Genomic DNA, 240,520 nt, shown 5'->3' on the forward strand with positions numbered 1-240,520 from the left:
AGGGCAGTTCTTAACCTGAAGCTGTTCTTAACCTGAAGCACCACTTTAGCTAATGGGGCCTCCTGCTGCTGCCATGCCGCCGGATCACGATTTCTGTTCTCATCCTGAAGCAAAGTTCTTAACCTGAAGCACAATTTCTGGGTTAGCGGAATCTGTAACCTGAAGTGTAAGTAACCTGAAGCATATGTAACCCGAGGTACCACTGTACTTACTTTTCTCTGTCCTGTGTCTTTGTCACTTTCCACTTAAAATCAACATCCGTGCATCTATTAAATTTTGGTCTTTTCATCACACAGCTGCATTTTGAAGTTGTTTTTTTTAAAAAAGCTATTTCTATTCCTTATCTATTCCCCAGTAAAGATTAAGTGAAAATGTTAAAGATGCCCTTTTCTCCTGGCTAAAGGTAGCAGATGGCGTTTATTTGGTAAATGTCAAGTCATCCAATGGCGTGTTCACATAATAAAATGATATATGGGAGCCATGAGCTAGAGGTTTATAAAATTAGGTATGGAGTATAGAGAAAGTGGATAGAGGGAAGTCCCGCCCCCCCCCCCCGACTCAAAATTCTAAGGTAAAACTCTGGATCACCAAATGAAATTGATGGGCAGGTCATTCAGGGCAGGCAAAATAAAAATTTACTTCATAGGACATCGGTTAATTTATGTTCACTGCCGCAAGATGTGACAATAGCCTTAGGCAATTTTAAAAATGGGATTAGATAACTTTACAGAGAGTAGTCTTAAGCAATGGCTATCAGCCATGACTGTCTTATTTTTTAATCTTTGTACAGCACTTAGAAAATTCTAGACACTTTATACCGTAAGTGATAAATAAATAATAAAAAAGGTGGTGGTGATGGCAAATTGGATCCTCTGGATTCAGAAGCAGTGCTGTATACCACTGAAGAGGTTGCTGTCCTAGCAGAGGCTTCCTGGAGGAAATTGGTTGAGTAATTAAGGGAAGCAAGATATGGAACTAGATGGATCAATTTGTTGGATCCAGTATAGGCTCTTCTTGTGCAATACGTTTTTTCTGCCAATTTGAAGGATCCTGCCTTTTTATCAGGTTCCAGTTCAGGTGGACAAAAGTAATTTGTAATGATTATGGCTACAAACAGCAAGCAAGTCCTGTGTGTAATGTTTCTAGTGAGGACCAAAATACTGAGTTTTATGTAAATTCTGATGGGAAGCTGATGCTGAATGAGACCTTGCTATTTGGTTCCAATCCCAGAAGCTCAACTCTGAATTTCAAAGGATGCAATGCAACACCCCCACCCCCCACCCCCTGCGCAAACTCAGCCAAATGAGCAAAATTGCATGAAGGTTATTGATTTGTGTTATTTATTTTGCATACTGTTTTTTAAAAAATGTGTGTAATATACCGATACCGCACAGGCTGCCCTGTACAATGTGTCATATTTCCTGTTTCTGATTCTATCTGTTCTTTTAATCTGAAAAACAAACTAGTGGTAGAAAGGGGTGGGGAGGGGATGTTTTGACCGACTAGTCTTTGCTACACCAGTTTAAGACTCAATATATAAAATTGGGGCTACTCGGTTTTTTCTTCCCTCTCCCCCGCGCTGCAATATTGATTGATGTGAAATGTAATGAAAATGCAGGAATTATTCTCTCCAGGTGCTTCAAGGTGGAGCTTAATATTGTAAATGGGTTGTTCAGATGTTGCAGGAAAGGTATTGGGAACAGGGTTTCTTTTTTCCTTAAATATTTTTTTTTTACTGTACAGTACTTGGATTCCTCCCGGAAAGAGTAAATCTGGATTAGATGGGAAAGGGGGAAATATGGGCTGCCATTTTTATGCCAACAGTGTCACGTGGATACGGTAAAATAAAATGCATTTATTATGAAAGTCTCACAATGGAAGCCCCCCCCCCCCCCGCCGCAAGCGTCCCCCGCTTTCCCCAAGGCTGCAACAATAAATTAACCTACTAGTAAATTTCATGTAGACAGGAGGATTGAGCAGAAAGTGTCTCCATTTCTTTGCTCCTTCTAGCTCTTTCCTCCCTGCAATAATAAATTGCTTCCTTCCCAGGCTCCTGCCTTGTTCTGTAAATATGGTTTAATAGGATTGCTTTTCGATCCCTGGAGAGGTGGGGTGAGGATGGTCCGGCCATGAGCTAAGAGGGTGGTTCCCTCCTTCTCTCCGATGAATCATTCAAAAGTCATTTCCGAGAGAGCTGCTAATGGATTGAGAAACAGAAGAAGAAAGAGGGGGGAAAACCCTTTATGACCAGAAGTCTAGCCTGGGCTTAGGGGCCCCTACACTAGGGACAGATGTCTGCATAAGTCTGCACAGGGGTGAGCCTGAAGTAGATTGTGGTAGACCGCTGGCCAATTTCTGCTGAACCACAGAGTGTCTGTTGGTTATTGGGGATTTCTGCAAAGAATGCCAGACGGGTGTACTTTGGTCTGACCTTTTGGGGGCAGGTTATATATCTCTAGGCAAGACAACAGGATCTCTTAACCCAGATTAGTTGTGCCTGAACTCTGAAGAGATCTAGAGATTTGTAAAGGCTGTTTGCTTTGTATGCTTATTTTCATTTTCGTTTTCCTCACTGACTTTTTATTCGTTTGCACATTTAATGCACGCAGGTGGAACAGGGGGAATTATCATTAAGGAAGTAGGCAATGCAAGACTGCTGTCAGCCCAACCTTAAATTAGGAGTAAGAAATAAAACTACCAGGAGGGTAAAGAGATAAGCATTGTGTACTAAATGAATACAATGCGTGTCTGGTTTGCCGGAGGGCAAAAGTAAACATTACACAAAGATGCAGGTAAGATTTCTGCTATTTAACCAGAACAGGTTACTTCTGGAGAAGCAGCTAGGATTGAAAGTGTGGAAGGGGAAGGGCGCTTAACCCTTTCCCAAACTTCCTCGTACTGCCCCCAGGTGCTTTTTCAAAAAAACGAGAAACTGACCACATTTTTGAACTTTGCAAAATGGTTTCTTAGAAGCCATTTGGACCACCCTCCCACAATTGGCTTTTCCTGCTTAAAAACACCAATAGGAGTTCAAAGTTACAAACATCTCTGCGTAATCTCTACTCTGACTTCTTAAAAATGTCTTGTTGGTTCTGCTTCAAGCTGGAACCATCTACTCTAGGGTAAAATGAACAGTTGTGAATTATGAATCAGCTCCCACACTACAATCCAAACTTCTTGACGATGGTGTCTAGCCACCTGCAGTTTTTATAAGTGTTTGTAGTAATATATGCAGAGACACATTTTTAGTAAATCTATTGATTAAATGTTACACCCATGGCCCCCAGTTCTGATTTACAGGTTCAACATACTGAGCTAGGAATTCGAGGTTAAACTATTGAGGAGATGGTACATTCAGGTTTCAAATGTGGGGATTGTAATGTTAGCAATCTCTCTGTCTACGTAGAACCGTAGAGATTAAGATATCTAGTATGGCTGGGAGTATCCTCGGACAGAGCATTCCCCAGTCATGGTTTAATTCTTATTATTTAACCTTGTGGTGTAGTTTTCACAAGGGGGCATTTAAAAATGTGGTGCACACCCTTGCAGTCAGATTGGGACAGCCCCCTCTGACATTCAGCCCCCTCATTCTGCTGCATGGGCAGGCCAGGTCCGAATGTTGAGTCGTTGCTCATAGAGTGCATGTTCCTGTACGTAGCAGCAGCCCTTTGTAAGCTTCTAACGTCACACACTGGCAGGGAAATTAAGTGCCAAGAGATCAAACATGATATGTCATACCAGTGCTGTGGCCAGATGCACAAAATCCAGGCCCAGAAGGGTATGTTCTGCAACTCACGATCCCTGACACCATGCTGGTGCCTGGGGCTTGAGGCACAGCACTGGAGTAGCTGGAAGAAGTATCTACTTTGATAGCCAGGCAAAGGCAGAAAGGAAAACCAGCGGGAAGCTGGACTATCTCCGGTGTGGAAAATTGCCACCTTTGGAAAATTGCCACCTAGAGGCCCACTTCCTCCTCAGTGAGCATCCTTCCTGATGCTGGGTGCCTCGGAAACCGCCATTTAAAATGGGCAACAAGCACCACATGTAGGTTGTGTACTCTCTACACTTCAAAAGCACATTCAAAGCACATTTTCAGCCCTCCCTGAAGGATTCTGGGCTGTGTACAGTGGTACCTTGGGTTACAGACACTTCAGGTTACAGACTCCGCTAACCCAGAAATAGTACCTCGGGTTAAGAACTTTGCTTCAGAATGAGAACAGAAATTGCGCGGTGGCGGCGCGGCAGCAGTGGGAGGCCCCATTAGCTAAAGTGGTACCTCAGGTTAAAAGCGGTTTCAGGTTAAGAATGGACCTCCGGAACGAATTAAGTTCTTAATCCGAGGTACCACTTTAGTTTGTTAAGGGTTGCTGTAATTTGTGTGGGATAAACTGCTGTGCCCAGAATTCTCCTGAGGATAACAAAGGGGCTTTGAATGTTGTTTGAATGTATTCCCACTCTGGGGCATTGTGGGAAATTTAAATGGTGGCCTGTCATATTCACATACTGTCCAGCATTCCTCTGATGAAAATCGGGATGTGCGTTTTTTGATGTCGCACTTGTGGGAGCCAGCTGAATCAGCTCATCCTCCTTCCTGAGCTTGGTGGTGGCGGTGCAGGGAAGGGATCAGATCAGATCAGAAGCTGGGGTGGCTTCTGTAATTCTGGGAATGTCTCTGAAGGGCATGTTCTCAACCATCCAGTATGGTGGGGCTGGGAGAGGCGTTGATACTGGTGGCCCCTGCTTGAGTTTTGGGGTCACTGCAGCTCCTGGGCCTCCGTTTTAGTATTTATTTGAAGCCTAGTCAATCCAAGGGACGCAGGTGGTGCTGTGGGTTAAACCACAGAGCCTAGGACTTGCTGATCAGAAGGACGGCGGTTCGAAACCCCGCAACGGGGTGAGCTCCCGTTGCTCGGTCCCTGCTCCTGCCAACCTAGCAGTTTGAAAGCACGTCAAAGTGCAAGTAGATAAATAGGTACTGCTCCGGCGGGAAGGTAAACGGCATTTCCGTGCGCTGCTCTGGTTTGCCAGAAGCGGCTTAGTCATGCTGGCCACATGACCCAGAAGCTGTACGTCGGCTCCCTCGGCCAGTAAAGCGAGATGAGCACCGCTTTACTGAGTCGTCCGCGACTGAACCTAATGGTCAGGGGTCCCTTTACCTTTACCTAGTCAATCCAAGGGCTTCATACCGCTAATTAGACACTGTTTCCTTCAGTACCTCAAGGGAATTGTGGCCTGAACTTGCAATCACTGGACCAAGTCCCTGCCCTAGGTTATAAGATTCTGGATTTAATCCTTCACACTTGGCCAGAGGAGGGGCTCTGATCAGGATTGGGAACCTAAGTATGGAAATAGGGGATTTAAACCCTTTACCCTTGCTGTGTTCCTGATCCAGATTGGGCCCTGGTGTCTGCAATTTGCCTTTGGAACAAAATTTCCCATTCCCATCAATGACTGGGATTTGGCTAGATCAACAAGAGAAAAGGAAAGGTGTTCTATGAAAAAAACCCACACCTTAAGACCTAGAGAAAAATATTGATGGGTAAGCATAATCTTCAAAGTTGCTGTTCCAGAACATGATGGATGATGCCTACTTTTTAATACAATTGTTTGTTTGGTTTTTTTTATAGAAATAAAAGTTTAGGAGAATTGCATCAAATAAACAATACGTTGTACACAATCTTGGCTTCAATACATCACAGCACTCTTAAACGCCCTGCTATTATTTCTCATATGTTCTTATATATTACATTGCAACTTGTTATATCAAACCCTTGCTTCTGTTCTGCAAAAGGATGGAACTTCCTCATTGATATATTGAGGTCCTTGCCCCCCAAAATCTGTTATCCAGCTGAAATAATATGACATCGCTACAATATATATTAAAAAGAATACTCCCCCAGTATTGGGTTGCCAATATTTCACAAAGCGGAAATCCGGACATATGGCAACCGTACCCAGTACAGTACATACTTACTAGCCAGCCAACATCTTGAAACTTGTGGCAGTAGCACCATCTGGTGGATACTGTAGTATCTTGTAAACTGCAACTTTGAATTTTTGCCAACAAGTCAGAAGGCAAAGTTAGTTCTCCCTCATTGTCGTCCAAACTCCCCACAAACAAATCAGATGTTCAATACTCAATGAAGGCTGGGTACAGTCTAAGCTTTGTGTAAGTTCTGGCAAGCAAATCGGTATGAATGCTAAAAGAACAGTTTGTTTGGAGGAGCCTGCTGTAATTTTTTTTTGGGGGGTGGGGAATGGGATTGTGCCTCCTAACTACATATTCAGTATGTTTGCAAGCCAAGCTGAGTGGACGTTCATTTGCTGGTGGCTTGAAACAAGATCTCTGCAAATTCAGATTTGGGTTTCCAGGGTATATATGAGCCCTGTATGCAGACATCTGCATACCTACATGTAAACTCATTTTACTCTGCTGCTAGAAGTGTGGCTAGTGGGTGCATCAGGTGGGGGTAGTGGGATAGCTGTAATTCCAGGCAGGCATTCACTGAATGGTGGTGTGTTTGTGTATACCTTGTTTCTCAAAACCTTGGTGCTCAAACAACTTGGAACCCAAACACTGCAAACCCGGTAATAAGTGTTCTGGTTTGCGAACTTTTTTCGGAAGCTGGGCATGCTCCGTTTTGAGTGTTACGCTTCTGTTTTGAGTGTTACACTGAGGTCTGTCTGTTTTTGCTATTTATTTTGCGGCTCTTTTTTGTTTTGTTTTTGTGACTGTGTGGAACCCAGTTCAGCTACTGACTCATTAATTGTGTGACTGTAGTACATTGTTTATTGCTTTAATTTTATGGATCAGTGGTCTCGTTAGAGAGTAAAATTCATGTTAAATTGCTGTTTTAGGGGTTGTTTTTAAAAGTCTGGAATGGATCAATCCATTTTGCATTACTTTCTAGGGGAAAGCGCGCCTTGGTTTTGGAACGCTTCGGTTTTGGAACGGACTTCCGGAATGGATTAAAGTTTGAGAACCAAGGCACCACTGTATGTGTGGATGTGGAAGCCATTTGCATGTGCCTTGCGTTTGGCAAGAGAAATCTCTCCTATGCCACATTCTTAGGCCTAGTTTATCGATGCAGCAGAATGAGATGGAAGAAGGCTGTTAGACTTATTGGACTATATTACTTCAGAGAGACCCATTTATGAACTATTATTACTATTATTTATTTATCTATAACTTATGATCTTTTCTAACCACCGTATAGAGAATAAAAGACAGTCCTTGCCCACAGGCTCAGTAACTAAAAGGCTGGATTACAAGAGGGGGACGTGGGTGGCGTTGTGGCCACAGAGCCTAGGATTTGCTGATCAGCAGGTTGGTGGTTCGAATCCCTGAGACGGGGTAAGCCCCGCTGCTCGGTCCCTGCTCCTGCCAAAGCACGTCAAAGTGCAAGTAAATAAATAGGTACCACTCCGGTGGGAAGGTAAACAGCGTTTCCATGCGCCGCTCTGGTTCGCCAGAAGTGGCTTAGCCATGCTGGCCACATGACCCGGAAGCTGTTCTTTGGCTCCCTTGGCCAATAAAGTGAGATGAGCGCCGCAACCCCAGAGTCGGCCACGACTGGACCTAATGGTCAGGGGTCCCTTTACCTTTTTTACAAGAGGAAGGCAGGGAACAATTATGATAAACAAATTCAAGCCCAATTCTTGAAGTTGCGTAACTGATCAGCATTATTATCTGACCTAGACAGGTGGGCCTCCCTGCGTTTAAGTGCACCAGTCCTCACTGACCTGATGCCCTCCGGATGATTGGCAAAGCTGTTGGCACCAGGTTGACAAAGGATGAAACATGCATACAACCTAGCAGCCCTTAGTCCACTGGTCAGTGGCCAAGGGCAGAGTCTGTTCCCTTCAGCTCTGCAGTCTCGGGACAGCTAGTACCTTAGTTTATTGCACAATCCCATTAAGGAGAGGAGTCAATTTAACTCAGCAGGTCACCTACAATGTCAGAATTCCACTCTCTCATCACTCCCTTTAATAGCAAACACAACTGGTAAGTGCTATCGATAGAAATGAAGCTTTAAAATGGGGCTGCTGAGAAATAAGTTAGGTAGGTATCAGCACATTAAATGGAATCATGAGGATTGTGTTGGTGCAAGGGCGAAAAGTAGGTGTATAGAAAGGATAATTCCCTGGATGCCAAATCCAAGTACAGTGGTACCTCGGGTTAAGTACTTAATTCGTTCCGGAGGTCTGTACTTAACCTGAAACTGTTCTTAACCTGAAGCACCACTTTAGCTAATGGGGCCTCCTGCTGCTGCCGCACTGCCGGAGCACGATTTCTGTTCTTATCCTGAAGCAAAGTTCTTAACCTGAAGCACTATTTCCAGATTAGTGGAGTCTGTAACCTGAAGCGTATGTAACCTGAAGCGTATGTAACCTTAGGTACCACTGTATTTAGCGAGGGCAAATGGAATGGCATTGCCTGCCGGAAGACAGCATTGCTAGTGGGAACCTGAAATAAGAGCCCTCCTATTCAAAAGTGAGAATATATTCCAATTTTGGCCTACTTGTCCTGTATACTAATAGCAAACTCCTTTTCCTTATACAGCCAAAACAGCACCACCCATGCACAAGAGAGAAGCATTGGTAGGCTTGAGGAAACTGCAAGGTTTGCTGAAGATTTTTAGTTTTAAAAATCCCTAAGCAGAGGAAACCCTCAAAACAGCCTGGAGGGAATTGCATATGCTCAGTAACTGTGGAATGCTGGGTGGCTGTTGAGAGGAAAAAAATTAAGAAGTGGAGAGGAATGGAGTGGCAGATCATGGAAGAAGGCATGCCTGGAACACCAAACAGGTGCACTCCATAGTGCAACATTTTGTTGCAGTTTCCCACCACCTTTCCTGCCCTGAATCTGCAACTTAAATCACTGCAACTTAAAATTCCACTGCACATTTAAACCAGTTTCAGGCTCCTGAACTCAATCCAATGTACAAAGATGTACACAGAGGCTATAAGGGATCTTAAAACAAAGACTTCTCAGCACTCACAAACTAGTTCCCAGGGTTTTTGTGGGGGAAACCCAGTACAAGCAACGCTTCCTTATCTAGCCGCTTGGTGTATTTGCCTGTGGTGACCAAGCAAGTGCTACTTACAAATGCAATTTCCCATTTGTATTCCAAACACAGGGAAAGGCAAAGAGCACTTTTAATGCTATGCGTGAAAATCATCTCCATAATTGACTGAATCTGCTTCCAGGCTAAGATGTGTTTCCTCTGTGTTTATGTGTAACTGGAATTAGTTTTTCTTACTGACTCTGCAAGGACGCTCTCTCACCACTGAGTGCTGTGGGCTCTTCTGATCAGACAACCTAGGAACATACCTGCTGCCAAACTGGAGGATAGCAGTTTTTCCAGGAATCCCTCACTAGAGGCCAGCCTGTACCTTTTAGGAAAACCATGGACAGGGAACTGTGTCCTCTGCTCTTGGGCAAGACCCTACCTCTTTCCTACCCACTCCTCCCTGCCATTGACTTCACACTCTGTTCCTTTGCTCATGGCTTGCAAATCATTAATAGGTCCAAGGACGGGACAGAGAGGACAACTGTCGGAAGGTTCAGAATCAGCCATCATACGACAATTCAGCAAGAGCCGGGAGCAGCAATGGAGGAAAACCCCGACTTGGTTTGAATTTAAAGCCTAAACTATCACTTTTGCACTTTCTGAAGCAATATGAGAACTGAATCTCAGCCGTCCTTTGAAATTTTTGGCTTATCTGTATTTTGTGATGCAGTTCTCTAACCAACCAGTGTTTACAACAATGCATATGGAAGGCGAAAGTGTGCATTAAAAAGAAAATAGTATTAAAAATGCCTTATGTCAGGAGACAACGATATGTATGCTAGTCAAAATTACATACAAAACTGTGTTTAGTAGGATAAATATGTGCTATAATACTAGAAAAAATTCATGTGGGTTTTCAAAGAAATTGCAGAAACAGGGAGAACTGAATTCCAGATGAGAAAAAGGAGAGGACCAAAACCGACAGAACTTTCCATCCTTTAGCTAGGAGCAGACTCTTCTTCACCATGTAGAAGCTTCTGCCTGCTGTCAACACTCATCGGTGCTACTGAGCTTAGAAGGCCCTGCCATTAAACAATGGGCCTCACTCACTGCCCCAAATACTTTACTTAGTACAGTGGTACCTCGGGTTAAGTATTTAATTTGTTCCGGAGGTCCGTTCTTAACCTGAAAGTGTTCTTAATCTGAAGCACCACTTTAGCTAATGGGGCCTCCCGCTGCCGCTGTGCCGCCGGAGCACGATTTCTGTTCTCATCCTGAAGCAAAGTTCTTAACCTGAGGTACTATTTCTGGGTTAGCGGAATCTGTAACCTGAAGTGTATGTAACCTGAAGTGTATGTAACCCGAGGTACCACTGTATTCTGTCGATGGGGAAAGTGTCAACAATGGAATGCTCACAAGCTACATCCTAAATGTTCCAAATGCTGTGGGGGAAAAGAGTCAGGGTGGAAAGGGTAGCTAATTGGACTCTAGGAAGGCTGAAGTGAAAGAAGCCTCAGCTGAAAATATTGTTGCTAAATGAGACAGGAAGTGACCTAACAATGCAAATAACCTGCCTGGTGATAGGAATTCTTAGGATGTTAAGCGACAGGGAATTGTCCTCCATTAAAACTTCATTTTTGTCAAGCTATATCCCAAGTAGGGATGGGGGAGAGGTTTGTTTAAGTTTGCATTTAAAGGTAGAACTACCTAATTTGCAGTTTCCAAAAACAATACTCTGCACTCCTGCAGATTTTACGGTGCAATTCTCCAGCCAAGTAAACCGAGTAATTGTTACAAAAATGCATCTACTAGGGTAAAGTATGCGTAGAAACTCATATGTTAGTGAAAGAATACTATACAGAAATGCTTTCCGTCTGGGAAAATTGCTTTCTGAAAGAGGTATATTTGGCAAAATTCCATAGAAAAATGTATATATTAGGGTAATTTCACACTAAAATGTAGATGATTTTTCAAAAGGACTTTAAAAATAAATCTCATTCTGACATGTGGAGGACTAAATTTAAGGCTAGAAAAATGAGAAACTAAGAGGAATAGAAACTGACAGATTCAACCCTTCTGAAATTCAGAGTCTGATTTATTTCAGATTTTGGGCTGGGATAACATGTTTCTCTAGGTCAGCTTAGCTAGCAAGTGACCTAGGTTTTTTTTGGGCATTTCTCTCCCCCTGCGTTGTGTGGCTCCACTTATTGGCTTAAACCATCTCTGCTCTGCAGGTAAAGGTAAAGGGACCCCTGACCATTAGGTCCATTCGTGACTGACTCTGGGGTTGCAGCGCTCATCTTGCTTTATTGACCGAGGGAGACGGCGTACAGCTTCCAGGTCATGTGGCCAGCATGACTAAGCCACTTCTGGCAAACCAGAGCAGCACATGGAAACGCTGTTTGCCTTCCTGCCGGAGCGGTACCTATTTATCTACTTGCACTTTGATGTGCTTTCGAACTGCTAGGTTGGCAGGAGCAGGGTCCGAGCAACGGAAGCTCACCCTGTCGCGGGGATTCGAACCACCAACCTTCTGATTGGCAAGTCCTAGGCTCTGTGGTTTAGCCCACAGCGCCACCTGCATCTGCAATTTTCCTGTTCCTTCTCTTGTCTGGAATGTACTTCCATTGACTGCCGTTGGCAAGAGGAGCAAAGAGAAGGTGGGTTCTGCTTTGCAACCAGATCTTCGTAGCATCCTTCTGTTCTGCTTCTGCTAACATGTCATCCAGGAATGTAGTTCATGCAAACATTCTGCAGGGAGTTCAAGAGATGTATGACAGCATTATCTGGAAAAATAAATGGCGCAGTTCCTTCTTCCTTAAGCCTAGACAGTTGCAGCAGGAGTAGGTCCAGAAATGAAAGGGACATTGCTGAAAATGGCCGTCCCCTGGAGAAGAGCTTCAATTCCCCATCCCACACCCTCCAACATTTCGTAGCTGAAATTAAGGCCATGCTTGTGCCCCCCCCCCCCCGGTTATTGCTTGTCCAGTCCCAGCCCCTCCATTATTTCACATGCTTACAGGCTCTTTGCCTGCAGTATGCTGCATTCATTTATTCTGAAATTGCCCAGTGGGTGCTCCTAGAAACCATAAGAGTAACTGATGGCGCTTTACAGAAAACATAATTGTCCTAGAATATCTTGTCAACTCAGCAGTGGAAGCAGCGGCCTATGCTCATGCTTTGTGATCATGCCTAAGGCTTGATGCCATAGTTTTTGTGCATGTGCTGTGCAGCAGCGGTTGCCAACGTGGTGCTCTGCCACCAAGTTTTGCACTAAAACCCCTATCAGTCCCAGCTGAAGATCAATGATCAGGGATGATGGGCCAGAGCATCTGGCAGGACAATGTGCACCCATTCCCCACTTAGAGATGATGGCTGCCCTGGCAGCTTTCATTCTGGAGGAATAAGATCTGGAGGGTGGGTTTTTTTGTTGATAGTACAGGAGAAAGAGGTACCTCTCTGTCCTCATCGGCTGTGGTCCTAACTCTGGTTGTTTCTTCTACACCTTGGCTTCCTTCGTTCCTTCCAACAGGTACATGAAAAGCAAACACACATTTCACACATTTCTGGATTGACCCTGAAACACTGAATATTTGCAATGCCAGCAACTCAACTCACACAGTGATGCACTTAGGTAATTTTTAGACTCTGGACTTTTATGGGGGTGCTCATCTTTAGATGTCAATGGGTATTACTTGGTTTGCTTAATAATGTAAGGTAGCAACGTTGCATTTTTTTGAAGGAGTCTGTTTATTCTGATTGTTGGGTTCCTGGATTCCGCCCCCCCTCCCCCAAGTCCTGCCATGAATACCGCACAGCTCACACTCCATTAACATTTTAACAAGGCATCTCATTTAAAAGCAAAAATTAGGGACAAGAAAAGAGGCTTGGCTATATTTACCAGAGTCTGGATAATAGGGGCTGTCCCTGGCAGTTGGAGCATATAGCATCCTAGTTACTCACTAGGTCACTCACCCTTTTCAGGTGGCTTCCAGGAACTTGGAGGGATGTGGAGGCTGTGTTTTTGCTTTTATCCCAGTGGCAACCATTACTTATACTTGGCCTGGTGGTTTGGCAGGCAAGAGAGAGAGAGAGATCATTTTGTCGTCAATAGTGACCTTCACCTCTTTTTCCTACACACATGGTCACACATTGCATACAAAAACTGTCGGATTATTTTTTTTCTGGAATAAATGCTTGTGTACATGACCTTTGCTAGCAGCTGGCAGCTATACTTTGCATATCCAAAAACTGAAGGTTTTTATTTTACTGTATTTTAGAAAAGCGATGATTAACACAAAGGGCAATCCTGGGCCCAGCCATTTTGTTCACCTTTTGCCTCGTTTTATCTTTTGTTATCTTTAGCTTGCATGCAGTTTGTAAATCTTCCGTTTACATGCTTCTCTCCTCTGTTTTGTTTTTGTTTTAATCCAAGTCCAGACTGTCAGTATTTTGAGAGAGCAATTCATGTGCATACCAGGGAAGTTTGGTTTGCTCAAGTGGATCAAAGTCATTCTAGCATATCAAATGCACTTTTTAAAAAGAAACCAACTTTTTGCAGCTAGGAAAGTGACAGGGAAATGTCTTGAAAAATGTGAGATGGGAATTAATGGGAAGACAAATGCAAACCCCATAATTAAATTGGAATGACTGCTCAGTGTCATATAACCTCCCCACAACCAAATCAGAACAAATGCTCCATAAAGACTGGATATAATCTAAGCGCCCCATAAGCTTTGGGCAGCCTGTTGATTGAGCATTCATTTTGATTTGTTTGCAGGGACAGGGAGGATTAGTAGACAGTGGCTATTTAATCAGCATTCATTCTGAATTGTTTGCAAGTGAGGTTAGATGATACTGCATCAAAGCAAGTGTTATTCCTCACTTTCTGGTGCATTTTCCCATTGCTTTCCTCATTGCAAAGAAGTCTGACCTTTGGGGGAAGAAGGTTTGCTCTGCAAGACCTCCTAATCAATTATAATTGTGCAACCTGCAATTGCAGGGATGTGATTGCATCCTTCCCAAAAATGATGAGAGTCTGGATGCACCAATTCACTCAAGCAAATCAGGATGAATGCTCAACAAATAGGTTGACTGGATGAGCCCTAAGTTTTCTTTGTCTGGTTTGTGAGCAATAATGAACATATTTGAAGATGGTGATTATTGAAATGTTTCTTCATATTTAGTCCCAGTGGCTTTATTCTGTGGTTGTGCATGATTTTCTCAGTTAAACAGTTCTGATGTCTTTTCAAGTCTGTAATAGTAACTTTGATAACCAGTGACATGGGCTTGAAACTAGAGTCACTCTAGCTCAAAGTGCACTGGGTAGGACTCACTGAAGGGCATCATATTCAATACTAAATTTTCTGGTTTTGTGTTGCTTTTGGATTTGTGTAGCCTTTAGATTTGCTGCCTCCCTTTTCTACACGTTAGGTAGTGAGGTGAAATCCAGTTCCCACCCAACATCTTGTCACCTCTTTGTTAATCTAAGGGGTTGAGATCACCTCACTTGCAGATCTTTGTGGGAACTTTAAGGCCCTCCTCAGAGACTCACACCTCCCCCCACGCCCCATCCCAGGCCCCATGTTCCTTTTATTTCTCTCAGTTTAGGCGCTGGTGTCGTACCCCAACCCCTGTCACCATTGCTAAGGCTCCAGGGGGAAATAGGCCTGTTGCCTAGCAACAAGCCGGGAAGGGGTTGGGGAGCACTTTGTGACAGAAAGGGGACTGCTAAATGTTTCCCATCTCTGTTTGTAGAGGAGCTTAAAAATGGAGGCATAAGACATATGGTTTTCTCTTCCACATTTTCATCAGGCTGAAATATGCTTGGCCCCAGTCAGTCTAAACCTCGGCCTAGGCTCTCTCCCCTTGAACTGGCAAAATGGTTGGCCAAAAAGGATGGAGTGGAGAGAAGAAGGTACATGTGAATTCCAGCCAGTAACCTCAAATTGCTGCGTCCCTGTCAAGTAGTGCTCCTTTGTCTTTTAAGAGCTACAAGAAATGCAGAAATTCAACAGATGTAGACCTTCCAAGTGTCCCTATTTTCCAGGGACATCCCTCATTTAGATAAGACATCCCAGTTTCTGACTTGATCCCAGAATGTCCAACTTTTCCTTAGGGTGTCCCTATTTTCATTGGAGAAATGTTGGAAGGTAGGGAGTTATCCGGCCCCCAAGCCATCTGAAGACAATCCTGTATAGCAAAGTTTTTTTAAAAAATGTTTAATGTTTAATTATCTTTTTATATATGTTGGAAGCTGCCCAGAGTGGCTGGGGCAATGCAGGAAGATGTGGGGGGGTATAAATAGTAAAATTACCATTATGGAACGGGACATCCCTGTTTTCATTGGAGAAATGTTGGAGGGTATGCATATGCAGCCAGAGCCCTCAGTTCAGGGGGCCCTCAAGACAGTGCTACTTGTAGGCCTTGCCCTAGTTAGAGTGGTATGGGCTACATTTGTAGTCCAGGTAGAATGGTAAAATCTGAATTTGTTGTGGATTCCCTGCATTCCGAATTGGCACAAGCTCTTCTTGGTGTCCTTCTACCTGCTGATAGCGGACTGTAAGCTATTGTAATTAGAAACTGACTTAGAGCCGACATATCAGTGCTGGGGAAGCAAGGTATGATCAGAAATTCCTACTTGCTGTGTTGATCGCAGTGGGTCTCAGGTCATGACATTCACCTGGGTGCCATTTAATGACACCCCAGGTTATCAAAACATGGCAGGCAGCCACTTTGGATGAGAGCCAAGGTTTGCTTACATTAAGGAGTTTCAGTGCCACCCACCCAAGTGATGGGGATGTTCCTAATTTCATCTGTGGAAAAGCCCTGCTCAAAAGAGTGACAACTCTAAAACCATCTGCAGCAGCACGACCAGCGCACCTCAAAGGTCTGTTTTGTTTCTCCCATGTTGCATGGTGAGCACAAGTTCACACTGTTGTATAACAAGTGCAGTTTATTATGTACAAATCAATTTACACGAGTATCCAGTAGCATCAGCTGTAAACCTCATTCCAGGCTTGTTTTTCAGTTGCCTTATGTTTCCATTCTCTTCATACACAGCCCCATGGCACAAGGCCTCGGAGCCTGGGACGAATGTTGCACCTTCCCATTGTTACGATTGGCTCCAGCTTGCTTCCTGTAGCACCACCAATCTGAGGCTATGTTCAGTTTTTTTGCCTGTTGCACAGCTCAGTTCTGTGGATGAGTTGTAAGAAAGAAGGCTGCAGTTCTACATCAGCTTCCCTGGGAGTAAGCTCCGTTCAGCTCAATGGGACATACTTCTGATGAGACGTGTAGGACTGCATTGTAAGCCTCCCTCATCAAGTTAATTTATGTTTACTCCAAGTAAGAATACATAAGATTGCAACTTTAAACTGTTTGCCTTCCCTCTTTTTAATTTACTTGAATACAATCCCTTTTGTGGTGGAGGAATATTTTCTAAGCATACAGAAAGCTGGTGTAGCATAATTCGTAAGATATGAACTGCAATACAGTGGTACCTCGGGTTAAGTACTTAATTCGTTCTGGAGGTCTGTTCTTAACCTGAAAGTGTTCTTAACCTGAAGCACCACTTTAGCTAATGGGGCCTCCTGCTGCTGCCGTGCTGCCAGAGCACGATTTCTGTTCTCATCCTGAAGCAAAGTTCTTAACCCGAGGTACTATTTCTGGATTAGTGGAGTCTGTAACTTGAAGCGTATGTAACCTGAAGCGTATGTAACTCGAGGTACCACTGTATAAGATCAGAAGTCCTTGGTACAGATTAACTTCCTTGAGCCACATATACTCTCTGGGTAACCTTAGCCATTCACTGTTTACTCAGACTCAGCCCTTCCCTCGTATATAATGGATAATTCAAATCTCACCTTCCAGGGCTATTGGTAGGATCACTGCAATTAATTTATGTGAAGTGTACTGAATGCTTGACACACTATATAAAAACTACTGCATGAAACTGCCTTCATGTTTAAAAAGCCCTCCAGTGGTATCATGTTGGCACTGATTTGTCAATCCAGCCATACAGCTTGATGAATGGAGAAAAACAAGGGGTACATAGGAAATTGACTTGCATGTTTTTATGACCTGAAAGGGATCTCTTGCTCATCTGGGGAGCAACAAAGATAGAAAATAAATAGAGTACAATAAAATAGCTAGCTGTTGGCCATCAGTATACTTAAATTCCCAGGCCTGATCTCTGTTTCAAATGTGGCTGGTTTCCTATTTGCTTGTGTTGATTGCCTCTTTTCCATCTGTCTTTTCCGCACTTCCAAGAGGCCTGCTGAGCCAGAACAAGAAGAGAAGGAAGCATCTCATTGGGGAATGTATGGTATTTAACAAGCAGGTATTTCAGATACAACTCTTTTGGGGAACAGGTGGTATTGCAGATAGGTAGGCTCTGTAAGAAGAAAGAGAAGGGAATCAACAAGGCTGTTTGCAATGAGGGTTGGAATATAATAAAAATGGACCCTCTTGACTATGTATGGTGTCCCCCATCCCTCAAACAGGGGATGGTGCAAATCCTCTGTGAAGCTAGCAGAATATCTAAATTAGGAATACTAAGATTTTAGGCTATGCATTTCCCAATCCCATCTCAAGCTCTTTGATCAGAAATGAACGGTTCTATAATTGTGGTTAATTACTCAAGTGTACTTCGGTTCCTTTGCGTGCTGATTGCACAATTTTGGTGTTAGAGGGATGATTATTTTTATATACTTGTACAGACTTCAAGTTTGTTTTAATGAGGAACTGAACTTCTCCACAATGAAATCTGGAAGTGGAGCCCCAAATCGAGGACAGTGCCTGGAATATGGCGCATACCGCACCAGTCATGAGCTCAATGTTCTGAGATATATTGCAAGAGAGACTAGCTTGTGGAGACCTGCCTCCCACGAGCATAAAGCAATAATATTTGTAACAGTTCCAGCCTCCTGCCCCCAGTCTACCAAAACTTAACACCCAATGTTGTTTTGTGCAGGGTTGTTTTCTGTCTCACCATCGTAGCAGTCGGGCATCTTCAACACACCATCGAAACACTGGCTGTCGGCCGTAAAACTGCAGGTCTTGTTCTCACTACGGCAGAAAAATGTGACAATTTCTCCATGATGAACCAGACCATCAGGGATCTCATAGACCCAGAGCTTACGCCCTTGGTAGATCATCCGGCTCCTCTTGGCAGTGATGGGACAGCGGGCTGGTAAGGGTAAGAAACAAAGCCTGTTAAGTACAGTTGACAGACCCATTGGCTTTTCACCATCTGGAACAGCAAAGACAATGGGGGTGCTGGTATGGAATCTAATGGATGGGTTGGTAAAGTAATTGTCAGTATGTAAAAAGCAGTGGGGATTAGGAGGAAAGTACCTCTGCAGTAGGGTAGTTGGGACCAGTTTCCATTCTCCAGGCAAACCACTCTGTTAGAGCCATCTAAGAGGAAGTCCTTGTTACACAAGTAATAGATGACAGTTCCCACAGGGTATTCAGACTGGTGCACAGCAACCAGGGTTGCTTCAGCAATATTGGGGGGTCGGGAACAGGTCACAGCTAGGGAGAGAAAAAGAAAAGTATTCTAAGTATGTGTGTGTGTGTGTGTGTGTGTGTGTGTGTGTGTGTGTGTAAATGGATGGAAAGGATGTACAGATAGAGAACTCATGGATGGGTGTTTATTTGGATTTATGAACAGAGAAATAAATATGGAGTGATGTATAGAAGGATGATGGATGCTTTATTGGGTAGGTCAGCATGTGTATGTGTGAATGGATGGATATATCAGCCTATTGGTTGGTAAAGGCAGAAGTTCCTTCGCCTTTGACTCAGAACTTATAATGTACTTCCAGGTGGAGTTTCCTCTGGTTTATTTGAGGTATATGTGGTGAAATGTGTGGATCTGTGTTACTAAGGAATAGAACATTTCTACTAATCAAGCAGCCAGAAAGAAGCTTGGTCCCCACCACCCCAATAATCTTAACTACTTACGGTGGCAGGTTGGGGCTGCATGTGACCATTCCTCATTCTCTTGGCATAAAAGAGAGCTGGGTCCCTCTAGGCGATATCTGTGAGGTAGGAAGAAGAAGAAGAAGAAATCAGAAGGAAGTATTCAGTAGCTTTCCGCTTGAGTCCAGATATAAGATAGTATTTATTAGATTTATATTTTGAGGCAGACAATGTTTTTATGCTTTTTAAAAACAGCTGACTGACTTTTTTATTGTTCTACCTCGTTTTATGAAATTGTAACATTATATATATGTTCAGACACTCTCAGTGGTGTTTTTGCATGAGAATGGTATGATAAAGGTAAAGGTAAAGGACCCCTGACAGTTAAGTCCAGTCGCGAATGACCCTGGGGTTGCGTGCTCATCTCGCTTTACTGGCCGAGGGAGCCAACATTTGTCCACAGACAGTTTTTCTGGGTCATGTGGCCAGCATGACTAAGCTGCTTCTGGCGAAACCAAAGCAGCGCACGAAAATGCTGTTTACCTTCCCCCTGGAGCAGTGCCTATTTATCTACTTGCACTTAGACGTGCTTTCAAACTGCTAGGTTGGCAGGAGCTGGGACCGAGCAATGGGAGCTCACTCCGTTGCAGGGATTCAAACCGCCAAACTTCCAATCGGCAAGCCCTAGGCTCAGTGGTTTAGACCACAGCGCCACAAATAAAATAAAAGAAAATGGGATGTGTATGCTGATCAGCGTGTTGGAGTAAGTGATGGAGTTGAGGATAGTTTTATTTACATCATTTCTAACACGCTCTTTAGCCCAGAAAGACACAAATCAGTTCTAAGACAGTCCCTGCCCTCAGGCTCACAACCTGAACAACTGACTTACCCATAGTCACACCAGTAGTGCACTTCCTTTCCTGTGTTGTAAGGGCCCCCTTCATGGGATCCATTTTCGATCTCTGGTGGAGATTTGCAGTGGGATGGTGGGTTAAGAGCATCTGATAAAGAAGAGGAAGGGGGAGGAAAAAAAATGCTTGATAAGTCTGTATCCTTGGTGCATTAGACCAATTGTTGGATTTTGTTTGTCATCTGGTGGAGGCACTGTAGTGGTGGAGGGTTATCAGTGGCTGTTCTAGATTGAATAAGAGGTGCTTGCGAGCTTGGTCCCTCCTGGTAATTATTGATGACAATGGTAGGAAATGGTTGATTACCTTCACAGGGTAAAGTGAAGCTCCACTTCGCGTCTCCTTGGCAGCGACTTACTGCCACTTCCTGCCCATCAGCCATTATAAATCCAGGCTTGCATGTCACCTCCATTAAGTCCCCAAACATAGTGGATTCCTGGACCAGTTGTGTCTCTGCATTGTCAATTGTCACCGGCCATGCACACCTCAAGCCTTGGAAGAATACGGAAAGAAAGATGGTGGCTGATGAGAACCCGGAATTTTGTGGGAAAGAGTTGAGCCTGGATTCTCAGGGTCTAGTGATCCATGTTGGAAGAAGAACTCCTGGGTTCTTGTGAGGAAATAGAAGGTCTAATGGACAGAAAGAGATGAAAACCAGGAGCACTGATCTTTTGGGGTGTAGTAGGTTGAAGCAACAGGGAACTGGCAATCAGGAATATTGAATTTTCTTAAATGGGGCAAAGGAGGGGTTAAGGAATCTGGAGACCAGGACTCCTCTGGAAAAGGAATAAATGGAAGGCTAGATGCGAGAGCAGGGCTGGGAATACTAGAAAACAGTTCTTTGCACCTAATGGGATGGTGAATGTGGGCTAGGTGGTGTTTTGGAGTTATGGGAGCCAGAAGAGAAATGAAACCTGTTTCATAAGGAAAAATGAGAGGCTATGACCTAGCATGTTGGGATCATTGCAAGTGGAATGTGATTGGAGATGTGCAGGGAGGAGAAAAGGATCTGGGAACGATTATTGATTATTTATTGATTTAAAAAAAAACAACCAAAGTAACTCAAAGCAACTTTCAATATATAAACAAACACATACATATCTTGAAACTGACATAAAACTACAAATCTTAGGTTCTTCTGGAATAGGGGATCAAGACTGGCTGAAGTTTGGAGTTTGGGAATCAGAAGTATCAAGTTCTCTAACCTGGTTTAAAGGATTTTTTTTCTGGTAACAGAGCACTTCTGAAATCTCTATAAAGTGGCTAGGGCAGAGTTAGGTAGGAAGGACTGGGAAGCATGTAAATGCCTGGATTTTCTGTGAATATTCCTTTGTGTGGACTAGGTAGTCAAGTTTCTACCTGTAGAAATGCAGCTCATTCCACATTCCCCGTCACATTCACACTTCCTGCTTTTAGAGCATCTGCGGCGCTCACAGTTCTTCTGGCACGTCTGCCCTGTCAGCATTGTAAAATTCTTCTTCCGCAGTGGACATTTGGGGTCAGTCAGATTCCTGACTGCAAATAGAAGAAAAGATAAGTGGTTACACAGATACGAGGGAATGAGACTGGGGAAAGAGGCGAGTGATATACAATCGTATTTAAGAGCTATGTCTGTGTGTCTATAATGGGGGAGTCGAAGGTGAAAATACCTTCCTTCCCTTCCCTAACACATAGCTGTCAACGTTTCCCTTTTTTTTAGGGGAAATTCCCTTATTCCGAATAGGATTCCTCACAAGAAAAGGGGAAAGTTGACAGCTATGCCCTAAGAAGAAGCTCCAAGATGCTTTGTTGCCTCAAACAAAAAATTCAAATAGTGTCTCCTCCTCAAGGCGATACAAAATATCACAGTAAACTAAATAATTGGCAGTTGGCCATCCTTTAACGTTGTTTTGAAATCTCCCATCTCATGGTAGTCCTGGTCCTGCTTTTCCCTGTGGTGAATGAGATAATTTCGGCATTGTGGCTCATTTCCTCCTAGCGAGCTTCTCAAATGTGCCTCAGCTGAACCTAATTTTTAAGCTGTGCCTCATTACTCTTGCAATGTCTCCGACTCCTGCCGTGTGCTTGTTTGTTTAGGTTTGTGTACAAGCAGGATGTCAGACTGAACCTAAATCTGAACTCAAAAAACCAGGCAGAACCTTCACCCCCCCAACCGAATTGTAACAGAATAAGAATTATTATCCGTTGAATCTGTTGACAGCAATCAACAACAATTGGGTTACCTGTTAGAATATGAACCTAGCTTTTTTTTTTTAAAAAAAAGCCAAATCTTTTGTTTTTATTATTTTTAAAAATTCAAAACCGTTTGTAAACTGCTTATTATTAAAACAATATTTAAGTGATGTACACTAGAACATAAAAACCAATCCCCCCCACCCTAAAAACAGCATGTTGTGCTAACCCCACCGGCTCCAACCAGAATGAATCATGATGAGCATATAAAAACAAAATAATATCTGGAGATTTTGGGAAAGATATTTGGGGGCTGCTCAGTTAAGAGAAAGGCTGACAGCAGGGAATATCCACTGAGGTGGCAGAGAAGTGAGAGACACAGGCTCCCAGATGCCTTTAGGAAGCCTGAGAGCAAGGGCCCTCTCCCTCCTGTGGTTGTCACCAACTGGTATTCAGAAGCCTATCGCCTCTGACTGGGGAGGCAGATTGTGGACTTTGTGGCTTGTAGCCATTGAAAGCCTCTACCTCAGCGGACTTGTCTAATCCTCTTTTAAAGCCATCCAAGATGGCGGCTATCACTGCCTGGTGTGGCGGCAAATTCTGTAGTTTTACTGTTTATGTACTGTGTGAGGAAGTACGTTCTTTTGTCTGTCCTGAATCCTCCAAAATTCAGTTTCATTGGATGTCCATGAGCTCTAATGATATGGCAGAAGGATTCCCCCCCCCCTTCTCTATCCATGTTCTCCATGCCATGTGTAATTTCATAAACTTCTAGCCTTTTACTTGCCTCTTCTCTAAACCGAAAAGCCCCAAATGCTGCAACCTTCCCGCATTGGGGAGTACAGTGGTACCTCGGGTTACATACTCTTCAGGTTACATATGCTTCATGTTACAGACTCCGCTAACCCAGAAATATTACCTCGGGTTAAGAACTTTGCTTCAGGATGAGAACAGAAATCGTGCTCCAGTGGCGCAGCGGCAGCAGGAGGCCCCATTAGCTAAAGTGGTGCTTCAGGTTAAGAACAGTTTCAGGTTAAGAACGGACCTCCGAAACGAATTAAGTACTTAACCCGAGGTACCACTGTAGTTGTTCCATCCCTTGTTTATTTTGGTTGCGCTTTCCTTAACCTCTTCCAACTCAACAATATCCTTTTTGAGGTAAGGCAACCAGAACTGTACACAGCATTCCAAATAGGATTTACCCATGGATTTGTGTAACCACTTTATAATATTGGCACTTTCAGTTCCTTTCCTAATGATTCTTAGCAGCGGTAGCCGGTGCCACCCCTTGGAAGGCAGACACATGGGGGCTGGCCGAAGGCAACTTGAGGTTGGTGGGGCACTGCCCCATTCACACTAATGGGCTGTAGTTCCACCGGCTGTAGTTTCCCAGTCCAAGGTAGACGACATGTTCCGGTCAGGGTTGTACTCCCTCCAAAACTCTTATTATCACGTCATTCACTTTCCGAAGCAAGTTGGGTCCATCAGTTACCCTGGTTCTCTTACAGATGACAGAATCAATGGTGGCCTGAGCAAAAGTCCCAGAGTTGTGTTCCCTGTCTGCTAGGCTACCGTATTTTTTTACAAATAACCATGAGTCTTGACTGTGTACTTGCAGTCTCAAATGTGGGGCTGAAATTCCACATATGCGAATGTCGAAAGGCTACTTTGTCACTGGTCCTGATTACTGGAAGGGTTACAAATGGACCAGAAAGAAACTTCTTTGGCATGCTGTTCCCATAGTTTTAAGAGCCTTTTTGCAAGTGCCAGTGAAATCAGCCAGTGGAACTTTCCACAATATGGAGATAATAAACATTATCACCTGCTAATTCCTGCAAAAGTAATTGTGAGCATGACAGCAGTTGCTAGGGTGTTAATGGGAAGTAACACTCATTTGAAGAGATCTTGAGACTTTGGCTTAAATATATTCTGTATGGAAGGGCATGAGGGTTAAAAAGAGGGATATTTAGAGCTTTGTATCTTAAGCAAAATGAACATTTCCTTCCTTTCCAAACTTGAATGAGAAAAGTTGTGATGCTGGCAATGGCCACCAGGTGGAGAAATATATACCGGTACTTGGCTTGAAAAGCTGCCTTTTACAAGAAATGCTGTCTACCTGTTTATGTCCATACATGTTGTTGCTTTTTTAAAAAAAATATTTATTTTAATATTTAGACTGCAACACTCGAAGGTGCCATGTGAGTAGCAATACATCCAAAGGTAACACGCCTAATTATAGCTGACCCAGAAAGGAAAAAACCTCCAAAATCCATAGCTGGATTTTGGGAAAAAACACCCCCCCCAAAGATCCACTTTTATAAGGACCAACCAAATTAAAAAATAATGGCAAGCTTTTACATTCTCCAGAGCTCTGCAACAGGCAAAGTGTTTCAGAAAACAGGAAGAAAGGGACAATGGGAAAGTACAAGGAAAAGTACAAGAATTAGATTGGATGTTGTAGCTCTAACATCAGCTTGTAAACTCAGTTCCCAAATTATATTGCACCGAGGTACAAATTTTAATGGTCCTGTAAGCTAACAAAATTAAAATAAAATGCTCAGAATATTGAATAATAAATATATAAAAAATACTATTATTAAACAGCTTACATTTAATAACATGACTTATGCAGTCCGTCATGAGGATGCTTTATTTCTGCAGGTAAGAACCTAGCTATGTAGCAGTCAGTGTGCTTACCCTGATGATCTGCAAAGTGAGCCTCAGTTGCCTTGTTTGCTTTGTATAAGCTAAATTGCAATAGTGCTACATCCATTCTGCAGTCACGTTACTTCACATAGCCCTCTAAATTCAAGAACTAACGTGGGGGAGGGACAGGAAACCTATTTTCTGGGATTGGTAGGAGATATATATATATATATATATATATATATATATATGCTTTTAATTGCAGGGGAAATGTGATATCCTTGAAATAGAAGCGTGAGCTTAAAGAAAGATGTCTGGATCTTTCTCAAACCCATTAATCCTCGACAACACATTAGTAACAACTGTGTGCATTAAAAAAATTTTTTTTGACAATTTGCACCATGAGTAGATGGATAGATACATTGATTTAATAATAGACAGAGATAAAATTAGGCATAAAAGCTTGATACTTCCCATTTTAGAAATTGTACACTGGATGGAGAGAGAGAGAGAGAGAGAGAGAGAGAATATGTGTGGGAATAGGGAGAAGAAAAGTGAATGGAAGTTAGGAAAACAGCAGAAAGAAAGAAGCCTTACCTGGCAATCTTACACAGTAGGCAGAGAATAAGGTATCTGGTTGGCCACTGTGAGGACAGGATGCTGGACTAAATGGGCCACTGGCCTGATCCAGCAAGCTCTTTTTAAGTTCTTATGAGTAAGGGGCTCAGACTTCAGTGAGCTAACTAGATTCCTATTGTAGCTCAGCCCAATTCCAGTCTCTCTCTTTGTATGCTTGGCTTTTGCTTCAGTTTTCTTTCTATAAAAAGTGTTGAAAGTGACTGCGAGGGAAGGGATTCTGGTTATACACCCTCAGTTTTAAGACTGCAGAGCCTAGAAATCTAAATATATGCAAGTGTCTTTATGAGGGTAGAGCGTGTTAGGAAAATGGGAAACTATTTGGACACGGGACAGGTCCGAGAAGGTTAAGAGTCCTGGCATCTTAAAGTATGTGTCAAAAGCCAACAGATAGTTCAGGATATATAAATTCCACAACTCTGTGGCTCTACAGTTCCTTCTCACAAAGTGGTGCTTTATACTTTGGGCTGCTTGTATTCTGTGATCCTCTCCAAACACAGAATGAAAACAGAAAAATCTGGCACCCTGAACCTTTAGTGAAAAACGCTTTAGGGAAAAGTACAAAGGGGTGAGAGAAAATGAACAGATAATAAAGTGTTCATGGGAAGCTGTCCTATACCAAGTCAGACCATGGTTCATCTAGTTCAACACTGTCTGCACTAACTGGTAGCTAGCAAGTCTCCAGGATTTCAGACTGCTTTCTCTCCTAGCATAGATTGAACCTGGGACTGTCTTCCTGCAAAGCAGCTGCTCTAACACTGAGCTTATGGCCCTTCCAACCTACTCGTCTTTGGGGGCAGGGGAGAGTATATTATTTTCTCCTGTGTCCTGTTTGAGGCACACAGCTGGTACAGCTGGGGGTTTTCTGCTCCAAGTGGCTGAGCACTACAGTCGGGTCCCCAGAACACTCCAGGACCCCCTGCAACATCGCAGCTGATGCCAGGATATATCATTTCACTGATATATCACTGATATAACAATTTTCACAAAAATTGTTGCTCTAACTATGTTTGGCTTGCTTGTGCCCAGCAGCCTGGATTTATATAAGATGGTAGCTTAAATTTGAAAATGGGCCGAACGCAAATACAGTGGTACCTCGGGTTACATATGCTCCCGGTTACAGAAACTTTAGGTTACAGACTCTGCTAACCCAGAAATAGTACCTCAGGTTAAGAACTTTGCTTCAGGATGAGAACAGAAATTGTGCTCCGGCGACGCGGCAGCAGCGGAAGGCCCCATTAGCTAAAGTGGTACCTCAGGTTAAGAACAGTTTCAGCTTAAGAACGGATCTCCAGAACAAATTAAGTTCTTAACCTGAGATACCACTGTACAATCTTTCCACAGTGTGTAGAGATGGAGCACAGCTCTAGGGCCGGTCCAAGACATTTTTCTCCCTGAGGTAGAATAGCAAATGCTGCCTTCCCTTGTCCCTCCCTCAGCAAGTCAAGAGCTTTGAGTTTTGTCAGTGGCTGGAAGGTGGAGCGGAACTGGCCCAAGACATATTGCTGCCTGAGAAGGAGCGGCAGATGGCACATAACACACCTGTCCTGCCAAAGTGAAGGCACATAGTAGTACCTAAGGCTTGCTTTGGCACATGAGACAGAAAATCTCTCACACACGCCTCTCCCAGGAAATAAAAAAGAAATCACAATAATCTAAATCGCTGTTGTTATTTTAAATCACCATTATTTATTAATTTATACAATCCTTAATGAAAGATAAAAGTCTCCCAAGCAGCTTGCCAAATATAAAAACTAATCACACAATTCTGTTGCCCTTTCATGATACCCCAAATCATGACTGCCTCACACTTCCTAATGGTAGAGCCGGCCCAGCATTGCTCACTGCTTAACGTGCTGGACGTCCCAGGTTAAACCCCTGTCATCTCCAGTTAAAAGGATCAGCAAGGAGCTGATGGGAAAGACCTCTTTCTGCAGAGCTCCTGCCTGTCAGACAACAGAGGACTAGATGGATAAATAGCCTGACCTAGTATATGGCACCTACCGACGTTCCTAATATAGCAGCTTGTAAGGAATATGAGGAAGGGGAGGTGAAAAGTCAGGTAGAGGGACTGAAAGCAGAAAAGGGGTGAAGCGACTGTGGGGACTCACCTCCCACTTGTCCAGAGCCTTGTGAGAACCAGAGAACCGCCAGCAGTGCCAGGAAAAGGAGCGAGGACATGATGCGAGGAGGATGCAACCCGCGTCTCTTGATTACACCTAAGTTTTGGGGAGACAGGTTCTTTCCTGCGTTCTCTGGGAGAGAGGCAACGGTTAGCTGGTCCAAGGAAAGTTTTTGGGAGTGGGTATTAGCGCCTCCTAGATAATGCAGTTTGAGACAAGGGGGCAGAGACACAAGATTCCTGGGTGCTCTGAGAAAGGAACCAAAATTAATGGGTGCCAGGGTGGCAGCCGAAGCTCCTGGATTTTGTCTTGCAGGCTGACGGGACGGCCTTATAAGTAACTGGGGTTTGAGCACCCCTCTGAAATATATGTCCATTTCTCCCACTGTGTGTCCAAAGTTATTCATTAACAAGGCCTGGATGGGACCTTGCCAAAGGGCAACCTGCCTTCCACATTTGTCACAGGGAACTCTGAACTCCAAAGCAAGACAACAGACAGCTGGGGGGGGGGTCAGCATACAGAGAGGAACCCAGGAGTCCTAAACCTCCACAAATCCCACACCTGCCTAAGCCCTACTCTTCTCCAAAAAGGATCACCCTAACTCTCTCCACTCTGGATTTCTCTGCTCCCCCAGAGAATCCAGAAAAGCTGGCTCCCTGTTGTGAGTCTTCTTTAATAGCACCACTTTATTCTTCCACAATTGCATTCAGGAGGCGATCCTTTTAGTATCTCAGCTTCTCCCCTCAGCTGCTTTCACCAATCTCTTTAGATTTTCCTTACTCTTGCTCAGAAATTCTGGTTTCTTCAGGGAGTGAGAAAGAAATCCCATGGGTGTGTGCGTGTGCCTGGTGTGTGGGCGAGAGAGGGGTGGATACCAAGGCACCTGGTGGGTTTTCTTAGTGGGCAGCACAATGTAGAAAAAGAGTTAGAGGGGAGAGATCCCTGGCTGCTTCTGTGGGGGGAGAGAAAAGCCTTCCCAGCGATTCCTCTTTAAACTCTGACTCCTCCCCCTCCTCCCCCCTTGCTCAGCCTCAGCCTCCCCCGTCCAAATCTCCCATTCCTGGGCGAGAAACAGACACAGCCCAAATCCACAACCTGTTTGTTTCTCTCTCTCTCCATCTCTCTCTGTCTCTCGTTCTGTGGAGCTGTTGCTGGGAGCTTTCACCTCTGCCTCTTCTCTTTTTTTTCCATCAGCAGTTTTGGCATTCTCCCTATCACTATCTTCTTCTCTTTCTGTTCTCTCTTTCTCTTTTTTACTCCATTCACCTCTTCGTTGCCCATCCCTCCTTCATCTCCCATCCCTCCCCATTCCTTTTTCTCCCCATCCATCCTTCTACATCCCTCCAGTCCTTTTCCGTCCTCCATCAGTTCTCCACTTTCCACCTCTTCTCTCATTCATTGCACGATCCACGATCCACCGGTCCCTCTTCCTCATCCACCCATCTGCTCCCTCCAGCTCCCATATCTTTCTTGCCTGCTTTTAATCGCCTCTTCCCTCTGGTTCTTTCCTACCCCTCCGCCCCTCCCTCTTGAAGACCCTAGCAGTTAAGGTGCTGGGGCTTCCCCCAGGTGGCACCATGGCGCTGCTGAGCTCCCCAACAGAGACTGAATGCTTGACTAAGCCGCTTTTCTGCCGCAAGGGGGCGCTACGCCAGAAGGTCATCCACGAGGTGAAGAGCCACAAGTTCACCGCTCGCTTCTTCAAGCAACCCACCTTCTGCAGCCATTGCACAGACTTTATCTGGTGAGAGAACCTGACCCTGTGATGTGACCCTATTTGCACTGACCCCCTGTAACCCTTTGCCTTTGATCTTGCCACCCCTTTTACTGCTGCTTGTGCAATCCTGCGCCCCACATTCCATAACCCTGTGGTCCTATCACTCTTCTCCATAAAGGGCTACCTTATTCAGGGCTTCCTGTGTTCTGTAGTTCTGTCTAGATGCAGAAACAGTAGCAAGCACAGAATTCAGCACCCTGATAACCTGATTGTTCTGTTTTTATTTTTTTAGGTACCTTTCTAGTCCTCATTGTGGTTGTGCAGATTAGTCTTGGGCCATGCTTGGTGAAATCTCTAAAACTCAGAGGTTACTAAGTAGGAATTCTAGTGGTTAGGGGGTAAGGCTGCAGTGTCCTGTGTAAGTCCTTGTTCGTCTCTGTAACAAAAAAGTGATGCTAATTTATGTAAAATTTGGATAGGTCATATAATTTCTTGCTGGAGAATTTGGGCAGTCTTGGTCCTGAAGTTGAGCTGACCAATGGTCCTGTCCTCCCCTACCATTACTGGCTTTTATTTCAAGTTTTTTTTTAACTAAGGTATCTACTTTTACTCTGCCTCCCAAGATGATGCCAAGGTTCAAACGGAGGAATTTATACAAGCAAAGTGATTCTCTCTCTCTCTCTCTCTCTCTCTCTCTCTCTCGTCTTCCTTCTTGCAGATGTTCCTTGTCCTATAATCCCATTACTCCTCTATATGTCTCTGAAGCCCCATAGATCTACATGGTCTGATCACCTTTTACCACCCTAGTTTTGTTTCTGTAGATTTTCCTCAATCTATAAATCCATACTTCCATCCATTCAGCCTCTTATTTATATTTATTGTATTTGCATGTAATACCAAGCCTTTGGCACAATTGATCTAGTTAGTTCTTTCCAATATATCTCTACATCTTGCCATATCCTCTGTCCCTCCATCTCCCCCATAACCCATGGCCCTATATAATTCAGTTTGACCCTGCAGAGCCTTTAGTTTCAGCCAAGAGCCCCCATGACTACCTGTGTGTATTCTGTGCTTCTCTCTTTTGCCCACATTTCTGCTTCTGGGAAATCTAATTCTGCAATCAGAATGTGTTGGGCGAATTGAGTGTATCAAAATGTATTATGCAAATTAAGTGTATTTGCGTAATGTGTCTAGTTTTGCATAATTCATCTTACTTTCTGTGATTCAGCTGTGGAAATAAGTAGGATTTATTTGTGGCAAAGATGATGTTGATGGAGGTGAATAGAAGTGAGGGAAGGGCAAGGAGATGTTTCAACACATAATAACCAGGACTAGAAACTTGGATATATATTTTTAAAGGATGTGATCCTTAGGATGTCAAAACCCACACTAGAAATAACTGTTTAAATAGTCATCATCTCCAGGATCCATAATCCTGACCCATATTTTGGAAGTTTGGAAATAGGTTCTGAGTTTAAACAACAATGCATGGCCCATGCATTGCCTAGGAACACTCAGGTATTCCGAAGAGATATTGCTGGTCAGAGATATCCCTGGCCTTTGGTTTCAATGTGTTTTGTTACTAGTTGTCCTCATTTTGGGATTGTTTTCCTACAGCCTGTAGTTCTGACAGGTGCACAATTGTGGTAGAGTTGCTGTGTTTGTAAATTCTCTCATCGTGGACTATCTCTCCATTAAACCCATTTAGTGAGGAAGAGCATTTAGGTTTTATATAGTAGGATATCAGGGGACTTGCTAAAATCACAGTACTCTCATGGGCTTCTTGTCATCTTGAAGAGATACATATGTTATTAAGTATGGGATATAGGTCCCTGCTGCCTAATACAGTCCTTTATATACCAAATGGCAATTTCAGCTTTCAGAGTGGGTGTAGCAAGAAAAAACTACAATGTGATGCCCTATATTTCTAAATATCAATGGGCCACAATTATGTATGATTCCCTCTCTGTAGCCTTTCTTATTTGGGGTTCCTCTTTGCTGCCTCCAGAAGCGCCTTTTCTCAAACAAACAAACACACACACACACACACACACACACACACACACACATTTCTCTCAGACATATTCCTGAAGGCTGCAGAAGTGATGGAAATTTGTTCTGACACATGGTTCTGTGGTCACACACACACAACGCGCGCACACACCAAACAGCACATAATACATTTTCTGCTTATTATGGGCAGAGAACATGAAGGATCCGTAAAAATATAACCAACAGGTGGGAGGCAAAGCAACGGTTGTAAGGCTCAGGTAACAACTGTTTTTCAAGTACGCAGAAAGGTTGGATTGCTATGAATAGACAAGGAGAGCAAGCCATATTCCTCTGCAGCTGAATGGAGAAAAACAGGGGGATGGAAAGAAAGTGTTTTGTGTTAAATATATCATGCTGATGAGATCTTTCTCATGGTTAAGCTGCCCCCCTTTATCACTCTGCGCTCAGATCCCAATACAGATCCTCTCTCCAAGACTATTGCTCCTTCAGCAGCTTCGCCACCCTCAAGCTGAAGCCACACCATCCATTTAAAGGACTTTTATAGCGCTTTTAACAGTTATGGCTTCCCGCCCCACCCAAAAGAGAGAGGGTGCTGGGAACTGCATCCTGCATCCTTAAAAAACCTACAGCTTCTAGGCTTCTCTGGGACTGTTAAAGCTATATGAGTGCTTTAAATGGATGCTGTGGATGTGACCTCAGCCATCTAAATGTCTCCTGTTCCCACAAATGACTCCAGCCTTTCTCCCACGCTGCAGTCAGTAGGGGACATGCCTCGATGGCAGAGGACATGCTCTGCAAGGAATGGATCTCAGGCTCAGTCCCTGGCATCCCCAGGTAGGCCTGGCAAAGACCACCTGAAACCCTGCCAGTCAGACAATAGACCAGTTTCCCAAACTTGGGTCTGCAGCTGTTTTTGAACTACAGTTCCCATCATCCCTGATCACTGCTCTTGTTAGCTAGGGATGATGGGAGTTGTAGTCCAAAAAACAGCTGCAAACCCAAGTTTGGGAAACTCTGCTATAGGCAGTGCTGTATTTAGGCCTTGCAGAATCCCTGTCTGCTGCTGCTTCTCTCACTTCCTTCAAATTCCATCTCAACCCTTCTCCTCGACCTTTTCTGTAACCCCTTAGTCCAGGGATGCAGAAGCTGTGGCCCTCCAGATGTTGTTGAACTACAACTACCACAGAATAGTACCAAAAGGCACACAGCTATAGCAACGATATATTGGTAATAAGAAGTTTATATTGAGGTAGACAAAATACCAACACAATTGCAGCATATACATTTCAGCACAGCTTACAAAGAACCATATGGCTCAACAACAATTATTATTGTGTTGAAGAAGGCTCTGTAGTGCAGCTGCCTGTAACTTTGCACCCTAGCAATGGTGTTATCCTCTTGGAATCAAGCAACTTCTTTGGAGATATAAACATTCTGGTTGTGAAAACTGCGGCTGGGGCCTTGAAATGCTTTTTGTGGGTTTGTCATCTGAGGAAGGCCTTCGAAGCAGGACCTTATCCAGAAGCCTGTCTGTTGTTAACTGCTTAGAGCATTCTTCGATGCAATAATAATTATCGTTGCGCCATATGTTTCTTTGCAAGCCTTGCTGAAATGTACATATTGCAACAATATTTTGCCCACCTCATTGTAAGCTTCTTATTGCAGTTACAGTTGTATGCCTTTCCACACTTCTCTGTGGTGGTTTCATCTAGGACTGTGTCCTTGTATGTGATGTTGAACTACAACTCCCATCAGCCCTAGTCATTGTCCTTGCTGGCCAGGGCTAATGGGAGCTGGAGTCCAGCGACATCAGGAGGACAACAGCTTCCACACCCCTGCCTTAGTCCCTGACCCCTACTGAAACTGAAGCCTTAGTACAAGCACATGAAATTCTTAGCCTCCATCTCTCCCCCGCTCTTTTGCCTCCCCGAGGTCATTGGTTAAGAGCCGTGGATTTTATTGATTTTTAAAAACAACAAGCGAAAGAAGAAGCATAACAGGTGCCTCATGTCAAATTTTAGATGGTAAGCTCCTTGCAGTAGGAACCTGTCTTCTTGTTCTTTGTAAAGGTAAAGGGACCCCTGACCATTAGGTCCAGTCGTGACCGACTCTGGGGTTGCGGCGCTCATCTCGCTTTATTGGCCGAGGGAGCGGGCATGACTAAGCCGCTTCTGGCGAACCAGAGCAGCGCACGGAAACGCCGTTTACCTTCCCGCCAAAGTGGTACCTATTTATCTACTTGCACTTTGACGTGCTTTCGAACTGCTAGGTTGGCAGTAGCAGGTACCGAGCCATGGGAGTTCACCCCGTGGCGGGGATTCGAACCGCCAACCTTCTGAGCGGCAAGTCCTAGGCTCTGTGGTTTAACCCACAGTGCTACCCGCGTCCCTCTTGTTATTTGTAGGCTGCTACAAAACTTTGATAGCTCTATATGAACAGAAACAAACAAATTCAGATAAAAGAGCAAAGGTCCGTAAGAAAGACAAAAAACCCCCCTCTGATATCCACCATAGGGTATTAACTTTGTTAGGCCTAACCAAACTGTCACAGAGTTGTTGCAAGCTTTTGAGTTCTCTAGAACTGTTTATTGGGCAAGATGTTGCAGGAAATCAATGGGCGTGGAGGGAACAGGGAGAAGGACAAAAGAAGAAATCAGGGTCCCCACCAGACTGTCACTATTTTGCAGGAGTGATTAAGCAGCATACTGGCAAAATTAGGATTGCACAACTAGAAGTGGATCAAAGAGCTCTTCTGTAACAAACCCACTTCAAAACAATTAAGACTTTTTGTAGGAAGGAAAGTGATAGGAAGATGAAATGGGGTGGAATAGTGGGCCAGACTATATTTCTTTTTTTTGGGGGGGGGGATGAACGAATTCCTATGTCCCACAAATAACCTAGAGATGCATTTTAAATAAAAGGACACATTCTACTCATGTAAAAACATGCTGATTCCCGGACTGTCTGCGGGCCGGATTGAGAAGGCAATTGGGTCGCATCCGGCCCACGGGCCTTAGGTTGCCTACTCCTGATTTTGCTGCTGTGCCATGCTGAGAAAATCTATGGCTTGGCTTAGTGTGTTCCCCGAACCTGGGTGCTTGCAATTTAGCTCTCTCTAGGCTAACCAAGGTTTGTACTTGTTTTAGCTCATTGTGGCGTAGCAGCAAACTCCTCCCCTGCTTTCGAAAAAGACATCATGGGTAGGGGGAAAGCAGAATGATGTCACAGATCCCAAATGGGAACCCGCAACAAAATGTTGAAGTGCTCTGGTTCACTGGGTCTGTCAGTCAGCCATGATCTCCTCTAAGATTCCTATTTCATGCTCTCCATCCCCAAGAGGCAGTCTGTGGCCACTGAGCATGCTAAATCCTGCTTTGGGCTGCTCTTTTTTAGCCCCCCCCCATATATTCTTTGTACTTTTTGCAGGTTAGCGTTCACCCAAAGGTTCTGATGCTACCTTGCTATTTCTTACTGGTACCGTTTTAGGTAGCGTCCTGTTGGCACTCAGCAGCTGAGTTCATTATTAGAGGGAACGATGACAGGGTCTGTCACATTCAAGGAGAACTTGTACAAATGACAGCAGAAAGTTCATGAAGTTACGGTATTGGCCACACCATCTGGTTATGTGTGCGTTTTATGCAGCTACCTCTTCCTTCAGGCAGCTCAAGGGCGTAAACATGGCTCCCCCTTTTGTCCCACTCAACAATTCTGTGTGAAGCAGGTTAGGCAGATTGCCAATGACTGGCTCAAGCTCACTCAGTAAGTTTTACAGCTGAGCAAGGATCTGAACCTATGTCTCTCTATTCCTAGTACTCAGTACTTGCATCGCAGGGGGTCGGAGTCCATCATGTAGCTAAACCTGAGGGGAGCCAAGGGGTGGAGCTTGTGGATTTCATTAAGGGCACCCTTGCTTTTCCCTCCTAAGCCCTGACAACACTTTCACCACTGCCCGACACTACACTGGCCCATGCTGGCTACTCTTTAGATAACACAGCAGCTTCTGCTTGTAACGGGATGTGGAGTGTTGACTTGGTGGGTGGGTGGTGGTGGTGGTGGTGGTGGTCCTGAGCTCTCACTGGTGGGTGGAAGAGATGGGAGGCATCTGGGTCAACATGGCTGCATCATGGCCAAATGGCCAGAAGTGACTGTGCTGGCACTGGACTCTGATCTCACTGAGGGCTGGTCTATACTCCCGCTAGTCCCACGGCTAGGAAGCACGAGTCTGAGTGGGTTTCCCCCTTGCCCCACTCCCTTCCCAAGGAAGACCTGATCTGAATTGGAACAAATGCCAATTCTCGGAAAAACCCAATTGCCTTTTGCTCTGACTGAGTGTTAAAGAGCGGTTTCCCCCAGGAAGTAGCAGCAGGACAAGAGGAAGTGTGGATAAGCCCTTGATCAGCTCGACTGCTGAAGTACTTGCAGCCTGATCTTAGGTGTTTTTATAGGGCTGTGAGCCCTGTTGAATCCACCTTATTCTTCAAAGGGGTGAACTACATGTTACACTCGGCTATGAGGAACTTTTATCAGATTTTCTCCTTTAAACCAAAGGCTGCCTCTGAAGCTGTTTTCTGCATGGATATGAGAAAGTAGTAAAGGGAGAGAAGGGCCTCTTACCCCTTTCCTTTCCAGCTGCTTTCCCATTCAACCCCCTGGGCTGCTTCCCTGCCCCTCCAGGAAAGGATACAGGTTCCTGCATGTCCCCTCCACGGGGCAAAAATCCCCCCACCATACTGGGGTGGGAAGGAGCTTCAGTTCGGAACAGGTCAGAGAGGCTGTGGAGTGTAACACTTTCTTTCAGTGCTGTTTTGCTCAATTAAAACAATCTCTTCCCAAGTGGCAGTTTGTCCCGTGGAGGAAAACTTGCAGGTACCTATATGTTTTGCCCAGCAGGCCAAAAAAATATTAGGACTTGGGAAAAACCCCTGATAATAATCCCTGCTCTTGAATCTCCTGTCATGCCATGCCAGACATGGCCCTGATTCTGCACAATATTTCTCCCTTGTTAACCATTGCCTTTGTTCTGTTATCCTCCATACTATCTAGATTTGTAAGCTCCACAGGGCAGGGAGTTCTGCTACGATTGTGTGACTCTATAAAGTGCCACATACAGTAATGGCACTGTATGGATAAGAGGATCCTTCCGAAAGACTGATAAGGATGTGATGAGGAGAAAAGGCTGTTGGAAGAGGTATGAAATTCTGTTTGAAGTTAGCCGAAAAGGCAGCTGTGTGTCAGCTTGTGGAAAAACCTGGAGCTTCGACACCAGCACCCCCGCAGCCTCAGGAGTTAGTGTCAGGCAGAGACAAAATATGCTAAACCCCTCATCTCTGTTAATGACTCACATAGCAGAGGGCACAGAAATCTTTATAATAACTACTAACTCCAAAGACATACAAACATTTCCATCCCCATTTGGGGGATGTGACAGCTGGGGACCTGCCACATAGACACCCAGATCTTACCCTCGTATTTATTTTATTCTTTATTTATTTATAAAATCTCGTGAGTCAACATTTGTAGCCCAGATTGGGTGCTCAAAGTGACATAACACAAACATACAGAGCATCTATTTAAAACACATTAAACACAGCAAAAGCAGAAAAGTAAAAATAATGAAGACCGTCAACCCTAAACTCTGCTAGAATTTAAGGCAGAGAAGAAACAATAGAGGGACAAATCCAGTTCCCAGCTCATAAGGCAAGAAGCAAAGTTGCAGTCTGATGAAAGTAAGACTCCGCTGTATTCAGTGAGACTTACTTTGAGTAAATGTGCATTTGCTTGGGCTGTGGAACAGAATGCTGGCAAAGGCTGAAGAAACCAAACAGTTCCCACTAGTGTGTCAAATGCTCATTCGGGAAAGGGGCCAACCAGCCCAGTCTCTCTTGGGAAGAAGGTCTTAAATGGAAGTTACCACCATAAATATGGTCCTTCTGAAACTAAAACATTTCACCTGTTGATCTTACAGAGCAGGTGCAGTGGCATATAAGGGAGAAGATGCTGGGATAGCTCAGTTGGTAGAGGGTTGTGGGTTTGAGCTCCACATTAGACAAAAGATTCCTGCATTGCAGGGGGTTGGACATGATGGTCCTTGTGGTCCCTTCCAACTGTACAATTCCATGATGCCACAGGACCTAGGACCACTGCCTTGAACTGGGCAAGGAAGCAAACAAACCAGAAGCCAGTGCAGATGGGTCATGCACCAGAGTAAAAACACTCTTTCCTACTCAAGCTAGCCAATGAGCAGGCTTGCTGCATTCTGCAGAACCTGAAGCTCCTGAGTCATTTTCAAGGGCAGCCCAGTGCCAATGCATTCCCATAGCAGTTAAAATGAGAGGTTACTGTTGCATGCATGAGAGCGTGCTGCATCTCCTAGTCAGAAAGGAGGGATTTCAGCTGGTTTGTTGGCCAAAGCTCGTGCAAGGTGCTCTTGACTGTGATCTTCACCTGGATAACTACCAGCAAAACAGGAGTGAAGAGTGGGGTAGCCCCTTTTTGAACCAACGCTTACTCCCCTGCTTTAAAGTGCAGTTTGGTCTGCAGATGTTACCAGGCAATTGATACTAGGTGTTTAGCTCTGTGTCATGAAAAGCTTTGCTTGCTGATTTCCGTAGAACAAGGTCTCACTTCCGGACAGCCTGTTTATTGAACATTCATCCTGATTTTTTTGTACACTGTTTGCAAGGAGGTTAGACAACACAAATTCATTCTGATCTTATATATGGGGAGGCTTCACAATGCAATTGCTACCCACAAAAAGTCTGGGTTTTTGAGGAAGTGGATTTGTTGCAAGAGTACCAAGTCAACTTTGATTATGCTACTTTAATTTGCCAGTATGTGATTGAATCCCACATGAAAACATCAACAGTCTGGAAGTGTCCTAAACCTCAGAGACAGAGACACAAGACAGATCCCCCCACCTTGGTTAAGTAGCTCCCCAAGAACAACTAACAGTGAAGTGGGAATAACTACCATCTCCTGGTTCCATAAGCACAATTGCAAATGATATGTTCTCCACACCGGTCATTTCTCTAATAAGCATGCTTGCGTGGTCCATAAGAAAAAACACAGCCATGAACAAACCATGTGAGTTCTGAGATTCTGCTAAAGCATGGGGCCACGTGTGCATTTTGACATGGTGTGCAGAAGTTAGCATCCTGCGAATCTTAGCTTTCAAGTAAAATGAACCAAGTTTCTAGTCCTTAAGGCTGTAAAGATAGGCCTTGAAAGAGTGTTAATGTTAATGCTTTGCAAGCAGAAGGCCCCAAGTGCAGTCCCTATCATCTCCATGGAGGGCTGGGGAAGATTTCTAAATGAAATTCTAGGAATTTAAATTGGGGGAAACATCACTGCTTTCCTGTATAGCCTATGGTTTGGTCCTTAAAACAAGGTCTGCAGTTCAATTTCCGGTTACCACTGAGAGCACAATGGCAAAAACAGAAGGCCCTTTTCCAGAGCCAGGAGGGATTGAGTCCTGCATCACAATGCAACTCCTTCTAGATTCTGGTGCTACTGAACTGCAGCATGCAGAGCAAAGGGTGGGGTAGGGGAGTATTGCTAGATGTTGCTAGAGCTGTGAATGCTTTGTGCCACTTCCAGTCCATGCCCTTTGCTACCTAGATGCCTTTTCCTTCCACCCTGTCTGTTTAGTACAGCTGCACCCAAGTGTTGAAAAACATGAGTGTTAATTGCCACAACGTAATAAAATAAGTGGTGTGCAGCGAGGAAGCAAAGTCAGCCAGCCTACTGGTTGGTTTGTAATATTAGAATAAGAATTGCTGACATATCCGTTTAACAGTTCGTGCTTTGTTGGATTTTAAGTACTAAATGTGTTTGTGTGTGTGTGTGTGTACATCCACCCACACCCATCCACAAATTGTACAGTGAAGCCCCTTTACCCTGGCCATGGGTTGGACAAACCATGTGGTCATTCTTTCTACCCACCTGCCACCTTGCCCCTCCTTGCTTACCTTCAAAGAGGTTGACAATTAAACTTAAATTAAAGAGGTTGACAATTAAAGAGGTTGACAATTAAACTGTTTCTTCTTAGGTCTGCATGCATTTATGTGGCAGCAAGTTCCTTTTAAATCATCAAGGCTTACAGTTTATGGTTACAGATTCTGCTGACATTCACCTACTATGGTGGGCATCTGCAGATGTTTGCCTGTTCTCCGTTCTATGCAGACAGAACTCTCTCTTGAACTTTATTCCCAAACCCCCTTCAGTTTCCAGATTTATCAGTGGAAAACCCCCTGACCTCCTCCTGTACCGTTCACAACACTTTGATGTGCAAACATCAGCAAATACAGTAAAAAAACGTTTCAAGGCCTGGTGGCAAACATTATCACCTGCTAATGTCTTCAGAGCAAGCTACTGTTAAATGCAGAGCAGAGGAGCAGGGGGCCGGTGTGAACCACACACCACACAGTGCCTGTTTATTTTGGCATCACTTTCCAAGATTATGCACGCCCCAGCAAAATCAGAAGTGTCTATGTAGAGCAAGCATTGAACTGTGTGCAGTTTTGGAATGATTAAAACACGTGTTCTCATGGACACACAGAAAAATATTTATATAAACCCAGTCTTTCCCTGTTCATCATTGGCTACTAATTCTAATGTCTCTTTTCTAGCTCCTCTGTCAGAGGTAGTATGCTTCTGAACTCCAGCTGTTGGAAACTTCAGGAGGGAAGAGTGCTCTAGTGCTTAGGTCCTGCTTGCAGGCTTCCCATAGACATATGGTTAGCCACTGTGAGAACAGGATGATGGGTTAGATGGGCCATTGGCTTGATCCAGCGAGGACTTCTTATGCCCTTAGTCTCAGTGTTAACCCTTATAGAACTCAGCGAGGAGGAAGATGGGAAGAAATGCTGCTTGTGGGCTTCTCTGAGGCGTCTGGTGGCTTAATCTGAAGCTTTTATTTTGTTCTTTTGCTCAGCACCCCTTAACAGGTGGGGTTATTGAGCTGGTTATAGGGCATAACAGGCACGAGACTAAAGGCTTATCCATACTTCCTCATGTCCCATTGGTTTCCCTCAGGAAAAGCTGCTCTTTGGCGCTCAATCAGAACAAACAGCAATTCAAGTTTTCCTCAGGTCGCCATTTCTTCTGATCTATCACTAAAGAGTGGGTTTTCCCTCGGAAAGGAGCGAGGCAAAGGGGAAACTACTTGGACCCGTGCTTTCTAGGCACAGGACAAGCGGAAGTATGGATGAGCCCCCAGGGTCGTTCCTGATTGTTTACTTGCAGGCCCGGGCTCCCTACTTGACTTAAAGGAGCAAGGGTGAATCTTGGATGAAGTTTCAAATATGTCTGCCCCTTCAGATAATCAACGAACGACCTTAGATCATATTTCCATACAACAGAGAAACTGCCTCCTATGTGCTGCTGTAAGGAGCTGTCCAATTTTGCAAGTGGGTTTTCTTCAACCCTCACATTAACATAACAATTATAATAAAGGGTTGGGGCACTGCGCTCCCAAATAGTCCTTGGTAAGTCTTCATGAGGTACTTTCTGATCCCGGAGTCCTTTATAGTTGTGATTTTAACATGAGGGATGATACATACACCCTATTTGAAAGGGTGTCGACTCTTGCACCAGTCAGTAGATCACTCACACACACACACACACACACACAACAATGTCCCCATTATAGGAATATATGGTTTGGGGTGGTTCAAATCCTATTTTGGTGTACAACTGTGTTTAACCCCCTTCCCACTTTCCCGTACTGTTCTGAACCTGTTTTTTTTTTTAAAAAAAAAAACAGCTAAAAAAATAGGGAATTAGGAACTGCAGATAAGGAACTAGGACAGGAGCCATCTTCAGCTTGTCAGCCTTGTTTGTTTTGATCCCCATTAAGGGATCTCTAGGCTTCCCCCTCGCTGCTCCTCCACTGAGAGAAAAGCATCACCTGTCAAATGTCCACTTGCCATGAGGCAGCTGTGAAAGGCAGAGAGGCTCTGACAGGGACCGGGGAAAAGGCTGGCAACCCGAACTGTGGGGCAGAATCTATTCTTTGCCCAAAAATTCAAAGCCTACAATTCTGGGTTATATCTCAGCATCCTTTCTGGCCACCTCCTGCTCCGTCTTTGTCCTCACATTTTAAAAGCTGTAAAGATGTAGCGTGGCTTTGATCCATCCCTGGAACACCAAGGGATCTGGAAACTCAAAGACATAGACCTGTAGTGGGGGGAAATAAAGAAAAACACCAGTCAGAAACAGAGAAATCAAACCCTTTCACTGCACCCATTAGTCTTTCCTCCCTCCCCCCCCCCCAAAAGAGGTCGGATCAAATGTTTCAGGGTCTTCACCACCACCGCCCCACCCCGCCAGCTTTCCTTTTCCAAACATTTGTCAGGCCCAGAGATATGAGCTGTTTTTCTTAAAATACACCCCCTTTTTTCTTAAAATATCTCCACAGAATCTCTGGGTCAATTTCTCTGGTTGTATTCACCCACTCAGGCCTGGGAAGGGAACGCCCCTCAGGCATATATATCTTCAGGATCTCTCCTTGTGGAGTAATTGCTACGAAACATACTTCAGCTCACATTTCTTATCCATAGTTTGGGAGGGGGGTCTCTGTGTGTGTGTCTTTAAAAATAAGTTTGTTTTTCCTCTTCACAGTTTTTTGGTGATAAATGGGAGACACACTCCCCTGTTGTACTCACATGTTAGAATGTGGGAGGGGTGAATTCCTATAAAGTGGGGTGGAGATAGAAAACACAATACTGGAGAGAGGGAAAGGGGCATGAATCTTCCCAAGTCTCCTCCACCAAACTTTTCCATCTATTTACATTTCTTAGAGCGCCAGTAAAGAAAAAGTTGCTTGGGAAATAGTGCTGTTTTTGTGCCTGGGGGAGGCATGGGTGTGAGGAGGATTCAGCCCCCCCCTCGCATACTATGCTTTATGTTGGTCCTACATCTCTACCCCTCCCTATAAGAATCCAGTTTTAAAACACATGTCCGCTGTGATTATGTATCATTTACCCCAAGAGGAAGATCTACCTTAGAAGGAAGAGCCCACCTTTTGGGCCTCCGCATGAGTCACTGTTCTATTATTTATTTAAGATATTTTTAGGTTGCCTTTCAGGGCCAAGCCCTCACAAGCTTCCAACTTGTAAGAGCATAATATACATAATAAAATTTCATATAAACAAATAAATAAATAAATTCATCACTAAAAACAGCAGTATAATCCAGTAACTGTTTTGCTGAATAAGAGTACCATTCAACCCAATTGTGGGCATGTAACCCTGCTGCATCTCTTGCTGTATGAATTCATCCTTCCTGCAGCAATGACCATAGAATTGTAGAGTTGGAAGTGATCCCAAGGGTAATCTAGTCCAACTCCCTGAGAATACATGCAGCAGAATGGCTTGCCACCCGTAGAAGGTGATTGGAAGAGGTGAGGCAAGAACAGGGACTCATTCAGAGATGCGGTGGGCAGCCTCCTTTTGCAGTAGATTCACAAGGTGCATCTATCTATCTATCTATCATCTATCTATCTATCTATCTATCTATCTATCTATCATCTATCTATCTATCTATCTATCTATCTATCTATCTATCTATCTATCATCTATCTATCATCTATCTATCATCTATCTATCTATCTATCTATCTATCTATCTATCTATCTATCTATCATCTGTCTGTCTATCTATCTTGTATGAAGGTGCCCTGTCACACATCTTAGGAATTACTATCCTTGCTAGCGATCATGAATTGGCAGGCAGTGGTAATTACCTTGGATTACAGTGCAGTCCTACCTGTTCCTATTCAGAAGTAAGTCCTATTGAGTTCAGTGGCACTTACTCCCAGGTGAAATGCAAATAGGACTGCCTCCTTAATCTGGAATAAAAGGGTGGTTTCCTCAATGCCAGCCACCTTTATACCCTCCCCCTCCAAACCCACACTCCTCTTGTAAGATTGCTGCCTTCCCTTCATGGCAGAAACTCTCTGCTTTTAACACACACTTTCCTGCCCTGCAGAAATTCAACAGGTAGAGCATTCCCCCACAAGGATATGCAGGGATGGGGAATGTTGCACACGATACGCACACACTCCTGTTTGCTCTGCATCCAGTGAGCTCCCACTGCTGGTTTGAGAAATGGTATACACATGACTCCAGCCACAATCCATATCCTGTATCCATACAGTTCTTTCTTGTGAAATACGGCATTTCGGGTTTTGACGCATCTTCCCCACAAACCAGCTTTGGTTCAAACTGAGAAAAAGAACAGCCTTGCTGTGCTTTAAGCCAGTAATGCGTACACAGCATGTCTTATTTGTTTTTAATGGCACAAAATCTTCTACATCTTCCACACAACACCTTCTTCCTCCAAATCCCATCCCATATTCCCCCCTCCATTACTCTGGATTTACCATTCCTACCTTTTTTTGTTTGCGTATCAGAATTTCTGCCGATACAGTAAAACTGGATGCAATGAGAAAATAATGCAGAATAGCAGTTTGGTGAGGACAGTGTCGTGTGGATGCTGGGAAAAACCCTGCATGCATGAGCAGGGCTTACAAAAACTACTGTGTGGAACTAGACATGCCCCTTTTTTGTTTTTGTGCGGATGGGTGGGCAGGAGGAACAAAATTTATGACCACCATTCCTGGCCCAGAATTCCTTTCTTTCTGATTGCTCAGAACTCAGGACTGCTGAATCCTAATTCTTGCTCCTTAACCCCTTTCCTTCACAAACAGCCAAAGTGTGCTACATTTCTCAGGCTCCTCCCCCATGCCCCCCCCATTTCCTATTACAGTGGTACCTCGGGTTAAGTACTTAATTCGTTCCGGAGATCCGTTATTAACCTGAAACTGTCCTTAACCTGAAGCACCACTTTAGCTAATGGGGCCTCCTGCTGCCGCCGCGCCGCCGGAGCTCGATTTCTGTTCTTATCCTGAAGCAAAGTTCTTAACCTGAAGCACTATTTCTGGGTTAGCGGAGTCTGTAACCTGAAGCGTATGTAACCTGAAGCGTATGTAACCCGAGGTACCACTGTATTTCTCATCTATATTTAGACCCGGAGTAAGCAGACTCCACACCTGCCGAAATCCCCTCTTTTAAAAGGTCGGGGAGCCCTGCCCTCTTATGCTTCTGGCTATCCTGATTAGCACCCCACTTTCAATCCTTGGCATCTCTGGGGAGGGTGAGGAGAGACACCTGCCTGAAACCCTGGTCAGCTGCTGCCAGTCAGTGTGGACAATACTGAGCTAGATGGACCAATGACCTTACTCAGTACAAGGCAGCTTTCTAGTGCCCAATTAAAAACTTACCATGAGTTAAAATATGTGTGCATTTGTGTATGTGGCAGAGAGGAGATGTTTGCAGCTCCCCTCCTCATGTGGCAGAGAGGAGATGTTTCCCGCCCCCTCCTCATGTTCCCAGTTGCTCTTGTCATCATAACCTCCTGCTTGGCTAGTTTATTCCTTTTGTGCATTTTTAATTAAAGCCAAATGCTGAACCTTAAAATAAAAAAGCGACATCATCAGTATTCTAATGACTACAAAGAGAAGTACAGATACACACACACACACACACACACACACACACACACACACACACACTGTCGTTCCCTACATGCTGAAAGAGGCTTTGCCATCTCCAGTGTCTGTTAGAGCTGGTGGAACATTGAGATACTGGCTGTCAATTCTTGGAGACTATTACCATGGCATGTGCGTATGTGTGGATTTAACTAGCTGACATATTTAACTAAGAATCCTGGCTGTTCCACCCCCCCCCCTTGCTTCAGTCTAAAGGCTCATACTACAGGAGAATCCTGGGTACTGTAGTTGGTTAAGAGTGCTGGGAATTGTCACTGTGTGAATGTGTAAGCTACAGTGCCCAGGATTCTTTGGGGGAAGCCATGGGACGCGGTGGCGCTGTGGGTTAAACCACAGAGCCTAGGACTTGCCAATCAGAAGGTCGGTGGTTTGAATCCCCGCGACGGAGTGAGCTCCCGTTGCTCAGTCCCTGCTCCTGCCAACCTAGCAGTTCGAAAGCACCTCAAAGTACAAGTAGATAAATAGGTACCGCTCCGGTGGGAAGGTTAACGGCGTTTCCATGCGCTGCTCTGGTTCTCCAGAAGCGGCTTAGTCATGACCAGGTAGCTGTACGCCGGCTCCCTCGGCCAATAAAGCGAGATGAGCGCCGCAATCCCGGAGTCGGTCACGACTGGACCTAATGGTCAGGGGTCCCTTTGCCTTTACCTTTATTTGCCTTAAATGTGTAGCGTGGCTCTGACTGTGGTCAACCTGTGCCGGTGAGGAGGATAAGGAGCAGCAGCAAATTGTTGGACAAGAGATGTTCAGGGCCCTGTGCCCCCTAAAGTAGCATTCTGCCCACAGGAGAACAGAATTGCCCATTGTCAGTGTTGAAATAAGATTTACCTGTTAGTCTAGTGTTGGCTTCTGCACATGGAAATGTGGGGAGAGAGGGTGTCATCTTGTCCTTTGCCTCAGGCAGTAAAAGATGCTAAGACTGTATCTGATACTAATTTAAAGACCGTTTCTCCCCACATGAACCAACCTGAACCCTGTGCTCATCATCTAAGACCCTTCTCCGTGTTCCCCCTCTGAGGGAGGTGTGGAGAACATCAACACAAGAGCAGGCCTTCTCAGTGGTGGTTCCCCACCCCACTTACAGAACACTTTCCCAGGGAGGCATGCCTGGTGCCATAGCTACTTATCTTTAGGCACGAGGGGGGGGGGGAGTTTTAACTTTCTCCAGGCTGTTTGCTTTTAATCATCTGCGGCCTCCTTCAGTGGCTGGAATTAGTGTATTTTAAAAATACAAATGAGTTTTAGATTTCATTTTGTTTTCGTTTTATGCTGGTTTTAATGTATGTGTTACTTTTCTGTTGTGTGTAGCTTTGAGTTACTTTTTGATTAGAGAGAGTGAGAGAGTGAAGTGATTGATAAATTTAATAAATAATAATGCATGGAGGCTGCAATCCTGCACACACTTACCTGGGAGTATGCCCCCCGCCCAAACACAGTGGGACTACTGGTAAATAAAATCCATCGGATTGTGCTTTCAGTCACCCAGTGATAATTATCGTCAGTGTAATAGAATGGAGGATTCTGTCTCCACCCTCTGCTTATGGAGATTGTAACCCATATTAGGGATTATGAGTATGTAACCAGGAGGATTATTGTTATTGTAAGTTAAATTATCCAGTTAATGAACATAAATTTGTATTAGGGTTGCCATATTTCAAAAAGTATAAACCAGGACAACCCTTTTTTTAGGAAGACCCCAAAAATGTTGAGCCCCTGCCCCCGAGTGACTTGTCTAAGACGTATGGCAACCCTAACTTGTATGGGCATGGTAAAAGAGACTTTGCATTTTTGAAATTCACAGTTTCCTGGCATTCTAACCACTCAGCATGACTCCCTTCCTATAAGTCTGTCTTATCCCCCACCTCTCCCTGGCACATGAATGTGCTGCTAAAGTCACATCTAAGGGATTTGCTAGCTGAGTGCTCCTTAAAGCTGGCATCCTACGCTTTGTGTGAGCTAACAACCTGTTTCTTTTCTTCCTTCTTTTTATTTTAACTTTCTATGCAGGGGGATTGGAAAGCAGGGGCTCCAGTGCTTAGGTAAGAACTTTTTTTTTGGCTTTCCTCTCTGGGTTGGTCCTCCTTTCATGAGGAGAGCACCACATGTTGTGAAAGCACAATCAGGCATATGAAGCACCCCAGCAGGGTCACAGCGGGGAAGGAATTGCAATTTTATAAAAGAGAGGTTGCAGGAGCGGAAGCCACATGCATCCCTCAGCCCAGATAATGTGGTGGATTGCTTGTAGCACGTCAGTGCTCAGGGAAGAAGTGCACTCTGCATGTACCTCAGAGGCACTCTCTCCACTCAGTTTGTATGTGCATAAAGACAAATTCTGGGCCAGGAGTTTGCTCTTGGGGGAAAAGGGCTGCTGTAACTTGAAATATTTCTTTTTGATGGTGGTTCCATGACTTTTACAACAGATCATAACAAGAACAGTGTTCTTGTGACTTGGAGTTAGGGAGAAGATACACTAGTTGAATTTGTTTCTGTTGGGTAGCTTTTCAATTTACAGAACCTCTGTGGGAAGACAAAGCAGCAGATCTAGTTGGAACAGAAAAGCTGGGAACAAAGGGCAGGATTCACCCAGTATACCTGAAGGAGCGTCTCCACCCCCATTGTTCACTGAGGTCCAGCACCGAGGGCCTTCTGGCGGTTCCCTCACTGCGAGAAGCGAAGTTACAGGGAACCAGGCAGAGGGCCTTCTTGGTAGTGGCACCCGCCCTGTGGAACGCCCTCCCATCAGCTGTCAAAGAAATAAACTATATGACATTTAGAAGACATCTGAAAGCACCCTGTTTAGGGAAGTTTTTAAATAAGAGCCAGGGCACCTGGGTTCTTTGGGAGAAGAGTAACTTCCTGTGGCGTACAGGCTGGCATGTAGGGGACAGAAGAGCTGGGATTCAGGACTCACAGGCTCTTAGTAGGAAGGGAGAGCTGGATTTGTGTGGGTGCTGGGCTGGGTTGCTTCTAATTTCCCTAATTCCCTTTTTAATCAGGCAGTTCACACACACATGGCCCCTGAGCCAGGTTTTATTGTTTCGCTGAACTAGATTTCTTCGTCTATTTTAGGGCTGTGAAATCTCTCTCATTCTTCTTGTATTTTATATACACTTCTGTCTCTTCCGCTCCCCTTGTACCTGACACTTCAGTCCAAATTTACCTTCACATTTGCACCTGCCTCCAGCTTCCTTGTGCTCTTCCCCCACCCCGGTCAGGGGTGTGTGTGTGTGTGTATGTGTATGCCAGTATACATATGCACAGTAGTGTCGAAGATGGCAATTATACCGTCCACCAAGATACTTGTAAAGTTAGCCATAAACCTTCACCTCATACTTAGAAGATCCTACCTCCATTGGTTTCAATATGTTTGGAGGGCCAACAAAATCCACCACAACTCAAAACATGTTCAAAGTATGTTTGGAGTTGTTTGTATCCACTTCACATTTTGTGCATTTATCAGGAGTGTTTTCTTCCACCGTGTATGTTCATCTCAGAAGCCCCCTGCACACCCTCCCAGAAACAAACCCTGCACTTTATGCCATTACTGTATACACATTTCCCCCCTGTATAGAAATGGTGGTGTGTTGTTGCTTTTTGTTTTTTGTTGTTGTTTAGTCGTTTAGTCATGTCTGACTCTTTGTGACCCCATGGACCAGAGCACGCCAGGCACTCCTGTCATCCACTGCCTCCTGCAGTTTGGTCAAATTCATGATAGTGGCTTCGAGAACATTGTCCAACCATCTCATCCTCTGTCGTCCCCTTCTCCTTGTGCCCTCAATCTTTCCCAACATCAGGATCTTTTCCAGAGAGTCTTCTCTTCTCATGAGGTGGCCAAAGTATTGGAGCCTCAGCTTCACGATCTGTCCTTCCAGTGAGCACTCAGGGCTGATTTCCTTAAGAATGGAGAGGTTGGATCATCCTGTGGTCCATGGGACTGTTTTTTGCATAGGAAATTATAATCTATGAAGATGCACTAATTCTTCGGATCAACCTCCGCATGAAGCTGTCATATGTGGTTACCTTGCAACTCCCTACTCCCCTGATTTTAAATACATATATACATTTATTGACTACATTTTTATCTATTTCTCCTTCTCCAAAAAGCTTAGGACTGCATACATGGTTCCCTCTCCGCTTTATTCTGACGACAATCTCACAACACAGGCTAGACTCAGGCCATGTACATGTTAATGGCTGACAATGCAGCAAGATCATCTGTCTCCACCCCCAACCCTTTGCTTCAAGAGTTGCATTTGTATGCTGTTGTACACACCAGATGACTGCACCCGATGACCTATTTGCTTTCCCTGCCCCTGCAAGGCCCTGCAACCCCTCTGACTCATATTCATGAAGCTGCCATCTGCCCATGTGCAATGGCTCCCTCAAGTGTACACACCTCAGTTTCACCGTGAAGTGAATGTGGCTTCAAAGCAGCAGTATTTCTCAAGGAAGTACAGAATAGCTCTGCATTGTGGGTAACATTGTGCGTACACAGATTCAAAAGCCTGTGGTGAGACTGCACTGGAGGAAGAGTAAATGATAATGTAAACACAATCGAATACAGAGTTACTGGTTTATGGTCACCCAGTGGGCTTCATAGCTGAGTGGGATCACGCAGGTTCTAATCTGGCACTCTAGCCACTACAGTGGTACCTCGGGTTAAGTACTTAATTCGTTCCGGAGGTCCATTCTTAACCTGAAACTGTTCTCAACCTGAAGCACCACTTTAGCTAATGGGGCCTCCTGCTGCTGCTGCGCCGCCGGAGTACGATTTCTGTTCTCATCCTGAAGCAAAGTTCTTAACCCGAGGTACTATTTCTGGGTTAGCGGAATCTGTAACCTGAAGCATATGTAACCTGAAGTGTCTGTAACCCAAAGTACCACTGTATTTGATCACACCAGCTCTCCAGCACTGTGAAGTATGCAGCCTTCCACTAAAGACCAGAAGAGGACAGTGGCTCCTTATCCCTTTATCCTCCAGTATCTTCCTGTGGAAAATCACACACAATTTGGTTTTCATCCCACAGGGGAAAAGATAAAGTCACCTATATATTTTCCTCTGCTGGGAGTAGGGGAAGCAGCTTGTGGTATGTTCCCCCCCCCTTCAGCAAACAAACTGGAGGGTAAGCGGTTGGTAACCCATATCCTTCAGGCCTCTATGAAAAACCACATCCTGCGAGGGTTTTTTTGCAAAATAAGTAAAAAGCCAAAATGATAAACAACATGTGCCATGCGCGGTTAGGCCCTCATTTATCCATAGGCCTTTCTCACATGTCACAGAAAAACATAAGTTAATTGCTTACTGGGTTGTGCCTTTCTGGTCTGTTTTGCTCCTCTCTGCAAGCATACGGAAGAAAGAAATTCATGAGCCCTGGCGTAGCGTTATGTCTTAACCAGGGACTGCGTCTTGTTTCACTGCCAACAAACCACAACCTATCAACGAGATTTGTTCTTGGCATACTGACTGTGGTTCGTTGGAGCAAAACAGACGATTCCTGGTTCAGACAAAAGTGTCAGCAGGGGAAAGAGCCCTTCTAGGCCCCTTCATGACATGTGAACTGGGCCGTAGACACAATTGTGCTTAATTAGACAGCATGGATGTGCTCTACTGCACACCCAATGAAAATGTAAAAGCACATGCCCTGCCATGTGCTCATGCCCTTTCGCTTGCCATGAGATGCGTGGCCCCCCACAGACACCTTTCTCCGACAGGTATCCAGCCCCCCTCTCTGACGTTCACCCTCATGCATGTGAGCACGTGCAGAAATTCTCCCATGAACATACATTTCGGGCCTCCCATCCCTGCACATTTTCACAGGCCCCTATGCTTGTGTGGAATTCCCTCCTCTACCAGTTGCACTTGTGAAGAAGAGTCATGCTGGCAAGCCAGCACTTAACACCTGGAGATGCCCCTACCCTGCCTTTCACAAACATTCATGTCAGCTCCCGTCCAGTTTAATATTTATGGCTTCCCCGTGCTGTTTCTTTCCACAGTGCATGTTCTAGGTTCAGGTTTCCCTTCCCCATGGAGGCCTAAGGATCTCCCCCTGCCTGCCTGCCTCCCCCCTAACCGCCCCCCCCCGCAACTTTATTACATTCTGCAAAACACATCTTCAGCTCTCTGTGTCCAGACCTGCCGGTTGCTAAGAAACCACACTACGGCTGCTAAGCAACCCCACTCCTCACTTGCCAGCTCTGTCAACACCTGCCAATCAACTGATGTCCCATATCATATCCTGCTTTTCCAACTATGCATCCCTTTACCCAGCTGAGAGGACCCAAACATGCTCATTCCCGCACCCAGTTTGCTCTCTTAACTCATCAGCCGCCATTCCTTTCCTGGAGAATTTAGGAATTCTGGATCCAGGCATGCTCCATCATAGCCCTCTGGGTAACATTGCTGCCCCTTCCCACCCCACCCTTAGGTATTCTAGGTCTCAGCTCCCACCACCTCCACTTCGTGTTGTAATTCCCCTTATGTACGCTGGACATCACACACACACACACACACACACACACACACACACACACACACACACAGGGCAATGGCTCAGTTGGTAAATCCGTTGCCATGGGAACCCAAGGCATTGACAAAAGTGAGCAAGCAAGAGATATGGATCAGGGATAGGGGTTGCCAGCTGGCTAGAAATTCATGGGCTTGGGCTGCCCTTGTGTATTTTACAGCGGCTGGATACGCAGGAAATAGCAGCAAAACAACAATGGCATCTTAAAGATGAACAGGAAATAGCAGGCAAAGGTTTCAGCGTCTGGACTGCACATGATCCCCTTCTGTTTGCTGCAGGTCAAATGCCTGTTATCTCGGCCCAGCTGCAAATGAAACGTGGGCAACTGTATTGTGGGGAGGGGGCGCTGAATGGATAAGTGAAAAGCAGGGCTAGGTTCTCTGGGAGAGGGCTGTATCCTAATTGTCTCGGAGGATGTCAGTGTGTGTGTGTGTGTGTGTGTGTGTGTGTGTGTGTGCCTGAGCAAAAGTCTTCCCTGCCCCCTTCCTCTGACTTCGTCCGATCCCCCTCCCCCGCTGTGTGCGGGTACTTGTGGATTCGTCCCCCGCCTGTTGCCATGGAGACCCATCTTCCAAATCTCAGGCCTGAAGATGCTGAAGGCGTGGGGGGGGGGGGGAGGAAAGGAGAGAAAAGTCACCCCCTCACCCTGCACCTGCATTTGCAGACTAATAAATATCCAGTCTCTCCTCTCCCCCCAGAAAGCCCACTCACTCCTTGCACTTTTGCTGCTTGGCTTTAATGGAAAAGCCCATGAGTACAAAGTCAAGATCAATTAGCACATATGAATATTGGCCCATTTAGACAGCCTGGCATACTAACACAGAGGTGGTAAAAGGTTAGGGTCCGCCTTCCCTGCCTTCACCATTTCAGTGAAAGCGGATAGGGGAAGAAAAGATTCTAATCTGCCACAGCCAGTGCCAGAAGCCAGTGAGGTGATAGTTTTCTCCACAGCATTAAACACAGAGTACTAAGTTCCAGCGCCGGGACAAGATCCCATAGCTCAGTGGTGGGCCTCATGTTTTGCGAGCAAAATGTCTCGCGTTCAGTCCAGGTTTTGTTTTGTCTTTAATGATCAAGTAGCAGGGATAGGAAAGGGACTCTAGCCGGCCGCTGCCGGCCAGAATAGATAACACGGGGGCTGTGTACACACCATTCACTTAAAGCCCATGACTTCCCCCAAAGAACCATGGGAACGGTAGCTTACCCATCACATTTCAAAAAGCAAAGCAAAACTACGGCTCCCAGGATTCTTTGGGGAATCCCTGGATTCATGTGCATAGCTGTCAACTTTTCCCTTTTCTTGCGAGGAATCCTATTCGGAATAAGGGAATTTCCCTTAAAATAAGGGAAACATTGACAGCTATGGTCATGTGCTTTAATTGTGGTTTGTATGCAACCTGGAATGAAGGACCAATGGTCTGCCTCAGCATACGGTAATGTCACATGGTCATGTTTTTTTGCTGCTAGACACCTGGGACATGTATGGTTTCGTGACGCAGTTTCCTCCAATAAAGAACAACAAACATTTACCGTATTTTTGCTCTATAAGGCTCACTTTTTCCCTCCTAAAAAGTATGGGGAAATATCTGTGCGTCTTATGGAGCGAATGCGCAGCTATCCCAGAAGCCAGAACAGCAAGAGGGATTGCTGCTTTCACTGCGCAGAGATTCAGAATATTTTTTTCTTGTTTTACACCTCCAAAAACTAGGTGCGTCTTGTGTTCTGATGCGTCTTATAGAGCGAAAAATACGGTATTCCCCCCCCTTTTCTGCCATGTTTAGTTTTCTACTCAGCACTTAATCCCCCCACCCTTTCCCCAGTAAACTTTTCTCTCTTTCTCCGTCCCCTTTCTTAGTGTGCAGCTTTGTCTTACACAAGAGATGTCATGAATTTGTCACTTTTGAGTGCCCAGGAGCTGGGAAAGGACCCCAGACAGATGTAAGTGAACCCCTTCACATTGTCAAATTATAAGTGGCTACTTATAACTCTTTTTGCTGCTGCCTCCAAAATTGATGGGGATTTGTCGGGGTGGGAGGAAAATAAATTATGGGTTGGTGGGGGTGGGGGAAATAGATAAGTTAACCACTTCTGTTTCCGTGACTTTGGTGGGCAGAGTACTGTGGGGAGGGCTTGGCAGCCAGGACTTCAGGCCTCACTCCTCCACTCCAGGTGAGTGTCCCGGTTTCCTTGCTATTTATATTGCAGAGAGGGGGAGTGGGGAGTGGATGTCTTCATGAGGCTGACACTGTCCCATTTCTGTTGTCCTTGGCCTGGAAATCCCAGGGAAGGAATAAGGAAGGATGGGAGGGCTTGCCTGACTCCCTCCTTCCGTTGCAAACAAATTGCCTTGCAGAACTGCTTCGCACAGAATTACCTGTCCCCCGAGTGCCTTCTCAGTTGCATGCACTGAGGCATGTGTCATGCAGCTTCACTTGCATCCAAGCTTGTAACATGCATGCCCAGACCTGCATGTTCTTACATGAGAAGAAGATGCATTGATGGCACCCAGGCCCTAAAGGCAGAGTTGTGAAGCACACGTGTTTAAAAATCTAGCATTTAGTACAGTGATGCCTCGCAAGACAAAAATAATTCGTTCTGCGAGTCTCTTCGTCTAGCGGTTTTTTCGTCTTGCGAAGCACAGCCATTAGCGGATTAGCTCTATTAGCGGCTTAGCAGCTTAGAAAAAGGGGGGGAAAGGGGGAAAACTCGCAAGAACTCGCAAGACGTTTTCGTCTTGCGAAGCAAGCCCATAGGGAAATTCGTCTTGCGAAGCGCCTCAAAAACGGAAAACTCTTTCGTCTAGCGAGTTTTTCGTCTTGCGAGGCATTCGTCTTGCGGGGCACCACTGTACTATGTGGTTTTGTTTGAAATTATGTGTTTCTGCCACCCCAATTGTGCTCTGAATGTTGAGTATGTTTTTGTGCTAGCATGCACACCTATTTGTTTATTTATTGCAACTATTTCTATACCGCTTATTTCCTGAAATATCTAAGCAGTGCTACATGCTTGTGGAATGTATTGTGTACATATTCATAGAATAGTCATGGAAATCCACACCCATAGACCCCCCCCCAATTCATGTTCATAATCCACAATTGTGTGGTAGGAGGACACATAGCATCTATATTTGAGGTCCCAGAATCAATCCCTAGCATTCATTTTCAAAGGCTCTTAGGGCCAAACTACACATGGTGCTAAATGTGTCACTGGAAGCAACATGTATTCCCAACATGTTCACCTCCCACCATTTAAATAGCCGCTGTTCATGAGGTTAACCTGTACCTTTTGTGATGTGTTCCCAATTAAAAACCTCCCGAATTGCTATTACATCTGGGGGGGAGCTTCAAGGTGAGCTTCCCTCCTGGGATGAATTGTACCTTTGTAGGGAGAGGAAAGATGAGGTTAAGTCCTCCATACACCGTGACTCTGGTCTTGATTGCCCTTCCAACATGGCGAATAATAATAATAATAATAATAATAATAATAATAATAATAATATTGTTATTTATACTCTGTCCATGTGGCTAGGTTGCTCCAGCCACTGTGCTGATATTGGAGTAAAAGAAAAATACCACATTTTTCACTCTCCAAGACTCACCAGACCATAAGGCGCACCTAGTTTTTGGAGGAGGAAAACAAGAAAAAAAATATTCTGAATCCCAGATGTCAGAACAGCAAGAGGCATTGCTGCGCAGCGATCCCTCTTGCTGTTCTGGCTTCTGGGATAGCTGTGCAGCCTGCATTCGCTCCATAAGACGCACACACATTTCCCCTCACTTTTTAGGAGGGGAAAAGTGCATCTTATAGAGCGAAAAATACGGTAATGCTTGCAGCTTCTAGTGCTCCCCTGGGTGTCACAATGTACATTGTGCACCCCCTTTTTCTCATGTACTTGTTTCCACTCCATGAGCACTCTCATAAAACGTCCTTTTCACTTGCACACAAACTGCACATTCACATTCCAAGCCATAGCTTTTGCCTTCCACGTGCTTCTTAACAATTGTGCATTCTCACTTCCAACCTCTAAGAGGGGGCGGGGGGGGGGGACTGAGTCTCCCCTAACAACCTGCATGCCAGAGGTTTTTACGGGTGGTGTTGGTAGGGATGGAACTAGGACAAAAGACGAAAGTGTTTTAGAGAATCGTGTGTAGGTTCCCTTCGTCATAGATGCTGTGCTTCTGTGCCTTTCCCCTTTGACAGGATCCTCGGAACAAGCACAAGTTCAAAATTCACAGCTACAGCAGCCCAACCTTCTGTGATCACTGCGGCTCACTCCTCTATGGGCTGGTGCACCAGGGGATGAAATGCACCTGTGAGTAACCATTTGCCTTCTGCAAAAAAGAAATAACTCAATCCTGTGGTGCTGTAAAGGCTAACCGTGTCATGGGCTCTCCAGAGCAAAAGCCTCTTTTGTCAGAGGGCTGTTGTGGCGTGGGGGTTACGTCTGTGTGCTATGAACAGGAAATCCTCAGTTCAGAACTGGCTCCATCATGAGTGCACTGGGTAGGTAAGGTGGTATTCTTCAACCTCCGCTCTACATCTGCAATGTGGAGGTAGTTGTCGTGCCACTACTATTAAGACTATGTTCCAGGGCTGCCTCAACAGTGGCTGAGGTTGCAGATGTCCATCTTTTCAATGACTTAGGAGAAGTGGTCCATACATGCATGGGCGTAGGCAGGATTTTTGTTGGGGGGCAGACCTTTTGGTGGGGGGTAGAAGAACCTCGGTTAGCTATGTATTTTTATTGATTTTTATTGATTGGAGGGCCGTTGCCCCTCTCTGCCTCTCCTTGGCTACACCCATGCATACACATCAACTAGTCTAGAAAGTGGACCGATAAGGCAGAGGGTGTATTATCCATGCCCTCAGTGTAGTGGAAATTAGCTGTGATTGAGGCTGGATCTACATATGCAGCAGGACAAGACGATGGTGCCCTGAGATGAAAGAAAATAGACTGCACCTCTTAGGAAGACAGCAGGGGGGAGATTTCCTCAAGTAAACAATACCCAGTCAGAAAACCTAGGAGAGATTCACCCGTCTGCAGTCTGAATTGGTATTATAGGCTGTTATATCACATCATTCCCACCCAGTATGGACTGATCCCCATTGGGATTGGTAGGTTGGAAGGCAAAGAGACCACCAGCAGGTGGAGCTAGAGGCAATGACAGGCAGTGTTGTTCTCCTCCTCTCTGCTCTACAAGGGCAGTACAGTGGTACCTCGGGTTACATACGCTTCAGGTTACAGACTCCGCTAACCCAGAAATAGTACCTCGGGTGAAGAACTTTGCTTCAGGTTGAGAACATAAATTGTGCTCCGGCAGCGCGGCAGCAGCAGGAGGCCCCATTAGCTAAAGTGGTGTTTCAGGTTAAGAACAGTTTCAGGTTAAGAATGGACCTCCAGAATGAATTAAGTACTTAACCTGAGGTACCACTGTACTGAAATCAGGAGGAGGAAGCTGGCCAGCAGTGCCACCTCTTAAACCAGTTATAAGAAAGAAGGCAGGCAGGCAGGCAGGCAGGTGGAGGGAAGTGTCCCATGCATCCATATGGACTAGCTTCCTCTTGTCACATCTTCGTCTTCTGCATGTGTAGGTCTAGCTTAAAGGTAAAGGTACCCCTGACCGTTAGGTCCAGTCGCAGATGACTCTGGGGTTGCGGTTCTCATCTCGCTCTATAGGCCGAGGGAGCCGGCGTTTGTCCGCAGACAACCTCCGGGTCATGTGGCCAGCATGACTAAGCCGCTTCTGGCGACCTTCTGATCGGCAAGCCCTAGGCTCAGTGGTTTGGACCACAGCGCCACCCGCGTCCCTCTTAGGTCTAGCTTAACCACTAAATTAAGCTTCATGGATTTCAGTGGGAGCTAGTCATTATTAACAACAGCTGGATTGATACCCACATTTGTATTTGGAGTAAGAGGAATCTGATGGAGTTTTGCACACATCACTATCGCAAGGAAGGACCTACAGATTGTCCTGAGCAGACATGGACAGGCTCTGTGACGTTTGCGAATTCATGCACGTGAAACTGCCAAATGGATGAAATTTTCATCATCATCATCATCATCTATACATTGAAATTGCCCAGTTTTATGTAAGCCAAGCATATTGTGTATCCTATATCAAAACATTTCTTTAAAATCTGTTGAATTAATTAAAACACAATTGTAGTGAATTGGAAGTCATTGGTTTTTCTGTTGTTTGTTTTTAAAAAAACAACTAACCAGTTAGTTGCCTGGACCCTCCTATGTCTGCTCAGAAGTCCTATTGAATTAAATGGAGCTTACTCCCGGGTAAGCGGGGTTAGGATGGCAGCCTAAATGCTGCAGAGGGAACGGTAGCCTTGCTGTCTCTGGTTATCTGGTCCTAGCTTAACTCGCCCACCTCTGTTGCCCCCTGCAGGCTGTGAGATGAATGTGCACAAGCGCTGCGTCCACTGTGTGCCCAGCTTGTGTGGTGTGGACCACACAGAACGCAGGGGACGCCTGCAGCTCCACATTGAGACATTTGGGAGTGACGAGATCCATGTGACTGGTAAGAAGAGAAGGGTGGTGACTGGGGGAAGTGGGGAAGAATAGGAATAGGTTGGCCTGCTCTCACCTGAAGCTGACTCTTTGTTGACATCTTCATTGGAACTTAGGTGGGAGACAACAATACAGAATGCTCCAGTTGTGGATTGCCTTCTCAAGAGGAAACCAATGTTTGGCTCCATCTCTTCTCTCTTCTCAATGGCAAACTGCAGTAGCTCTTTTTGCCCAGTCCTGTGATGAACTAGGATGAGAACCCTTCCTTTCCTCTTATGCTGCTCTCAGTTCTCTCAGTTGTCTCATATTTAAGGGAGCAAAGAAGATGTGATGGGGTAGCTAGATCAGAGCCTCTGCTCTTTGGCCAGGGAAAATCCTGCTCAGCCCTTCTATAGCGACTGAGATTTCAACAGCCGTTGTGCAAAGCTTATTGCTATAGCAGACGAGGACTAGAACTGTTGTTATTAAATAAAACTGAAATAAAAGCTGAGGTGTTCAGGATGTTTGATTCTGCCTTTAAGGGACCAACGACACATGTAAGGCAGCCCCATTGCCCAAGTGATTTTGAGAGGTTGGGGAGGAGGTACAACTGCATAACAACGTCATTTCTTCAGCTGAAAAAGTCTCCCACAGTGGCTGACAAATCCCACCCTTTGCACTTGCCTTCTAAGAGACACAACACAAAAGGAAAAGGGAGTAGGGAAAAAGCAAGCCCAGGCACTAATTCTTAGTTACAGGGATCTTGTAGTGAACAGCAGGAATGGAAAAAATTGGATGGGAGCCAGAAGTTTCCTGGTCTTTCAGCAGAACTTGATGGAGAGGCAAGCCAGCCTCATCTCTCTGCATCTCTTGCAGAGGGATGCAGTTTGGGCCACCAGTACTACTTGTTTTTTGGCAGGTACCAGCCATCAGGGATATCTTTTAACTGGGAATCTTCATATTCTAAAAGTGAGCCCTCAGTTTTTAAACAGAAACTGTCATGCCACAAATTAAAAAGCTTCTTTTTAATTTTTTTTTAATCTTAGCAGATGCAGACGCAAACTCCAGGCATTCTGCTCTGCATACATCTGAAATGGTGTCAGGTGAATTGAGAATGATAGACAGGAAAGTGGGCTGTCGTAGACTTCCAGGGGTCTGGAGCCATGATTCAGAGTTCCATGTAGCCTTTTCTGGCTCCCCGTCGCAGGCGGGGATGGAATAAATTATGCAAATGCATGCACACTGGCTTGATTTGCATAATTCATGCAACGTTTGCTTGATTCATACAGATCACAGGATTCAGCTTAGTTTGCTTCCTGGACTGAAAACTGCCTTGGTGCCAAATCTTTGAATGTGTGTTCTTGTGCACAGGGAAGGGCTCTGCCTGGAGAAGTTATCAGGATCAGTCCCCTGGCACAGCCAGTTAGGGTTGGGGGGAAACACCCTCTGTCCCCTGGGGAGCTGCTGCCAGTCAGTGTAGGAAATACTGAACCACATGGACCAATGGTCTGACTCAGTCAAAGGCAGCTCCCTGTGTCCCTCAGTATGCACAGCTCAACACGAGTATGTAACTACAGTATTTATTTATTTCTCTTCCTTTCTTTATATCTACCTCAAAATAACAATACAGTAGTACCTTGGGATGCGAACAGAATCAGTTCTGGAACCCTATTCGCATCCAGAAGCAAACGTAACTAGCGACAGCACATCTGCGCACGTGGCTTTCCGCCGCTTCTGCACATGCGCATGACATCATTTTGAGCGTCTGTGCATGTGCGAGCGGCGAAACCCGGAAGTAACGCGCTCCGTTACTTCCGGGTTGCCGCGGAGCGCAACTCAAACGTGCTTAACATGAAACATATTCAACCCGAGGTATGACTGTAATGGCTATTGTTATACAGTGGTACCTCGGGTTACATATGCTTCAGGTTACAGACTCCGCTAACCCAGAAATAGTACCTCAGGTTAAGAACTTTGCTTCAGGATGAGAACAGAAATCGTGCTCTGGTGGTGCGGTGGCAGCAGGAGGCCCCATTAGCTAAAGTGGTGCTTCAGGTTAAGAACAGTTTCAGGTTAAGAACAGACCTCTGGAATGAATTAAATACTTAACCCGAGGTACCACCGTAATACAATATACTGATTGATCGATTGCATCTATATCCCATGTAGCCTCCAAGGAGCTCAAGGCAGTGCACATAGTCCTCCTTTTCTTTATTGTATTCACAAAACAACCCTGTGAGGTAGGTTAGGCTGAGAGATGGTGACTGGCTCAAGGTCACCCAGTGAGGTTCATTGCGGGGGATTTGAACCCCAGACTCCCAGGTCCTAGTTCAACACTTTTACCTGCTTCACTGGCTCTCTGATAATAGTGACAATAAGGGATGCCATTGCTATTAAGGACAGCCAGGCCAGATGTTCCAGGGGCTGCTGGAACATCAAGAAAATGCCCTGGGCCCTGCAGCAGAGAAGAAAACCTTTTGGGGTTGAGGCGGGTGGTGAACAGCATGGGAGCAGGAGGCCTGGCTGTGGCTCTGGCTGGGGCGGCGAGTGGGATTGATTGAGCTGGTGGAGGCTGAGAGCCAGGACGCCTGGGTTCTATTCCTAGCTGCAGAACTTGACATCCCCCGCCTCTGCTTTTCACACCTTCTTTCTCTGCACACTTTCTTCCCCGCTCTCGTTTCCCTCCCCCCCTCCTGGAACCCTGCATGTAGGTGGTGAGGAGAAAGCCATCGCTGCAGTCTTCTTGACAGAAAGGGATTTCCTCACCCACCCCTCTACTATCTCCTTCACGTTCTCCACCCCCAACGCGCACACAAGCCACATATGGGGGTGGGAGCAATTGCTGCCACAGCAACTTCCTTGGCCCGCAGCAGGTGGCCTGGGATGGGAGCCAGTGGATCCTCCTTCCTCCGCCCACTAGGGAACGCAGGAGGTCTGTCTTCCCGCCCACTCGCCCTCTCCTCCAGTACTTACTCTGCTGGAAGCTAATCCTCTGTTGGAAGCTAATATGTGTGTCTCCCCTTCCCCCCTCCCTCCCTCCTTCTCTTTGTTAGTTGGTGAAGCCCTTAACCTGATCCCGATGGATCCCAATGGCCTCTCGGACCCCTATGTGAAACTCAAGCTGATCCCGGACCCTAAGAACCTAACAAAGCAAAAGACTCGGACCGTTAGATCCACCCTCAACCCAGTGTGGAATGAAACCTTCACTTTGTAAGTCCTGCGGATGTGATGGAGGACCTAGAAGCCAGAGTCCTGGTTGGGTTGTGTGTGTGTGTGTGTGTGTGTGTGTGTGTGTGAAAGAGAGAGAGACTCTGACCTTCTTTATACCTCCCCAGCACCCTGCAGCCGGGGGACATGGAGCGGCGCCTCTCCATCGAGGTGTGGGACTGGGACCGGACAACCCGCAATGATTTCATGGGAGCCATGTCCTTTGGGGTGTCTGAGCTCTTCAAGGGTCCTGTGGAAGGCTGGTAAGGGGAAATCTGTGGGGAAGCAGGGCCGGAGGGGGGGTGGTGGAGAGAAGCAAAGATGGAAGAGAATGATGGGGCAACTCGGGGGACCACCACTGGCTCATTTTCTTTCTCTTTCCCCGTCCGTCTTGGCGTCTCTTTGGGTTTTTATCTGTTTGCCTGGATGGCTCCATTATCTAATCCAATCTGTCTATCTATCTACCTGTCTTCTCTGCCTTATCTATCTACCTTATCTATTTTAATCTACCTTAACTACTCATCTATCTTATCTAATCCATCAAATACCCCTCATTTCTCCTCCCACCCCTCACCCCACTCTTCTGTTTCCATTTCCTTCTGCATTCCTCCCCATCCATCTCTCTCCCTAATCACTCCCTCCTCTTGTTCATCCTCTTCCTCCTCCTCCCTGCCTGGTGTCCCTGTCTGCGTTGCTGTCCCAGGTACAAATTGCTCAATCAGGAGGAGGGCGAATATTATAGTGTCCCTGTGGCCGATGCAGAAAACTGTGGGCTGCTGCAGAAATTTGAGGTAACCTTGTGGCTCTCCGGCCCCGCTTGGACTGGCACCCCCCCTGGTCTGCCCCCGCCAACTATGTGCCATATCCAGCCCAAACAGAAACCACACCCCTAGCTGGGGGTGGTGTGGCAGGGCCACTGCTGTGATGAAAGGAGCCAGGTTGGAGGGAATACCTCTGAATCACTTCTTCTCTTAGGACTCCAAGGGAGGGAGAGAGGGTGGTCGGACTGGGTAACTGGCAATCGACCTGAAATGGTACTCCTAGCCAGGAGAGAGGAATAGGGCAGAGGTTACTTGTGCATCTGTCTTAAACCCTGATTTATTTCTATTTTTGGTCTTCCAGGCTTGCAACTTCCCACTGGAACTCTATGAGGTACCTGCGATTCTCTTAGTTTCTTCTGCCTTTTTCCTGGTGCAATGAGATGGGGAGGGGGTGAAGTTGGTTTCCCATTTGCTGCCCGTAAGGACATCAGCCAGTCTTGGAGCTGATTTCAAGGGCTTTATAGAGTTGGAGGGAAGCAACATAAGAGGAACAGCTATGCTTGGATGGGGGGAAAGTCCATCAAGACCAGCAGAGCCCAGCGCAAGCCGTTCCTGGGCAGCTCCAAGCAGTGACACAGATTTGGATCTTCGGGTACTGATGTTGAGGCAGCAGCAAACAGACCCTGCATCTGCACTTGGGCTGGCATGGGCATACTTTCCTTTTATTACTATTATTATTTTTAAAAAAACCTAATAGCACTCTTTATAGGGGGCAGCTGGCTATAAATGCACATGGTTACAGACATCAATCAATCAATCAATCAATCAATCAATCAATCAATCAATTATCCTTTTCTGCAACAAAGTGGTGCTTATTCCTAAATCAGTGTATTTAGTGTCAGGGCAGCAGATGCAAATTCTGTTTTATTTCTGTGCCCCCCCCCCCTTTCCCCGTAACATAGCAGAAATGTTAAAGCAGTTGAGCCATAGAAGCAGGTGCCTTGTGGAGAAAGCCACCCCCTTGTTGTTTTTCTCAGCATATATATATATATATATATACAGAGTGGTGCCCCGCAAGACGAATGCCTCGCAAGACGAAAAACTCGCTAGACGAAAGGGTTTTCCGTTTTTCGAGGTGCTTCACAAGACGAATTTCCCTATGGGCTTGCTTCGCAAGACGAAACTGCTAATAGCCGCTAAGCCGCTAATAGCTGTGCTTCGCAAGACGAAAAAACCGCAAGACGAAGCAACTCGCGGAACGAATTAATTTCGTCTTGCGAGGCACCACTGTATATATATATATATATATATATATATATATATATATATATATACGTAATACCTCTGAACACAAACATTGCATTCTGTATCATGGCTCATAGCCACAGATGTCAATACAAACCCTCTATTATGAGTGGCCACTCTGAGCTGCTGTTTGAATTCACACTTGCACAGAGAGGAAATATTTCCTTTTGACTGCCCCGAACCTCCTAAAGGAGGTGATCAGAAGGTAGAAAGTACTTGAGGGGCAAATGGATTAAAGAAAGAAAGGCAGAAAGCTCTGAGACAGAACTAGGTATTCCTGGGCCTCCCGTATAGGATAAGCCCTTGAACATAGCATGCTGCCTTGCACTGTGCCAGGTGCCGTTGGTCCAGTGAGGGTCATTCTATCTGGCAGTGGCTCTGCAAGGTTTCAGAGGTGCTTTCCCAGTCCTGAGATCCCACTAACCAGAGATGCTTGGGGTTGAACCTGAGACCTTCTGCATGCAAAGCTCTGAGCCATTGAACATCCCCTTTTTGTTGCATGCATCTGCCACTCCACAAACTGCACACAACCCCTGCTTTATAAATGTTTATAAGGAACTACACATACAACCAAGCTACTTTACAGCTTTTGCACAAGTTTCACAAACTCTTCCTAACATACAGAGTGTGTAATAAGGTAATAGACTGGTGACTGGGAGCGGCCGCCAAGATCATACAACACCGGTCTTGAAAGACCTACACTGGCTCCCAGTACGTTTCTGAGCACAATTCAAAGTGTTGGTGCTGACCTTTAAAGCCCTAAACAGCCTCAGTCCAGTATACCTGAAGGAGCATCTCCACCCCCATCATTCCGCCTGGACACTGAGGTCCAGTGCCGAGGGCCTTCTGGCGGTTCCCTCGCTGTGAGAAGCCAAGTTACAGGGAACCAGGCAGAGGGCCTTCTCGGTAGTGGCACCCGCCCTGTGGAACGCCCTCCCACCAGATGTCAAAGAGAAAAGTAACTACCAAACTTTTAGAAGACATCTGAAGGCAGCCCAGTTGAAGGAAGCTTTTAGTGTTTAATAGGTTATTGTATTTTAGTGTTTTGTTGGAAGCCGCCCAGAGTGGCTGGGGAAACCCAGCCAGATGGGCGGGGAATAAATAAATAAATAATTATTACTACTACTACTACTACTATTATTAAAGTGAGTAAACATGGGGCAGGGGACATATTGACTAAAATAAACCGGTGTGCCACTATTGGCATAGATACTGCATTAGTTGTATTGCCGGCTCTCCTGCCCCTTGTTCTGAGCTTAAGGAGGAGGTGGTACTCATGCATATCCATGTCTGTGTTTTCCTTTCCTCCCTGCCTCGAACCACGGTGTGCCCTGCAGAAGGTTCGCCATGGCCCCATCCCATCGCCATCCCCCAGCCCCACTGACACCAAGCGTGGCGGGTTCTTTGGCATCAACCGCTTCCACATCTCCGACTTCAACTTCCTGATGGTGCTGGGCAAGGGCAGTTTCGGCAAGGTAGGCCTGCCTTTTTTTAAGGGATGTGCACAGAGGAGCAGTATTGCAACTGCAGGCACAGCAACACACTGAACGCATTCCCGTTTGAGAAAGTGCGATGGCGAGAAAAAGATGTACGTGCACGAAATACTTCACCTCCAAGAAAGTGTGTAAAGTCACCTGCTTCCCCTGCAGAACTGTCACGGGATTTGGAGAACCTTTCTTTGTTTTCTTTTTGCCGCCTGCTCCTCTGGTTCTTTGGAGGCTGAGCACACCCTTCTGCAGTGCTGGAACTCTCATCCACCCAGAGGATCTATATCTATATCTATATCTATATCTATATCTATATCTATATCTATATCTATATCTATATCTATATCTATATCTATATCTATATCTATATCTATATCTATCTCTATCTCTATCTCTATCTCTATCTATCTATCTATCTATCTATCTATCTATCTATCTATCTATCATCTGTCTCTCTATCATCTATCTATCATCTTCCTTCCTTCCTTCCTTCCTTCCTTCCTTCCTTCCTTCCTTCCTTCCTTCCTTCCTATTCATATTGAAGCTTGGCTACTTTGAAGCTTTTAAGAGACACCACTTGTATAACAATCAGAAGGAAGGCTCAACAAGCAGGACATATGGACCTGCTCTGTGTCCCAGCATCAGACATGCAATTGATTGGGGAGCATGGGAGGGCTTCCTTTGTGGCCACACCTACATTGTGAAACTCACAGCCCAGGGAGGGAAGCCTGCCTTTTTCTGTCTTTCTCTGATGGTCTTTCACCACCTCAGGAAAACTGCTTCATTTTAACAGGCTTTGGGCCTGTCGTTAAGCTGATGGTGCTTTTGCTCCCAGGAATTTTTGTGAAATTTTAATCTTCCTTCTTTTCTCTGCCTTTAAACTGTTTAGTTTTTAATTGTGACATGTGCCGGTGTTGTATTGGTTGGTTATATTGGTTGGTTGTTGTTGGTTATATTGGTTGGTTGTTGTTGTTTTTTGAAAAGTGGAAAGGCAAAATGTAATGTATTTCAGGAAAAGGACAAATAAGTAAATGGAAGCTTCCAGGTGCAAAAGAGCACTTTGCAAAAATGTTGAAAGAAGTTTAAGGGGGGTGGGGAGGGAATAACTAAATTGCATCCCACTTCCCATGGAAAACGTCCCTTCCATAAATCATTTGGCAATTTTTGCCCTATGAAACATCCTAGAATGTTCCCTACAAAAATTCAACACCTGCCAATGGGGCTTTCAATTTGTGTTAGGGGTGTTTGTGTGCTGTTTTCATTTAGCACCACCTACTGTCTCTGTTGGGACGCAGGTGGCGCTGTGGGTTAAAGCCTCAGCGCCTAGGACTTGCCGATCGAAAGGTCAGCGGTTCGAATCCCTGCGGCGGGGTGCGCTCCCGCTGCTCGGTCCCAGCGCCTGCCAACCTAGCAGTTCGAAAGCACCTCCGGGTGCAAGTAGATAAATAGGGACCGCTTACCAGCGGGAAGGTAAACAGCGTTTCCGTGTGCGGCTCTGGCTCGCCAGATGCAGCTTTGTCACGCTGGCCACGTGACCCGGAAGTGTCTCCGGACAGCGCTGGCCCCTGGCCTCTTGAGTGAGATGGGCGCACAACCCCAGAGTCTGTCAAGACTGGCCCGTACGGGCAGGGGTACCTTTACCTTTACCTTTACCTTTACTGTCTCTGTTCATAGGAAAACAATGTTTTTATCATACCACCTTGAATTCAGTAAAAAAAACCAAACACTGCTGTCCCTACGTGGGAAGTAAGTTATGTGTAAGAGTTGGAGTGTGTGTGTTCCCTGAAGGGTTAGAGGAGCCCAGGTGGTTATGAGTTTCCTTTGGGTAGGTGTGGGCAAGACCCAAACTTTTGGGGTTCTCTCCCCACAGGTGATGCTGGCGGAGCGCCGTGGAACGGACGAGCTGTTTGCCATCAAGATCCTCAAGAAAGACGTGATCATCCAAGATGACGACGTTGAATGTACTATGGTGGAAAAGAGAGTTTTGGCCATGGGGGAGCGTCCACATTTCCTAACCCAGCTGCACTCTACCTTCCAAACCGCAGTAATTGCGTGTGGTTATTTACTTGGTTAAAGAAACCGTAGCTATTTAACTGTATGCTGTTTTGTTGATTAAGTAATTCATTGCCTCCACTTAAATTTGCATGGAGGGGAAAATGGATGAATGCATACGACACAGCAACATCTCGGAAGAGGCATTTCCCCTCATCTCTCTTGCGCAGGAGGGGATGTCTTCTTATAAGATGGCAGCCATCTTTTTAGAACTAGTGTTTAAAATAAGTTTCTAAAGGTTGCTGTCCAATTAATTGAGTCACATTCAATCAAAATGTATCTTAATTTAGGGGTTCCCAAATGGGTCACTGTGCTTCATTCAGGCGTCTGCAGCATGTCCGTGAGGAACACACACAATATGAATTCTGTGGAATTCCCAAACAGTAATACAATAAAGGGGGTGGGGTGGGAAGAAGCAATAAAAAATACAATTTAGAATTATATAGCATCTGGCACAGTGCATTGCAATTGCTACTAGAGGCAAGAAAAATAATTAAGAGGTCCATCAAGACCCTTAGCAATTTTCAAGTGGCCCATGAGGGGGAAAGTTTGGGAATCCCTGTCTTAATTGGTTTAACCGACTAAGCATTGCAGAGAGGGAAGGGGGGCATGCTGTGGTATCTGGATCTTTCACTTTATCTGCCTGTGGCAATAATGGACACACATCCTATTTTTTTTCCTTCAAGGACCGGCTCTATTTTGTCATGGAGTATGTCAATGGAGGAGACCTGATGTATCATATCCAGCAGGTTGGGAAATTCAAGGAACCTCATGCTATGTACGTGAGTCTCTTGGGGAACTCAATTGAGAATGGGTCTCTCTCTCTCTCTCTCTCTCTAGCTGCTCTCACACTGGAACAGCTCTGCTTCTTCACTCAGTTCTTACAGGGCATTTGTACAGTATCATTAGCTAAACACTCCCCCTTTCAAGTTTCCCCACATTTTTCCTCCTAGGGGCTTATAAAACCCAACCCTTTTTTGTAGACAACTCAGTGCACAATTTCCCCTGCTGTAGACAGCCTATGTGCTGCTATTCCATCCTACTGGGTTGCTCTAGCTGTTTCCTGGGGTGTCCTCCAGCCATTTCCTTCTCAATCATTTGTCTTCCCTCTCTAAGAATCAGCTCTGCCACTCCATTCCTTGCATTTCCAAATAACTTTGGCTTTCTGTATCTTTTTTTCTCTTCCCTAAATTGCAGAAGGGGGGGGGGGCACTACCATTACTGGGAGGGGAGTGGTGGAGTCTTTAACTTTTTCTTCTCACATAATGATCCCAATGACAATTGCCTTCCAACATTTGGAACGGGCGGACGAGGGACTGCCCAGTTGGCTACAGAATGCCAGAGGTTTGTAAGGAGAGCTGCTATTCCACTTCCGGCTTCAAGCAGGACAGCGATGAGTGTGTGTTGCTAAATTGTCCTTGTCCAGAGGTACCCTCTGCCTGCCTGTCTTTACTTGCATAGTCACTCCAGTCCAAAACATGATGACACCTGAGAACAGCTTTTCTTACATATCTTAAGACCAGGGTTGGCTTCAAAGGGTGGTCAGGTTGGGCATTTGTAAAGGCCTCGTGTTTGGCAGATGGGTCCACAGTCCCAAGTGTCACCCTCTTTCAGTTCAAGGGGACCCACTGAAGATGCTTAATTTAGGGGTTCCCCAAATCCTGGAACCTGCACTGCCCCCCTCCCCAATATTTTTATTGGTTTTGCAATAATATTCATTAAATGAACACAATGACTTTCATACAAAGAAAAATCATGTCATTGTCTCCGCTTCTCCTCCTCTTGCCAGAAGCCTAGTAAGTATTCTTATGAATATTCTATTGTACGCCCTTCACCCATGTTTACTACCTACCTTTGGCATTCTCTCAACAGGGATCTTATATGTCATATCATCAAAATCTCTTGAACATAGTTTTAACACTGTTTAAGAGGCAAACTACATATGACCGGTGTCTAAATCCTTTGCGTAACTAAAGGCTGTTATGGGGTGCTAGCTGGATCAGGGAAATAGCTTGGGGTGTAGGTGTTTAATGCTTACACCTCCTGTACTCTAAACCACTGAGCTTGCCGATTGGAAGGTTGGTGGTTCGAATCCCTGCGACAGGGTGAGCTCCCGTTGCTCAGTCCCTGCTCCTGCCAACCTAGCAGTCTGAAAGCACGTCAAAGTGCAAGTAGATTAATAGTTACTACTCCAGCGGGAAGGTTAACAGCGTTTTTGTGTGCTGCTCTGGTTCGCCAGAAGCAGCTTTGTCATGCTGGCCACATGACCCAGAAGCTGTATGTCGGCTTCCTCGGCCAGTAAAGCAAGATGAGCGCTGCAACCGCAGAGTCGTCTGTGACTGGACCTAATTGTCAGGGGTCCCTTTACCTTTAACTGTGCTGTTTTCCTAAATCCCCTGTTGCCCGAACACATGCACACTTGCTGTTTGCTCTGTGGCTGAAAACATTCCAGCATGGTGCATGCAGTCCCCCTGCGAATCCACTTAGTAAGAGCATAAAATAAAATGTCTAGAGTTCAATGGAGGATTCCTGGTGAAATGTGTACTTTGGTCCTAAGAGCCATGTGTTTGAAGATCCACCTCCGTGTCAGGTGAATCAGGAGTGCTGCACATACGTAGCAGAATGAAGTGGGAGTGAAGTAATTAATAGAGTTCTGAGGTTGTAGAGTGGTCTGTACCACTTCAGACTGCAGGTGAGACCTCACATTTAAATACCTTTCTATGTAAGGAAAGCAAGGAGACCCACTTCCTGCACTTGCAAATGAGCATGGCAGGGAGTTAGCTTGGCAAGACTTATTCTCCCTTACGTACTAGATTTCTTCTTGTGGAGAGTTTTTACCTGGATGAGTGTTCAAAAATGTGGCCCACACACACCACCCTCTCACAGCGGTCTGAAGTGGTACAGTCTGCTCTATGGCCTCGGGATTCTACCGCTTCATTCTGCATGCTTACGTATGCCAGAGCTCAGTTTCATGGGAAATTATTACACTCCAGTGAAGTTGTGTAATTGAGTGACCTGAATGTGAAATCAACAAGCGTCCACTTGCTTTAAAAAGAAACATAATTGACAAGGAGTTTAAAACACCCACTCACTCACCCTCTGTCCAAGCCGCTGAGAAGAACCATGGGAAGTAAGCTTGGGCTACCAATTTTTGCAAGAGACTCCCCTGTTTTAAACTGACATTCAGACGGAATGTGAGAATGACAAGGCAGGCAGCTATGTTGGAGATAGGATCCCTTTTGCCTGAAAAGCCAGAGTCTTAGGCTGCCTGCACACCATTTAAAGCACGTTGTAGTTTACCCCCTTAGAGAGTTACAATTGCCAGCACCCTTAACAAACGATAGTTCCCATGATCCTTTGAGGGAAGTCATGTGCTTTAGATGTGCGATGAGTGTGGCAGCCCTCCTGTTCCTGGCGCGCCGTGTTGGGGTGTGGAGCGGCCATTTTCCTGTATGCATTTCTGGGACCACTTCATACCTCTAACCTTATCTTAGCTCTGCCTTGCATGCAGAAGGTCTCATGTTAAAGGACTCCTGCCTTAAACGATGGAGAGCCACTGCTAGGTGGACAACACCGCGCTAGGCGAACCATTGATTTGAGATGATAGAAGGCAGCTTCTTGTGTTCCTATCTCCTTCTAAAATGAAGCCAACATAGGTGTAGGGCTGGTGTTTGCAGCTGGAGAAAATGGCCTCTCTGGTAAAATTAGGATCACTGCTGGACCTAATTAGGCTTGTGGGCTGGAGGTTTCCCATATTTGCTCCAACCACCACACTCTGCACACTCCCCACATACATACATACATGCATTGTTCTTCCTATTTATCCTTGCCTGCATTGCTCCGCTATTGCCTCCACTGGGTCTGATTTCAGATTGTAAGCTCCTTGGCACGGGGACCTGCCTTCTTACTGCTCTGCACAGCGCCGTGCATGTTGCTGGTGCCATATAGATAGCAGAAAACCTTTAAATTCACAAGAATGAAAACTAACCTGTGTGCCTGCCAACCCATGTCCCTGGTAACATGTAAAGGTTGGTACCTGTGCGTGGAATATGCTTTAATCCTAACTTGATGCAGCGGGAAGCAGGTCTGCACACAGTAACTTCCAGCCACTTGTACACAGAATAAAAAGCTCTCTTGTGATCATGCATAAATTAACACATTACCTTTCTGATATGAGTATTATTACAAAGGTGGAGAGTTGGGGAGGTGGTAAGTACTGTGTGGAGGAGCTGTATGGTACTGGAATGGCATGGCTAGTGAGTGTGCCTGCTTGTATTTTTCAAACGTCATGTGAAAAGTGGCCGTCAGAGCCATCATGATGACTTCAGTGCTGCTGCTAATGAAATCCTTGCCGTGTTATCTCTCTCCCCCCCTCTCCCCCCCTTAACCCTCCTCACCCTTTTCCTCTTCTCTGTTACAGGTTTTATGCTGCAGAAATTGCAATTGGCCTGTTCTTTTTGCATAACAAAGGAATTATTTACAGGTGAGTCTATTCTGTTCTCTATAGAGGTCCCAGACTTGACTGCAAAACCCCACTCTCCCCCCCCCCCGAGAATCCAGGGGTTCTGGCTCCATCTCTTCTCCCCCACCCTGCCCCCTCTCCAAATCTCTACAGGACTGCCTCCTTCCTTCCTTCCTTCCTTCCTTCCTTCCACTATCAAGATTCTAAAAGGCAAAAAATGCTGGCAACATTATGATAAATTCAACAGAGTAAATAAGTTTTGATGGATGTAACAGTGGAAAACCAATTTGAATAGTTATTGTAAAAAATGTGGGGATGTAACATATGCAAAATGAACAATGGAAGGGGAAGAAGGGAAGCCATTGGATATTCTAAAGTATGTAAAATGTTTATTTGAAATCGTAAAACAGAAAAAAATATTATTTTTAAAAAAGAGATATTCTAATAGGCAAATCATCTTTCATTCTGGGTTGTCCTCTTGGAACTAGGAATGGGGGAGGAATTCAGTTTGCATTTAAAGGTGAACATGCCTTATTTGCACTTTCCATAACATTGCACGAACTGAAACATAGCCAGTGGTTGAAATGCAGGCTTCTCTTAATGTTCTCCAGCCAAGTAATGTGCACAAAGATGCATATCCTAAGATAAAGTATGCACAAAGATGCAGATGTACACATGAAAATAACTTACAAAAATGCATTATATTAGGGGAAATTGACAAAACAAAATAAAAAAATTCCTTCCAGTAGCACCTTAAAGACCAACTAAGTTGTTCTAGGTATGAGCTTTCGTGTGCATGCACACTTCTTCAGATATCTGAAGATATCTTGGTATCTGAAGAAGTGTGCATGCACACGAAAGCTCATACCTAGAACAACTTAGTTGGTCTTTAAGGTGCTACTGGAAGGAATTTTTTTATTTTGTTTTGACTATGGCAGACCAACACGGCTACCTATCTGTTAGGGGAAATTGCTTTGCAGAAATGTGCACATCAAGAAAAAAAAATCATACTAGACTGCTGAATTTTCACAAGACAAAAAATCACAAATTGATGTGGAAGACTGAATTTCAAACTGGAAAAGTGAGAAACTTGGAGAAGCTGAAATTGATGAATCTGCCCATCCCTTCCTTACTTGGAGGATGTAATTCCCAGCTGTAATTTGGCGCCCTCTGCTGGGCACTCCTGTTGCTTGCTTTGTCTCTCCTGCCCAGGGATCTGAAACTGGACAATGTAATGTTGGATGCTGATGGTCACATTAAGATTACTGATTTTGGGATGTGTAAAGAAAACATTTTTCCTGGCATCACCACACGGACCTTTTGTGGAACACCGGACTACATCGCTCCAGAGGTACAGAATGCTCCTAAGTCTCCCATCCCCAATCACACAACTCACCACCCTTCCAAAGAAACATCAGGTTCCTTCTGCTCTAATCTAAATTCTCCCCAGGAATTTAACCTTATAGGTTAGACTTGTTGCCTTCTAAAAACTCCAGAGCCCTGGTTTCAAATTCCTACCTCTCATGCTCGGATCCAAAACAACTGTATGTGACAGGCACACCCATTATTGTATATTCCTGTGCCTGGGGTCTAATTTTACAGTTAAATGTGTGGGGTTGTGAGTGGAATAGTTGACCTCCTCCCCTGCCTTTATTCGTTGTGTCCTTTTCATAATCCGTTTGACCCTCAGAGCATTCGGGACGAAGCAGGTTGTTGAATGAATGAATCTGCTATCCCAATTCACCCTGTTGCCAGGAATCTTGGCTCTTAGCTCTCCAATGCATGCCTTGGTGACTTATATAGTTTTTCAGATATTGGGCAAAGGGAACTTAATTTCTAAGGACATTTGGGACCAATTGAATCGTGTTTGTTGCTTCTATTGGAACTTCTTGGTTTATATGGTTTGGATTTCTGTTATTGGTTGTTATTTACTATGTTGCTTATGGTTTTAGAGTTTATTTTTGTAAGCTGCTTTGTTGGACCTGTTTGGGTAAAAAAAGTGGAATGAAAAAGGTCTGTAGATTTAAAGGACCTAACCTCCCATTTCTACCCATCTTAGATTATTGCCTATCAGCCATACGGGAAGTCAGTGGACTGGTGGTCATTTGGTGTCCTTCTGTATGAAATGTTAGCTGGGCAGGTAAGTATGTTGAGGTGGGTTTTTTTCATGATCCAGTCCAGGTCAAGGGATACATTTGTGGTATCATGGGATGGTTTGTGGCTGTTGCCAAGAGACCTCAAGGCATTAATTCCTTAGTCTAAATATTCCACCTGCCATAGTTCTCACACTAGCTTCTGGTCCACAGCCACCATTTGATGGAGAGGACGAGGATGAACTCTTCCAGTCGATCATGGAGCACACGGTGTCCTATCCCAAATCTCTTTCACGTGAGGCTGTCTCCATCTGCAAAGGGGTGAGTCCTGGCACATCAAAGAGGAGAAAGGCTTCATGCCACATTTCCTTTTGGCTGCCCTGAAGGTTGAAACCAGGTGGTTGTGAGGGAAACAATGGGTGACTCTCCTTGAGAATAGAAGGACTTTCAGGGAACAATTGGCTGAAAGGTGGGAGGTGCTTAACTCTGAATTCACAAGCTGATTTTTTTGCCCCTGGACATTTTTAATGGACAGCAATAATGGAGGAGCAGGGATCCAAAGGGGAGAATCAGCAGGGTTGTAAAGGGTTAAACGCTTCTCCCTCTCACCCTTGGCTGAATTTAGGTTTGATGATGCCCTAAGCTATTGAAGGTAATGGGGCCCTTTATATGTCCAGCTGTCCTTTGTCAACAACGAATTGCCGTTATTTTTTGTGTTGAATATATGCTATATGGTAATTTATGGACCTAATAGGTATCTAAAGCCATTTGCACATAGCAAAATATGTATTTTATCAAAGTAATTGTTATATATCAAAGAGAATTGATATCAAAGTAGTCTTATATTTTGGAAATGTGCATCCAGTTTTTCCCCCTTTATTTTTTTGGGGGGGCCCCCAAGAGAGTGGGGCCCTAAGCTATAGCTTGTTTAGCTTATACAGTTGTACCTCCGCTTATGTATCCCTCTGGATACATACATAGATCAGTTTATTAGTATATCCCTCTGGATACGTAAACTTCAGGATGCGAACATGGCAAACCCAGAAGTATTTTTTTGGGGTTTCGCCGCGTGCGCATGTGCATAAGTGCTAATCCGCTTGCGAATTCCTCGGGATGCGGCTGGACCTCCGGAACGGATCCCGTTCGCAACCAGAGGTACCACTGAACGTAAATCCGGCACTGCTCTCACCTCGCTTCCCTGTCTTGGTACATGCAGATTGGGAGACATGCCATTCTTGATAGAATGTCCAATTTCCATCCTGTAATAGGCAATTTCGGACTGTGGTCCGCACCCCTTAGAAGAGGAGGGTGTTCCTAGCAAATCTCTTTCTCTTTCTCCAGTTCTTGACCAAGCATCCACTGAAGCGCCTGGGCTCAGGACCAGAAGGGGAACGGGATATCCGGGAGCACGGCTTTTTCCGCTGGATGGACTGGGAGAGGCTAGAGCAGCTGGAAATCCCCCCGCCATTCATCCCCCGCCCAGTGAGTAGCTTTGGGTCCCCAAAGGAGCTCAGCCACAACCAGCTGTGCAGACTCCTTCCACCAGGTGTGAATAGGCACACACCTGTATTTGTGCATGTGGATGGGCACACTCAGGTTGTCCTATGGACCTGTGGCTCAAGCACAGTGTCACATACCTCCATTAGGAATACATGCATTGCTGAACATTACTCAGGCAGAACTTTGCATATCTACAAATCAGAACCTCTTCACACATTCATTGCAACGTGCATAGATCACTTTATTAGTATATTTACTTTCTGTATGCCTTCTTCCAAGGAGTCAAGGCAGTGTACATTGTGCCCCCTCCCATTTTATCCTCACAGCAACCTTGTGAGGTAGGTCAGCCTGAGAGTGTGTGACTGGCCGAGGTCACCTTCATGGCAAAATGAGGATTCAAACCTGGGTTTTCCCAGACTTATTCCAACACGCTTAAACTACTACACAATACTGTGTTTCATATCTATTAATATCTGTAAACACCCACAGACACCAGCTCTAGATATATGAGCTGCAGCATGCAGAGACCTTCACACAACACAATATAATGACATGCACCAGGAAGAAATAAAACGGTGATCAAGATTCAGGGCTGTATTCAATGTTAGTCATACCCGTAGATCCATTTCAAACTCCTTTCCATTCCTCCGTCTCCCTGAGATGGAAAGAAATGTCAAACAAAACTCAGAAGGCTAACAGAGGGGTGGGGTTTTTTAAGGTTAAAAATTCAGAGGTTGTGTTTGGTTTTTAATTCTGGAAACATTATGAAGGAACGCCTTTGAAGACGTAGCAAGTTCAAGAAAGATTAAAATATGGAGAGGGAGGGGTTGTGTTAAAGAAACCAACAGAGATAATTCTTGTTCCCTTTCTCTTTCCATTTTCCTTGTTCCCCTCATCCCTCCTATTCCCCTTTTCTTTCTCTCTTCCCCCGTCCCTCCATCCAGTGCGGCCGAAGCGGCGAAAACTTTGACAAGTTTTTCACACGGGCACCTCCAGCGCTGACACCCCCAGACCAGCTGGTCCTCGCAAGCATTGATCAGAGCGAGTTCCAGGGGTTCACCTACATCAACCCTGAGTTTGTGCACCCGTCCACGTTGCGGCAGGGGAGCCTCTCCCCAACAGCCCTGCCCCTCTCTCCGACCAGCATGCCCCTCTCTCCGACCGGGATGATCCCTTCCCCAACCTCCCTGGTGTGAGAGTGTCTCCTGGATGACCCTTGACCCTAAGAACCCCAATTCAAGCCCTTAGAATTCTGCTCCCGGGAGCATGACTCCTGCCCAGAGCTCAGCCCTATAAACCCTATGCTTGACCTTATCACCCCTGCCTCCCCTAGAAAACACTTTTTTGTTGTTAATTGTCTCCAGTGAGTTGCTTCCCTCCTTCCTTACCTCCACTAGGTGAAACCCAGATCAGTGAGGTTAAGAAAGCAGACATATATCTATAGAGGGATTTTAAAACTCCACCGCCCCAATAAAATAGGAATATTCCCTAGGTCAAGGCTAATCTTTTTTGAGCATCCCCCAATTAAACGGAGTTTGCGTTGGCACAAAGAGAGAAAACTGTGCCAGGCGTTTCTGTAAAAATGGCCCTTTCAGTACTGTGTTTGCAAGGTTTCCCCCCTATAATCAGAGCAGTGGATAGCTTTCATACCATCAGAAATTCCTCCAAATTGGCCAAAACATGGGATGGCCTAAGCAGGCAAGAGGGCAAGAGACAGGACTGCACACACTTTGTGACAAAACGATGGAAATTGTGGCTGAAATCTGCCCAGAAGACATGCCCTCTGCCCTAAATCCAGGTTGGCCACATGACTGCAAAGTTCTGGCAAATGGGTTGAGTAGGCAGTGAAATGAAGGTGTGTTGCAAAAACAGAGGTCCAAACAGGAAGCAGTCGTGGAACTCCTTAGCTCAACGTGTATTTTTCCATCCCTTACAAAAGGCCATGTGATTGTTTATTTATTTGGCCCTTGCAAATTTTTCTTTGATGAGTTTGGTTTCTCTAATGGATAAGGGGAATGCAGTGGGCATAATTATACTCTGGAATCGAAGAAGCAACCATAAGGTGAGCATGTGATCACTGACCAAAATAGCAGCCTGTGAATTATTATTCCATGTGTTGCTCTGCACTAAGGTGGGGGCTGGGGGAGGAGAGCCCACCCTTACATTGCTGTCTGTCCTGATCATGAGCCTTTCCTTCCCAGGGCCATGGCTGAGTGGTAGAGCGAAGGCCATGGGTTCATTTTCTAGCTTCTCTAGGGCTGGGAAACCCCTAAGGAAAGCCACCACCAATCAGTGCAGACAGGACAAAACTAGATTGGCCCAGTGGTCTGACTCAGTATATGGCAGCTTCCTCAGTCCCTTCGTACAGGCTTAAAATATGAAGGGAGGCCTAATCTACGTTTAAATGATCCTGAGTATCTGTTTGCCTTGGAAGTAATTTTTAAATTTGGGAAGCAACACCTTCCTTCCCTCTCTCTCCCTGCCTCCCCTGCTGATTAACTGCTCAGATAATTTCCGAACACCCTTCTGGTCTTCATCCCTTGCCCTGTTCCCAGATCCTAGTCCTAAATTTCGTCTCCGTGGTGCTTTCCTTACCTGCTACAGTGTGACGATGTAACCTTGAACTCGATAGATCTTACCCAACTTAGTTGGAGCCCTTTGATTTCACGCATAGCTAGGATGCCTGCCTGCACAAAAAGAGTGTAGAACCCCAAACTGGTCCTTCCTCTACACCCCTACCCACCCACCCACCTCACTCTTTGTGACACAGCCCTGCCCTTGTTGAGCCCCGATGGCTCCGTCCCCCATTGCCCCCGGCCCCCAGCACTGACACCTTTGCCTTGCTTCCTTCAACATGGCTGCTTGCATCACCCACTCAGCTGTTGAAAACCAGACTTTGGAAAGGAAGCGATGACAGCAACAGAGGTGGCACGCTAGACTCCGAGGAGAAAATATCGCCCTCCTTTATAGTAACACACAGCATGTCCAAATGCGACTTTTCTTTTGTTCTTTTCTCTCTCTCTCTTTCTCTGGTGCATGGACTATATTACATGAACATTATAGTATATTTATTTATTGATACCTATCTTCCACGTTTCCATCCTGCTCAGTGGACACTGCCAACCCTCTACATCTGCTCTCCCAAGTTAACACCTGGCAGCCTCTTTCCAGCTTTAAAACTCGAGGTGTGTGGTAAACTGAAGATGGCACCTTCTCTCCCCCCCCCGCACCCCCCCAATTCTCTGGGACTCCTCTTCACAGATCATTTCATTTATCATGAATACCCTGTTGTTTTTTGATGTGGGAAAGACACCCTGTCAAGCTTGTGTTGTGAATATTTTTCATTATGTGGCAAAAGACAGGTATTTGTTTTTACCTCATGAGGGAAGCCCATCGAGAACTGGTCTTTGTCCCGATTTGCCCAATGCTGGCGATTTCCGTAAGAGCGAATGCTTGCCATGTTGAATGGGTGCGTGTAAGATGATCCTGGGGTGTCTCTGCTGTGCCAAAAGTTACAAAAACTGGTCTTAGTCGGTGACTGATTGATCGGCGGAGAAATAATTATATTCTGCTGGCAGGTCATGTAGATGAGCCAAGCGAAAAATTTCAAAGCCATTCTCTTCCCTTCATGGATCAGGCTGCAGATTCTGGTGCATCTGGGCCAACAGTCCCTCTTTACCTTTCTCCTCTCACTTTGAAATTGGTGGAAGCTAGATTCAGCCTGTCACCTCATGCCTGCCCATTCTATGCCGACCTCATTCCTCCTTCTCTGGCAGAGGGTTTTTATCAAGCACCCAGCAGGCTATAGGCTTGGGCAAATGGGCGCCAAGTGGGTAGTCCTCTTCAGCCCCTCCCTAACTCAGCAAGGGCATGGGGTTAAGAGCGAGCATGGGAGCTAGACCACAAGTACCTTGTACCTACCTAAGGAAGAGATAGCCTGTCGTTAGACCAGAAGATGTTGGGATCCAGAACTGCTGCGCTCATGAAAGATGAGTAAGATTGCTAAGAGGACCGGAATTGTTCTCCTGAGTCATTTCCAGAGCTCTTTCCCCTTTGGTTTGCCTGATCCTTCCAGCACATCAGTCTTCCGCCAGTTTCCAGCCTCGGTCTTTTTTCTCTTTGCTGACATCCCTCCCACCCCTGCAGCTTGGGAATAATCCACTCACACCTCCTTCCCTTCGGCTTGTGGTTCCCTGTAGCCAGTACCATAGATTAATGGACTCACCTATGCATTTCAATATAAAAGATATTTATCCAACCCGCAGTGTGCCTTGCCTTTCTGTCTCTGTGTTGGTTGGCGAGACGTTGCGTTGTCATACTGGATGAAAGGGACTTGGGCTGCATTCCCTAAGCATCATGACCAGGGAGTAAGAAGGGAAGCGGACGGTGGGGTGGCCCCCTTCACCTGACCCATGTTTGCTGGAAGGTGCAAGGGAGACGCAGCGGGGAGCATCGTCTGGTGCAAACGCGGCAGCAGGAGCATGAGATTGGTTCTGCTGATGCATTTGCACCGAGCCTACTTTGCTGCTGCTTCGCTCCTCCCCTTCTACCTCCTGGCAAGCAGCAGGAACTCAGCCAATCTGAGGCCAGGTGAGCAGCAGGACCTCTTCACATTATAAATAGCAAATGGCATCTAACACCATGCAAACTCTGTGCAAATAAATCAGGGCAAATATTCAGTGAACAGGTCATCAGGAAGCAACAAAAGGTCCAATTTGCTGGTGCCGGTGAGAAGCACATTTGTTGCATCAGAGTGCCAAATCTTTAGAAACACAGCCTGAAGTTACTGGAATGTGATTGACTCTCAACCCAAAATAGTGACAGTCCAGCATCAGCCTGGGTTTTAGCCACTTTTGCCCAGATGAATCCTCCAGACATTTCTACAGAATTCCTACAAAGTTTCCATGTCTGGATCTTGTCCAGGAATGTTGTCTAAATTGATGCAACCCCATGTGGTTTAGCTGATCTCCACCTGAACAGAACTTCAGGTGTTGGTCAAGCAGAGAGAATTGGGATCATCCCTGCCACATTTGGGAGAAAAGATCAGGCTATGATTCACACCACAGTTAAAGTGGAGTTGGGTGCAGACTACCCAGGGGTACACAGCATCACACTCTGGGTAGTAAAACCTCATAAGCTTAGAGGGACTTGGTCCCATCCCCAGTGAACACGGGGAGGATCACAGCTTTGTTCCGGCTTAACAGAGCAATCCTAAATAAAGAAAACTATAAATTATGCACCTGAATTACCCCTATTCCAAACTCCATTCAGGATGATTTTTTCTTACACCATCCTTTCTCTGGCTATGTTTTGCTGGGTTGCTAAGTTGTCCCAGAGTTGAAAGGTGTTTGGAATAGGTGCAAATCCTTGCCCCGCCCCTGGAACACTCCTTTTTGGGGACATGCTGATGTAAGTTACACCAGTTTTAAGTTCTGCCAGCTGTGCCCCAGTTTAGGGAGTTAAGCTGGTATATCTCCAGCTGAGCTAAGCTTAGGGACTTATGCCAGCATAGCCCCAGCTGTGCTTAGTCTCAGCGAGGAAAGACCAACACCTGCCAAATCTCATGCTGTTGGATATTGGGTTCGGATTGCATTGTTAGGGAACCTGGTTTATGCATGCCCTTGTAAACATTAATCACGTGCACTCACAGATCTACAAATCTGGGATTCTTTTGCAATATGGTTTCCACTGATGGGAGTTGGTGTAGGAGGCTCCTATTTAAAGTTTGAGCTGTTTAAGGGAATAATCAGAGGCTCACTTTTCTGTCTTATGCCTCCATCCCCCTCCCCTGCCACAAACCTGTCTCCCAAATCACCTTGATTGGAACAGTCCCCCTTGTATGTTGTTGTTTAGTCGTTTAGTCGTGTCCGACTCTTCGTGACCCCATGGACCAGAGCACGCCAGGCACTCCTGTCTTCCACTGCCTCCTGCAGTTTGGTCAAACTCATGTTAGTAGCTTCGAGAACACTGTCCAACTTTTGAATTATGGTGTTGGAGGAGACTCTTGAGAGTCCTATGGGCTCTGTCGTCCCCTTCTCCTTGTGCCCTCCATCTTTCCCAACACCAGGGTCTTTTCCAGGGAGTCTTCTCTTCTCATGAGGTGGCCAAAGTATTGGAGCCTCAGCTTCAGGATCTATCCTTCCAGTGAGCACTCAGGGCTGATTTCCTTAAGAATGGATACGTTTGATCTTCTTGCAGCCCATGGGACTCTCAAGAGTCTCCTCCAACACCATAATTCAAAAGCATAAATTCTTCCCTTGTATATTTACTCCAAAAAGAGTAAGGGTAGCTACCATTTATTGGCTGTTAGCCAAATACCAGTCTTGCTTGCAACAAATAATTTTTTTGGGGGTGGGAAATAATAATAATAAGTTGGGAGAGAGAAAGGAAGGCTGAATTGCTTAATTGTTCAGATGGAAACTGTGAAACACATACGCATGAACACCCTAGTGTGGGCACATCCCAGGACTGGGGGAAGCCCAAAAGGTTAGATCCAGGTAGATCTTTTGTTTCTGATGTTTCTAGTGACACTAGGCATTTGGCCTTCCCTTTCTTGCAGGAAAGTCAGTTTCTAGGCACTCTGCACCTCATTCCCCGAGGACTCTGAAGAACAGTGTGCTCTTTGACATTTTCAGTGGACAATTCATTTCCCCCCAAATGTAGCTAAAGACAATGGTCACTAGAGGGAGCTGCAGGACAGAGCAATGCTCAACTAATGAAAACTACTGCTTGTAACCTTCCCTGCACCCCAGCCTCAATCTAGCAAAGCTCCTGCACTTTTAACAACAGCTTTGTGCCTGGAAGAAATTCAGCTGCTTCAGGTTTTCCTATGCTCTGGTTCCTGGAAAGGATGGCTTAAGGTGGATGAGCATTGCTGGGCTGGGGAGTGAGCCTGCTGTTGCACCACCCTCCCAGCATCCAAAATCTGAGGTGGCTGCTTCACTCTGCCTAATGGTAGGGCTGGCCCAGATGCTTCAACTGGGAATGTCTAGGGCAATGCCGAGTTTTTGCCCTTATCTTAAAGAGCACTATTCCATTTCCCTTTTACAATGCAATGTTCTAAAATGAGTACTGTAATTTGACCACATTCTCATTTGAATTATTTCCCCCCAGTTCTGTAACATTTTTAAACACTTCAGCAAAAATAACAAGGGGCACTCCCAGGCGCTCACTATCTCCAGGTGAGATTCAATCAGATACTACTGGCAAATTCAGGCTGTGCAATTATACTTGATTGGGGCATCTTGTATGGCAAACCTGCTTCCCCCCCCAAAGAGCAGACTCCCCCCCCAATAAGGAAAGTGACAGGAAAATGCACTGGAAAATGTGGGATGACATTGGATTAGACATAATGTCGTCTAACCTCCACACAAACAAATCGGGACGAATGCTCATTAAATAGCCGATGTTATCTAACTTCCCTGCAAAGAAATGAGAACGAATGCTCAAGAAGCAGGTTGTCTGGAAGCAGCCAAGGTACTGTATTTAACTGCTGATGCCTAACATTCCTGCCTTAGCATCCCTCAGCAAAATATAGTTTGTTTGAAGCATCTTGCAGAGGTGTGGGTGTTTATTTGTGTGTCATACTGCCTTCCCAGATGATCAGGTTGATAGATGCCACCTGTGCGTGTTTTTATGTGGCAGTCCTCAGTGCATGGTGTTTAGACAATATATAGACCACTTAACATTTCTAAATGGTTTGCAAGTATCATAAAATATTACAAATAAATGTGTTCCAGGTGATGTGAGTTCTGTATGTTCTGTCTACCCATGTGTTTATGTTTAATTTTATATATTGATATATATATTAACCCCAAGTGGCAGGAAGGGTCCCTGCCTCTGGGAGGTTCATAGAATCATAGAACTGTAGAACTGGAAGGGACCACAAGGGTCATCTAGTCCAACCCCCTGCAATGCAGAATTTTCTCACCTAAAGCATCCATGACAGATGGCCATCCAACCTCTGCATAAAAATCTCCAAGGAAGGAGAGTCCGCAACCTCTCGAGGGAGACTGTTCCACTGTCAAACAGCTCTTACTGTCAGAAAGTTCTTCTTGATGTTTAGGCGGAATCTCCTTTCTTGTAACTAGAAGCCATTGGTTCGAGTCCTACCCTCCAGAGCAGGAGAAAACAAACTTGTTACAAGCTAAATGATGACCATAGCTGTCAACTTACAGATTTGAAAATAAGGGCCCAGTAGCCTTGAAGATAGGGGACCAGCAACCAAAATAAGGGATTTTAGTCAACCAATTAAAAGGGACCAGATAATTTTGGAGAGCAGCACCGGTTTTTAGCCCTTCGTTTCCAGACGTTGCTGCTCAAGACACCAGCTGATGAAATACTGCAATTAAATAACTACAAGCAGCAACCACTTTTCGCGCAAAACGAAGTCCAAGCTACGAAGATGCTGCTGCAGTTCTGTATCTTTTCTCTCGTGCTCCATCTGCAGCTCTCAATTCCATCAGGTGGGGCGGGAGGAGGGGGGGGAAATAGCACCCGAAGTAAACCTGCAGATCAGACCATCTATGCTAGTCTACCACTACAAATCAATGGGAGAAGCGCTTGCGGTCCTTTCTCCGCTTTCCCCCTCTATGGTTAGCCCTTGGAACACCTGCCCACCCCTCCTCCTCTTCCTCCTCTCTCTGAACTGCTTTCTCTGTTGTTGCCCTCACTCTCCTCTCAAGGCTCCTCATCGATTCATAGACCATGCCAGGCTGCCCATCTCATTTGGGTCCTTCGGCGGCACAGCCGCAGTACGGCCTAGCGAGAGCGGAAGCAGCAGTGACGGGCAGAGGGGAGGCCCCAGACAGAGACGCCCAGTTTGGCGGCCGTGAGGAGGATGGTGGCGGAAGGGCCCGAGGCTCCCACCAGTCCTGGTGGGGAGGGGTTCCCGGGGGCCGAGGCTGGTGAGTGGAGGCCGGAGGGGGGTGGGCCGGGCAGCCAAGCAACACAGAGCCTACCTCCTCCCTGGCTGGCAGGGAGGGAGGGAGAGGAGCTGTTTCCTTTGAAACCCGGGAAATTTAAGGGACATCCATCAATAAGGGACAGCAACGGGACATGGCACTGGGATAAGGGACTGTCCCTCCAAATAAGGGACGCTTGACAGCTATGATGATGACTGTGGTCTGTACATGGACCAAATGCCATGATAGATACTTAGACTTCTTTTAACCTGATGGCAGGGCCTTTCTTTTAAGGCTTTGTGGAAAATGTGTTTTGAGGAGAGATCTGAGGGACGAAAGAGCTGGCACCATGTTTTCAACCAGCATTTATTCACTGTGCCAACCAGTAAAAGATGTTCTCTCAACTAATCAGTGTGTTCTTTCCAAGTAACCATGAAAAATCATTAAACTTCAGATTCAGCCAGGTTCTAGCCATAACCCATGTTTCCACCCAAATGTTGTAGAGACTACAACTTCCACCAGCACTAGCCAGCATGGCTGGCATTCTGGAATTATGGGAGTTGTGGTCCAAAAACATGGGTGGGGGCACCACATTGGCTTACTCCTGCGCAAGATTTTGCCCGAACTCTTCCCCGCTGAACTTCCAGATTCTATATGGACTAAGGCTACCAGATGTCCCCGTTTCCTGGGGACAGTCCCTGGATTTACAAATCAGTCCCCTGACAAAAACCATCTATTTAATAGGAAGTTGAAAAGTGTCCCCGGACTCATTGAAAAAAATCTGGTAACCTTAATATGGACACCATCCAGATTTTTACAGATTCAGAGAGCTGGAGATGTATTAGTGGATATGTGTGGTGCATGGCTGTGAATGGGGACATGATGGTCTGTATTTAAACCAGCTAATACACTGTCCATTGAGTGGCTGCAGCTTTAATCCCATGAAGTCACGTACCCTCTTGGACGCTGGGTCTTATTTCCAAAAGCATTGGTTTTAGCAGTTTTTCTGTGTGTGCCCTTTGCATACAGCTGTTGCTTGCACGGTTGTCTGGCATGGTCTGGGTGTTTGATGGTTGCCTCCCAATTTATATTCCAGCTTGGGAAGCCTAATGAAATTGCAAAGCAGTTTTATTAAGCCTACAGTATTACTTGGAGTAGATCCTGATTACAGTAGGTGCCATTCTCATTATGTAAATATGGGCGACATTAGTGGGGTGCTTCAATGGTGTGAGCAATGGCCTGAGGTTTAAAGTTAATTCATACGTCATTGTGTGTGTGTGCTTTGTCTGTCTGCTTCATATAAACAGCATGGTCTCTCTCCAGTCAGGCTGATACATCTCTGATGTATATGTGGGTTTCCCTCCCCGCCTCCCGCTTCATGTTTCTCTATCATCTGGCTGGTGGCTGTGTTTGTGTGCTCTGTATCTCCAGGTGTTGTGGGTGTGTGTGAGAGAGGTGCTTATGTGTGTGTGACGTCACTATCTGCAGTGGTTGTGCATTCACATTCCAGTCACCAAGTCTGAGATCGACACAGAGACAGCTGGGCATCCCTCTGCCCTCTTTCTTTTTCTCTGCAAATGAAATGAAGATGCGAGAGGGTAGCAGGCTGCATTGGAGAGGACTAGAGAGGAGCCATTTCACATTTTAATTGGAGGCCGGGTGGGGTGGTGGGAATATTAATGAGACCTGCTCTTGGATGCATTCTAATTGAAAAAGGGGTGTATTTTAATGACATTTCTTTCCTTCCCCCCTGCATGTCACAATATAGCAATATCATCAACAGAAGAATGTGAGCTGGCTAAAGAGAGCTGGGTGCCTGGGAAGGATTTACACTGATGTCTAAAATCTGGCTGAAATAAATTAAAAAATTGTCCAGTAGCACCTTAGAGACCAACTAAGTTTGTTAGGTGTACAGTGGTACCTCGGGTTACATACGCTTCAGGTTACATACGCTTCAGGTTACAGACTCTGCTAACCCAGAACTAGTGCTTCAGGTTAAGAACTTCGCTTCAGGATAAGAACAGAAATCGTGCTCCAGCAACGCAGCGGCAGCGGGAAGCCCCATTAGCTAAAGTGGTGCTTCAGATTAAGAACAGTTTCAGGTTAAGAACAGACCTCCAGAACGAATTAAGTACTTAACCTGAGGTACCACTGTATAAGCTTTTGTGTGCATGCACGCACACGAAATCTTATACCCAGAACAAACTTAGTTGGTCTCTAAGGTGCTACTGGACAATTTTTTAATTTCTTTCGACTGCATCAGACCAACACGGCTACCTACCTGAATCTAAAATATGGCTACCAGCCATAGAGGAGGGCAGCAGTTAGGAAAACTCCTCGGTTTCTCTGGGGATGAATGTGAAAGATGGTTGGGGAATATAACAGATTATGGATGCAGCTGAAATGAAGGACTTCTGAGTTCTTTAGAAGGGTTGCCAACTTCTTAGCTAGCATTTCCTCCTGCGCCTTTAACTGATTGGATGGCAGAATATTAGCAGATGACAATGCTTGTTCTCATCCCCAAACAGGCTTCACTTGCTGATTTAATCAGATCAAGTTCCTCTTGAAGTAAAAAAAAAAAAAAAAAGGGCTCAAGGACCCCCCCCCCAATTGAGTTGGCAATTTTATTCCTTAAGTGCACATACAACAGATTATGGTTGGAGCCAGGACTCCTGGGTTTGATGAGAGGAACGTACATAAGGTAGAGCTGCAGCTTAAAAACAAACAAAACCCTGGCGGGGCTTCCGTAGACGTTGATCGATAAAGAAATTCAACAGGTGCAGCCCGGGGCAGGGCTGGAAGAAAGCTGCTCCTCCGGAATGGATGCCCCACCAGAGTTTTCCTCAAGAGGGACTGGAGGTTAACAAAAAGGGCGTGCTCCTGGAGGTTGCTAGGAAGCAGGGCTGAATTTTCCTGACCTGCCTCTCCCTTGCTGCGCAAAACACTGCCGAGAACCAAAAAAAGCTCCCTCGCCCTGTTTACATCTCAGGGTGTAACTGGAGAGCCTGAGGGCAGAAGGACCAGAATAACCGAGGGGAGAGACGTGTTCCTTGCTGGAGAGCATCCCCTTCTCCCTCTCTCTCTCTGCCCCCACCCCCAGTGGGGACGCCCTGTCCCCAGGCTGAGATGCTGACAAGGAGGAATGGAAGATGGGCCGCTGGCTCCCTGCGTAGAAACGGCTGGGCAGAAGAAGCCAGGCACATTTGCAAGCAATTGCTGCCACCACCCCCGCCGCCTCACCTTCCCTCACAATGCCCCAAAAGAGCCCTCCTGGCCTTGCCACAGCGGATGCCAGGCCTCAGGCCTGGGCGAAAAATGAAGATGGCTCTTTGTATTGGGGAGCTAGGGCAGGGGAGTATCTCTGTCTTAAATTGCTTTTTGGCATTTCTCATGTTCCAAACTGATTTTAATATTGTATTTTTTTTAATTGCTGTGACCTGCCCTGGAAGATTATTGTGAAAGGTGGATAATAAACTGAAATAATAATAATTCTGTGTAATGTAAACATCATGCTGTGGTGACCAGAAGATACGTTTGCTCTGATTCTTAAGAATTTGATTTTTTTTTTAAACGGCTGTTTCTTCTGCTTTCACATCTGTGCTGTTCAAAAGGCATTACCAAAAGGTCCAAAAGCACATTGGAAACTCATTTTAACCAACGGGAACACTTTGACATTAATTTATTTGCTCCTGGGTCATGTTGGCCCTTCAAGGAACCTGTGTGTGTGGCATAATAATTCTAGGGAAACTTTTTATAGGGTGCACACTCTTAAAAGGGCCTGCTTTTTTTTAAAAAAAAAAGTTTGTGCAGGGTCGTCAGTGCAGCCTGTCTCTTTAAGAGAAACTCTTCTCACCCTTTTTGGGTTTGGTTACCTCCATAGCTTATTAGGAACCCAATGTAACCTTAACCTTGTCTGTGGAGCGGTTGAGTTGCTGTTCTGCTGCTCATGAATAAATGCAAGTAATGAAATGGAGATCTCCTGCTGTTTGCCTGGTATTAAGGCTGACTTGTGGCATGGTTCCCCAGTGAGTACCCTTACCAAACCCACAGGATGCTACGTGGTGTTAGAAGTGGATTACGGGTTGAATAGAGCCACCTGTTTTAATACGGTGTGTGCCTGGAAATAGGCCAAGCCCCTCAAAGCCAACTGGAAATGATCCTCTGTGGATGCCACAAGTTACTCTTTACACCCTCCCCGAAGTGGTTCTGGGCAATACAAACTGGTCTACCCAGCAGGGCTGGTTCACATGTGCGCACAGATCAGCAAGTAATAATGTTGGATATATATCTGAGTGTGCCTCTTGCCCCCCCCCCCATGCGTAAGTACAGTTAATTCTGATCAGGAATTAGCGGCTAGAGCATCCTAAATTCAATACAGTTGTGAGATTGGCATAATCTCCATTACTGCTTGTTCGTAATTAATCAGGGTGGGGGAGGATCTGAGACACAGACATCTTCGGAACACCAAAACTCTCAAGATCTCCACATACCTAGCACCCAAACCTTCGTCATTGCACCCGAGTGCCCTTTGAACCCTTTAGCGCTGAATTGGAACAAACGGCAATCGGGTTTTCTGTGGATAGCTGTTTGTTCCAATTTAGCACTAAAGAGTGGGTTTTTTGGGAGGAAGTGGCTCGGATCCATGCCTAGAAAACACGGCACAAGCAGGAAACTGCTCACACCTATGCTTTCTAGGCATGGGACAAGTATGGATGAGGCCAAACTTAGCGATGTCTCTCATCAGCAGGGCAACCATGATTATGGTTTGCCTTTTTGTGTTAAAGCTTTAAAGAGCAATTACCTTTAATGGGCCCTAGGTATAAATTGACTGGGTGAGTGATGTAGCTCAGTCTTGTATCTTTAGCCTGCTAAGAAAATAAGGATGGAAGAAAGTCTCAGGCAGAAGGCAAAAATAAGGGGAGAAACTGATAAGTAGTGAGGGGAGACTTAGAGGTCTCAGGGAAGTTGGAGTTGTGAGGATTCCTTTATATTTTATCTACTACATTTATTTGTATTCTACCTTTCCTCCAAGTTCAAGGCAGTGTACATGGTTCACCCTCATTTTATCCTTACAGCAACCCCATGAGGGAGGTTAGACTGAGAGATAGTGACCGGTCCCAAGTTTACTAAGTGAGTTTCATGGCTTTGAACCTGGGTTTTCCTGAGCCCAGCCCAATGCTCTAACCACTACACCCTAGCAGTCTGTGTGTTTGCACCTCAACCATAATCTCAGTAATCTTCCATAAGTTTGTGGATGCCTGAACACCATGGATAAGATGGTTTCCTTTCATGCTATCTATCCTTTAAAATACAGTATATTTGAGGGCTAGAAACCATGTTTGTTTGTTTGTTTGTTTGTTTGTTTGTTTGTTTGTTTGTTTGAAAAGGAACCCAAGAGTCTTAACAGCTACAAATTCTCCACGATGTAGATTCAGGTGATACTGGATTTTTACCACCTGCCATGGGACCCAGTCCCTGTCGCTCTCTCTCTCCTTTATTCCTTAACCTCTTTCCACTTTAGACAGTGTAACACTCCCATCTTCTCTCAAAGCTTGCTTTTTTGCCCTTAGATCTGCGTTCCGCTTGTCACCTTGCTCGCTGATGCTACAACTTGACAGTCGTCTCTTCCCATCAACCCAAGCCAACACATGAATTTTCAGCACACAGAGTACACCAAGGAAAACGAGTTCTCTCTCCAACTCCCACCCCAATCTTTCTTGGAGAAATTCACTTAGATGCAAAGCCGAATGGACAGCCTGGCAACGATGCCTCAGTGGCTTGTTCGTGGTAAGGCTTGGACAGTGTATCCTGAAATTATAAGAACATGGAGAGCCTTTTCAGATCACAGGAGAGGGAAAGTTCTTTTTCTTTCTTTTTTAAAGCACATTTGCCCCAGCTGAGCATTATTAGCACAATATCCAGTTCGCAAACAGTGTGCCTGTGTGGGGAATCGATAGCCTTGCTCAGGGTGGGTCGGTTATGCTGCAAGGTAACTGCAATCTGTTCATCGGTCAGTGTTGATTTTAAACACAGGAAGTAAACACTTATGCTGGAGAGTGGAAGCATACAGCCTAGAGCCAGGGCTGCCATCAAGGCTTGGCATCATCTGGCAGCTACCAAGGCCCATTCCTCCACAGAATGCCCTGCAGTGCAGCTGTTCTCCCTTTCCCTGGCCACCCATTTACCCACACTATCCCTGTGGCCTAGTGGGATCATGCAACCGAGCAATAAATATGAGAAGGGGCAGTCACTGCCATTGCCTGTTCACTCATCTGCCCTTTCCTTCTGGGCGGTGGTGGGGATTGGGGCCAGAGGTAAAGGGAGACTGAATGAGTGATGTCAGCCAGGTGGAAGGAGTCCAACTGAGAGCATCTCGCACAATATGTAATACCCATCCTATCTAGAGAACCTGTGGCGCTTCAGATTCTGTTGAAGTCCCACTATCTCCAATGGGAGTCCATCAATTTCTGGAAGGTCACATCCCTAGACTAGAGCTAAACTTTTAAAAGAATTTGTAAAAGGCAGTTGCTTTGGTAAGAATATTTTGATAGGTGTACCCTTCCTCCTTTTATTTTTTTTTAAAATCGGCTCATGAGTGTACCCCCAGCTGTATGGAAAGCTGAGCCTCCCAAGACAAGAAGGTCTGCAAACTTTAATCAACAGGTCAATCGGCTGAAAATTTTAACAGCCAGTTATAACCAGGCAGGACGGTTTTTAACAGCTGTGCCTGAGAGCTGGAAGCAGACAGTTGTAATGGTGACTGGTGTTCACTGGGAGTGCTTGGGTATGAGGCAGGGAGACCAACAGCAGGTGGAGCCAGAGCCAAGCCAGGCCGAGCCCCCCACCCCACGCCCCTCCCGGTTGTAAGGCAGAAGGCAGGCAGGTGTTTGCGGAGGGTATACGGAGGCAGGTGAGGCAGTGCCCCACCCTCTCTGATGGGCCAGCCTCCGTTGCACAGCTGTTGTTGTTTAAGGCACTTGCTTCTGGTGTATTGCCATAATAAGATTGTGGTACAGAACTTCCTGAACTCTCAGCTTCAAGGGAGACTGCCAACAGCTCTCTGCATGGTCTTTGCCAGGGCTGAAAGAAAACTGCCCAGATTCAAAAAGTGGTGCATTTACAAAGTCAAATCTGGAATTTCAAGTTGCGAGAAGTATGTATTACTAATTATTATTATTACTTTCTATATTAATGCCACTCCCCTTATTTATAGGGTTTGCCAAATTCTCCATAACATTTATATCAACGACCTAAGATTTAAGGGAGTCTTGTTGAGCACAAATGCCCTGAATTCAGGATATGATCCAGTTGCTCTTTGTGTTCCCCTAGTACCTCTTCTCCACACAGTGCTCTTAAGGTGGGCATTTTCTACTCCCACCTTTTCTCCACAAGCAGAGAACTGCACCTGAGGAAGAGCTGCCAGCTGGACTGAGTCCTTGGCATTTAATATTTTCCATGCATTCTTTAATACGTCACCTCTAACAACAGGAAGAACTGGGAAACGTTAACTATTTTTTAAAAGGTGAGAGTAGGATAATTTTACTTTTTTGGCAGGAAAAAATCATGTTTTGAGAAGGTTGCCTCTAAATTCATTTGGGGGGCTTCCAGATTGTCACTATATTCTGGTGGGATTTAATTGCGTACCGGCAAATTCAGGGTGCACAATTATAGTTGATTGGGAGAGCTTGTGCAACAAACCCGCTTTCCCAAAGGATCTGCTTTTTTTTTTGCAGTAAGGAAAGTGACAGGGAAATGCACAGGAAAGTGCGGCATGGCACTTGCTTTGATGCCACTTTGCCTAAACTTCCCACAGACAAATCAGAATTAATACTCATTAAATAGCCAATACTGCCTCATCTCCTTGCAAACAAATAGGGATGGGTGCCCAATAAGCAGTTTGTCTGGAAGTCCCCTCACTTTTGAAAGCACTGAGCTTCGTGGCTGCTGGCAGAAATTAATTATGGACCCAGAATTTTTAACCCAGAATGACTGGTTAAAAATTGCCCTGTATTTCAGGGTACCTTTCCATAAATTCCTTGGGATTTCTAGGCTGATCCTGTGTGTGGTTTTTTGCCACCATGTAAGAGTCACAGGGCCAGTTGGGGACAGGGTGCTTTTAATTTTTGTACTTGGAGGTTGTACGAAGAAGAAAAAGGAAGAAACTCAGTTTTACAGGGGAAGGATTGGGATTTTTGCTCAGCGTGGCACATCACTCAAGGGGGGAACTGAGACGAGAATCTAACGCTTGACCGCATGGCGTAGATTTAAAGGAGTCCAAGACACGGCCCCTCCATTGAGCTATAAATAGCCATTTATAAAAACCGGGTTTAAAATACAGCCCTTTATCCTCCCTCCCCTCGTAATTTCTCAGTTCATTAGCACAGCTGTCCCCTCATTCACAAGCAGAGCCCTTTCCTCATACCCCCCCCCCCGCCAATCTAAAACAAAACAAGCACTAGAGGTTCTATTTACAAGTCACAAAACAGGGAAGGGAGAAAACAGAGTCCAGAGGATGGAGAAAGAGGGCAGGCATGTAGGAGGGAGAATGTCGGTTCTTTCTGCCCCCTAGGGGTGGGTGGAGGTATATGTATGTTTGTTCGTGTGTGAGAGAGATATTGTGTGTGTGTGTGTGTGATTGTGTTTGTTGGCAGAATAAGAGAAAGAGAGACTTTGGGATTCTCTCCCGTACGGTTTTTAGGAAGCGTTGCTGCTGCTGCTGCGGCTTTTCATGCAGTATTCCCAGGGCTTTTTGGGCAAGCCAGGGATGGACAAAAGGATAAAACAGCCTCCGCCAAAGATCAGGATAGCCCCAGCCGCCACTGCACAAGCCACGGACCAGGAATACTCGTACTCCAGTGGGATGGTCTCATCAGAGGTGATAAGCCACCGAACCGAGTGCCGGAAAACCTCCAGACATACGAGCACCATAATGCCTAGAGAGGGAGAGAAAATAAGTGAGAAGGCAGTCCTGGGAGTTTCAACCTCCCTGCCCCATCCCTGGCGTCCTCCCCAAATTCTAGTTGTGAACGAAGACCGCAAACAAAGGACTATGGGAAGGTTCCTGGATAGACATTTGGCTTAGAGTTAACTGGACCACATGAAGGTACATTGCATAGGCGCCGACTCCATGGGGCCTGAGGGGGCCCGAGCCCCCTCAAAAATTCGTTTGGGGGGGCTCTGCCCCCCCAATAATTTAAGAAAATTATTACCGTAAATTTCGCTCTATAACATGCAGATTTTTTCTCCTAAAAAGTAAGGGGAAATGTCTGTGCATGTTATTGAGCGAATGTGTGGTCCCTGGAGCTGACTCGCCGGAGCAAAAATAGGCAAAAATCAGGCAAAAATAAGATCTGGCGGTCGGGCGGAGGGAAGGCGGAAGCTGCTGCTTTCCTGCATTCTGCCTCTGGGTCTTACTGCCCACCCGCTTCTGTTGCTGCATTTGCTCAAACTCAACCAAGAGCAGGAAATGCCCTGCCCTCCTGGCAAGCAGAGGGTTAAGGAAGGGATCGAGTCCTTCCTTCTAATTCTTTCCTAGTCACACTGCGTGCAGGCTCCAGCCCACCACCTCCTCCTCTCCGTGCTCTAGGGACTCGCAGGTGGGAGAGAGAGAGAGAGGGCTGGCTTGGGGGGGGGGGACTTTTGCCTTCCTTTCCTCCCCCCCACCCCGTTAAACTCCTCCCCTGCATTCTTAGCCAGCTGCTTCTCCGCACACCCCTCTTGTGCTTCTTGTCCCTTCTGTGTTTTTCCTTCCCTCCCCATTTAAAACGTGGTGACAAAGCACGGATCCACATGGATCCTCAGGATTTTTGCATTGGGTCACTCCAAATTCACCATCAGATCACATTACATGTCCATGGCTACAGTCTGTACCAAAAAAATCACGCACCCACTGTTGCCTGGGGCTGCAATGGTGCAAAAACGTGGTTACAAAGCATGGATCCACAGGATCTTTGCACTGGGTCACCCCAAATTCACCATCAGATCACATAGCATGTCCATGGCTACATCTTGCACCAAAAAAATCACGCACCCACTGTTGCCTAGGGTCACAGTGGTGCAAAAACGTGGTTACAAAGCACGGATCCACATGGATCCTCAGGATTTTTGCATTGGGCTATTCCAAACTCACTGTCAGATATTAAAAATCTTTATAAAATAGAGAATTAAATACATACAGAATGTTAAATTTTCAGTTTCGAAATATTAGTACTAGTTTAGTACTGTATTTCTATATTACTATAGTACTGTATTAGTTATTTTCAAATACTTAAATATTTTTAGGGTGTAAGACCCAATTAAAGCTCGTTATTTACATACAGTATTACAGTATTTACATACAGTATTAGGTATACTGTATTAACTTTATTAACTGTATTAAAGCATTAACTTTGAGATATTATTTTTATTTAATGAACCCTCAGACTTATTCAAAGTAAGCTTAAATTAGCTATTTCACTTATTAATCAAAGTGCTATTACTGTGCGACAGCAATATTTTATGTTTTATTCTTTTAATGATAGTTTAGGATTTATTTAAATATCATTTCAGTCTTTTCAGAGCTATATATTCACTGCTCTGTAATAGTCTATAAGCATAATTGTTACTGTAAATTAAATTAGCTTTTTACGAAAATACCGTGCGTGTTTATGTTTTGTTTCTTTTTTCAAAGCCAAAAAGTGTTTCAGGCTTGTCGAGTTTCCCGGAGTGTGGAGTTATAGAGAGTCGAGTTTTCGGGGTTCTAATGTTGATCATATGACTCTAAAATACTTTTAAAAAAACTTTAAAACTCACTAATTTTCATCTAAAATTTAGAAAACTTCCCGGGGCAGGACCCCGGTATGGGCCCCCCCAATATTTTTTATAAGTCGGCGCCCCTGGTACATTGTGTTGTGTTTTCTTTTAACTGTCACCAGTGGCTCACTTAACTCTGGGTCATAGCTGTCAATGTTTCCCTTTTTTAAAGGGAAATTCCCTTACTCCGAATAGGATTCCTTGCAAGAAAAGGGAAAAGTTGACAGCTATGCTCTGGGTGCTTGGCCCATCTAATCCAGCATCCTGTTTTCACAGTGGCCAAGCAAGTGCCTGGAGGAAACCCACAAGCAGGCCTGAGTACAGGAGCATTTTCCTTGCAACCTGCCATGGCTTCTAGCAACTAGTATTCTGATGCATCACTGCCTTCAACCATTGTGGGAGAGCATAGCCATCCTGCTTAGTAAGCTTAGGTTTTCACAATTAAAGTAGTCTTGAAGTTCTTTTGCAACAAACCTGCTTCTGTCTTCTCCCCCTTTACTTTTGGTGGTAAGGAAAGCGACGGTAAAGTAAAGTGTGGGGTAACCATTGCTCAATGCAGACCTCTGCACGAACAAAAAAGAACGATCCAAACCAGACAGCATTGTGCAACCTCCCTGCTGAAAAAATACCCTATCTTTATTGTTGCGTCCGATGCCCAGTGCCCAGCAAACAAAATAGGAAGCACATAAAAAATGCAACAGAGTGAAAGAGAATAAAATAGATTAAAAAATGTCACAGAGTAAAATGAGATGGGCATCAACAACTTAAAAAAGGTTGTGTAACCTCTCTGCTAATTTTGTGCAAGCAAACTAGATAAAGGGTAAAGGGACACCTGACCATTAGGTCTAGTCGTGACCGACTCTGGGGTTGCGCGCTCATCTCACTCTATAGGCTGAGGGAGCCGGCGTTTGTCCCCAGACAGCTTCCGGGTCATGTGGCCAGCATGACTAAGCCACTTCTGGCGAACCAGAGCAGCGCACGGAAATGCCGTTTACCTTCCCGCCAGAGCTGTACCTATTTATCTACTTGCACTTTGACGTGCTTTCGAACTGCTAGGTTGGCAGGAGCAGGGACTGAACAATGGGAGCTCACCCCGTCGCGGGGATTTGAACAGCCGACCTTCTGATCAGCAAGTCCTAGGCTCTGTGGTTTAACCCACAGCGCCACCCGCGTCCCCTAAGCAAACTAGGACAAATGCCCAATAAAGAGGTTGCCTGGAAATGACATTTGTTTTTCAGGAACGCAGTGGCTGGGGCAGCAGGCCTGAACAAGGGAAGGAGGTTTTGCAGGGTGGGCTGCCTTACCTGATATGATAAAGAAGCAAGATGCTGGTTTCAGGAGAAATTCAACCCCTTTGCTCAGAGCCACCGTGATGCAGAGGGACCCCATGGCCATTAGGGTGATGCTGACGAGGGACACAATGGCCGCCGTGATGTTCAGTTCTACACAGCGATGCCAACCAAGCCAGCAGGAGGGAGATAAAGCAGACATTTGTAGACGCAGAGTGTGATGGATTCACAATTACCCACTTGACCTGCTTCCTGTGTGTGTGTGTGTGTGTGTGTGTGGCACAGAAGGGAATGCTCAGCCTCTGTGGCATTACAGGGACACACAGCCACACAATCATGTGCTATGTGATAAACTGCCATGGCTGAGGTGTGGTGTTGAGTGAGGCCCGATAAGAATGGAATTGTAGGAGATGGGACAGGGCAGCTGGAGAGCGGCTTGGTAAACCAGCCTGAAGGGACCTGGGGCTGCAGACAGAGAGGAATGCCAGAGAGAGATTCAGCTAACTGCAGGTTATTTTATGTTTTCGAAGGGAGAGCCGCCCGCCACAGCTTGTCTGTCCCAGCATGCCTGTGTAATCTGAGATCCTCTGAAAAAGGCACGGGCCTTAACCTAAATAGCCTGCTTAAGGTTAAGATTCTTAACAGTTTTTAAAAGCTTTAGACAGCAGCACGCCACTCCATGCCTGCTAAACTAGGGCAGGAGTGATGGATTGACTAATCAACCAAAAACATGGGCAGATCTTTTTAATTTTCTAAAAGTTATTTTGCCTTCAAGGACTTGTATAAAACTGCAGGTGCTGGACAAAATCCCTCCTGGTTTCCTCCCACTCTTCTAACTGTGGTGCAAAAATAAAAGGAAGGGCGCCTGTTGCTTCAGAGCTCTTGCTTTTAATAAAAACAAAAATGTATGCGTTTCCAAATGGTGGATTCATTCACGAAAACACGTGGGTCACTGACCGCAATTTCCTTAATCAGGTGGCAGTCCCAGCACTAACCCCCGTTTTCTCCTCAAGTTTCAGTCTGTAGAACGGCCTGCCTGAGGGAGGAGCTCTGTGAAACTCAAAAGCCTGCACAATGCACTGTGTGTGATGGCAGAGACTCTTGCTCTTCAAGAGTGGGCCTTCCCTGTACATGTGTTGTGTAGGGTTTGTGTGTGGTAGAAAAGACTAAAGAGGTGCGGAGGGTCATGTCTTTGTGTGAGCCGAAGCGTTCCTTTGCCCTGTCCCTTTTATTATTTACTTATCCTACCCCTCACACCCAAAGTCTGTAAAACAGATGAGCATAAAATGGCGGGCAATTCAGTTACCATATTTTTCCGTCTATAAGACGCCCCCATGTATAAGACACCCCCTATTTTGGGGGACTCAGATTTAAGAAAATGGGGGGAGATGGCCCAGAATATAAGACACCCGCTAATTTTTGAGATTATTTTTTAGGTGGAGAAACCTGGTCTTATACACGGAAAAATACGGTAATTCCAAATCCGTCTCTCATGTTGCTTTTCCCCCAGCCAGGTGGCACCTGCTTGGAGGAAAGTACCCTGGATGGTGAGGCGATACAAATGCCTATGTGTAGCAGAGCCCCCCCCCCCCCGACCCTTTGCCTCTTTAAATATTGTTTGTTAACTGCTCAAATAAAGCTGTTGTTGTTGTTGTTGTTATCTCATCTAGGATTCCTTTAAGAGTACTGGCTGCCCCAGCATTGAAGAATCCTGTTTAGAAGTGACAGAAAGGGTCATGTCATATATCGTTTTAATTGTGTTTTATTGATAGTTTATTTAAGTTTGTAAACCACTCTGAGCTCTTGGGCAGAATGGTGGGATAATAACGTAATAAACACGGGCGTTTTTAATTTGTTCCTGCTGGGATTTTGCACAACGGGCCAACAAGGCTCCCTGTTTTCGATGGGCTGATGGACTCACCTTTTTTAGTAGTCCTCTGGAAGATGTGAGCATTCTCCCCGGTAGTGAAGAATTTGAAATAGGAACAGTTGGCTTCTGAAAGGAAGGCAGGAAAAGGACATTGAAAAAATAAGAGCAGAAGGCGAAGGAGGGAAAAAAAAGTGGAAGCTATTGTAAATTCTCATCACACACTTTGTGCCAGATATATATGGTGTAGAATTTTTTTTAAATGTGCTTTGCTGGTGATATAGTTTTCTGGTTTTGTGCAAATCTGATGGATCGAAAGAAATAGAAAAGAAGTGAATGCACCAAGAAAGCAGTGGTTATGGGAAGGGGAGTAGCAGAAAGTGTCAATTGATCCACCCACCCCAAAACACAGAAACAAATAGTATGTGACCCTGAGTGGAGCACTTTGGAGCCCAGTTTTACCCAATTTGTCAATTATCCCTGTATCAGATACACCCTAATTTACAAGGGGGAAGCATAAAAACTGATGTTACATAAATTACAGTAAATGGAATTGCAAAAAGCTGCAAGCGCATAGTAAAATCTGGTGTGGTCCAGTCTGGAGCGACATAGGTAGTGGAGAACACAAGAATGCAAATTCACTGCTCTAAGATGCCGCTAGCTAGGATGCTTCAGTTAAAATGCAAATATATATGCCTGCTTTCTCTCTATCCTGCTTAACACAAGAGCAAAATGCACTGTGGGTCCGTTCTCCTAGAGCAGAGTTCCCCAGCCTTTGCAAGTGGGTCACAGGCTTTATAAGTAAACCCCAAATAATTACTGCTTCTAATCCTTAACTGGTACGATGAGTACCTCTTTCAACTTTTTGTTTCGTTGGCATATTATAACACTGTGTTGACACTTGTAACCGAGCATCAGAAAGGCTCGAGTCTTATATCTTGACACCTGGGAGCTGCTCTCTGCCGGCTGGTGGCAGATCCGGTGACAGTTCACCATAAGATGCTCGTAGAGGGAGTTGTTTTGAGTGACTATTACAGCTCACCTCGGCTGCGCAGGCTCTTCGGCCCCTGTCAACAAATTCTGCATTGACAGGGGAGTTACATAAATTTTTTGCTTGGATGCCTCAAGGAATTGTTATAAAATAGGCAAACTTGCAGTGAAACCTGCTCGAAACTAGGGGCTGCTGAAGACGTAAGGAGTAAAATCCATGTGACAATAAATTGATAGGCCAGCATACCACGTAAATTATTATTATTATATACATACATGTGGAGCTCATCACTAAAATATAATATGTGAGCGGAAAATAGCTCAGTTTGTTTAACCACAAATGTTGCGACAGTCCCTTTTTCCTACAGTTGTATACATTATAGACTAGTTGGCATCTGCCTGTGTGGGGAGACAGTGGAAGAGTGTGCCTTTGGGGGTGGAGTCGAACTGTTGGGAGGTTATTATAGACTATACAGGCTAATATATGCAGTGCATCTGCTAATTTTGCAACATACAACATTGGCTCTGGGATAGCTCCATTGGTAGAGCATGATGAGCATCTTGATTTCAGGCTTGTGATTTCGAGCCCCACGTTAGGCAGAAAATTCCTGCATTGCAGGGGGTTGGACTAGATGTGCCTCATGGTCCCTTCCAACTCTACAGTTCTGTGATTCTATAACCTTGCTGCAAACAAGTCAGAATGAATGCTCAAGATAGAACAGGCATAATAAGATTTGTGCAAGAAAAACAGGATGAACAGGTCATCTGGAGAAGCCTTTCAAAGCAAAAAGCAGAGAGCACATCATGATTTCTTAAAATGCTGCACAGTTCTGTGATAACTTAGAAACGGATAGATGCCTAGATTTTCCAAATTCCCACCATATTTGCTGGTGGATATAGATTTTAAGCGTCATATAGGGATATTGTTGAGAAACTCGGGAGTTATGGTAATTAGCCAACGTTATGTACACACACTTTGCTCAGGAAGGAGACAATTTCTAGAACATGGCAACCGGAGCAGAGGTTTTGGGGGCAAAGAAAGATTCCTTGCCTCTCAGGCCTCAGGGATTGTCCTTTCCAAGATTTTACATTGCCTGGTGGAGTGGATTTAATTGTGTCCCCAGAGAGAGAAGAGCTAGCAATTACTGCAGCCTTTGCAGCTGGACAAATTCCAGGTAGCCCCAGGGTATGGGGAACAAGTGCACCATGTGGTTGAGTGAGAGAGAATGTGCATGCATGCATGTGTGAGACATTTACAGGAATTATAATTGTGCTCACAAAAATGCTCAATGTTAAGTCTACTGGCTCCCTGGTTCTCCCCAATAACAGCTGCCTCTAGGTTTTTGACCAGTAGGGTTATATTCAAAGGAAGGCAGGGAGAGAGAGGAAGGTTATGGTCCAGCACAACATCACATGTAATTGCGAGATGTATACGCAATACATTAATAGTGTGACAGGGCCCTGATATGTTTAACAAGTGTGTAGAGGAGGATGTGGCCCATAGTGTTCTGACAAGGCCCACTACTGGTACAAGTGCCTCCCCTAGTTGCCTTGCGCCTGGCAGTGGCAGGCGGCCATTTTATATTCTCAGAGCAATCTCAATGCAGTGTTGCTTTGGGGCACTCTGAGAAATTAAAATGACTGCCTGCCACTGTCACCACCAGCTAAGCACACCACTGGGGTTCTATCAATGTAGAAGGAGCCCCAAAAGAGGGCAATTTGCCAAGGGCTCCCTCAAATGTGGTGCTGGTCCTGGACAACATAGACTATGAAAAAATGAAAGAACGGCATCTCTGAGCATATGCTTGGTCCAGGAAAAATTATTTGGAATGTACAAAAACAATGCTGAATTAGAGAATACAGCATACTCTCAGATCTCTCCTCACCTCCGCTCCCAGGCTAACTAGACTAAATTGAATTTGGTTCAGAATTGCACTCTGGCCCAAAATTCATTTTCTGATGTCAGTTCTAATTATTAAATGGTGAGTTATCTCACCCTGAAAAGCAGTGATGTCTTATCTAACTGTCCTCTAGAACTGGGGAGAGTTCAAGGCACACACCGTATTATATTAAAATTATATAAGGGCAAAGGAAGAATGGAGATTAGTGATGGCAATCAATCTGAATTGGTTGCTGAGTTTCAAGCACTAGAGTTGTCCTTGGGAAAATAAATTTCCCAGCAGCTATTTGCATAGCAGAACACCAGGCAGCAGAGGAAGAAGGGGAAACCCATCTTCCTTCGCTTTCTGCCTCCGCTGGAGCCACCATTACCACCAAATAAATAGATTGGAGAAAAGGGTACATTTGTATACCACCCTCTGGAAATGACCATCAAAGTAGGATCGAATCCACTGCAAAGCAGCGCCACACACTCATAACTCAGACAGCTGCTCCAGAAGGATACCATGGTTGATGATATCAAAAGCTGCTGAAAGGCAGAGGAGAATTAACAGGGACGCATTTCCCCGTCTCTCTCCCAACAGAAATTTGCACCCTGACATCGAACAGCCCTGGAAAGAGTTTACAATTTGATTTGTTGATTATGTTAAGTTGTGGGTGAACATAACAGACGATACAGCGATTCTTCAAACAGCTCTTGTTTATTCGCAGGCCAGAACAGAACTGAACTGAAGGGTTCAGCCAGTCTGCTTATATAGAGCTCCACTACAATGCAACAGTAACCACTTTCTGTAACTATTCAATCACTGAACGTCACTTTCAATCCTTTATTTGCATATGCGGACCTGAGTGAAAACTATCTACAGTATCCCCCTGCTGGCCCAGGGTGAGAACTTCAGTACATAACAGATTATATAAACTGGCTCACACAGTTTGAGCATACGGATGGCGGTGCGAAAGGGGGGGGGATATTAGCCCCACTTCCTTTCCTCAGATACCAATTTTGTTTGTAAAGCTTTGTCAGTGAGCCGAGAGCAATGCTGAGGTAGACTGCTGAAATATAGTGCTTTGCCCAAGACAACTCCATCGATGACTTTAAAAAACAAAACCTATTACACACCAGCAAACTTGCATATGATTGCCATGTGTACACTTTCCAGACATGTCTTCTAGTGGTTAGTTACTCAGAGTCGGGCCTAGCTCAGCAAAACGCAGGGATGGCTCTGGTTACAGGGAGATAAGCCAGGAGTATTAGCCAAGTAATTGGCTCCAATCCCTGTTTTCCGGGCTGCGCTCCAAGCTGTGGCCCACCAGCCCAAGCCGATGATTGAGTTACAGCACAGTCACTCAACCCTGTCAGGCTAAGAAAGAAACCAATCGCTCCTGGACCCAACCGTGGGAGACAGCTGAATATAGGGGCCCTGGCTCTCAGCCTTCCCATTATGTCACACCAATCCCCAGTTCCTTCCCACAGCAACCAAAAACGGTTGCTGCAACTCCCTTGATTTCACTTTCAAGCTACACCCTATTCCAGTGAGGCCTGGTGTCCAATTTGCTAATCCATGATTGATTTGCTTGATGTATTTTTAATCCCATCCTTCCTTGAATAAACTCAGGGCCAAGAGCCAGGTGTGCAAATGTGTCTGTGTGTCCCTTTCATCCTCACAACAAACCCAGGAAGCAGGTTGGGGCTCAGGGTCCATCTGCACTTAAATTTCCTCCACGTTTTTTTACACCATGGCCCACACTTTAAAGCTCGGTGAGCAACCACGCTTTGTTTCGCTCCAGTGTTTTCCCTGCGAAAACCTCCTATTTACTGAAAAATGGCAATCCGCAGAAAACGCAAATTTGCTTTAAAGAGACTGTTTTCAGCGTCACTGAATAAGCTTTGTGGCTAAGGACTGGGCTTGAACCCAGGTCTCTCTAGATCCGTGGTTGCCAAATTTAACCTCCTCCCATGAGCCACTTGAAAATTGCTGAGGGCCCGGGGTGGGGAGAACCACTTAATTATTATTTTTTCTGCCAATTGCAGTTCCATATAATTCAAATTGTAATACAATATAAGAAATGAAAGAAGCAATAAATATACAACTGAAAATCAATATGAATATTTAATGTGATGGATGTGCCGTCTCCCATATCCAGCCACAAACCCACAGACACACCACAGACCACCTGAATGAGCCTCTTGGAACACTGGTGGTTCATGACTACAGTTTGGGAACCACTGCTTTGAATGTACGGTAAATCTAACACTCAAAATCATTACACCTCACAGGTGTAGCAGTTGCGACACACAATGGTGCCTTCTTACTAGCTGACTCCTTGTTCATATACTCCTTATGATCCTTTTTTAACCTTGTAACTCCTCCTGTTTGCTTTATGGGGACAGAAGAGTTTTACCAATTTTGAAAATTAAAAAGGAAACAAGAAAGCAGCCTTAGTGCAGGGCATTTTTCTGAGGTCAGAATCAATCGTCTGGAGTTGCCACAGAAGCCTCATGCTGATTTCTTACCCTCAGTCACCCATCCCCATTATGGTAATAATTATAATTAATAAACACTCTCGTTAAAAATATGTTGGACTTTGGTTTTGTTAATAGCATGCATATACTACTGAACAGAAAAAAAGATATCTTTAAAGATGCCTCAGATTCTTCCACCTGAGGCAGGTCGCGCATCACCTTGCCCAATCAATACAACCTAAGGCAGCTTCCTGTGCCTATTCGTGGTCTAAGGGGGACTGTGGAGTAAAACAGGCTTGGCAGGTGGTTAGTCTGGGTACCCACCATTTAAATTTCCCACAATGCCCCAGAGTGGTGCTTGGTGGTAGTGGGATTGTGAGGAATTAAAATAGCAGCTGCAAACCTGTTGCTGCCTGTCACCTCGTGCTGCTTCAGGAACCTGGAGCCTGGTGGGGACAAATGCAGCCCCCCCCCCAGCTTCTCTGTCTGGTCCTTGGGAGTCTCCTCACACTCCACCACACCCCTAGGCACGGCTTTGCACCCTCGCTGAATGTTTTAGCCTATCTTATTCAGCCCTTTTCAGGCATTCATTTGTTTAGGATAAATGCACATGGATAGCAGGCATGTGGCCACAGGCTCCCAACCTATGCATATTTGTAAGAATGTACAGATATTTTAATGATTATGTTTTGGTCAGCGTAAGAGCCTGCCACCCCCCCATGGGTATTTATTCTATGCAAATGAACAACTCTCTTTATTTGGAAGTCTTATTGACAGCCTGCCCTTAGGACTTTGAAGGTTTTTGTTTGTGCCCCGTATTATTTGTTCATGTGCTTTCGATCAGTGTTTCCCAACCTTTGGTCTCCAGCTGTTTTTGGACTACAACTCCCATCATCCCTAGCTAGCAAGACCAGTGGTCAGGGATGATGGGAATTGTAGTCCAAAAACAGCTGGAGACCAAAGGTTGGGAAACACTGCTTTAGATGCTAAGTTCCAGTATTCAAAACATGTGAACTGTACCTTTTTGTCTGCAGCTGAAGAAGACATGAATGATCCTTCACGATTACATCTCAAACACAATGAAGTGAAATCTCATACAGGTGATGGTGAAGGCCAGAGTCAAAATAATGTGGAGCAGTTTTTACTGGAGAGATTTGACTTCTAACTGGAATTTGAACCTGCTTCGCTTGGACATTATTGCTTTGAATACTTCAGTTTTTCCACTGACTTGGTAAGTTTAATTTTGCTTCAAGTGCATGTTTTCTTATGGATCTTTAATAGCATATTAAATGTGTGTTTAGTGACCCTACTTTGAGTACAATACTCAGGTTTGGGGTTGCATCGCCTATTCTTGTGGGGACTTTGTTGGGTCACATATAAATAGACGTTGCTGAATTTCTCAGCTCTCAGTTATTCTATGATCAATGTTTTTTGTTACATTTCTATTCCACTTTCACCGAACACAACACAGTACAGCATACATGTGGTTCCCAGGCAGTCTCTCATCCAAGCACAGACTAGACCCAGACCTGCTTAGCTTCAGCAAGGTGACAGCATCATGTGCCTCCAGACCATACCATTCTAGAAAGACTTTTACACATTAAGTGTGCAGCAAACAAGTGATAGCTATGCATGTGTGAATTGGTCCTGGAATGCAGTTTCGAATAGGCAGAAGTAAAAATAAAAGCTGGAGTCACCTCTCTCCGCTTGTCAGTAGATTAGGGTTGATTCAAAAATACGTGATATTATGTCTTTAAGATTAATCCTGCCCGTAGCTGTCAACTTTTCCCTTTTTAAAAGGGAAATTCCCTTATTCCAAATGGGATTCATTGCAAGAAAAGGGAAAAGTTGACAGCTATGATCCTGCCTATGACAGTAATGGGTTTTGTTTTATTCTACATGTGCTCAGCCCTTTATTTTTATTGTGCCAGCCTGATGTGTATTTTTGCTGCTGCTGTTAGCCCAATTAAAAACAAAACAAAAAACAAAACAAAGATTCGTGATGTTGTAGTTAAGAGTGTCAGACTAGAATGGGGGAAACTGAGGCTCACCCCGAACCTCACCCGCTATAACCTCACTAGTGACCTTGGGCCAGTAGTTGTCTTAGCCTAACCTACCTAACAATATTGTGATGATAAAATTTATATGTGAAAGACAACTGTGTATGCTGCCTTGAGCTTATTGGAATAAAGGCAGAATATGAAAATAATAAATAAATGAAGTTCTATTTCCCTGAGTTTTTAAAATAACCTTTTATGTTTGTATTGCTGCTTTTAATTGATGCCCTGCGGCTGCTATGTTTATTATATATCCGATTTTGGCCCTTGCCGCTAATTTACTCACCTTATGTTGATTAGCTTTGCCACCAGCTGCTTCCCAAATAAGTACTTGTTAGATAATTAATGCTGAAGCATGCTTTAAAAATCCTCAGACTTTTGAGAGGTTTTTGTTATTCTAAGCCTCATTCTTCTTCAGATATCGCTCAACTTGAAAAAGAGAATGGGAGGGTCACAGCTGTCAAAGGTCATTCATATAGCTGGATATCAGACAAATCTAATGCTTCAGAAATCCAGTAAAGCGTTGCAGCTCTAGGACTGGAGTTCACAGACACCAAATGTGAATTTCATTTATGGAGTGACAGAACCTAGGTCATCTCACCTTTGTTTAAATCATCTCTCAGAAACTTCTATCAATGACAAGGAGCCCCAGTGATTCTGCAATAAATTCTTCTCTTTGGAAATAATAACTTTTTGCCTCTTCTGCTCTCTCTCCGCTTTGACAGTAGGCTTCCTTACAGGTTTCCTATCTGAACTTTCTCCAGACTTCAAAAAAACATTTCAAATTTTGTAGAGTTTCTCCTCTTCCTATATCCTTTCAACTCTACCACCTCGCCCTTCATCTTTAGCAAGCTCTGTTTTCAATGGCTGCTGTAGGCCATAACCATGGTCTTCATTAGAACCTACACAATGGGGAAAGGAGTCGGTTCTTTAGCTCATTTTGTATTTTGCTGCTGGCATTACACCTTAGGATAAGAAAATACATAACATGAAAGCAGAGTATGAGGCGTGTGCTTCAGTCGTATGTCTTCCTAACATGCTTTGGGTTTCTCATATGAGAAGTGACTATAGATCAGTGACAGAGCATCCCACATTTTATCCCTGGCAGTGCTGGGTGAGAAAGGATATTGGGAAGCAGATGAGGAAAAATCTCTTGCTTCAGACCCCAAAGAGCTACTGCCAGTCAGACTAGACCCTAGTGCTGCTGCTCAGTTAGATGGACCATTGGTTAATCTAGTAGCATTACTGGTTTATATGGGAGGATGTTCATACATTCCCTATGCTGAGAAGCATATTCTTGGACTATAGGAACCTGTGGTCCTCCAGATGCTGTTGGATCCCCTCCCATCAGCCCCGGCCAGCATAGCCAGTGGTCAGAGATGATGAGAGTTGTAGTGCAGCAACAGCTGGAAAAGTTACCCATCCCTGTACTACAGGAACAGCTTGTGAATCTATGGGGAGTTCGTTCAAGCTCCTCCTGGCATGAGGCACTGGGGATACACATCACTCACACATTTTCCTTCGTGCTTTCACGCCACGCATGAAGAGACTTGCCGCTCGAAGGAAAGACGAAGTCACGGCACCAACAACAATCATCCTTATTGCCCTCTTCCATAGCAAAGAATTGCCTGCCTGCTGGTCCCTACAGATTAACCAGTGCAGCCCTGGTGATTCCAGTGTGCCAAAGAGAGAAAGCTGATGTAGAAAGAGGCTGGCAAACCAAATGGTGTTAGATTACTCAAGCAACTGGGTCAAGTCACAGGAGGAGGCCAATAGCTAACTCATTCAGCCTGGAAGCAGTCCTCATGTTTAGGGATGGTGGAGAAATTCATCTCGCTCACATTTTCCCTTTGAATCTCTCTAATTCACACTTTCTGCATTCATAGGAAAACCGAAACACAGCTATCCTTTGAAATTTGCAAAATGCAAAAAAAAAAAAAATGTAAAGGAAAGTGTACACAAAAAATAATTATATCAGGAAAGGTTTCTTTAAAATGTGTATATTAGGCAAAAAACATACAAGAATGCTAGCATGATAAATATACACGATACCGTGCACAAATTTCCATGCATAGAGTTTACTGGATTTTTCATAGTCATGCAGCATTCCATGAAGTCTTTTATATGAAAGAACTGAAATCAGGAATCTGGCAACCTTAATGTTCTATAAGAGTCAATGTCCTGGAGTAGATAGGCTAGATGTAATTCAGGTGGTTTAGCAACAGTTTCCAAAACGATTGAACTCATAATCCTTCATCGGGGAACAATATGTAAAGGACAATTAAACAAGATATGATAAAGGGATTCTATTGATTTGTTGTCACATGCGCATAAAACAGAGGTTTTACCGTTGGAAAATCTATTGCTCAACACATTTGCTTCTCGGCCTTTTGGCTAAGATCAAGTGTGTGTAATTTATCAGATTTTCCCCAGAAAGGGAAGATCCAGATTAAATTGAAGTTTGGTGGGGTGGGGAATATAGGCTGGCATTTTGGTGCACATGACATAGTGTGGATTCTGCAATAATAATAATAATAATAATAATAATAATAATAAATAAAATACATTCATGAGGAGCACTGATCCCACAGCAAACACGCATTTGGAAGTACCCATAAATATTCAAACAGAAACAAAGAAAAGGTTAATGGAAAGAAAACAGATGGCTCAAAAATCATTAGGAAAAAAATCAGCAAAATAAAAACAGAGCAGACAGAAATATAAATGTGCTATTCAGACAGCTATTCACTCGAGCTGCATTGGTTTTTAGTGCAGTTTTTTGAGCTCCAGAACATTTGAAGTAAGAAATGGTTAAGGTTTCCCCTGAGGAGGCACAGTGTGCATTTCTCTCACCACGAATCCATATACAGTAATATGGTGTTTCTTTTTAGATAGTCTTGAGTCCCAGCATGTAGAAATGTATCTCTCCTAAGTTTAATTTCTAGAAAAAGAGATATCACAGTGTTGAAGTCTTTCTATCTGTCTAATTAACTATCTGTCCTTTCTCTCTCTCTCCTGAGCATAATAAGGGCTCAAGAATTTTTGTTTCTGGGGTGGGGGGTGGGCAGGAGTTTTCTCCCACAAACTGGGAACAGAGTACAGTCTGCACCAGGTGGTGCCTTTGATTTATGTCTTCCTAGGCAGTTGTCTAGCCTGTCTATATCATTGTGCTAAGCTTGTGCAGACAACTGGATGCAGAACCAAAGTGTATGAGAAAAGCTGTGATTAAAGCCAAGAGGGACATCCAAATCAAGCCCTTCCATCTTCTGTCTCTTTTAGACAGGCGTCTAGTTTCCGTTTGATGGAGAGAGTCTGTTTCCCTGCCATGGCCGCTTGGCTAAGTCATTACCCTCCTGCTGTGAAAAACTGGTGCCTCGTTTCTAAACTGGGAATGTGTCCGGATTAACTGGCACTCTTTCATTTCCAAGGTTTTCTTTAAACCAGGAGTGCCCAAACTTTTTTCAAAGAGGGCCAGATTTGAAGTGAACATGCGCAAGGGCTGACCAACGCTGCTGAGCTTTTTTTCCCCTTTACAATTTTACCCCAGGACATATACTGCCACAGGGACTGGATTAGATCGACCGGTGGGCCGGATAAGGCCCCCGAAATGGGCTTTGGACATGCCTGCTTTAAACCTTCCCCGCCCCCCGCCAGCCTTTTTTTTTTTTGAACCGGAGTTGGTACAATCTGATCAGTCTCTGGAGCTCTGTATTGAGACTGTATCACTGGACTAGTTTTTGAGCTGCAGGTTGATGGCTCATTTTCATATCGGAAAGACAGGATTATAATCTGTGTGTCATTTTCAGGGAAAGCCCCAACATTGGGCATCTTTGCATTCATACACTGTAGTCGTCTTCAGACATTTGCCTAAACAGGCAAGGGTCAAAACTGTGCAGAGGGGCATGCAAGCCTTACGGCCAATAACCCTGTGTGCATGTGCTCCTTTCAGCAGGTATATGTCTGTTCAGTTGAAAGAGTTTAGAAGTCTCTGCCAAATTAGGAAACTTGATTTATAAATAAATGGTTGGTGGTTGGATGTGCAAGCATCCCCACCCTTTGGTTTGGGCCCAATTCAGTTCAGATCAATGCATATCTGATGTGATTCGAACCCCAAATCTGAATTCAGAAATATGACCCTTCAGATCTCCCATTAACTTGTATTGGGAAACAAACACAGCCATATTTTTGTGTTTGTTTGCATGAAAGTTGGTGACATGGTAGAATAATAATAATAATAATAATAATAATAATAATAATAATAATAATAATTTATTACTTATACCCCACCCATCTGGCTGGGCCTCCCCAGTGGCTTCCAACAGAATATTAAAAACACAATCAAACATTAAAAATTTCCCTGAACAGGGCTGCCTTCAGATGTCTTCTAAAAGTCAGATAGTTGTTTATTTCCTTGGCATCTGGTGGGAGGGTGTTCCACAGAGGGGATTAACCATACCAAATTTCAGACAGGTAAATCCAGGTTTTTTGTGCTAGCCATGTTAAAGATGATTCCCCCTGCCAAATTAAAATACTGTAAGTACTTTAAAGGTAAAATGGCCATAACCTTCTTGTTGTTTCATGTAAGTGCATGCAACTTGGAGACATGGTAGGCCTTCCAGGGGTGATTAGCTGAACCAAATAGCAGGTCCTGGATCCAGGGGGTTTTTTTTGTGTGTGTGCTAGCCACCTTTAAATTATGTCTTTTTCAAAAAATAACATATACAGTATTTTTAAGGACTATACAGTCAGCATAGCGCTCAGTCCTGCCACTTCTCAAGCTCCTATGTTCAGGCAGCTAAGGACAGCAGACACATCTCCTCAGAGATCTTGATGTCCAACAGTGGACTGGATCAACCACAGTTGATGCCCCTACAATGCTGCTGCTGGCAGTGCCTACTTCCTCCTCAAATAATCTCTTGGCAATTGGAGTAGACTTGTTCCCACTACCAGTAGACTCAGGACAAGGAAGAATCTGCATGGGCTGCTGCTGCCCACCACCGCAGACTCCACTAGGATAGACTAGCTTAACTGGGAAAAGGACCAATTTGGCCAGTGCTGTTGCTGCTACTGCCAGCACTGCTTGTCATCTCTGCCTCTCGTACTGGCTGGCAGCTCTGCCATCTCTGCCTCTGGCGGTGGCACCGTGGTGTTGCTTTGTAGATGTCTCATGCTAGTGCTAAAACTTCAATATTTATACACTCACTGTGTGCTTGTGCACTGACTGTGTACAATGTACATATAAGACTTTCTGGCACACACACTCAAGCCAAAGTACTAACAAAGGCAGGCACAGAAAACAGAACATGGCTGCAAATAAAACGAATACCTAAGCTAAAAAAAAAACTTGTACCAAAATTGTGGGCGATAGGGATATGGGAAGTGACACAGCCTGAGTCAATAGTTAAGACTAAGACAACAAACTGTTTTTATTTTTAAGAGTAAGGATGGAACTGGGAATGATTGGGAAAGGACTCGCAACCAACAGTTAAATAAGAAAGTTTGGGTACTGGTATGAACTGAAGGATTAACATAATATAAACTGAACGAGAGGATGGGGCAGGGATTGATTAGGAAAGGTTGGAAAACAAACAGGTATATATACACACACGAAAGAAAGACTGAGTAGGAAACTGAAGAATAAGCAAAATACAAGTGCAGCAAATGCTATCAAATACTTTCTAGTGTTCAGAGAACTTACCAATGAGTGAAAGGCAGTGAGAGCAATTGTTAACACTTCTCTACCCCTCCCCATAAACACTGATGAGAAAAGTGTTGGCTCTCCTGCTTCCCCTTTCCCCACCCTTGCATTCTTCTTATTTGGTGTTGTTTTGAAACACTTTGGAGACAGGCTGTCTGGCTTTCTTAGAGAGTGTTTTATGCTCTGGATTGGTCCAAAGCACTTTATATCAATCAAACTCACTTCTGACCAATCTGGAGCTGTCTTAACTCACTTCAGACAAGGCTTGCTTTGGTTTGAGATTCATCTGAAGTGGTTGCACAGCTTGTATTAGTTGCTTAATGCTGCGTATTGATTTGAACATTTTTTTGCCATTTTATTGCTGCTTAGTATTTGTCATTTTCTGCTATTTTACTGTTTTTAATAACTGCTCTGGGACGCGGGTGGCGCTGTGGGTAAAACCACAGTGCCTAGGGCTTGCCGATTGTATGATCGGCGGTTTGAATCCCCGCGGCAGGGTGAGCTCCCATCTTTCGGTCCCAGCTCCTGCCCACCTAGCAGTTTGAAAGCACCCCTAAGTGCAAGTAGATAAATAGGTACCGCTTTATGGCGGGAAGGTAAACAGCGTTTCCGTGTGCTGCGCTGGTGCCGGCTCGCCAGAGCAGCTTCGTCACGCTGGCCACGTGACCTGGAAGTGTCTCCGGACAGCGCTGGCTCCCGGCCTCTTAAGTGAGATGGGCGCACAACCCTAGAGTCGGACACGACTGGTCCGTACGTACGGGCAGGGGTACCTTTACCTTTACCTTTACCTGTCTTCTTTACTGTTCCATAACACTGTTTTTAATGGAATGTGTAAGCATAAGGTAAGTAAATGTTATTTAAAATAAATTAGTGGTGCAGATAAATCTATGCGTTGCTGTTGCCATGACCAAGAATCCTATCCCCTCTTCATCAAGTTGCCTTTTTATTAAACAACAGCCCAGTGTTTTAAACCCTTTCCCTCCAAATCATTACATATCATGAAACAAAGTGTGATAGGCAGATTGTAAATTCCTTGGGGCAGAAACTTGATCTCTTACACGATGCAAAACATCATGAACAATGAGTATGTTGATGATGATACTAATAACACCACCTTTTAAAATCTAATAAATGAAAGAAATCAATGACCTTTAATTATGTTCTGAACCTGTTTTTTAAAGTAGTTGCCACAACCTGGCTTGTTTTAGGCATTTTTCTTGTGATATGTAAAGCCAAACTGACCCAGCCCACCTAATTCAAAAGCACAATACTTTTTTTCACAGTTCAGAAGTGAAGGGGTGTTCATTCCCTCTGTTTTCCTTCATGCGTTCCATCTGCCTCTTAAGCATCTGAAACCAGTTATCATGCCTTCGTTTAATCTTCTTTTCTCCAAGCTAACTATCCTGCTCCTTCCGTCTCTCTCTCTGCCTCCCATTTGTCTGGCATTCTAAGCTCTCCAATTTGTCTGCAAAATGATTGTGGATGGAGTAGTTGCTCTTGGGGGAAGAGGACCATAATGATAAGGATTAATCCATCAAAGGATTCTTTTAGCCCGTTTTTGCGATCGGTTTGCACCTGGAGCTCACAATCATTTAGCCAGGAAGCGATTTAAGAGCAGCTCTGCTATGATGAAATGAAGCAGAAAGGTTTTTGGGTGTGAGTGAAAAGGGCAAGCCTTCAGGAAAATGTAGGTTGGCTAGGAAAGCCCTGTCAAAGCAGCACACCAAGAAAGTATTTGGTCCTGGCAAATACATTGCTTCTAACTTTGGCCTTGGTAAGTCTGCTGACATGAGTTTTGAGAGGACATAACTATTGATAGCAGGCAAACTGTAGCCCAGGGCAATGGGTCTTTTGCCAAGATTGCTTCTCTACTGAGCCATTGTCTGCCAGTTCACACATGTGTCTTAATTTTTCATCAGGTAATTACCATGTTTTTTGCTCTATAGGGGAAATGTGTGTGCGTCCTATGGAGCGAATGCAGGCTCCTTGGCTTCAGCAATAGCAACACGAAGCCTCCGAAGCGCAGAGGGAGAGCTCCCCCCGCGCTCTGGAGGCTTTGCGTTGCTTTCGCTGAAGCCGCCTGAAGCCCCCGGAGCGCAGGGAACTCCCGCTGCCCTCCGGGGGCTTCAGGGAGCTATCCGCAAGCCTTCGGAGCGCAGCAGGAGTTCCCGCTGCGCTCTGAAGGCTTGCAGATAGCCACCTGAAGAGCAAGAGGGGTTGGTGCACACCGATCCCTCTTGCTCTCCAGGCTTCGCTTCGCTGGAGAGGCACTGCACAGTTTTCCCTCTCTGCGCAGCGCCCCTTCAGCGAAGCGGGAGGAGAAATGGAAGGGGCTCTGTTTCTCCTGCCGCTTCGCTGAAGGGGCGCTGAGCAGAGAGGGGGAGAATCCCCCCCCCGTTCTCCCCCTCCTATGGTCCAGTGCGTCTAGAGTGAAAAATACGGCACTTACCGGTAACACACTTCAGCAGCCAACCTGGTTGGCTCATGTGCCTCTAATAACAAACAGTTTCATATACAAAAACCATCAGGTGAAACATTGCACAGCACAGGGATAAACGTCGTCACCTCACAACAACTCCTGAACCACAAAGGCATAGCTGCTGTAAAAAGTTGGCAACCTCAGAAACATGAGGAGGTATGAAATTTCAGCCAGCGGTGTTGGAGGTTCATTCACACATGCACATTGTAAGACACACACAAGGCTTGAGAGGTTGACTTGGATTTGGAAAGTGGTGCATGCAGCTGCTCCGCTCAAGCTGACGAGCTCTCACAGCTGTCTTTCATTCATAAAGAACCAGCAAAGGTGATGTGCAGTTTGGTTCTCAAACAATCTTAATTTTTGGCACGTGCTCAAGATTGGAGATGAATAGTTATATATTGGCTTGCTTGGGGCTTGAGAGAGAGGAACTTTTCAGTGATATTTTGCCTGCGGCATCATGCAAGGAAGCTCATTCATCAACAGAATGCTTCTGATGGGTGAGGATTTAAAACTTATATAGGGCTTGGGTTTTTTTTTTGTCACGGCACACATCAGAATGGAGTACCGTCATGTTTTTATGCCCGTGGTAGCCATTTCAGCACTTTCATCAAGATGTGAGTTTCCCTACCTCCCCATTTATTTCAAGGAGAACCAGTTCACCTCAGCTGCGAGGAACTTTTAGCAGCAGCACTGTTAAAGATCCACAAATGGTTTTATTTTCCTCTAGTATCAGTTCCCAGGAAATGGCAGGGTTAGGTGCAGAACTGAGATGCTGTCCTGGACCTCAGAATGACTAGTTATTAACTAGTTTTTGCTAACCCTGTATCCTAACACCGAACCAGCTTTAGGCTTTTGGGATCTACTTTGCTTTTTTACTAGAACCCCCATATCCATCAGCTGCACCCCAGTGCAAAAGACATACAATTAGAATTAAATTATTCTGAGCCCAATATTGTTTCTTGAGTACCAGAACTGAAAGGGGCTCAGAGACACCCCCCCCCTCGCTTGCTTCATTTCTACAGTACAGTGGTACCTCGGGTTACATAGGCTTCAGGTTACATAGGCTTCAGGTTACAGACTCCGCTAACCCAGAAATAGTGCTTCAGGTTAAGAACTTTGCTTCAGGATGAGAACAGAAATCGTGCTCCGGCAGCGCAGCAGCAGCTGGAGGCCCCATTATCTAAAGTGGCGCTTCAGGTTAAGAACACTTTCAGGTTAAGTTTGGACCTCCGGAACAAATTAAGCACTTAACCTGAGGTACCACTGTATAATCTAGAGCAGGGAGTAGAGATGGACCAAGGTGTCTATTTCAGTTCTCTGTTTCTCGTTTTCCTAACCTTAAATTCAGTTCTCCACATTTCTGCAATTTGCCATTTTATAAAAAGAATCCTCATAAAAATTCATCAGCACTTTAGGGCAAATATCTCCCAGTGAATACATTTAATAAGCAGTTTTGACTAGTGTATATATTTTTTTGCATCTCTGTAGCTTACTTTCACTAATATGCACATTTTTATCTACAAGTTGATCCAGACCTGCCCTTTACCCACCCTTGGATGAAATCACAATTTGTCTGGCCTTTCTCTACTCGTACTTGGCTCCAGCCTGGTGCTTTCCGATTCCTTCCCCTCTTGATTCCATACAGCAGGGCCTGCATTAACTTGGCTTTTGGCCTCACCATGCTTGGGTGCCTGTTGTTTCTGATGGTCTCGCTTGCCAGTTGTTTTTATATCACACTCTGGCTTGTCCTGCCTTCTGGCATGTCCCCTACCCACTTTTCTGAAACAACAGGGCATGTTGCAAGTTGGATTGTTGCTATTCCAGCTTCGGGCCTCATCCCAACATAGCCGACTGACAATAACAAAACAGGACACATGCTTGAGCCGAATTCCAGTCAAACCTTGGTTCCCAAACGCTTCTGTTTTGGAACGTTTCAACTCCCAAACACCAAAATCCCAGAAGTAAGTGTTCTGGTTTTCGAACATTTTCCAGAAGATGAACATCTGACACGGCTTCCACTTGAGTGCAAGAAGCTCCTGCAGCCAATTAGAAGCCGTGCCTCAGTTGTTGAACATTTCAGAAGCTGAACGGGCTTCCAGAATGGATTACGTTCAATAACCAAGGTTTGACTGTACTTGCTCAGCCAAAATGGCCCCTTGCTCCTAGGCAAAAGGTAGCCATAAATCACTTCACAGTGTCTGCATTAGAAGCTGGCTGGAGGCCTGCCAGAGCGGTGTAGTGGTTAAAGCGTTGAACTTAGGACCTGGGAGAGGGTTCAAGTCCCCACTTGGCCAGAAAGCTCCCTGGGTGGGTGTCTTTAGGCCAGTCACTGTCTCTCAGCCTAACCTAACTTTCAGGGTTACTGTAAGAATAATATGGGAGAGAAAAAAAGCATGCATGCCACCTTGAGCTCCTAGAAGGAAAAGGTAGGATATAAATATCTTGCTGTACAGTGGTACCTCGGGTTAAGTACTTAATTCGTTCTGGAGGTCTGTTCTTAACCTGAAACTCTTCTTAACCTGAAGCACCACTTTAGCCAATGGGGCCTCCTGCTGCCGCCGCGCCGCCGGAGCACAATTTCTGTTCTCATCCTAAAGCAAAGTTCTTAACCCGAGGTAATATTTCTGGGTTAGTGGAGTCTGTAACCTGAAGCATATGTAACCCGAGGTACCACTGTATACATAAAAATGTGAGGCTGTCATCTTGCTGCAGATTCCATGGGTGCCAAGGTGGACATGCCAACCCCAGCATGACGACAGGGTGGTAAATGACCTAGATGAGCAGTTTAATGTGCTTGCAAACTGCTCTGTGAAGTTCCTCCGTTCATTCAATGCATTCAATGCCACTGCAGCTGTGCTTAACAACGGGAGTGAGGGAGTGAGGGCTGCTTCACAAATCATTCTGTGATGTTCTTCTTTCCCCCTCTTTTAAATGCAGCCGCAGTGGGGCTGTAACAGAGTGGGGAGAGGCACTTCAGGAAACTGCTCTGAAGTGCTTTCCCTCTCCTTTAAAAGGGGTACGAGTAGTAGTGAGCTGTGAGGGGAAGGGCTGCGGATGAGCTCTGAGGCTGAAGGGAGGGGCTTGTGGCAAGCGGGGGGGGGGGATAAGTGTGTGGGGGGATGAGGGTTAAAGGGAGGATGGATTGCCAGCTGTGAAGGAAGCAGGGGAAGGGGTTGGGGAGTAGGAAGGGGTTGGCAAGTAGGTGGGGTTGGGGAGTAGAGTGAGCAGGGGTTTGCTGCCCCTAGTAATAGTATAAATAAACATTAGTTTGATCCATCGTTTTAAGACACTAATAGGCAAACTTCAGCCTTCTTCACCTCTACCTCCTCACCATGACATACGCATTTCACTCCTCTGCCCATTCGCTTTCCACGCTTTCTGTCTCCTCCTTCCTTCTGGACCATACCATACCTCTGCCCCAGCTTACCTAGGTTGCTGTATTGTCCGGCCCCTGCCTCATTCTTCCCTAAGCCCTCTGCAACTTCCGTCCTTTCTTCCTTACATATTGCTTCCTGCCGTTCCCCGCTCTAGGCCCAGACTGTGTTAGCCAATGACATTCAGAGACATGCTTTGTCCTTCTGCGGTGCTAGCGCAGCTCTAGTCGATTACTGCCAGAGGCGCCTTCATCGCCACCAAATCTCTGCCTACATCAAAACACCTGATACTCTATAAACAAGATTCCATGCACCAGAGGATCTTTGCATTTAAAGAAGCAGACACTGTGCAATAGAAAATTCAGACATTTGTAGAGAAATACTGTGCTTTATCTTCTCCTCCCAACTCACTCGGTGAGACACACCCCAAATGCTAGAAAAGGAATACATTATGCAAATTCAATAGCACACATCACATATAAGGAAGTCTAAAAGTCTAAAATCTCTTTTTGGCTTTAGCTATTCAGTGGCTCTCACTGTGGAATGATATGCATAATCATGATTGATGTGCAGCCCTTAATGGATTCCTCACCTCCCTCCCCTTCCCCCCAGAACATGTAGTTGGTAGCAGGAATTAACTAATATAGAAGGGACGGAGGGGCATTTTTTTAAAAAAGTGAACCTGCTTGTTTTACAGCTTCTAAATTTAATATATAAAATTTAATATATAAAAAACTGAAAGTTTAAGTTCTCAGGGGGAAAGGGGGATTAAACCATGAACAGGCACCTTGCCTTTTTCTCAGGGGCAAATATGTTCTCTAGTAGGAAGTCTGGAGACCAGAACTATATTTTCTGTATATGAGCTGACACCTCACCCATAGTAAAGTTGGGACTATCTAGCAGTAAAGGTTTCATAAGTTACAGAGCACGTGGACTCAGGCACAGCTCAAATTTCATAAATATGACATAAAAAATCCAAGAGAGGATAATTAAAGCGAGGAGTATCTCCTTTGTGTATAGCTTTGTAACATTTTTCTTGCTTTTCCCTTATGAGCAAAAAGATGGGGAACAAACTTTTTACTACATCCTGATGAAAACTGGTTAGGACTGCCAAGGGCCAAATAAAATGTTCTTACGGCCTGTATCTGCTCCCCAGGACCTCAGCTGCCCACCTCTGCATTAGAGAGCAAATGCTATAAAGAGCAGAGTTGCATAGCTGTTGTTTTTCTTTTCTGTACACTGCCTTTGGATAGTTCTTATCAGTGGCGTAGCGTGGGGGGTGCAGGGGGGGGCCGGCCGCACCGGGCGCAACATCTGGGGGTTAGGGAAATCCACGGGTTAGGGGGCGCAAATCCGTGGGTTAGGGGGCGCAAATTACTTGCCTTGCCCCGGGTGCTGATAACCCACGCTACGCCACTGGTTCTTATACATATTAAGCAGTATAGAAATGGTCTAAACAAAATAATAAAGAAAGAAACTGATGAATAAAATAGAAAGAAAGAAAGAAAGAAAGAAAGAAAGAAAGAAAGAAAGAAAGAAAGAAAGAGACTGATTAAAACACCATCAAATAATCCACACTTGAACAAGGAGTCTTTCAGCACTGTTAAAAACCTGGCAAGGAAATGCAAACAAGGACTAGGGTAGACGCAGATACAAATCTGTACTCCATCATGATAGTCACTGGATGACCTTAGGAGAGTCACCATCTCTTGGCCCAATATGCTTGCCAGGGGTGTGGTGGGGGTAAAAGGGGGCACCATGTGTGTTACTCCCAAACTCCTCGGAGGAAGAGTGGGATGTAAATGTAATCAATAGCTGATATTAGCATATCTCAAGTGCAAAGAGTACAGTGGTACCTCGGGTTACATAGGCTTCAGGTTACAGACTCTGCTAACCCAGAAATAGTACCTCGGGTTAAGAACTTTGCTTCAGGATGAGAACAGAAATCGCACGGCAGCTGCGTGGCAGCAGCGGGAGGCCCCATTAGCTAAAGTGGTCTTCAGGTTAAGAACAGTTTCAGTTTAAGAACGCACCTCTGGAATGAATTAAGTACGTAACCAGAGGTACCACTGCTTTCCGGGACTACAGACTAACACCTTGTCTTCAACACTGAGAAGAGATACATGAATCATTCCCAGAAAATTTTGTGTGTGTGTGTGTGTGTGTATCCCAAGAAATCTCTGTAGATGTTTCCCCTGAATAGGCTACTCCAAATTTCCTGAGATTTGGATTTAGGTGAAATTCAGAAAGAACTCCAGATAGTGACTAGTGGCAAGGTGTTTCAGAAAACCCATCTGATGTGTCAGTGCAGAAGCAAAGGATTATAATACTCTTAAAACCTTTTAAAGTTGTGTAGGACAGGAAATTTCAGGAGGAACAGAATTTTGCATCCCTGCATGACAACCTGGATCATTTGAAATTCTCTCTAATTGAAGGGGCAGGAATTCTCCCTTTGTGTTTAATGATCACAACAGTTTCCTGGAAATCTAAGAAATGGGGGTTAGATATGGGATATGATGAGCAAATCTGTCAATTTCAGTTTTGCTCATTTTCTCATTGTTCATATCTGAAGTTCAGTTCACATTACTGTGCCAGTTTGCAATTTTTTAAAAGTCCTCATGAAAATATGTCAGCTTTTTCAGTGTGCATTACTCCTAATACACACATTTGTATATGCATTTTTTCCTAATTTGCATATTTTGCAAATACAATGCACTTTTTAATGTTATTCTCACTAATACGCACATTTATACACACTTATCTATGCTCCTTGAACACATTATTTTGCTCGAGTGCCATTTGCAATTTGGATTAATGAGACTTCTGAAGGGGATGATTGTGTTCACGTATTGTTTTGGCAAGTGCAAATTAGGTGTATCTGCCTTTAAATGTGAAATGAACCAAATTCATCCTCCATCCTTCAGTGTGGATCTGAATCTCTTAAAAATGACTGCCTTGGATGACAGGAGTGAAGGCCAAATAAGGTGAAATCTCTCTGCCACTCTTTCTGTCCCCAGTGTGTGGACATAGGGTCGGCTCTGTCATGAAGGAGAGTGAAGCAAACAAAACCTTTCAAAGTATTGACCCTACTAGGAAATGGGGACCCGTTATTTGGGCCCTGCTTCAGGCATCAAAGTGTCCTGTACCAGCACTGTGCACAAGTGCATATATGCGAACATTAGGAATGGGAGAGAAACTTGATTTTGTTTTGCAGTTTAATGAGAAACTACATAATTTGGAGAACACACAAACTGTAACACAGGGATTCTTTGAAATTTGCACTTCTCTGAATTTTGCACACACACACACAAATGTGTACAAAAATGCACACATTAGGGGAAAGTGCACTGATTCACAAAAAATAGCTACAAAAATCAATTATATTAGGGGAAAGTGTCCCCCTCCCTTTGAGGACTAAGAAGAAAGGAGTTCCCACAGTGGTTCTCCCTTAGGCTGACTGTGGTTTCACACCCATTCCTCTTCAGGCTGTAACAGGGTGCTGCTGAAATTTAAAGCCCCAAGCCCGCCATTGCCTTGTTCTCGGGTTGAAACCTAGTTTAGCTGTTTCACATTGCTGTGAAATCTCTCATGAGGGCCGTTTTCAGCTGAGCAAATGTAGGAATACTCGCGCTATCGTTTTCAAACAGCAGGTTAGCATTGTGCCTGCTGGCTTAATTCCTAAACCCCTCACATTTATTAGTTCTTTTGTACTTGACCTGTATAAATATATATTACACTTTCAGTGTGACACAGACAGAATGAACGAAGCCCCCCCCCCACTGGTGTCTTATTGCTGATGTGTTCTGCAGCATACTCTTGACACAACAGTGCATCAGTTGTGAATTGATTCTGCTTCGTTAGTTGTTCTGCAATGCTTCTCCAATACTACCACATTACTGCTGTCCAGAGGGGTTACAGCACAGCCAAAAGTTTGTGTGGTATAGCAGTTTAGCTCAGAAAAGTAGCATGGGCTAGGGCATAGCTGTCAACGTTTCCCTTTTTTTAAGGGAAATTTCCTTATTCCGAATAGGATTCCTCGCAAGAAAAGGGAAAAGTTGACAGCTATGGGCTAGGGGTGTGGGCAAAGGGTTAAGTAACCTCAGCCTCTGCGTTTCTTCCTCAATCATATTGGTGGTGGAGCCTCTCCTTTGTATGTAGAAGGTCCCAATCTCATTCCCTGGCATCCCCATGTGGAGCTGGGGAAGACCCCTGCCTGAAACTCTGGAGAGCCACTTCCCTGTCAGTGTGGACAATGCTGAGCAAGATAGATCAATGCTCTGACTTGGTATAAAGCAGCTTCCTGTGTTCCTTCCTTACAGGTGTATTTCGTTTAACATCAGCAATGGGAGATCATCCAGGGATCTTTGGGTGTACAGTGGTACTTTAGGTTAAGTACTTAATTCGTTCCGGAGGTCCGTACTTAACCTGAAACTGTTCTTAACCTGAAGCACCACTTTAGCTAATGGGGCCTCCTGCTGTCGCCGCGCCGCCGGAGCACGATTTCTGTTCTCATCCTGAAGCAAAGTTCTTAACCTGAAGCACTATTTCTGGGTTAGCGGAGTCTGTAACCTGAAGCGTATGTAACCTGAGGTACCACTGTAATATGTAATCTGACTCTCTGAAACCCCCAAATAACTTTTCTTCAACTTATGAGTTTTCTGAGCGCACAGTCTTCTCTTCCTCTATCCCAACCAGTCTTCTGTCATCTGTCCCTTATTTTACTCAAAGCCAAGCAATGGATTTACATTGAAAGATGTGCGAATGAACAATAGCAATGAGCAAACAGGTTCAGGAGTGAAACGCAACTTAGAATGATATATGTAGCCTATTTGGGGCAGGGGAGATCAGCTGTATGGGTTTTTCCTGTGAGTGAGGAATCCTGTATGTGTATTGCTGTGTATGCAAAGTCTCTAAACTCCAGGTTGAGATCACAGGTTCCAGTGCAAAGCCACATTTATAAGTTCTGCAAATGACCCATCGTAGCTGTCTAAAAGCAGCCAAGTGAGAAAAAGAACTATTTGAAAGATCTCTGCTTCCAAACCATAAGCCAGGGGAAACAAAAAATAGAATCAGAAAATAGACCTGCGCAGATTATAATTCTGCATACTGATTTCCCATCCAAATTAGACCTTATCATCCAATGCATAGTCTAGGAAGGCATGAGGCAGAGGCCCAATTCAGAGTTAACAATAATAAGAAAATGTTTGTTAACCAGAGGTTGTTGTAGGAGAAGACTAAGGGGCAATCTGTACTGGGTGGCTCTTCCCAGCTGAGACATTGCTGTGTCGCTTTATCTTACAAATGGAATTGCCATTTGGTGGGCAGAGTGTGCTATATTAATAAAATTAATATCGAATTCCTTGCCACAGCCCAGTGATTACAGTGGGAAGTTGCTGATTAGTAGACAGCATTTTCTCTCTCTCATGGAGAGAGGAGTCAGGCAAATGCCTGTGCAAGAGTCAGGGGTGGAGGAAGGAGGATGCGGTGGGTGCTGGCTGCCCCGGGTGTCACCACTTGAGGAGGGGGGACAAAATGCCAGGCAGCACTCACAAAATGCCAGGCGGTCTCTTGGGAGAGACGCGGTGGCTTGGGTGCGCGCAGGTTCCGTGCAGCCAGTGGCGTAGCGTGGGCGGGTGCAGGGGGGGGGGCGGCCGCACCAGGCGTAACATCTGGGGGTTAGGGTTAGGGGGCGCAAATCCACGGGTTAGGGGGCGGAAATTACTTGCCTTGCCCCGGGTGCTGACAACCCACGCTACGCCACTGCGCGCAGCCCAAATGGTTTGCCTGCTGCCTCCCCCCCAGCTGTAGGGCAGTTGAGTGGGAAGAGGCAGGCAGACTCTGGAGGCCCTGCAGTGCGCTCCGCCCTCGCCCCGCCCCTATGGGTGGCACACACTGTCCCTGGGCGCGCCGCCGCAGGGTCCAGGCACCCGAGCGGCTTCCTCTGCCGCTGGCAAGAGTCAGTTGGTGTGTGGGCAGGCAGACACGTTGGACAAAACCTAATGCTAAAAGTACTCTGCAGCGCTTCACGGGATGTGGCAATACAAATGAAGTTGTTGTTTATTCATTCACTATTATTTCAATTTATATCCTACCCTTCCTCCCAAAGGAGGGAGATTAAAAGATTTAAAAAGCAGTTCCTCGCTGCTTCTCTGAAACAAAGCCCTTCTTCTTCCTATTGTTGCAAAATGGAGGTTCAGGGATGAAAACAGCTGACAACACTTTATGGCCCAAGAAGCCACTCCTTCTATCCATAAGTTAAGATACAAGTGGGGGGGGGGGAGTGTTGAAAAAAAAGTTTTTCAAGTTTAAGGCACTCCCAGTGATTTCAGTGAGAACTGTGCCATGCCGCAATCTGACCTACCAACAGCAGAATAATAACAAAACCCAAAACGCCACTTCACACACACAAAGCTGCTAATAAAACAATTCTGAAAACACACAAAGAATAAACAGACAAAAATCACAGAGGGGAGACGGATGGACAGATTAGCTAGTCAGTGCATCATGTGGCGCACATGGAACCCACGCCCTGCTGCCGTGAGGTGAAAACCATCGTGCAAATTGGCCCACAAATAGATGGCTGGGTTAATGCATTTCTCAATGCCTATAATGGGAAATGCCACATTTTGAGCCTTCCTGAAAGCCACACAGACTTGGAGGCAGAGATTTTGTGACGATGGGGCCTGGGCAGGAGCAGTATCATTGCAGAAGATAAATACAGGGGGTTCAATATTGCAGTTACTTAATTGCATGATTTTGTAATGAATGATTGAGTAGAAAACTACTTACATTGCTTTTGCTTATGCTTATATCTTGATAAGTAAAATAATGAAAGTCTTAAGGCAGCAGCAGACCCGATGCTATTAGCCAACCTTTTTAATTAGTCAATAGCTGTGTGGGGCCCCCCAGTCTGGTTTGGGACCGTGATGGGGGCAAATAGACACACTATTGTATTTTAATATTCTGTTGGAAGCCGCCTAGAGTGGCTGGGGAAACCCAGCCAGATGGGAGGGGTATAAATAATAAATTATTATTATTATTATTATTATTATTATTATTATTATTATTATTATTATATCAGTGGTTTGCTATGTCTAATTGCAGACAGCATTTGCTCAATTACTAATTGTGTGAATAACATCATGTTTGCTTTGGCTGTTCCATTTTTCAAAAGTGCATTAATATTCAGAAAGGAGGCCTAAAATATCTCTGAAAGGGGCAATCCCCCTTACCCACCCCAGTCTCCTGGCCATATCTTTCCCTAGAGGCTCTGCTAATCTAACATCAAATACATGGGTGTTGGTTGTCTTGATTAAGTGTTAGCTGGCAGACTCTCTGCATAGTCTCAGAGGCACTCTTTTTTTCCTTTCCAGTTTACGCATGCAGTGAAAAAATAGTTACAGTTAATATGGAAAACTTGGCTTTGGGGTCTCTATGGAGGCTCCTGATTCTGTGAACTGTCATCCTTACGTCAAACAGAAGATGATACTTTCAACCATAACTCCCCCGTTTCAAGCTATACTGTATTCAGGTAGAGCCTCTCCCTGTAGAATGGGAGATGGAAGAAAGATGCTAGCAGAGGCAAGGAGATTATCCTTCATTAGCAGGAGATAATCAACGCATCAGCATTCTGCATTGCAAGTCCTTGGGCTAAGCCTGAAATTGCAAACAGATGCCAAGGCTGAGGTTGTGAGCCGCGGGTCACATGAAGGCCTGATGGATGTGGCTGGGGTGGAGCAAAAAAGGAAAGGGAGAAAGACAAACACATTGGACTGCTTTTTGGTAAATAGATGAGAACAATGTGTTGGGTAGGGGCGGCATATGCAAAGAGATAATTAATTGATGAATGGATAATGGAGGGCTTTACTAAACTGGGGAGGAGGGCCTGACACTTAACCAGGGGCTGCCAGCAGTCCAGATCTAGCCACCATCTTCCCTTGTTAGTCCACACATCCCATCCCTTATGATCCTGCATGTAATGCATTGAACGTGCTGTATCACATGGAAACACCAGCCCACATTCCCCGGATGCATAGCAGAGAAGATGGTGGGGGTGAGGGTTGGACACAACAATGTTGGGAAGTGGAGGGAGCTGATCAAAGGGAGGGGGCAACTTCAGGAACAGGGTGTGTGTCTGTGTTTGTGAAAGTGTGGGTGGGGTCGGGTGGGGAGTAAGGGAAAAGAAAACGGGAACATGCTCAGGTAAACCATTACCTCCAGGCAGCTCTGCGGGTCCACAGGTAGCCCTCTCCTCTTCCACAACGTCCATCCAGAGTTTCTTGTGGCAAAACTTCCACAAGCCATAGTGGGCCGCCTCGCAGACGAGGGATTGGTTCTGCTTGTAGGTGTTGAGCTCCACCCAGAATTCTGTGCCCACGGCCAGCACTGTCAGGGTCATCCCCACGATGGCCACGAAGAAGGCCAGCTTGATCTTGCCCTCTTGCTCATCCGTCAGGACCTTGCGCCGCTTGACCCCTGCCCGTGTGCGCCCCCCCATGCGCTGCTCCTCGTCCTGGAGGAAAAAATTTGGCCACATCATAGCCCCTTGCCCTGCTCCCCCTTGTCTTTTGAAGGGATCTATTTTGGCTCTAGAATAGCTACCCGGAACCCGGTTTGCAAACCCCCCAGGCTTTAAGCTGGGTCTTCCGTGAGGGCTCCTCGCAGCTTCTCTTGGCTCCTATCTAGGTCAACACGTTGCATGCAGTGCTGAAAAGTTGCTTGGCCACCCTCACCCCACCCCTGCCTTCTCTACCCAATGCCCTGGCTTCCCAGGGTGAGGCCAGGGTTGGAACAGCAGCTACCTCACCCCCCCCCCCGGCCGCCTTGGCAAATGTGCGGAGCACCTGTTCCTGCTCTTCATCGCCTAGGCAATCAGGGTTATTTTAAGGCTCCAGGGCGCATAGACAGTCTGGGTGTGTGTGTGCCTGTGCGCCTCTGAAGGTTTTGACGATGCAGAGGCCAAAATGGAAAGCTCCTTCAGCAGCACGGGGGGGGGGGACCCCCTTGCCCCACCTTACGACAGCACCCCCTGCTGGGACCGGAATCCCTCGAGGCATTTTCACAAGTCTCTGGAACTTGCACTGGCTGCAATACCTCTTTTGGATTCACCCTGATTAACAGCAAGTATGCACAGCACTAAAATCATGTACAGGTCGGTCTACTGCTAGGCACACTTCTTTAGAAGTCCCACGGGAAGCAAGCGTTGTTTCCAACAAGTGCTTTCCCAGCAAGTATGCCAGCGCTTCCTCCTTCTGCATTTGCAGTTGTAAATCTTTCCTCTGCTATGACATTTCCTTAGGCCAGGTAGGGAAGCCGTAGCCCTGCAGACATTGTTGGACTACAGCTCCTTTCTTTGAGCCAGGCTGGCCGTGGGCATTTGAGTTCAACAACATCTGGGGGGCTGTGAGTTTCCCATTAGGCAAACTGCTGTCTCTCAGCCCTCCCTTCTCTCTCCCGCCCCAATACACAGTACAGACAATAGCAATGCTGACTGACCTTTCCGGCTTGTTGTCAGGATTAGCAAGTGGTCATCCCCAAACCATCAGTGTTTTGTGGGAGGGATTCAAGTGCATACCAGACATTTGAGCAATTAAAGGGAATTAATGTTCTCTGTTGACCTGATGCAATAAATCCTCTTACAAAAAATACTTGATCTTTTTGCGGTTAGGAAAGTGGTGGGGGAGTGGACTGGAGAGTGTGGGATGGGCAAACAATTAACAGGAAGATGAATAACTACCGAAAAAGTAAATCTGGATGAATTCAGGCAGACTGCTCCTTGCCTTATAACCGCCCCATAAACAGATCTGAACGAATACTCAATAAGGACTATTCCTGGGGGAGAAATCAAATTCCATTTGCACTTAAAGGAAAGCCCACCAAACTTGTGATTTCTGAAACAATTCCTGAACCCAACCAACCTTAGAACTTCGCCTTTTTTGACTTTTGCAATTTTGCAGGGCTCCAGCCAAGTAATGGCTACGGAAATGCACATATTAGGGTTAAAAATGCACATATTGGGGTGTGGGTGTGTACAAAAATGCATTGTAAGAGGGAAAAAATATTTGCAAAAATAGGGCAAATTCGCATGAAAATGCTGGTGTTTTTTTCTGAGGACTTAAAAAAAATCACACACTGTGGGAATGTGCAGAATAGAATTTAAGTGTGAAAAAAAAATGAGAACTAGACAGGAAATTAACAGAAACTGACAGGGAAAATGTGAAACTAACAGATTTATTCTGTAAATTTTTGTATGCAATTTTGCCTAATATACACATTTTTGCAAAGCAGCTTTCCCTAATACAATACATTTTTCAAATAGAAAATATGCATGTATAGGAGGCAGTGGAGGACAGAAGTGCCTGGCGTGCTCCGGTCCATGGGGTCACGAAGAGTTGGACACGGCTAAACGACTAAACAACAACAACACATAACTTGGCAGGGAAAACTGCATTGCAGAATTAGAAAATGTTTGTATTTTGATGCACAGCTGCATTTTGGTTCACTTATTGTTTCAGAAAGTGAGAATTAGAGAGAAAATTTCTTTTAAAATGCAAACTGAATCATTTCTCTCCCCCATCCCAACTTAATCTCCTTACACGAGCATAGCTGAGCATTTTATATTACCAAATAAGAGAAGCCTCTCTTGTGAAGAATTTCAAACTGTAGGTTCCTCAGGGCAGTGACCTGTCTTTTTGTATTTCGTAAAATGTCGTGTGTATGGCTGGTGCCATGCATTGGTGTCAAGTGCAATACACATTGAAGAAGGAATGAAGGATGACAAAAATAAAGAAAATAAGAAAGAAAGAAGAAGTATAAACACTTGGGGGGGGGGGGTTGACACTCTACCCTTTTAGCGGCATCTAAATCTAAATATCTAATCCTCTGTGTGAACATAGAGGATTAAAAGAATGATGTTGTTGTTGTTTAGTTGTGTCCGACTCTTTGTCGCCCCATGGACCAGAGCATGCCAGGCACTCCTGTCTTCCACTGCCTCCTGCAGTTTGGTCAAACTCATGTTAGTAGCTTCGAGAACACTGTCCAATCATCTCATCCTTAATTAAGAAAGTAGACTATGAGGCTAGGGAGAGAGGATTGTGGTTCCCAATGGCCGATGGCTGGTTTTCCAGTTCTTCACTCCTCATATTTCCTTTTGCTTGGTGACTTGGATATAATTTTTAAACTTACTTGCATATTGTTGTTCTTGTTGCTATTGTTGTTATTGTTATCCCTCAAATGTGGCTCAGGCGGTTGAAAGTCTATCGGTTTGGAAACAAAATGGCGCCACCCAAATATAGGACGGCGCTTTTTATATACTCTGGGTATTTCCAAGTTTATAAATTTGCAACTTAAAAGGAAAAGAAAAGTTAATCTTGCCAAAGTTGGCTGGAAGGACCTGTGAGCTTCCAGAATGTATGGAATGCTGTGGTGGCAAGAGAGAGAGAAGAAGAAGCTGGAAAATAGGGGGGGGGTTAATAATAATGCCTTAGAGGGGGACAGGATTAGGGTTGTGGAATGCATGCTATGAGATTAAAAAAAAAACCATGGATGTTTCAGGAGAAACAAAAGGAAAAAGAATACAGTGGTACCTCAGGTTAAGTACTTAATTCGTTCCAGAGGTCCGTTCTTAACCTGAAACTGTTCTTAACCTGAAGCACCACTTTAGCTAATGGGGCCTCCTGCTGCCACCGCACTGCCAGAGCACAATTTCTGTTCTCATCCTGAAGCAAAGTTCTTAACCTGAAGCACTATTTCTGGGTTAGCGGAGTCTGTAACCTGAAGCGTATGTAACCTGAAGCGTATGTAACCTGAGGTACCACTGTACATTTTTTCTTTCCCTCTCACCACAACACTCCCCTCCCCATTTAGCTACAAAGTGATTAGATTCAGGGGGTTGGCAGCCCCCCAGGGTTTGAAAACTCTAGCGCTGTAGGGCAGAGCAGGGGAAGTCTTCCAGAGAGGTGAGAGGAGACTTCTTCCTTTCCCTCCTTCAGAAGAAATCTTTCCCCACCTTCCTGCCATCACACTCTCCTGAGAGGCCTGAACAAGGCTCCTGTTCCATGCTGGCTACGTATGTCCCTGAAAAGCAACATTCCTCTTGGGGTGGGGGTGCAGAAATAAGCTGCAGTTTGTGTTGCAAGGCATCACCACCTGCAACCTTGCGTAGATTCCTGGATTTCTGGAAGGGGAATGAGGCCCAGCAGGTTGTCAACATGTGTTCCATCACAGTGACACCTGTTCAGAACCTAAGAATGGAAATGGGACCTGCTGCAAAATGATGTGCTCTCTCCTTGGTGAGCTCCATATAGTCTGTTTCTTTCTTCCCTTGTTCCACCTGTTGTTCCTGCTGTTTCTGGCTCCTGATTCTTCACCCCCTTCTTTGTTGCTCCTATCTCCCCCCCCATCTCATCTGTTGTCCCCCTTTCCCTTCTGTCTCTCGCTCTTACGGCTGCTCCTGTCTTCCCTCCACCACCAATTCCTTTCTCCTGGTTCTTCCTCCTGCCTTCATACACAGCGGAAAGCCATTGAAATGGCTTTCAAATGCCTGTTGCACAAGCCTTGCTTAGAACAGGAGATAAGAGTAACTAAGCAGGGTGAGTCACTCTTGCGGAGCATGCATGCTCAGCAGACATGTATCATTTGGAGGAATTTGCCCCTTCTAGGGGGTCTGGCTTTAATTTCTTTTGAAACTCTGCATACATTAGCTGGGTGTGCTGGAATGGCTGTTTTTGTCTCTTTTTGGCCACATTTGGATTGGCACAGACCGAGTTCAGCATTAGTGGGAGTAGTAGCAATGTTCCTGTTTTTCTGAATGGCTGTTATGGCCTGGGAATCTGATTCAGAGGCTGAACCGGAGGAATCCCAGCCTGCACAGGAGTCCCCGCCTCCAGGGCCGGCTGAACTGGGGCAGGGCCTTGATTCTGAAACGCCTGCACCTGTGCCGGATCCTCAGGAGCAGGCACCAGGTGAATCCACTCTGGCTCCAGAGGTGGTTGAGGACTCAGTGCCTATAGGTGAGTCTCCCCCTGGGCCCAGTAACCCTTCGGCCTCTCCTGAACTGCAGAGGCTCAGGGCAGAGAGGCGAAGGGAACTGGTTGCTCCCAGGAGGAGTGCTCGCCTTAAGGCCAGGAGAGGCGGGTCTCCTGGGGGCCGGGACCGCCCCTGGCCTCAGAGAAGATAATGGCCAGTCAGCCCGGTCCCAGGTTGCGAGCAACGTCGTTGTTGAGTACCTGTTCCTGCCCGGACCCAGACCTGACCCTCCAGTGTTCCTGTCCCCGCCCGGCTTCCTGCTTCGGACCTCGCCCCGCTCCTTGTGAACTGTTTCCAGGCTAGTGACCCAGGACCGGACTTTGACTACGCCAACGGTAACCTTCCCCCCGGGACCAGCACAATGGCTCACGGTTGCTTTGTAGCAATCCTGGGGCACCTCTCTTTCGACTGTCCAGCGTTCCCTCTGTGCCCATCAGGAGGTACCTGGCGGGAAGGTAAACAGTGTTTCCATGTGTTGCTCTGGTTCACCAGAAGCGGCTTAGTCATGCTGGCCACATGACCCGGAAGCTGTACGCCGGCTCCCTCGGCCAATAAAGTGAGATGAGCGCCACAACCCCAGAGTCGGTCACGACTGGACCTAATGGTCAGGGGTCCCTTTACCTTTAAAGGAAGAGACTAGGACAGGAGGGTCCAGGCCTGAAGGTGTTAAGTAAAATCCACAGAGGGCCAAGTGGCGATTTTAGAGTGTTCATCCATGCAATTAGGAGCAGGCTGGAGCATCTGGTGCCACAGTCCCCCCGCCCTGCTGCCCTGGGGGAGCAGGATGCTGTGTGTTCTCAGCACAAGCTGATTGAGGAAAAACACTGAGTTAGCATGAAATGACAGCTGTTTCAAGGCTGGCAGGAAATGGCAGTAGGAGATCTGTAGGGGGTGCTGTGCTGCAGGGAGTGAAATGCAAGCCAAGAAGACATGCTGTGCTGTCAGGAAGAAGGATGAATTGAGTACTGCTTTGTTTATTAATTTTTTGTTATGTGTGTCTTGCTTTATTAACACCTGGAATGTGTGGTTATACCATGGGGCTTTGCTGAAAATTAAGTCAGGTTTGTCAGCAACAAGCTAGGCTAGCACATTATTTGCATCTCAAAACTGCTCTGTGACAGCTGTCAGCGTCTAAGGGCAGAGGTGACAAGAGTTGACGTTTTGGGAAATAAAGAAGTATTTATTTATCCTATGGCACTTTTACCCCATACAACGTCTGAGGTTGATGGGGCAGTGCCCCATTCACCCTAATGGACCAGCCTCCACTAGTTCTTAGTCAGACAACATGCACTCATGTGCTTTGCATGCAGAAACATCCAGGCTTTATCTCTGACATCTCCAGCTGAAAGGATCAGATAGCAAATGGTGAGGAAGACCCTCCACCTGCCTGAGCCCCTGGGAAGCCACTTGCCAATGTGGCTAGAAAGACAAATGGACTTACCTGAACCTTTCCAAACCAAATATCATAACCACATCTTTGCATAATGGTTTCTGAGATAGCTGGACAGGTTTTTGCTTATGTTTGAATACAACTGGATTCCAGGCGGATGAAACCTTTGAGAACTGCACTGATACTAACCAATTTTGCATCATGGTTCCAGAGATCACGGAGCTGGTTATCGTCTATGTTTGGATACAACTGGGTGCCATTTTGAATCTTTCAGGAAACTGCCCCAATGTCAACCATCATTTTCAAAATTGGATTATTATTATTTCGTTTCTTCAAATTCCCAAACAGTGCCGATTATGAGGCTGCTAGCGAGTTCTCCCGGGACGCGGGTGGCGCTGTGGGTAAAAGCCTCAGCACCTAGGGCTTGCCGATCGAAAGGTCGGCGGATCAAATCTCCGCGGCGGGGTGCGCTCCCGTTGCTCGGTCCCAGCGCCTGCCAACCTAGCAGTTTGAAAGCATCCTCGGGTGCAAGTAGATAAATAGGGACCGCTTTCTAGCGGGAAGGTAAACGGTGTTTCCGTGTGCAGCTCTGGCTCGCCAGAGCAGCGATGTCACGCTGGCCACGTGACCCGGAAGTGTCTTCGGACAGCGCTGGCCCCTGGCCTCTTGAGTGAGATGGGCGCACAACCCCAGAGTCTGGCAAGACTGGCCCGTACGGGCAGGGGTACCTTTACCTTACCTTTAGCGAGTTCTAGCTCAGGAGCAGGGAACACATTCTTTGACTGCAGAAGACATCAGGCCCCATCCCTATGACTGCCTGCAGCAGCAAGTGGTGTGAACTGTCTCCACTGGAGAGCCACTGCCAGTCAGAGTGTCAAGGGGAAGGCCGAAGCTCAGCGGTAGAACATTGCTTTGTGTGCAGGAGGTTGCAGGTTCAATCCCTGGTGTCTCCAGATAGAAATGGGGAAAGATTCCTGCCTGAAACCTTGGATTAGTGCACCTCTTTCCTTTTCTCCCACAGTTCAAACATGTCCTGACAGCAAGCTTGTTGCCAAACATAAGGAAGAGATGGCATGCAAAGGAAATACAGACTACAGAGTGGGAGAGACCGAGAGCTGCCTATGAGCTAGAACTTCCAGATGTTGCTGGACTGCAGTCACCATTGGACATGCTGGCTGAGCCCAAGAGTATCTAGAGGGCCACAGGTTCCCCGTCCCTACTCTAGTGCAAAGAAGGGGGGTCAACCTTTTCAAAATCCCCAGAATGCAGACTTGATGAACAGTGGGGCTAATATATTTAACGCACATGATTCCCCCACCAAAGAACCCCAGGAACTGTTAAGGGTGTTGGGAATTATAGCTCTGTGGTGGATAAACCATAGTTCCCAGTGATCTTTTGGGGAAGCCATGTACTTTAAATGCATGGGGCATATGCAGCCCGTGTGTCTGTGATCTCCTCTAGAAAGCAGCTCTGTAGTTAATAATAAGGTAGCAATTGCCTCCTTTTGTGACATAAGTCATTTTGGCTGTGTCCCTTCCCCTCAGTAACAACCTCCCCTGGACATATTTTCATAGGACTTTATTTGAAAGGTAGATTCCAGTAAAAATCCATGCATTTTGTTGTTGTTATGACAGACAGACTGTTGTTTTTATTTGAATTGTTTCCCCCCCCCCCCTTCCTCTTGCTTTATTCACCAGTAAGTAGCACAATCAAGTGGACTTTGCCCCTCTGGAAAAAAAAATGTTCTTGTATTTTTGTCTTTTTTTAATATGAAACCCACTTTTATACAGAAAAAAATTAGAACAGGTGAGGCTTTTCCACTGAAAGGTTTTCTTTCTCATTGCACATTTTAAAACGTACACTTTTCCTCTCAAGTTTTAAATTGTTCATCCTCTCACATTACCACAAAAAAGGAAAAAAAGCCCACCTCCTTACACAATTCTAAGCAGCCCCCCCTCCAAAAAAACTATACACTTTCATTTAAACAAATGAGGGGGGAAAATACTACTTCTTAAAAGGCAGGAAGAAACAGTAAAGAGACAATCACAGTTTCTAACTGTTTTTCAGACATGGCTTTCCCATAAGATTAGCTACTGAAAGACGAGAGTGTAGTAGTCTCTGACAACCCTCTTACCAAGCAATATTTCTATTACCCAAGCACTTAATTGTTTTGAAGTTTTAACATATTGTCTTTGAGAATAAGGCTAAATCAAACTATGCTGTATTCAGGGATCCTTGAATTCTTCATAGGTTGACCCTTAATTCTTCAGTCGGAGAATTTCAAACCAAAATTCTTGACCTGAATTTGATGTCAGCTGGTTTATTAGCCAGACAGTAAGCATGCTTAATCAGAACGAAGTCCTACCGCTTCTCATTGTGCTTACCTTCCTACTAAGTGTGTTTAAGGTGGCAATAGTCTGCGCCACCCTTTCCAAAGTCATTTTGGTTTGGTTATACAATTTGGTTAGAGTTTTATTTTAACATATATATTTTTTATATATTTGCCGAATGTGAGACATTCTGTTCCAGTTTTATTCTCATTCATGGAGAAAGAGAAGTGGAAATCGGGTGGCTGTCTTGTCATTTTTTACGTTTAGTTTTTGATTTCTGCCTTCTCTTCCCCTTCCCCTCCTCCTTCCCCATTAATGGTGAAATATATCCATTTTGTTAACATCTATTTATTGTAACTCTTCCCTGAGTCCATGTTTTAGGGTCGCTATAAAAATAAATAGTGTGGTTCTGATCTGACACCCCTGCCGCCAGTGCTGCCAGGGTAGGCCTTAATTAACCTGGCACTGTAGTTACAGTCTCCCCTTCGGCTCTTGCTGCAGATGCAGGATATGTGAGTCCAACCCCCGAGAAAAGCAGTCAGTAAAACTAGTTTCTGGGAGATTATGTTTTCTAAGGAGATGGAAAGGGGTATACATTATACATTGGGCCACTTGGGATCTTGCGGCACCCGGTCAAAAAAGGAAATCCATCTGGATCGGCAGTGAGGATCTGCAGACCCGTTTCTGCATGCAGAAGGGGAGCAAAGTTGAGCATGGTTCAGGATCAGGATACCAGGATTGTAAAACCGATTGCTTGCCAGTTGGCACAAGTTCCGCTGGGGAAATAGTAATCCCACTGTTGTTTAAAAAAACAAAACCAACCAACGTAAATCAACCAAGTCCTAAGAAACTTCACAATCATTTTGTTCGTCTTCTCATATATATGTGTGGTTTTTTGTTGTTGTTTATATCTATCTATCTATATCTATCTATATATATATTTATAATACATGTAAAAATTCTCCCTAGGATGCTGAATTGGGGGTGGGGGGTAGGTAGGGATGAGCAGAAGTGTAATCCATTTCTATTTTTACTTCTTGTTTCATTTTAAAAGTTCTTCTTCCCAATATCGAAAAGAAGATTATCTATCTATCTATTAAATGGACGAGACAAACAAATAAAGCCAGTAATGACTGGTTAGTTATCATTTCAATGGGCAAGGGGTGCCTGTGTAAATAGCAGGGACCCTCTCCCACCCAGAGACCTCTTCATCTCAGGAAGAGCTATGGCTCAGTGTTAGAGATGGGCTGGAAACTGAAAAAAGACTTCAGCCATACATGTACTAGAAGGAGATTGAAGCAAAGCCTAGTGGATTAGAAATACTTCTAAAAGCCACCAGGGGGCAGTCGGTCCTTTTGGATTTTAAAACACCTTCCCCGCCCTTAAAAAAAAATATTCTGGCACTGTGTTTTGGCACAAACTTTTTTGTCAGCCCTTAATTAAGCTGCAGTGAAGGAGAAGAGAGGGTTCCCTTATACCCGCTGAGGAACAAAACACCCTCTTGATCCACACTGCAGCCCCAAATTTGGCACAGTACGCTGTGGAAGCCATCTTGTAAGAGGCTTACGAGTGGAGGAGCCAGGGTCTTCAAAACATATACACGCACACGGACGTCCCTTTCAGATTCTGAATCTGGCTGCCCATTAGAGATCTTAACAAGTAGGCAAGGAAAACTATCCTCCTTCCTCAAGCACCTCTGAGACACAACAGCATCCCCTCTTCTCCATCCCAATGTGGGGTGGGGAAAAGTAGTCCATCTAGGTTATCCTTGAGGTGCCTGTTTTGAAAGGACAATGGTGTTTGGTTTAAGTGTCTCTTAAGCTGTAGGAATGGCTGATCCCTGTCACTTCATTCATGAAAGCCCCCTGGTGAACATACTCCTCAACTCTTTGCCCTCCCCCAAGGTGTGAGGTGTGAATTTGGGTTCTATTGGCGGGTTAGAAAAAAGGAAAGCAATGCGAGTTCATGGATGGATGAGGGAAGGGAGGGAGGGGAGGAAATGCATGGATGGATTGTTTTCTCGCTTTGCAACTTTCTGACTCTCCCAACCTACTCTCTGAGCTGTGTCTTCTCTTCATCTTTCCTCCTCCCTATGCCCCCTCCTCCCTTAACTCCATCCCTACACTGGCGTTGTCTTCCTGTTGAGTGTGTTGGTGTTGGAGGAGGTGTCTTTGCCCAGGGTGCCAGTCGCCCCTGCTACACCAGGCCCAGTCACTGTGACGGTGACACCAGGGTCCTTGGGGAAGGTGTTGTGCAGCTGCAAGAACCCACCGCCACTGCCAGTTGCGCCCGACGCAGCCGCGCCCGTCGATGCCGTTTCGCTGGCGCCGCCGTAGAGCGAGCTGACGTTGGCTTTGGAAGGGTCCCTTGATAGTGTGTACATGGAGATGTCAGTGGAAGGGAAGCCTTTGAGGCCCACTGGCGAGGTTTCTCGAGACTGCGATGGCTCGGTGGAGCGGGAGCTGGAGCGTGACCGGCGGCGGTATCGGAAACGGTAGCTGGGCAGGCGCAAGATGGCCGACGACGAGGAAGATGGGTTTTTCAGTAGCTCCGTGCGGCTCTTGCAATGGGCTTCCCGGTTCTTCTCAATGTATATGTTGACGGCCAGGACTCCAATCATCTCGGCCAGGATGAAGGAAAGGCCACCAAAATAAAAGGACCAGCCGTAGGAGTAGTAGCTCTTCTTCTCGTCGTCGCGTTTTGTGCCAGGGTCTCCGGCATTGGCTGAGATGTAGACGATGACACCAATGATGTTACTGAGGCCTGAGGAGTTGTGGAAATAAAGAACAGTGAAATGAGGGAGGCTGTGGGGTGGGCAGGTAGAGAAGGCAGATGACTCACTGCATATGGATATGGGTTAGAGAAAGATGAAAGCGGGAGGGAAAATGGTGGCAGTGAATGGATACGTCAGGAGTTGTCAAGGCTCGAACTGGGAGCTCCTGGCTCCGTACACAGCTGCCCTATATGTTGAGACGCTGAGACACTGTAGCTGCACTGCCCTAAATCTGCCTCTGGTAAGATAAGCAGGAAGAGAAAGGAAAGATGAGGGAATGGGTAAGAAGGTTGAGGTAAATAGTTGTGAAGTTGTAGATGCATGCATGAAGTGATAAAGGAAGGGTGATAGATTGGCAGAGAAATAAGCTGTGTACACATATCCAGCTTAAAACACAGGTAGGTTGTTCTTTTCGCCAATTCAAATTGAAACTGGTTTGAGGGGGGGAATGCACTGAAATGCAGCATTTCATAAGAAATGGAAGAATTGATACTGATTGTGGCTTACATCATGTGTATACCTCTTCCCAAAGCAGTGTTGGGAATACCTGGATGCAAAGCAAATGGGAGTGTATACACAGCCATAGACTGGGGGATAAAGTTTTTGGTGGATCTCTGTCTGTCTCTCTCTCTCTCTCTCTCTCTCTCTCTCTCTCTCTCTCTCTCCCCCTCTCTCTCTTTGTGTGTGTGTTGTGTGTGTGAACTGACTGAATAGACACACACATGGAACTACACTAGAGAACCAGAGAGGGATTCTTTACCCCCACTCACCTGCAGCAACAAATAGGATGCCGGCACCTAGGATGATGTTGCGCTTGGACTTGTAGACACGGCTGGCAGCCACGCAGAACCCTCCCAGCAATAGCAAGATTGCACTTAGAATGGGGAAGATGCTTGAGGCTCGTACCACACCTGTGGGAAGGGGAAGGTAGGTTGGAGGAGATTACAATGCAGGAAATAATATATGTCTGAGAGCAGAGCTCTCTCCACAGAGAGAACTAGTCTCTCAGGGCGTGTTCTGAACCAGCTTTCCTCATCCTGACATGCTGGTTTTCTATGCAGACAGGATTTCTTCAGAAAAAATCTAGAGGGAAAGAAGTATTTGATGGTGCAGTCTGTACCTTCACTCTGAAATGGTGGAATCCAGCAAGGTCAACGCTACAAGATTCTGCCGGTAGTTTGTTTTACATAAGTAATGCCTAAATCAACCCACAGCCTCTCTAGAGCCAACTTCATTTACCTGTCTGGTTTTATTGGTTGTAACACAGCATTGATGACTTGTGGCTACTGAGCTATGACACACCCTGTGTGCCTGTGTGTGGGCTGGAGAAGCTGTTGGAAACTGATGTGGGAAATGTTTCCTGTCGAAAGGTTAAAGATGTTGTTCATATTAATTATCTCCCCCACAACACTTTGGAAGGAGAGGTTGAAATTTTTGTAATTCACCTTGGACCAGTGCCTTGCCACAGTAATGGACTGGATGAGAGCCAGTAAACTGAAGCTCAATCCGGAAAAGACAAAGGCACTGTTAGTGGGTGGCTTCCTAGACTGGATGGATGGGAGACCGCCTGACCTTGAGGGGGTTACATTCCCTTTTAAGGAGCAAGTATGTAGCTTTGGGGTGCTCCTGGATCCATTACTGTCATTGCCAGGTGGCATCGGTGGTGTGGAGTGCCTTTGTCTGGTGACCCGATTACGCCCCTGTCTGGACAGTGGTAGACTGACTTCTGTGGCCTACGCTCTGGTAACCTCTAGGTTGGATTACTGCAGTGTTATACAAAGGGCTGCCTCTGAAGGTGGTTTGGAAGCTTCAGCTAGTGCAAAATTCAACAACCAGGTTGCTCACCAGAACAAGACAATTTGAACATATAACGCTGATCTTGGATCGGCTGCACTTGCCGACAGTTTTTGGGTCCATTCTTCAGGACCTCAATACCTGAAGGACCACCTCTCCTCATACCAACATTGACCCGGACTCTGCACCTGTCATCCAAGGCCCTCCTCTATGTCCTCCCTCCCCAAAATGTTTGGAGGGTGGCAACATGAGAAAGGGCCTTTTCTGTGGTGGCTCTCCATCTGTGGAATGCTCTCCCCAGAGAGGCTCGCCTGGCACCACCATTACATGTCTTTAGGCATCAGGCAAAAACATTTATTTTTAACCAGGCATCTGGCCATTAAAAATCTATTTCCTGTTAAGTGGGGTGTGTGTGTTATTATGATTGTTTTATTATTACGCTATGTATTATGTTGTTGTTATTATTATGCTGCATAAATTATGTTCTTAATGTTGTACAGCGCCCTGGGATCTTTGGATAAAGGGTGGTATATAACTTGAATATAAATAATTAGGCTTGAGCCACCTCTTAGAGGTGCACATAGAACACTTGACTGTCCAATCACATTCCCTGAATCCATTCCCCACACTTCTTCCCTCCTGGCGTTCCCTTAGCATGTGGCCATTTTTAATAAATCATCCTGTCCCACAAAGAAAAGCAACAATCAAACCCCACTGGAACCAGACCTTGCATACCTGCCAACATTTCACAAGTGAAAATATAAAGGGCATGCTTGTAACACTCTGATTCTCATAGAAAGATTTACCGCCTCACAACTCTGAGCCCCTTTATTATATGTTGATGAAGGCTCTACTCTACCTCCTGTGTTCTGCATTTATTTTAAAGTCAGAGCTCTTAAACTGCAGCAGGAGAAGGGGCAGGCTGTGCACTACATGGTGCCTTAGTGGTCATGCACAGACATATGTTTGCAGATACTCTAGTTGTTCTTATTTGCCATAGGTCATCCCTGATTTTTTTATTTTTGTACTCTTCCCTCATAAATCACAATCTTTTCTTTCCTTCCGTCCTTTTTCTTTATTTTCCTTTTTGGCCTCTTGGGGATGTCTTGTTGGTTTCTGAGAGTGTGAGAACTGTCAGCCTTTGAAATTCGGCTCTCTTCCTGGAATCTCTAGAGGTTTCATGTCAGAGTGAACAGTGAATACATCTTGTTGCTTTTCAATGCATGTGCATGCATGCAAGGGTATGATGCAATGTACAGCCAGCTGTTCCACACACTGCAGCTGCTGAGGTATATTTTGAAATGTTGGTAACTTATTGTTATGACAATTATTATTATTTTTCATTCAATTCCGTTTCAATTGTTTGTACATCACATACTTTTTAAAAAAATCCCTAGCTTTAACCAAGTGAGCAAGCAGTCTCCCAGCTATTAAATCTGTGTTAAGGGGCAGGCAAGTAAATGATTAAAGTAAGCAAGTCAATGACCAGGGCTTTCAGCGATGTTGTAATGGGAGGGAGGGTGGCTCAGACAGCTATCCTTGGTATGAGAGCTGGGGTGGAATAAGCATGTCCCTATTTTTGTCTGCGAAAATTGTTGGGAGAGTATGTGCTTGCGTGCTAGAGACAAAATGTATCTTACCCCTCACTCAGATATTTAAATGTCATGGGGGCCTCAGGAGGGAGACGAACCTTGATGGACAACAATATTAGTATATTTCACACATACTTTAGGCATCCTCAAAAGCTAGATCAGTCATTTAGGGCCCCACTCAGCAGAATTAGTGGGGAATCCCAAACACAGAAGGGTTTGGCTTACCACATTGGCCTGGTTCACACATAATGCTAAGCTGCAGTCTATTTAACTGTTCTATTAAACCATGGCTTAGCATTAGGTTTAAACTGTGTCACAGTGACTGAACAATGTGGGGGGTTTTGGGCCATGGTTTCACTGGTGGAGGAAGGCGGGTGCGGGAGGTGCGGTGCGCACCGGATGTCAGCCGTGAGGGCGGTTGACCGCCGCGCCAACCCCACCCCACGCTCGCTGTGTGGGCGGTGCCCCTGGACGCTCACCGCGCAGGCGGCTAGCGCCCCCCCCCATGCTCGCCGGGCGGACGGCTAGCCCTGCCCCTGTGCTGCTCTGGGTGCCGGGGCAGCTAGCTTTGCCCCTGCACAGTTTGTAGCCATGGTTTGTGGCTGGTATACAAACCCTTCTTTGTTTTTACTGTGACACTTTTCCATGGTTTGTTTGGCCGCTGCACTCCAGATGCTCACCAAACTACCAGGCCAGGGTAATTGGAAAACAAACCAAATTTGGGGGGAACAAGCCATGGTTTGTATGACCATCTTTGGGACAAATTGTGGATAACTCATGGTTTGTTAAACGAGCCACAGCTTAGTCTTATGTGAACCAGGTCACTGTGAAGTAATACACCTACAGAGAGAGGGAGGGCATAAGTCCAAAATCTAAAATTACCTAACCGCGCCACTGGAATAGGGGCAGCAGTTTAACAGCGATAAGGTCCAGAAAAAAGAAGGTACTGCCTCTGATTAAGAGAGACAGGGAGCAGCATATGATAATTTTTTTCAGAGTAGAAGAGTAGATTTACTTATGCGCAAGTGACTCTATCCTAACTCATGTCAAATCAGAATGGATTTTCAGAGGGACAACCAAGAGAACTCTCTTGCCGCCAGGGCTAATGTCAGTTCCAAAATGTGAACTTCTGTGTCTCAGCTGTTACAGGCATTGGAAAGGAGGAAGGCTAATCTGTCTTGCATTGTTTTTGGTTTAAAGGGGAATGTGAAATGGCTGCTCCTCTTTCCTTTTGAAAAATATCAGGGTATTATTTTAAAATATGTATTATTTATTTATTTTAAATCATCTGTAGGCACAGGCCTGATGGAGCTGTTTAAGCGAAAGGTGAGGACTTCTGAGAAGAAGGAACTGTTTAAGAGCACCTGCCAGAAAAGATTGTCATTCATAAATTCTTGGCTAATCTTTAATTGAAAAGATGAGAGTAAAAAGTAGTAAAACTATTAAGATGACATTGGCTTGCAGATAGAGAAGCGCCTCTGAAATTGCTTTGGTCATGAAGAACACCCATGTTGGGCAACAAGGATTTGCCTTTGAGCACCCAATCCTAGAAATGTACATGGGATATTTGTACCCATCACTGGCCTGAAGGCTCCTTCTCCCCCACCTCCCTCTCACCACTGCAAGAGACTTGCTGTCCAGGTTAGTGTTTAGGGGCGACATTATTCTGGACAAATATCTGCACCAATTTTTGTCATCCCCAAAAGTGTACCATAAGTGTGCTGTTTGAATCAAAGCTTTCATGAACTGAACTAGCCTTGCTAGCTGGCTTTTGGTCAGAGGAGGTGAGATACAGGAGGTCTCTGAATAAGATCTTCCATATGTGTTTTCTTGTTGTTGTTATTATTATTGTTGTGGTGGTGGTAGTTATTAAATTTATTACCTGCCCTTCATCAGCAAGTCCCATGGTGGGTTACAACAATATAGAATTCAGAATTAAAAACAGGTAAAACAGAATACAAGAATAGGATGGGCCTTGAAAACATACACCTCAGGTATCAAAGGCACTATTTGGTGTCAAAGACACAATTTGGATAAGGACCTGAGGTCAGTTTTGTGTCTCCGGCAGTGGCCAATGAGATGCCCCTGGAAATCTCATCTGGATGGAAGCTGTAACCTGCTTTGGGATGGAACTATCCCCCGCCCCCTCGCTGATGACACTGCCCCTGCCTGAAAAATAAAATTCACAGCCTGAGAGTACTCCTAGATCCAGTTGGACGTCTGTCACCAGAAACTCTTTTCACCTGTTTGGCTGGTTTGCAAGCTGTGTCCCTACTGAGAGGAGGTGGATCTGGCCTCAGTTTCCCATGCACTAGTTACATACAGACTGGCCTGTTCCATTGTTCTCTACAGGAGAACAATGCAGCTTGGAATTGGTATAAAACCTAGTTGCCAGGATGCTTGGTAGGAGCAATGCAGCTGAACCATATGCAACTTATACGACCTGAAACGCAGTAGTTTCCAATCAGTGTTCAAGGGTCAGTTTAAAGTCCTGATTAATAGCTTGGTCTCAGAACATTTAGGGCCTTAAAGATTATCTTTATATTTGCCCATATGAACCTGTCTAGGCTTAGATCAGCCAGGGAGACTTTGCTCGCTGGCACACCATTAGCAAAGATTTGATTGGTGGGCACCACGGACAAAGCCTTCTCAGCAGCAGCACCACTGTTGTGGCATTCTCTCTAACAAGCTCCTTCCCTTCCCACTTTTAGACAGTGCTTGAATATGATTGACAGCACTGCGTTTTGCTGGTTTTGAATGCGCCCATGTTTTTCTATTTTTGTGCTCTACTTGATTTCTAATATTGTATGGTATTGTTGTTATAATTATTTTTCTTTGGATATAAGTCACTTTGGAAAGTTGGTTTGGCAAAAGGGGTATAAATTAATTAAATAAAAATAAATAGACAGATAAATAAACAGAAACAAGGAGATAACTATCTATGGCCACAGGCTCCAAGTGCCTGGTAATCCGAGCTGTATTGCTTCTGAATATGGAGGATGCAGTTAGCTGTCATGGTTGATACCATTCCTCCATGAATGTCCAATCCTTTTACATGAATGACCTCCTGAGGGCTAATGTTACTTATATGCAAGCACACAGGCATTTCTCTCTCTCTCTCTCTCTCTCTCTCTCTCTCTCTCTCTCTCTCTCTCTCTCTCATCTCCTTCTGACCAGGCAGTTTGCATTTAAATTTACCTACATATGTGAATCAAGGCAGCACCCCGCCCTTTCCTTTAGAAAGTCTCATGAAAAAATGTAAATGATATTCAGGGCAGGGAGGAATACTTTCTTTTTTGCAGTTGCTTTTGCAAATTCCAGGCAATTAAATCACTGCAGAGCCCTAATTTGGCTGGAGCCTCTACCCCAGAGAGTAGTCAGCGTAGTGATGATTCCAGCCCTGCATTTGGTATTTACCTGGCAGGGGTGGGGTGGGGGATGCAAGAAGCCGCTCAGAAGAACTGATGGGGAATCCTTGGCATTTCTGACACAGCTGCATCTACCCTGCCACTGCCTCTTTATAACTTGTCAGTAATCCCTAGCATGAAGAAACGATGAGCAAACTCCTTCTCTGCAACATGGCAGACTCAAAGGAATCCATAGCACTGAGAAGCAACTCCCTTTTGCAGTGCAGTAACCCCCCCTCCCAGAAACCACAATATTTGATGCACCACCCCCCTTTTGATACGTAGGAGTTGCTGTCCATCTTCAGCTAAATCTTGAGGGCGGCTTCTGGATCTCAGCCCCAGCAACCTCTGACACTGAGATTCAGTGGTATTCAAACTCTGTTTCCCCTGGTAACGGAGAACAGTAGAGACACATTACTGCCGAGGCCAAGGCAGGGGAATGAATAAGCCCCCTATTTATACGTACGTAGGAGGTATTCCGCGCTGTCGTGATCGTAGTCTGTGTCCTCTGGAAAATGGTTGATTTTCACGCACACCCCTCGCTTTAGCCCTAGAGCCGAGGGAGACAGAGATGACCAGCATTCAAAGCAGTTCTGTGAACGTGGCTTGAGCTCAGAGCAGCGTTTTTTGATGCATCTCCTGGTCATTGGCTCCAACCTTGTTGGATTTTCCGTGACACACAATGTTCCCTACCAAATCCCAAGCTCTTACAAAATCTCAGCGCAGTCTGCCAAGCCCCATTTCTCAAGGCAGGCCCGGCCACTATAAAGCGCTACCTCATAGGAACATAAGAAACTGCCTTCTACTGAGTCAGGCAACAAATCCATCTAGCTCGGTATTGTATATGTTGGTCAGGGTTTCAGACCAAAGTTTTTCTTAGTCCTATTTGGAGATGCCAGGAATTGAACCCAGGACTTTCTGAGTGTAAGGCCGATGCACCACTGAGATATTGCCCTTCCCAAGAAGCCACCTAGAGCACCTAGGAGCACTGGGGACCTTTTTCAGGTCTAGAGTGGTAGGTTACCATAGTCACCAACATTGCTCTGGTAGTCCCCCAATAAGCTGAGTTACGACTGGCTAGTTGTAAGACCTATACCAGGCTTCCTCAACCTCGGCCGTCCAGATGTTTTGGCCTACAACTCCCATGATCCCTAGCTAGCAGTGGTCAGGGATCATGGGAATCGTGGTCTCAAAACATCTGGAGGGCCGAGGTTGAGGAAGCCTGACCTATATGGTGGTTGCCAGCTCATTCGGGAAAGGTGTCTAAACTTTAAGGCACAGTGCGAGTCTCCACTTCATTCTCGAGATGTGGTGATGGTCAGTGTCTTGGGTGGATTTAAGAAGGGATGCATACTTTCACAGGTGACAGTTCTATCAATGGCTATCCAGCCACAATGACTAAATAAAATAGTCATATTTATGTGTGCCATTCACTAAAGGTAGGGAGGGTTATTATCTTTGCTTTTGGGCTTTTCTGAGCTGTCTGCTTGGTTGCTATGGGAAGCAGGATGCTGGATTAAATGGTTCTGTGGTCCATCAGGACCCTTCTGGTGTCAGCCTTCACCAGACCTGGTGGTCTCCATATGTTTTGGGCCATTGTCCCTGCCTGTTCTCCTTTCTACACCAGGCCTTGTTGTCCTGTGCTGCTGAGGCAGTCAGTCAAATAGAAGCAGGCCTATCACTATGATATCACATTTAAATGGCCCTGAATTTAGTGCTATGTTTCTCTTAACAATCTCACAGTGCCCATTCCCCATGGAAAAGGCAAAGGCAGGCAGCATGGTTGCACCAGCAGGAGTTTGGATATTTGTCTCTTTTTAATTTAATTTTTAAAATTCTTGTGCTTTAGTGCAAAAAAAGAAAAGCAAAAAAGGAACGAACATTAAAAAAAAACAACCCAGAAAAAGGTGAATGACAGCCTGTTTAAAAAGTAATGAGGGAAGAAAGGCACTGCATTGCAAGTCGGGATAAAATAAAAAAATCAATTTTGTTTCTGTTTTGCCGAGAAACTACCCAGTGAACCAAAAGACAATTACTCTTTGAAATGTACATTTCTCTGAATTTTGGAATGCTGTTCCACATAATATGCACAAAAAGCATATATAGCAAACAAAAAAATCATTATATTAAGGGGAAATAGCTTGTACAAATATGTGTATTAGACAAAAATGCATAAAAAATAAGTATTTTAGGAGAAATGTGCAAAATGAAGCTGACAATTTTTTCCCCTGAGGACTAAAAATATATTCAGGTTGATGCAGAAACTGAATTTAAGACTGTAAAAATGAGAAACACGGAGAACCCAAATTGGACAGTTTCATCCATCCTTAGCTGCTGGCCATGTAATGATGGAAGCGTAGGAAGCCAATGCAGGCAAAAATCTTGCTAATGAGCAGCTTGATGAGGAAAAGGACGGGGGCTGAAATTAGTCTCCCTCTCTGGAGCTGATAATCTGCATCATTCCAACCTTTCTGAAAAGTCTCTGGAATTCAGGTACGAGTGGTAGGTAGTGACAGTGTAATGAAGGAATGCAGAGGCAAGTCATGCAGAGCTGAGGGGCTTCACCAACTCTGTCATCATGTGCATCACAGATTGTAGGCCATGCCAGGTGGGTCCCAAGTGGATCTGGTGAGCTGGAAGGGACCCTGAGGATAATCTAGTCCAGGCATAGGCAAACTCGGCCCTCCAGATATTTTAGGACTACAACTCCCATCATCCTTGACCACTGGTCCTGTTAGGTAGGGATGATGGGAGCTGTAGTCCCAAAACATCTGGAGGGCTGAGTTTGACTATGCCTGATCTATGCCTGCATATTCCATGCAGGAATATGCAGTTATCCCATATTGAACCTGCAACCTCAGTATATCAACACCATGCTCTAATCCACTGAGCTATCAGTGATTCTGTTTAGGGTCAGAGATATCACCACAAGCCGTGACTCTATAAAACCAGAGCACCAACAAGGGATTTCCTCTCAGTACGAACAGGGCTTCAGAGGCTTATTTAGGGCCACAGCAGGAGAGGGAAACAGCTAGTGTGGAAGGACCCTAATTTTGCTCCGTGGGGTGTAGCAGCATGAGCAGGAGGAAGAGCGCAAGGGGCGCAAGCACCTGCAGACCTCTGAGCGTTTAAAGGCTTTCTTTTTCTTGGCGAGAACCTGGGATCTTTGTGTGGGCAACATGGCAGCCTGTTTACTGTTATGTGGGTAGAGTGAGGAATTCTAGAGCAAGGAGAGAGCTTCATAACAGCAACAATATGTACTTGATTGCTGTTGGTGTTATGCCCATTGTGACAGGCAGGATTGTGGTGGGTTTATAGACTGCAAGGGCCACATGGGGGAGGAGAAATGGGGCAGTGTTTTGCCCTCACTGCAGCTGTATCTCCAAGGACAGTGTTTAGGTTTTCTTTTGTAAGATTGCATGTTTTCCCAGTTACATCGGAGAAAGCAAAGGGGCACACTCCGGATTAGGGACTAACCCTGCTCCCTGTCCCTGGTGACCCCACCCATTAAGAATCAAGCCTACTCCTCGCTCCATTGCTCCATTGCTCCATTGTGTATTCTGTTCCTTGGGCACAAGTGTGGCTGAATGGTGGGACAATGGGATGCAATGTTGGCGACTGGCTTTTAGAATATATCTATATAGACAGATTCTTTCATTGCTGTTCCAGCTGCCTTCCTCTCATCCTGTCTCATCAACTGAATCTCTCAGTCAACAGCTGCTAGGCCATACTATCGGATATTGGGTTGCTGCCAAGCTTGCAGCTTAAGTTTGGAATTGTCATCCTTTGTCTCAATTGTGTTTTACAGAGAATCCAGATATTATTGCCAGCTTGTTGCATTCCGGTGTTTTCTTCATTTATGCAATAAAACTGCTGCGTCAGCCTGTCTGGTGTGGAGCAGGAAACCATTAAACTTTTCTGAGCTACTGTGCCTTTAGTTAGAAGCCTCTGTCTTGTGGCTTCTGCCTCTTAATTGCTTCCCATTCAGCATGGCTGGTGAATTGCCCTGTAATTAGCCAGATTCTATTCCCTGTAAATGCCGGGGGAGGGGGGGTTGATTACTGGTATCCTCTCATATTTTCTTCCTCTTTTCTTATTGTGAAATAACTTTATTTTACAATACGGAAGACAAAATAATGAGGGAAATTAGTAATCAAACCCTCCCACCCCACAGGGTAGGAACTCACTAATTAAGAGCAATTAAGAGGATTCATAGTTAATACTGCTGACACATTACATAGGAAGCAATTAGAGGTAGAAGCTGCAAGGAGAATTATAGAATCGTAGAAGAGTTGGAAGGTACCCTTAGGGTTATCTAGTCCAACCCCCTGCGATGCAGGAAGCTTCCAAGTAAAGTTGCAGGGGGTGTCTGCTGAATCAAGCTTACATAACATTTTGCAACAATCTTAGCCATGAGCAGAACCACCACCTGAATTTTCTTTCATGCTAAGTGGGGGGAAAGCAGTGTCTCAGCAGTACTAAACCGCTCTTGTGTGTAGATGCCCTTCATTTTTAATCATTACTGAACTACAAAGATTTATGCCTTAGGATCTAGGCACAATACTTTTCTCCCGAGTTCTTTCCACTAGTTTCATTTCCTCTTCTTCCAGCCTTTTCTCAGGCTAGATGAATCGTACACTAAGGGCTTCTCCCTTGTCGCATCTTTGTTATTATTTGCTCCAGCTTGGTGGACTGTCCTACAATTCTCCTGTCTCCCTCTCCTTATTTTCCAGTGTTTCCCCCCTAAACTTGCTTTGCAGAGAGGGTGTTAAGGTTCCTGGCCAGTGGCCACCCCTGAAACCTATCCCAGAACTTCATTGAATGGATTAACAACGTTTGGACTGCGCCCCTCACCTTCTAAGCAGCATATCCTCCAGAGGCCTGAATGGGTAAGCCCTCCAGGATCTTTCTTGTCCTTCTGGGGGGTTTCCTCAGTAGATATGTTGGTGGTATTGCAGATGAAGGCACGGGCATACAGCCAGTAATCTGTGCCAATGGCGATGATCATGAGGCCAAAGGCTGCAAAGGCCCCCACAGTGGTGAGCAGAATCTGGACACCTTTCTCACACCAGACCATCCTCTCCTCATTCCAGCGTTTAAGTGACTCCAGCTTGGCGGCAAGAAAGAAAACTGGGAGTGGTGAAGAAAAATAGTGGCGGTGATGCTTTCAAGGAAGCAGGTGATGAGTGCCTTGTCTATTGTGGTCGCCTTCCTCTTCCAGTGGGCAGAATCTAAAAGCACAAGAGCTTTTGGAAAATGGCACCAGGGGAATATTGTCTTTCACCAAGTTCAGTGTGTAGAAGAAACCGGGATATAATATGGGCTGGGAAGGTTGTCCTACAACTGTTGCAAAACCCTAGGGAACCCTGTGAAGAACACAATCAGAGCTCCTTCTGAATTGCTTCTGACTATTAGATTCTCTTGGAAGTGCTCTCTTCAGATATTCTGTAGAATATCTAGTTGGACTTCAATATAAGTTTCCAGAGAAGGTGCGATAATTTTTGGAGAATAGCTGGGAATTTTATGGGTGGTTTCTGAGGAAATTCTGGAGATCTGTCAGACAAGTTCCCTCTGGAGGCCACAGTCAGAAGATGAAGGCTTGGGTAGCAGTTGGAAATAGCCAGGGGAGGATAACTGAAGAGTTTCTGGGTCACTGTTGTGCAAATCCTGAAGAGCAAGTAGAAAAACCTCTGGGAGGCTTCATCTGGATTGTATCTAGATGCCTATTGGTGGAGTACTGGAAGGCTACTATGGAATATCTAGGTACCTACTGGAGATTTTCTGCAAGCTTGCAAGAGCCTTTCTGGAGGTGTAATAAATTACAACTGGAGAGCTACTAGAGATTTCTGGGGGGAAATCTGGATTGCCTCTAGCAGCTGCTGCTGCTGCTTCTTCTTCTTCTTCTTCTTCTTCTTCTTCTTCTTCTTCTTCTTCTTCTTCTTCTTCTTCTTGGACTTTCAAATATATTTTGTGGTAAAATTCTGTTTCTTCTTAATATGCAGCTTCAGCAAGTTTCAGGGAAGCCTATAAATGTTTCCTGTTTCTTTATGCCAAGTTTACTTGACTTCCTTTTTTTAAATGTGCTTGTCCTCTGTTTCTTCCTTTCGGGTTTCTCTGAGTTTGGGAGACTTTGAGTTTCAGCTTCTGCTCTTCAGTTTGAGGCACACGTCGGTTTATGTGGATCGCTTGATCTCTCTGACTCAACTTGACATGGAGCCAACTAGCTGTGTGACTAAATGATTTCTGGGCAAAGGGGAGGAAATGGAGAGAGAGAGAGAGAGAGAGAGAGAGAGAAGGAATTGAGTAAAGACATGCAGAGGGGGAACGTTTTTAGCCCAATCCCTGATATCTTGATGTTCATTGCAGGTATTCTGGTCCTCAGATAAACTATTTATTTATTTATTTTATAAATTATTATTCATTAAATAAATCAATAGTTCATCTAGTGATCTGCACTCCTATCCTTATCGCTAGTGGACTTGGTGGTTTACAATAACAAAACCAGCAACAACTGCAGAAGCAGGAGAAATTGAGTGTAAAAATAATGTAGGCACCTGTAAACAGTAAAAGGCAATGAAAAGGGCCTCAGCCATTAGTCAAAGCTATTAAAGGCATTTGATAACAAGACATTGTTAATTTAAACAACACAGTTTAAAAGTATATACAGTAGTTTGATGAGGTGGTGCTTAAAATGATTCAAAACCGAATTTCCCAGCTTTGTGTCCTTCTTTCACAAACATGTACTTTCCCTCAGCACCATAGGCTAGTTGCCCTCTGAAGGGTTCTTCTCAGACTTGTATTTTACTTTCTTTCAAGATTAAAATAGCTTTGCGGTCATCCAGGGGTGGAGGAAGGGGGGCGTTGGGGGCGGTCCGCCCTGGGTGTCACCACTGAGGGGGGTGACAAAATGCTGGGCGGCACTCACCGCGGGGCCTGCAGTGTGCCTGAGCCACCCGTCTCTCCTGGGAGTGACGCAGTGACTTCAGTGCCCGCAGGCTCCATACTGCCCCACACGGTCCTCCCGCTGCCTCCCCCTCAGCTGTAGGGTGGCTGAGTGGGAGGAGGCAGGCAGACTCCTTGGAGGCCTCGCGGAGCGTCCTACCCAAGCTCACCCTACCTCATGTGCGGCTGGCCCCACCCCTGGGTGTGCAGGGCATGCGCGCTGCCCCAGGTGCCCAATCGGCTTGCTCCACCGCTGCAGTCATCCCCATAATCAGGATTTTTCTGTGCCTCGTATAGAATCTTCTGTGAAAGGAAGATGGACTTACAGTCCCTATCACCCTGGCTGCGTAGACACATGCATGTAAAGCACACACACACCAAGAATAGTGTGAACTGCAAGTTACCCCTCACAGAGCTATAATTCCCAGCACCCTCAAGAAAGTACAGTTCCTAGGATTGTATGCAGATGGGGGCATGTGCTTTAACTGTGTGGTATATTCGCAGCCCATATCTAATTTGGCCCACAGAGAGCAGGTGTAGAGGCAAACTTCCTTCTGGGTGGTTCCATATCTCAGAGGTGGATTTAGGGGAGCGTGATCAGTTCGCCTGCGCTTGGTGCCAGGCCAAGAGGTGGCCGCAGGGTCCCCCGCGACAGTAACTTACAACAGAAGGCAAGAGGCTGGGGAGGCACTGAATTTTGGCGTTGCACAAGACGTTGCTGAAATTTGAAAGCCCAAACTCCGCCACAGGATTTCTAATTGCAAATTGGCGTGTGTGTGTGTCACATGAATAACTGCTTCCCTCATACTGCATATACATCTGTTTGTGGGAAACATGCCCACAGCCACACTGATTTTTATGGGGATATATGCAGATTCGTTTGAGAGATGGTTTAAACATGCAAACTCCTTTTCAGGCTTTAAGCCAAGAAACATAAAGCAACACTAAAAGGGTGCTTCTCTGTCTAGCATGTGCATAATGAATATCCTTCACCACTGAATATGCAGGACTACCAATTAGAGTCCTTTCTATCAATTGCAGGTTGGCCAATTGCAAGGGAACATAATTATATTTTTCCAGCTATACCCAAGCCACTATTTGTCAATGGAATAAAACGAAAAAATATATAACACATCAGGTGGGACCATTTATTTCTTCACTTGCTGGGTGACCAGACACAAGAGACTGCCTCTGATCATGTGCCGAATTCGCAACCATTGAATTGTCATAGCAAGCCCCTATGAATCAGAAGGGGCAGGGATTGGATTTCAGAGAAGAGGTCTGTGGCTTCTGCAGAAATTTAAGCTTATTTTAACTTTAAGTACTTAGTACATGTCTACACCACAGGTGTGAACTGGTTTCACAGTCATTCCCTTTCTGCAAGCCTGGATCTTAGGAGTCTGTGAGATCTCAAACAGAATACTCTGCCAGGTCGCCAAACTAAAATTCCCAGGATCCTTTGGGGGAAGCCATGAATGTTAAGCAGGTATAGAGCTAATATAAATTTGAAGTGGACCCATATCCTTGTTAGTTTTGTGTGAAGATTGCTGTTCCACTGTGCCTCATCAACACATTGCACCCTTCGAGACTATTGCTGTTTTCGAGAGGGATTCAGTCAACATACTGACCAATTCAGGTTGCAGCATGAAAGATGACTTGGTGCTCCTGTGAAACAAACCTGCTTCCCCCAAAACCACTTTCTTTTGCAATAAAGAAAATGTCTGCACTGGAAAGTGTGGGATAACATTTGCTTGATGCAATGACATCTAACCTCTATGCAGACAAACCAGAATGAATGCTCAATAAATAGCAAATGTCATCTGACGTCCCCATCAACTTTGTGCAAATAGATCAAGGTGTGTGCTCAATAAATAGATTGTCTAGAAGCGACTATTGTGTGAGGATACACCGTGCAGGTTTTAAACAAAACTTGGCTTATTTTCTTAATTCCTTTACAGCAGAGCACCCAGACTTTCTCTTTCATCTTTCCTTCTTTCTTCAGTTTATTCCCACACCCGCCTCCACACCCTCAGTATCCTGGAAGGCCCAGTTAACCAAGTTTAAGGGGATGACTAAAAAGCAGTTATTGGCAAGAACTTGGGCACTTGGTGGTAAGTGATCATTTGGCTCCACCTGTAATGATACAGAAGGTATCGGCAAATTTGCAAATAGGCCACACATTTATGAAGCTGAAGTACTAAACAGATGAGATCTAAGGTCTTGCAAGCCAACTGTACAGAAGTGGCCTAAGGCTACACACCTTAGGCATATTCTTCTCCTACAAAGAATCCTGGGAACTATAATTTGCTAAGGGTGCTAGGGATTGTAGCTCTGTGAGGTTCCCAGAATTATTTTTTTTTGGGGGGGAAGCATGTGCTTTAACTTTATGGAATTCAGAATTTACCAAAAGAGAAGAGTCATCCCAAGCATAGAATATGAGGCATCTTGTTTTAGCTTTTGCACAGATTTAGTAACGTTGCCAACCAAACAGAAAAGGGGAAAGCAATATATTCCACCATTGTATACCTTGCAGTTCTTACTTTGGGTTCTTCCTCGGACAAGCCCAGATCTCCAGCCTTGCCAACCACTGTGGAGTTTTGCCCAGACCCATCAAAATTTCACAAGTAGCAATGGGAACACATTTAAATCTGAAATGCCTTGAGCAGTGCTATTTTTCCAGGGGGGTGAGTACGCAGGGATATGCATACCCCTAAACATTTTGTGAATCTAAGTTTGGCCTCATTGAGGGGCAGTATTTCAATATGAGTAGGAAAATGAGAAGACACCTAAATATATATTTTTTTAGGAAAAAAAGCCCTGGCCTTGTGTATATTTTAATGGGAGACAGAAAAGTGAAGAGAGAGCCTTCCCCCCCCCCCCCAGGATGTGTACACATCATACCTTATCAGTATTGTTATATATTTATTTATACCCCAACTTTCCCCCTCAAGGTGGCTTAGAGATAAAATAAAAGCAGCTAAAAACATGGGGTTTTAAAAAAAAAATTATATTTGCACACCATCCGTATCTCTGAGCAGTGTGAGATTCCAGGGGTTCCAAGTGCTTACCCAGGGTTCAAACTTCTCGGAGTGAGGGACAGCAGAGACTGCAGTGTCTTTAGGATATGTTATTTCGTTATCCTACTACAGAACTACAATTCCCAGCACCCACTGCAAACTACAGTTCCTAGGGTTCTTTTGTGAGGGTGGGAATGAGTTTTGTATATGATTTAAAGGTATGCTGTATATACAATGTCAGACAAATGCTGAGTTTAGCCAACCTAGTTTTTCATTTGAATTACACATGTGCAAGATTCAAGCACCAAAATACAGTGTAACTTATCAAAACAGCGCCCAGGTGTGTTTTTCTTTGCTTTGCTGTTTTTGGCCTCCTATAAATACTAATTTTGGCTGGCAGAGACTATTAATATTGGGGTCATCTTGTACCTGGTTTGACAGCCTTATTGATTTGCTGGGTACTCCTTTCCATTGCAGAGAATCCTGGATTCTTATTCTCCAGATTTCTCACGTCTACATCTCTTTATCACGCCCTGTCTCTCACCCAGTCCAAAATATTCCGCCCCCATCCCAGACATTCAGAAGACTGCAAGATATAGTTCCCAAGTAAAGATGGATGATAAAACAGCACCAGGGAAACAGACTGATTGGGAATGTGAGCTTCAGTGTTCTCTACCCCAGTAGCAGTCGGGTGTACATGGTTAGAAATTAACTACTGTACAGTAGAATAAAAGGGGCGCGGGTGGCGCTGTGGGTTAAACCACAGAGCCTAGGACTTGCCGATCGGAAGGTCGGTGGTTCGAATCCCCGCGACAGGGTGAGCTTCCGTTGCTCGGTCCCTGCTCCTGCCAACCTAGCAGTTTGAAAGCACGTCAAAGTGCAAGTAGATAAATAGGTACCGCTCCGGCGGGAAGGTAAACGGCGTTTCCGTGTGCTGCTCTGGTTCGCCAGAAGCTGGCCACATGACCCACAAGTTATACGCCGGCTCTCTCGGCCAATAAAGTGAGATGAGTGCCGCAACCCCAGAGTCGGTCACGACTGGACCTAATGGTCAGGGGTCCCTTTACCTTTACTTACAGTAGAATAAGAATAATAAAAGAGAATAATAAACAGACAAACAAACAAACAACAACAACAACAATAAACTGGTTATACAATCCTACGCATGTCTGCCTAGAAGTAAGCCCCATTGAATTCACTGGGACATGATGCTTCCAGACAACCTGTTTATTGAGCATTCATCCCGATTTGTCCGCAGGGAGACAGAAGATGTTGGCTACTTAATGAGCATTCATTCAGATTTATTTGGGGGGGGGGGGATGGAGTTGGATGACGAGTCAAAGCAAAGGTTATCTCACCTTTTGCACTGTGTTTCCCGATCACCTTCCTTATTGCAAAAAGCCCGATCTTTGGGGAAGGGGCTTTGTTGCACAAGATCTCGCAACCAGCAAGAATTGTGCTACCTGGATTTGCCGGTACATGGTTGAATCCCACCTGGAAATAAGGATAAGTCTGGAAGCGCCTTTATTTTCAAGTAAGTGAAATTGGATCCTGGTCTTATATAAGAACCTAAGGTGGGCCTGCTGAATCAGGAAAGTGGCTCATCTTGTCCAGCATCCTGTTCTCACAGCGGCTGACCAGATGGGAAACCTGCAAGCTGGACTCAAGCGTAACCACCACCCTGCCTACCTGTGATTCCTAGCAACTGGTATTCAGAGGTCGCAGGCCTCTGGCAGAGGTGATGGGACATGGCTGTTGGAGCTTGAAAGCCTCTTTTGCTCTCTGTGCCTTTCCTAAAAATTCTGGAAGCCTTGACTGCCTCCACTAGCCAATATTTTCTGAAAACTACACCAAACTCGCTACAGCCCTGATGGAGAGAACCCAGACGTCCTCCTGACTCGAAGGACCTTTCCTGCTGTTTGAGTCTATGGTTCTCTGCTGCACAACTGCTGAATCCAAAGAGTGGTAGCTTATAGCCCCCAAGCCAGCAGTGCCTATTCTCTTGCTAGAGTGCCCTTGATGGGTGGGAAGCAATCTATCCTAACAGTATCCATGGATACCATTTATAAAATATTGGTGAGAGCTTTAACTCCACCCCCCCCCCCCACCTTGAGGCCTAGAGAATAGTGGAGATGCAGATAAGATAGGCAATGCCATCTTCAGTGACCTTGGAGCCAAATTTGTAAAATAAGGAGTGTGCTTTACCATGGTAGATAACTGAAACATGGAAAAGCTTCAGGAATGGTCTGGTTAATTTTTCACAGCTATGATAGCTGGCTGGGTAAATAGATCTTTTCTTTTTTCTTTCCTTTTCCAGATTGTGCTGAATATTGATACCTGCACTGTTTCTGGTGAGTTTTTACTTTATAACTAGTGTGTTCAAGATGCTTTTTCTTTGCCATCTTTTGTCTCACTTGCCTGATAGCATCTGCTTGACACTATATGACCTGACCGATATGGTCAAACCCATCTGAATTTCCGTTTTTTGGGGGGTGGGGGGTGGGGAGTTGCTTTTGTTCAGTTCTTTCAGCTGTCTCATCATGCGACTCATTCAGCCATTTTGTTTGCTAGGTAAGAACTTTGCTTGGGAAATAAAGCAAAATAAATAAAGAAAAATTTACATCTGGTTTAGAGAGCCTTGGACGCAGGAGGAATTTGATGGGCAGATGGCTCATTTGGGGATGAATGAATGAATGAATGAATGAGTATATGTCTGGGTGTAGGTAGTTAGGTGAATGAATAGATGGAGGAGGGAAAGTGAGGTAGGTCGACTGGCTGGTGAGGGTTTATGAATGGATGGAGTGTAGGTTTTGGAATGGCTGGATAGACACAGGGAGATGAATGGATACTACCAGGAGAGACACTAGGGGTGCTAATGGAAAGAGGGGTAGAATGTTTTAATTCATAGGATGTTATGTTTAAAGATCAACTGGTTAACTAGTAGATGGGTTGGTAGAATATGTTTATGGTGAAAGATGGTTGAGTTAAGAGTTTGAACAAGATAGAGAAAGACTTGACCTTATTATCCTAATAGGAGCCTAAGTAACATCCATCAGTTTTCTGTATCCTTTTCATTGATGGAGGTTTCTCTTGTACCATCTGCCCAGCCATCAATAATAATAATAATAATAATAATAATAATAGCAGTAGTATGGTAATATATAATCTGCTTTACTTGGGCTGCTTACAATGGCCCCATATCCCCATATAATAGAGCGGAATCATAGTAAAGCACAATATCGGAGTAAAACAAATACTGTAACTACAACGGGAATTGAGAAACTGAACAAGGGTTTCAAAACAACCACCCCCAAGACCTCTGATAAGCAAATGCAACGCACTTCTCCTTATTCAAGGTGATGCTCTAAACGCCTTTCTCAGTCAAAAGGTCTTGTACATGACCTCCCCCCCCCCCCAGCTCTTCTCTGTTTCTTCCTGCCCAGAGTCAACTGTATCAGCAGGTTCAAAATCTCTAGTCAAAAGCCACTTCCAACTGCCACTTTGAAGACTATGCAAGCTCAGAAATGCTGAGGACTGAGACCCATATTATGCAGCTGGTTCTGAATCCAAGGCCCTCTAGACTGGACAATCAAGCACCCAGATAGACTCTAGAAGTACTGGTAGGTAGGTTTCTTTACCTGCTAGGTGCAGCTCCCCTCTCACATAGGACCCCAGAGACTCCCCCCCACCCCCGCCATCTTAACCTAATGTAAATCTGTATAACCCTTTCTTTCCAAGAGAAGCCAGGAGTTCTGCCTTTCAGCATTGGAACACTCCCTGTTGTAAGCCACAGGACTTGACTTCCTTTATGCAGAACCCAGGAGTCCCAGGAAGCAAAGCCAGGAAGGGCTCCCCACATCCCACTATCAAAACCCCTCTCCTTCTTTAACAGGGACTTTGATGCTTTGCATTTTCGGAGGTTGTCCCCCCCCCCCCAAATATTCTGGTGATTCTTCTAACAAGAAAATATCTCTTGTCAGTGGCAAATGGCCAGATGGGAGATGGATCTGAACCCTGGAAAGCCAAATTGGCATTTTGTTGGGGTGTGCGTAGCCCCCCCCCTTTTGCAGAATAAGGCCTTAACCTTTCCAGCCAAACTCTTGGAAAGGTGGTCTGCGGTGATGATACCTCCCCCCCCCCCCATCTTCTTATTAAAGGCATGGCTGATTCGAAGCCTCAATGCAAAATGCCGGGAAGAGCTGGCACCTGAGTGGCAGCACCGTGCACAGTTCAACCTAACACTGACATGGGCATCTCTTCCTTTGCTTGATTTCCTCCAAGCCCTCCCTACTGAATTCTCCATTCATTCAACAGCTGCTCCCAATCGGCAGTTCTTTTCAGTAAGGCCAAAAAAACCCAGCATCGCTGGAAATTTCAACCAGCCTCCCCTCGTCCGCCCCCCCTCCCCAGTATTCTCAAGCCATGCTGCCATTCCCAACGTGTGTATGTTTTTTTCCTTGTCTCCCAAAACAGGGGGAAGGGGGGAAGTGTAAGAAAATAAAAGAGGGGGGAAATGCAATGCAAAAACCTGGCTGGTATACAATTCAAACCCACCTTCAATGTCTTGTTTCCCCCTCTTCCACATGCAAGCCTGTGTGTGCAAGCAGTAAACGTGGAGGGAAATTCACCAAAAGAAAGAAATCCACAGGAGAGGGACACCAAAGTATGGTGCCAAGGGAAATTTATTCCAGCAGATCTGTTGCATATATGCTTTAGCAAAGGCAGTCCGGAGGTGGACATCACCTGAAGCGAAGAGGGAAAAGGCAGTGCCTGGGAGGACCAGAAATTCATTCTAGCAACTGGGGAGTTGTGGATTTATTCCTTGGTGCATGAGAGAGAATCATGACATAGTTGTAAAATCCTTCTCTTGTAAATCACAGGCATATTCCACCACCACCACCCCCAGCTACTGAATGTCTTGCACATATATCTTTTGCAGAACAAGGGGGGGAATATTGATAGAGACAGACAGACAGACAAGGGAGAGAGAGAGAGAGAGAGAGAGAGAGAGAGAGAGAAAGAGAGAGAGAGAGCTAGCAGGCTTACCTTGCAAAAAAAGGGGGGGTCTGTTTTCCAAAGGTGTCACACGCTGGGGGTGGTGAGAGACAGCTTCTCTTTTTGTCCCCCCACCTAGCAGTGGGTTGTTGGTGGCACCAACCAGAGAAGATTCTGCGAAATGGCGTTTTATATCGAGGGGTATTTTGCTGTATAGGAGAGAGATGCTAGCATGCTGTTATTATGTCATTGGGAGAAACCATTGGACGAAGGAAAAAAAGAAGCAGCAAGCGAAAGAGGCTGGTTAAAGGAACGGAGAGGCATATGGGGTTGGGATGTGTGTATGTAGGGGAGGGGAGGATGGGGGGGGCTGTGTGATGCCAGAGCGTTGTTAGGCATTGTGTGTGTGTGTGTGTTTCTGCATTGGGCCGCCACGCATACCAGAATGGATTGCTTACTGTGTGTTGTGTGGATGGATCACTTGAGCATTGTTGTGAGCTGCAGTGTTTGTGTGTGTGTGATGAGCAAACAGTGGGGCTTGGGGTGGTGTCACACAAGTGTTGTTGTGAGCGTTGTTGTTGTTGTTGTTGTGCATATGCATCCTTCTTTTCTGTGCTGCAACCCCTCCCTACACAGTATATTTGGAGCTATAACGTGACAAGACATGATCTTCTTGCTTACATGTTCCTATGTATGTTCTCCAATGGTTATATACCCTAAAGTGTTGCATTTGTAACATTGCATTGTGTGTCGGGTGAAGTATACAAATAAATATTGGTGGGGGGGGTATGTCTTTCTGAGTTTTCTTAGACAAGTCTCCATTGGCTGCCGTTACATTACAACTGGTCATATTGGATTGTACTGGCTCGGATGCAACATCCAGAATGGGTACATCATTGTTGTATGTTGTGCATCACTTTCATCTGGATAATGCATGATGCGCTGGTTGTGTGCCACTGCATGTTGGTTGCACTTTAGATTATGTCCATTGCCTGTGACTTTCCACCATTTTTTATTACTGCATCACTGTCATATAGCACTATGCTGTAGTATGGGTGTATTTGGGTGTTTTGTTGAACTCCCGCTGGTGCTCCTCTTGGACTGGCCTCAATATCACATCTGGGTTTGCATTCAGGTCTGCTTGGGGGCTTCCCATAGACATCTCACTGGCCTCTGTGAGAACAGGATGCTGGACCAGATGGCCTGATCCTGTAACGTTTGTGACAGCCCTATATTATCCAGCATCTATATAATCTGGTTCAAAGGCCAGAACCTGTAGATGTTCTTTCCTTCACCACAGTCCTGGAAGGTAGGTTAGAATAAGAGGGAAATGCTTGACCAAGGCCATGGAGGGAGTTCCATGACTGAGTGAGGATTTGGACCCGTGTCTCTAACATCAGGCGTTCCAAACCCAAAGTGTCCACTTGTTGTTTGAGTGATTAAATGTGCAGGCATCTTAATTGGTCCTTTGAGAGAAATTGAGTCCTTCCCATACAGTGGTAGCAGGTGCCTTTTGGGACCGAGAGCCCAAACAGTAGGTAGTGTTAAATCCAATGACTCGCAGAGCCAACTAACTCTAGTTTTGCACCCATCCTCTTCCCTGCTGAGTTCTACAGGGGCAATTCTGAGAGAAAAGGGGGAGGAACCTGCCAGCCTCTGAACAGGGGGTTGCCTGAGAACAGACTAAGGTTGGTGAGGCAATGTCTCCGTTGCCCTCATGAACCAGCCTCCACTGTCCCCCGTACATATTGCCCTAATGCCTTCACAACCTCCACCCGCCAGCTCACTGTGTATTCCCTGCCTCAGAACTTCATATATTTAGCCACCCAGAAGTGGGTGGCTAACCTGTGGCTCACCAGATGTTGCTGAGCTGCAGTTCCAATAATCCAGTGATTATTGGCTATGATGGCTTGAGCTGATGGGGGTATCTGGGGTGAGGAGCACAGGTTAAGCACCCTTGCTCTAAACAGTAGCTATTTACTCTGCAATGTAGAGTCACAAACAATCAGCAGTTCCTGCTGTGATTTATGTTTCTGGATTTTTCATCATGCAAGGTATGTTGGTTATTTACTGATTCAACAATGTCTAGTCTACCTGCATCAGAACATGAGCTCAAAGTGGCACATTCAGTTTTCCCCTCCTCATTGAACAACAACCCTGCAGGGTAGGTTAGACTGAGAGGCAGTGAATGGCCCAAGGTCACCCATTGAACTCTGATAATGCCTCTTCCTTACCTGACATGTGACCGCCCCCCCCCCCAACACCAAAGGTTGCCCAGAAGGGAATGTGGCTCTTGGAGTTAAAAGGGCTCCCCAAGCCTTTTCTAAAGGCATCTAAAGTAGGTGGGGCTTGTTGAAGAAAGTGTTACATAATTATGGAGGAGCCACTCCTAGGAAGGTCCTGCTATGAGATCTTGCAAAGTGGGCAGGTTTCTTGGTGGAGGGCCTTTTCCAAATTTTTGGTGGGTCTTGGTGGATGGGAAGACTCCCAATGGGTATAGAAGGCTCAGGCTGTGGGTTAAAAAATAATAATCATACTTTGAATTGCACCCAGAAATAAAGAAGCAAGCAGTACAGTATTGCTGCACTGCAGAATAGTTCCTGGTCATGCACAGAAACCCGGTATGCCTATGGTTTGTACACACTTGCGAGGTCTATTCTGAAGCCCTGTATGGATGTTGTATGGATCACGGGTTCCTGACTTCCACAAGTTGTCTGATACTACCTGATAGAGCAGGGCATCTGGAGGGTTCTCAATCTGTGAAGAGGAGCCCTGACAATTCAGGGATCCTGATGGCATGAAGAGATCCATCTTTGCATACAGTTGAACATGAGAGGGCTCTTTCAAACATGTAGAGGTCAAGGAGGAGCATGCGATTCACTCCCCTTGTATGTAGTCACGTAGTATCCAGAGCAGGGTTTGGCAGTCTATTCAATATGCAGGTTTTGCAATGGAACCTGTCACTGCAGTCCTCATTTCATTCCTCCCTGTGTGCATACAGTCTCTCTGGATTTGTCATCTGAAGGCTTCAGGACGGGATGAGATCAAGTGGACAGGAGCGGATGAGCTGTTACATATGTATAAGCACATTCACCTGTGTCCATCTTTCTGTGCTACCATGTAAACTACACTCAAAACATTTGACAGAGGCTGGAATATGCAGTGATTCAGCAGAGTGCTCCAGCCCTTGAATGTGAACTTGTCCTTTCCAGGCTTGGCTTCACCAGCTCCTCTCCTCTGTGTGACCCCAGGGGTCCCGCAGGTGACAGTGGCCCACCCACCCACCGTGCTCACTTCTCCTACACAATCTAGACTGAGCTTTTCACGAGCAAAAGGAAGACAGAGGGCTATAAAGAGGAATGGACTTGTGCAGGAATCAAGGGTAGATTGTATACTTATCTGCCATACCTTGCATTGTTTGGGACTTGCATTGCTGGCTGGGGCTGATGGAAGATGCAGTCCAATGCCATCTGGGACATCAGTTACCCTTCCATATCAATGTGCATTGTTAGCACGTCCACCATGATGGTGGAGGGAGTCAGGTGGAATCTGTCTAGCAGCAGAATCTGTGTCTGGAGCTTCTCTCAGCACATGACCACCCTGCCTTCCCTGCTTTGGTCATGCTAGATTGTGACAAAGAGACATAAGCCAGGAACTGGGTGATTAATCAGAGTGACCAATACAAGTCATCATCACAGTGTACTGATTATAGTTGGTTATGTGTGCTGTTCTGTGGTGTTTTGATGTGTACTGTTGCACATAATGCATCCTTACATTGTGCCGTGCACTATGTATTACATTTGTGCAGAGTATATGGTTGTATACCTGTGATAAATGTCATTGCCACGGGTTACTGCATCTCCCTTCTCTGTTGTGCTGCAGTGTGTGAGCTATTACACAACACTGCGTTAGTGTAACGCAAAGCAGGTGTGTACTATACGTTTTGTGCTGTTCGTTGCAGTAGCATTGCAAATTGTTAATTACTTAGGAATAGTGGTGTGTGGCATTTTTGTGTGTTTTATTGTCAGCTATGTATCTATCAGGCTGCGTTGTTCTACATAAATCCATGGGCCTTGGGGGCTATGCATGCCTTATGCTCACTGTTGATGGTGCCTGTTGCATATCCCTGTGCAGTGTGCACATGCAAACTGCATTGTCGTTGTGCGTGACTATCTGCCTGTTGTGTTTGCGTCACCGTGCACTAAAGTTGTGCACAGCCTTGCTGCCGCATTGCATAGCACCGGTGTCCCCTCGGCATAACTTAGAACTATCCAGGGTTGCCCACAGCGCACACTGCTGCACAGTGTGGATTGCCCCTGTTCTTTTGGCATATGCTGCTGATGACTGTGAGCTCCAGACACAGCCGGGAAGCTGCTGCCTCCCTTCTCCCCCCTCCCTGCCCCGGTTGCCATGCCAATGCAGAATGCTGTATGTCTCTGTTCAGCAGATGCCAGTGCTCACAACTCCACCGCTCTCCCACCCAGAAGTCTAGGCTTGCAGGAGGAGTGGAAGGGAGGGGGGGTGATTCTGAGATTGTTGTGAAGAACTCCTTGTCTTCTCTCCTCCTCGGCTTTATTTGAGCGAGGGTTCAGCCCCACAACCTGTTTTGAATGTCAGAGCTCATCAGTCTGGGAACGGCACATTTCCCTCTTTGACAACGCTGCGTCAAAGCAACAGGGCTTGATGGCAATGTGGATCACAAAACATGTCAATAGAGGACAAGTCAATTCGTTCAGTCAAACCCCTGAATGCACCATCCGTCACCCGTCAGTCTTGTGAAAGTTTGGCATTGTCTGCTGGGATAGCGGCCCTTGTAAGAAATAATAACTCATGACAACAAAAAGGATATATATGTACATAGGCACAGACTTGATCCTATTCTATTCTTATGGACTGAGCTCCTCAAATACAAATGATGAGTTGCCAGTTCTGGGGTTCCACCCTAGGGAGATTATTAGGATGCTAGACTCTGAACAAGATAAAGCTACTGAATAGGGGAAGCCCAACTAATGCTCAACCAACAGCCAAAGTCATATTGCTGCCCCCTCCAACTTCATGCAAACAAATGAGGATGAATGTCCAATAAACAGGTTGCCCGGAAGCAACAAAAGTATACGTACACTATAGATATGAAGCTCCTCCAGATGGCCTATTTATTGAGCATCCATCCTAATTTGCTTGCACAAAGCATACCCAGTATGTCCTGTCTTCAATGAGCATTTGTTCTGATTTATTTGTGTGGAGGATAGTCAACAACAGACATTCATTCTGATTTATTTGCACAGAGGTTGCATTCCTTCCGGTCCATCAATCATTAACCCACACTTTTTAGCACATTTCTCTGTCACTTTCCTAACTGCGAAATATTTGATTTTTTTAAAAAGTGGATTTGTTCTTCCAAAATCCACTTTATTTGGGCAAACAAATTTTGGTATGCAGCTAAATCCCTCCATCAAGATAGTGACAGTTTGGAGGTGACCATGCAGTGTGATGTTTACTCAGAAGGAGATCCTGCTTTGTTCTGTGAAGTTTTCTCTTAGATATAGGTAAAGGTAAAGGTACCCCTGCCCGTACGGGCCAGTCTTGACAGACTCTGGGGTTGTGCGCCCATCTCACTCAAGAGGCCGGGGGCCAGCGCTGTCCGAAGACACTTCCGGGTCACGTGGCCAGCGTGACAAGCTGCATCTGGCGAGCCAGCGCAGCACACGGAACGCCGTTTACCTTCCCGCCAGTAAGCGGTCCCTATTTATCTACTTGCACCTGGAGGTGCTTTCGAACTGCTAGGTTGGCAGGCGCTGGGACCGAGCAACGGGAGCGCACCCCGCTGCGGGGATTCGAACCGCCAACCTTTCGATCGGCAAGCCCTAGGCGCTGAGGCTTTTACCCACAGCGCCACCCGCGTCCCCTTAGATATAGGACTCCACCCTTATCTTGATTTATGTTATTTCCTCTTCCTCTAGGAAAAGCATAAGAAATTCTCGGAATTGCAATTCCATGTGTTGATCTCAGCATCACCACCAAACTTCAATTCCTGGGTTTCTTGGAAATTAAAAGCCAATGTAAGTTTGTAGTGGAGATAAAACTGTTGTGAGGGTCCTTCTGCAAAATGTGAGCTATGAACCATTTTAATCCTTTTGACCCAATAGTGCCTTCATGATTCTGATCTCTTCCTTGCATTTCTTCAACAGCTCTTCCTGTTCCCAGGCACACTTGCACATCCACTGAACCTCAAGTCTTCTTTGCATCTCTTCCCGAGTCTTCTTTGCATCCCTTTAATTTTGCTGCAGAACCTTTCCCAAGCTTCCATACTGGGAGCACTCTCCATCCTATTTCCTCATCTCTGCATCCACTGTCTGCTTCCATTTCTCACTGGGCAATTACAGTCATCTATTTACATCCTAGGTCATGACCGCCGGTAAATTTGCATAGCACCGAATAGGAAGGGGGTCAGCTGTAACGTTAGAACATGTTTACCATGGTCTTGTTTCTCCAGCTTCTTGGCTGATTGTAGCTAAGTAGTAAAACACACATACCACCACCACCAACAACAACAACTCAACACCTGACTACAAACAACTGCCTTCTTTTGAAATTCATTGTTGGATGTGGCATGCCTCGGAACACCAGCTTCCGGGAATTGCAAGTGGGAATAATGCCCTGTTGCATTTATATCCTGCCTGTGGGCTTTCCACAGGCATCTGGTTGGCCACTGTGCACGCAGGAGGCTGGACTTAGATGGGCCATTGGCCTGATCCAATAGGGTTCTTCTTATGTCCACCTCCCTGTTGAACTTCTGGCACATATTGAAGACAAACTTTTAAACTGAATTCTGATTTTATGATTGTAACTCATTTTTAGTCTTATTGCATCGGGTCTCCTGTACACTGCTTAGAGACAACGGTGATTAACCAGTATACAATTTTTTAAAAATAAAAAAGGTATTAACTGCCTTTGCACTATGGCAAGTTTTCCAGTCCCCATGAAAATTCATCAACTTCTCAGTGTGAATTCTCCTAATGTACATCTTTCTGTATGCACTTTTGCCTGGTGTACCCATTTTTTGCAAAGCAATTTCCCCTAACATCATGCATTTCTGTAGGCTGCTTTCACTAATACATGCATTTATAAGCATATTTGTACCCTAGGCCATAGCCTATGTGCATGTTACTTCTATGGAGAGCTGCCTTGCAAAATTCAGAGAAGTGTGGATTTTGATGGGTGGCTTAGTTTTGTTTCACGTATTGTTCAGAAATAGCAAATTAAGTAAGTTTGCCTTTAAGTGGTAACTGAATCTGATTTCTCCTGCATCCCTAACAGTAGCTACCTTGGATCACACATCTTCCACTGGCGGCCTTCCCACAATCCCAACCTTATCCCTTCTTTGTTCCGTGACTTCCCTTCCACCTGCACCCACTCAGTCTTCCTCCCCACCTCCAATCTCTCAGACAGGAGATTTATTCTTCTCTTCGCCCTCCTCCTCCTCTTCCCTTTCTTCCTCTAATTTCCTCCCCCACATCCTGTCGCCCTAATGTCTTCCCCCGTATCTGCTCTCCCACCCTCCCCACTTCTCTGTAGTTAATTCTGCCTAGATTCTATCTCTCCCTCCGGCAAAAAATATTGCTAACTAGACTCATGCTCTTTTTTCCTCAGTTCCTGTTTAATTGATCCCCCCTCCCATCCCAGCAGAGGTTCTCCTTCCTTGCTCCTCTGATCTATTTCCCCCACATTCACTGCCAAAAATCTCCCCCCCTGCAGAACCCTGGATGCTTTTGATGCAACCATCCCCATCGTTCCCTCCTGCCCCCACTCTTTTTGGTCTCCCAGACTTCTCTCCCCCACCCCATGTTCCTCCTATTCATCTTGCCGCATTTTCCCCCTTTTCTGCAGCCCCAGCTTGTTTTTCCTCCTTTCCCTTTTCTCCACGCCCCCCTCTGCATTTGATTTCCTCCTCCTATTAGCAGCAGTCGTTGTTCCCGCAATCTACCCACCTCCTCCTAGCCTTTTCTTTTCATCTCTTTCCCCTTCTCCAGAACTCTCCCCGCCGCCACTGATCCTGTACCCCAAAATCTCACACTCCTCCAAACACATTTGCTTTATTCAGCTGCCTGCACCAGCTGCTCCTGTATTTCCTCCTCCTATGATTTCTCTTCTGCTCTCTTCCCTCATCAAAGTGAATCCTCACTCTCCCTGATCTCTCCCTGCACATTCCACATTCATTGCATCCTTCCTGATTCCACAATCCCCCTCCATTCCCCCCTCCCGTCTTCTCTATGCGGCACAGTTTCTGCCAGTTCCTCCGTTGCCACGTGTGCATCCAAGGTACCATATTCCCAGCTCATTGCCATGGTGACCATTAACCCATTCCGCATTTGCCAGGAGGAGGAGGTTGCTCTTATCACTAGGCCTTCCCTTCTTTTCTCAGGTTAGTGTAGCCCATTAGCTCTCTTATATTGACATCGTTGGTTCCTGATGGAGACTGGGGAAATGGAGTCACAGGGAAATGCACCCATAAGGAATGGGGAAAGATCCAGAGTTCTCCTGCCTTCCAGCCTTGTCCTCTGGTCCATCTTCACTCAGGTGCTAGTGAGCTTCATGGCTGAGTGGAGATTTGAACTCTGGTCTCCAGGCTACTCTAACCACTACACTACACTGGCTCCTTGAACCTTCTTGCACTCTACTCCCTGGAGATCATAGAACTGTAGAGATGGAAGAACCACCAGGATCATCTAGCCCAACCCCCTGCAATGCAGGAACCTTTTGCCCAACATGAGGCTTGAACCCACAACCTTGAAATTAGGAGTCTCATACTTTACCGACCGAGCTATCCCAGCTTGGATCCTGTCGCTCCATCACAATGGCCATCACTTCATTATTCCATTTTCTCAGAGAGCCAGCGGTCCTTCCACTTCAGCCCCAAAACGTGCAAAGCAATAATAATAAAGATGATAGTGCCTCTGAGCACACACAGAGTGATTCCCCTCTTATAGCTGGAAAGGAAGCTACGTTTTAATGAATCGAACTACTTATCCATTTAGCTCAGAAGTGTCTATGCAAAGTGGCAGTGGCTCTCAAGGAATTCAGGCAGTCTCTCCCAGAGTCTTCTATGGTCATGAAGAGGAGATATTTTTGTTTGAAATAAAGTTTATTGAAGTCTTATTTACATTATATTACAGAGTAAATAATGGATTGTTTTTTTGGCCCAGTCCCTCCTCCATAGCAAGGAGGACTGGGGTCGGGACATTTTTATTAACCATAATAATAATAATAATAATAATAATCATTAATAACCATTAATAACAATTTTCTTGTAATTAATTATTTTTTCTTTTTTAAAAAAGGTTCCTTTGTTGGTTAATTAATCCCCTCCCCCTCCCCTTAGGTTCCCAATCCCCCCAACCCCATTCACCCCAAAATTCTAGGATGCAGCCTAAGAAAATAGAATCAGTGCCACCTCTCCAGACCAGCTGCACCAATTCTGCCTCCATGACCACAGGATCCACTTTTCTCACCGTGGCAGACACTCTCCTCCCCGTGTTTCAAAAGTTGCATTCCATATTTAAACCTTAGACGCTTATAGAGAATAAAATACTCAGCTGCTTCCAAGATGTCTCTCTGTGTGTGCAAATTTAAGTCTTGTAAGCACCACCAGAATATTTCCACTTCCTCTGCCCAGGTGTGGCAGAAAGCTTTCACAAGAGGGAGAGAAAATGATTTAATTGGTATAAAAACTAATACTTTGCCTTTGAGTGTGCCACACATATCGATATACATCTGTTTATTCCAAAACGCTTCTTTTAGCTTTAATGCTGCTGACAAAATACCCCTATTCCCATTCTCCTTAGTCTGTGTAAATGTACAAGATGGCTTTTAGCCCTTATATGACTTCTTCCATCCCAAGGGTTGTTTGTATCCATGCACAGGGGGGGAAGGAAGCAAGGCTTAGAGATGTTTTAATGCTTTCAGTACCAAAATTCATCACGACACTATTAAATATGCCATCCCTCGCCCCCTCTCCTGTGGGGCTCTTGCACTTTTAACCACTCCGTGGTGGGTGGAAGTTGAACAGGTGCAGCTTTTCACAGTGATGGCGAAGGCTTCACCTGTTGAATTTTTGTTTGTCCTCATGCACCTGTGAAAGCCGCAGGAGAAAGCTCTGCCCTACCCAAAGATGGCAGATTACTTAAAACGGCAAAAGCAAAATGTTTTCCCTCGCTGCTCTCAACTCTTTCTGGTTTCTAGCATGACTGTTGGTTCAACAGAGAGCCCCAAATGCAGGGCTGCCAGACCTAGACTCAGAATCCGCTTGTACCTTCAAGGCTTGCATGGGAGAGAAATTCTTACCGGGTGTGGCTTTTTCTACTCTTAAAGGCACAGAAAGCCTCTCAGAGGCAGGCCCACCAACCTTACCTAAAGGGAATTTGCTACATTTTCTCTATGGTTTCCCTTCCTCCCCCAGAATAGCCTCAGCTCGCAGGGAGAGGAACACATATCAACTTGGATCAATGGAGGAGTGTAGAGGGCAAGTCTATCCTTTGATGACTGCAAGGGTTCGCTTGCCTGTGTGAATGAGCCATTCGATACCAGACAAGATTGATACACCTTTCCTATCATCTCAGAGCAATGTTTACCCCCCAGTGGATTTGGTACACACATTCAATCAGGGTGGGGTGGGTGGGTGGTTGAGTCACCCGTCAAAAGAACTCAAGTGATGCCGCCTTGAGTAATACTACATAGGTATCAGAAAGGTGACGTATAAATCCTTTATAATAAATAAAGTGTGTGTTGTCTGAATTATGCAAAGGTGATTTTGCAGTGAGGAGCGAACAACTTCACCTTAGGCGATCATCTCAGCCGTCCGTGTGAAATAAGTGTGAAGTGGGACAGAGATTACCGAGAAGCTGACAGTTGCCTTAATTTTAGTGGACAAACTCCTGTGTCTTTAAGAGCTTCATGACACTCAAGAAATGCATAGCTGAAGTTTTCCCCGCATTGCTGCATCTCTAGGGACAGGTTCTCCTGCTGGAGCGTTTTGCCTCTTGTACTGCAATGGATGGAGACACAGGTGGTTGCCCATACAGAATGGAGCAATAGTTGCTGAGGCCATGATTCCTAGTCCACTGACACTTTCTTGATGTATGAGAAGTCCACTCACACCCTGCAATACTTTTTAAAAAACAAAAAACAAAACATGCCTTATGTTGTAATCCAATGCAGACATACCTGGGGGTGTGCCCTCACTGAACATAGTGAGACTTCCTTCCGGGTAAACATACATTGGATTGTGCTTCAGTTTTCCTTGCTGTAATATGATCCTGCGTTCAATCGTGAATCGTCTTGAGATGTATGATTGGTAGCATTAAAAACAACAGCCACCATAACCCTTTAGAAAATTGAGCATCCTGAACGGGGGATATTTTATCAAATAATACTTTGGGAGGAGGTGTAGGGAACAGCATTCCTCCCCTCCCTACTCCATAAGTTCAAGTGTGTTACTTTTAAATAACATGCTTATAACTAGGGCTGCAATGCTCAGTCAATCAGGTAAACTCAATTAAAACATTTTGATTGACTAAAAAAAGCTGTCCCTGATTAACATCATGTAAAAACAGAATTTGTATTAGGCTGTATCCAACCTAGCAGTTCGAAAGCACGTCAAAGTGCAAGTAGATAAATAGGTACCGCTCCGGCGGGAAGGTAAACGGTGTTTCCGTGCGCTGCTCTGGTTCGCCAGAAGCGGCTTCGTCATGCTGGCCACATGACCCGGAAGCTGTCTGTGGACAAACGCCGGCTCCCTCAGCCTATAGAGTGAGATGAGCGCGCAACCCCAGAGTCGGTCACGACTAGACCTAATGCTCAGGGGTCCCTTTACCGTTAACTAGGTTGTAGTCAGAGTAAACCGGCTGAACCTAATGGACCTACATTAGTAATGCCCATTAATTTCAGCGGGTCATCTCTGAATATGACTAATTGGATGCAGCCCATTCCCCCACCCCCGCCTTATATGCACATTTATTCAGATTTGATTTATAGTACAGTTCTGTTAACCAAGTCTTGGGCTGATTAACTTTCTGTGTCCTTTTAAATGTGTTTGTGGGAGGGTGGGTTATCAGTCTGTCTTGGTTTTTTTTTTTTAATGTAATTTGTGTTCTCATTTTGTATTTTTGTGTTGTGAACCACTCTGCCATCTTCCGATGAATGGTGGTATAATAATAATAATAATAATAATAATAATAATAATAATAATAATGATGATGATGATGATGTTAGAAGTCTGCTCAGAAATAAGTCTAATTGAATGCAATGGGCTTCAGTTCTAAGCCTACTTACTAGGGAAGTAATTCCAACTGAACTTAGTGGGACTTACTTTTGAGGAAACATGCATAGGGTTGAGCAGTAAGAAGTTAAGTTGGTGAGTGTTGCATTCATTACATTTGTTTCTGAATTGTAAGAGCAGTGGTGGAAAACTGCAATGGGAAGACCAGGGTAACAACAACTTGATGGCGACGTCATAGAACCTCTGCACAAATTTTGTGAAAACAAACCAAGAGGATGGTTCAATATCTGCTTTGTCTGATGGTGACCTGGGTCAGGAAACCTGAGGGCCCATAAGCCAACCTGGGCCTGCTTTGTTTTCCTGTCTACAACCTTGCTGCACCATCGGCTGGCTTGCTCTCATACCTTGAGCATCAACCTGATTTGCAAAAATGAGCAAATAATGCTTTTCAAAACCTGGAGACTTGACACCATCACCTGCTAAAGTCTGTATATCAAACTGCTGTTAAAAGCACTACTACAGTGACCACGTGGAAAGTTGGCAACTTTGCTTGCAGTTGCCCCATGACCTCTATAAATTCCTCACACCCCGTCTCTCTCTCTCTCTGCCTCCCATTTTAGGCTATTATTTATTTATTGCACAGCCCCAGCCCCACGGAGATATCCAGTTGCAAAGGAAAAATTGGGGGTCCTATGTCAAGCAGATTTCCAAGGAGGTTTCCATGCCTATCAAATCTATTTGGAATATGGAAAAAAGAGGAGACTGATACCTTACAACCGTTAGCTGCAAAGCTGAACTCCTACAAGAAGCCATCATCACTGCACCTACGTTGCTGCTTGGCGATGGCTATTGCTGCTGACCTGACCAGACCTCTGAGCCACACGCTCTGCTTTCCTCTCTTTATTTGCACTTTGGAATCAGAAGCCATCCTTTCTATTCCTTCCTTCCTGCATTCTGAGTTGCCATTTTCGTTAAATCTCTACATTTATGGAGCCACCACCTCCCTGATCTGGTATTGCTATGGAAGCTTGGCTCACAACAGTCCAGTTATTTAAACAAAAAACAAAAAACCTGAGGCCCTAGTAGGGAGGGACAGGAGTGGCAGCAGTCCTGAAAGTTGCACCCATCTGCTTTCTGAGCAACTGCTTGCATTTCCAGAGCTTCCCTCCCCCTGCAAATAAATAAATAAATACCGGTAAATAAATAAATAAATAAATATCCCAACAACAACAACAACAACAGATGAAACACAGGTTCCCAAACTCAATATAGCTTGACAAGGGCAGCAATGATTGAGTGCATTGGACAACTGGAAATAATGGGGTGGGACTTATTATGGGATTAATGGAAGGTTGAGGAGTGAGTACCTTCTCTTCTCTCCCCCTAATTTTCAAATTATAGATTTAGGGCTAAGATTGGTACAACCCAACTGCAGACTGGAGGCGGCCAAATGTTGTACCTATCTTCAAAAAGGGGGGGAAAGAAGACACAGGTAACTACTGACCTAGGTAACTTGACATCAGTACCAGGGAAGAAACAGTTGGTCTGTGAGCACTTAGAAAAAGATGTTATCATCACTAAGACTCAGCATGGGTTTCTCAAAAACAGGTCATGCAAGATGAATCTCATTTCTTTCTTTTTTGTGATGGAGTTACAAGCCTGGTAGATCAGGGGAATGCTGTGGATGTAGTTTAGCTTGATTTCAGTAAGGCTTTTGACAAAGTCCCCCATGATATTCTTGCAGAGAAGCTGGTAAAATGTGGACTGGACGAGTATTAAGTGGATTTGTAGCTGGTTTAGTAACCAAACCAAAAGAGTGCTTACTAATGGTTCCTGATCACCCTGGAAAAAGTGACAAGTGGAGTGCCAGAGGGTTCTGTCCTGGGCCTATTGTTGTTCACCCTCTTTATAAACGACTTGGGTGGAGGAATTGAGGGGATGCTCATCAAATTTGCAGATGATACCAAACTGAGAGCAGTAGCCAATGCTGCAGAAGACAGAATCGGGATTCAAGGTGACCTTAACAGATTGGAGAACTGGGCCAAAACTAACAAAATGAACTTCAGCAGAGACAAAGGCCAGGTTCTACACTTAGGCAGGAAAAACCAGCTGCACCAATATAAGATGGGGGACACCTGACTTGCCAGTAGTACATGTGAAATGAGCTTGGGGTCTGACTAGACGACAAGCTTAACATGCAGCAAAAAAAAAGTTAATGCTATTCTAGGCTGCAGCAACAGAACTATGGTGTCCTGATCAAGGGAAGTAATAGTTGTGCTCTGTTCTGACTTGGTCAGAACAGACCTGGTGTCCTTCCTTGGAGGTTTTTAAGCAGAGGTGTCTGTCATGGATGCTTTAGTTGAGATTCCTGCATAACAACTAGTTGATCTAGATGACCCCTGGGGTTCTCTTCCAACTCTATGATTCTATGGTTCTATTACGGTGGCCAGAGAGAGTGAGACCAACTCCCTTCACACCAAATAGAGCTCCCTCTACCTCCACAGTGGTCTTGCCACCAAATGGGAAACAGAAGTGTAGGCTATCTGTCACTACAGTGTTTCCTTAGCTCGATGAGGTCAAGTGGACCAGAAACATGTTATTTGTAAAGCATTAATTTGTAGGATTGCATACAGTGCTGGGATGGATCACTTCCTTCCACAGCCTTCTGGCTTGGAGACGACACCTCATCCCTAACTCTCCTTTGGCACAGAAGCGACTCCCAGAAGTGAAGGGTTACTCACTGAAACAGGGGGCGCTCTCTTGCAATAGGTGATGATTGTGGACCCCTGAAAGAATAGATGCGGTCGAGTGCAAATATGGTGATGCTGTAGATAGACTGCTTGATAGATGGCAGGAAAATCAGAAACCAGTGCTGGCTTCTGATTTCCTAAGCAATGCATGAAGGTGAACTTAACTGCAGCTGGTGCTGACTCTGCAGTGGGAGGAGGAGGGGACATGCGGAAAAAGAGAATCAGAATCTCTCTCTCTCTCTCTCTCTCTCTCTCTCTCTCTCTCTCTGTCTAAAGCTGATTCAGCAGTATCTTTCTTCTCATCCCTCTTCATAGCTATGGCACGAGAGCATCTGCTCCTCACCCTTCAAAAGTCCTTGCTGCCTTCTCTTCCCTCTGTGTAAGATGGGTCCATGTTGTGATTGCATTTATAGCATCCAAGGATAATTCATCTTTTTCTCAAGGGAATTCTGACATAGTGGGTGCTAAAACTTGCTTCAGATTGGGAAGACTGGGGGGGGGAGTGCCACGAGGAAATCCATGCATTAGCATGACACCTCTTCACAGGAAGCCATATTGCAATGTTGCCTGCAAACACAGTGAAACTTTTTCCCGTTGTGCCTCACAGAATGCCGTTCCTTAAACCTTTGAATGCCCCAGGGGAAACGGGGTGGGACTAGCCCAGTCTAACAAGAATGTCATTTCCTGCCCCACCTTTTCCCCTGCAAAGGACAGGAGCGGAAGTCCTCTCCCATCACTCAATTTACTACAGTGTGACAGGAAAAGAGGCTGGTGACAGGCAGAAAGAAAGAGAGGGAGAAAACACTAATTCTTCCTTAGCTCAAGTTAGATCTTTGGTCCATCTAGGTCAGTATACTAGTAGCCTCCAGCTTTTTCAAACTTAGGACCCATCTTTCAACCAAACATGGATTTTGGGAGGCCCAGTTTCTTCTTCTTTTTTACCATATATTTGTATGGCAGTCGTGCCAAAGTTTCAACCCACTTTAGATCAGCTTGTGGTTCTGTAGTAGGTGCCCAACCCACCGCTTGAAGACTGATGCCCTGCATCAACGGGCAACAAAATTTCAGGCAGGAAGACTTCCAGTCCTACCAGGGCATAGCCAACATTTTTTTGGGGGGGGGGGGAGGACTTTGTTGGGTGGGCAGAACTTTTGTTGGGGAGGGGGCAGGACCAATGTGATCGGTCAGTTAAGTACTTCTATTGTTTTACTTGATGGGGGGGGGGCAGCTGCCACCCCGCCTCCCCTTAGACTGATACTGCGGTCTTCTGCCTGAAAAGTAGGCTCATTTACCTCACTGAGCAACAGCCTTTTCCTGTAGCTGAAGCAAAACTGGGGGGGGGGGGGTAAAGCAGGATTAAATTTTACAGGGAGAGTGAAAATAGTTTGAGCTGAGCAGCCAGAAACACCGCAAGATTTCCCTCTCAAGCCTTCTCTTTCTATTCAATCTTACATCCAGTAATATCCCTTTTTTTCTTTGCCATTTTCCTCTTACAATTTTTCCACCACATTCCTTCCCCCCCTTTTTTTATTTCCCTCCCCATTCCCATACTCCTTCCGTTCAGGTTTCCCTCTTCAGCAGCTTCCTCCCCTCCCCCCACTTTTTGTGTGTCCTGTCAGCATCCCTCTTCTACTCAAAATTCATGTCAGCCTTTCTTTTTTTCCTGCACCATGTTCCCTCTTTGGTTGAACCACAGAGTATCCATATGCAGGAGCTGGAGTTGCAAAGGCGCAGCGGAGTATTATAGAGAGAGGAACTGGAAAGGAAAGAGACAGTTTCAAAATGAAAGGGGTGGGGGTGGGGAATGCACAAAATGTTAAGAGGAATTAAATGAGATGGGCGGGGGAAAGGAAGAAGCAGAGGAAAACTAGAGAATTATGCACACTGAATCCTTAGGAAATGAGTGTGTGTGTTTAGCAATCCAAAAATAATAATTCAGAAAGCCCAAGAAGGTGAAATGTTGTGAAAAGAAAAAAATTAAGAAGGGTACAAAAAGGAAAAAAACTCACACAGGAGTGAGTGAGGAAATGGGGAAAAAACTGTTACGCAAACGAAACAAAAATAAAAGTAAGACGAGAAGAAACTGATGCAGAAAATATAAGCTGTTAAGTCAAAACAAAGGAAAACCAAGAGAAATATAGGAAGGGAAAGGAAACAGGGGTTCAAATTTTACTCCCTAGTGTGGTAGATGATTGACAGCTGGATAATAAATTCTCCCTCCCTCCCTCCCTCCTTCTCTCTCTCTTTCTCTCTTCCTTTCCCCTTGAGTCTTTAGCCTCATAAACCCCAGGTGGCATCATCATGACTGAAGGGAACATGCTTAAAAAAGAGTCATCTGGAGTTCTTAAGAGTTTCCATTTGCACCACGATGACATGGCCGTGGCCCCTTGCTGATGGACAACTGAATGATGGGGTGGGAATATTTGAGGCATTGTTGGCTGGAAGACACAGTTATTTCCTCACCCCTCCATAATTGTGTTTTAGTTGTCTCATTTGTAGGGGCACCGTTTTTTTTTTAAAAAAGGTCTTTTCAGATAATACATTGGGTTCTTCTCTGAAACGCTGACAAAAATAAAGGTGGTGAAAGAGCCAGGAGGTGGAGCCAGGAAGAAAGCAAATGGTACGATATCTTGGAAGAAAATTTAGATGTCAGACTCTTTTCTTCAACAATAAGAACAGAAACGGGAGTGGGGGCGTGCACATTTCCTGACAGGAAAAGGCCTTATTTTAGCCAACCCCAAATGGTGGTGCAGCACTTTGCTGTTGGGTTCCAAGGGGAAGTGCTTGAGAGAATAATGAAACCTACAGGATTGGTGCCCAAGCTGGTCATTTGTGGGCATACAAAAATGATGATTAGTCATTTCCTGTAAGAACCTAGAAGGCAAGAATGAGGCACAGAGGGAGCAGGTTTGTGTGTGTGTGTTGGGGAGGGAGGAGGACATTTAGGGCACAGAAGAACGGCAAGGGAACAGTTCCATGCTATAATTTGGTTGACTGAGATTGAGATATTGGTAGAAATAAACTGAATAGAGTATTTCTCTCAGGGCTAGTTGTTTTGAGGCAAATAAGCATAGCAGTATTTGTAGAGCTATGTCACAAACCGGCAAGATGAAAAGGGGAATGGAAAATATAGCACTACATTTTACCTGGTCATTTTTGGTTGAACCAAGATGGCAGTCTAATGTATTTCCTGTCATCACCTAAGAAGCTGGGATGGAAGGATGGCTGTTGTCAGGTAGATAAGCCTGAATAATTAGGGCTTTTGAAGGATGGAGGTAAAAATGTCAAGGAGATGTCGTTTATAGTCAGGAAACTAGAGAATGATGACAATGGTAAAGCAATTACTTCTTGTCAAGCTAGTTTTGTTTCTTCGTTGTTGTTTTGACAGAGGGAGATGTTGGCAATGAGCCCTCTCCTTTCAGGAATTGGATTGATGGGAGAAAATGGTTTCTGGGCATCTTCCTCTCACAAGATCTGAAAAATGCAGATGGTTTTGAACCTGCTTGCTGTCGAAACCTCTTCAGGGAGAAGGTTGAGGGGAACATGCTTCACGAGTTATTTCCCACTAAGGTTTCCAACCACCTGAGTGAAAGGAGAAGTATTCTGAGGCAGCAGAACTGAACTGGGAGCTATATCTCTTCTTTCCGCTGCTCTGTGGAGAATGAACAGGGTGTGTGCATGACTTGAGTTTTGAGGGGTGGGCTTTTCAAATTGGTAGTTTCCCAGGGAAGCAAGGAAATAAGGACAGTTTCCAAGAGGGCGGAAGGGGAGGTGAGGGGGGCACCGGCAATCTCAAAAGTTGGTTGAATAGTTCCCACCAGAGAGAGAGAGAGAGAGAGAGAGAGAGAGAGAGAGAGAGGGAGGACATTTCTAGCAGAGTAGGTGGTAAAGAGTCTTTAGAGAGGGGAAGACAACCCACACTGGTAGGGGAGTCTCCTAGGCAGGTTGGGGTAGAACGATATAGTCTGCAAGCGAAAGCTGGCTTCCTTGTCCAGCTCGTTCTCTGGTGCGTCTAGCAAGGTGAGGTGGATATGTGCATATGTTCAGGGTACTTGATGGCTGGTGGGTAGTTCTGAGTCATCTGGATGGAAACGTCGCTGGAGATGTCGGAGGGGCTACGTCCACGGTGCCACACTTCGGGGTGCAAGAACTGGCCGGAGTAGTCGGAGCAGTCACTCAGGCGTGGCCGGTAGAAGGCTGGGTGAGGGCGGTACATTTCCTCCTCAGCGTAGCGCTTGGTGAAGAGGTAGACAGACATCACCCCTGCGCCCTGCAAAGAGCCGTTACAGAGGGAAATATCAAGAACAAGACATACCCCTTAGATGCAACCATATGGTCTCACAAGTTATGGTGCCAGTATGTTGTGGTGTCGCGGTTACAGTGCTTGGCTAGGTATTGGGAGCCCAGGGTGCAAATTCTCGCAGAGCCCTGAAGTCTGTTGGGTGGACTTGGGGCAACCACAGTGTCTCAGCCTAACCTACCACCACGCTGTGAAGATAATATGGGAAGAGGGAGAACCATGCAGGCCCCCTTGACTTCCTTGGATGGAAAGTGGGGCCACAGTGTAATAAACAAATAAATGTGTGTGCATGTGTTATGTCTGTAACTCATGTCGCTCGTTGTAGCTCACCTGTGATTCACTGCATCTAGTTTCATCCCACTCAAGGATGCCTTCAGGGCATGAGGAGTCATGCTCTGGAATGCGCACATGCACAAGTAACACTGAAGCTTGTGTAGACTTAAGGCCATAAAGCATTCTGCTGGTCACTGTGATGATACTCAGCTATTTGTAAGTGGGCATGATCATCCTAGCCCATAGATGTTTGACTCATGCCAAACATACCAAGAACTTCCTTCATGGTTTCTGTTCAACGTGTATTGAAGATCCTTCAACTCCCAACCCCTGTGTTCAGCAACAAATGGCCACCATTTTAATTTTCCACAGTGCCTCAGAGATAGGGAGCAATATGGGAAATTAAAGTGGCAATTCTCAGGCACCAATTGGGGGCCCCACTAGCCTAGAAGGAGGCCCACTAGAGGCACTATGCTAAAGCCTTCTTCAAGCCTGGAGGATGTGTGCTTGTGAAATCGGCACTGAAATATCCTGTCCCCCACCCCACCAATTAAACTGTAAGAACTGCCTTATATTATCAGATCAAGTTTTCAACAGCTGCCAAGTAAATGCCACTAGGAAACTCACAAGCAGGTGAGGAGGGTGATATCTATCCCCTGTTGCTACTCCTCAGCAATTGGAACATAGAAATATGCTGCCTTCATATAAGAGGGTTTCATTTATCTATCCTGGTTAGTTTTATTCACTGTTTTATCTTCTCTTTTATTCTATTTTCTCATCACTTTTCCTCATCAATTTGTATTTAAGAAAGAAAGAAAGAGTCCTCATGAAAACTGACCCACATTTTAGTGTGGCTTTCTCCTAATTTACATGTTTTGGCAAAGCAATTTTTCTAATATAATGCTTTTTTGTATGTTATTTGCACTAAAATATGCATTTTTATGCACACTTTACCCTAGTAAATCCACTCCTGTACAAATTATTTGGCTGGAGAAGTGCACTGCAAAATTCCGGAATCACGCGAATTTTGGATGGCTGTGTTTCAGTGCAGTTGCTGTTTCTGAAAGCGCAATTTAGGTGGAGTCACATTTAAATGCAAACTGAATCAAATATCTCCCCCAGCCATAGTCATGTCCAGCTTGGCCCAATGTCTTATGCTGCTGCTGAATTACTGGGAGAGTCAGGGCTAGCTTATGCACCGACATTTCTCTTAGCAATGTTTTTTTTTGGGGGGGGTGAGTGCCAGTCTTTATGAGGACAAAACAGAATCATCCATGCACAATAGGAAGTATTAGCATGCTTGAAAGCCCAGTATTTGTAGAAGTACAGAATGCAAACAAGCAAATAAACAAACAAACAAGCAAAACTTAAGGGGAATCCCTTCCAACCCAGTAGCTTCAGAATACTGTGGTACCTCAGGTTAAGTACTTAATTCGTTCTGGAGGTCCGGACTTAACCTGAAACTGTTCTTAACCTGAAGCACCAGTTTAGCTAATAGGGCCTCCTGCTGCTGCCGCGCCGCCGGAGCGTGATTTCTGTTCTCATCCTGAAGCAAAGTTCTTAACCTGAAGCACTATTTCTGGGTTAGTGGAGTGTGTTACCTGAAGCGTATGTAACCCGGGGTACCACTGTACTGAATCAGTTGGCAGGAAAAACTGAAGGTGTTTTTGGGTGTGTGTGTGGAATGGTCTGGCTGGCTGAAAGGAGCAAGGGGCGAGGGGAATGTGGCTGAAACAACTAGGGAAACTTCAAAACTCTGCTGCTCGGGCAGGTGTGAAAGAAGGCAAGAACCGCTCTCTGCTCTGTTTCCCTCCTTGCTGGAGAGAAATGCATGAAAAGATGATGGAGAAAGAGGCACAAAGAGATAAAAAGGACATCATTTTTGTCTGGACATGTAATTTCCTGGTTCCTACTGAGTTTATTTTTAAATGTCCTCAGAGAAAAGTGAAAGTAAGAGCTGCCCATAGGTATAAGTGGATAACATCCAAAATGTTAATGCAACTGGAATTGGGCATCACTGTGTCCACCCACCCACACAGCAAAACTCCAAAAGGTAGCAGCAAAGACGAAAGAGCTCCTGTTCTTTTTAATGCAATTCTTATTCAGTGTGAAACATTTAAAGATTTTTTTTTTGCTAATATAAATTCCAAAGCAAATGTGGTTCACATTGCCAGCTGGAAAAGGTAGACTTGAGGTTTTTTAAAAAATATTTTGTAGAGCCCCTTCTTTAATTCTTGTCATAGACAAGGAGACTTGGGTTGTGTCAAGATAGGTCCATTAATTTTAAGTAGAACTTAAGTTAGCCATGCCAGTGGGCCTCCTCTGGGTATGACTAAAAGCGAGTCTATCCTGTTAAAAGCGAGTCTCTCCTGTCAGGGAGATGTGCCAATCTCAGATTCAGGGATTTTCTTACCCTCTAAAACCCTTCATGTTTTGGGACCTAATATAATATCTGTTTAGGAAAGGCTTTGGCTATAATGCAGCCCTGAAGTAACATTCACACAGAAGGCTGGAGGCCAGGGGACATTTTAACCTCTAAGTAGTTTGCAACAGTCCTACAGTGCTGTTGAGAGATGTTGTCCAGAGGTAGAACCTTACTGCAGCCTGGGGTTTGACCAAACATGGGGCAGTAGCTTGCAACACAGCTGTAATGTTATCCTTAGTTTTTAGTCATGTGTTTCAGGTTGGCTTGAGAGATTAGTAATCAACAGTGTAGCTGTTGCAGCGTGGCTCACTGCTGTATCCTTACTGCAGGTTGAGAGACTTTGCTGAATATAGGGGAGAATTTCGGTTCAGTTCGTATTTTGATGGGAATCTACCTAACCTTCACTTCCCCAAACAACATGTGGACAGGTAGCCATCAAAAATTAACACCTCTGAATTTTGTGGTGCAAACTTCAGCTATATACAAAAATGTGTACGTTTGAGGGAAAGTGTGCATAAATGTGCATATATTTCTGAAATAAACACACAAAGATGCATGATATTAAGGGGAACTACTTGCTCAAGTGTGTACTTGCTCAAGTGTGGACTTTTAAAAATAAAAATTTAAAAAGTAATTGCATATTGATCTGGAAAACTGAAACCATTGAAAAAGAGAAACCGAAACTGATGCGTGTGCCCATCCCTAGCTGGGAGGGAATATTTTATAGGAGTAATGCAGTACTCTGATGCCCTGTTAATAATCCCTAGTCAAGTTGCAGCAAAAGTCAAAACTGAAATTGTCCCCTGAAACCAACCTGTAGCCATAATGGGGGGCGGGGGGGTGTCATCATGCTTGGGGAAACTCCAAAGTTTGCAGAAGTTAAAATAAAATAAAAGTATATTGGTGGCAGTTGAGGGGTAGTGGAAGAAACAGAATAAATAATAATAATAATAATAATAATAATAATAATAATAATAATAATAATAATAATAATACCCTGCCCATCTGGCTAGATTGCCCCAGCCACTCTGGGTGGCTTCCAATACATAGAATAATAATAATAATATATAAAAAAAAACAGCAAACATTAATAGTAACAATCTGATCCAGTATAAAAATAACTTTAAACTTGATGGAGTGGAAGACTGGGCTGTCCCGCTTAGGTGGTTTGACGGGCAGGAACCCTAAACAGGAGCAATAGGAGATGTGGTGGTCTCACTTGTTAGATTCCTAATGAGGACATGGACTGGCAATAGTACAGTGGACACCCTTTCTGCCTTCTGGCCTTAAAAGCCCTGTGAGGCCAGCAAAGGAAAACTTGCTTTACCCCTTGGCCAAAATTTAAATCTGTGATTCAAGATTGGGAGTCAGGAGCATGTGTGTGTGTGTGTGTTTGCGCATGCACATGTGCAAGAAGTGCAGTGTGGGAGCTAGTGTTGTGTAACCGTTAGAGTGCCGGACTTTGAGGTGGGAGACCAGGGTTCGAATCCCCGCTTAGCCATGAATCTCCCTGGGTGACCTTGGGCCAGCCACACACAAATTCTCAGCCTAACCTACACCGCAGGGTTGTTGTGAGGACTCATGGGAGTGGGGAGAACCATGTCCACCACCCTGAGCTCCTTGGATGAAAATGCAATAGATAAATAAATGCTGGGAAGTGTACCTCTTTGAGCAAGAAGGAAGAAGCAGCAAAGGCAAAGGACCATCCGTAGCGGTATTGGAAGTACTGCTCTGAGCCACTGGGGCGGTTCATCACTTCGTCATTGATGCTGGAGATGTACAGAACCAAGCCGACCACCAGAGAGAGCCCTGCAGAAAGAGCACAGAGGGAGAGGGGTGGGAAGGAAGGAAGGAAGGAAGGAAGGAAGGAAGGAAGGAAGGAAGGAAGGAAGGAAGAGGCTGTTATTTTCCGCTGTTCATAAAGGCCTCACTTGTGGGGAGGAGCCACAGCTCCAGTAGCAGAGCCCCTGCTTCACAAGCGCCAGAAGGTCCCAGTTCTAATCCTGACATATCTAGGTAGGGCTCAGCATTTTCAGTTTGAGACCCAGGGAGAGAGCTTCAGCCAGTCAGTGTAGACCAGGGGTAGGCAACCTAAGGCCTGGGGGCCAGATGCGGCCCAATCACCTTCTCAATTTGGCTCACGGATGGTCCAGGAATCAGTGTGTTTTTACATGAGTAGAATGTATGCTTTTATTTAAAATGCATCTCTGGGTTATTTATGGGGCATAGGAATTCATTCATTTTTTTTGTCCAAAATATAGTCCGGCCCTCCACATGGTCTGGTCAGCCCACGGCTGAAAAAGGTTGCTGACCCCTGGTGTAGACAGTATTGAGCTACATGGACCAGTGATCAAACTCAGTACAGTGGTACCTCATGTTAAGTACTTAATTTGTTCTGGAGGTCCGTACTTAACCTGAAACTGTTTTTAACCTGAAGCACCACTTTAGCTAACGGGGCCTCCTGCTGCTGCAGCGCTGCCGGAGCACAATTTCTGTTCTCATCCTGAAGCAGAGTTCTTAACCTGAAGCACTATTTCTGGGTTAGCGGAGTCTGTAACCTGAAGCGTATGTAACCTGAGGTACCACTGTATAAGGTACCTCCCTCGGTTCTTATGTTGTACCACAAACCTACCTCACTCTCCACATTTAGCTCAGAGCAGAGATGCCACTGCAACCAGCCGCAGTGTGTGCATGTACACACACACACACACACACACACACAAATGCACACACATCACCCCTTTATGGGTTCCTTTCAGACTATATGTGTTGGGTGGTGTTGGTCAACAGCATGCCCACATTTCTGTCTATTAATTATATCATATAGAAGACAACCAGAGCTACTGTAAATCAAGCCTGCTCCTATCTACATAATTGCACCCCTTCAGCTGCATAGCTTCACCCTGCATTGCATTTCTTGGTCGTAGCAGCATGTGACAAAGAGAAAGAGTGCTAAAATGCAGCTGGCTCAGTAGTGCAGCACGGTGCCGTACTGTGCTTGTGCTGCAGCATCACAGACAGGCCTATGTGCCGCTCTTCTGTTTCCCATTAAGGGCCCAGTGCTGCCCTTTTCGGCTGCTCACAAATTTACTTCTGGGGTTGCCTTGCAGCCATTGCTCTTCAACTCTTAATATCATCTGAACTGAAGAAAGCCAACTTCCAACAATTGCCTTCCACAATCCATTCTTCCCTTGCCATGCAATTAGAACTATAACATTTTTGTTCAGCCTCACTTGCCTGGCCCCACTGCCTTGGCCCCCATAGCCCCTCTGTCCTCCACCCCTCCAGATGACAGATTAAACACACTTATTCTCTAAGTAGAACTGATTTGGCTCTGCAAGGCTTTGGAAATTTTTTTTTGGGGGGGGGGGTTACTATTTTATTATATATTTTATCAGAACTGGCCCAGCCATTATACGGGGTAAAGCTACTGCTTCAGGAGGCAGAAACCCTGCAGTTGACACGCCCATGGGTGCCCCACCTGCCCCACTGCCTCCACTAGCGATGGAGAAGCGCTACTGCCATTGGTGCCAATTTTGGGCAAGATCACGTCCATTTGTGGTAAGATCTTGCCTGAAATTGGGGGGGGGGGACTTGAGGAGCACACAAAATCTCGTGTGATTTGGAGTGAAATCTCACCTGAAATCAGTGTGCCCTTGCCCAAAATCAGTGCCGGTGGCAGTGCTGCTTCAGATGCAGCTGGGTGCAGGACAGGAGAAGGTAGGTGGTGGCGACAGGGGCAGGGGAAAGCAGCGCTTCCCATTTCATCTGAAGTGGTGAAATGGGATGTAAAGGTAAAGGGACCCCTGACCATTAGGTCCAGTCATGGCCGACTCTGGGGTTGCGGCACTCATCTCGCTTTATTGGCCGAGGGAGCCGGCGGACAGCTTCCGGGTCATGTGGCCAGCATGACTAAGCCGCTTCTGGCGGACCAGAGCAACGCACGGAAACGCCGTTTACGTTTCCACTATTTATCTACTTGCACTTTGATGTGCTTTCGAACTGCTAGGTTGGCAGGAGCAGGGACCGAGCAATGGGAGCTCACCCCAACGCGGGGATTTGAACCACCAACCTTCTGATTGGCAAGTCCTAGGCTGTGTGGTTTAACCCACAGCACCACCCGCATCCCTACGAAATGGGATGCACCAGCCCTGTATTTCATTATTACATTTTACCCCACCTTTACTTCCAAGAAGTTCAAGGTGGCTTTCATGGTTCTTCCTCTCACCACTTTACCCTCACAACAACCCTGAGAGGTAGATTAAGCTGAGAGGCAGCAACCAGCCCAAGGTCACCCAGTGAGCTTTGTGGCTGAGTGGGGATTTGAACCCTGGTCTCCCAGGTCCAGCACTCTAGCCTTTACATCATGCTGGCCATCTACTATGACCCCCTGCTTTATTACTACCTGTATTTGTTGCTACTTATTGTATTAATGTTTTAATAAATATGCACAGGCAGGCAGCACCATTTGTTCCTCCTCCTCTGGTCCTGCCCCCCGGACCCCAGTATGGATGTGGGCCTAAGGTTGCCCTGCCCGCTTCCCTCTTCTTCCCCCTCCTCCCGCACTGGCGAATGCAATGGCAGCAAAATGGTCTGAGGGAGGAGGCAGAAGTGGACAAACCTGGGCTTTTGTCATAAATCTAAAGGCCGTTTTGTGCTTCGGTTGTGTTCTGGCACTTCTGTCATGCTTGAGTTGGAGCGTGACAAAAGCGGAGGGTGGATGCGGCAGGATGCAGCTCTTTGCTCCCTGCTTTGCTGCCATTCCTCCGCTTCATCTCCTCCTTCTCCCATGCTGGCCAGGGAGTTGTGTGTCCCCCCCCCCCCCGGGCCTCAGCAGTAACGCCAGCTCACCTGCCTTCTGAAGTGATGGCTGCTTACTGCTGGAGCTGGTGGGCAGGGAAGCCAGAGGCAATTCTGGGTTTTTTTTCCTGTCGTCCTCTCTTGCAAAAATACAGTGGGTGCTTTAGCAATTCTCAGGCAAAAGCATCAGAGGAGAAAAGCTAGACACAGAGAAACTTCACATTTGTACAAGCCAGCATCCAGTTTCTAAATATCTAGCTGGATAAATGAGTCTTTATAGCAAGTGTCTGTTTTAAATGCATTTGCCCTTTATGGGTTTTTTTAAAAAAACTTTTAAATTTTATATGTAAGTTGCCTTGAGATGATGGTTTAGAAGGTGATTTATCGTAATAATTCTGTAATTTTTCAGTTCTGCTTTTACCAAGATGGATGGAAAGAATGCCAGGAAGTCTTGGAATAATAAGAAAATTATTAATATGGCTCGGGGAGTGGGGCCGGGCATGAAACTGCTGGACTTTGGATTTGGGGTGTAGAAAAAATAATGGTAGGACCTTGCTCCTGGCTTCTGAAATATAAGTGTTGGTGGGGGGAGGCATAGAAAGGGTGTAACAGGGAAGGCATATCGCTACCTTTCCCAGCTCCTTTCTAATTGGTGCTTCTTCAGGGTGTTTGAAGAGAGCATTGCTGAAGCTGTCTTGGAGAGAAGAGTGATAGCTCAGGGGCAGAGCACCAGAAAGTGCCAAATTCAATCCCCAGCATCTCCAGGTGAGGCTGGGAATGATGCTTGTCCGAAATCCTAGATAACCGCTGCCAGTGAGATCAGGGGTGAGGAAACTGTGACCCTCCAGGTGTTGTTGGGCCACATCTCCCATCATCTCCATTAATTGGCAATGCTGGGTGTCCAACAATATCTGGAGGACCACAGGCTCCCTGGACCTGAGCTAGGTGGACCAATGGTTTCCTTGGCAAAAGGCGAGTGCTCATTCTAAACTCTATAGCAGGCCATGTCAGCTGGTAAGTGATGGGAGTTGTGGTCCAAAATAGCCCTAGACTACCTGGGTGGCGTTGTGGGTTAAACCACAGAGCCTAGGACTTGCCAATCAGAAGGTCGGCGGTTTGAATCACCATGACGGGGTGAGCTCCCGTTGCTCGGTCCCAGCTCCTGCCAACCTAGCAGTTCGAAAGCACGTCAAATTGCAAGTAGACAAATAGGTACCGCTCTGATGGGAAGGTAAACGGTGTTTCCATGCGCTGCCCTGGTTCGCCAGAAGCAGCTTAGTCATGCTGACCATGTGACCCAGAAGCTGTACGCCGGCTCCCTCGGCCAATAAAGCGAGATGAGCGCCACAACCCCAGAGTCGGCCACGACTGGACCTAATGGTCAGGGGTCCCTTTACCTTAGGAATCTTCAGAGACACAGTCCTCAGATGATGACAGTCTCATGTGGAGCTACAGTCACTACAGCCTACCTCTCCTCCCCTGAACCCTGAGGAATCACCCCTGCCACAGACACCAAAGGCTGGACCACAGATTTCAGAGGATTGGAAGATCTCTGTGAAGAGATCCCCATAGCTTGAAAGCCCAGGGCCTAGAAGAAGCAGCCAATGGCTGCAGGATAAAAACTTTGGCCTCACTGGCCAAATGAAGCATTCATATGGTGTAGTAGCTAAGCGAGGCTATGAGGAACTATTTATTAGGTGCTTCAGGGCATTGACTCAGTAATGTATACAGTCTGGCTCAGCTGCATGATTGCTGACCATGGTCCTGAAATCCACACCTTGACCCTTCTCCAAGGTGCTGATCCTTGCCTGTGCTTTTCCTTCCTATCGGCCTAGGACTATGGACCTCCTCTGTGCTTGGGCCATCACCCGTGTTAAGAATCCCCACAGAACAAGGTTGCGAAAGGCTACTCTGTGGCTTGTCAATTCTTAACGGAAGCCACCACCCCACTACAAGGGTTATAGTCCCCCTGTTGCCATGACCTATCCCTGCTCCACTCTGAAGACTACCACACAGGATTTATTTAGCTATCCCAAATGCCATGGTTAGCACACAGATTCCAGGAATAAATTGCCCTCTGATGAATGTTCCCCCACACCTCACCAGAGAGGATGAAGAAGATTCCTGAAACGAAAGCCAGGATGGTCCTCTGGGGGCGGATATGTCCGATGTTGCTAATGACAAATGCTGTGAAGACGAGAAAGAGGCTGACCATAGGGAAAGGGGTGGCTGTGCGGATGGTCTCTGCCAAGAGAAAGAGAGAAAGAGAAGAGTCAGATTTTCTAAGTTAAATTTGAGTCGATCCTCTTCACCAAAGCACAGTCCTAGAACCAGGTTTGAATGCTCAGATTTCTGACATGTGTTGTATTCCTGGGAAAGCCCCCTGAGCACACAAATATATATTCCCCCTACTTCCTGAGTAACCACAGGCTGCATGCATTCCTTTAGGAGTGAAAAGGCTGGGGCTTCTAGATGGGCTTAAACTGGAACTCTTTCTTTTAGAAATGACCCCACAGTACACACATCAGGTTTCAGTGAGTTGGATGCAAAATCATGCCTGGTTCTCTGCAAACTCTGTTTATTTAAACTAACATAGCCCTTTTTCTAGAATCTTACAGACATCACAGATGAATACTCCACACATAAAATAACTCACATCTGAATGTGGCAAGCAAATGTAGTAAAATTTCCAAAGTAATTTCAGGGTTGAGCTTTGATTAAATGGAAGCGGGGAGTAAAAGGAGGGGAGCAGATGATAACATGTGTGACTGAAATGTTTGAGGCAGAGCTGGCTCAAGATATTTTGCTGCCTGAGGCAACAGTGCAAAGTACCCCATAACATGTGCAAAGGCTACAGACACACTGTACAACTAAAGCATGGCAACTGTCGTTTGTTAAGGGTGCTGGAAATTGCAGTTCTGTGAGGAGTAAACTACCATTCCTAGGATTATTTGAGGGGGGTATTGTTCTTTAAATGTATGATGTGTGCACATCCAAAATTGATTTAAAGGGACATTTTATTTCAGATCAGTAGGTAGAGCAAAAAAAAAAACATACTGCTATGCTATGCCACCTGCCATCTCTTCCTATAGGACCATATATGTGGCTTCCCAGAATTAAAAGAACTGAGGCAGGGGCAGAGGTAAACATCTGCTGTGACATTCAGTAAAGTGGGTCCTGGATCTGCAAAGGTTGAAGAAACATTGAAACATACAAAAAGTATGTAAACCATAATACATGCACCATAATAATGGTCCAGTGAAAACACTCAAGTAAGCTTACAAGTGCTACACTAGATGCATGTCCACCACGTATCAAAACATCTCTTTGCCTTTACATTCAAGAGTCCTTATCTTTAGACACACACACACCTATTTGATGGACAAATGTGCAAGGGTGATAAAACTAAATCCCTTGTATCTCAGTTGTTTCCCAAGCACATGGAACATTTCCACATACAGGTGAATTCTTATTTGCATGCAGATGGTCCACACGACAAAACAACACAGTCCATCGGATAAATGCTTGCACCAATACATTCTGGAACCGATCCAAAGTGTTCTTTTCATTTTTGAATATGATCTTAGGTCAACCTTAGTCTATCTTATTTGCCAGGCCCTCTTCCCAAACCCACAAATTTGACTTTGGTATACAACATGAAGTATACTTTTCACACACAAAAATTGAGTTTTCCAGAACATGAGATTCAATTACCCAAAAGTTGCCTTTCTAAAAGTCTCTTTAAACTGTGTGTCAACTGTGATTCCTGATAAGGTGATTCCTGTTTCTGTTAAAAGGGCATGGACCCCATTTGTATTTGGCAACTCTGAACACCAAAGCATCTAACCTTGATGGCTCAGAACTCAAGCTAAGGGCTCCACCCTTTTTTGGACAATGTCAAGTTATTAAAAAAAAATTAAGAGTGCCACTGAATATGTGCAGAGTTGATTGCCCTCCACTCTGTGTAACAGCAGCTTACTATTAGTCATTTCTGGAACTACAAGGTTCACTTCTAAACAATAAGACACCTCTCTTGGCTGGAACTGAGGCCTAGTCTGCACATGCCGCAGATCTGAGGAGGCTGAATTCTGAGGTGGTAAATGTGCAGTAGCATTTCAGACTTCAGCTGAATTCATCACATTTTTGAATACTTCCTCGGTTTCTTCATTTGTAAAGCCCTCCCTGTAAGTTAAAGAAACAACCACAACTATAATTAGGGAGGTTCTGGCCTAGCCTGCTCCCCGCTGTGTTGGTTTGTGCTTGTTGGAAGATTTCTTCTGCTAGGGGAAAATTGAAAATGCAACACCCTTCCTCACAGCTCAGTTGTAGAGCTGGAAACTCTTAATACCAGCATTGTGGGTTTGAGCCCCATGTTGGGTGAAAGATTCCTGCATTTCCTGGAAGGTTGGACTAGATGACTGTCATGGCCCCTTCCAGGTCTACAATTAGATGATTCTTCTACCTTTTTCTAGGTCCCCTCTACACCTCCGAAAGAATGGATTGTGGTAGGGTGTTGAATGCCAAAGGTGGTAGAGTGGACTGTGGGGAGGAGATAGTTCACCGTGTAAATACTTCCTGCAAGTAGAAAACTATATACTGTTGGGGTGCTGCTACTGGCTACTGGCTGCTTGCCCAATGAAGCAGAGAGACTGAGAAAAAGTGAACTTTTCAGTTCCTTTTTATTATTAGAATTACCAGGACAAAATTCCATCCACACTGTTCATTATCCGGCGTTGCCTCGAGTGAAGCTCCACTTCCTCTTCTCTGTACTTCCCTATTCATCAGACTCCTCCTCCCTCCTATGGCAGCTGTCAAGTGCCACCCACCTCTGAGCCCTCTTCTCTGCCATTCTCAATGAACACCTGGTTTGGGGTGATAGAACAGGTTCTGGGGTACTCTCCAGCGACAGCTTGTGTCAGCCAGCCACTGCTCAGGCTCTGCCTGTTCTGTGCTACCTGGTTCTTGCTCCTCATCTTCCATTATTTCCCAACTTCTTCCTTCTTCTGGGTTGTGACCTGTGTCGAACCACTCTTCTAGATCTATACTATCAGCCCCTTCCTCCTCTCTGGAAGGCTCCTGGGCAGACTGTCTCCACCATTCCTCCTCATCTGCCCAGTCCCTGACATATACATATGCTAGAAAAATTCCAGACTTATCCACTCTGCTTTTTTTCTACTCACAGAGAGGTTTTTAAATAATAATAAAAAGTAGGAGAGCATTGAAAAGTGTGATTCCCCCATGCAGCTGAAGTAGTATAACGCATTCTGCAATCTCCTCCCCATCTTTAACTAATAAGTGTGTTCACCCAGTTAGCATTAAGGCAGATGCAACTAAAAAATAGCCCTCCTAGGGGCTAGGGTAGCCAACGTTATGTTCTCCTGATGTTTTGGACTACAATTCCCATAGTCCCTGGTTATGAGCTATACTGGCCAGAGCTGATCAAAATTAAGAGCCCACAGCATCTGGAGGGCACCATATTGCCTATTCCTGATCTAGGAAGAGGACACATGCTATATTATTGCAGGAGAGAGAGAAGGGGTAAGGTGAAGATTACTCCAGAGTTTGCTCCAGCTGCCTATTCACTGAGTCATCAGTCATCAACTGCCCAGTGGGAAGAAAAGAGAGGGACTCAGGCAAAGACCATCTCAGAGCTTCCAGTGGTGGCTGGAACCCATTGCTACTGGTAGGGTGGGAGGCAGGGAGTCCAGCAGTAGGTGGCGCCAGAGTGAATGATAGACAGAGCTGCCCGCTGGACTGGTTGCCAGTAAAAAGGCAGATAGGTAGTATAGGGCCTGGCTGAGGGCAAACTGAGGTTGGTGGGGCAGTGCCTTATGGACCAGTCTCCATGGACCTCCTCCAGTGGAACTCTCTGCTTGCCGCCATTTTACCACAAACTGGGAAGGATCCTGAATGCTTTGTTTAAGTTGCTGCTGTTTGCCGTGGTTTCTTTAAAACATAGCTTAATGTTTCTTGCATGCCACCTTGGGAAATAAATTGTTCAAATAAATATAAAGCCTGATGCTGTCCCCGTTCCACCTCATTAGCTTTCGCTTGGCAACGGCAATAAAACGTAGCGCACGATGATTATGTCATCCCATGCAGTTTAGATTGCCAGGTGTTAAAGCACAGAAGGGGAGACTGAGGTACGGAGGTGGTGAATTTGGCTGCAGCCTGGAAATGGGATATTGCTTGTGTGACATCACCATTAATGACGAGTTGCAGAAATCTTCTCGCTGTTGCTCTGGAAATTCAAAATATTTTTCCAGTTGAGATTATAAGAGCCTAACTATTCCTTCTTTTGTCCAGCAGGGGGCAATGATATTCTCTCTCTCTCTCTCTCTCTCTCTCTCTCTCTGAATCAAACACACACAATTATCTCAGTTCTGTTTTCAAGATTAAGTGTTTAGTAACTGCATGAAATAAATTTGGTACTCCGGGAGGGAAACTTGAGAAGTTATGTCATAATCAGAACAGAATTGTTGTCAACTGACCAGAAAAGCAAGCTGTGCTCTTGTGCCTTTTGAAAGTAGATTGGTTTTGCAAGAGAACAGCAGGTGAGGCTTTTCATAGCATGTAGATCAATGGTAGCTCCTCTGCTAATGCCTGCTGCACGTCAGTTCACTTGTTCAGAGCACTGGGACTGGCTGAAATGTTGGCAACCTTGAAACCAAGGTATTGCTAGAAGCAGGGTTTTCTTTTCAGGTAACCTGGCCTCTCCAGCTCCCACCGCAAAGGCCCTGCTTGTTAGCCTTAGCAGTCATTTTGCTAGCTTTATTGCCCATGTTGATTCTTCATAGCCAAGGCACACAGCACAGTTGTCAAGGCCAACTAAATAGTTTCAGGGCAGAGCTGTGGTGGTAGCTTCCACTCCTCTCCTCAGCTTAAAGCAGTAGTGAAACCCACCCTCCCCCAAATGAAAATGGGGGCAGGTACACAAGGGGCAAATTTGGGGTGTGTGTGCGAGAGAGAGAGAGAGCTCTGTGCCACATGTAAGAATTTTCTAAAAGAGAAACAATGCAATATTTTCTCTGAAGCTCCCAGTACAGGGTGGCCAAAATAGAAGGTTTGCTTAGAATTTCAATGTGAACCTCCCCAATTTGCACTTTCCAGAAAAATATATGAACCGAAAAGCAGTTATCCTTCAAAATTCACACATCTCCTGAATTTTGTGGTGTGGTTCTCCAACCAAATAATGTGTACAGAAATGTGTGTATTGGGGGGAAATGTGCAATAAAATGCATATATTAGTATATAGCATGTATTATATTGGGGAAAACTACCATATTTTTTGCTCTATAAGACGTACCAGACCATAAGACGCACCTAGTTTTTGGAGGAGGAAAACAAGAAAAAAAATATTCTGAATCTCAGAAGCCAGAACAACAAGAGGGATCGCTGCGCAGTGAAAGAAGCAATCCCTCTTGCTGTTTTGGCTTCTGGGATAGCTGCGCAGCCTGCATTCGCTCCATAAGACGTACACACATTTCCCCTTACTTTTTAGGAGGGAAAAAGTGAGTCTTATAGAGCAAAAAATACGGTACTTTAAATAATGTGTATATCACGCAAAATTGCATACAGAAATGTGTCTATTGGGAGAAATTTGCACTAAAATGCAGACAAATTTTCATGGAGACTTTGAAAGCATACATTGCAAACTGATGCAGTAATTTGGAGAACAGAACTGAAGACTGGAGAAACAAGACATGGAAAGAAACTGAGTTGGCAGGTTCCTCCATCCCTAGTACTGTGAATGTGACAGTTGTACAGAAAAAGGAATTTCAGCAGGTGGAACTGGCGTGCCAAGATCCACCTGTGGAAATTTCCTCTTTTATACAACTGTTAAACACTCAGGAGCCCTGCCTGGTTTATTCACCTGGTCGGCTTAGCTCCTATTGATTTTGAGGGAGCTAAAAATCTTCCCTACTCCAGTTCTGTCACCATTGGACAGACATGAGCCCACAGGGAACTGCTCTCTCTCTCGCTCGCTCTGCTGGAAATAAAGAAAAAGCGCTATTCTGTCTGTGGAAAGTGCCTTTCCTTTAAGTAGCCATAAGGGTCCTGCAGTGGCAATGGGAAGGAGGGTTACTTGACCAGGGAGAGTTCTGCTCCCTCTAGTCCCCCCCCCACACCATTTATGCCTCAAAGACTTAAGACCGTCTTCATCAACACTGTGCTCTTCAGATGTTTTGGACTACAATTCCCATCAGCCCCCAAGCTGTGGTGGCTAGGGCTTATGGGAGTTGTAGTCCAAAACATGTAACGGGCACTAGACTGGCAAAGTTTGACCTAGGAGGAGAAGCATTGTGTAAAGCCCACCTGAAATGTCAGGTGCCACACAGACAGTCCTAAGCAGTTAGCAAATATATGTGTTTTGCTGCATGAATGGTGAACTACACCATCCTTGAGCAATTTTGGTTGTCCAAGCTGCAGGTAACCAACGTCCAAACAGCTCTACTTGTTGAATAAGTGGGTATTTCCCAAACTGTGGTCCATGGACCACCAGCTTTATTCAGGTTCGTACAGAATTCAAATTACAGATTTCAGATTATAATACAGTGCAAATGTAAGAAATAAAAGATGCAATAAAAATACAATCGTATAGCTTCTAGCACATTAGAATTGCCACAGCAGGTAGAAAAACCATGAGATGGGCTGCCAAGACTGCAATTTTCAAGTGAGGGCAGGTAGTTTGGGAACCACGGGGATATTTCCTTGTAACTAGGCCTGGGATCTTATGGTAAAGGGTAGGTCAAAAATCTAATTAATTAATTGTTGTTTTTAAATAACAGATAAGTGGATTTCTGCTGCAAAGGTGCCCTTCGGTCCTCACGCTTAAAACCAAGTTACCGTATTTTTTGCTCTATAAGACTCACTTTTTCCCTCCTAAAAAGTAAGGGGAAATGTGTGTGCATCTTATGGAGCGAATGCAGGCTGCACAGCTATCCCAGAAGCCAGAACAGCAAGAGGGATCACTGCTTTCGCTGTGCAGCGATCCCTCTTGTTGTTCTGGCTTCTGAGATTCAGATTTTTTTCCCCTTGTTTTCCTCCTCCAAAAACTAGGTGCATCTTATGGTCTGGTGCGTCTTATAGAGCGAAAAATACGGTAGCGTCCACAGCATGTTGGATGTTTGAGGGGAGAAAGCTGCGGCAGTGCCAGCCAGCTTTTGTGGGGAAGAGCCATGGTAGGCCTTCTGCAGGCTCCCATAGGAGTGGGCAGCTAATGCTCCCTTTGGAAGGCAGTTCTGCTGAAACTGGCAAGTCTCACCTGCAAGTCAAGAAAGAGTAGAACTGGGGTGTGAGAAGAGCTTGTGTTATGTCTCCTTCCACAGCATTTCAAAAACTAGTCATTGTAATGGAGCAGGGCCACCAGGGGGCGCCCCAATAGCTACAGCTACATCCAGCCTGCACCTTAGAATGGAGAATAATAATAATAATAATAATAATAATAATAATAATAATAATAGGTTCACTTGCACAAGATGCAGTGATGGCCATCAGTGTGGCTGGCTTTAAAAGAGGATTAGACAAAAATTGACTACTAACAACGGCTCCTAGCCATTATGGCTACATTCTGCCTCCACTGTCTGGGGCAGTTTGCCTCTGAATACCAGTTGCCACAAATTGCAGGCAAGGAAAACTGCTGTTGCACTCCTGCCCTGAGAGTGGGCTCCCCTGTGAGAACAGGAAGAATTTCTAGCAGCTTTGTTGCGTCAAAATAGTAATAATAATAATAATAATTTATTATTTGTACCCCGCCCATCTGGCTGGGTTTCCCCAGCCACTCTGGGCGGCTTCCAACAAAGATGAAAAATACACTAAAATGTCACATATTAAAAACTTCCCTGAACAGGGCTGCCTTCAGATGTCTTCTAAATGTCAGGTAGTTGTTTATTGCTTTGACATCTGATGGGAGGGCGCTCCACAGGGCGGGCGCCACTACCGAGAAGGCCCTCTGCCTGGTTCCCTGTAACTTGGCTTCTCACAGTGAGGGAACCGCCAGAAGGCCCTCAGAGCTGGACCTCAGTGTCCGGGCAGAACGATGGGGGAGGAGACACTCCTTCAGATATACTGGACCAAGGCTGTTTAGGGCTTTAATAGCATTCCTAAATGGACTTTGCCCCCCAAATACACATTTCTAAATGTATTTTCTGTCAAAATAGGCAGTCATGGATGTATTCTCTTGTCAAAACCACACACTTTAAAATGGATTGAGATACATTTTTTAGGCAAGAGCTGTACCTCTGTAACGTTTGGATGAAGATGAAATCTAGTGGATAGCAACAGTCTGATCCTCACCTTAGTCTGGCAAGTGTGGATCAGCTCAGTTTGTACAAGAATTCCCAGGGATTGAGCTCCTCAAGGAGCCCTAATCCTTTCTTAGAGAGCAGTGGGATATAAATCCATACGCTTTGGAGAGTTGGAGTTGAACAGCTTGTTAACCTTTCGCTGCCATGAATGGTTGGCCCTGTCATTCTTCAAGGGCTCAAATCCTGCTCCATGTCACTAGAAGTTAAATATCTGAGCAGGTGGGTAGGCGCATAGCCTCTCTGCAGTGCATGTAGGCAAATGCCTGAACATGAGCGCAAACTGTGGCTGCCGAGGGGTATTTTGAACTGCTGCTGACATATTGGGCCCGGCCATTACGTGTGCTTGTTTTGTTCAAAAGGACAACCACCCTCTTGGCTTTTAAGCCAGCCAAGGGCAAGCTGAACAGCAGGGAACACCAACCTTTTGGAGTCCATGGGCCCATGCGCAAGTCTGAGAAGCTCTTGTGGGCAACACACACAGAGCAACGAAGAACACGCCACAACCTATCCTGTTGGCTATAACCAAATGCTTCTTGCACATCTAATCTCAGCAAGGAGAGGGGAATCTGTGGCCACCAGAGGAGGCCTCTGTGAGCACCCTCAGGCACCATGCTGGCAACCCCTGTATACAAGATAAAGTCAGGTGAAGGGTGCCTACAACCCTGCGCCATTGTGGAGGTGGCCAAACAAACATTTCTCATTTTAATCCAGTGTTTTTCAATGTGTGGGTCCCCAGATGTTGTTGGACTACAACTCCCATCATGCCTAGCCAGCATGACCAGTGGCCAGGGATGATGGGAGCTGTAGTCCAACAACATATGAGGACCCACAGGTTGAGAACCGCTGTAAATCTGTGAATGGGGGGGTCGCAGATGTGGTGGGTGGGATGGGAAGAAACAAATAAAGGCCAAAGACGAGGGGTAGGCATTCACTCTCCCTTTTCCCCAAGGCGGTCACCCCACCTTGGTTCATGGGTGGGCCGGCCCTGGGGATTTAACCATTTCCCCGCCAGCTGGGACCCTGGTCTGGAGCAGGGCCTTCATGCCTGTTATTTAGTTGAAGTAAGCCATTCATCCTATTGCTACAAGTGGGGTTAACATCATGTCTAGGTTCATAGCCTCACCATACATTTAAAGCACATGGCTTCCCCGAAGGAATTCTGGGAACTATAGTTTGCTAAGGGTGCTGGGAATTATAGCTCTGTAGTAGAAACTACAGCTCTCAGGATTCTTTGGGGGAAGCCACGAGTGTTGCAATGGTATAAATATGCTTTAAATGTGTAGATGTGACTGAGTTCGACCTTCAGAGAGCCCCTCTTAGCTTTCTTTTTCTCAATGCCCAACAAACAGAAGCATATTGACTTACTAAGTATGTTTTCTGTGTTCTCCGTTACGAGGGGGCCTTCAGGGTCAGGGTCAGGCCTGGGCTCTAGGAAGTACTCAGAAGCAACACAGCTGCCCTTTTTCTGACCTGCGGAAGAAGAAAACACATCATATTCATGGTGTCAAAAGCTTCTGGGAAGAGGCCAAAGGTGGGAACCTCATACAGGTCCAAGGGGTGGAAAGGACTGTATGTCACTGAGGTAGGTCTAGCCAAGTGAGAGGACCAGCAGGGCCAGCCCTACTATTAGGCAGAGTAGGCAGGTGCCTCGGATGGTAGATGTTGTGAGGAGCAGGAGGCAGTGGCAATCCCCTATGGCCATTCCTATCCCCTGGAGCTGAAGCCCCAGCAGCAGTGGTGTTTCCTGTTGCTAGTCTGGTTTGAGGAGGGTCTGGTTGCCTGCACCTCTCACCCATTCAGCTTCTTCCACAGACAGCACTGGTGCGAAAGGCCTTGCACCAAGTGAGCACCAGAGCACATGCTGTTCTTACCAGATGCCTGAGGAAAACCCACAAACAGGACCTGAGCACAAGAGCCCACTTGCAATTCCTCCAGCAACGGGTATTGAGAAGCATGCTGCCTCTGGTAGGGAACATAGCCACTGTGGCAACGAGCCACTGACAGCACACAACTCAACTCAGGCCGCATATTTCAGTGGGCAGAGCATGTTGCTCTGCTGACTTGATGCATGCCAGTGCTGCCACACTGCAGGTTTTATTCAAGTGGGTAACAAAGCAGGGGCTAGGAAGAAAGGCCGCCCAGTGGCGTAGCGTGGGGGGTGCAGGGGGGGGCCGGCCGCACCGGGCGCAACATCTGGGGGGCGCACTCGCACTCGCAGCTCTCTGCCCCTACCTGGCTCACTCTCTCTCACTGCAGTGCTGGCTGTGCGAATCCGATCCGAGCCGCCGGGTCGCCGCCCACTGTGGAGGGGGTGGGTGCCAGGCGTGTGGTGCGGAGAGAGAGCGAGGGACTATCTGGGGGAGGGACAGTGCAGCGGCCGCCCAGCGCAGCGCTGAGCCCGGGAGAGAACCACACCAGACCAGACCAGGCAGCAGCAAGAAGAAGCTGGCAGCGGCGGCAGGTTAGGGGGCGCAAATTACTTGCCTTGCCCCGGGTGCTGACAACCCACCCTACGCCGCTGAGGCCACCCCAGGACATTTTGCTGCTTGAGGTGGACAAGATCTGTTCCCCTCCCCAATATTCCATCCATCGAAACCTCCTGAGCTGTTGACTCTTGCTTCAAGTTGGGAAAGTTATCTTCTGCTACACAAGAGGGCAGCTGACTAGCTTAGGGAACGTGCAGCTGGCCATGTGGCGCACACAATTTGCCATCGAGGCTACCTCCAAGGCACCTGAAGCTTTAGTCAGCTGCCTCACTCTGCCCAATGGCAGATAGAGCAAGCAGCAGCAAGGTGGTATTATTATTACTTATTTCATTTGTGGGAGTGAGTTCCATAGTTTAACCACGCGCTTCATGAAGAGGCAGGACATTTGCATTAGGGAATTGAGGAATGGGGAAATGAGAGCTAGAGAAGTTCACACGGGGCCTACATGGATGCTCTTGCATGGGGAAAGTGACCACAGAAGGAAGTTTCAGAGGTGAACAGGTAGGATGGGGGGATTATAGAAAAAGAAGGCCAAGAATGTATATTGCAGCTGTGTGGGTGAGTGATGAAACACACATTATAATTTGAAGTAACCAACCAAAGTACAGTGGTACCTCAGGTTTACAGACGCTTCAGGTTACAGACTCCGCTAACCCAGAAATAGTACCTCGGGTTAAGAACTTTGCTTCAGGATGAGAACAGAAATCGCACAGTGGCGGCACAGTAGCAGCAAGAGGCCCCATTAGCTAAAGTGGTTCTTCGGGTTAAGAACAGTTTCAGGTTAAGAACGGACCTCCGGAACGAATTAAGTTCTTAACCCGAGGTACCACTGTACAGGATTCAGGTCTTGTGGTTTTAAACTAAAGGAAGTAGACTAAACCCTCACTCTGAAGGCAGTTCTGAACCTACAGAATTCTTCCGCATTTTGAGGTACACGCTGCCAGTATTAATGCCATTGTATCTTGAGTGGTAGATTAAGATTCAGTGGGCAGTTTGATCTCAAACATTTGTTTCAGGAACGAGGTTCCTGAATGATGGCTGTTAAAATCACCTTTTTGAAAACTGAGCTGCTCTTCTGCTCCTCAGAAGAGTTTTGCTCTTCTGTTAACAACCAGCAGTCAGATTGTGTCCAGCAACCTAAGCTTTGCAAGAGTTCAGCTGCAAGTGCATGTAGACTTGCAGGCAAACAGAGCAAAACCCAGATATGTGTTGTTGTTTTTAATTCCCCAATGCATGGCCTTACAACTCACTCCCCTCTCCTGATCACTTTCCTCAATTAGATGAAAACACAAATTATGGAAGCAGAGGAAGCCATGCAAGCCTGACAAAGCAGTTTAGATCTGGCCTAGTGACGTCATCATCTGTAACTGGAGTCTCCAGGTGTGACACGAGGCAATTTTGAGAGGGGAAACTTGACTTTTCAAGGCTCTTACCGGCAAAGAAACAGACCCTCCAGAGCCCAGCGTGCAGTGCCATGACTATCTCGGTGGTCTGGTTCTGCGGAAACACAATCCCTTCCTCCATGAACAGCCAGTAGTCAGTACTGACGGCGATGCCCACCAGGAGCAGTCCACACGCTCCGAAAACACTAGACAGCAGGGTCAGGGCGCGGCTGCTGCAGTTACTCATCCTAGGTGACAGGGGGAGCCACTGGCCAAATGCAGCGCAAGGACCTGGAGGAGGAATTGATAACAATCAGCTAGAGAAACCAGATATTCACACAAATCACACACAGACACCCCGCCCAAAAGCTATACTCACATTAAATTTGAGCTTTTCCTAGTCAAACCAATGGGTTCTCAGAGGCCCCAATAGTTACTGGCTCCCATATTCTTCCTCTTTAACCACAATATCTTTATTTTCACCAAGAGAACATGGCGGCTGGCTCTAAGCACCACCCTACCTCACTAAAACCTCTCAAAGAGTTCAAGAGGTCTTGGCTACAAGACCTTTCACCTTCTAACTCAGGAGTGAGGAACATCCAGCCTGCGGGCTAAACTAGGCCCGCCAATCTGGCCTGCAGAAGCCGTTTTTGGCCAGCCACGCCCATCTGTCACTCATATGATGTTATCTGGACACCTACCTTTTACCATATAGCCTCAGGTGCAGGATAGGCAAAGCCACAGCTGCCAAGGAGCCACCAGCAGGGCACAAGTGCGTTGGGTCTTGCTTTTGGTGCAAGATGCAAGCCCTGCTGCTTTGGGGGATGAGGATTGGTTCTACTTGCCTGCCTATCAAAAGTGAGCCCATGGAGGGTTGGACACCTTTTTAATCCAGCCCACAGGGCAAAAGTAGTTCTCTGCTTTTGCTCTGACTCAGTAAATTTTTTAAACATAAAAATAAATCCATATCCCATCCATTCTCCCAAAGGATGACTCGGGGCAACAGATACTTCTGTGATTTATAAAATTACAGTTAAAAACAAAATAAAAACATATCAAAGGCATTTAAAGACAGTTGGAAGCTTTTAAAGATAACAGAACAAAACATCTAAAACAAATTTAAGAACCAAATCAGGTGACTAGATAGCGCCAATGAAATAGAAAAGATTTCAGCAGGCACTTGCCGGATTTTAAACTTCCACTCTACATGACAACCCTGAGAGGCCTTCTAATGACTCTCTCCTAGCTTTCATACTCTGATGAGGAACCCCTTCATGACTGCCCTCAAATCCCAGAACACTGCAGAAGATTCTGGGGGCAGTGTTCTGTTTGTGTAGGGTGTCATCCACATACCTATTACAAGGACTGAGAGGGTGTCCAAGAATACTCCCACAATGACCCTGAATAACACTATTCCTGGTGCCCTAGAATTTGCCCACAATATATCCTTCAGGCAGCTGGTCCACCAGATCTCACAGTAAGTTTCTAAGGAGCTCCAGATTTCCTGGAAATAGTTTGAAAACTCTTCTACCAGAAATGCTTACTTCCACCTACATATTCTCCTTAAAGGTAAATGTAAAGGACCCCTGACAGTTACGTCCAGTCTCAGACGACTCTGGGATTGCGCCGCTCATCTCGCTTTACAGGCCGAGGGTGCCGGCACTTGTCCGCAGACAGTTTTTCCAGGTCATGTGGCCAGCATGACTAAGCCGCTTCTGGCACAATGGAACACCGAAACCAGAGCAGTGCACGGAAACGCTGTTTACCTTCCCACCGGAGCGGTACCTGTTTATCTACTTGCACTTTTTGGTGTGCTTTCAAACTGCTAAATTGGCAGGAGCTGGGACTGAGCAACGGGAACTCAACCCGTTGCAGGGATTCGAACTGCCGACCTTCTGATCGGCAAGCCCAAAAGGCTCAGTGGTTTAGACCCCAGCGCCACCCGCATCCCTACACATTCTCCTTACTCTCCCCCCCCAAATCTGGGTTATGAAATCTCCACCACCCATACCCTAGCTAGCCCATTAGGCCTTCTGACATAACGCAAGCAAGATTCATAGTTCTCTCCATTCCAGCATAATTCTCTAGCTCACAGTTCATGGATTTTCATTCCAACCAGTGTAGCCTTGCTTCTTCCAAGAACCATAGAATCATAGAGGTGGAAGGGACCACACAGGTCATCTAGTCCAAACCCCTGCAATGCAGGAAGGTTTTGCCCAAGGTGAAACTCAAACCAACAACCCTGAGATTAAGAGTCTCATGCTCTACCAACTGAGCTATCCCAGAGCTAATGTGAAGAAGCCAGACACCCTGGTGTCTACCATGTCTGAGGAGCCCTCAGTAAAGTGCCTTCTGGCAGGACCTGTCCTACATTTCTGGGCCTCCTCCCTCAGGTAGTGGCTGCAGCAGGGCTGCCATCACCACTGGGCATCTGGGTCTGAGAGCTGCCCTTTTAATTTCCTATAATTTTCTGAAGTGCCAGACTTTGTTTTTTCAAGAGGAACCCAGGGCAGGTGTCAGAGGGGGACCCTCCCAGGGTGTGGGCTCCAAGCACTTGCCCAATCAATCCACTTCTTGGTCACGATCTCACCAAGTTTTCTTTTAAAGGGTCAGGTGGCTTTCCTGCCTTCCTTGCTCTGAGCCTTCCTGCCACCTTCCCCAGAACAATCCAGCATTCCTGATCCCCAGTTTAGGAATATACATTCTCAAAATAATAGTAATAATAATAATAATTTATTTATACCCCACCCATCTGGCTGAGTTTCCCCAGTCACTCTGGGCGGCTCCCAATCAAGTGTTAAAAACAATACAGCATTAAATATTAAAAACTTCCCTAAACTGGGCTGCCTTCAGATGTCTTTTAAAGATAGGATAGCTGCTTATTTCCTTCACATCTGAAGGGAGGGTGTTCCACAGTGTGGGCGGCACTATCGAGAAGGTCCTCTGCCTGATTCCCTGTAGCTTCACTCTTCGCAGTGAGGGAACCACCAGAAGGCCCTCGGCGCTGGATCTCAGTGTCCGGGCTGAATGATGGGGGTGGAGACACTCCTTCAGGTCCATAGAGGAAAAGCTGTAGCTCAGTGGTAGAGCATATGGGTCTTAGGAACAGTGAAAGTTGCCTTATCCCAATTTCTTGGTCCTTCTGACCATGTTCCAAGCCCTAGCTGGAGATACTAGGGATTGCATCTGAGACCTTTTGCATGCAAAGGAGATGTTCTGCCACTGAGTTCTGGTCCCGAGTTAAGGTCCAGGGTTCAATCCCTGCGTCTCATGGGGGAAAGCCCCTTGCCTGATATGCTGGAGAGCCACTGCCAATTGACGTGGACCAGCCTTCCCCAACCTGCCGCCCTCCAGATGTTTTGGCCTTCAGCTCCAGCCAGCGCAGCTGTGGTAGAATTCTGCTGCAGGCCAAACCGAGCTTAGATGGCCTAAGGGCCTTGGCTTGGCACGAGGAGGCTACCTATGTACAAAAAAAGCCCATTTCTTTAGAATTTTGTTGGGATTTTTAACAAAGCAAAATGCAGGGTGCAAAATAGACCACCACAGTCCTCAAAATGAATATTGCAGAATCATATTTGGTTCATGCTTGTTGCAACCACTAAAGCAGAGAACTCATCAGCAGCTCATAATGACCAAGCTCATTACAGAGATAAGAGACACTGCTGACTTTAAATGCTCTGGGTAGAGCTGATCCCAATACACCAAAAATGATCCCATAGATTGGGAATGGTGAATTATGAGCATGTTTACTCATAAATAAGTCCTGCTGTGTTCAGTGGGGCTTGCCTCCAGGTAAGGGCTTAAACCCCGCAAAAAAAATAAAAAGGGTAAAGAATTTATATTGTAACACACTAAGAGATCTGGCTGCCACATAGGGCTGAGGGAGGCATAATGGTTTTTGCTTTCCTTCTAGGAAGTCAGAAGGGTCTAGCTCAGTGGTGGGGAACCTGCGGCCCTTCAGAAGTTGTTGGACTCTAATTCTAATAGACTCAAAGCACACACGACTTTCCCCAAAGAATCATGGGAACTGTAGTTTGTTAAGGGTGCTGGGAATTGTGACTCTGTTGGGGTAAACTACATGTCCCAGGATTCTTGGGGGGAAGTCATGTGCTTTTAATATACAGTACTTTAAATGTATATTGGCATGTCTCGGTTCCAGATAGTTTCAATAAAGTGAATATCGCAATAAATCGAGTCACATCATATTTTGGGGGGTTTTCTAATGCATATAAAAGTTATGTTTACACTATACTGTGGTCTATTAAGCCAGGCCCCCTTGGCAGCTGGGGGGGGAGGGGGGAAACCCAGCCCCAGCCCTAGCCAGCTCCACTCCCTTGGACAGAAGAGCATTGGTGGCGGACTTTCTTCCCCTGCTGGCACCTGCACCCACATCCTCGTGAGAAGCAATATCTGTGAAGCGCAATAAAACGAGGTGTGCTTGCAGTGTGTATATGCTGCCAGAGAAGAAATGGCCTGTGAAAATGGAGGGAAGGGAGAGAGAAGGGAGTGTGTGTGGACAGGGAAGAGGAGTAATTGTAGGGCTGCCATACGTTCAGATTTTCCTGGGATTTCAAAGGCGAGAATTCTCTCCAGGGAGAATTTCTGAAAGGCTGCGCATTGTCAATCGAAAATTGTGGTGTTTTGGCTCAACAACTTTTTGGGTGTGCTGGTTTTCACCCTTTGAAATATGACTACCCTAAGTAACTCACAAGGCTAATGTTCACATGTTGATTTGAAATGACTAGACAAACCTTTGGCTGCAAACCTCCAGTCCAGGGCTTTCCAAACTTGGGTCTCCAGCTGTTTTTGGACTACAACTCCCATCATCCCTAGCTAGCAGGACCAGTGGTCAGGGATGATGGGAACTGTAGTCCAAAAACAGCTGGAGACCCAAGTTTGGAAAGCCTTGCTCTAGTCCACCTCTAAAGCTTTATAACCACAGCAGTACATCACCATCACCCCCCAATCATTTATTCTAGTGCTTGCTTCGGGTTGTGGGGGCGCGACTTGGCGGGATACCTACAATGGGCAGAAGTTTAACTTTGCGCTGTGTGACATATATTTCTATCTTGCTTTCCTGCCCAGGAGCTCAAGGTCATGTATGTATTCCTACCCTCCCCCCTTTTATATTTGCAACAGTCCTTTGAGGTAGGCTAAGCAAAGTTACTTTACATCCATGTCAATAGATTATTGGGGGGGGGGGCGCCTCGGATGGAAGGCAGGGACCGCAATCCACAAACAGTGGTACCTCGGGTTAGGGACACTTCAGGTTACAGACGCTTCAGGTTACAGACTCCGCTAACCCAGAAATAGTACCTCGGGTTAAGAACTTTGCTTCAGGATGAGAACAGAAATCACGTGGCGGCAGCAGGAGGCCCCATTAGCTAAAGTGGTGCTTCTGGTTAAGAACAGTTTCAGGTTAAGAACGGACCTCTGGAACGAATTAAGCTCTTAACCCGAGGTACCACTGTACAATGAACTGGCACCTCCTCCCTCTTGCCCTCTCCTTCTGGTGCCAATCTGCACAAGCACTCAGAGGAGAAGAGGGCGGCCATGCACCCTGGTTTACAGAGGACAGCCCTTTCTTCGAAGGGCTCTATGCGGTCCAAGTCTGGATTAAGGAGAAGCAGGAGAGGCCTTGAAGTTGCCTGTCACTGGTGAGCACCTGAACAGCAGACGGAGCAGGCCACCAGGTTGCAGCCTTTCCCAACCATGCCGAGAGCCAGTGCTGGTCCTACTCAGGAGTAGACCCGTTGAGGTCAAATTCACACTACTTACTTAGGTGCATGCGTTTTCTACTACTCTGACCCGAACTTAGTTGAATGGATGCATCCCTGAATTTGCATCTTGACAGAAAATCAGCGTATGGAAATTTGACGCAGACCTGGCATCCTCTCTTTTTGTTGATGCGCCGCCGTTCCTCTTTTGAGCCAATGCGTGTGTAGCCTCTTCTCTTAGAGGAGAGAGCGCAAGGGGACCAGGAGGCTCCTGAGGTCGGCAGTTGGACCACTGCAGGGAGTGGGCCTTAGCAGATGCCCAGTGTTGTGACCCCTTACCCCTTACACACATGCCCCACAAAGTCTTGAGCCACGCTCTACCTTCCTATCCCCAAACACCAGTCTTTGGTTCTGGTCCTTCATGCAGACGTTTTACAAAGAGACTTGGAAACAGCAGAAACAACTTTGTACCTTCTCAGTCTCACTCTTCTTCCCACACCCTGAATTATCCATCACACCTGTGGCTGGTTTCTCCCCACCACCACCCAATGGTTTCTAGGATTCAAGCTTGCAGTGGGTTGAACTGGCTGATGCTTTCAAACCTCTCCACCTCTATGATTTCCTGTCTGACCTGGAAGCCCTGCACCAGTTGTGCCTGATTGGGCTGTGCACTGGATGGAACTCTGCACATGCTCAGAGACAATCTTCTTGATATATTCTGGGGCTTAGCACTGATACAGAAACGGTCTGTTCTGGGAATGCAAAGCATTGAGATCTCACCTGAAGCACTGAGCTCCCCTCATCCCTTCCTCAATTTCCTAGCCCTCAGTGCTCATAATTTCAGGCCAGTTCTCTTGATGGGTTTCTGTGGAAGGATGGGGGGGGGGAGCAAGCCTTCTCGTGCAACCCGCCCCCCCACTCCATTGGAAGACTCATCTCTTCCATTGTTTTATCTCTTGCAGAAGTTGATGTCATGAAACACAAAGATGACAACTGCCCTCACGTCCCAGACCGATATATGGGAGTCACATGAGAAATACATTTGGAGCAGTGGGGTGGGGGTTGAAAACATGTAGAACAGGGGTGAGTCGCTTCAAGTACACGGTTGCTGCCCCAACCTCCAGTCTCCTCCAATTACATGGGCCTCTGGAATCCAGGGTGTCATGTCCCCCCCCCCCGTCTGCCCCACATGCACATCTTCACCATCCCCCGCCCCCGACGCCCCCAGCCACCAAGGCTTCGCTCCCTTCCATTGCATAGTTATGGTTTTCTCCAAGATATGTTTGTGCTTTCAGAGAGTCCAGCATCATCCCCCTCACAATGGATTTTCAAGCACTTTTTTTCCCTGGCTTGTGTCTCCAGGGGTTTCTATTTATGCCCTCGACTGCATTTGTGCTGAAGAGAGGGACCAAAAAAAGACCTAAACACTCTCTCTCTCTCTCTCTCTCTCTCTCTCTCTCTCTCTCTGTGTGTGTGTGTGTGTGTGTGTGTGTGCATGTGTGTGAAGGATAGGAAAATAGTATCTGGCCTAGAATGGAGGGCCGTGGGGATAGGGGCAGTCTGAATGGCAGAGAGTCTGTCATGGAGAGGGGTGGCACCAGAAAAAGGTTGGGGGCCGCAGAAGGCACAAAGTATATTTTTATATAGAGAGAAATAGCATCACATGTTAACCACAAGAGTCCACAAATTGGAGGGGGGGGGAGTAATGGGGGCAGTTCCTTGTTAGAGGGCCCAAATCCTTGTGGGGGGGGGGCAGATCCTTTTGGGGGGCGCCCTCTGACACCACCCATAGTTAAGGAGAGAAATAAAAATTTATCCTCTCCCTCCTTTCCTCTTTAACCCCACTAAATATCAACCTCCCTGCCCTACTACCTATGTAACAGCGCCCCCTACTGCCTGCCCACAGCATTGTTTATAGCCCCTTAGCAGTGAAGTGTCACTCCCCCCCCCCCCCCGAGGAGAACCTTTATTCAATTTCTCCCATCTGTGATTGTTTTATTTTGGTTACAGAAGGCGGCGCAATATGGTCACCCTACTCACACACATTCCTCTTCCTGTTCCAGATCTTTATATGCATACACAACATTCAAGGGAGAAGGAGCGTGTGTGTGTGTGTGTGTGTGTGGCGGGAGAGGGGAAGAGAGAGAGTGGATGATATGTTTGTGGGAATGGAGAGGAGGAGGTTTGTAAGGACAGCCCAAGGCCCCATCTGCACTGTCCGTTTCAAGACGTATCATACCACTTTAAACAGTCATGGCTCCCCCACACCCCAAAGAATCCTGGGAACTGTCATCCGATAAGCTTGCTGAGAGTTGTTCGTTAGGAGAGCTTTATTTCCCCCCACAGAGCTACAGTTCCCAGAGGGGTTGGTTGTTAAGGGGAATAGGGGTGTCTCCCAACAATGCTTGGCACCCTTAGCGAGCTACGGTTCCCAGAATTATTTGGAGGAAGCTATGACTGTTTCAAGCGGCATGATACCACTTTCAACGTACTGTGCAGATCGGGCCAAAGACAAAGATACGGATGGGAAGCAGCTGCCTTAATTCTGAGTCCGACCACGACTCCATCTAGGTCGGTATTGTCTACATTGACTAGCAGCGGCTCTCCAGGGTTCCATGCAAGGTCTCTTTTCCTAGCCAACCCTGGAGATACCAGGGATTGAATCTGGGGCCTTCTGCATTCAGAGCCGGTGCTTTGCCACTGAGCTATGGCCCCCCAAACAAACAGAAGCTCACATGAGCAGAGAGAGGTTTAAAGACCTGGGTGAGGCTGTCACTCACTGGAAGTCGTTAGGCAGAGGCTTGGCAGCCGCTGTAGTGTAGTGGGTAGAGTACTGAACTAGGACCTGGGAGACCAGGGTTCAAATCCCCACTCGGCCATGAAACTCATTGGGTGACCTTGGGTTGGCCGCTATCTTTCAGCAAACCTACCTCATAGGGTTGTTGTGAGGATGATGTGGAGAGAGAGGCAGAAGTGTGTACACCCCCTTGAGTTATTTGGAGCTACTGTATGCTGTGATATATACTAAATAACAATAATAGTAAATATGGAGGTGCTCTGCCTCTCAATTTCCTGCATCATCCAGGGGTGTTGGACCAGATAGCCTACAAATACATTTTCCAACTCTAGATTGTAAGATTATAGGATGGACAGATGGGTGGACAGACATTTGCAAGAGAAGAAGAGGAAGGATGATTGGCAAACAGATATTTATTGCCATGATGGATGCGCAGATAGGTATTGACGGATAGGTTGCTCTGTGGCTCAGCTTGATGACATATGTTTTTCATGTAGTTTGTGCATAATTTACTATAAGTGGTATGTTGTTTCCCACATTGAAGTGATGCACACAATAGCAGCTTAAAATGCAGCAATGTCACTCCCCCCCCCATTTCAAGTTGCATGTTGCTGTACGCGCCTGAGGGTGGGAATGTCTTTACCCGATGCACTTTATGTTTCCCTGTGCCTGCAATGCGCCCCCCCCAAACTCCTGTTCAATGAAGCTGTCATCTGGCCATGGCCTGTCATCTGCACATGTGCAATGACTGTCTCTAGCGTACACACCTCAGTTTCACCATGGCTTCCATCTTCAAATCAGATGGGAACTGGTTTGTGGGGAAATGCCTCCAACAGCTGTATTTCTCAAGATAGATAGGGATTGTGGCTAATGTTATGTGTACAGCACTTCAAACACCAGCAGTGGGAGCGCACTGGAACCAGAGTAAGTCGTAATGCGTACACAGTATCAGTCTGCAGGACAGGGCCATTTAAAAAATTAAGGGCAATATAGTTATACAAGGAAAACAGACAGGATTGTGAGAGGTGCATGAGCAAAAGACAATAACTTGGCACGAGAGGAAATCCACATCAAGAAAGCGATGAGTGGAAATCTCTCCATTGAACTTGCATTCAAAGAGCTGGCCTGCAGGGTTCATCATACAATACGTCTAATGCAACTTTCCAAGACCTATTATATACTGATCTGTAAGTGCTCGCTGTCACAAGTCCTAAAGTTCTCTGTACGTAAGATATTCTATTTCCATGCTCAAAACAACTCATCTGGAATAACCATTGTCCATTTTTAATAGCAATCACAAACTCCAGTTGCTCAGTAAACATGCTATGAGAGAGTATGAGACATCTACCCTTTTCACCCCCCCATTTCTAAACTCAACTCGTGAGTCCCAAAGGGTGGTTGAAGATACTTAAAGGTAAAGGTAAAGGTACCCCTGCCCGTACGGGCCAGTCTTGACAGACTCTGGGGTTGTGCGCCCATCTCACTCAAGAGGCCAGGGGCCAGCGCTGTCCGGAGACACTTCCGGGTCACGTGGCCAGCGTGACATCGCTGCTCTGGCGAGCCAGAGCCGCACACGGAAACGCCGTTTACCTTCCCGCTGGTAAGCGGTCCCTATTTATCTACTTGCACCCGGAGGTGCTTTCGAACTGCTAGGTTGGCAGGCGCTGGGACCGAGCAGCGGGAGCGCACCCCGCCGCAGGGATTCGAACCGCCGACCTTTCGATCGGCAAGTCCTAGGCGCTGAGGCTTTAACCCACAGCGCCACAAATCTGTGCTATGTTGCCTTGAGTATGTTCTCCTAGCCTGAGTACAAACTTGCTGAGTAGCACCTACAGATCAAGAACCAACGCTGAGCAGTTGTTAAGAGTGAATGAAGCTCATAGCTATCTATAAACCCATCAGCTCAGTTGGGTTGGCAGTGAAGTGCCTATAATCCAAGGCTGTGAGTTTGAAATGCACATGCTTTGCATACAGAAGGTCCTAGGTTTGATCTCAACCATTCAGTAGTATCTGGTGCTCACTGGGACTGGCAGGGTGGAAGGAAGGAGGACAAACAGTAGGTGGAGCCAGAGCACCAATGACTCGCAGAACCAACTCTAGTTTTGCTCCCTTCCCTTCTGAGTTCTACAAGGGCAACAAGACCAAGGAAGAGGATGCTAATAGGCAGTGCCATGCCCTGGACTGGTTGCAAGCAGGAAGGCAGGGAGCTGGTGGGAGCTGGCTGAGGGCAATGCCCCATTTGCCCTAATGGACCAGCTTCCATTATCTGCTGTAGCAAGTCCTGAGAACCCTGAGAGCCTTGAGAGCCACTGCCCGTCAGAGTAGGCAATATTGGTCATCTGGTCTGGTTTAAGGAAGCTTCCTATGAGTGTTGACATTTGACCCCTTTCCCTTAAGTTAGGGTGACCACCCTTTCCCCCAGTCTTGCTCCCAAGCCTTTAACAGCAGCCTGCTCCATAGAAATTTAGCTGGTGGAGCTTTTGCTGCCACATATTTCCATGGCAGGAAAAGCTTCCCGTTAACTGCAGTGGCTGGTGTCTGTTGGGGCTGGTTGGGCGGATGCAGGGAGCCTAGTCAGTAGGTGGCGCCAGAGAGCCAATGACCCGCAGAACCAACTCATTCTAGTTTTGTTCCCATCCTTCTCCTCCCTGCTGAGTTCTATGTGGAGATTCAGGAGCAAGAGGAAGCTGACAGCCAATGCCATAAGTAAGAAGGCAGGCAGGCAGGCAGGCAGGCAAGGACTGTATGGAGGCCAATTGTGGATCAGTGCCCCATTTGCCCTAATGAACCAACTTCTACGGCCTGTTAAGCCACTGACTGCAGTGTGGTGTTCTGACTAGGGGGATGCAGGTTCAAATCGCTGCTCTGTTATTAAACTGAGTGGATGATTTTGGCTATCAACTGTCCTAAGAGAGCTGTTGCAAGACTAACACTGGGATATTATTAGGGTAAAATGGGATAAGCCCATGTATCTTGCCCTGCTCACTCTGGATCGGATTGTGATGAATTAAACATATAAATGGGGACTGCTGCTGAAATGCCACCGAAAGTGAAATCCAAAATGAACTTGTAGGCTCCTTCTCAGGCGAAGCCTCTGCATAATTTCAAGAAAAACCAAAAGAGTTCCAATAAAACTAGCAACATTTCCCAGGAGATTTTTGCGCATGCACCCATGTGCGCACACACACACACGGGTGCACTTTCCACCTAACACAGACTTTCCATGTTAAAAGGGCCACCCGTGTTCATTGTTGTTGTTGTTGTTTAGTCGTTTAGTCGTGTCCGACTCTTCGTGACCCCATGGACCAGAGAACGCCAGGCACCTCTGTCCTCCACTGCCTCCCGCAGTTTGGTCAAACTCATGCTGGTAACCTCGAAAACACTATCCAACCATCTCGTCCTCTGCCGTCCCCTTCTCCTTGTGCCCTCCATCTTTCCCAGCATCAGGGTCTTCTCCAGGGAGTCTTCTCTTCTCATGAGGTGGCCAAAGTACTGGAGCCTCAGCTTCACAATCTGTCCTTCCAGTGAGCACTCAGGGTTGATTTCCTTCAGTATGGAGAGGTTTGATCTTCTTGCAGTCCATGGGACTCTCAAGAGTCTCCTCCAGCACCATAATTCAAAAGCATCAATTCTTCGGCGATCAGCCTTCTTTATGGTCCAGCTCTCACTTCCATACATCACTACTGGACCCGTGTTCATAGGCCAAATAAATAGGCCAAAGGAAACCATCTTTGTTACAGTTTAATCTCACTCTTCCTGCAAGGAGTTCAGGGTGGCACTAACAGTCCCATCCACCCCAATTCATCCTCACAACCAACCCTGTGAGGAAAGTGAGTCTGAGAGAGCATGACAGGCCCAGAGCCAGCCAGTTAGCTTCATGGATGAGGAGGGATTGAGGGTACAGGGTGTCCTCCCAACACACTAGCCACTATACCACAGTGCCTCCCATACAATAAGCATAAAAGTGTTTCCCCTCTCCATAACCACTAGTGCAGCTCATAAAATGATTCCTTCTCCTCTACCACCACCACATGGGCCCCCCCACATTCTGCCCCACAGCATGCTGTTGTCATTGTATAGTTGATTGTGTGTGCGCCCCCCCCACAAATGTAACAAACCTAGCACAAATGCAGCGCACATTCTGCTTGACCCCTCTGTATCTCATGCACCCTTATGCTAGATTAAATCTCACCCTTTAGCTCAATGCCAGAACCCACCCCAAGTACCTCTTCCTTTCTCTCAGCTCCACAGCAACCACATCTCTTCCCTCCAGCAAATACTGTACCATATTCATCTGTGGCGGGGAATACAATCTTACAGCAATGTCACCATCTGGGATTAAACATTTGTGGGTTTGTTTGTTTTCAGGGGCGCGCAGTGAGACAGAAATATACACTGTATTATATGCAAAATCTTGCTCTTTTTGCTTGAAGCCCATCTCTCTTTCAAGTAGACTCACACATCCAGCAGAAAAACACGGAGGGGGGAGGAGGAGGGGTTGGGAATAGCTCCTGGACGCAAGCTAAAACCCCAGAATTGCTGTTACAATTATAATATCACAGTCTGTGCACACTAAGGGCTTGTTCTGAGAATTTTGTTATTTGTGCGCTAGCATTGAGAATTCACACACACAAACATGCACACCGAGGGTATAGAATTCACATAGACTTCAATGTTGAAAGGAATTCACTTGCGCGACCACAGTACATACTCTCTCAAAGAGGGCAATCTGCCAAGAATTAATGGGAGATATGCAAACATTAAATCTACTCCTGCCACACACACACAAACAAACAGTTAAATAAGATGCACATATAAGACTACACACACACACACACCTCATCCTCATCTTTATGTACCATGTAATCTAAGCACCGAGGCGTTAAAGAAGCCTCCCATAAATCAGGTACCCTTATGTGCACTAACATGAAGAGGGGTGGGAGGTAAGCGTAAACATAATTCAGTTGACACCACCCTGTGAAATTGCACACACAAGCTAGAGAGACAGGAGCTAATAGTAATCACAAACACAGACACACACCATTGGATAATCTAGACAGATTGATGTTAAAAGGATTGAAGAAGAGCTCTTGCTTGCTTGCGCTCGCGCTCTCTCTCTCTCTCTCTCTCTCTCTCACACACACACACACAGTGCTGTAGAAAATCACAGGCACATGCATTACATACCAGTGCAACACCTTGACAAAGGTGTCAAAGCTACCCTAATGCTGCATGCTGTATTTAAACAGAACAAGAAAGGTGCAGAATGAATTTACATCCAGCAATCCTCTCTTTCTCTCTCTCTCTCTCTCTCTCTCTCTCTCTCTCTCTCTCTCTCACACACACACACACACACACACACACACAAACACACTATACTGGTGCAGCATACGGCTCATCTAAATTAGCAGTTCTGGCTGTTTTGCAACACACATACAAAATGCATTTAAAGGGATTTGTATCTACTAGGCGTCAAAAAATAAATAGGAAGATGGGTGTAGTGTTGTATAAAGGCATGAACCCACACGGCTCTGTAGGTAATGTTATAGTTGAAAAGGTTTAACTGAAGGCAGCTGTTTGAAATCAGTTTTGCGTTTGTGCTTGGCTCTACAGGAAGCCAGAGAAATCTACAGAAAGGATGCTGAACCGTACATGCTCACTAGGTGTAACGGGAATCACACACACTGAAAAACATGAGATTTCATATGAAGTGACATGCAGTGTTTTGCATTGACTATACGCACATGTATGTACTGGCAAGGAGAGTTCCCACCTGCACAGACTCCACATTTCTGGGGGGAGAGGAGGATTATGCCAATAAAAATTGCTTCCCATGCACCTCAGTGCAATAACAGAACCGCACAGAAACGAGTTAAGGATGTGTGTTCTCTTCACTAACTTATTACCAAAGAATCCAAACACATCATCACCAATCTGTGCTGTTATGTACCAGAGAAAACCCAGCCTTCATCCAAGAGGATCTGAAGGAATTCACTAACACACCAACCAGAGGGCTTAAAAGTTAAGCATCTGCAATGCACATCAGGTGCTAGAAAACAGCCATTCCGCTGCCCCTCAAGGAAAGGCCACAAGCTCACACCCAGGCCAAAGTTGTCCAAAGTAACACAACACTGGGCGAATCATCCAGAGTGGGAACCCAAAAGAGCAGCATGACATTAGCGAGATTCTCTTTTACTTAGGACCAGCCAAGCAGGTTACAAGCTCCTTAATTGCACAGAACTCCGGGGCTGCCGGGGAAGAGCCCTGTGTAACTCTGAGGCTTCCATCCTCTTAGAACTACAGTATTAGCTGATCGGAGCCATGATAACCCCTCTCCTCATTTTGAGTCTCTAATGCAGATGGACACACAGAGAGAGCAACCTGCCTTGAAGCGAAGGAAAGGCGATTCCCAAGCAGGACAATGTAGCAGCTGTGTTACTAGCAGGGATTTCAGCGCCCTGTTGGGAAGGGAGGTGGGCTAAGCGGGGGTCTGTATCTCTCACCTTGCTGTTAGAATCCCACCGGAGCTTTGAGATCCTTGCTCTTCCACCGCACCTGCATCGCTTTCCTGCTTTTTATTCTTAGTTATCTCTCCTTTTTCTCTCGCTCCAACCTTCCAAGGGGTGGCTGGGAGTTGGGATGGGATGTCACCCGTTCCCTCTTTCTTAAGGGAGGGTATCTTCTTGAAGGGCCGGTGACTACGCGACCCCCAAGCGACGATGGGTCTCTATCGCGGAAGGCCCCATTCAGAAGTTTGCTTCATCCAAAAAGTGGGAGAAGGAGAAGAAGAGGAGGAGAGAGAGAGAGAGAGAGAGAGAGAGAGAGAGAGAGAGAGAGATGGATGAGAGGAGAAGGGGCTGCAGTCTTCTTCGAGGAGGGGGGACACGACAGAATGAAAGAGGGAGAAGGAGGGAGCTCTGGGAAGGGGGGGGGGGGCGACGAATGCAGCAGCCAGCCGCGGTTCTGTGGGGTGGGAGCAGGAGGGCGAGCTGGCGGTGGTCAATATGGAGCTGGGGGCCGGAGGAGCCGAGCTGGGGGGCCGGAAGAAGGAATGCAGCAGGAGGGAGACGGGGAATGACAGGATGAAAAAGGGAGCCAAGCGGACGAATGCAGCAGGGGGAAGAAGGGAGCGCGCGAGCAGACGACAGAACGAGGGACGCAGAAGGAGAGGAGGGGAAGAGGCAGAGGGGCGAAGAGAGGGGTGCAGGAGAGGGGGGAGGCGGAGGGGGGTTGGAAAGGGGTGCAGCGGATGGGGGAGGGGGACAGGGAAGCCCTCGAAGGGACGAAGGAATCGGGGACGCGGAAAAGGGGGAGAGAATAGAAGAGGGATCCCGGCAGAAGGAGAGAGAGGGAAGGAAAGGAAGAGGGTCCGGAGGAGGAGGAGAGGGGAGTGCTATGGGGGGGGGGTGTTTCCAGGCAGGAGGCAAAGGACTGAAAAAGCCACGCAATGGCGAGAGGCTCGGGGGGGGGGGGTGGGCAAGGGAATGCAGCAGCAGAGAAAGGGAGAACGGGCGAGTGGGGAGCGATCAGAAATCGCAGCAGGAGGAAAACCCGTTTGGGGAGGGGAGTCAGGGAGCGCAGCAGAGATGCGGGTAAAAGAGGGAGGGGGATAATTAAATCAATAAGTCCCAGTTGGGGGAAAGGAGGGTCTCCCTGAGCCAAAGATAGCCTCGTTATCTGGAGGGCGACCCCCAAAAGGGGGGGAGAGAAGGGTGGCTGTGCAGGGGGGGGGGATCGTTGGATGGAAAAAGAGAGCGGGCGAGGGGGGCTGCGGTGGAGGCGCGTCGGAGGAGGGAGGAGGAGGGAGCCCGAGAGAGAGAAAGGCTGCTACCGATTTTGTCCTGGGGGGCTTCGATCGGGCAGTGATGCCGCAGTCGGGTGCCGAGAGGTGGCTGCCTGTCTCTCGGTCCCCCTCCCTCCTGCTTTCCCCCTCTCTCCCTCTCTCCCTCTCACACACTCGCACACTCACACGCACGCACACAAACACACAGGCTGGCACGCACAGGGCGCCCCCGCGGCCGGATCCCGCACGATCACGGGATCTGCTTGGCTGGGAACTGACGAGGTGCGCGAGGAGAATTCACAATCGCCCCAGCCCAGCACACACACACACACACACACCCCAGCCCGGCTCCCTGCAGCTGGCCGTGATGTCAGAGGGACCACTCTTAAAGGGACACAACGCCCCGGCTTCCCGCCCCGACCTCGCCAACCGGGGGGGAAGTGGGCTCGTCTGCTGGGTGGTGTGTGTGTGACAGAGAGAGACAGAAAGCGGATAGATCTGAATAGGAGAGGAACGCACACGACAGATAGCAAGCGAGCAGGATGTAGCGGTGAATATCCGAAACGTGGGGAATGTCGACATTCTCCACATGTCTGACACTCGCGGTAACATTCGCTCTGCCCGCATTCACATGTGTGTGGAGCGCGCGTGTGTTGGTCTAGACTGTCGACAGTCAGATATAAAAATCAGCCTTCACCAAATTTCGGACAATGAGCTAGCCTGGATGTCTGCGTATGTTTTGGTACACACACACACACACACCCCACAACACATACGTGTGCCTTAGTGCGGGCATCTGAGCCCAATACATTCACAAAACCGACCTGGGATTGTCAGCATTTCGTCTATGAAAGCGAAGAGCTAACCGATCTTTGGACAGTCATTGTAGTCTATGGAAGTGTTTTTTCTCTCTTGGTACCTGTCATATACAACAACTATTATTACCATCATCATCATTATTACCTTTATCAGCACCACCAAAGATTCACAGCTGATGCTGCTGGGATAATGGCAAGTAAATACAGTTCGTTAAAAATGTTAATGATAACAAAGCCAGACACCCACAACTGGCACCTGCGCCAGAGCACCACCTTGTTTTCTGCACACCTCTCTGAAATGCACGTAAATCTCCTTCTCACCACCACGCGGGCGCGGAGTCCCCCCTGGTGTGAGCATCAGGATGGGTGGCGAATGGAGAAAAGAGGTTTTGTAATGAGCCTTCATACGAGGAGTTCCTAGGACTGGCCGTGAGGGGACTGAGCGTCGATGCTCTCTGGAGCCAGAAATCTTGAAAAGGGGAGGGAGATCTGGCTTGGTTTTCTTTTTTCCTTTTTGTAGTTTCGGTTCCTGAGGTCTCTTCGGAAGCTGAAGGGACTCCAGCCGAAGTCAGGAGGGACTCCTGGTCTCTCTCAATGAGAGCCTCGTTCAGTACACAACAGAAGATAATCCTGTTGACCCACAAGAAATGACCCAATCCCATATTATGGCGAAACCTTTATCAGATCCTCATTGGATATCATGGCCTTATGAAGCTTATTGCCATAGTTATTAATATGAGTTTTGGTCACGTTGGAAGCTTTAGATTCCTTGGATCTCCTAGTGGTAATCTAGTGAGTTCACAGAACTGGGTTTTTGGGTTCCCTTGGTATGTGGAGGAAGTAAATGGGAAGAAACTGGGAGAGGAGCATCTGTAGACAACTGGGAGGCAAGAAACGAGCCAGCAGCTGTCATAGCTGAGGATGATGGGAGTTGTAGTCTCCAAAACATCTGAGGGGCACCTGGTTGCGGAAGCCTGAGTCACAGGAGAGACACATCAGTGGGTTTTAAAAATTTATTGTTGTGATTTATTCATCACCTTCCGTACATGTCCCAAGGCGATGCACAAAATAGGATTGAAACAGCTAAATAGCAGTTACAAAAATAAACAGAAACAATGCAGAATGAACACCGTATGGGAGACACTTATTCATCCAGCTGGGTGGAGCAAAAATGTCTTCTGGGGAAATGTAGAGAGTGGGCGCCTGGTCTATCTCAACAGGGGGCGCTGTTCCACAGAGCAGGGGCAGCCACACTGAAACCCCCGGATACCTCAAAATTTATTGTTTGGAGCTGAGCTTCTGACCATTGCAGGAAATAAGAGCCAGTGCTCAAGGAAAGTGGCAATAGGTAAAGGGCCCCAGAGGCTGATGGGAAGTGAGGGCCTGAGACAGTGGGAGCAAGCTGTAGGAGCTTGTGGGAACCTGAGGAGCAATGAAACTGATGAGGCTGGGTGGGAAGGAAGAAAGGGACTGAGACTCAGGTAGGCGCAGCTGTAGGGGTGAAGGAAGAAGGAGGGTCTGTTTCAACATTTCAGCATGCTTTAATCTGATCCTCTGTGTGTGGGAGTTAGGACTATTCAGGCCCCACACTTTGCACATGCTTAGAGGCACTCTTTTTAGTACAGTGGTACCTTGGGTTACAGTCACTTCAGGTTACAGACGCTTCAGGTTACAGACTCTGCTAACCCAGAAATAGTACCTCGGGTTAAGAACTTTGCTTCAGGATGAGAACAGAAATCGTGCGGCAGCAGCAGGAGGCCCCATTAGCTAAAGTGGTACCTCAGGTTAAGAACAGCTTCAGGTTAAGAACAGACCTCCGGAACGAATTAAGTTCTTAACCCGAGGTACCACTGTCCTTCTTCATACACTGACCGTGCCTCTTGAATTTTGGCATGCCATGTATTTGTTTAAAAAGCAACACAAACACACAGCCGTGCTAGGGGAAAAAGAAGTTGCCAACTTTGCATTTATTTGTTAGTCAACTGTATACCCGCACCTTTCCTCCCAAAGGAGCCTAGAGCGGCAAACAACAAATGATAAAAAACCCTCTTTAAAACAATTCCAATGCAAATGTAGACTGTAGAAACATGCAAACATTCCCCAGTAAGCCTTCAATGAACTTCAAACCACAACCAGGCACTCGAAGAATCTGAAAAGATAAGATACCACAAAACCCCAATTTGCAACCCTGTCCCCTCCAGAAGGCAGCAGGGCCTTCCCATTCTGTTGCAGAACTGGGCTTCTTTGGTACCAGGTGCTGCAAAAACACCAAATGGCGTCCATTCCTCGCCTTGAGGCATTTTGAGTGGGCGAATGTAGAGATATATTTATCATCAGACAGTAACAGAACAGAAGCCTCCTTTTATCCTTTTCCCCCCACAGCCCACAAACTCAGCCTCCCTCTGCTCCAGTGACAGAGATGAGGGAAGATGGAGAGAAATCTCAGAGCTGGTGAGACTGTAAACAGTCAACAGGAGGAAGGTGGCCAAAGGGTAGGCTGGAAACTGCAAAAGTTTTGGGTTGTTTCTGCAGAAGGTATTTAAAAATCTCCAACTCCTTCTGTGAGATACGATAGGCTGAGATATTTAATTTGTAAAATTAAAGTATCAAATATGCAAACACGAAGACACAAATCACCTCCTTTATTAAAATCAATAACATGAATACAAAAACAACATATTCCATGATCTGTGGTTGACATACTCCTCTGTTGTTCTGTTCTTTAATCAAATGTGTGATCAACCAAGCTGTTTACTCTTAATTCTTCATTTACGCCCCCAAAACTGAGAGGTTTTTTTAAAAAGAAAGAAAGAAAAAGATGCAGAGGTAGTCTTCTCAGGGTTGTTGCCACAGTCACACATCACTTGCTTGCAGACCACTTTGGATCATGCAATGAGGTCATCATTGTGCGTCATGAGAGGCAGTTGCCACCACCCTGTGACACTTCCTTCTCCTTGCCTTCTCCTTCAGTACTGTGATGTCATCAAACCCAGCATTTCCAGGGCCCTGATCCATTTCATTGACCATTGCTTGTTAATGGCAGCCAGAGAAACACTGAGTGTGACTGCCACCCCTTTATGAGTATTATCATTATTAATAATAATATTTATACACTGCTTTTCAACATAAAAGAAATCTGTAAAAAAAAGCAACAATATGAGAGGAATTAAGACCAGTCAAACAAACCATTAAGCAATGAAAACAAAGCATGTAAAATCCAGGGATTCTGTATAAAGCAAAAGCTGCCATTTTTATAAAAAAAATCAGCCCTTCCTTCCTTTCTTCCTTTCACACCATCTATGTACATGGTGTTGTACAAATAACAAGTTTGAAAGGACTCAGCCCCAAAGGACGTAAAATCTAAAAGAGACCCAGGGAAGCAGCAGGTGAAGGGGGCAAATGGAGACGTGAGGAGGCAAGGGAAGAATATGTGATTGCATCAATTAAATGTTCTTTAGCTCAGGGCCTGGGCAGCGGGCGATCCAAAGACTTTGTGGGAAATGTGAGGTTTGGACTTGAAGCAAACAGGACTGGTGGTCACACAGAGGCATTATGGGAGGTGGTTCCAGGCATGGGCGGCAGCAAGAGAAAGTGGGTAGAGTCCATTCAGGGTGCAGGAGGCCCTTGGACGACTGAGCATGGTAGAGTTGGTTGGGTGAAGATCACAGGAAAGGGCCTTCTAAACTAAGTTAGTGAAATCCCACCTAAAAGAGAGGAGAAATGGGGGTTGGAGGAGCCCTCTGGAGTGTGTGCTTATGCCTTGAGATCTTCAGACAAAGGGTGGTATACAAATTTAATAAATAAATGATAACCAGGGGGCCACTGCGAGCAAGGCCCTGTTCCTGGCATCCAGCAATCAGATCTAACCTGGCAACAGGTCCAAGGGAAATCCTCCAGTACTCAGGAAGGCTCAATTTCCCTGGTGACTTTTTCTACTACTCAATGGTGTCTTCCCTATGTCGTCTACTCTGGGCTACAGATTCATAGAGAGATACATTGGTTTATCAAAGGCCGGAGCAGCAATATGTGACTGGAGTAACAATCACACAATGACAACATGGCGAAAGTGAGTGAGCTGTAAGTTGATGGCAGCCACAAATGTCCCATCCCTGCATCTTGCCCGTACCTCATTTGAGCCTGTGCATGCCACCAAGCAGAGATAACAGCTGTGCCTGTTCGCTCCCCACCCCCCAATATTTCAGCAGTATCCCATCATGCTACTGCTGGGGTTAACATTTGACATTTTGCTAGAGTGAGCTACCACTGTAGAGAGGCATCAGTGTTTAGCCTCCCTCCCTAGGGTTTCTAGAAGTGGGTGAATGCATCTGAAATTTGAGTGGGTGGGTAAATGCACTGAGTCCCTTGGGCACACAGAGATGAAATGCATGGGCATGAAAGCTAAGGTGCCATGTAGGGCACAGCCTGCCATTTTAACACATACCACAGTTACCAAGCATAGCATATTGTCAACCCCGTTTTTCACATCTAGGGAGCTCATAGCTAAGATGAAATTTGAGTAAAGATGTGAAGGCCAGGGAGGGAGGAGATGTTTGTGGGAAAGACTCAAAAGCATTTCCTCCCTATGAAATGGGGAAATGTGGGTATTTGGGGCAGAGGTGATTGGGGTTTATATCTTGTGAGCAAGTTTCTGTTTCAGAAGGATGAATGAAATAAGTTTTAAAAGAAGTGACTTGAGCTAATATTGTTACTCAGCCAATTCACACTGCCTGCAAACTGTTAGTTCCAAGCTTCATAGGTGGTAATGTTAGTGATGACAGCATCGCTACCATGTTGGATTTGGCGGCTAAGCAATCAACACTCTTTGGTGTTAGAAATGTACTTTCAGAAGTTGCAGAGCATAGGCCATCTTGATGTGTTTCGGTCCAGAAAGGCAGTCTGGGAGTCTGGCAAGTATATTGCTCCTACAACAGGGATGGGGAACCTGTGCCCTCCAGATCTCATTGACTCCAACCCATATCGGCCCCGGCCACACAAGCCAATGCTCAGGGATCATGAGACTGTATTCGAAGGGTGTGGAAGCTCCATCCCAAAGGCCAGATTTGGTCCACCAGGGGTCTCTGTTTGGCCTGCGAGGCCATGTCCCTCCAAACCATGCCCACTCGCTCCACATTTGATGATGTATGTGATGTCAGGTGTGGGGCAAATACTGATGTGGCTGAAATGGAGCAACTTTGAGCTCCAGGATTGTTCCTTTGCTGCTGGAGCAAGGAACGCCCCCACTGCTCATCTGTTGGCTTTCAGAGATTCAAAGAGCAGCTCAGAGCTGTTTGCAAAAGGGCTTTCAAAAAGCCCCTACACTGCACTTTGAAGTTGCAGCAATCTGAACTTCAATGCACAGCATCATCTGATGTTGTAGTGACACTAGGTGATTGACAGGTGTGTAGTCCTACCCATGTGTCAAATTTGCCCCCCAGCCCACCCTAGGGTTGGGGGATATAAGGGTCTGGCATGCTGACTAGATTTGCCCTTTGCCAGGCTTGCAGCAGAAGTGCAAGAGGTGATAAGTAAATAGTCATAGGCTGACAGCCTCAGTTTGAAAAAGTGCTCTGCCCCCCCCATTTCCTTACACATACTTAGGCACCTCCATAGCAAGAGTCTACAGAGCAGCCTTCACCAACTGGCACCCTCTAGATATTTTGAGCTACAACTCCCATTGGCCCCAGCCAGCACCAGGTTAGCAAAGGTTGCTATAGGGCTTCATCTCTTGGCTTGCACAAATCTTTTAGAGCGGGGAGTCTGTCCCATCAATCTTGGCCAGTGTGGCCAATGGCTGAGGATGATGGAAAAGGTACAGGTGTCTCCCCACATATGCACATTTGACCCGTGAGTGACCACATATATATGTGGGGCTGGGAAATACCGTATTTTTTGCACCATAACACTCACTTTTTTCCTCCTAAAAAGTAAGGGGAAATGTCTCTGCGTGTTATGGAGGGAATGCCTACGGGTGGCATGCCTACGGATTTTCCTCCTCTAAAAACTATGTGCGTGTTATGGTCAGGTGCGTGTTATAGAGTGAAAAATACGGTAATTAAATCAATTCAAACTGCAAAAAAAGCCACACAAAAAGGGCGAAAATGGCCAAAGAACAGTGAGAAAGCTGCAAAAATGGAGCAAACAGAGCAATCCCAAGCACTTTGGGGTACCAATATATTTCTGAATCACGGCCAGGCACTCCAGGGTACTGGTCTACCCCCCCATTGCTGTTTCTACATCATCAGCGATGAGGAAGGCTGAGAGCCACCATTGCCACCATTCATGCCAGTCTGGTAAGTGCTGCTGGTTTTTAAAGGGTTCCCAGTGGTTTTGAGGGTGTTTGCAGGCTTTTCGGATTATATTCACCACTACATGTGATTTCACATATATGTGCGGTAGCCGGGAATGTAACGTAACCCCCGTGTAAGTGGGGAGATGCCTGTATGTGCACATGAAACACAGAAGGTTATAACTGACCCCTTGCCAAACTATGAAAGCTCACGAACAAAAGAAGTAGTTGTCCCCTTGCCCCTTTGGGGGCTGGCTCAGACCTTGCCAGTCTGCGATGCTGCTTAAGGCCGCACCCACTCCTGTTGCCCATTAAATGCCTTGTTAGCCTGTTCCCAATCTGACCATCACCCTTCTTAAACTATTCCCCCACAACGAGAGCCAGGCGCAATTGTGAAGGAGCTCTGGAAAGTCAAATTTTGAAAAGACGATGAGGGGGGGGGAGAAGAGCAAGGGCGGGTGTCAGATATCACTGAACTCAGCACCCAGAGCTCAAAGTGCTGAATTGCCTTCTCTCTCTCTCTCTCTCTCTCTCTCTCTCTCTCTCTCTCTCTCTCCTCCCAAGTACATTTTCCTCCTCTAATAGCTTCATGTTTCCCTTTGCTCAGCTGTCACAGCTCACGTCCCCTTCAAAGACTCTGCTTTGAAACACAACATTATTTATTGAACAGGCAATTTGCCGGGGATGGGAGGAAGCCGGGGGAAAGAGGTATCCCTGGCCAGTCCTGCAGATGACCCTTGATCCCTGGACACCCATAAACCAACGGACCGTTGGCCCTTCCCTCTGGTTTTCCCCAAAACCCCTGGCACAAAACATCTCTCATTTCCTTGCGGCGTCCCTGGGTTCCCTACGTTTTCGCGATTTGCCGACAACAATGTGCAGCAGCAGCAGCAGTCCTGAAGATTGCTGCAGCGCCCAACAAATCCTGGAATGCCATGGTTAACTCCAACTCAGGGCAAGCCCAAGGCATTTTGCTGCCTGAGGCAATAGATGAGAGGCCCCTCTCACCCATTCCATGCTCGGAAGCCGACCAGACTGGTTGTTGAATCTCAGTGGATGAGACAACATCCTCCAGAATATCTCAGGGCAAAAGACTTGCTTAGGGGGCACGGGGCAGGCTGTGTGTGACACATAGCTTTGCCATCCCAGCAACTCACCGCTGACCCCAACACCTATATCTGCTGCTAGAGGCTGCCACCACATCCTGCCTAATAGTAGAGCTGGCCCTGACTCCCACTCTCCCTTAGTGACCAGGAACAGCAGGAGTTACTAAGAATTTAAATGGCCTGGGTCATAGGCTCCCAACATGAATGAGCATAAATGTATGGAAGGCCTGTGGGTGGGTGGGTCTAGCAGGCAGGTGCCCTAGAAGCAAAGTTTTGTTTTTTTCAAAAAAGGAAGAGGGAAGGAGCAAGAGATCTGGGGCCTGGGACTTCCCTTTGGGCCAGCCCCTAATAATTAACGCCCCTGCCTGGCATGGTATACATCCCCTGGATCACAGTCCCGATAATTCACTGTCCTTACTTTGGATACTTCCAGACTACCTGTTTCCTTGAGCATTCGTCCTGATTTGTTCCTGGGGAGGTTAGATGACATTGCACCAAAGCGAGGACTCAGCTACATTAGTTAAAAAACAACAGTGTTTTGAATGCATTATAAACATGCAACACCAGATGGCGCTGGAGAGCAAAACAAAATTCTAGGTGCTTTTCCATAGCTTTTTTTTCCTTTTGTATTTAATTTCTGACTTATTTATAGTGTTTTTTCCCCTGGGTGTAGATCCACCCAAGTGTTATCCCACACTTTCCAATGCATTTCCCCATCACTTATTGCAAAAAGTCCAATCTTTTGGAGAAGCCGGTTTGTTGAAATCAACCGGAATTTGTCATCCCATAATTGAATCCCACCTGAAAATAGTGATAGTCTGGAAGTGCCCGCTTTTGAGAATGTCTTGTTAAAATGTGTTAGTCCAAGTTGTGAGTGTTGTCGTTCTTCAGAATTCAGCTGTCTGTCTGTCTGTCTGTCTCTCTCTCTCTCTGGGTGCCTAGAAGTTAGATCTCTGAGCAAATGCTTGTGCGTGAACACTAAGGCATAACGCAGTGTACACAACATCAGTTTCAAATGCTAGTAAGGCTTTGAAACTTCTGTTAACAGATGGTAGGACAATCCTCCCCCCCCCCCCATAAAACACCTTGGTTTTGAAAAGTGGGAAATGACATGTTACTGCACACAGCAAATAGAGCCTTTAGCAATATATGGGTGCAATAGGCAGGGTAAGCATGTGTCAAAATAATAACCCCTTGTGTGTATTAAATGTTTCCCCATTTTTGTCTGTGAAATTATGGAGGGGACAACTAGCAAATTTATGTCACACACACAGCTGTCAATCTGGGTGATAACAACTTCTGAACACTCTTCAACCTCTGATATGCTTCTTCAAGAGCAGGGTTTGATTATCTCGCTCACCCCCTTCACTATAGCTCTGAACTGAAGTGGGAGCAGAGCATCTTGACTTGCTGTGTGCATTGTGCCCAAGAGCCATTGTGAGCTAAGGGCACCCACCCAGGGCTGCGGCACAGCAAGCCTCAGCCCCCTTCTGGTTCTGAGCTTGTTTTCTTCCCTGCCCCTAGGGGCAGATGGCTCTTTTAATTTTGGTTTCTCTGAGTTTCTCAGTTTTCCAATCTTAGGTTTGGTTCACTGCCCTTGCACATCGGTTTGTAATTTATTTATTTAAAGTCCTCATGACAATTTGTCATTATTTTAATGCACAGTTCTCCTACTATATACATTTTTTTACAAGCAATTTGCACACAATTGTGTATGTTGTTTTCACAAACATGGTGTGGTGTTGTTGTTGTTTTGCATTCTTTACTACACGCTTTTTGTTTGGAAAACTGGCTTGCAGAATTTGGTGAATTCCAAAAGGTAACTTTGGGGGGGGGGGTTATTTGCATATTGTTTTAGGAAGGTGCAAATCACCAAATCGAATTTCTGCCCTGTGTGCCTCCTCCTGCCTCAATTCTACGCTTAGAGCTGGAAAGATGAATAGGTGCTTTCTGCCAGAATTCACGCTGCGTTTTAGAGACATATAGCACAAGGTCAGGGACACTACCTTGTCCTGTGTATGTGTGTGTGTGTGTGTGTTAGCAACAAGCAAATTTTGGATGGCCACTGAGGCCACCAAAGATTTATCAGCCCCTGCTCAAGAGGTAAAGGAGATCCAGACCTGGTCTAAATAGAATAAGCAAAAAAAGCTAGCAAATGAAGTGATGAAAAAACTTGAGGTGTTAGTGTGGATTCAGCTGGGGAATCCAGTTTTTGAATTCTCCTCCAGTGCTTTTCTTCTGGGGGGTATGCAGGGGTACGCATACCCCTAAGCATTTTGTGAATCTAAGTTTGGCCTCACTGAAGGGCAGTATTTCAATACGAGTAGGAAAATAAGAGTACCCCTAAACATTTTTCTTAGAAAAAAAGGACTGTTCTCCCCTATGCATGAAACCCCCTACAGTAGAAAAATGGCATGATTGGGAGAGGGCTGAGCTTGAATCCTCCTCTCTGAAGTGTTTTTAAATTTTATTTCTTGCTTGCAGGGATTAAAATTATTTTCTGAGGTTCTTCTTCTTGTTGTTTTCACCATACCTAAACAATAACAATTAAACGAGAAGCTGGCTTGCAAGTTCTCTGCATGCGGTGATCAGAAGTGCTTTCCCACTCAGTCTGAAGTGGTCCAGGTTCATCCCATTATCTCTCCACCGCATCGTTCTGCGGGGTGTGCAGAGCAGGCCTCAAGGGGCTGGGAATCGAAAGAGAGTCAACAGCACTTGTTGGCAGCAAGGGGGCGGCTTTTGAGTCCTTGTTCTTTCATCCCAACACCAGTTTAAACTGCAAAGCTTTCTCTGCTGTTCCCTAGAGGAACAAAGCATCCTTCGAATGAATCATGCGCGCCAGCAGGAGAGCAAGGGTACTGGCCCTGTTTAGAGACCCTTCTGGACTTCGGCCCTAAAGTCCTGCACTGCCGGTAACCAATGCAAGAGCCTATGATGGATGTAGCTCAGGCAGTAGAGCTTGAGACTCTTAATCTTTTTGGAGGCCAAAAGATTCCTGCATTGCTGGGGGTTAGACTCGATGACCCCTGTGGTCCTTTCCAAATCTACTGTTCTATGATTTTATTATTCTAAGAGAGCGTGTGGCCAGGTAAGAACACCAGGACTTATGGACAAGGCCTCTTATGTCTGGATAATCACTTTGCAAGGACAACCTCTGAGCTGTGGCTGTGTAAACATGACATCTCACCAGAAGCTTAAGGTCACATGTCAGAGGTCTTCTCCATGTGGTAGAGTTAGCTGGAGACTCTGTGCTGCAGAAAGCAAGGTGAGAGCTTCATCAAGACAGCACAATGTCTCTATTTCGGTGAGAAAGTAAACATGGACACTGCCTAGGCAATGCCTAAATCCAGGTGATTATTAGCTATCAACTAGGTTTTATGACAAGGGACGTGGGTGGCGCCGTGGGTTAAACCACAGAACCTAGGACTTGCCGATCAGAAGGTCGGTGGTTCGAATCCCCGCGACGGGGTGAGCTCCCGTTGCTCGGTTCCAGCTCCTGCCAACCTAGCAGTTCAAAAGCATGTCAAAGTGCAAGTAGATAAATAGGTACTGCTCTGGCGGGAAGGTAAACGGCGTTTCCATGCGCTGCTCTGATTTCACCAGAAGCAGCTTAGACATGCTGGCCATATGACCCGGAAGCTGTACGCCGGTTCCCTCGGCCAATAAAGCAAGATGAGCGCTGCAACCCCTGAGTAGGTCTAGACTGGACCTAATGGTCAGGGGTCCCTTTACCTTTACCTAGGCTTTATGACAGAGGTGGAGAAGTGATCCTCATGTCCCCTCCATCCTCTGTGGCTTTTCTTTGATAGGTGAGCAGAACCGCCCACCTGTCAATCACCTGGTGTCAGAATGTCACTAGGTGATGTATTTTGCTTTGGTTTGAAATCAGACCACTGCAGGCAAAGGACTTCAGGGGCAGAGGGGGGAGATGGGAGACAGGACAGTCTTGCAGTGTTTAGGCAGCGAACTGAAGCGAGTGACTCTTTAGTCCCTACCAACTCTCCACATTGGCAACTCTCCAGAACTAATCAGGTTAGGGGGGAAAGGAGCTTGCTTTTTAGGACCACTATCCTCATTGCTAGGTTGGCAGGAGCTGGGACCGAACAAAGTGCAAGTAGATAAATAGGTAAATGGCGTTTCCATGTGCTGCTCTGGTTTCGCCAGAAGCGGCTTAGTCATGCTGGCCACATGACCCGGAAAAACTGTCTGCGGACAAACGTCGGCTCCCTCAGCCAGTAAAGCGAGATGAGCGCCGCAACCCCAGAGTCATCCAAAACTGGACTTAACTGTCAGGGGTCCTTTACCTTTACCTTTTATCCTCATTGCATTAATCACTGCCTCAGCCACCCTCCTAATACAATGTCCGGGGCAGCCGCCCCTACCATTAGGCAAAGTGAGGCAACCTCATCAGGTGGCAAATGCTGCCTGTTTCGAGACAGCGGAAGAAGATTGGAAGAAATTTAAGGACTATCTTAAGAAACATTGCAAAATAAATGAATGTTAGAACGATGTTGGTTTAGAAATTAGGTGGTTTCTAGCTGTAATGATTATATAAATAAGAAAAGAAAAATTGAAAATCAATAGAAAATTTGGGAGGGATTTGCTGAGATTAATTAATTAGAAATTGGAATACAGAAAGGGGAGGTATGAGGAGGTCGGGAAACTAAGGTATAAGAAAATAAGGGATTGAAATTATACTTGTTGTGGTATGTGTTTTGTTTGTATTTTTTGTTATTTTTTATTTTTATATAACATTTTGGAAACTTCAATAAATATCTTTTTTTAAAAAAATGCTGCCTGTTTCTCATGACTCTTCCTGACAGAGCTGTGTATGGCACATGGCTTGATCCAGCCTCCCAAACTAGCCAGCTTCCCCAGGTGTGGTCAGAGGTGGTTTTAGGATAGTGTGACCAGTTTGGCCGGACTATGTGCTGTGCTGCAAGGGGCGCCACGGCAATGCTGTAGAACGGAGCGCAAGAGGCAGGAGGTGGCAAATTTTAGCATCGCATTGGGCGCCACTGAAATTGGAGAGCCCGAAGTCTGCCACTGGAGTTTCCGAGGCCCCTATCTCATTGATGAAGTCAGATTGAACAGCCAGCCCACTTGGATTTGCCTCAGGCAGCCACATGCTTTGGGCTAGCCCTGACAATGTCTGCTGCGTGTCACAGTGTTTTTACAGTGTTTTTACTTTGCATTAGTGGGTGGGGAATCTGGCTTTTCGTTAAGAACATAAGAGCCACGCTGGATCAGGCCAGTGACCAATCTAGTCTGTCATCTTGTTGTTGCAGATGCCTATGGGAAGCCCAAAAGCAATACCTGAGCACAACTGTTTAAATCAGGCATATGCAATCTGGGAGAGGAGATGGTAGAAGAAGATTGGAAGAAATTCAAGACCTACCTACAGAAACATTGTAAACTGTATGAATGTTAAGAAGGATGCTAGATTATAAATAACTTGGCACCATTAAGTTAGGTGAAGTGATATATGAAGATAAGTTAAACTTAAGAAAAGACGAATTTTGGATAAATATTAGGCTAAATTTAAATTTTTAAGGTTTGAATAAATGATATCAAAAATTTGAGACACAACACTGGAAAATTAGATAATAAGAATGGAAATAAGGTGATAAATTGCTGGTTAGATATTTATAAATTAGGAACGCAGGAGTGGGAGATGCGAGGGAGTCCAAAGAAGTTAAGAAAATATGTCATGATATGTGTTATTTTGTTTCTTTATTTGTATTGTAATTTATAAAAAAAAACCTTCAATAAATATTTATATAAAAAATAAATAAATCAGGCATATGCAAACTCGACCCTCCATATGTTTTGGGACTACAATTCCCATCATTCCTGACCACTGGTCCTGTTAGCTAGGGATGATGGGAGTTGTAGGCCATAAACATCTGGAGGGCCGAGTTTGCCTATGCCTGGTTTAAATCAATACACCTCAGCATCTGTTTCTGAGATCTAGTTCTCTGTGAGGGACAGGGAACCTGTGGTGCTCCAGTTGTTGTACTCCAACTCCCATCAGCCCCAGGCAGCATGGCCAAAGGTCAGGAGTGATGGGAGTTGTAGTTCAGCAAGATCTGGAGGGCCACAGCTTCCCCAGCCATCCTTTGGAGGCTACAGGTGACCTTACTCATGTATGTTATGGGGTCCGTACACTGGGGTGAAGCTTTATCATCAGCCCATGGGCTTCCTTCCTTCGTGGACAACCTTCTGCATGTCAAGAGATAGGCGTGGCCAAAGGCTGCCATGGGCAGAGCAAGGGACATGACTCTCATTTTTGTACCGTCGGCTCCATTCCACCCATGAAAACTCCAGAGGTTTCTAAACAGGCACCAATCTTTACATCAGCCATCCAGGCAAACAAGACACATAATGAAGGTATCAAGGACACAAGCCAACCAGCCAAAAGCATGCACTGAAGGTGCAGAGTGAGGCCCAGGGAGAGTTCTGAGGACCTAATGATGAATGGAGAGCCACATTTGCCCCTGCCCCAGATCTAAGGTTCCTTAACTGTGTTGCTAAACCTATCTGTCCAGCTGGCCAGTGGCGTAGCGTGGGGGGTGCTGGGGGGGCCGGCCGCACCAGGCGCAACATCTGGGGGTTAGGGTTAGGGGGTGCAAATCCACAGGTTAGGGGGCGCAAATCCACGGGTTAGGGGGTGCAAATTACTTGCCTTGCCCCGGGTGCTGACAACCCACGCTATGCCACTGCAGCTGGCTCCCTCCCGTTGCCCCTGGGATCTCAGTGCCCCTGATTATTAGTTGCTTCTCCCTCCCTCCCTCCTGCTGCTAGCTGGATGCCACAGACAATTCAGGTAACCCAGCCCCTTCTCCCCCTATGCTTGGGCTGAGTTTTGGGGCTTTCAAAAAGGCATTTTCCTTCAAGTGCATCAGTCACAGCAGCAAAAGAGGGGGGAAATGCTTCACTCTCCTTGTGACTCCTAGCCTCTGCCCCTCTCTCTTGGTTCGCCACATTGCTTACCTCTCCTGGTCTCATTTATTCCATGTATAACACTGTGCATATGATGTGTCCTGCTGGACAAGATTAAGCAGACCTTGTCTGATTCAAGGCTGAGACAGGGGAGCAGAGCTCCCTCTGCTGGCGATGACCCACACTGGTTCATTTTACTCCTGGGAAATGTTGTTCAGGGCTACAGAGAGAGTGCCAGAATGTTTGAAGGGTGAGGCTCTTGTTGTGGGGCTGCGTGCGCATGCGCACAAAAGCAAAGGGAACCCCAATGAGCCTGCCAGCAGCTCTGGTGTTCAATGCGATTACGAGAAGGGGGGAAACTTGCAAGTGAACACACCAGGGTTGTTTCTTTAAAAATAAATCAACAGCACTTGGAGAAAGTAGACCCACATCCTTGCTCCTTTAGCAGTCTGCTTTCCTCTGCAGCCCCTATCCCAGTAGGCAGCCCTGTCCATTGACATCTCTAAATTGTCCCTCCTTGTCAGATGCATGAGACTATCTGAGTTCCCAGACTGTAGTCTGAGGACCACCAGTGGCCCATGAGCTTCCTTCAAAGTGGTCCATGGCATGTTGGTAAAAAAATGGCAGTGGCTGTGAGTGGTTGGGTGCAGGGACCTTTCCTGTGTTCTCAGAACCCAGCAGTCTGGCCTGCCTGGAAGGTGAAAGGGACAGAGTCAATGGAATAGCTCAGTCGGTAGAGCAGAAGACTCTTAATCTCTGGGTCAAGGGTTCAAGCCCCGCATTCAGCAAAATATTGCTGGGGCTAGATGACCCCCCCCCCACCCTTGCTGATCCCTTCCAACTTTTACAGTTCCATGAAGGGAGTGGAGAGGATTATCATCGCAAAAGACAGAGCGACAGGAAGAGAGAGGAGGCAAATTGAAGGTGTGGTAAAGGTCTACAGAATTTAACACCAGTTGAAATCTGCTTATTTATTGGAATGGTTTTTAATAACTTTTAAAATTGTTTTATCACTTGTGGTTTGCTGCCCTGGGCTCCTTTGGGAGGAAGGATGGGGGGTGGGGTATAAATTAAATAAATAATGATTTAAAATGAAATACAATATAGAAGAAATAAAAGAAGTGTTAAAAGTGGCTGGGGAAACCCAGCCAGATGGGTAGGGTATAAATCATAATAGTAGTAGTAGTAGTAGTAATAGTAATAATTAAAATACAAATCATAGAGCATCTACCACAGCACATTCTAAATTATCACTATGGGCCAAAAAAAAAGCATTAAGTGGTCCACCAACACTCTCTGCAATTTTCAAGTGGTCTGCTGGAGAAAAAGAAGAAGTAACTAACCTAAATGTGCTGAGTCGAGGACTTTCAATGATGATTGAATTATTCTCTCATGCTCTCCAGCTATCTTCACAGGTACTTTGCAATCTGGGCAATTAAAAAGTATGGTGTTTTCCCTATCCACTCTTATGTGGTTTTATGGGCAAAAATAAAAATAAAAATCCCCATTAATGACCATGAAAGATATGCCAGATCACTTTGATCCATCTAAGCCCAGCCATCTAAAGTGGCAGTTTCTCTCCAGCCAAGGTCTTTCCCCATATTGGCTTACCGTGACATTTCTTTTTAAAAAAAAAAAACGGGATGGTGGGAGTTGAACCCAGGACATTCTCTATGAAAACCATGTGCTCTTACCACAGAGCTATGGGAAGAAGAAAGAGAACATTTAAAGCTGCTAGGTGGTTGATCCCTCTCGCCCTGCTACAACCAGCATGGTCTCCTTTGTAGTAGTCTATCTGTTAAGTATTCTTTGTTGGCTGGGGGACTGCATGCTGAGATTCCTGCATTTCAGGGGGTTGGACTAGATGACCCCCAGCCCCAGGGATCCCTTCCAATTCTAGGATTCCAGGCCTTGGTAATAGTCATCCTTCGCCATCTGGTGGCCATGTGTCCTCACTGCGCTTGGAAGGGATGCATCTGCTATCATTTGTTATGCACACTCTGCTCATTCCAAGGGCCAGCAGTCCTTGCAATCCCTGTGAGGCTACATAACCCCAGCCAGGGTTTCAGCCCCTGCTGTCCACACACGCCCTTGTGGGTGGTAGCTGCGGTATCCAGGGGCAGGGAGTGGCCAGCAGGGAAGAGACGGCTGAGGCTTTCTTTATGCAGGAAGACTTCTGGTTGTGCACTACGGGGTGCAACTGAGACTTCTGCTCAAGGGCACAAAGGCAGACATGACATTTGAGGGTAGTGAGGTTTTCCATAATTGTACTGCTATGCTCTGCCCAACCCACTTCCACCAAACAGTGAGGAGCTCCAGGATGCAGCAGATTCAGTTTTCTTTGGTAGGAGGTAAACGGAGGCTTACTGACGTTTTTGTAATATTTGCATTTGTTTACAGGTTGAGCATAGGTAGAGGCATCTGGTTTAAGCAAGACAAAGACAAAGAGCTTCTGTTGGTTCTGCATCAGATGTTTACTAGGGAGACAGGGCCCCAGGGTCGCACTTGGAAATCTACGCAAATGTAATGGTCACCGCAAAATGCTTATTCCGTACAAGAAAAACCGCTGTAGCTTGGTGCCTCCCCCTCAAAAAAACACACCAGGAAAACAGCTACCTCACTTCCAAAATAAAACACAAATAGTAAAGTCACCACCCTGAGAAACAAGCCATCCAGCTCAAAGAGAAAGAAGTTCAAACATTTCTAAAAGTAAAAGATAAAAAATATATATTTGGGAGCTGCAAGGGATCTTGGCAGGCCCCAAGGGGGTGCCTGAGGCTGCCACAGAGTCCATATTGGGGACCCCAGTAATAGTGGGTATTATATACACATAGCTATAAGGGATCAGGGGTGTGTGAGGTGTTAGGGGAGTAGTACCTCTGGTGGGGGACATGTTATGCTCCTTCTGGGGCACTTTGTCCTTTCACCCCTACCCTGCACTGCGCTCTCACCTGCGGCTCCTAGAAGCTGCCAGTATGTGACAGAGCCACACCTGGGAGTGTCTTTGACTGGCTGGCTAAGCCATGTGAGGGGAGCCAAGGTGTCTCAAACCCTCAGTGAGTAAGGGATTTCCTCTGCGTGTGAATACAGGCTCCAGTGGACTGAGCGGATGAGATCAATAGCGGGTCCGATGGTCAAGAAGGCGGTTTCTGCACATATAGAAGTGAGGGGCAGATGGGGCTTCTCAATTTGGGAAAGTAGCCCATCTAGGAGAAGGAAAACTCTGGTCCTAAACCTCCGCTGCATTGTGGGACATCTTCAGGAGAAGAAAAGGCAAAAGAGTAAACCCTACACAAATCCAGAGTGGACTCACTAAAACACAGTTATGCCTCCTTGCGACAACTCCTGTTGCCCAATATTTTGCTCTGCTATCCTCTGGACCACATCAGCGAGGCCGAGAGGGAGGCCTTGTTGTCTGGGCAGCCCAGGACCTCCATGCGCACTGCCCAGGCTTGTGCCCCGAGGAACTCACTTTAGTGCTGCTTACATAGCAATTTGACTTCACCCCCGGAGGTGTTCTCCATCGTCTCTTGATACAGACGGCTGCCAACAACAACATAATGGATCAGCACACATTTTTGGATTCTCTCTGGGGGTGTAGCGCAGAGGGTTGTCACGGGGAGCTCCTGAAATCCACCACAACAACTCTGATGGCAGCTGCTGCAATCGCCACCGCCTCCCCTCCCTCCCACCATTGCTGTCCCCAAGCTAGAGAGAGGGAGCTGTTTGCAAGGCGCTTTGTTCCCCAACAGGAATGGGGTGCGGGTGGGGAGTGGAGATGGTGGCCATGGAGCAGCTGGCCAGGAGGAGGAAGAGGGGGCTGCAACAGATGTCAGCATTTGATACGCTGCTATACGGAGCTCAAAGCACATTTGCAGTTCTGGGGGCCTCTTTTTGACTAACGTCTGTTATGTGATATTTTACTGTATTTTTGGTTTTTATGGAAGCCGCCCGGAGTGGCTGGGGAGGCCCAGCCAGATGGGCGGGGTATAAATAATAAATTATTATTATTATTATTATTATTATTATTATTATTATTATTATTATTATGTCATAGAGCTTCACTGATTACTTTAGGCTTGCATACATACCCCATCAGAAACACATTCCCCCCCACACAAACAAAATAATATTTGGAACTGTATCTCTGTGATAGGAAAACTACAGCTCCCAAGATTCTTTGGAGGTGGGATGTATGCTTTCAATTTCCTTTTAGTGCATGGTGTGTGGGCAGCCTAGGAGAGACTGCCCACAGAATGATCCAGAAGAGAGATGATCCACGAGGACCTCAGTGTTTGGATTGAGAACTGTAGCAGAGCTGAAAAGCTGCTGTGGAGAATTCTAAACATCCTCCCCCAGTGTTCAATATATCACAAAATTCCTTTGTACCTTAAGCAATAGCCTAGGGGGGTTCTGAAACAGTTAAAGAATTCTAAAAACAATCGCAGTGAAAAACATCTAAAAGCAGTTACAGCTGAAAACATTCTAAATGCAATGACAGTAAATAGCATTCTTCTGTCCAATGATCACAGAGTTGCCTGGAACAATATTCTTGAACCACCAAATGCCTGGGTAAACAGGCTTGTTTACGTATTCCTCCGGCTATTTAATAATGATGGATGCAGGCATGCACGTCACGAGGGAGGACATTCCACAACGAGGGGGGGCTACCACTGAAAAGGCCCTGTTAGTGTGAGTTGCTGGCATTGTCAGCTGCCTCTTCAGACTCTCTGGGGCCTTCTGTACTCCTGCTTGAGCTGCTCTCCAGGGACTGCTCACTGTTGATGGGTAGGACCCCCATGTTCTCTTCTTGGGGTTCTTTGATGGGAAAAGAGAAGAAGGGAGTCTCTGTCAGCTCCGGGCTGTAAGCATCCTTTCCAACATGTAAGGCTGGGCCACTAGGGTGAGTGGAGTGCTGCCTCGCCAACTTCAGTGTGCACTCAGCCCATTTTCTTACTTGCAACCAGCCCAGAGGGTGGCCCTGGCTGCCAACATCCTCCTTAAGCCACATTGATGCCCTACATTTTAAGCACCATGATATTACTTTAACCCATGGATAGGCAAACTAAGGCCCGGGGGCTGGATCAGGCCCAATCGTCTTCTAAATCCGGCCCATGGACAGCATGTTTTTACATGAGTAGAATGTGTCCTTTATTTAAAATGCATGTCTGGGTTATTTGTGGGGCATAGGAATTCATTTTTTCCCCTTTTTTTCAAAATATAGTCCAGCCCCCCAAAAGGTCTGAGGGACAGTAGACTGACCCCCCCTGCTGAAAAAGTTTACTGACGCCTGCTTTAACCCATCATTCTTCCCTCAAAGAATCCTGGAAGCTGTAGTTTGTTATGGATACTAAGAAAAGTTGGGAAACACCCCACCCACATTCCACTCGCAGAGCTACAGTTCCCAGAGTTTCCTGTGAAGGTAAAGGTAAAGGGAACCCTGACCGTTAGGTCCAGTCGTGACCGATTCTGGGGTTGCAGTGCTCATCTTGCTTTATTGGCCGAGGGAGCTGGCATACAGCTTCCGGGTCATGTGGCCAGCATGACTAAGCCGCTTCTGGCAAACCAGAGCAGTGCATGGAAACCCCGTTTACCTTCCCACCAGAGTGGTACCTATTTATCTACTTGCACTATGAGGTGCTTTCGAACTGCTAGGTTGGCAAAAGCAGAGACCGAGGAACAGGAGCACACCCTGTCGCGGGGATTTGAACCGCCGACCTTCTGATTGGCAAGTCCTAGGCTCTGTGGCTTAACCCACAGCACCACCCGCGTCCCTTTTTCCCCTGTGAAGAGGGATTGCCTATTACTCCACTCTAGGAATTGGCCCAAGGGGCTCCGGGCATCACTGCTTTCCACCACACCACAGATGAAAACAGCAGCATGCTTGTAGTATTATTTTGTTAAGATCTTCCTATTCACTTTTCTGGAAGGGGCAAATATTTTTGTATTCCTACACATCTTTTTTTGGAGGGGGGATGGTACACCTGGTGCCTGTTAAGTACCAGCTGTCTGGATGCCCTCAAAGAAGAGGAGCTGAATAGCCAATTGAACAACAGTAACAAAACTTCCCAGGATTCACAGGCGGCCTTTGTGTGATGCCTGATCACCAGGCCGGCCAAATCATCCCTGCCAAATTGCCAATTCAAGCTCAGCGTTTTGTACTGGGAAGCCTGACGGAGGCAAAACGGCTTTTTATTGACACATGGCACTCAAACGTACAGACTGGCTGTCGGGTTTCAGGCACCATTAAGGAGAGCAGAGTGGACCGTAGCCAGATCTGACCCAGGAGCCGCCCTCTACCAGGAAGATCACCTTCAGGGAAATGAATGAGAAATGCACAAGAACTTGGCAAAATTATGCTTTTCCCCCCTCCTGCATTTCCAGTTCATTTATGTGGGGCTTGCTCTAGAGATCTTCCTAATGCACCCCACTGGGTGCTGTAGGCTCTTACTCCTTACATGCTGTCCAGGCTTGCACCCCAGAGAGGTCATTTGGGTGCCGCTAACACAGAAGTTTGGCTTCACCCTGGAGGCACACTCCATTGTCTCTTGAGACAGACAGGTGCCAACAAGCTTTTCCTTAGAAAGCAAAAGAAAGTAGTTCAGAGCATCTGCTTTGTATGCAGAGGCTCCCAGGTTCAGACTCTGGTATCTGCAGATAGGAGTGGAAAATCTAGAAGGCCAGTGCTCTGACCAAGTGAAAAGCATCTTTTTATATTCCTATTAGAAATAAAGGGTGGTGGTCCCGGGTTTTTAGGGGCAGCTGCAGTCCAGTGGTTGACCACCTGCTTTGCATGCAAAAGTTCCTGTGTTCAATTCTTTGGCATCTCCCTACATGACCTGAAAGGGATGCAGGTGGCACTGTGGGTTAAACCACAGAGCCTTGGACTTGCCGACCCGAAGGTCAGCGGTTCGAATCCCCACGACGGGGTGAGCTCCCGGTGCTCAGTCCCTGCTCCTGCCAACCTAGCAGTTCAAAAGCATGTTAAAGTGCAAGTAGATAAATAGCTACCACTCCGGTGGGAAGGGAAACAGCGTTTCCGTGTGCTGCTCTGGTTCGCCATGCTGGCCACATGACCCGGAAGCTGTATGGCGGTTCCCTCGGCCAATAAAGCGAGATGTGCGCCGCAACCCCAGAGTCACATGACCCGGAAGCTGTATGGCGGCTCCCTCGGCCAATAAAGCGAGATGTGCGCCACAACCCCAGAGTCAGCCACGACTGGACCTAATGGTCAGGGGTCCCTTTACCTTTACCTGACCTGAGGTGGGAAGAAAAAAAAATTCCTGAAACCCTGGAGAGCCAGCCAGTACAGACAGTACTGAGCTAAATGGACCTGTAGTCTAACTTTTATCAGGCACTACGGCTACCTGTCATGGATGCTTCAATTGAGATTCCTGCATTGCAGGGGGTTGGACTAGATGGCCCTTGGTGGTCCCCTTCCAACACTATTATTCTATGATTCTGTCTTCCAGCCAAGAAGCTCAAATGCCTCCGTCATCCTACAAGCCCAGCAACCTCACCATCTGCCACCCAGCCTCTCCTCCTTTCTCTGAAGACACCCTTACTTTTCCTGCGAGAGAAACTAGGTCAAGGAAAGATACCTCCTTTTGCAAATGACGTTTCGCACTTGTCACGGCTTGGGATCCTCATAGCAACAGCCGCCGTACTCTTGAGATGGCCTCCCCGCCCTCCGGCTCTCATCTCATCTGCACTTCCTGTATGCTCCAGCCGGGGGCAGCATTGTCTATCTGCCTGGATGTCTCGCATCCATGCGCATGTAGACGGAAGGATATCAAATTGCTTGCAGCCCCCTTTTAAAAATAAAAATGCTTAACTATTTAACAAGCAATGCTTCGCGAAACAAAAACAACAACAACACACACACTCCACCAATGTTTTAAGCAGCACTTCAGCTTGTGGTACATTATACTTTCGGAATTGACCGAAAAATAACAACAGTTAGATGAAATCATAGTTTAAAATGATGTCCTTGTGTTCTCCTCCATCATCATCATCATCGTGTGCCAGCTGTGGAAGGACGTGGTAGGGTCTCCTTGATCACAAGCCCCCCAACAGTCGGCATCGTGTGTGTGTGTGTGTGTGTGTTACTCCATCACATCAGACAAACGTGTTACTTTGGACAATGATTGCCTGCATCATTCCTGGTTAGAGCGCTGGGCTGGGGAGGCCCGGGTGGTCCCATCCCTTCTTGGATTCATGGCTTGCCTGGTGACTTTGGGACAGTCAGTCTCCTCGGCCTACCCCACCTCGCAGGGTTGCTGCGAGGATTAAATGGAGGCTGGTGGTTTCTATGTGTTCTGTCTGAGCTCCCTGGAAGAAGGATTGGATCAAAACGGAATGCCGCCCCCACTCTCAAAAAGGATAGAAAGAAAAGTGCAGGGGCTTAAATTCTGTGACCTGGTTCCTCTCCTATGGTCAAGGGAAGCACTCGGCATGACCTCAGAGGCACTCTTTCTTCTTCAAATATCCCTAGGGTGTGAAGGTACGGAAAACTGGCAGCGGGTGTGGGGTCGGGAATGATTTCAAATATTTTCTAGGGCTAAGATCCTGTTCAGATTAAGCGCTGGCTGGATGGATGAGGCATTCATCATCATCATCATCATCATTCCACCCTTCACCCCAAGGTTCTGGTATCAGATGTGTCCGGGGTTAAATCTTATCCACCGCCCCAGCTGTCGCTCCCTTCTTAGATGCACGAAGAATCAGTAGTAAAGCGTTCTGCACATGCTCAGAGGCACCCTCTTGGCTTCACATATTATACAGACGAGCCCTTGCATTGAAAAAAAATGGTTCTGGGGCGAAGGCTTCAATTTCATCCGATGCAGCCTTAAAACGGGGTGTGTTGGGGGGGTGGGCGTGCGAGCTCTCCGGCCACCCTCCGCCTGGCGTTCCTCCCCACCCGCGACCCTCCCTTTGCCCCACTCTCCCCAAAGCCCCGGGGAGCGTTGCTGCTCCTGCCGCCGCTGCCTCCGCGTGTGGTTATTGCTGTTTAGCATTCCATCACGCACTCGCTTCCGCCTAATCACTGCTAGGAAAGCGGTGCCTTTACCGGCAACTTCAGACCTGCCAGGAACAGCTAACGGCCCTGACTGCGCATGATTAGCTCATAAACACCACCCAAGCCAGGAAGAGAGAGGGAGAGAGCGCAGGGCCAGGACGCCTGGGTTCTCTGGCCAGGGAGCGAGGGGTCCAGAGCGCTGCTGTGTCAGGATGCCGAGGCTCTCTCACCAAGGGGGAGTGGCGAGTCGCGGCCGGCTCCGTGGCTCCATTGGGGCGGGTGCCTTGAGGGGTGTGTGTGTACTGGATTGCTGTAAAATAGAGATACATCTCTCTTTCTCCACACACACACACACACACACACACACACACACACACACACACACCACTCTTCCCTGCCCCCAGCCATTGATATTGGTTGTACTGACTCCATTGTTTTCTACTGCACACACAACTGATCGGGGATGGACAAGAGATATTGCAGCAGCAACCAGCACCTATTCTGCATCCCTGACGCAATGTGTATACTCATTAAGCTCACACTTCTGGGAGCTACTGTGAAAAGAAGGGAGAGTGCCAGTCGCTGTAACCATTAAGAGGGATTTGCAAACGACGAAGGATGTAAAAATGATCATTATACGTCAAGCATGCCACTTTTTGCAGACTCATTCAGCACTGCATGCACACCTACATATAAACACATCTGCGCATGGGTAACATTGCCCATACAGACCCCACGTGCTCCATAAGCACTTGCCAGGATGCCATCGCAGTATACATTCAAAACAGGATATGTACATATAACACCATGTGTGCAAACTGTGTACACCACCCCAAAAATGTACACAGATACTGTACTGATGCACACAATCATATTTGTGTGCGTGCTCCTCATGTGTCAGATACAGGGAGAGAAATAAACACACCCACATTGGGCATCATATATGAAGGCATTTTAATGCATGTGCACACACCAAGGGGACACACACACATATGTACACCTTACATTGCAGTAATATGCACAGACAAACCATAGGTATGCCTTCGCAGTATTTACCCTTAAGGAATGATCCACCCAAAGAGACACACACAAATAAATAAATAGATACAAGACAGCACAGATTTATGCATGTCTACTCAGAAGCAAGTAAATGTGCATAGGAATACAGCGCTATGCACACACTCAAGGGCAAATCCACAAGCTCCATGCACATGCCAATTTTGCACACGCATCCACCTATACATATGGCATGTCTGCACCTGCCCAAAATGTGTATATCTGGTACTGGTGTTACAATGGTTCTGTAAAATCGAGAGGTACAGTATAATAGAAATATATTAAATAAAACTAGCAAGTGCCCCCCACCT

General features: G+C 45.9%; 5 protein-coding genes and 2 long non-coding RNA genes across 11 annotated transcripts; 2 read left to right on the plus strand and 5 right to left on the minus strand.

Annotated features, from left to right (window-relative positions):
* Positions 1-15,951: 15,951 nt before the first annotated feature.
* Positions 15,952-28,401, minus strand: LOC310829419 (beta-2-glycoprotein 1-like). Its single transcript, XM_083707826.1, has 8 exons — positions 27,415-28,401; positions 21,209-21,364; positions 20,156-20,341; positions 19,831-19,942; positions 18,984-19,060; positions 18,372-18,551; positions 18,007-18,204; positions 15,952-17,409 (listed from the first exon to the last, which is right to left on the minus strand). Exons 1-8 carry the CDS (start codon positions 27,941-27,943, stop codon positions 17,345-17,347), a joined length of 1,503 nt encoding a protein of 500 aa, XP_083563952.1. The 5' UTR covers positions 27,944-28,401; the 3' UTR covers positions 15,952-17,344.
* Positions 28,402-28,487: 86 nt separating this feature from the next.
* Positions 28,488-78,869, plus strand: PRKCG (protein kinase C gamma). Its single transcript, XM_083707811.1, has 18 exons — positions 28,488-29,170; positions 46,729-46,760; positions 53,101-53,183; positions 55,446-55,557; positions 57,644-57,775; positions 60,798-60,954; positions 61,080-61,214; positions 61,655-61,742; positions 62,074-62,103; positions 64,355-64,492; positions 66,375-66,548; positions 67,243-67,334; positions 70,977-71,039; positions 72,231-72,369; positions 73,078-73,158; positions 73,325-73,432; positions 74,453-74,593; positions 75,556-78,869. Exons 1-18 carry the CDS (start codon positions 29,004-29,006, stop codon positions 75,805-75,807), a joined length of 2,124 nt encoding a protein of 707 aa, XP_083563937.1. The 5' UTR covers positions 28,488-29,003; the 3' UTR covers positions 75,808-78,869.
* A 7,255-nt stretch (positions 78,870-86,124) lies between these two features.
* Positions 86,125-125,171, minus strand: CACNG6 (calcium voltage-gated channel auxiliary subunit gamma 6). 2 transcript variants are annotated; one of them, XR_014557259.1, is made up of 5 exons: positions 124,637-125,166; positions 97,516-97,590; positions 95,610-95,747; positions 90,492-92,447; positions 86,125-90,235 (listed from the first exon to the last, which is right to left on the minus strand). XR_014557259.1 is itself a non-coding variant. In XM_083707830.1 (4 exons), exons 1-4 carry the CDS (start codon positions 124,959-124,961, stop codon positions 92,209-92,211), a joined length of 777 nt encoding a protein of 258 aa, XP_083563956.1. In that variant the 5' UTR covers positions 124,962-125,171; the 3' UTR covers positions 86,125-92,208. The 2 variants fall into 2 exon arrangements, 1 of the variants encoding a protein (XP_083563956.1); XM_083707830.1 differs by having other exon boundaries at positions 86,125-92,447; positions 124,637-125,171.
* On the plus strand, positions 95,754-172,154 carry LOC310829427. Of its 3 annotated transcripts, XR_014557260.1 has the most exons (5): positions 95,754-96,222; positions 103,849-104,045; positions 155,011-155,044; positions 163,649-163,747; positions 170,583-172,154. It is a non-coding gene; the product is annotated as an uncharacterized lncRNA (long non-coding RNA). The 3 variants fall into 3 exon arrangements; XR_014557261.1 differs by lacking the exon at positions 163,649-163,747; XR_014557262.1 differs by lacking the exons at positions 155,011-155,044; positions 163,649-163,747; positions 170,583-172,154 and adding an exon at positions 105,290-105,526.
* CACNG8 (calcium voltage-gated channel auxiliary subunit gamma 8) lies at positions 132,400-158,245 on the minus strand. Its single transcript, XM_083707825.1, has 5 exons — positions 157,740-158,245; positions 147,589-148,977; positions 143,201-143,284; positions 136,712-136,852; positions 132,400-135,931 (listed from the first exon to the last, which is right to left on the minus strand). Exons 2-5 carry the CDS (start codon positions 147,809-147,811, stop codon positions 135,288-135,290), a joined length of 1,092 nt encoding a protein of 363 aa, XP_083563951.1. The 5' UTR covers positions 147,812-148,977; positions 157,740-158,245; the 3' UTR covers positions 132,400-135,287.
* On the minus strand, positions 169,013-170,584 carry LOC310829428. The gene is made up of 2 exons (XR_014557263.1): positions 169,565-170,584; positions 169,013-169,321 (listed from the first exon to the last, which is right to left on the minus strand). It is a non-coding gene; the product is annotated as an uncharacterized lncRNA (long non-coding RNA).
* Positions 172,155-174,870: 2,716 nt separating the features above from the next.
* On the minus strand, positions 174,871-215,292 carry CACNG7 (calcium voltage-gated channel auxiliary subunit gamma 7). Of its 2 annotated transcripts, XM_083707828.1 has the most exons (7): positions 215,031-215,292; positions 213,703-213,956; positions 198,737-198,976; positions 196,183-196,287; positions 186,614-186,754; positions 181,374-181,519; positions 174,871-176,982 (listed from the first exon to the last, which is right to left on the minus strand). In XM_083707828.1, the coding sequence occupies exons 3-7, from the start codon at positions 198,930-198,932 to the stop codon at positions 176,725-176,727; spliced, it is 846 nt and encodes a 281-aa protein (XP_083563954.1). In that variant the 5' UTR covers positions 198,933-198,976; positions 213,703-213,956; positions 215,031-215,292; the 3' UTR covers positions 174,871-176,724. The 2 variants fall into 2 exon arrangements, with proteins under 2 accessions (XP_083563954.1, XP_083563955.1); XM_083707829.1 differs by lacking the exon at positions 215,031-215,292 and having other exon boundaries at positions 213,703-214,995.
* Positions 215,293-240,520: the final 25,228 nt, after the last annotated feature.

Source organism: Podarcis gaigeae (assembly GCF_964106915.1).
Source record: "Podarcis gaigeae genome assembly, chromosome: 13".
NCBI lineage: Eukaryota > Metazoa > Chordata > Lepidosauria > Squamata > Lacertidae > Podarcis > Podarcis gaigeae.

Coding starts and splice junctions, on each gene's coding strand:
- LOC310829419 (XM_083707826.1), bottom strand. CDS start 27,943: ATGCTGACCCCCCCCCCAGCTGTCTGTTGTCTTGCTTTGGAGTTCAGA. Junction 18,552..18,983: donor TGCAGCCCCAACCTGCCACC/GTAAGTAGTTAA, acceptor TTCTCTCCCTAG/CTGTGACCTGTTCCCGACCC. Junction 17,410..18,006: donor GATGCCCGACTGCTACGATG/GTGAGACAGAAA, acceptor TTCTTCTTACAG/AGCCTACCTATCTGCAATAC.
- PRKCG (XM_083707811.1), top strand. CDS start 29,004: ATGGCGCTGCTGAGCTCCCCAACAGAGACTGAATGCTTGACTAAGCCG. Junction 53,184..55,445: donor GGAAAGGACCCCAGACAGAT/GTAAGTGAACCC, acceptor CCCCTTTGACAG/GATCCTCGGAACAAGCACAA. Junction 60,955..61,079: donor TGGAATGAAACCTTCACTTT/GTAAGTCCTGCG, acceptor ATACCTCCCCAG/CACCCTGCAGCCGGGGGACA.
- CACNG6 (XM_083707830.1), bottom strand. CDS start 124,961: ATGATGTGGCCAAATTTTTTCCTCCAGGACGAGGAGCAGCGCATGGGG. Junction 97,591..124,636: donor ACCCGCAGAGCTGCCTGGAG/GTAATGGTTTAC, acceptor CCTTCCTTTCAG/AAGCCAACTGTTCCTATTTC. Junction 92,448..95,609: donor TTGCTTCTTTATCATATCAG/GTAAGGCAGCCC, acceptor CTCCCTCTCTAG/GCATTATGGTGCTCGTATGT.
- CACNG8 (XM_083707825.1), bottom strand. CDS start 147,811: ATGGTCTGGTGTGAGAAAGGTGTCCAGATTCTGCTCACCACTGTGGGG. Junction 136,853..143,200: donor CAGCGCGGAATACCTCCTAC/GTACGTATAAAT, acceptor CCCTTCCCACAG/GTGTGGTACGAGCCTCAAGC. Junction 135,932..136,711: donor CATCCTATTTGTTGCTGCAG/GTGAGTGGGGGT, acceptor ACAACTCCTCAG/GCCTCAGTAACATCATTGGT.
- CACNG7 (XM_083707828.1), bottom strand. CDS start 198,932: ATGAGTAACTGCAGCAGCCGCGCCCTGACCCTGCTGTCTAGTGTTTTC. Junction 186,755..196,182: donor GAACACAGAAAACATACTTA/GTAAGTCAATAT, acceptor TTCTCTTGGCAG/AGACCATCCGCACAGCCACC. Junction 176,983..181,373: donor CTTCCTTCTTGCTCAAAGAG/GTACACTTCCCA, acceptor GGCTCTTTGCAG/GGCGCAGGGGTGATGTCTGT.